The following is a 288358-nucleotide window of genomic DNA, read 5'->3' on the forward strand; positions in this document are numbered from 1 at the left end:
TACAATTTCTGAACTCCTTCATAAGCTGCAGGATGGGCTGGATCGTAGTAAATGCTGGCTAACACCTTCTCCATTTTTAAATGAGTCACCCACTCTTCGCTGATACTACTTTGGATGGGGCGAGATAGTGGTTTGGAAATGGATTTCCACGTCCGATTTGCCACGGGAGTAGAAATCGAAGGTAATGGTGGAAGTGGTAATGGAATGGCTTTGGTCTTCTTTTCTTTTTTCACTTCTTGTTTCCGTTCTTTCTTTTTCACTTCTGTCGAAGGAGGAGTGGACATCATCTTTTTAACCCAAGCTTTCAGTTCTTCTCGTTGAGGTGTGGGGGATAGGGTCAACAAGGACGCTGCAATCTTCCTAGGAATGGGAGCTGCTGACGGTGTTTGAAAGACTTCTCGTACCTCTCTTCCTCAGGCTTTCGTGGGGTTGCGTTTGTCTTGACCGCTAAGGGTGGTGGTGAACTTTTCATCAGGGTCTTAAAATCTTTCAGAGGGGGTAGAGCTGTTTTGTCTAAAGCTTTCTGGTGAAAGAGTTGTAGTCATTGCAAGAGTTGATCATACTTTTGCGATTCTTCTGTTTCAAACAAATCATTGCAATCCATCAACGACTGCAGTTCGTATTGTAACTGGGACATCTCGGTTAAATTCGGATTGGGAGGCAAATGCGAAGTCCGTTGTTCTTGCCAACGATGGTATTCCATCCATCGTTTGTAAAGCACTAAAGCCAGTTTTCGTTCTTCCATTCAATTTCAAGGGTCACGTCTGAGATCTTTAGACTCCAGGGGTCCCTTTTATCGTCTTGGTCCCTTTTTATCTTGCTCTCATGAGTCCTCCCAGCATTATTCCCAATACTCCTTTCAGCAAGGGTCCTAACACAGAGGCAAAATTCCTCCGGGTTGTACCAACATCTTCTTTTGACGAATGGGTATTTTCTTTTGAACCATTTGGCGAAGAACATGACGATGGTTGGCTAAACAATTTGTCTGGTGTTTAGGCAAAGGTATCGTGCATTTCAAGACGTTCAAACAACATTCGCACATGGCATCGATGACGTCTTTGGAGACGGTTTGAATGAGTTTTTTTCGCATGGGTGGAGAAGCTTTGGACAGGATGGACAACATGTCCCCATGTTTGAATTAATGAGGAGGCAGTTCTTTCCTTTTCTTTCCGTTGGGTTTAGAAGAGGGATGACTTCTGGGGACTTGAGATCTTTGGGTGTTCAGACATGTAATTTTCAAATGATTTAAATTGTGCCTACAACTTAAGACTGGAAAAGAAACTATGTGTCCCAGAACATACAGTGCACAAAATCTGCATTCAGAATTTATATATGTTCTGTTTGCTAAATAAAATCATTCTTACTTCATTGCCATTATTTTCACCCATCCATTCCTCCTTTCTGGGAAATACATTATTTCATCCTTTGCTGTCTGGCTAGCTGTCATACTTACCTATTCAGGCCATAGCTCCAAAATGCTTCTATGGTCTTCAGCAATTTGGTATTGATATTCATCTCAAAGCCAAAGTGTCAACTAACATTCTACTGCCTACTATTGATGATATAAATAAGGTCAAAGGTCAAAAGAAGCCACTTTTCTTATGGGTTTGCAATATTTGGTGGGATTATTTATATCAAATGGTAGTATCTCACATACAAGTCTGAGCTCTGGATGCCCATGTTCCATTATGTGCAAGGTCAAATTAAGCTTGCCATAGGTTTGTCCAAGTCATAACTTTTCAATGACATGTGAGTTTTCAAAAATATATGGTAGCATTATTCACATGAATAAGGCCATTTGTCGCATAGTCTCCCACCCTGAAACCTTGAAGGTCATTGTCTTAGCTGCAGTTCAGAGTGGCTTAATGCAGTCTTGTCCAGGCTGTAACTTTCAAATGACTTGTATATTTTGAAAACTATTTATTGGAATTACTCATATGAACATATTTAAGATCGCACATTTCAGTGATCTGAACTGACATCATGAGACCTTGTTGGTCCACAATGAACTAAGTTACAGCCTTACCCATGATCTCAGTATCTACCACAAGAGTGGCTGGGGGAGATATCATTTTTTTATGAAGACCAATTTCTAGTATTAAGGAATTAAATCTGGGAAATAGTTTAAATATATTTTGTCTAAGTCCTATCCAAATTAAAATGGGGGGGGGGGGGGCAATAAAACATCTTCCATGGAAGTGTCCACAAGGAAATAACACAAAGCATACATGTACATATACATCCAGTGATTTTTCTTTGTCAACTTCAACTATTCATGTCAAAAGACATAAAGAGTGATGACTAAAATCTGTATAGTGTGCTATGACCTTAATTACATTAAAACATTTTTTGTAGGGAAGTATAAACAGAATGTAAATTATTGCTTGTATTTCTTTCAGTCAGATTGGAATAGGTCACTTATTCAGCTGGAACTTAGAAATTTATTTGAAGAAAAACAGTTCCAAGGATAAAATTACTGTCGACTTGTTCAGTGATCTTTGCTTTTGTAAATAAATACACATATATCATTATTTTTTGTAAGTCAAAAAACATACATTAAAGTCACAGACTGGTAGCTTGGCATTAAGTTGCAATTACTGTCCTGGGTTGGCTTTTATGGTGTTAATGAAATTTCATATATTTAAAGATGAAAATGTTCTGTCATCAGAGAAAGTGAACACAAATTAACTTTACTCCTATTCGCACTTTGGTGGTTACAAATTCAAAATTTAGATGGAGCTGATTTCATGGCCAGGCTGCTATGTCAAGTTTCTGCTCCACAACAGATGATTAAAACAAATCAAGTTTTCCCGAACCATAATTCTTCAAACCCAGAAGGTCTGTGCAGGTATTAGTACTGGTCTGCTGACTGTTTTCAATGTTTCAAAAGTTTCTGTCAAAATCAGAACCTGAAATGTAACAATCAACATCAACAACTAAACATCAGCTATTTCAATAAACAAACTTCTCATTTAATTTCATCCTCACTTATACCTCTTTGACCTGATGCTGCTAAATGGGAGAAAAAGTAAAAGATAATTAGCTAATCAAAACAGTGTAATAATATCCTTCAAAATGTGATTCTAGGTTATTCCTGAACAAAGTCAGTTTTTCCTTATACATGTAGTTAATTTCTGACTTAAAATGTTTATATTTCAGATCCAGTCCTGAATGTGAGTCAGAGGAACAAGGTTATGCTCCACTGAAATCCATGTACCTGCTACAGATTGCAGATTTACACAGAGAATGTGACATATACTAAGTCTGTCAGAGCACAAGGAGAATTATGTCTTCAACAGCACTAATTTTCAAGAATCACCAATTATTATACTAAACATTTGTTATTTGTATTGCTAATTCATTATACAGTAATAGTAAAAGGGGTATGCATTTCTGACCACACTTTCTTTTGCTCCCATGATTTCACTCTTAACAAAGCAGTACTGGTTTACTAATGATATAATGTTGCTCTGTTGCAAGAGCAATTAATAGAGCTTGATTTTTCATTCTTGTTTTCCTTTCTTGTTTAGCAACGGCATCTGCTCCAACTGTATTTTACACGATTGTGTTATTGAGTAATGGTTAAGATGTTGCTTATTTTTTCAGCTTGGTAAAAAAAAGTAAGGGAAATGTAAAAATTTAAAATCATATTACAGATTGCTTCTGATTGCTGATTAAACTTAAATGATGGCAGCCAGACTAAGGGCTGTTCCATTAAAATATACACTGGACCTGAGGAAGGCACATTCAAAGTGGGATACTCACCCACTGATGCAGTTTAGAATTTCTTTATCATTGTAATATGAAATTTGTGAAATCAATGTACCCTGGCATGCATTTTTTAAAAACGGCCTTCCCTGAGTACCATGTATGTTTAAATGGAACAGCCCTAAAAGCAAAGCTTACAGATATGGAACATATAGTGAATAAGCTAAATTAGAAAGAATCTGGGGAAGAGATAGAGCTCCACCATTTAAATAATTAGATTATCATATGTGCATGCTTTATATCTTGTACTTGTGTTAGTAATTGGCTTGAAGCACTAAATCTGTATATATGTTCATAATACATGTATATGAAACATGAACAGGCATCAAATCCTGGGCAATTATTGTTGTCCAAAGAGTACTTATATAAAATATTTTGCTGGCTTGTTGGGTAGAAAGTAGTTGCCTATGGTCACAAAACAGTGGGTAGTGGATGCATTCCTCCTGCCAAGTAACAAAGTGAACAATATGTACAAGCATGATAGAATGTTGCCTTTGCAACAGTAAACCACTTTTGGATACCATAAATGTCATTTATTGATTTTCTAGAAAAATGCCATCTGAATGACTGACGTTTTGTGGTGAAAATTTATTCTGATGAATTTCCCTGAAAAATTGTTCTTTTGGTAACAAACATCCATTGGGTATAAAACATGTACACAGTTATTTCATAATTTACTTACCTAGTTTAACATGTTTTGAAATGTATATATTTTCTGTATTCATTCCAAACATTGCCACTGAGATTTTTTAATCATGAGTCTGCAAGTCATTTTGCAGTCACAAATTTGATAGTTCTTTAATGTAAGAGTACAGTATAAGTGTTAAGTGTTCCACCTGAACTTTTTAAATAATGGTACAATGTACCTCTGGAAAACAAACGTGGGTGCAGATTAAAATTATTGAGGTACATTCCTTGTTAGTGTAAATTTTCTTTTCAGGAAGTATACATTATTTGGCTTTAAACTGCTTTAGACTTAAAACATCTACACAGTAATGCAGTGAAAGTTACATTGAGTGTTTGCAAATGAATATTTGAAGAATTAAGATTTAAAAATATATACCCAATAAATGTAGAAACTCTGCTCCAATTTTACCATTAGAAATATTGAGATATGGCATTTGTCACAGCCACCATACTATGGCTTCCCTGGACACTCTATGAAAGGCTTTTTTCTTAGCCTACAAGTGGATACTATATCTGTCCTTCTTGTCTACAACAGTGATTTATATGAATGGCAAGTTGTACTGCATTCTTCATAATTTGCAACCATTTCATTCAGTATGTGCTTTAAAAATGTTTTCAAGTCGATAAGATGCTGTCCATAAAAGATGTCTTGCTTTTCAATAACTTTTTACCAGTCTCCCACCTTCATTGTTCCCCATTGTCTCTCAAAGGTTTTTCAAGAATTTTTATTTAAAAAATGCTACACACCTGGACAGCCTCTGATGAGTGTAGGAGTTATATCATGATTTGTAAACACCATTAATTTCATTGTAACCATTCATAAAATTTATATACTAAGAAGTTGCATTTTTTGGTGCTTGAGCATTCGCATTTAAATTAAGACTTTTCTTGCATGTTAAGAGGTCTTGTAATAAGATTTAAGGAAAGAAATGAAAACTAGCAAATAGCAATGTCTGTCTTAGTTATATTTGAAATCTTTTTCATTGCATGATTTCAAATTCTGTTTGTATTCAAATGTTATAGTCTTTACTGTTTCTGTGTAAAATAAAAAAAATAATAAAACATTTAACATCATACAATATTTCTTTTATTACTTGTATGTACAAAAGACCATACTTATAGGCCACATAATGTCATAATTCTAAGCATCCACAATATATGTTTCTTCAAACAGGGAAATAAGTGATTAAAAAAAAAATATTTTCTTTGAATTATGTTTCCATTCTTGATTTAATGGGAAATGATAATTAAGGCAAAATAATTTCCTCTCCTTCAATTATTTTCCATTTCAGGAGATGTGTGTGTGTGTGTGTGTGTGTGTGTGTGTGTGTGTGTGTTATTGTACCAGGATGAAGCAGATTGGATTTAGTGAAGACACTGAAAGCAAGACTACTATTTTCTCTGGTGGCCTGGTTGCCCCATGTCAGGATAACGTGTCCGAGAAGGATATCATGCCACATGTCTGATTCATGATGTCCCAGTGCTGGAGACCACTATAAACAGGCCCCAAGTGGCTGACTGCTTTTAAGACATCACCATACAAGCTCTGGGTTTATACACTCTCATTAATATTTGCCCATAAGTGTGTTGGAAAAATGGTGTTTACCATATAAAGTCTTGTTGGACTTAAATCAGTCATACCGCAGCAGAAGACACTCAGCAAAATAATATCAGATATATCAGTAGCATATTTCACCAATCACAGCAATGTTGTTGAATTGATTTCTTCTTTCCATTCACTGACCAGTAAGTTATAACTGGAGTCCTTGTAGTAATTAAAACACCTTAAAATAGCCTTGGATGCTAAATTTTAGTTTCTTGACAGCACATAAATATTACTTTGTACGAAACAGTTCGTCCTGCTGACCAGAACCATAACCCATCCATTATAAACACACTAAAAGCTTCTGCTATTTCCACTGTCAATGATATTCTACAGGACTTATATTGAATTTCAAAAGATGTACTTTGTGGTATACTGTATATACCACTAACCAGGTCACTTTGAATCATTTTGTTAGATCACAAGATGATGAGTGTCATGCAAGCCTTTTGTTACTATAGTTACAAAGAGTGAGTACACTTTGTCTCTTATTTTCATCCAATCCTGCTATTTAACACAGAATTTCCTGAAAGTTCTCCATCATATGATGGAAATTCCATCTTCGGAATTTCCACACCGGTTGATCTTTCAAATTGTGCAAATACATTAAGTTTTTTTGGGAGGGGGGAAGAGGTTAAAGTGGTTGGAAAAGCATTCAGTAGGAATAAAATCTATGCTTAGGGATACTACATTTTAAATGTATGATTTACTATTGAGCAAGCAAATGGAAGTTTTCATGCAGTATTCAATTAACTGAGACTTCTCAGATGTTCTGCTGAATCACAATGTTCATACTTCACTACATCATTCATTGTCCTCTGCAGAAACCCGAATAACTCACAGAAACCCAGATAACTCTGTAATTATATTCCATCCTATTCAATTTCTACATTTGTATCACAGGAATTTTAGCAAATAAAGGGTTCTGAATTATTGGAGTGAGATCCTTAGCTGATTTCTTTACCTTCTCGCATATCATTCTATCATTATTTTTTATCCACCCCCAATTCATAGAAAGAGTCTTTTAACAAAATAATGTCTTGCATTATGTTGGATTGGTAGTCAGCATGCAGGACAATACAAATTTTTTCCATGCTAAATTCATAGACAATAACTGCATTTGTTTTTTTCCTCTCCAATTCAGAACAGTTACAGATGTAGAAATGACTAAAAGAACACCACACTCCTTTCCTAACCCCACCCCCAAGTTGAAACTTCAAAACCTTAACTATCTATTTCTCCCAAGTGAGGGTCCAGTATTGAGGAAAATACAGTGTCTATTTCAGCAGCTTCATACAATGTATACATGCCGACTTACTTTCATGGTGACAACAGGAGAATGACTGAAACATGAAGGCAATCAATATGCTAACAGACTTAAGATTGAGAAAATATTATTTCTTGACTAAGTGAATGAAAATGACATTAATATAAGTCAAGTTGAACAATTATTAATATCAGTCAAGTAGAAAAAGCAATTGTGGTTATTTGTTAACTGAAAGAGGCTTGAGGATTTATTCAACAAACTAAATGTTTCATAGAACTATTGCCATGTTTGTGTGTAACACTCAATTTGAGGCATTTGTGAGAAAATTGTGTTCTTGTGACTTAGGTTAGGATTATGGTTTTCTGGTAGTAACGTACGAACAGATAGTGCCATTTTGGATACCATTTTTACTGAAATACGTGTCTCATGCAGCCCGATAGATAGGTATCTCGTTCATGAAAATCGGTCAAATGGTTTACGAAAAAAATTAATTCTTGTGATTTCTCATATGTTTATATAGGTTATGGTTAGGGTAACGGTTTTTTGGTATTAATGTACCAATGAACCCGGCGATTTTGATGTGCTTTTTGCTGCAGTATGTGTGTCATAAGAGCCTGATAGATAGGTAATTTGTTCATGAAAATCAGTCAAGCGGTTTGGGAGAAAAATTGGATTCTTGTGATTTCCCATGTTTATCGTATGTTAGGGTTAGGGCTGCAGTTTTATGGCAATAACATAAGAATGGACCTGGCGATTTTTATGCTCTTTTCACTGCAATACATGTCTCATGGAGCCCAATAGATAGGTACTTGGTTCATGAAAATCGATCGAGAGGTTTTGGAGCAAAAATGAATTTTTGTCATGTTGTGTTAGGATTTAGGGTTAACTATGAAGTAACTATTTTCTCAAGTTCTTGGGAATTCTTCAAAGTTTTCTTCAGATTAGATATTACAGCCCTTACAAGGTTAAGAAGAAAATGAATGAGTTAAATTATAATATTAGTGCTCCTGGGATCTAAATAAGTTATAGGAGTACCATTATACTGAAAGAGATAGCCAGGTTAAGCATGCAATCAATTTAGTTGTACCTCTCCCACTCAGTGAAGATTTAAGTGAAGGAATATTTACTGATGTTTGAGTGACAAATCTTTGGAATTCAGAAATTATGAAAGTTCTGGATCAGAAACTTTCACATTTGCAAGAACAAGAAAGAAATGAACTTAAACAGTTATTATTTGAATACAAGCACTTATTTCCAGATGTTCCTACAAGAACCAACACAATTTTCCATGACACTGAAATTGTAAATTCCAAACGTTTCAAACAACACCTCTGCAGGATGAACCCTCTCAAACAGGAATACTTGAAAAAAGAAATTCAATATTTGCTGGAGAATGATTTTTTAGAGCCCAGTAAAAGTGACATGCATACTTGTTCCAAAACCAGATAAATCTTTCCATATGTATACTGATTATAGGAAGGTGAATAGTGTGATAAAAACAGATTAATTCCCATTACCAAGAATTGATGACTGTATTGATAAGATCAGGAATGCCAAATATGTCACCAAATTTGACCTTCTGAAAGGAATTTGGCAAATTCCACTAATGGAAAGAGTAAAGGAAATTTTGGCATTCATAACTCCAGATGGACTTTACCAATATAAAGTAATGCCATTTGGAATGAAAGGGTCACCAAGTACATTTCAACATTTCATGAATATGATTACCTCTGGTCTAGACAATTGTGATCTACAATGACACATGGAAAGAGCATTTAGCAACAATTCAGAAATTCTTTGACAGACTCAGTGATGCATGTTTGACAATTAATTTATCTAAAAGTGAGTTCTGCCATGCTAGTGTAACTTTTCTAGGACACATCATGGGACATGGACAAGTTAAACCTACAGATGCCAAAGTCAAGGCTATCTTTGAATTTCCTGTACCTGTTAATAAAAGCAACTGATGCGATTTTTAGGTATGGCTGGATACTATCAAACATTTTGTTCCAATTTTTCTATAACTGCTGAACCCCTGACAAATTTATTGAGTAAGAAAACCAAATACTTTTGGACTGAAAAATGTCAGGAGGTTTTTGACAAGTTGATAGCCATACTTAAAAGTGTGCCAGTTCTTACAACTCCAAATTTTAGCCAATCATTTAAACTGTCTGTTGATGCAAGTGATGTTGGGTTGGAGCAGTACTGATTCAAGAAGATGAAAATGCTATTGCTCATTCAGTGTGCTATATTTTTCTCAGAAATTAAATAAGCACCAAAGAAATTACTCAACAATCGAGAAGGAATGTTCGGCTTTGATATTGGCATTACAACATTTTAAAGTTTACCTTAGTTCAGCTCCTTCTTTGATTATTGTATTTAGTGACCACAACCTCCTTACTTTCATCGGCAAGATGAAAAATAAAAATCAAAGACTATTAAGGTCAAGTTTGTTGTTACAGGAATATAATCTTGACATCAGGCACATCAAGGGAAAAGATAATTTAATAGCAGATGCACTTTCCCATGTATAACAATGTATTATTTCATATACACTGTGTGTAATTTATATGAGTTCTTTTTAACTTCATGTATATCAGTCTGTGGTAAAAAGAGTGCTTTATGTACAAATCTTTCTGTTTCTTTATGGGGGAAGTGTTATGTATATTTGATTTAATTATAGCTGATTTAATTTATATTAATTTCAATTTAATTGTTTGTTTTTCAGTTTTAAATTTTATTTATTTTTCATTACTTGCTGTTGTAATGTGAATTTATTCACTGGAGATGATACTTTTTCCAGAAAATATTTTGACCTTGACTGTTTGTTTTGTAAACACCAGGTGTTGATCTAGATCCTTACCTTGATTCAAAATTAGTAGCAACCACGTAAATAAGTTCTATTTTTATTTTAAAATGATTGGTTGTTGTCAAGGTCATGATGGGACAACGTGTTTAAGATGTAAACAATTTTTTAAAATTTTATTTTTTACGGTAAAATGATTGGTTTTCATCAGGGCCACACTGAGTGTAAGTGATTTTTAACAAGTACATAATTTTGACGAGGTTCTGGACATGATCACATGACCCCCTTTTTGCGTTTTAGAATATGATATAACCTTTATTTTGGAGAGATATTCTCGGTAGTAGTTGGGCTTTTTCTTTACACTGGAAGGTGTATGTTGTGCTGTTTGGAGTTATTTCAAATTATTTGGATTCAAAAGGATTACATTTTTTTCCTGGAAAATACGTGTGCTTATGTGAAATTGTTGAACAAGGACAGCTTTTATAAAAATTTATTCAGATTTCCAAAACTGGAGTGATATTTCTTGTTTCTACAAGGAACTGTAGACCTCAGCACTACAGATTACAGCATACATCATCATCTTCCATCTTGGATTCTTCGTCAGGATTCAAACTTGAAATCATTAGAACATTTTGTTATTAGGACTACTAAAATTGTATTTATTGATTATTCTTGGATTATTTTTGGATTCTTAAAACCTGTAAATTCATATTTTTTCATTTTTACATAATTTTTCCAGGGAAATAAATTATTATATTTTTCAAAGCTAGAAGTTTTCACTTTTTCTTGTGTTACTGTTTATTCAAACCTAAACACATAAGACTGGTATTAATTGTAACCACTCTCACTGTAAAATGGGATGGATACAAAATTATATATTCATCTACATCTAATTCGGGATGAATTCTTTCTTTTTGTATTTCACTATGTTGCAAACCGACCTCATGTGTTGCTTCTTTCTTCAAATGTTCACTATGTTGCAACCTGACTTAGTGTTGCATCCGTCTTCATATTTCATTATGTTGCAACCAGACTTGGTGGTGCTTCCTTCTTTGTATTTCTCTATGTTGCAATCAGACTTGATGTTGCTTCCATCTTCGTATTTCACTATGTTGCAATCAGACTTGGTGTTGCTTCCTTCTTCGTATTTCCTATGTTACAACCAGGCTTGGTGTTGGTTCCTTCTTTGTATTTCAGTATGTTGCAACCAGACTTGTTGCTTAACTCAGTGTTTTCATTACTGAATGCTATCTGCAAATATGCATCTTTTCTAAAATACTGCATCTTTTTCATGTTTGTAATGGATTTAATTAAACATGTCTATTCTATTTAATGTTATTCTGTAACAAATTGGCTTTGACCATACTTTTATAGCAACCAAACATGAAGAAATGCACATAATATTTTGATACAGAGAGTGTTCCTTTTGTATTAAAATCATAAAAAAATTTCACCTCCCTGTTTGAGTTTATCACCAGGTTGCTTTTTTATGTTATTTATGATTTTAAAAATTAGAATATTTGCATTGTGATCATGCTTTGCATGAACCGTGTTATCAGATTTTTGTCTGCAATCCTCACATGCTATTATTGCACATTAACATCAGTGCTGACCTTTAATCAGATATTACTCTTTTGATTGTGCTAGTTCACTAGCTGTGCTTATTGTAGATAAAACTGTTATCATTACATAAAGTGAAGGCAATACACACAAATGAATGTCAGGCTTAATCCGGTCTAATCTGCCTTAATCAGGTGGATCATCCCATTTCTTAGTAGTAAGGAAGCTTAGCAAAGTTCTCGTACAGGTTCAAGGAAGTTGCTCTGCAACAGTTTGTAAACCTTCAGTTCAATATGATGGTAATTTAATGTTTTCATGCAGGAGAAGGGAAATGGCCAAGAACTCGCAACAAAAATCGCTCACCAGCTCTTTTCTAAAAACCCACTCTCGATTTTAAAACTAGTTTTGTACTTTTTGTTTTGCAAATGGATAATCAATTGTGATTAATTTATCACATAATATACTAAAATTTAAAGTGGCAGATGTGGTCCCCTCTGCCCCTTACCAGATGTAGGAAAAATACGGCCAGCGACATGCTTTTATCCACCAATTTATATCATACAGTGGGCTTTAAAAATCACTAATATAGCCCATGGCTTGGAGGAAGTTGTCCATGCTTGTCCCTACCCCTGTCCCTAAAATTATGCCCTGAAAACTCTTAAAATGGTGGAGCTTCCGATGGCTTCAACTCCATCCCCACCCCGTTCCATCACGCAGACCTCCTTGCCAAGCTCTTTACTCTTCCCTCCAATGCATCCCCCCTTCAACAGCATTTCTGGGTCAGCCACTCAAATTAACTTTATATTCGTTCTTTAAAATTTGGCAACAAACAGTAAAACGCAAGTGCATTTAAGTGGTAACGGGATCTTATTCTATGTCGGGATATTAGTGTTGGTTGTTATTTGGAATACATCGGTTCTTTATCAAATAATTTTGCAGATGAAAACAAAGCTTGAAAGAAAAAAATGCATCTAGACATAGCGGATTTAAAAGCCAGATTCAATCTCAATGACGATATATTAAAGATAGTGCATGATGCACTTCAACAGCTGGTATCGGAAAGGCTTTCCACTTATGTACTCACTCAGGTAGGAGTAGAACTTTACTCCTTCATGATCTCCGTAGACTTTGCTCCTGATAAATTCCCACTTGAAATTTGTATCACTCTCACACCGCACAATGTCCGTCTGATACATTAAACACCAGTCGTATTATTCAACATGCTTTAAAATACGAGGAATTCAGTGGTTGTGCATATTCTGCCAATTTGCCTTTTAAAAAACTCCATGTTATAGGGATAACAGGCCAAATTTAAAATTCTATCTCAGGTTAATAAATATGGTATTTTTGAGAAGGTCTAAGCATCAGAAATAACAAATTATCAAATAAAGTATACTCCTTTTCGTGGTTTTTGCTCATAGCAAGTGCAGACAACTTATTTTTTTGCCTGCCCCAAAAAAAATTCTCCAAAAAATGAGCATTTTTTTATACAGTGTGTATATTGAAAACCAATCTGGTAATGTAAAGCTTTTTTGGGTTAATTAATGAAGAAGTCACTAAAGAATATAACCAGACTGTTCCTGAGGCATAATTTACAAATGTATGTGGTATATAAAAGGAAATTATGGGCAAATGTGCCTCAGCCAATCCAGAATTTGCAGTTTAATTGCTCAGAATTTACATTTATGAGTGTATGTCCAATCCAAAAATCATATTATGTGTAAAACTTGTTTTTATTCATGTTTTATTCGTATGAAAGTGAAAAACAAAAGGAATTGGTAACATCTGCCGCCTTACTTTTCAAAAGAAATCTATAAGGACAATGTAACAACACAATCCAGGTACTTATTCCTTTTTAAATGCCTACCAGTATTAGAATTCGTTTAGACTAATTCATTTAAAAATATTTTTTTTTTAGTGTCTGAAGTTTATATAAAATATTGATTTTTCTCTAATATTTCCTGTGAAAAGTTAAATACAGTACTGTATATGCTTTTTTTTACATTTATTTATATATTTATTTTGCAGTTGCTTTATTGCATAGTTGGATTGTACTGGCATTTTTTTGTCATAACAATATTAACTTATTTTTTAAACAGTGTAAAATAACAATAAAATCACAGACAAATGAAGAGGTTTATACGGGGGGGTGGGGGGGCTATGGATATGCTACAACAGCCTGAGCTGTGAGTAACCTTAAAAACTTTAAAAGTTTTGTTTAAATTATTACAGGTTGGGGGGGTCTTATTCTTAAATGGAAAACAATTACATCTCATCTGTGAAGATACAAGTATAAATTTGCATTAATCTTTTTTATTACTACATTAATTTCATATCCAAAGGTATCAAGCACGTTTTATACTATTTTGTAGCAGTAATAATAAAAACAAACTGCTGGTTACAGGTAGTGGTAGCAACAATATTTATATTCATTGAGTATATAGTTGCTACCAAGGAGTCTGACATTTTGTCAATAAAGTACCTTACAATAAATCACCTTAATGTACTATAAATATATGTATATTTATTATACTGATATGGTGATTTCATGTTGTCACAGATTTTATTGTACTTTATTGATAAAACGTCAGACTCAGTGATTGCTACCTCTACCAGGTGCTCAAGGGAGAGAACTGACACATTGTCAGTTAAAGATGAGACAGGTGGTCTGTAATAATACAACCTTATTCCCACATAATGAAGATAAGTACCACAATATTCTTGGCACATTCTATATTTAGATACATAAATAAAGCCTCTGCAGCATGAAACCCTCCATGATCCACATGTTTTGTGGATTTTTCCAGAAAATATTCTCTGAGCCATATCAAATTCTTACCAATAATGTATAGTTTAAAAGAAAGGCCAAATGGTTTCCTTTGCGCAGGTTATCACGTAAAATGTTCCCTCTATTCATGAAATTACCCAATCAAAGTTAAAAGAATGGGAGCCCTGTAAAGAGGGTTACCCTCTCTGTACAAAAATAGTAAGATTGTGGCACTCGGCCAACTGAAGCGCCCTCAAGTTATGTTGTTATCACTATATGTTTAGACCAACAAGTTGTAACTCCACCCCTTTTTCACTTGTTGATGTGATTGATGGCGGAGAACAACTGTCTGAGGAATGATTTGTGCTGGAGTGTCAGCTTTGTTGACTAGGCATATTATTGAGCCACTCACTACTGATTAATAAATTTAATTTGACTGATCTTTATATGCGGACAGTAAGTATAATCCCTCTTCTTTTGAGCTATGGCATTAAATCCTTCAGAGCACTCACATTTTTATTATTAATTCCTGTCAAAACAAACCACCTATGCATCCATTTGTTACTGAACTCAATTGCTGATGTACGGGGGAAAGCAGCATCTCCCCAATAGTCTGAAAATACCTCATCCTTTATTTCTACCCTCCTACCGATTTCCCTAACACTGGCATCCTCTGTGCCTTTCATCCTTAACAGACTTTCCATACTAATACGGCACCATATTGTGTACACTTTGGGCTAGTTTAGTTTACTCAGACAACAAAGTGATGTAGTTCATCCTGTTTGGTAATAGCTGGATAATTCAGTAAATTACCATAATGTTAAGAGTTTAAAGTTTTATACCTTTGCACAAATGAACAAAGAAATTATACCACTTCAGACTATAGTCTTACAATGTAAGATGTCTACTCTGATATATGTTTTTGGGTCCCTGTCTTATTGCCTAAAAAATGGCATTATGTAGTGTGTTCCCATGTCGACTGAGAGGGGAACAAAAGGACACATTTTCAGGAATTTTTAACACACAGCAGCCCATATTAATGCTTTTCCACAAATTGATGTCCTATTGCATTGGTTTGACTTTCCTTACTCTGATGTCTGTTTTGTAATAATTTCACATTTTGACAGATGCAAAAAGATGTGTTTTCAAGTTCTTTTAACCTATATTTCAGTTAGCTGGAATGTGATGGAAGCTGGGAATGCCAAAATCAGATTAAGTTGAAGTATGTTTCTTTAACGAAATAAATAAATATATACTAATGTTGAAGAAAGTGTTTAGATAACCTCATTTTGTTCAAGATTGGCTTTCCTGGATTCCATCATATTCCAGCCAACTGAAATGTCGGTCAACGTAACTGAAAAAAAACACTTTCATTTGCTTGTGTCAGAATTCGAATTTATTAGAAAAGAGACACCAGAGTAAGTCAAGTTAGACCAAAGCAATGTGACTTTAATTTGTGGAAAAGCATCAATAATGGTTGCCAAGTCTGTGAGATATTCCTGAAAATGTGGCCTATCAATTTTATCATTCCCCAGTCAGTAGACATTGTGTACATCGTCATGATTTATTGATGGGTGTAAAAACTATCATAAATTGTCCCTTAAATCAAACTAATAATGGTGCTCACTTACTCACCAGACCCAAGAAATGCCATCCGGCTGTGGCTCAATGCTACTGGTTGAAGAAATAAAAGGTCAGAGATTAGGCCTTGTGGAGCTAGATCTGTTGATGAATCAGATAAATCCTCCAAAGTACTCACATTTTATGTTGGAACAAATCACTTATGCACCCATTGGCTATTGAGCATTGTTTGTGAAATATATGTGTTGTTGTTTTGATTTGATGTTAATGAATAACAGCTGTGAATTAGCAACTTAACTGAGTTCTATTTGATTTTAGCAGGATCAGTTAAAGTTTATCCTGTGGGTTAATTTCAACCCCTGCATATAAATATGGTCAATAGCTGTATCCTAATATCTGCTTTTGACCATTATACAATTGACCATACCACAAAAATTATTATGTGCACAGTCACTGAAAGCAATTTCATATCTGTGTACATAGAAGAGAATTGCCTGTCATATAGTAATGATTTATTTAGGAAATAAGGCCTAGTTTTGTTATAAAACTGATGAGAAGGTGAGAGTTGTTTTGCTTGGTAATATTTATAAAACATTTTTACATTAAATTTTTAATTAAATGCTTAAGTTGTAAATTATGACTCTGAAATTTGGGTGTTTGGCTAACAAGGCATGTGCTGGTGTTGTGTATAAAATTGTAAATTGATAAAATACCCCTCACTTCCTCCTCATGTGTTTGAAAGACACGATTGATACTAATTATATCAGGAGGATGTTTGCTGAAATTAAGATTTGTGGATGTACAGTGTGCCCCTTAAGACAGTATATCAGTTACAATGATTTGTGGATGTAGTGTGCCCCTTAAGACAGTATATCAGTTACAATGATGATACAGTTAGTGTTTTGCTAACTATAAAATCTAAGATGAGCTATATTTTGACTGGCTGAAAAGATAGGAGGTTAAAATAATGTAGATTATAAATTTAGTAGTACTGAATCAATAATTTTAATATTCTAGTCAAAGATAAGATGTGATGTTTCATCAAAAATGTACATCAGTACACATGCTGCATAGGAGCTGTTCAGGAAAGAAGTAGAGCATCCTAAAACTTGGGCAGGATGTACTGGAGGGGCAGTGTGTACAGTGTAGCTGAAAACTTAGAAACAATTTGATCTTGAAATCAACAAAGAGATTATTTCAGATGTGAAACTCATAACATAATTTTATATTCTTTATGAAATTGGGAAAATGGTCACATCATTCTTAAAATTTAGTCTTGTAGTGTGATGAAACCTTGAAAAAGTGTGATATGAAGCAATGAAGATTTAGTGGCAACTTCAGTTAATGTGCAAAGAATAAGGGTTGGTTTTGTTTTGTGGGTTTTAACACCATTTAAACACATCACAAGCTGTACATTGTGGCCAGTTTATTTGACGAAGAAAGAATCTAGAAAAAAAAACCTGACCCATGGGAAGTTACTGGCAAGCTTTCTCACATACCCACAGGCTGAGACTGGAACTTGTGGGCAAAAGCAAATGATTGGTAAATGCATGCTTCTTAGACCACATGGCCACCTTGGCCCCCAGATAAGAAGGTGCAGTTGGAGTATGGTGGATATAGAAGGAAGCTGAAATGAGCTGCACCATTGAATATTCCATTCTTTTCAAATTAATAAATCATTAATTAAAGGACAGATTTTCTCTTTGCATAAATTTAGTTTCCTTTGTCATTAATTGTCTTCTGTGCTGTGTTACACTAGGGGCTCTCAGAGACTTTATTTTGCAACCTGGCTGACCACAAATCTTGAATTCTTCATTTCCAGATACATTGTTTTAAAATGGACGTTCATTGCCATCTTAGAGCTTTTATCACCTTTAACAACTTTGGCCATTACTAGCACCAATATAGACATGGACAGACATCCACTAAAAAAATATAGTAGGTGTATTTTTCAGTTTTTTTTATCCTGACAAAAAACCAAAAAACCATGCCTGGAGGGATGAACAGGGTCAATATTTGAGGGACATAGGACCACAAGATTGTGAGAAATGCATGATTCTGCACAGAAGGTGCAACACTGATATGGTTTGTTGACATGACTTTGGAGTAAACAAAATCAAGTGTGATGTTCATCCTTGATAAAATTGGATATGCCTTGTTAATGTTGTTTGATGCATGATAAGTAGATCAAATTGTTCATGATATTAGATATTTGATTCAAATGTAACTTTCATATTTTTGCATTTAAATGATTTTAGGATTTAAAAATAGAATTTATGTTGAAGTTAGAAATATAATAAAGTATAATATAAACATTTTCTTTTCACATGCATTCACACAGTCATACTTAATTAGAAAGAGAAACACTTGTAAAAAGATCAGTAGTGTCTGTCTCACTCAAACTCTCTGCTTGTCTGTTCCATACAAAATACTGTACAAGGGTGTCTCTTTATTCAGCACGATACAAGAAATCTTAAACATCAGTTTTCTCTACAAATAACGAACAATCCCAGCCATAGAAATTTCAGTTTTTACTCATGAGTTTCTTTTTGACTCTTGAGCTGATGGGACAAGGGGCAAATAACTCTTCAGTTTTAAAATCTGTTAAGAACCGTACTACAGCTTATTGGTATGGGGAGAACTGAATACAATCTTTTTTCAGTAGATTATTATATTGATGAGACTATTTTTCTTCTTCTTCTTCAGAGCATTTTGATTGCCATTGGAGTGGTATTTTTGACAGTTCTTTTTTTCCTCTTCTATAGAATATGGAAAATAAAGACAAAAGGTAAAGATTTATTTATTTTGATTATACTGGTGTATTATTTTGGTTTTAATAAGCACGTGTATGCATCTTTTGAGAGAGAATTATGCTTAATGGTTAACATTATTGTAATATTATGTCACCATAAACTGTGAATTTACTATTTTTCATGGACTTGCAATAATGGACAGATGGAGGGTATCAATATCAGCAACACTTTATTTTTAAAAGCTTGGAGATCTTTTAACAAAAATAGTCAATATTGACACTTTATTTTTAAAAGCTTGGAGATCAATTTAGCAAAATTAGTCAATATTGACACTTTAATTTTGAAAACTTGTAGATCCATGTAAAAAAAATAGTATTTACACTTTGTATTTGAAAGCTTGGAGATCCATGTAACACAAAAAGTCATTGTTAACAGTTTGATTTTAACAGCTCAGAGATCCATCTACCAAAAATAGTATTGACATTTTATGTTTAAAAGTTTGGAGATCTATGTAGCAAAAGTGGTCAATATTGACACCTTATTTTTAAAAACTTGGAGATCCATGTAACAAAAATAGTCAGTATTGACACTTTATTTTTAAAAGCTTGGAGATCCATGTAACAAAAATAGTAATTATAGTTTTCTAGCACTTTTCATGTAATCTTACTGAAAATATTGTTTGATCTATTATTAGTTTTGCCAAGCCAGAATGCAGCTCCAAAGAAGTACAGATTCCGAAAGAGGGACAAGGTCATCTTCTTTGGGAAGAAAATGTTGAGAAAGGTATTCTTTTATATTTATATCTCTCTGCATTCAGATGCTACACAGTCTATTATGTCATTTGCACATCTTATTGATTTACGAGGATTCAAAAAACCCAACCTAAAACTGAGGGTTTCTTGCTAGGCATAAATCATAAGAAGTAATAAACATGACTTTCGGATCAAAAGATTTATCCTGTATATTGAAGACCTTTTGCTTGTATATAGATTGTGATATGCACAGAAAAGAATTATTGCAGATTTGCTTGCTTGTTAGGCCAAAGAAAAGTTAAATATATTTTAGAAAATAATCTCAGGAACAGGTGAATGACTAGTCAGATATGTAACACGTCATAGTAATGTCTGATCTATCAAAACACACCTCTCCTTACTTGATGCTATTTTTATGTACATTATCTATTGATGAAGTAACACATACTGATTCATGGTTGAAATGTTCTGGAACATATAAAGCAACAAAGGAGGGATGAACTAACTCAGATACATTCTTCTTATTCATAGGTTCGGAGCTTCTCAAAAAATACATTCAGTGCTGCAGGATTAGGACCTATAAAGGGACGGGGAATCAAAAAGAAAGAACTAATGATTTTAGCAAAAAGGTAATTAGTATAAGTCACACGGGTCATGAAAGCATTCAACACAAACCTTTTCAGTAATAGGTGTCATTTTTTTAAATTTGATTCTCTATACCTTTAAGTGGCAAGTATTCACTTCATTTGGATTTGTATACATCCATCTTCCTTTTGGAAGGTCATTATTTAGATGGCCCAAGAGATGCATGCAGCAGAATCAATGGTAAAGTATGTAGACATTTTTGAATGAAATTAACCTAAAGGTGTGATCTATTACAATCCGGATTGAATGTCACATGCTGTGATGTCACATTGAAAGCTACACATATTGATAATCAGATTCGTACTACTCTCGATTGTGAAGATTCCACTCGATGAGCTCTTATTTTGATCCAAGTTTAGTACATGGCCACCATTGTAAAAGTCTGTAGCGATAGATAATTTTCATCTGGAAGATTCTTGGTGACAGTTAAGGTGAAGAGCATTGAATAATCAGGATTGAATAGACTTTGGTTTAAAAAAAATTAGCGTTAAATTTCAAATGAACAATTTATATTCAATTTAAAATGAGTAAATGTGCATACATGACCCCTGTGACTTGTACTATAGTATACCCTTACATATTTTAGAGTGGTAGTATTCTTTGTGTGTGTGTGAGTGTGTGGATACACTGTTTTCTATTTTTAGCATGCCAGGATAACTCGCAAACGAGCTTATAATGTGGGGTTAGGGGCCAATTCTTACACTGTAAATAACAGTATATTATGAAATATTGATTAATTAAAATTTTAATAATGTCTACTGGTGGAATTAATTTACAAAATAAATATCAATTAAATAAGTCTTGTGAAGTGAAATCATAAGCGTGATATGCCCCGTCTTGTATTCAGACAGAAGTATCAGTCGACTATCACAGCAGTACTTGTGAGCATTTCCATGAGAATCCTAATTAGGTCCTATGTTTTTATCTTGGACTTGGAGATGCATTGGTTGCATGCATGCAGTATTTAAAAGTTGACCTGAATTATATTATTATATTGATTTTAATTTTGCATCAAATCAAGTAGAGGGGGTAAAATAAATAAAAGTTAAAAGGTGTGCAGATCCTACCTGCATAAGAGCTAGTGGTCACATTTGTTTGCTAAGTCAACTTGTCAACTCATTTCAGTTAACTAATCAATCATTGCAATTACATATAACGTAATTAAAGTATCCTAACATTAATCAATGGTTTATCATACTCGTTCACAAATATGATCAACAGTAGCAAAAGAACCAAGCAAAAGGTGTACTTGGTGCATGAAAAGCTTAATTTCACAGGGTTCATGGATAAGTGAGTTCCAAAGATTATAGTGAAATTGAAATTCCCAAATTGGCATTCTTAGCTTTGCTCAAGCAAGAGCAGTAATTTGTCTTTAACTTGCAATTAAATCACATCATCATTATTTTGTTAATATAATAATTTTAAAAATATAGTTTCAGTATTATTCCTTGAAAACTTATCAATCTTTGTTTATGTAAAGAATCTTGTTTTATCCTGAATCTATAGTAACACTAGAATCTATCCGCATTCATGTGCAAAAGCAGTGACGTAATTCACAACTTTTTGCTGGTTTGTCTATGATGTGGGTTGAAACTGCTTGGAGTAATGCTTTCAATGATATGTCAGAGATTGGATATATTGAAAATTAATGTAATTTATACAGAAAAGCAAAGAACTTCATTAGAAAAAGGTATTTATTAACAATTATTTATAACCTGATTATTTAACTTGTATTCAGTCATTTAACTTGCCCTTGCCACCTTTCTCACTGTCAGTGTCCATTCCTTTCTTAATTGTTCAAATGTCCCTCAGTAACTCCTACTTGCTGAATACAAATGGTCAAGAACTGAACTTAGACACAAAGACACAGTGATCCCATTCAAGAGTGTTCTTAAAACTCACCTATTTTGACTGCAAGAACAAACTTAAAGACCTAATAATGTTTCCTACCTTAAATATTTTCAGCATGTTTTTATGTTTTCTAATTTCATGGTGTTTGTTTTTTGTAATCATGTCATTATATATAGGTTTTTTTGTAGGTGTTACCTAATGTTGTAAAGCACTTAGACCTTCTAAAGATTAGGTGCTATACAAAGTCCTCATTATTATTATTATTACATGTATATGTTACTTTTTTGCAATTAAGTCATGATCAGATAGGTGCTTTGCACTCTGTGTCCACACTGTTATATCTAGAATGATGAAACTTGGAAAAGGGAGTGCATCTTGAAGAGTACTTTACTGAATAAGTTGTTTTGGAGCTTGTCAGGTACTTTTAAAGTCACTTGTCCATGGGACAAGTAATTTCAAAACTAAAAATTAAACTGTGCCTTGACCAGATGTCCAGGTTATTGAGACCTATTGGTTAGTAATTTCCAGAATCAGTTTTGCCACAATAGTGCCTACACAGAAAGGACTGGCATGGGATGTGCTGCTTACAGTAGTCTTGTTATAGAATTTCCAATCCTCATAGTATGCAAACATGCAAATGTGATCATGGAAGGAAAAACAAACAACTAAGTTTTTCTTGAAGTTTAAACATGACAATCTGTGACTCAGAAGAGTACTATTCTCAGTAGGGGACTCTTGATATCTTGTATCGGGGTTTGGATTGTGAGACATATGAATAATTTTTATCATGTGATAGCATTTGTCATGTGAATGTCATCTAAAAGGATGGTACATTATTGTACATTTTGTACAGAATCCTTCTCTTTTTAGACTGTTGAACCTGAAGAGGGAATCTCAGCCTCAACTGCGACTTAAGGAGCCTCCCAGTTCTTTCTTTGAGGCTGATGCATCTGAGTTAGAGGAGGATCCCAGGATTCCTTCGGAGGTCTTTTACTTGCTGAAAAGTGTCAGGTCAGTGCACATCCTACTCATGAAGTTACATGTGGTACTGCATTAGTAAATACACTAGTCTTGTACCTCTGAGGTCCCTTGTTTGATCCTTTGAAGCCTTAAAGCTGGCGGTGTAATAGTTTGGTGGTTTGGATAGCACATCAATAATGCACTTGTCCTCAGCAGGCTTAAGTGTAGTGGTATGTGTTGGCACCTTTAACCCTTTACCTCATAGAGCATAGTGACAAAGTGCAGCTCGCTATACATAGAACACAGGTTACCTAGTCGACCACATACACATAGCTTGCCTGTGAACTATTAAGCAATGTAGTGTATGTTACGTTTAACAGCAATTTTAACCATTTTACATTTTTGGTACACATCTATTACATGTGGAACAATTTAAGAGTAAAGTCCGACTGTTATAGCTGTGTAATTATTTATCATGGAAGAATTTGTTATGTGCTTTAAAATCTGGAGAGAATTCGTTCACCGTCATGTCTGAGGCCGTGTGACCAACCGTAGAGCTGCCATTTCTCATACTCGAAATTTACAAGTTTTTCATCCGTGTCTACATCACTAAGTCATCTAAATTTGATAATTTATAAAAACTAATTGCAGCCTATATCAATATCAGAGCCTTTACCTAGGTTATTGAATCTTTCATAGTTGTGATTCTAATCATGAAAACTTCATAAGTACTGAATGAAATCCGCGACCGCCATTTTGGAGAGTGGAGATTACGACCCAGTTACTTTAAATGGCAGATATCGACCAGAACATAAACAGTGACCACGTGATCTGATGTAATTGTCATTCACAGAAGTGAATGTAGTATCTAATAAGGGGTTTTTCCCCAAAGGTGGCGCTACGAAAACCGGCTTAAAATGGCTGATGTTTACAGCAGACGTCAAAAGGCGCTTCTATGGGACTTTTGTAGAAGCGTCAAAAGTCGCTTCGAAGCGACTTTTGTAGAGGCGTCCAAAGACGGTTGTATGAGGTAAAGGGTTAAGGCCAGTGGTTTCCTCTGGCTTCTCCAGTTTCATCCACGTCATCATCTAGCCTGAGTTACCAACCTGCTATGGCTTTTATTGCTACGCAATGGATAGCCAGACTAGGTATGTGGAAAAAAATGAAATGAGGTCCAAATTTTAGGGTGATTTATGGTGCTGTAGATGTTAATTAAGGTAAATTAAATTAATTAAGAGTACAAAGCATGCCATTTTAAACTTTAAGGGTAAGAAAACTAAAAGAATCTATAGCAGTCAGGAAGTTGGTTTCAAATGATAGTGTGAATGGTATTTAGTGCATCTTTATATAGTTGGTCTTGATTGAAAATGGTGCAGATTTGATGTCCATTACGGCCACCAGAATGATAAATCTTGTCATTACTACTCCTTCTGAATGGAAAGTCAGATCAACATGGGTTTTCATCCTAAGACTTCTTGCAATGTCTAGTTGGTCATAATTGAATATAGTGCCAATCTGACCGCCAATAAAGGTGCCGTGGTAGCCATCTTGAAAATATTGATCTCAGTAGTCCTTCTAGATAGATGGTCATAGTGATATTGTTTTTCTTGTGCTGTTTTGTTGGGTCCAGATGGAAATACACTGTAGTACCATTCATTCAGACATACAGTATGGTCACTATAGCAGTCATTTTGAAGGTCTCATTATTGCTTCTCTGGGTAAAGGGAAATTCATATCAATATGGGGTTTTTACCAAAAGACTTATGGTGACTAGTTGGCTCTTAATGAAAATAATGCCAATCTGTCATCTTGAAAATCTTGTTATTGGTTTCTTCTGAATGGATTTCACTATGTCTTATGATATCCAGCTGGACCTAAATGAAAATGGTATCAGTCTTTCATCCAATATGGCTGCCACAAGGGCCATCATGAAAATATTGTTATTATTACTTCTCCAGAATGTATGGTTATGTATACCTGAGATTTTCAGCAAAAAATTCTAATGATGTCTAGTTTGGTCATAAGTGATAATGGTGCTGATCTAACTTTCAATATGGCCAATTTGAAAATCTTATCGTTCAAGAATACCAGAGATGGATTCAACACTTATTGGTCAAAAACAAAGAAACAAGTTTTATCTTGGATTTCTAGTCTAGTCTCTAGTCTTGGTCAGTAGATTATCAGTCCATTTTAGGAATTCTTGCTTATGAATTGTTTGGTCATAGATTAGCAGTCCCTTTTAGGGATTCTTGCCTATGAATTGTTTGGTCAGTAGATTGTCAGTCCCTTTTAAGGATTCTTGCTTATGGATTGCTGTGAAACTTAGTATATATTATTGTCAGCAGTTGAAGATGCTCATATTGATATGTATTGCAGATGAATGCAGTGTAACACAAAGTATTGTGAATGTAATCAGTCTTGCATGCTTGATCTTGTTTACCCATTAGCATGTCATGGCTTCCATAATCACTCAGTCCTGTGTCATAAATGGACTCTTCCATTACTCAAGTACCAACATGGCAGATTACATGTACACAGAAACCACACTTTTTTAGTATGAATCAGATTAATGGTTTGTCCTGTATGTTGACAGAGATGGTAATATTATCTGCATTTTGAGACGTTCATGTGAAAATTCACTGAGCTACAAAATTCATAATCCTGAGTTACAAAAACCAATTCATCTATTTGTTATGGTTTAGATAGCCACCATGACCTGTATGTTATAGCTTCGCTAACAACAGTTCAACTTGTCCTACCCATGTTATTTATATCAAACGGTCAGACTAAATACCTTTGTTGGTGCTAAAGTTTTCCAAGTATTTGACAAATTTTGCCCTCAAAATACTGACACATTCAATTATGAAGCTTACGGGGGAAGGACTTTATTCTGGAATTTAACATTCTGCATCTGATCCCCATACAACTTTAGTCATTATATTAGTATTTTCTTTCATAATTCCCATCTTTCATTTATATTTTGATTTATTTTCTACTTATGAATTTCTGCATGTTTCTTTGTTAAGAAATTTAGTCCCCTACATCATTTATACTTCCACAAAAGTACAATACACTATCTAGTGCTAGTGACTTCATATAAAAAATCTGCAGTGATTTTGAAGCAAAAAATATAAAGACAGTTACACTGACCCTCTGAAAAAATATCCTATCATCCTTTGAGAGCTGATATTAGATACTGAGTTGACAGATATTTATAGCAATTCATGTGTTCCATTTGCAAATCATAATGCTGTCATTATGATAGTCTCCATCATCACAAGAAAGCCATTGTTTTGTTGTTCACATGAGCTTGAGCTTTGTGCTTCATTATATGCCACCATGCTAACTTAATTTGCAGAAAAGTCTTTTTTCAGCCTTGGTGACCTGAAGATCACAAAATCAATAAGTGGCTTTACAAACCTTTGTCATTTTTTTTGGCATTGGTCTTGAGTTATTTTGTGGAGACCATATTTTTTCTTGGAGACCTTCTGAACGTGACCTTTAACCTGATCATCCCCCTCCAGTCAGTAGCTGTCTTTCTTGTTCATATGCAAGTCATCTGTTAAGTTTAGTCTAGACATGTTGTTCAGAATTTAAATATTTTTGTTGGAATAAGGTTTTCTTCTTCAATCCTTGTGACTGTGACCCTTGAATTTTTGTCCCCAAAGTGAATAGATGTCTTTCTTGTCTCAAATTCAGTCGGTCCACGAAGTCTGGTCAAAGTAGGACATGAAGAATTCAGAACCCTGTGTAAGTGAAAATAATAAGGAAAGCAAGTCTTTATGAACTGGCTTGTAAGTGCCATTTGACTGAGTTGCAGATGAGACACCTGATTCAGGAAATGTTATTGCAGATGTTGGAGACTTTATCATAACACTTTTCTCATCTCTCTACTGTGGAATAGGTACAGAAATAGAGTTTGCTCACACTTTTTTGCAGCTTGTTAGGTATAAGTCATCTACCATGCTTGAACAGGGCCAGAGTGCCAGTAAGTTCATTCGCATGGGACTTTTGTTCTGACCTCACCAGTTTATATCACCAGCCCACGTGCCATCTTTGCTGTCTAAAATATCTGAACATCAGACCAGTCATTTCATTTGGCAGATCAGCGTTCAACACTGTCAGCAACTAGAGGATAGTTACTTCAGTGAATTGGACTGCAAACTGGCTGCCTGTTCTGTTTTATAGGGATCCAACCAGTTTGTCCATGACTTTCCAGCTGCCTGCCCAGCTGGCCAATTTAAGCACAAGCCATATTGGTTGCCTCTCTGCCAGTTTAGGTAATAGGTATATCTTGTTGGCAGACGTTTTAATTTGTCTGTGGATGAAACCATTTCTTCCCTTCAGTTTGGTATGCTGAACATGGATGGAAGGTGTCCACAAGGAGGACAATGACTTTAGTGAGTGTAGGAAAGATTCCCAAGTTCAAGTTCTGTGTGGATGCAGATGATGAAAACAGCACCCATCCTTCCATTTGCTCCCACAATCAGCAATGGTTAAATAGATTTTTAACTTTTGGGCCAAATCTGAGACCCTGGAAACTTTATATCCTTCTTGGAGATCCAACTACCGGCATGGTTCCCTGCCAGCTGGTACCATACCTACTTGGACTTCTTCCACTTAAAAGTCCCTTAGCTTGGACAGATATTTGTAGCAGTAAACATGACCAATGTACATTTGTATAAAACTGATCATTGTATTTTTAAAGTGACTTACTAGCTGATGCATAATATAGTAACTTTTTTATCATTGCTTAATCTGGCATCTCAGGTATATTGACTTACTGCATTGCCCAGGTGCTAAACAGCGCAGCATACCACACCATGACTAATATTTTTATGGCTTGACCTAGTAGGATGAGATGCCTTCCTTCGTTTATCATACTTTTAGCCACATTTTTCTATGAGCCTTCATTACCTTTTCACTCTTCCTTGCAGTTTTTTGATCATTTCAAAGATGTTCTGAAACAGGCCACACAAGAACTGGTTCTTAAGCTTACATTCCTGTAACCTCCCATTTTTCACTCTAGTCAGTTTCACTCTCCAAGAAGAGATAATTATAGTCACAAGAAAAGCGGCCAACTCATGCAGCAGGGGCAATTTCACTCACAGTTGAACTTTAGGTGGCAACAGGCCCCTCATTTTCAGAACACCCCTGTAAAGAGGAGAGGATATCCAGTTTATTCTTCTCCAAATCCCCCCAATCATGATTATTATAGGGTTTGGGATTTCATTTGTTTTAACCCCTCCTTTCATCTTTACATTCTGTGATGGAAGTCCTGACCAATCTTGAGTACGCAGAGATTTCACCAAAGGAGATATGCTCTTTGCTCACCAAGTCATGAGTGGATATAGTTTACTGGCAGAACTCACTTATTTTCTATTCCAGACTTTTCTTATTGCCAGGTCAATTGAGGGCTAATGATTTAATCAGTGCCTACTTCCATATCCCCATACATGTAGATTCACTTAAGATCCTTCCATTTGTTCTCCCAATGTACTATTATCATGTAATGTATCGGAAGAAGAAACCAATTTTCTGGAGTAAAATATGTTTCTTTGATAATAATCACCTGATCATAGAATAGGCACTTCCTCCCAAGCCTTTTTTTTGTAGTTGCAATAGTAACTGATAAAAGATGGGATATGGCATCAGTCCCTTGAAGACAGTCAATAAGAGCTGTGATCCGTTTTGTCTATAATACATTTTTCATTTACATGTCTATTAATCTTTCTAATATTTATTTTAAAATATAACATTTCATTTAATTAAATTATTGATTTTTTCGTACTATATCTTCCAGTAAACAAGGTTAACAGAGAAAATGTTGATCTGAAAGTAGAAGCAGTTCATCATTTTTGGTAATGAAATTGAGACTGTGTTTGAAAAATGAACCTACCCATTGCCAGACTTGTGCAACAAGGCAGCTGTCTAACAGAGACATCAGCTAGTTCCAGGCGGCAGGCCATTCAGTTTTGTACATTACTATTTTGTGGATATTTTATAATTGGTCATATATGTTTGTGTGAAGCTCTTTCTATCATCTAGATATTCATAGAAATATGGTTTTAACCTGTCTGCATTATTTTTTAAGAAAAGGATGTTCTTGTGATATTTCATCAGAATAATTAGGCAAGACTGAACATTTCAGATCCAGGATGTGGCCAGAGGGTATGCACGCATGTGTCCCAGTGTGCCAGCATGTGAGTTTGTAAAATCACATTGTTAAAGGTAATATGTAATGTGTTAAAGCATAATATATGGTATGTTTAACCTGAACTCTGTCTACAATGATTGAGAGAGGGTGATAATATTTGGGATGATATTTCATCTCTTCTTTTAATCTTATTTTCCTTTTTCATGATTAGGGTATTTGGCCACTTTGAAAAGCCACTTTTTCTGGAGCTATGTAAACACATGGAGACCTTGTTCATACCAGCTGGAAACTTTCTGTTCAACGTGGGTGACCCAGATAACTGTATTTATGTGGTTCAGAATGGAAAAATCAATGTCTACATCTGTGAGCCGGTAGGTAGCATAATGACATGTGGAAATATGTGATGTTTCTCTACAATATATTTACTTCTTGACTTCTGTTGGAAGGCTGCAGAAATCATAGATATGTGTTTGTTTACATTCAAGTGAATCATGTATAAAAAAGGTGCATTTATAATGGTTTAAGTTCTGATCCAGGTATAAAAACTGAAATGAATTACAAAGGGAGCTGCAGTATCGCAGTTTGTAGAAAAATAGGACTCGTAATCCTGGGGACATGGGTTCAATATTTGCCAAGGTTGAAAGCATCTGTGTGTCTTTATGAAAGACACATCTCTTCAATTTCATTTGCATGATATAGCCAATAATATATTTAAAATAAATATCTGTATATTTAAAAAAACATGAATTACAAGACTTACTATAGATGGTAACTTGTTCACATAAATGTGTAACAGTGAGACGAGTTTATGAAATCTCATACCAATGCCGTTATGAGAAACACTTATTTTTTCTTTTGACAGGATGACAAAGAATTCCTGATTAAAGAGGTGGAGACGGGGGACAGCATTCACAGTCTTCTTAGTCTACTGGATTTCCTAACTGTATGTTAATTTATTACATAATTCCATTGAGAGATGAATTTTTTTTATTGGTTGGCAGTATGTAATGTGATTTGCAATACTTTACTAAACAGATAACCCTGCTATAGAGTACTTTCTTATATCACCTAATTCAGATATAACATGGTCATGATTTAGTTCCAAATTTGGGCAAGGCTCATCATCAGTTTCTCCTTATTTTTGACTTGCATGTGTATTTGAAAGTTTATTGCCATGAGAGTCGTTATTTTGCTGTATTCTTAAAGGAATAGAAAAATTGTCCTTGAAATGAATGAAGCTGTTAGAACTTGTGGATATTGAGTTCAGCTAGGTCAGAAGTCAGTCACTTCTTTTTTTATGTCAGTGTTTAAATATTCATGTAATTGTTAGTCTAATTTTGCCTGAACCTTCGGCAATAAAACTAACATTTCTTCAGTATCTTTCTCGTCAATGCACTGTACAATCGTTGTTCAGTCCAGGGCAGAGAGTAGTCTATCAGGGCTTGTACAATAACCAACACACATACCATTGTACCAAGCATTGTAGAAAAAAGTTTTTCACCCAGTTGCATAATTAATTTAGCTAACTAATTAAGTAATTGTCCAGAAGCTGAAACTTGATCAGTTATTTGAACAATAAATCTTATCCTGATTGCTCCAGTGGTCTACTGGTTAGATTGTCCGCCTTGGATGTGGGAGGTATTGGGTTTGAACCCTGGCCGAGTCATACCAAAGACATAAAAATGGTACTAACAGCTGTCTTGCTAGGTGCTCAGCATTAAGAGGTTAGTATTAGGACTGGTTGGCCTGGTGTCAGGATAATATGGCTGGGTGGGACATCGTGCTGCATGTCTGTGGCATGCTGCCCCAGTGCTAGACATCACAATAAACTGTCACACTGCAGACATCATAGCGACATGACTGAAATTTTAAAAGAAATCCAGATCACACACACAGAGATCTTATCCCTGATGTCTGCCTAAACAAGTGGCAATATATATTTTGTGTATGTATATAGTGTTTCATAGATTTTATATATATATATATATATATATATATATATATATATATATATATATATATATATATATATATATATATATATGTATGTATGTATATATATATATATATATATATATATATATATATATGTATGTATATATATATATATATATATATATATATATATATATATATATATATATATATATATATATATATATATATACATACATACATACATACATACATACTAATGGTAAAACATTAACCTCTTCCATGCATAATATGATTCATAATACACAGCCTACAGTATGGTACATTATTGATGTACATATCAACATGGTCTTTTCATCTTTAGAAGGTTTCTCAGTGATAGGGTGGTGCCATTTTATGTGTTGAATATTGAGTGTATTTCTGTTATGCAGATTACAGACAGACCTAGACTTGCCATCTGTTCATATGCTATTCTAATCCTTTGCATGATGACAATAAATATACTTCCATACTCCATACAGTCTACCGGCTATTAATCATCGTTTTAGGCCATTTCATTCTTTGCATGATGACAATAAATATACTTCCATACTCCATACAGACTACCGGCTATTAATCATCTTTTTAGGCCATTTCATTCTGTTATCCTGGTCACCATGCCCTTTGTTTTGCAGTGCATTAATACTTTTCAAATATTTTATTACCAATGTTATGTCTTCAGTTAAATTTGGAAGGCATTACAGTGTTTATATTCAAAACAAAAGAAATACTGCAATTTCCTCATGCAGGTAAAATAGTATCTAAAACAAGTCCTAGCTTGGAAACAGATGACTAACAACCAAATTCCTTGTGTTGTACTTCCTACAGTTGCAGAACAAATGATGTGGATACACATGTTCTTTATGTGAGTGAAAAAAGAAATTATTTACAACACCCATTCCCTTTCAGTAAATAATGAGGTGACTATAAATTGTGCTGGTTTGGAATCTGCCCCCTTGCTGATTATGCGCTGATTTATTTGTTTCCCTTCGCACATTCAGTCACAGCTTAAATATATCCACGTCAAAGGAGAAATCCCAAATTTTGTTCCTCATATACAATTTAAATAATTTACATATAATTTAAGCCACTTTTGCTAGAAGTTTCTCATTTGTTTTGCATCTATATAGATTGAGTTTGGATGCAAATATTTCTGGTGTGTCATGCTTTGTAATAACTACATTTCTAATTGGTAGTTATTGTTTTACTCTGGATTTGAACAAACAATAAGTGCTGATCAATTGATCAGAATTGAATGTAACATATTTATCTGTGTGACACACCTGAAATGTAACCCTCATATTCGATACAAGTAGACAAGATGTGAAGCGACGAGTGGAAAAGTTGTTATTAAATAGTCAGTAAAGTACTCAAATCATATATAGATAACAAATCTGGGACGTTTTCATTGTGTTGATGAATGTTACTAGACGTCTTCCTCGATAACTACAAACTCAGAAATGAACTCCATGCTATCGTTGATCACATTTGTGAATGAGTAATCTGATTTAAGGTAGTTTAATTATATTACATTCTACAGCAAAAATTATTAGTGTTTGATCATTCAGTTGAAATGAGTTGACCTGACACTCAACCAGGGCAACTAGCTCTTATGCAGGTAGGATTTGCATGCCTTTTAACTTTTCATTTATTCCACACCCATTATTTGATACAAAAGATGTAATTGACATGATAAAACAAAGCATGCCAGCTTTTAATTCAGTGCAACAATACAACTAATATTTCTGCAAATTAGGTATCAAAACACAGTTGGCACTTAATTGGATTCTCACAGAAATGCTCTTGGGCTGGTAGATTGACAAATTTCAAGTTTGAATACAACAGGGCATAATGCATTTATGTTGATAACACTTAAACCAAACTATAAATTAGAACTAAAATAATAATTTAAGTTGATAAAAAACTTCCTTAATTGGTATTTATTTATTAAAGCTATGCCTCAAATAGGTGTTAATGACATTTTTCTTTGATCAAATGTTTTTGAATATGTTATTTTCATTGTACTAAGAATGTTGTTTGGAAAGAAATTTTAACAAAATACGTGACTTCTTATTAAAAGTTGATAATGTTGATCCAAATTTCCAAATTTCATAAATGTTGATTTAACATTCCAGGTCCTATCTACCATTGTCATTGATATAAAGAGCAATATATCAAGGTTTAATTTACCAATTTTGATCATGATTTTCTTCACAGTCAACAATTTAGGGTCATTTAAAAAAAACTTTAGTACAAATTAAATGGGATTCATGACTGACCCAATATTATAAGCTGGTTTGCTAGTTATCAGAGTGTGAGTTATTGAGGGAGTGATGTAGTTGCACAGCATACTGACAGGTTAAACTAATCAGCATGGAAATCAGGGAGGGCAGATTTCAAACTGTTTGAGTTACTCAGCTTGTGTTTGCCAATTTTTTGGAAGACATGTGGGTGGTGTCAAAAGCTTTTCTTTGTTATTGACATCAATAAATGCTGCTATGGCTGTCTTGGAAGATTTCAGACTCTATTCATTTTTTTGGCTGTAATACACTGACCTTTGTTGATGTGAAATTGAAGTTTTATGAACCTTTAAGAACTGACTCTAAGCAGAGGTCAATATGATAGGTTTACTTGTTCATAAAACAACATAGTCATCAAAACAAATAGTTTATTTCATGATATATAGCAAATATTGGAATATAGTTTGCTTTAGAATTGTATAAATACCATTTGAACTGCATGACACTAAGACTTTATGTTATGGTGTCACATACAAGTCTTTGACATCGTGATCATTAGGACATGAAGAAAATACCATGTATCATGAGGAAATATCACACTTCACATGATATTGTGCCATCCAGTGAAAAACCTTCTCTCATGGGAATCATGTAATGGTTCCCAATTTAGATGACCTAAAAAATGCTTTGCTAACAGGCTTAGCACCTTTCATAAGTACACCACTCCCTCGATAACTCGCACCCTGATAACTCGTGAACCTGCTTATAATGTGGGGTCAGGCATGGATCCCATTTTTTAAACTAGAAAATACCCCAAAATTTATCCCTATTTGTTGAACTTGAAGAAAATTGCGATCAAAATTGGTAAAGGAAACTTTGATACATCACTCATTTTATAGTCGAAAATGGTATGTAGGACCTGGAAATGTTAATCATCACTATGAAATATCAAATTTAAAAATAAGTCATGCAGGTTTTTACATTTTCATTCCAAATGACATTCCTAGTACACCGCAATTAACGATATGTAAGGAAATTCTGATCAATGAAAATGTCACTTATGCCAAGTGGAGGCAGTATTTTAATAAATACAGATTAAATATTTTTTTTTATCTATTGATATTTGTGTTCTAGTTCTATCTTTTAGTTCATTTTAAGTGTAATCGTCATACATGCAATGTGTCCTCTTGTAATTAAACGTACAATGCATCAATCTACCATAACAGCTATGTCTGCAAGCATTTATCTGAGATCCTAATTAAGAGCTGACCCTGTTTTGATAACTGACTTCCAGAAGTATTTGTTGTATTGTTGCACTGAATTAAAAGCTGGCCTCCTTTGTATTATCACGTTAATTATGTAATTTGAATCAAATATTGGAGGTGGAATAAAAGAAAAGCTAAAAGTCATGAAAATCCTACAAACTTAAAATCTAGCAGCCCCGGTCGTATGTTGGGTGAACTCACCTCATTTGGTCAATTGTACACTTATAAATGTTATTGTGTCTGTAACATAAACTACCTTAACTTAAATGACTCTTTCATAACTGTGATCAAAGATAACAAGGCAACCAAGCGAAATGAATACTTTGTAAAATAGACAGCTTGATTTCAGAGATATGGAACATTGTGGGCAAGTGAGTTTCAGAGAATTCTTGAACTGGCACTTAGAGATATCCTCAAGGATGATAAGAAGTTTCATTATTGCTTCCAGTGAAATTACATCAATATTGTACTAACTGAAGAATAAACAAAATTGAGTTTCGATGTAGACGATTTTCTTAATTGTCACGTGTTTTTGAAAAAAAGGAATCTTGTTTTGTGGTGTATCAACAGTTAGTCTAGTTCCCTGCTCAGTGGACTCCCGATTTGGCAGGATAATATTAAACACCACTGCATGAACCAGACTCATAAAAAAACAAAAAGCAGTGACGTAATACACAGATTTTTTCGTGTACATGTGATGGTTGTTGAAACAAGTTGGAACAATCTTTCATATGTTGGACATTTTGAAAATAAATGTTATTTAAACAATAACGAAGAACTTCATTATTAAAAGCACGCTATTAAAAATTATTATCGACGTGATTGTAAAATGAGGATTTAGTCAATAAACAGCCCAGTTCCCTAACGCTGCTTCCCTCTCCCCTCCCCAGTTTTCTTGATGTGAAAGCGATTTTTTTCAGTTGTGGAGGTCCCTCTGTAACTCCCACCTCGCTCATAGTGCGTTCTGTGTTTGTCGACCCCGTTGTGCACAAGTTATCGAGGGAGAGGTGTATACACCTTATCTTGTTAATCACATGATTTTGGTTTGTCCTGCCTGCATGAGTCATAGAGATGCCTTTTTCCTAATGAAATCCAATTTGGGTGTCATAGAGTTGCCTTTTTCCTGATGAAATCCAATTTGGGTGATCTAAAAAGTGTTTTGCTAACAAGCTTAGTTTCTTTCATAAGTAAACATCTTATCTTGTTAATCACATGATCTTTTGTTTTCCTGCCCACATGAGTCATAGAGATGCCTTATTCCAGGTGAAATTCAATTTGGGTGACCTAAAAAGTGTTTTGCTAACAGGCTTAGTATCTTTCATCTTTCATAAGTATTTACCTTATCTTGTTAATTACATGATTTTGTTTGTAGTCCATCCTACATGAGTACATAGAGGTGCCTTTATCTGATGAAATCGATCATGGCATTGTTGACATTGAGTCTGTGTTAAGATTTTGTGATTAAGATTGTTTTGAAGATTTCATTCACAGAGTGGATGTTTTATTGTTTTTATCACCGATACAGACTAAAGCTAGTGTTTGTGGAGATCTAGTTACATTAACCAATATGGATATGTAAGAAAGCTTATTATTAGCTTCTTGTGAGTCAGTGGTTCCTCCCAGGGTCATCCCAGAATCTTCCTTTGCCATGTCATCATGAACTGAAAGTGGCATTAAGCCCCATGTAACTGAACTAAGTTATATTGACAATCAGGCTATAGCATAAAAGGTTATGTTATTGTTATGCTGACTAAACTCCGTTTTTATGCTGAATGGTTAAAGTTTTGTCAATTAAATTTAGATCAAATAACTGATATGATTTTGTCATTACAATAGTAAATTTGGGACCAGGTGGTCTAAAGTGCTTGCCTTCCCTGATCACTGTCATCACCTCTGTCCATGTTGGTTTGAGTCTTGAGCTTGGCCAATATAGGTAAGCGAGAAAGCTGCCAGTAGCTTCCTGTGGGTTGGTGGTTCTTACCAGGATCATCATCCACCAGTTTTACCAGGCTGCCATATATAGCCTGTCTTGTTGTTGTTGTTGTAAGGTTTAATGCCATTTTTCAGCACAAGATAGGCTATACGTGGAAGTCAGTATAACTAGTGGAGGAAGAACCCTGGAAAACCCCGGGAAGAATCACTAACCCATGAGAATCTACTGGCAAGCTTTCTCATTTACCCATGTTAGATGAGCCTGAGACTAGAACCCATGCAGACAGAGGTGAGATGGCGGTGATCAGGAATGATAGCCTATCTTGTCTTGAGAAATGGCATAAAACCCCAAAACAACAGCAACAACATCAACAGTGGTGAATTCTTCAATACTTCCTTAAATACTGTATTCTTTATCATGTAAATAATTGGCTGGTGGGATGCTAGGAGATTCATTTATTAGTTTTCAGGGATGTTTTGCAGAAATACCCCACTTTGAGAGCTGGAGTGTGGTGGCCAATGATTACATTTAGCTCTAGATTTAGTTTTGTCAGTTTGTTCAAAATTTTGCTATTGGCTATTTTTTATTTTCAATTACAATATCTTTGTAATTATAAATATTATACATTTTAGGGCAATGAGTGTATCTTTAAAACAGTTTGTGCACGAGCAGTTGTGGATACAACAGTACTAAAGTAGGTATTGCATCCATTATTTGATCATTTTCTCATCTTTTATGTCATATTCCACATGGAAAACTTTATCTACCAATATCTTTTAATAAGATTCTGTATAACTTTGAATGTAATTAGGAAAAAAGTAACAGAAATACTTATTTAAAAGAACAACATGCATTGAAAGAAAAGTACTGTTCATTTTCTGAACTTGTTACGTATTATACAAATGCTTCATTTGAATGAATGAGATTACAGGTGGGAATCATGAATTCAGGTTTTAAATGAAGACAGTTGTGGCTGTATTAAAGTGGTCAGCATGATTTTAAGTGTTAGATAGAGACAGGCATTGCTGTATTACAGTGGTCATGATGAATTTAAGTGATTTATGGAGACAGGCATTGCTGTATTACGGTGGTAAGCATGAGTTTAAGTGTTAGATGGAGACAGGCATGGCTGTATTAAGGTGGAAAGCATGAGCTTAAGTGTTAGATGGAGACAGTTGTGGCTGTTATAAGGTGGTAAGCATGAGTTTAAATATTAGATGGAGACAGGCATGGCTGTATTAAGGTGGAAAGCCTAGGTATAAGGATTAGCTGGTGACTGTATTAAGACTGGAAACATAGGTATAATTATTAGCTGGAGATAATTAGTTGTGACTGCATTCAGACTGGAAATGTAGGTATAATTGTTAGCCGGAGACATTTAGTTGTGATGTTATTAAGACTGGAAACATAGGTATAAATATTTGCTGGAGACACTTAATTATGATTGTATAAAGACTGGAAACATTGGCATAATTATGAGCTGGAGACATTCAGTTGCGACTGTATTAAGACCAGAAACAGATATAATTATGAGCTGGAGACATTTAGTTGTAACTGTATTAAGACCAGAAACAGAAATAATTATGAGCTGGAGACATTTAGTTGTGACTGTATTAAGACCAGAAACAGATATAATTATGAGATAGAGACTTTTAGTTTTGACTATATTAAGACCAGAAACAAATATAATTATGAGCTGGAGATGTTTAGTTTTGACTATATTAAGACTGGAAACAGATATAATTATGAGCTGAGACTTTTAGTTTTGACTGTATTAAGACCAGAAACATATAATTATGAGCTGGAGATGTTTAGTTTTGACTATATTAAGACTGGAAACATATAATTATGAGCTGAGACTTTTAGTTTTGACTGTATTAAGACCAGAAACAGATATAACTATGAGTTGGAGACTTTTAGTTTTGACTATATTAAGACCAGAAACAGATATAATTATGAGCTGAGACTTTTAGTTTTGACTGTATTAAGACCAGAAACAAATATAATTATGGGCTGGAGATGTTTAGTTTTTACTGTATTAAGACTGGAAACAGATATAATTATGGGCTGGAGACTTTTAGTTTTTACTGTAATAAGACTGGAAACTGGTATGATTAATCATTGGAGACATTTAGTTGTGACTGTATTACAACCGGAAACATATAATTATGAGCTGGAGACATTTAGATGTGACTGTATTAAGACCAGAAACAGATATAATTATGGGCTGGAGACTTTTAGTTTTTACTGTATTAAGACTGGAAACTGGTATGATTAATCATTGGAGACATTTAGTTGTGACTGTATTAAGACCAGATATAAGTATGAGCTGGAGACATTTAGTTGTGACTGTATTAAGACCAGATATAATTATGAGTTGGAGACTTTTAGTTTTGACTGTATTAAGACCAGAAACAGATATAATTATGAGCTGAGACTTTTAGTTTTGACTGTATTAAGACTGGAAACAGATATAATTATGAGCTGAAACTTTTTGTTTTGACTGTATTAAGACCAGAAACAGATATAATTATGAGCTGGAGACATTTAGTTGTGACTGTATTAAGACCAGAAACAGATATAATTATGAGTTGGAGACTTTTAGTTTTGACTATATTAAGACCAGAAACAAATATAATTATGAGCTGGAGATGTTTAGTTTTGACTATATTAAGACTGGAAACAGATATAATTATGAGCTGAGACTTTTAGTTTTGACTTTATTAAGACCAGAAACAGATATAACTATGAGTTGGAGACTTTTAGTTTTGACTATATTAAGACCAGAAACAGATATAATTATGAGCTGGAGATGTTTAGTTTTAACTATATTAAGACCAGAAACAGATATAATTATGAGCTGAGACTTTTAGTTTTGACTGTATTAAGACCAGAAACAGATATAATTATGGGCTGGAGATGTTTAGTTTTGACTGTATTAAGACTGGAAACATATAATTATGGGCTGGAGACTTTTAGTTTTTACTGTATCAAGACTGGAAACTGGTATGATTAATCATTGGAGACATTTAGTTGTGACTATATTACAACCGGAAACATATAATTATGAGCTGGAGACATTTAGATGTGACTGTATTAAGACCAGAAACAGATATAATTATGGGCTGGAGACTTTTAGTTTTTACTGTATTAAGACTGGAAACTGGTATGATTACTCATTGGAGACATTTAGTTGTGACTGCATTAAGACCAGATATAAGTATGAGCTGGAGACATTTAGTTGTGACTGTATTAAGACCAGATATAATTATGAGTTGGAGACTTTTAGTTTTGACTGTATTAAGACTGGAAACAGATATAATTATGAGCTGAGACTTTTAGTTTTGACTGTATTAAGACTGGAAACAGATATAATTATGAGCTGAGACTTTTTGTTTTGACTGTATTAAGACCAGAAACAGATATAATTATGAGCTGGAGACTTTTAGTTTTGACTGTATTAAGACTGGAAACAGATATAATTATGAGCTGAAACTTTTTGTTTTGACTGTATTAAGACCAGAAACAGATATAATTATGAGCTGGAGACTTTTAATTTTGACTGTATTAAGACTGGAAACATATAATTATGAGCTGAGACTTTTTGTTTTGACTATTAAGACCAGAAGCAGATATAATTATGAGCTGGAGACTTTTAGTTTTGACTGTATTAATACCAGAAACAAATATAATCATGAGCTGGAGACTTTGAGTTTTGACTATATTAAGACCAGAAACAGATATAATTATGAGTTGGAGACATTTAGTTGTGACTGTATTAAAACCAGAAATAGATACAATTATGAGTTGGAGACATTTAGTTTTAACTGTATTAAGACCAGAAACAGATAAAATTATGAGCTGGAGACATTTAGTTTTGACTGTATTAAGACCAGAAACAGATATAATTATGATCTGGAGACTTTTAGTTTTGACTGTATTAATACCAAAAACAAATATAATCATGAGCTGGAGACTTTGAGTTTTGACCGTATTAAGACTGGAAACTGGTATGATTAATCATTGGAGTCATTTTGTTGTGACTTTGTTAAGTCTGGAAGCAATAGTATAATTATTAGCTTGAGACACTTTGATGTTACTCTACTAAGGCTGGAAGCATGTGTACAAGGATTAGATGAAGACTGTTGTGACTGCATCGATGATTATCTCTCATTTGCTTGTTTAAAAGGTTTTGATTTAGCTGTGGCTTTGTCAAGCCTTTTCACACAGTTGTGTCTATATTAAAACTTTTCACATAGTTGTGCCTGTATTCAAGCTCTTCGCTTAACTCTGTTTCAGTAGTAAGGCTTTTTGCACATCTGTGGCTACATGTTGGCTTTGTACTCAGCTATGGCTGTAGCGTGGCTTTATGATGGCTTTTGACTTGGTTGTGGGTATATTAATGCTTTTCATTCAGCTTTGGCTTTGTGATGGCTTTTCACTCATCTGTGACTTTTTTATGATAGCTTATTACTCAGTGGCGGATTTTTGTTGGTTTATTAATTGCAGCTGCACTGATGCTTTTCACAGGCTATTTTAAATTGAAAGAAAGAAAATACTAGTTATAAAAGGAGAAAGAACATTCAGTGGTTTTTCTCAATTATGATTACACTGTAACCAAAGAATTTTAGAAACGAGAATAGTTTATTAAAAATTGAAATAATTTCAGTATCAAAACCATATAACCATCCTCTGGTTGTTTATCAGATCATGTATTTTTACAGAACCTTTTAGTTTCCAGATTAAATGTTATGAATACAAAGCAAGGAACTGACTGCTCTACTCATTCATATCGGGTCAAATAAAGTCTGAAACTTCAGCATGGTATCATTAAAAATTGTGAAGTAAAGTTTGAACATTTCTCTTCTTTCCCAGACTTCCAGCATCAGCTTTCCGATCTTTGTTTGAGAGGTTTCCTGAATCTCTTGTAAGAGTGGTACAGGTAAGTTAATATTTCTAGTATAGCACACTTGTTATGGAGATGCTGCCAGGGTTCACAATTGTGTGGATCACACAAAAATTATATGAATTTGCATTCTTGGAGACCAGTGATGTGCAAGAACATAAATTAGTTTAAAGTCACACATATGAAAATGTACTTTGTGCAGTATAAAATTTGTATTCAGCCATTCACCCTTACACTACTTGTTGAAACATAAGTCACACAGGTAAAGGTATTGTAGCATTTGATATTACATGATTTTTAGTAACTGTTTACACATCTGGGTTCTTTGGCTTGACAGGAATGGTTGTTAAACTAAATTTCATTGGCACATTGGGTCCCATAATAAGCATTGTGTCACAGTTAGAACTTGCATCAGGGAAGTTTTTACAATTGTATGTTTGAAATACAAGCTGCCTTAAAAACCCAAAATGGTTGATTCGCAGCATGGTTAATCTTTAGATGATGATTTCATTCTGCAAATACTGGCTGATGTTACTAATGATAACAATTTATTTTCAGGCATTAGAAGCAGTTTTTGTATTTTTGCTGTTATTATTCGTTCCACTGATCACAGGCAGAAGAGCTTGAGTGCCTAATAGAGGGCGATTACACATGGGGCTTAGACTATTTTTATATTCTTTTAATCAAGGAACAATGTCTCACTCTGTTTTGAGTGACAAACTAAATAGAAATTGGACAGCTTTGTGCCAGTGAACTCTATAGTTTTGATACATTTGAAGAATATATATTCAGATTAAGTTATCTCTCTTTACAGGTGATCATGGTGAGACTACAAAGAGTGACATTCACAGCTCTCCACAACTATCTGGGACTGAGCAGTGAGCTCATTAATAGGGTATATGAGCATAATGTATTGATCATGTTAAAGTTAAATATTCAATAAATTATTTTTTAACATCATTTAATTTGATTTTATAGGTTTATAGTTGTCCTGGTAATTCAGGTCAACACATTTTTAGATAAAGTCTCAATGGTCAAACTTTCTTAGACACATGGAAGAAGAGTTGTTTTTGAAGTGTTAAGATTAGTCCATCTAACCAAAATTCATGAAGTTGATGTCCTTCTAGATGTTCACAAGTTAAAGAAAATTCAGCAATAAAGGCACACATTGCAGTGAACTCTTTACATTTCATATCGTTTATTATATCTCAAGAGGAACACTATTAGAATGCATGTGTTGAATTTCAGTAAAGTGTCAAATCAAATAAAAAGATTGACATTTTGATTTTGGTAATGTATCAAGTCAGAGTGAAAAGATGAACATTTGATGGATATTGGTAAAGTGTCATGTCAAAATGAAAAGGATGACATTATGTTATATTTTGATAAAATATCGCGTAAAGATAGATATTTAGTTGTATTTTGGTAAACATCATGTAAAGATAGTCATTTTGTTCGATTTAGATAAAATGTCATGTAAACATATTCATTTTGGTGGATTTTGGTAAAGTATCATGTGAAATTAAAAAATTTATCATGAGAAAATGAAATGATAGAAATTTAGTTGGCTTTTGATAAAGTGTGATGTAAAATTGAAAAGATGGACATTTAGTTGGATTTTGGTAAAGCATATATAATTACATGGCAGGGGCACTTCATTCCTTTGTTAATTCCTAATTTTCTTTCATTTCAGCGGAGTTACATAGATTTGAAGACTTTATCTATTAATGTGTTATCATCCAAAGAGTCCATTCCCTACAAGCGGACTCAGAGTGCCATGGCACCAGCCTCAAAAGAAATAGAAATTGACCATACTCATGGAACAAAGTCCGTAGAAACAACAGGTTGGTTGCTGTCCTTACTGAATTAAGACTTATTAACTGATTTCTATGTACTCATTAGTGACAGCCAGAATAAATCATTTATATCTAATTTTTCTATATGGCTTATAAATTGTATGAAATAGTCTATTTTAACTACTGATTTTTCCTTCTTTGTCTCTTGTAAATCAGGAACAAGTGATTATCAACAAAATTATTGTTGTAAGTTTAGCTATGGCTGGTAATGTTTAAGGGGTCATCTAGGAAGTAAAATTAGTTTACTTTCATTCCAAAAGGGTTATATTTTCATTTCTGCACCTGTTTGCAAAATGTAGGAGGGGCCTCAAGTGGAGGAGTGGTCTAAAGTGCTCACTGTTACAGATCACTTATCCTGGATTCTTGGAAACTCATTTCAAATAATGGAGTGTTAGTCCCTTTAGGGGACTACTGTATAGGCTTTCAATGACAAAACAGTGTGCATTGTACTTGAGTATCTTTATAGCTTTGACTGATTTGAAGCATGTTGTCTCAGCTTATTCAGCATACTCATAGTTATTGCAATGTTGGCTTGTAATGTTCTTTGAGGTGGTGGAAATTAAAGAAAATGTTAGGGAACCATCCATGCTTTGGATGGGGCATTTACTTACTTAATGCACATGCAGAGATTATGCTGAGGACTGTATAGGTACAAAGCCTTATGCATTGCTATTGTACTTTCCACACCCCTATACTCGTCTCGTAAATTCATTATAAACCATTACCCATTTGAGATCCTCTATTTATAAAATTTAAAAGAAATGCTTAATTGCTTAAAAATTACTTTTATTTTTCAAAATCTTGTAACAATATTATATTACATGAATTAAATGAGGGGCCCTGAGTTGCCGAGTGGTCTAAAGCACTCACCATTATGGATCACTGCCATCTCACCTCTGTCAGTGTGGGTTTGAATCTTTGGCTTGGTCAGTGTGGGCATGTGAGAAAGCTTGCCAATAGCTTCTCAGGGGTCAGTGTTTTTTTCAGGGTTCTTCCTCCACCATTGATACTGGCCACCATGTATAGCCTATCTTGTGCTGAAAAATGGCATTAAACCATACAACAACAGCAGCAGCAAATGAATTAAATGCCTAAGATTATTGTTTTGCCTTTGAATAGCAAGACATAAGTATTACATTTCCTTGAGCAATGTTGTGTTCTAGTTTTGAAAGTCACATATTGTCTGTGTCAGTTGTGTGAAACTTGGGGACAATATTACTATGAACTAAAAAATTTATTCAGACATACTGGAGTTCTTGCCTCTTCTTCCTGAACAACTGTCATAATAATTCTGTTCATGGGCGAGACAGAAATCACGTTATTTAGAAACTCTGTAATTTCCATTGTTTGTTTTCTTATTTGTCATACTAACTTTTTTATTGTTTTCACAGTTGTAGAACTAACAAAATCAATATTTTCAAGTCAGCAGTTGAGTTGTTTGTACATGTAAGACCATCAGCTCATCTTTAGTGCATTTCTCTTCATACACTTGGAAATCTTGTAGATTTTAGTTTAAGGGGGAATATAAACATATCAGAATTATATTAGAGGATGGAAAATGTTATATTTTGTTCTTATTAATAGAATTAATACAGGTACAAATAAAAAAACTGACATTATCACCATGTTATATGATACAGATTAATTGTAATCCATTTGTAATGTTAATGGAAATCAGTACTGGACATTTGCAAACCTTGAAAGTTTAATTTTCTTTTTCACTTGAAGGAATTATGTAACATAACTGAAATCAGAAATTTTAGCAGGCATAATATTTGAACAAATTCTAGAAGGAAATTACATTTTATGGAATGTTATATTCAACAAAGATCAGAAAGTAAGACAGGTAATAACAGTACAAATATTGAATTTACTAATATGTAATTAACAAAAGTGTTCAATGTGAAAAATGTAGTTATCTACAGTATTCTGCACAACAGATGCTATTCACTATCGGCTATGATAATTTCAGTAACAATACCTCAGTCAGTATTGGCAGCATCAACAGATGAAACAGACAGTGGCCACAGCTTGTCAGACTTTGAGGCAGCATGCATTCGTGCTGGGGTTCCCATGAAGAGCCAGACTAGACCCAAACAGGTACTGTTTAAAACATATTTTTTTCAGGGTGATAATGAAATTTTATTGCATTTGATGGAATTGTATGGTTGGTTTTATTCATGAATACAGTCCTGTATTGAAGTTAGTTTGGTCAACTCAGACTGAGCAGTAGCTCTTGCCCATTACCTCCTGTCGAGACCACGTGGTGTCGCCAGTTTTTAGCTTGCTGTTGTGCCTCCAACAATCCAGCCTTTCTCTTCTTACCCAGAGGTCCACCCATCAAGCATTTTGGATTTATTCAGTGGATTTATTCATCTCCTGCATGTTGTATATATTACTTTACAATTTCAGCCAAAAATTGGACAGATTTTGTTACTTATTGGGACTTTGTCTGCAAGACCCTGTCCCACCTTGCTGTCACTGACCTCCACAAAGTCATTGTGTTAAGTGTGAATTGTACTTTTTCACTCATACCATTCATTGCAGGGCTGCTTTAACATCTATAATTTAGCGTTACCTGATATTTTAGATCAACATGCAAAATAATCAATGTTTGGTTGGAAAATGCATTGACTGTGGTACTGTGGCCCACCCCCACCCCCAGCTAAAGCTTGTGGCATGGAACCAACATTAACCACTGCATCAGGGGATGAAGAGGATAAAGGAGGGGACCACCTGTCACTGGATAAGATGTGTCATTTGGTACAGCAGATGAAGACACGATTCATCAGTCTGAGCAAATCATCCCTATCTTCTGATCTTTTGCTTCTTTGGTTACTTTAGGGGAATATTCCCCCAATTTTAGGCAACCCAGATGGGGTAAACCTTCTCATGTCAGAGCATGGCCTTTGGGCTGCTATGCGATTAATGATAGATCAGCTGGACCTAAATAATAATATACTGACACCAGCCATCCAGCCAACACAACACTGGCAGTCGCCCCGATGTTACCAGCAGTCTAGCCATCCCAGCATGAAGACCTCTTGGCTGGAATGGTCCAACATCACACAGTTTATGGGGATCTTAGTGGTAGATCCATCTGTCTAGCTGGGCAGCTGGCAACATATCATTATTTCATTGGCAATTTTGATGAGATATTTGCTCATTCAGCCATGGCTTTGGAGCAACTGGCACATGTGCTGACCGGACCGACATATATACAGCAGTTCCCAAATCGACCTCACACCAGCCAGCATTACTGGAAAGGACGGCAATACCAAAAGTGCCGGCGATGCTAGATATTAGATTACTCACTGCTTATTCTCAAGGGAGAGCCCATGTCTTACATGGATGCGACTGAGTGGAGTCATCAGTGCCACCTGGTGTGTCTTATGCTGAGCATAGAGCCAATCTGAGAACCTGGCACACAGTGAGTGTGATGATTCACTGACCCATCTTATGCTGACCTGACTATGGAGCGGATCGAATTTAGCTTTCAAGCTGCCATTCAGGAAATTTATCAGGTGCTGGTCACTTCAGAATGCCCCCACCCCTTTCCACCTCACAAGACTACAAGGTCAAGGCATTAGGGAGGAGGGGGAGATGCCGTCTTTCTGGCTTTCCCAATCAGCAGAGATTAAGAAGCCTAAGAACTGGCTTTTGGTTAGAATTGATGACACTAACACATCAAAAGGCATTCTTTTTGGAAAGCCATATTCCAGTGAACTTCACCTTGGGCTGGTATCAGACACACTCCAACACCTTCAGTATGGACCTTCCAGCATTTGAGATGAATATGGTAGCTGTTCACATGTCAGGACCATTGTGTTACAAAGTAGGTAAGAATGTGTTCCACGCCATATTGAAGCTGATTTGGAACATAGAGGCAATATCTTCCATGTTCGACTTGGCCTCATTGGAAAAATCTTTTGACTCATCAAACAATCTGACGATAGCAGCGTGAGGGAGGCAATGACTATGGAGTAGCTCACCATACTATAACCAATGTCTTGACAGCTTTGGCCAATCTTGATCTTATCTGTCATGATGCATGTCTGTGGTTTGCACCACTTAAACTACACCATACTCCATTGGGTCTCCATTGATATATAAAGAATGAATTGAAGATATTCAGGGGCAAGCAGCTCAGGAGCTACCCCTCCAGTTTGCTGCTCCTCTCCTCAGGCATTTAGGCATTTGGACCCCTCAAACCTCGCCTTGCAAAGGAATGCTCAGTGGCCCAATGAGAGCAGTCAGTCCCAGCATGATTTGCCTCAATACCAGTCCCAATCCAGTTCCAGTTCCAGGAGGCAACAATCTACTCAACATAGGAGGAGTTTGCACAAAGGCGGGAAGAAACAGACTTTCTCCACTTTCAAGACTCCTAACCCTAAATATTGACATACTTCCCCCACCCCCTTTAAGATCACTGGATCTCCCTCTTCCCTTGAGAATGGTGGGTGATGCAGGTCATTTAGGAGGGGACATCGGTTCCATTTTATCAACCCCCTCTCCTCTCTTCCTCCCCCATCTTTGTGGAAGTTCTAGTAGATCAGGAGAGGGATTCATTACTTCAACAGGAGATTCAGTCACTCCTTGCAAATTAAAATTTGGCAAAAAAACACACAATCCCCGGGCATTTACTCAAGGCTGTTCCTGATTCGAAAAACGAATGGCAAACTCAGGCCTGTAATCGATTTGAGTCTGCTCAGTCTATTTATTCTTTCTCCAAAGTTCAAGATGGAGACAGCGAGGTCAGTCTGCTTCTCCATCCGATGGGGCGAGTATGCTATCAATATCAACCTTTCACATCCCCATTCACCCTGTTTCATGCAAGTATCTTCACTTTGCTTACCAAGACACAGTCTACCAATTTACAGTTCTTCCCTTCGGCCTCAACATTAGCCCCTGGGCTTTCACTCAGTTAATGGATTGAGTTGTCTCTCCCAATTGATTTCCTCAACAATGCTTAATTAAGAATTTATGGGGTCAGATGTTTCTGATTGCCCCTCTCAGGTGAGGCAATAGATCTACCTAGGAAGATCCCCGCCAATCCAGATCTCCTCATGCAACCATGGTTGAAGTTGTTTCATCCCTGCCCAGACTGTCTTCTACACACTTTGCTCTTATCAGGTCAGCTTTGCAAGCCAAACAATTCAAACCTTCAGTTTTAGAGAGAATCTTCAGAGCAAGAAGACTCTCCACTCTGAAGGTTTATGAGAAGTGTCATGCGTTTAGGGACTTTGTTCAGAATGAGGGTTCATCGTCCTCCCATCAATCTAGTAAATTCAGTTATGCAGTTACACCAGGAATGTTATTACTGATATTAAAATGTTGTAGGTGGGGGTATAAAACTGATTTTAAGGATGTAATGCTTGTTGCTATTACCAGATTTCCTCCTTCTGCCCCACACTGGTGGTTACCTAAGTTAAGCTGTGCAGTATAAAATGAAAGAAAGGCAGTATGCATGGGCAAGTGCCTGCAGGGTGTCCCATGGGTTATCCGGTGTTCATGGAATCTTTTGGTTCACTGTAATGATAGGACTAATGATTGTCATGCAATCAGGGTATCTTCCATGTGGAAAAGTACCAGCTTTGCAGTAGCAACAGGTAAGTATTACATCATTAAAATTACTGTACTCCGCCCCCCCAAAAAAATTACATGTAAAAATGTAGCTAGCAAAAATATAGTTAGCAAAAATGATTTTTTCTGTATATGTGAGAGAGTGGATGAGAAAAATACTAATTCATTGTATATGACTGTATGCTAGTTGTGTGTGTGTGTGTTCATTGTTCTGTATCCACCAAATGTTTATGTTATATCACCATTCATGCATTATATTTTGATATCATGATTAATTGGACTGAATTGTTAAAGTGCTTGTTTTATTTTCTTAGGATATACCCATTCTATTAATAATCAATTATTTCTACCTTAAAATTATAAGACATTATTGGTTATGTTTTCCATATTTTATTTCTATTTCTATAAGTATTCTCAGAGATAGGAAAATAAAATTATCTCTGTCAGGTTGTTTTATATTTTGTACCACTCGCATTCATTTTTGTAGAGCCTACCTTGTGATAATTATTTTCAGGACCCAATTACTTTCATCATTATAAACTGACTCTTTCTTTTTCCTGGACTTTGATGCCTCAACAAAGACTTTCTATCCTTGTGTGATTTCTTATTGCAGAACTGGTGGAAATATTTTTTTTTATATTAAGAGAACTGTGTAATTTTTGGGACAGGGTGATTATAAGAGGGCATGAATCAGCTTGCTCAGTTTGAGTCAACCAAACTAACTTGTCATTTTTTTAAACCAAAATGTGGCAGCATGCTAACATTATTCCTTCATAGTCAATGAACTTTTACACAAGTTACTTTTCATTATCTGCCATTTCAATATTGCCAAATCATTTCTAAACATGAACAGGTAAATAAGAATTTACATTTTAACTATTTTTTAAAAACAACTGCATGTTTCATATATAGTCACATATAAGTTGAATCCAGTTGCAAACAACATAGACCCTAATCAACCATTTCATAATGTGCCAACAGATTGTAATCTGTGTTGTTTGCTCTACTGATTGTTCCTTGCAAACTGCATTGACTCAGATTGGTCTGCTTATTATGTTTCTTAAGATCTGTGTCTAATTTATGGTAAGATCTTGCTTTTTGTATGGTCAGGATGGTCTTGAAGTTTGACTTTGTACATGAAGTTTTCGTTATTAGAATTTCTAGTACAGTGGTTCCAGTCTTAAAGCTCCTCTGAATAAAAGTCACGACCAGTTGGAGGCCACTTTTTATGAGAGTCTTAACTGAAAATTTTTGATGTGGAAATCCCCCTTGAGTTATGAAAAAAGATTGGGTGGTGGTGGAGGGATTTTCTAGATATAGGAAGGATTTAAAAAGGAAATGAAGGTAGGGCTTATAAATATAATGGATAACTTTTGTACCTTTGTTTGACTTTTCAGCATTAGATTTTAGAAATTGGTGTGAATAATGTGATCATGCATCCTAGTATAGACTATTTTACTATAGCAAAGTATGTAAATTACTGTGATGTTATTCCATTACAAGAGGTTCACTTCTTCTTTGAGGCTATTTCTTCATTTGCCAGGAAGAATTAGCCAATACAGGAGTATAATATTTGTCAACTTGCAGATCTTTTTCTATTAACTAGTTGTCTGAGGAAGTGTCAAGTTCATCCCGATACAGGCCTAAGAAACCATTATTTACCGTGTCTCCAGAATCAGATTTGAACGAGAGAGATCAAGTAATCTTAGAGCTGGCTCGCAAGGATCTCATTTATACACTGAAACTCCAGGTACATGATAGAGAGCTGCGTAAGATTTTTATACCTTGTATAGATTATGTTGAAAAGATATTGAGCAAGGCAACTTAATGTGTATAATCAAAGAAATCAAGGCAGATAATACATCAAGGCAGATAATAATGATTATTATTTAACTACTATTTGTAATAATGATTATAATGCAGAAATAGTTAACATTTCCTATTATATCTACTTGTATTCATTACTAAAGCTTTCATCAGCTACTCTTGAATTGTAACATTTTATGTAGATACATTGATCCTGCACATATTGACAAAAAATAAAAGCTTTTGTCATTACTCGTTACATTTGTGTAACACTAATGTCACTTGAGTTGATATGAAAATGAAAAATGCTGTCGTCTGTCCTTTAGATTATAAACGTTGCCTTCTGAAGTTCGACGGAGGTGGGCTGTCATCTGTGTCCTTTATATTATAAACTATGCCTTCTGGAATTTTGGATGGGGGAGAACCCCCCTTCTTTGCTAATATTTCAAGTTATCTGAAGCCATTTACTTATCTAGACCTCTGATATATATTTTATGTTATGTATAGTATATTTTCCTCATGGGATTTAATTTTGTTGTTGTAATTGACATGATGTAACTTGAGATGTACTAAAACATTACTTGGGGCAGGTTATCCTCCTTGTTAATAAAAGAAAGGAAAAGCATCATGCAATAATAAGAACATGGGATTTAGATAAGAATAAAATAATCAGTTTTTAGCTCAGGTGGTCTTAGGTTGGAAGAGCTTACGTGAAAACCTGATGTCCCTTGTCTGTCATCCATTGTACATTGGCACAAGTTTGTTATTGCTGGTCTTCTTAAATTTCTGTGAGAATTGCCAGATGTTACACACATGTTCATCCCTAGATGGTCATTACTGACAATGGTGAACTTCAGACATATACTTTGTATGATGTCTAGTTGGTTCTGTATGAAAATGTTGCTGATATGACATACAAATTTGCCACCACAGCATCAATCTTGAAAATCTTCTTATCATTATTCATCTGAACAGATGATTATATTAACAAGAGTTGGGGTTTTTTTTGGTTTTTTTATCAGCAAGATTGCTTGTGATGCCTAGTTTGTCCTTAATGAAAATGGTGTTGATCAGAGATCCAATATGGCCACCAGAGCCTCCATCTGTAAAATCATATCTCTATTCACCAAGAACGTGTTGTATTGACATTGGGTTTTGTCCCTGAAACATTTCTTATGATGTTTTGTTGGTCTGAAATAAAAATGTATGTAAAAATAGTGGCAACCTTGAAAATCTTGTTATCATTACTTTGCTTCAACAGATAGTCATGATTGATTTGGTAATTTTACTAGTCTGATATTGGCACCATGGTGGCCATTTTGAACATCTTATTATAGCCCCATCTTTGAAATGGATGAGCACATCAACATGGAGTTTCAACTAATAAAACTTATGATATCTAGTTGGTCCTCAGTGAATCAGAAAAACTTTGTTTGGTTTGATGCTTTATGGCAAAACAACACATGTAGGTTATTTAGTGCTGAGACAATTGGAGTTAAGTGCCTTGCCCAAGGACACACCATGGTAGATAACTCAGGTTTGTCCAGCTGCACCATTTTGGTTTCGAGTCCAGCACACTAATGACTGAGCCACCACAACTCCCATAAATGAAAATGGTGTCAATATAATATCCATTTTGACTTCCACAGTGGATATCTTGCAAGTCTTGCTATTGCTACTTTACCTGAAATGGATGGTTGTATTGACATGGGTTTTTCCCCCCAAAAAAACTTGCATCTACTTGATACTAAATGAAAATGGTACCAATCTAAATGCCATCATCTTTGTATAAAACAGATGGTGATAGTGATATGAAGGTTTCACCAAAAGAATTCCTGTCAGGTCTGGTTGGGTCCACATGAAAATAGTGTTGAAAAGAGACCCAGTATGTCCAGCAATAAAAAATAATGGTAAATGAGAAGAAGTGAACTTATGGATTTCTGGAAATTATTTTCTGTGAAGGTCAAGGTCATGGGGGATGTTGTTTAACTTTATAAGGGTGATAAGTATTTCTGGTTTTCGGATGTGACAGTATTATCTGTTACACCATAAATAAATTGAATCAGACAAAGTTAAGATGTTTTTCATGTGGGATATAAATATTGCTACCATTGGATATCAAAGGTCAAGGTCATGGTGATAGGTGTCCTATATTTTGGTAGGAAAAACTTGTTATATTGTCTATGGATAGGCATTTAACTTTAACCAGATTCATAGATGTACATGACACACCATTGGGGATGATGGATTCCAGGCTTCAAAAGGTAAATTGACATGGTCATTTGTTTAGCTTTTCATGGTTAATTGTTAAGAGCAATTTGAAAGGGCTTTCTGATAAATATGTTACATATTATCATATATATGGGGTTGTGAAAAGGTCAGTGATAAAGGTCACAGCGGTTGTTTAGTCATCTGTACATGGGATGAAACAACATTGTGTATGCAAGATGATAAGTTTATGGATATTTTGATTGATTATTTAAGATAAATAAAAGTATATATTTTACAGAATGAGAATTTGCTTGATGGACGACTTTGTCTCCGTGATGTAAAAGCTGGTACAACACTGACACGTCAAGGGGATCATGTAAGTTCAGTCTCTATATTACCATTTACCCCAAACGTTGCAAAGAAAGTTGTAAGTCACTTTACTAAGTTTTATTTGCCTGCCATAAGGCAGGTATTGTGTTATGTTAATCTGTTTCAGCCTACTAGTTCAAGTTCAATACCATCTAGCATCAGCAATCTTTGTAGATATTTGGAAGAAGCCTGTCAGTTTTGAGGTCAAAGTTCAGGGTCACTGACTGAAAGATGAAAAATGGTTTTTGTACAATAACATTAGCTCTACATAACAGATCTTGACCAACCTTAATTGATGGCTCATACTTGGTGTACAGAAGAAGCATGTTGATTTGGGGTCAAAATGTCAAAGGTCATGGCTACTGTGACTAAAAGAAGAAAATGGTTTCAGCATAATAATTTTCACTCTGCATCACAGAACTGGACTAAACTCCAAGGAATGCTTACTGTTGGAATAAGGTAGAAGCCTACTGGTTTTGGGGTCAAAAAGCCAAAGGTGATTGTTTCTGTGACTGAAAATGAACACTGATGTTCACACTAAATTAAATTTCTTGATCATATTCCTTCAAAGTTTGAGGTTCACCTACATTTGCAGTAAGAAAGAAGCTGATGATTTTTCAGGTCAAAAGATTGAAGGTCAAGGCCTCTGTAACAGAAAAAGTTGTTTTGGCATTATAACTTTAGTTCTAGACCACATATATTTGTTGAGCACTTGTACTTAGGGTAGGGAAGAGACCTTTTGGTTTTGTCATCAATAGGCCAGATGTCAAGGTTGTTGTTATTCATAGAACAATGGATTCTGCACAACAAGTTTTGTTAGGAGCAACTTCCTTGACTAAAGTTTGAGGATGGCTTGAATTTTGGTTAAGAATGAAGCCTATGGAGTTGGGGTTCTAAAGGTAAAGGTTTTAGTGAATCTAATAAGAAAATAATGGTTATTCACAGTAGTATTAGTTAGTGAAGGACTGAATACCTTGACAAAGGTCAAAGTCACCAAGACCCATTGTTCAGTAATATCCTGAGTCAACCATGCCTATTACCATCCTAGTCTTTTGATGACTATGAAACATAGAGTGGATATAGAATTTACAGTTTATGGTTATCTTGCTAAGCCATGCTCAGCTTGTTTATCAAGATTAACTTACTTTAAGGTACACTTACTTTAAGGTACACTTACTTTAAGGTACACTTCTTTCAGTTACACTGAGTTGTAGACCCACTTACTTGCTAACTCACTTGTGTACTCACACATATTAATAAAATTTGTGTACAGAAGTTAATAGAATATGTGGCATAACATCTGTTGTAGTGATGAATGAATGTGTAAATCCTTCCATCTGTTGTAGTGATGAATGAATGTGTAAATCCTTCCATCTGTTGTAGTGATGAATGAATGTGTAAATCCTTCCATCTGTTGTAGTGATGAATGAATGTGTAAATCCTTCCATCTGTTGTGGTGATGAATGAATGTGTAAATCCTTCCATCTGTTGTAGTGATGAATGAATGTGTAAATCCTTCCATCTGTTGTAGTGATGAGTGAATGTGTAAATCCTTCCATCTGTTGTAGTGATGAATGAATGTGTAAATCCTTCCATCTGTTGTAGTGATGAATGAATGTGTAAATCCTTCCATCTGTTGTAGTGATGAATGAATGTGTAAATCCTTCCATCTCTTATTCCATTACTCAGCCTATCCCTTGTGCACAACAGCTCCCTAAATTATTATTATTGTGTTTCAATCAGATTTGGTATACAGCTTGATACAGATCTTAACTGAGTTTCATTGTCAGCCTTCTGTGTCATTATTTAACAGAGGTATAGCCTCTGATCATCAGACATAACCACTTAGATTTTAACATAATAACTTTTAATATCATTGGATTCAACCAGACTTTCTAGACCATTTGGTAATGATGAAGCCAGAATTGGCGGTGTCATACATCAGCATTTAGCAATGTTATCGCCCTTGACTGTTGCAGTTTGTTGGACCCATCATTTTTATTTCTGCAGAATAACTCCTTCATTTATAACTGGATTTCAACCAAATTTGGAAGTTTCCTTGATATGGATAAGACCTTGCCTCAGTCTAGTCATGAGCTTTCTAAATGATTATTAGCATAAGTACTAAATGATGATATAAAAAGCTAATAATTAAATTCTGTTGAAGTTGTTATAATATCCATTTAAAACATTTTTTTTACAAATCCAGTAATAATTAGGGACCCATTGTGTGGAAACAAAATTAGGTTGGTCTGCCTGTTTTATCTTTATATTTTATTTTATATAACTTTTTAAAGAATTTCAAGATGTTTACTTTGTATCTTTTTTCAGGGTAGCAGTGTTTAATTTTTATATGTTGTAAAACTTTATTTTTATTAGGCATATTGCAGAGTGGGTTATGCTAATGTATAAACCTACGCACACATGCACATGCACATACACACACACACACACACACACACACAGAGACATTAACTTTGCCAAATGATGATGCAGAATGCAGAAAATCAAAGGTGTTGTTAGTGTGGAATTTTTTGTACTAAATTTGGCTTAAGTTCAATAATAATGAAAGCAGTTATTATATAGAATTGAAAAGTGGATGAATTTGACAATCCATAATCCGTAACACAATTTAAAGATAAATATAGCATGCTGAAAATCTAAATTATCAACACTGATGTTTGCTGGCAAAGTTTAATTAAAGCTGCTTATCAAATGTTTTTAAAATCCAATAATAAGAAAGGCAGCTATTGCGCTGAAACAAAAGTGAGTGTGCCTGACTATCTATCTTTTTTTTAAAAAATGATTTGTATGCAGGCTTATATTAATGAAACCTCTTCTAGGGATCAGTTGTTGTCTGTGTTGTTCACTCAGTGTCTTCCATTGCTGAGTTGTCAGTCTTCTATGTCATCACTTAGATCACTTAACATCTTTCTTTACTCATTTGTCACTCTTCTATGTCATCACTTAGTGGCTTCCTTTACTCAGTTGTCACTCTTCTGTGTCATTACTTAGCATCTTCCTTTACTCAATTGTCAGTCTTCTATGTCATCACTTAGTGTATTCCTTTATTCAGTTGTCTGTCTTCTATGTCATCACTTAGTGTATTCATTTACTCAGTTGTCTGTCTTCTATATCACCACCTAAGAGTCATCCTTTACTCATTTGTCTGTCTTCTATGTCATCACTTAGTGTCTTCCTTTACTCAGTTGTCCATCTTGTTTGTCATCACATAGTGTATTCCTTTATTCAGTTGTCGATCTTCTATGCCATCACTTAGTGGCTTCCTTTGCTCAGTTGTCACTCTTCTGTGTCGTTACTTAGCATCTTTCTTTACTCAATTGTCAGTCTTCTGTGTCATCACTTTGTGTCTTCCTTTACTCAGTTGTCCATCTTATTTGTCATCACTTAGTGTATTCCTTTACTCAGTTGTCAGTCTTCTATGTCATCACTTAGTGGCTTCCTTTACTCAGTTGTCACTCTTCTGTGTCATTACTTAGCATCTTCCTTTACTCAGTTGTCCATCTTCTGTGTCATCACTTAGTGTCTTCCTTTACTCAGTTGTCTGTCTTCTATGTCATCACTTAGTATATTCCTTTTCTCAGTTGTCTGTCTTCTATGTCATCACTTAGTGGCTTCCTTTACTCAGTTGTCCATCTTTTTTGTCATCACTTAGTGGCTTCCTTTACTCAGTTGTCCATCTTCTATGTCATAACTTTGTTTCTTCCTTTGCTCAATTGTCTGTCTTCTATGTCATTACTTAGTGTATTCCTTTACTCAGTTGTCCATTTTCAATGTCATCACTTAGTGTCTTACTTTACTCATTTGTCAGTCTCTTTTGTGATCACTTAGTGTCTTCCTTTACTCATTTGGCAGTCTTCTATGTCATCAGTTAGTGGCTTCCTTTACTCATTTGTACATCTTCTTTGTCATCACTTAGTGTCTTCCTTTACTCAATTGTCTGTCTTCTATGTCATCACTTAGTATCTTCCTTTACTCAATTATCTGTCTTCTGTGTCGTTACTTAGTGTATTCCTTTACTCAGTTGTCCATTTTCAATATCATCACATAGTGTCTTACTTTACTCATTTGTCAGTCTTTTTTGTGATCACTTAGTGTCTTCCTTTACTCATTTGGCAGTCTTCTATGTCATCACTTAGTGCCTTTCTTTACTCATTTGTACATCTTCTATGTCATCACCTAGTGTCTTCTTTTACTCATTTATCAGTCTTTTATGTGATCACTTAGTGTTTTCCTTTACTCATTTGTCAGTCTTCTATGTCATCACTCAGTGGCATCCTTTACTCAGTTGTCAATCTTTTATGTCATCACTTAGTGTGTCTTCCTTTACTCATTTGTCAGTCATCTATGTCATCACTTAGTGGCTTCCTTTACAAACATTTTTAAAGAAGCTTGCTATATCACCACCATAACCAAGCTCCTACCTCTACAAAACTGCACTCATCTACTTCCAACAAAAAGCAGGGAATATTATCAGATCCAGGAATTCACTAATTATTGTTATGCTACTTTAAGTGAAATTGTAATGTTGCAGGATGCATGTCTGATATTCTTGGTCACTGGAACAATAACAGTCAACCAGCAACTGATAGGAGAAGAATCCAAAGAGGTATGATGTAATCGTGTTTTATGTTTAGTCCCTTATAGTTTGAATATTGTACATGAAAGAGCATATAGACTGTTTGAATATTGAACCTAAAGGAAACATGAATAAAAATAATTATCAATGAAAATCAGTTTGCAGAAATATTTTTATTGTGTTTATTTGTTTAGACTGGTACCAAATCATCTGTCTTTTAGTTTTTTTAAATATGTTTTTTGTTGTTTGAACACATTCCATCACCCAAGGACCTCCACTTGTAAAACCAGGCTGGACATAGAGGATTCTATTGTCATGCCATTGTCACACCTGTTTACATTATTTGATGGTGTATACCATGTGCCCAGCAGACATTGCAAAGACCAACAATGCAACAGCAAATCAGGATATGTAATGCTGTTTATTTTAGTATTTTTTTCAGCTGAACATTGTTGAACAGATCTGACATTTTTACCATGTTTGCATTTACAGCATGTTATACATGGAGGAAAGGGTTTTCAGCACAAAAGTCAGACTTAGAACTGCACAATGTCATTGAAACTTGGCTTGTATGTTGAAATACAAATAAAAAGTATAAAATCCTGACATTTTGGTGAATTTAGCGTCTCTCATAGTAAAGCCAGGGAAGAACAGTCTTTGTGAAGTTTCAGCATGAATTCAGATTTTGTCCTCAGACAGTTTCTGTCACTTGTCAGTTCTTGTGTCTCTTCCATGTTGATGCTGTACAGTACAGACTGGTATAGTGTTACAGTAGCTTTTCATGTTGATTGTGTATAATAACAGACTGATATAGTGTTACTATAGATTTTCATGTTGATGCTGTATAATAATAGACTGGTATAGTGTTACTATAGATTTTCATGTTGATGCTGTATAATAACAGACTGGTATAGTGTTACTATAGATTTTCATATTGATGCTGTATAATAATAGACTGATATAGTGTTACAATAGATTTCCATGTTGGTGATGTATAATAACAGACTGGTATAGTGTTACAATAGATTTTCATATTGATGCTGTATAATAACAGACTGGTATAGTGTTACTATAGATTTTCATGTTGGTGATGTATAATAACAGACTGGTATAGTGTTACAATAAATTTCCATGTGAATAAATTACAGTTACCCTCTAGGTTTTGTATGATGTAGCAAACATTTATTATTATATTCCACAAAACTGTTCTCTGACAACTCATAGGCCATGATTCTGTGAGTCATGTATAGTTGAAATTAATTTCATTAAAATATAATTTTTTGCAGAGGATTGCATTTTATTTTAAAAAATAGCATAATGTGTGTAAGTCTATAGGGACTATTCCATTTACGCTACATGGTACCCATCAAAAGCTGTTTAAAAAATAAATTAGATGCCATGATACTCTGATGACTCCTAGGGTTCATATGAAAATAATACCAATGTCTAAGTTGCATCTATGCATGCCTATATCACTTCCACTCAGTTTTACCTCTATGTAAATGTACACCATATTTGGTTTTTACCTTCCTTTGTATGTATTAGTTTGACAGGAATAGTAATTTGTTGCATTTGAAAGAATATGACAATAAAAATATAATTTATCCAACATATTTTGGGCAATCCCCTAAACAATTTTGCTTTTTTACAAAGAAAGACGGGTTACTAGAAATCATTTAATTTTTCATGAAATAATTGTCTCCAGGCATGCTTGTTTTGGGAGGATGACCACAATGATTCTAGGTAATGATTGCCAGAGAAGAAATTATGTAAACTTATGACACTTAGATGAGTCTTTCTTGGACAGAGACTTGCAATGTAAGTAATATTCTTGTTAGTCTTTTTTAAGAATAATTATATGTACATACCACATGTTTGTCTTATTAAAAAATTATATCAGTTCATGCCTTCTGTTTTGCAGTTTCACATGTTATGGTCATCATTTTGTCAGTAGATTGTTTTTTTAATATACAATTACAGCCTTATTGAGTTGCTTGAAATAGACTAATATCGATTTTTTTATTTTAAAATCTTTTTTGTTCAATTCAGGTGTGCCTGTTCTTTGCCCAGCCTGGGGAGATTGTTGGAGCACTTGCAGTGTTGACTGGGGAGCCATCATTCTTTACAATAAGGGCAAAAACAGAAAGCAGAGTTGTTACCATCTCAAAGAATGATTTTTACTTGTAAGAAATTGTTTTTCATTTGTTCTCTAAGACTTAGAAAATTTAGGGTTAGAAATGTTATTTTTAATGGCAGTTAATTTAACTGCACTTTTATTTCTTTGAGTCTTTTCATGATATTTGATGGATGATGGCTTGAATTTCATATTTGTATTTCAGGTATAAAAAGTTCCCACAAACATGATATTGACTTAACAACCATGAAAAACAAGCTTCCAAGATATCTAATTTATTCAGTTTGCTATTATTTGTTTATTTATTCATGATCTGGACAGTAAATACAACAAAACTGTGTTTTATCTGCATAATTTTGAATAAAAGCACTAAATAATACAATGAAAATGTTGGAATTTTGTTTTATATTTCATGAACACTGTATTTGAATTTGGGTTGAATATGTCTGTTTTAGAACTGTGATTTCTGAAAGGTTCATATGAGACTTAATGGGTCGGTTGTGCAGTGTCAGGTACTTGAAAATTGCAATATCCTGTTGAAATGCATTGGATGATGAATATATGATGGAAGGAAAGGCTTGATAGTGGCAATGGAACAATTGCAGATGTAATTGATCATTAAGATTTCTATCTTTTTGCTTATGAACAATGCATGCACAACTTAGAACATCATTAAATCCTGGTCTCCAATTGAATAATGCTTTGACATTTGAGAACACCGTTAAATCATGGTCTGCCATTGAATAATGCTTTGGCATTTGAGAACACCATTAAATCCTTATCTGCCATTGAATTATGCTTTGACAACAGAGAACACTAAATCCTGGTCTGTTTTTGTTTAATGTTTCGCAGCTGAGAACACCATTACATCCTGGTCTGCCATTGCATAATGCATTGGCAACTGAGAACATCATTAAATCTTGGTCTGCCATTGAAATATGCTTTGGTAACTGAGAACACCATTAAATTTTGATTTGGCATTGAATTATGCTTTGGCAACAGAGAACACCATTTAATCCTTGTCTGCCATTGCTTAATGCTTTATTAATTGAGAACACCATTAAATCCCCATCTGTCATTGCATAATGATTTGGCAACTGAAAACACCATTAAATCTTGGTCTGCCATTAAAAAATGCTTTGGTAACTGAGAACACCATTAAATCTTGATTTGGCATTGAATTATGCTTTGGCAAATGAGAACACCATTAAATCCTCATCTGCCATTGATATGAGTTTCCATTACATAATTGGAACTAAATGCATTGTATAAGGAAAGCTTCCATCCTATAATTGGAATTATAAATGCATTATATAAGGAAAGTTTCCATCCCATAATTAGAACTACAAATACATTATATAAGGAAAGTTTCTATCCCATAAATAGAACTACACATGCGTTATATAAGGAAAGTTTCCATCCCATAAATAGAACTACAAATACGCTATATAAGAAAAGTTTCATTCCTATAAATAGAACTACAAATGCATTCTATAAGAAAAGTTTCCATACTGTAAATAGAACTGCAAATACATTATATAAGGAAAGTTTCCATCCCATAATTAGAACTACAAATGCTTAATATAAAGAAAGTTTCCATCCCATAAATAGAACTACAGATGCATTATATAAACTTTATGTAGAGTAGTCATTCAGATGAATTAGAGCTGTGTGTAAACCTTAAATGACAGGGAATTGCAGATAATAAAGTGCTTTTTTTTTACCAACTATTTACATCAGCAGTTTTACTTGAAAAAATTATTTATAAGCATCCAGTCTTATCATCCTAGATCATTTGTGTGTGTGATTTAGATTTTTAATGTATGTTTAAAAATTTTTCAGTCATATTGCTACAGTGTCTGCAGTGTGACAGTTGATAGTGATGCTATGCAATGGGGCATCATGTCGCAGACATGTAGCATGATGTCCCACCCAGTCACAATATCCTGACACCAGGCTGCCCAGTCCAAACACTAACCTCTTAATGCTGAATGCCAAGCGAGGCAGCTATTAGCACCATTTTTGTAAGTCGTTGGTATGACTTGGCCAGGGATCGAACCTATGACCTCCCGCATCCGAGGCAGATGTTCTAACCACTAGGCCGCCAGAGTGGTCTTTCCTTCTTTGCATTTTGAATAGTGCTAGTATTTCAATACTTGTTTTGTTTTTTCTTTCATTCTTTACCGATCCCACATATTGATTTAACGCAGTGAGTGGAACTGGAAATTACTGATACTGCATCCACATTGTGCATTAAAACAAAATCAAATGCTTTATTTTTTTTCTTCAAAAAAGTACAAATTAAAAAACATAGGTAAAATACAGTATTTTATTATACTGCTGAAACTGAATTATGAAAGAGCTGAGCTTTATTGCTGCCATAATGGCCATATTGAAAATCTTGTTATTACTACTCCTTCCCAATGGATGGTCATATCAACATGGGCTTTACACTAAAGAACTTTTTATGATGTCTTCTTGGTCATGAATGAAAATTGTATTACTCTGAATCCAATATAGCCACCACAGGAGTCAGTTTGAAAATCTTGCTATCACTACTCCTGATAGAAAGTCATATTGACATGAGGTTTTGGCGAGAAGACTTCTAGATGGCCCCAAATGAAAAGTGCTGCTCAGACATCCAGTATGGCCACTACAGCATCCATCTTGAAAATGTTGTTATTGCTGCTCCTCCTGTATGGATGGTCATGTGTGTTTATGCAGGAGTATATAGGTTGCAAGAAAGATGTTTATGATTCTAAATGGCATTAAACAAGCACAAGCTGAGAGAAGCAATTCAGGTTGTGACTTCAGGCTGGAAGGATGACACTTTGGCCATTATGATATTCAAACCAGTTTGATCAACAGCAGTATTGAATTACATTTAAATTAGATTACAGGATCATAAGAGGATAATTCATGAAGAGAAATAGATACATTTACATGTGTAACCATATTTAAATAGGTATAAGTGGCACATGACTACAACTGAATATCCACCCAGATCTTCTGTCACATGCAATTCTCATAGGTCAGGGTCTATGCCTTCTCTTTATATGATATTGAAAAAGATTATGAGAAAAATGAACAGTGTTGATCCTGATAATCACAGGCTTGGTTTACTCTGTTTATGAGTTGGACCCATATAAAACAGAAAATACAGGATGTAGTGGTTGGTAATTACTGACTCATTTCAATTTCAGCATGGAATGAAGGCTTTCCAGATCAGTATTGATAGCAACTTCTATTGTTTTCAGGATGATGAGAGAGCAGCCATCAGTTGTACTGAATGTTGCCAACACAACCCTTTCCAGACTTACCCCCTTTGTTCGGCAGATTGATTTTGCCCTAGACTGGAACACAATTGAGGCAGGAAGAGCTCTGTTTAAGTATGTGACCAGATGATGGTGTTGATGATGGTGGTGATGATAGTGGTGATGAGGGTTGTGACAGCAGCTAATCCAATGTCATTGATAATAATTACAATGACAAGTGTAGTAGTGATCATTAAGTAGAAATAGGTGATGATGATAAGGTGATGGTGGTGGTGCTGCTGTTTCTGCTTAAGATATTTGCAGTGATGGGATGGTCATAATGTTTTTTGTTTAACATTGTAAAAGATGGTTGTGGTAGAACTGACTCTTATATTTGTCAATAGAAAATATTAGGAGCTCTTCAATTTGTATAAATATTTCATTTTCATAGCCACCAATTTATTATGCATTATGCAAAAGCTATGTCAGTAATTTGGTGAGAGGAACCTTTCTTATTATGCATCAGAGGGATCAAAAATGCAGATTAAAATTAATTATGTCTAGTGAAAGATACAACTCTCATTTTATATATCAAGTTTAACAAATCACAGAATATGTATTCAACCAGTTCATCACTTTTCTTTTGTTATGTCTGAAATAATTTGCTAAATACAGCTAATATAAAGTACAATAGTGACATTCATTTGTAATTAATCAGTAATTACAGCACATTAGTTACTTTCAACTTGAGTGACTCCTTAATTACAACCTATAAGTGACTTTCAGTTTTAGTGACTCTTTGATTACAGCACATTAGTGAGATTTGGTTTTAGTGACTCTTAAATTACAGCACATTAGTGAAAATTAGTTTTACTGAATCTTTAATTACTGCACATTAGTGAAATTCAGTTTTAGTGACTCTTTAATTACAGCACATTAGTGAAATTCATTTTTAGTGACTCTTTAATTACAGCACAACAGTAGAATTCAGTTTTAGTGACTCTTTAATTAAGCACAATGGTGAGATTCAGTTTTAGTGACTCTTTAATTACAGCACAACAGTGAGATTCAGTTTTAGTGACTCATTAATTACAGCACATTAGTGAGACTCAGTTTTAGTGACTCATTAACTACAGGAAATTTGACATTCAATTTTAGTGACTCATTGATTACATCACAACAGTGAGATTCAGTTTGAGTGACTAATTAATTACAGCATATTAGTGACATTCAGTTTTAGTGACTCATTAATTACAGCACATTAGTGACATTCATTTTTAGTGACTCATTAATTACATCACAACAGTGAGATTCAGTTTGAGTGACTAATTACAGCATATTAGTGATATTCAGTTTTAGTGACTCATTAATTACAGCACATTAGTGAGATTCAGTTTTAGGGACTCATTAATTACATCACAACAGTGAGATTCAGTTTTAGTGACTCATTAATTACAGCATATTAGTGACATTCAGTTTTGTGCATATTATTGATCATCTGTTTTAGTGAATCTTTATTGCACATTAGTGACACACTGTTTTAACATATTATCAATGGGCACAAATGTAAATTTTTGCTGGTTATGATTTTTCAAGCACAGATGAAAAAATAAGGGGATTATCAAACCATAAGTAAGAGGTATCACTGCCAACTTTGTGGGATGCACAGATGATACAAATATAAACAAAGCATTGATTATCAGTCTTTCATTTTTAGCAACATCCAAAGTTTTATCTTCTTCTTTAACATCATAAGTATTAAATTGGTTTTGATGAAACAGTAGCTACAAAATGTAACCCTAACTGAAAATATTCAGAACTATCTCTGGGGGTAGTCTTAGTGTTTATATTATTTATATTGTGAGGTTCTCATCACATAATTTTAATGTGAGTATAATCATAACAACAACTACTATCATTGCCTAATTTTCTAAAATTGTATACTTGCTAATATTTTTTATTTATTGAGTTTATCATAAAATAAAGTGTTTCAGAAAAAGAGATATTACAGTTAGAAAGGAGCTGTGTTCTTTTCATTTTCTTTTAGAGCTTGTGTGAGTTTCTTGGGAGAAAAAGATTAACCATTGACTTCATCGAGTGTTGTCCTCTTTAATCAGTAATCTATTGCTCTGAATTCTCAGCTTTCTGTGGACACATTTTTTCAAAACAAGTCTAGTAGCATCTAATTTATTAGGGTCCCACTTGATAAAGTAGGTGGAGTCCTATAATATTCATGTCCTTACATACGTCAAAAGTTTGGTTTCCACAAGATAACTGTTCTTGGAATCGTTTGATTTGGTCTGCAGCTTTAGATTGATGGAACCTCAAAATAATTTCAAATGACAGCTTAACTTTATAATTGATTGATTGATTTCAAGCACCAACTTTGATATATATCTCTTTAATGGTTAAATTTTTACATGAGTTTTATTTCATGCATTCCAAGACATCATTTGCAGGGGTTATGCCCCCTGATTACCAATCCCTCCACAGCATAACTTTTGCCAGATTTAAATCAGTATTGGCATGTGGCTTTAAATTGAAGAGACCTTCAATAAATTTGATTTCCAGTGTTCCATATTATCATTTACAGGAATTATGCTGTGAGATTGTTAGTCTTCCAGACTTGTTTCTGCAGCATTAATTTGCAAGGATTTTGGTTGTTTTCAATCAAATTTTTTAATACAGCTTTATATTGATGAAATCTTGACTGAGTTCAGTTTCAAATGTGCCAAAAGAAGAGATATGGCTCCTGATTTAAATTTTTTTTATAACATTGGTTTCTGCGGCATAACTTCACTGAGGATTCTTTCATTTCAGTCATATTGTCTGTCCTCTTTACTTTGGTTTCTGCAGCATTAATTTACCAAACATTATTAGATTTTAACCAAATTTGGGTTTCAGTTTATATTTAGAGACTTGATTTAAAGTTAATTTCAAGCATTCCATGTTATCATTAAGAAGGGTTGGCCCCTGATTGCCTTTCTCTTAACTTTTCCACAGCATAACTTTATTAAGGAAAGTTTGATTTCAAGTAGATTTATGATATAACTTTATTTTGATGGGACCTTGGAAGAATTGGATTTCCATGAGGAGTGATATAATGTGATTGCCCATTCTTAAAACTTTTGTTTCCCAACAAAAGCTCCTCTCTTTAATGCCCTGCTGAGGATATTGTTGTTAGTAGGGCACTTTGCGATGCATTCATTGTCTAATAGTTTTAATTTACATTTCAGACAAGGTGACTATGCAGATTGTATCTATATAGTCTTGACGGGGCGTTTGAGGACTGTCTCGACCCTAAGTTCTGGGAAGAAAGAGATGGTAGGTGAATATGGTCGTGGAGAACTAGTGGGTATTGTGGAGGTTCTAACACAACAAGAGCGGATTACCACAGCAATGGCTATCAGGTACAGATAATCCAAGGTTCCACAATCATTCCTCTAAGATATTATGACAACCTAGCTTGATATAATATTCACAGACAAACTAAATCATATTAGCATGATTGAAATTTTCCAAATTTAGTTCAAATTGAGCATGGTTTTGATTTGAACCTTTCGTGATTATTTCACTTTTAATATGCATATAATGTAACTTTTTATACTAATACAAATATAATTTTCTTGAAAATATTTGTTTTAATAGCAGTAATATATTACCTGCTATTACAGCATTGCTATATATTTACTATCATGCAAATCAGGATCAATACTGTTGTACTGAAGTTTTAAGTAGAACAAATAGTCGGTGAAGACTCCAATCATCAGGTGCATTACATCTTGTTAAATCTGGGTCTACACCATTGGCAGTTGTACAAGCTTAATAGACATGCAGATGAGGTAAAACTGGCATTATTCCAAGTCTTACAATCATTGTTGTTCTTGTTAATCTTAACTTGAGTAAGTATGAATACATATAATTGACATCATACTAAGTTCATTTTGTTTTATCACTTATTACAAAGGCCTATTGTTCAACAGTTCTTGTTTCTAATTTCAATGACTTGCAAGTATGTCTAATATGTTATATAATTTACTGTTGATAGAGACACAGAGGTTGCCAAGTTGCCATCAGAACTGTTAAATCTCATCAAGAGGAAACACCCCCAGGTGGTGACTCGACTCATTCGCTTACTAGGACAAAGGATTATTGGCTCCATTCAAAATCATGATGTCATCCCAACATCAGGCAAAACATCCTTTTATTACTGCTGAATGTTTCATATTAGATGTATTACTTAGAACAGTGCTTTTCAAACTTTTTATTATCACAACCCAGTTGAAGAAAATTAATTATACCCATTACCCAACAATTGCACCTTTTTCATAAAATCATAATATTGGAATACATTTGAATCAGCAAGGCGACCCAGTGCCCGACATTCTGAACCCAGTACTGGGTCACAACACATACTTTGAAAACCACTGACTTAGGATGCAGCCATTTAAAACCTAAATGGCTTACACCAAAATACAACTACATAACTGAAACAGTGTCTAGGGTAAAATATGTTACTTAGAAGTACAGTGTTTGTGTGATTTAGATTTATAATGTAGCTTTAACAATTTTAGTCACATTGCTACGATGTCTGCCGTGTAGCAGTTTATAGTTATGTCTAGTACTGGGTGATCATGCTGCAAATATGTGGCATCATTTCCACCCAGTTACATTATCCTGACACCAGGAAAACCAGCCCTAACACTGACTTTTAATGCTGAGCACTATGGCAGCTACTAGTACCATTTTTGTGTGTGTGTGTGTGATTTGGGTTTTTAACGTGGCTTTAACAATTCTCCAGTCATGTCACTACAATTTCTGCAGTGTGGCAGTTTATTGTGATGTCTAGCGCTGGGGCATCATGCTGCAAACATGTAGCATCATGTCCCACCCAGTCACATTATCCTGTCACCTGGCTGACCAGTCCTACTACTAACCTCTTAATGCTGAACGCTAAGCAAGGCAGCTGATAGTACCATTTTAGCAAGTCTTTGGTATGACTTGGATGGGGTTCGCACCCATGACCGTCTGCATCCAAGGCAGATGCTCAAACCACTTAGGTCACCAGAGCAGTACCATATTTATAAGTCTTTGGTATGACTTGACCAGGATTCGAACCCACAGTGTCCCACATCTGAGTCAGACACTCTAACCACTTCGGCCACCGGTCAACAGAAATACAGCTGTGAAACCTAAATATCTCATATCAGATATGTTTCTTAGAACACAACTAAGCATTAAAATTGAGATGTTTTATATCAGATATGCTACTTAGAACACAATTACAGCATTAAACTTAAATGTCTCAAAACAAATATACTGCTTAGAACACAGCTACAACATTAAAACTTACATGTTGGCCGAGTGGTCTAAAGCGCTCTTTGTTACGGATCACTGCCATCTCACCTCTGTCTGCGGCGGTTCGAGTCTAAGATTCAGCCAATGTGGGCATGTGAGAAAGCCTGCCAGTAGCTTCTCGTGGGTCGGTGGTTCTTTCCGGGGTTTTCCGGGTTCTTCCTCCACCATTAATACTGGCCGCCATGTATAGCCTATCATGCTGAAAAATGGCGTTAAACCCCACAACAACAACAACAACAACAAAACTTACATGTCTCCTATCAGTTATGTTACAACACAACTACAGCATTAAACTTAAATGTCTCAAAACAAGTATACTGCTTAGAACACAGCTACAACATTAAAACTTACATGTCTCATATCAGTTATGTTACAACACAACTACAGCATTAAAACTTACATGTCTCATGTCAGGTATGTTACAACACAACTACAGCATTAAAACTTACATGTCTCATATCAGTTATGTTACAACACAACTACAGCATTAAAACTTACATGTCTCATGTCAGGTATGTTACAACACAACTACAGCATTAAACTTAAATGTCTCATATCAGATATGCTATTTAGAACACAACTGTTGCAGTTAAACTTAAATGTCTGATGATCGATATACTGCAAAGTATTAAAACTGAAATGTTTCATATCAGATATGTTACTTAAAATGAATAACCATGACAATGGTATTCCATCACATTTTTGTTCTTGTAACTCATGATTAAACAAAATATGCCCTGATATGAGAGAGAAGTTTCGGGATGATCATAATCTGTATTCAGTTACCTGATGAATGTGATCTTACTCATACAAGGGCAGTACTATATTCCATTATCAGTTAATTCCTCTGAATAAACAGTTCCTTCTATTTTTAATCATGATATCCGTTGTCCCAAGAACCACATGGCTTGGCAGTGTTATTTACGTATTAATTAAATATGTTACAGTTTTGGTGAGGCCATTCTAGCTAACACCTGTTTAATTGCAAGATTTGGCAGATCTTATCAAATTAGTGAGGCTACCAATAGGGAAATGAAGCCACACAGTGTATGATGAAAACGTTATGGTTTAATGCTGGGAAATGCTAAGTGCTTACTCATGTAAGTTTCTCAACCAAAACCAGTGTCACCTTTTGTACTTGCTGACAGAAGTGTCAGAGCAATTCTAAGTAACAACTAGCATGAGCAAAGATTACAACCAGATGATGCCTAATTACAGGAAGTATACATGTTCTTTCTGATAAAGAGTAATCTCATTTGTTGGGAATGGAGAGGTATTTGTACTTGCAAAGAAAATTAACACAGCTTGCTAAATGGTCATTCTTGGTACTTAACCTAAATGGAGTCTATATGGATATTAATATTGTGAATATTTAAACTTTGAAATTGAAGGGGTATGGTTTGTCTTTTAATAGTTTCTATTTTTCTATTTAATTTATGACTCTTTTCTCTCATTTGATAAAAGCTTCAGATCAGTAAAGTACAAAAGAACACAAATAAAGGCTGCAATCTCTAACATATCAGAGAATTTTTGTATCACAAAGTGCAAGAATTTTTTAAAAATCTAATGCATATCTCTATCTTTTTAAAACAATATTGTGGAAAAAGCATTTAGCATCAGTTTCCCTATTGCCTGTAATCTGGAATAAAGTTATACCATTAATATTGTTGAAACCGGAAGTTACTAGTGAAAAAGACGAAGCCAAGGTATTGATATAGCTTTGTCTTATACTCCACATCAACTTACATATGGATGAAGGATGTAACATTTACAAAATTAGCAAAATTGACATATACTCTGCATCATCTTATAAGCAAGCAGATGCAGCTAAAATCTTTAATTGGTTTTGTCTTACTTCAACTATGAGAAATTCAAACTCTTAGAACCTCTTTTGAAGCTGCTGTCTTTATAGGACATGTTTTCTAATAGTGCTAGCTTCCAGTTCAGATGCTTCCATAGTTTTAATGATGCTACAAGTTTTCATGACTAAGAATTGGTTACCATATGTGGGCAGTCAAAAGGTGGTGATTCAAACTTTCTCTACATGTTGAGAGAGGCAGCTAAGCAAAACCCGGTCCATGTTCTCAAACTTTATTTGAAACACTGTGGGTCTCAAAAAAATGACTTATTCCCATTAAGGCAGGAAAAGAGGATATAACTTCTTCAGCTCAGGCCTTGCCTTATGTCTTATTGGTAATATAATCAACATTCTCACAGGGATGGTAACATGAAAGCAAAAATACACATATATAGTTAACAGTATTTACTCACTGCATGACATGACCTATGTCCTTTTTCCTAAAAATATGAGCAGATATCTGATTCTTTCACATTTCTTTTTAGCCATATTTCCATTGTTGTTTTATGAACTTTGATTGTTTCATGAGGCCAGGAAGAGCCTGTTTTTTATTTAGGATTAATATAAGTGATAATACAAAGTGGTATAATCCATATAAAGACATAAATGCTTAATTAATATTTGTAAATGAAGCACATAGTTCATACATAATTGTGATATATTCATTAAAGAATTAATACAGGCTCAGATTTTGTAATAAAGATCAAAATGTTTGTGAATTATTTTCATAAATTCTCTACTAAGAGATAAAGAAAAGAAAGAAGAAAATACAGTCATTTAAAATTCAGATTACATGTTTTTAGAGGTTTTTAGCCTGAACATAAAAATCTAATGATTATGTTCATTCGTTTGATCCACCTTTTTGATGCTGTTGCTTGGTTGACAACAGAGCTCTCAGTACTTTATCAGGCTGAGGAAATAGGAGCTAAGTGCCTTTTTCCAAAGACACACTGAAGCAGCCTTCCCTGGATGACCTGTGTAATTATTGATTTTGTTAAATGCAACATATTACCTAAATCTTCCAAGTCATTATTATTCTTGATTGTTTTTTGCTTTCAGAGGGTGTGACAGGCAAGGAGCCTCGTAATACTGTTGCCAACCTAGCCACAGTCGCCATTTTACCAGCTTCTAAAAATGTCTCTATTTCCAATTTTACCTTGGAGCTGCAGCATGCACTTAGTCGTATAGGTAAGTAAATATTCACATAGCAACCTTAAATTAGTCATATAGGTAAGTAAATATTCACATAGCAACCTTAAATTAGTTGTATAGGTAAGTTAATATTCACATAGCAACCTTAAATTAGTTGTATAGGTAAGTAAATATTCACATAGCAACCTTAAATTAGTCGTATAGGTAAGTTAATATTCCCATAGCAACCTTAAATTAGTCATATAGGTAAGTTAATATTCCCATAGCAACCTTAAATTAGTCGTATAGGTAAGTTAATATTCACATAACAACCTTAAATTAGTCGTATAGGTAAGTTAATATTCACATAGCAACCTTAAATTAGTCGTATAGGTAAGTTAATATTCACATAGCAACCTTAAAATCGTGATATCATGAATATGACATAGCATGCTCCAATATGCATAACATTAGAAATTGTGATTGAAATTGATAAATGAACACTTGGTATGTGGTTTGTTTTGTCATTGAAAATGTCATTTGATGCACAAACATTTGGATTCATCATTTGGAATTAGCAAATTTTGATAAGTTACATGTTGTGCCAAATTTTCTTTAATAAAAATATTTTCCTGATGTGATGACCAAAACAGGATATGATGAATTATTGATCAATGAAAATATTGATAAATGCCTACTGGTGGCAGCACTGTATGAAATAAATACTAGTTGAAGAACATTTGTTGAGTGAAATTTGTTTTAATTTGGTCTTTTAATTGAGCTTCATTGTAAAAATGATAAGCATGACATGTCCTCAGTTGGCGGTCAGAGTGCCTGTAAGAGTTTCTGTGAAAACCTAATTTAATGCTTACTCATTGTCTATCCTGGCTTTATTTTCACATACTTTGAGAACTTAATGAACCTTTCAACATATGGAACAAGCTTATTAACAGACTAGTTGTCTTCAGCCTATTACATTAAAACAAAGGTGCTGGTGTTACAGGAACACAGCAATTGATCAACCTTGTTGAAAAGGTTTTGCCTCTGGGTAATTGTTTGATTGTTCTTCAGAATTTGTATTGATAATGCCAAAAACAATGTGCAATTATTAATAAAATGTACATGTTTCTGAATTTTCTCATTTTCAGTCAATATTGTTGTTATTCAATCTAGATAGTGTTTTCAGGACAGTGTAACTGCATAGGCCAACTGTTTATTAGTGAAAATGACATGGATTTGTTATTGCATGTGCTGTCAGTAGAAATGTGATGACATTTAAATTTACTATGGTGAGGAAGTGAAATAATGATGCATTTAGTTCCTGTGGTTTATGAGTATTTTTTAACCATGTGTTTGCTTATGATGGATTCATTTGGTATCATGCAGAGATAGAAGGCAGTTAAAACGTTTTACTAATGCAAAATTGGTGAGTCCTGCATGTTAGCTTGATTTGTATTAAAAGTCTGTGGTCAGTTTATTAACTTTTTTGACTAAATATCTAGTAAGAAAAAAATTCATTATGTGAATACCTGTTAGAACAAAGGAGATTATCAAGAAGAGTTGCTACACTCTGCCCATCCCCTTTAATGTTAAAAGTTTTTGTTTCCTCACAGTCTCATGCCTATGCATATTATGTTTATGCTGTGGTCAATGTTTATTGACCCCATTGCTGACAAGTTATCAAGGGTAGGTGTATATATTTTGCCTGGATGATACCTTAAAGCAAGTGTAATATGGCATATCATATCCCCAGCTTGGAATTTTAAAAAAAAGCACTTAGCAAGAGACTTGATTGGAGCTAAGAAGACCAATTTTTCCATCAAATGCATTACCTGATCAAATTACATTAGGATGACTTTCTCTGCTAGCTCTGAATATAGACCTCTTGGATAGACCCAAAACAATTTTCTGTGCAACTCTTAATTATTAACTCCCCTTTCTTCCTGAGAGGTGGTTATGATTTTATCCAGATGTACCAGGTAATTGCTAATGATGATTAAGATCTCATTTTCAGTGTTGCTTATTTACCTCCTGAAAATTACGAATTTCAACACAAGATAATTTGAAATGTTTGATGCAGAAATCACGTACATGTGTATGTTATATGTCAATGTATTTTTATTGAAGATATGAATGGAAGGACTGTATAGAAGAGATTGAAAAATTTCTGCCTGGTGATCTTTATTGTAAAAATAACAGTTATGTATTATTAACACAGTTTGTTAATTATATTTAAAACATTTATCATGAAAGCATTCTATTCGAGATAAATGTTTGAATAAGCAGGGACAAATACTTCTTGACATTTACAAATGTTCCGATCTTTTAATATTGAATGGAAGGTAATGTAAAGATAGAGATAAATTCTGGTGAAGTCACTTTTTGTAAAGTATATCTGTTTGACAATGCTGTTTTGAGTGTGGAAGTCAGAACTATTCAAAGATTTTACAGTTTCTTTTCTTCTATATTCACTTTTTAGTGATAATCATTCTTTATTGACCCATGCTATTTCTATCAAGAGTGCAGTAAACCATAATCTAGGTCAGACACTTAATGGATTTATATAGCACTGGGATGAAGAGAAAAAGAACAGTTTTGCACTAATATAGATCACAGTGATTTGAGTCAGTTATTATATAGCAAAAACCACATTATTACTTTGTTTAATATATACCCATCATAGGTAAATAAAGAAAAAAATAACATGAAACAAAAAAGTAGAAAATCAAGTAAATTATGATTAGATATATCAATATTCACAGCAATATTACCTGGAATAAGCTTGGACAATTTCAGTTTAGTAACCAAGAGCTTCTTTGGAACATTATGAGAATTGAAACATGAATGTTGAAGAGTTAAATTATAATTTTTTTAAGAACTTAAGCACAACCCCAGTGGCAAGAGATGCTAGATTGTCTTGTAGGAGGCATTGGAACCCTGTACTAGGTCCATGCAAGTACAACAAGCTGGCCCAGGATGGTTCCATTAGCAGTCTTGGCTAAATCACCAGACAGTACTGACAATGGCAACACACTGGTCTCAGGCATCTAGTACCAGTCTGAGACCATAGGTGTTGCACACAGTGAATACCTGGACATGACTTATGCAACATCGCCAGGCTCCCAGTTATTATTCACTTGCTCAGTCAGACATTGCACCCGCACAGGTTCTTACTGAATGGTCCATTCATCCCACAGTCTTCACTATAATCTATGCCTCCTGTATTTGACCACTGGCAGACTTGTTTCAATAAGATAGAAATGCCAGGCTCCTAAGTTTATCTCTCCTTTATCAGACCCAAATGCTGACTAGCCCTGATTGCTTCCTGTGGGTGGGAAAAGTCATGGATAATCAACGTTCATAGAAAACAGCAGAGATTGCCAGGAAGATCCTGCCCTCTCCTCATCCAGTCAAAACAGTGCCAAAAGCATTTTTTTTTTGTATCATCCAAACCAGAGAGGCTGAACATGCATGTATAGCTCATATCAGGCAGGCACACAGAAAGAATCTCTCCCCAGAACAAGTGGTAGACAAGATCACACGCTGAAGAAGTCACACCAGTCTGAAGAATAAGGTGAAGAGTTTCTCCCATCAAGATAAACAGATCCATGTCACTCCATTAAAAAGCTGAGGACCACAAATAGCTAACTTCCAAAGGAATCAAGTCTGCATCACCATCAAGGGCTACCATTCCATAATATCAGGCATGCTATGAGATCATAGAAGGGAGGACATATGCCAAGTTATGGACCTTTTTCACCTTATAGCCCTTGTTTCCTCCAGACAAAAAGCTTTGTCATTCTTACCAAATAGAAGTGTCAGGGGCTTTTGATGTGGCTGAAGCAACATCTGAACCCTTATCCAGAACTTCAGTGACTTATCTTGCATACAAAACCTGTTTTCTAGGTGCCCTAACTATAGCAAATCAAATCAGTCAGCTACATTGCCACATCATTCGACCTGAACTGTCTACAGCTCCATCAAGATTGTTCAGTTTCTCTCATGATGGCCTTTGCTTTGTTGCCTTTGACAGATGACTGCTTAAGCAACCCAATCCTACATCATCAACTACTTAGGTACCTTTTATCCCAAGGGCATCTACAAGACCCCATCAGGGTTTTGAAGTGGTACCTGAAGTGCACTGAACTAATCAAGTAAGTGAGATCTTGACTATTCATACTTAAGATGGGTAGAGATGACATTTCCACTCAGACACTCATCCTAAATACATCATACTTAAGATAGGTAGAGATGACATTTCCACTCAAATGCTCATCCTAAATACATCATACTTAAGATAGGTAGAGATGACATTTCCACTCAGACACTCATCCTAAATACATCATACTTAAGATAGGTAGAGATGACATTTCCACTCAGATGCTCCTCCTAAATACACCCTACTTAAGAAAGGTAGAGATGACATTTCCACTCAGACACTCATCCTAAATACATGTTGTTATCCCTTCAGCATGTAGGTAATTAAGCCATGATCAGTTGAGTTTCTTACATATTTGTGGCTCATAAGGCAGTCAATACAACCATAGCCTTAAAATGAATCTGCTCCCATACTGTCATAATCCATATTGTTGGTTACATTTTAGAGGTGACCTTTCTGAGCTTATACTTAAGATATGTTGGGTCATGAGAATTCAGTGAGCTATAATTGTATTGTACAAGGCTACCCTCCCATGTCCCTCACCAGCTTCATATGTGGATCACTATTTTCTTTGGATTGCCAGGAACAAATAGTGTTTTCTCTCTCACCATACCCACATTGCTATATTCCATGTACAAACTTGGTTCATATTTTCTTCACAGTGAAGTTGCTTATATGTTAGGAGACTGGATTCTAGTCTGACTTGTAAGGGCATGTAACTCCTTTCTCTTTTCATCATTTTTGCTAATGTACTATGTGTGGGTACAGTATTTGAAGAAGATAATACTTACCCACTGATTGTATGATTACACCTGTCTCAACCCTTCTAGCCATTTCATCTCAGTCAGGTGTGCACCTCTGTTCCATTAGTAACTTACAACTATAGATTCATATGGTATCAGTTCCTACATCCAAGTAGAGACTATTTAAGCAAACAGACAACCTTTTAGCACCGTTGTAGCTAACCAAGCCAAGATAGTTGTAACATCTGTTTTGGCTTGGGATGGCAGAATTTACTCGTTATCATATAAATCTTCCAAACTTTTATGGTCAGGAAAGTATTGTACACGAAAACATTTTGCTTCCAAAATTTTGGAATTTGCATCTGATAAACCATCATTCAATGTCCTCAGATTTTTTAATATTAGTTTACTGTTTCCATGATATCACTGTACATTATCTCCATAATATCACAGTGTAGATTATCTCCATAATATCACAATGTAGATTATTTTCTCCATGATATCACATTGTAGATTATTTTCTCCATGATATCACTTTGTATATTATGTCTGTAATATCACATTGTAGATTATTATATCCATGATATCACTTTGTATGTTATTTCTGTCATATCACATTGTATATTATCTCCATGATGCTGCAGTAAATAGTGTAAGCTCTCATTCTTTATACACCACTCCCTCGATAACTCGCTCCCTGATAACTCGCGAACCCGCTTATTAACGTGGTGTCGGGCGTGAATCCCATTTTTTAAACCCGAAAATGCCCCAAAAATGTATCCCTATTTGTTGAACCTGAAGAAAATCGCAATGAAATTTTTTTTTAATGGAAACTTTGATGTATTGCTTGTTTTATCGTTGAAAACGGTAGATAGGACCTGGAAATTTTAATCAGCACTATGAAATATCAAATTTAAGAATAGCTCATACATTTTTTTTACTTTTTCTTTCCAAATGACATTCCTAGTACACCGCAATTAACGATATGTAAGGAAATTTTGATAAATGAAAATGTCACTTATGCCGAGTGGAGGCAGTACTTTAATAAATAAATACAAATTAAATAAAAAAATTGTCAATTGAAATTTGTGTTCTAGTTCCATCTTTTAGTTCCTTTTAAGTTTAATCGTCATAAATGCTATGTGTCCTCTTGTAATTAAACGTACAATGTGTATATCTACCGTAACAGCTATGTCCACTAGCATTTTTCTGAGAACCTAATTAAGTGCCGACCGTGTTTTGATAACTGACTTGCGGAAGTATTTGTTGTATTGTTGCACTGAATTAAAAGCTGGCCTCCTTTGTATTATCACGTTAATTATGTCTTTTGAATAATAAAAAAAGGAGGTGGAATAAAAGAAAAGTTAAAAGGCACAAAAATGAGACTAACTTAAAATCTAGCGGCCTCGGTCATATGTCGGGTGAACTCACTTCATCAATCGAACACTGTAATAAACGTTATTGTGCGTGTAACAGAGACTACCTTAAATTAACCGACTCTTTCATAACTGTGATCAAAGATAACAAGGCAGCCAAGCGAAATGAATATATCATAAAATATAGAGCTTGATTTCACAGATATGGACCATTGTGGGCAAGTGAGTTTCAGAGAATTCTTGAACTGACATTTAGAGATATCCTCAGCGATGATAAGAAATTTAATTATTACTTCCACAGAAATCACGACATTACATTGTACTAATTGAACAATAAAAAAATTGAGTTTCGACAAAGACGTGTCACGTGTTTTTGAAAAAAAGGAATCTTGTTTGGTGGTGTATCAGCAGTTAGTCTAGTTCCCAAATTATGGACTACCGATTTGGCAAGATACTATTAAACACCACTAGGGGAACCAGACTCATCAAGAAAGCAAAAAGCAGTGACATGATACAATGATTTTTCGCGTACACGTGATGGTTGTTCAAACCAGTTGGAACGATCTTTCATATGTTGGATATTTTGAGAAGAAAAATGTTATTTAAACAGAATAACAAACAACTTCATTAGGAAAAGCGCATTATTAAAAATTATTATCAACGTGATTGTAAAATGAGGATGCAGTCATTAAACAGCCCAGTTCCCTAACAACGCCCCCCCCTCCATGGTTTTATCGATGTCAAAGTGATTTTTTTTCAATTTTTGGTTGTCCCTTGGTAACTTGCACCTCACTTATAGTGCGGTCTATGTTTGTGGACCCCTATGTGCGCGAGTTATCGAGGGAGAGATGTAGCTCAAGAATATCACCTTGTACATTATTTCCCTAAGATCTCATTTTAGAATATCATATCCATGACAACACATAGTAGAAGTTGTTTAAGGTAAATCATGAAAGATCTCATTCATTATGGCTCTAAGTCACAAGGGGAACCATTTAATTACAATGGCATTTATTTTTTTCCAGCAATTTATCATGGACTCCACCACTGCCTTTTTTCACCATTTTATTAATGAATCTTGCATTGAGAAATGTCCTATATTGTCGTTGTCCATGCCTACATGCTTTTTCAGGTCCAACCACAAGATTGACTAGTGAAATAGTAAAACAATGGCTTGGAAATGGAGCATTAGACAGGTGAGTAGGAGATACCAGTCGACTTTTATTGACGATAAGTTATTTGTGGTAAAGGGCAGACACAACATTCACTATAATGGGCAAGACATAAACAGCTGCAATAAATACAGAAATATTTTTTCAAGTATTTGTTGGTTAAGCAAATTTTACATCTTATTTCATTAAAATAAGTATGATGTCAATGCATCAGTGACAGACCCTCGACAAACAAGTTTGGGAGGTATACTGATGTCAGCTAATCCATCTGTCTGTCCATCCATCATAATTTTTTTACTTAATATTTTTGTCTTCTTTTCATGAAACATGATATGCTTTTCTTCATCAAGACTATTGTGTCTTGTAAAAGAAATGGAGTTTTGTCTGGTAAGCATGTTAAGGGTTATTCCCATTTTTATTGAAAAATCTGTCCATCCGTCTAATTGAGACATCTTTATGAAATTTTTTTATTCTTTTGCATGATGACAAAGGTTTGTGTGCCACAATGATTTGGCTTTGTTAAATTAGTCCTTTTAGAGTTATCTCCCCATGTTTTAACATTGTGTTTACGCTTCATACATCATTAATCATTAAAGGTATTTTCATATTTTTTTGATGACTTGACAATATATTTTTTTTAAATAAATGGGCTCTGTCTGATAAGTATCTTATAGTTAGCCCCATTTTTACAAATATATTCCTGTCCATCTCTTTCACAATTTTGACAACTAATGTCTTCTGATAGATATGTTCAGAAAACTGTATGTGCATTTGTATCATGACAAGAGCTTGTCACTTATAAGAATGGGCTTTGTCAAGTTATTACTTTTAGAGCAGGTAGTATTCCATAAACACTCACTTGCTGATGGTTCTTGTTTAGGTTTGCCTCTACAAGAGTTGTATCATGGTTAGTGAGTGAGACACAAACAATTAATTGATTCATGAAATACATTTGTGTTTGATTCCATTTTCAAATATGATTGATTCATCTGCTTTCATCATTTTGTTTTTACACTGTCTGCTTTCTCAAAGTAATCATTTTATTTGTGCTTATTCATAATTTCATTCAAATTGAATTTCATTCTTTATTTTCAATTCATTTTCCATTCACTCTACATCCCATTTTTTCATCACTTTGCATTGCTTTTTCATGTCACTGGTGTTACAACTCAAGGAGTTTAACTATGTAACTAAGAAGAAGCAAAACTGAAAAGGTTTTTAAAATTTAAAGATTATTTATTCTCCCTAAAACGCAAAGTGAAATAATTAAAATAACTTACAGTAGGGAAAGAATTCCTATTTCGTAAAAGGCTCTTACAATTCCAACAGAATTGATGTGATCTGATTGGGCTTCAATAGGTATTCCATATGATAACTATAATGTACTGATGTGTCAACAATACAGACAAAATAACAGTTTTAAATCCAAACATCTTTAAGTCAATTCAGAGTAAATCCAAAATAATCAAAAAAGTCTTTGAATACTATTATATTGATATCCAAATATCCTTTGAATAAACTCAACAATAATCCAGAATAGGTATATATATTTATATAGGTATCAAACTGTCCTTTAAAATGAATGTTCTAAACACAGTAATTCCTACAAAGAAATGTATATGAATAAATATTATCTCCTTACAGGTCCAGACAAACTTTTTGACTGATGATTTCGACATCTGTTTTACTTTATATAGAAAGATAATGCATAGTTGTCAGAAGCTTATTCCAAAGTTTCATTGAATCATTCTGTATTTTGAATGTCACCAAGCCTTTTTCAGAAACATGCATGACCTCTGTTCACATTACTCATGGCCTGTTTTGACCATGTGATGTTTTTTTCGTAATTCTTTGGTACAACAAACTTCGAATTATGAATGAAATAGTATACATTATACATGACTCATTTTAAGAGTTCAAAACCCATTCCTAGATTCTTAGAATTAAAAATGTCATTAACTAAATGACTCGTATAAAAATTGTTATTATGAAAATAATATGCATGATGTAGATATACATAACACTGGTAAAATTAAAAGTGTCTATAGGAAACGGGTGCAGGATCAGTAGATCTGAGAGTTATTGTCAATGATTTGCCAAAATTTAATGATAAATAAAAACAAAAGAAATAAAATGCAAACAAGCCTGTTACTTTGCACTTTGGGGTAATAAAGCTATTGAGTTTGATTTTTTTATAGTAAATATCTATCATAAATTAGCAGAGAGTAATGTTAAGGACTGATATATTTCTTTTTGTTACATTTGAATGATGGGCCTTTACAGCTCCATGTGAAGCTGTATTTTGTATATGATAAGATTTATGTAGCATAGGTTCCTATAGGGTTCATAGATGAAAATTAAGTTCAACTGTGTAAATTAAAGTAGCCAGTAGTGTTAACTTTGGATGCAGACATTTGGTGTAAGGTAAATGATTGCTTTAGATGTAAGTATTTGAAAGAACTACCAAAATCACTTGACAATTTGTACATATTTTGATATCTATGTTATAATTTTAGATGAGTACAATAAAGGAAAATATGGATTTGATGTTTGGACTGTTTGGGGAGGGGCAGAGTTGTACACCCCATCAAAGTTAAGCATCAAAGTACACCACTCACTCGATAATTCGTGCCCTGATAACTCGCAAACCCGCTTATAATGCGGGGTCAGATGTGGATCTCATTTTTTAAACCAGAAAATACCCCTAAAATTGCTCCCTATTTGTTGAACTTGAAGAAAATCATGATCAAAATTGGTAACAGAAACTTTGATATATCGCTCGTTTTGACGTCGAAAACGGTAGATAGGACCTGGAAATTTTAATCAACACTCTGAAATATCAAATTTAAAAATAGGTCATACAATTTTTTAAATTTTCTTTCCAAACAGCATTCCTAGTACTCCACAATTAATGATATGTAAGGAAATTTCAATCAATGAAAATGTCACTTATGCAGAGTGGAGGCAGTACTTTAATAAATAAATACAAATTTAAATAACACACAATACATATGTTCAGTATAAACTTTATTGTAAATATAGATAATCTTTGGCATAATTGGGGCAAATCCTGTCACAGCACACTGCACCAACTGAGCTCTGAATTGTTTATTTGGAGTACCTCAGGAAGAGAGACTTTGGGGAGTTTGTAGGGTTGTGAAGAGTGTCCGACACTTGTATATGGAGCCGCAAGGGGCTGATATGAGGTAGATATGGACACTGATAACCGAAACACTTTAAGTCTGATCCTGAGGATTGCTATGATAACAAACATCAGCCAATACTCCATACATGCACCACAGGAAGGGGGTATGAAGTATATGGTCATAATAGTTGAGTACATTTAAGTACTGACACAAATTGGGGGTCAAAAGCAAAGTTGTGAATGCATGAAACTTGGCAGTGGCCCCTGAATTGTTTCTATAGGATTACCTCAGGAAAAGAGACTTGGTGGAGTTTGTAGGGTTGTGAAGAGTGTCTGACACCTGTACATGGAGCCGCAAGCAGCTGATATATAGGGACACTGATAACCGAAACTCGATAAGTCTGATCCTGAGGATTGCTAAAATAACAAACATCTGCCGATACTCTATACATGCACTGTAAGAAGGGGGTATGAAATATATGGACATAATAGTAGAGTACATTTAAGTACTGACACAAATTGGGGGTCAAAAGCAAAGCTGTAAATGCATGAAACTTGACAATGGCAATAGCATTAGCCGATTTGATAAAGGACCCCTAGAACAGAGCTAGAACGGTACGCTATGCAAGAAATGTCCCAAATAAACAATATGGTGGAAGGAGGAGAGGCGGGTGGTTCTATCTTTAAATAATGTTAAGAATTAAATGCAGCATCTCCACTGAAAGGAATGCATCACTACAGCTGTATCAGTTATATGAATGATGCCTAAATGACAGTGTTTGATCACATGTTTCAAATCAGTCATCTGATTGGTTCAACATGACAGTGTATCTAAATTTAGTTACTAGCTTATTAACATATACTGGCTGCAATGACATCATGTCTGGGCAGAGAACCATAGTAGACAAAGAGGGGCCCAGCAAGGAGCCAGAGAAGGATGCATCGTGTATTACTTAAACTACATTTAACCCATTAAATTATAATTAAATTTTTTTATCAATTGAAATTTGTGTTCTAGTTCTATCTTTTAGTTCCTTTTAAGTGTGATCATCATAAATGCAATGTGTCCTCTTGTAATTAAATGTAAAATGCGTCAATCTACCCAACAGATATGTCTGCGAGCATTTTTCTGAGAACCTAATTAAGTGCTGACCATGTTTTGATAACTGACTTCTGGAAGTATTTTCTTGTTTTGTTGCACTGAATTAAAAGCTGGCCTCCTTTGTATTAACATGTTAATTATGTCTTTTGAATCAAATAAAGGAGGTGGAATAAAAGGAAAGTTAAAAGGTTCGAAAATCCAACAAACTTAAAATCTAGCGGCCCTAGATGTATGTCGGGTGAACTCACTTCAATTGATCAATTAAACTCTTATAAATGTTGTGTATGTAACATAAACTATCTTAAATGAACCAACTGTTTCACTACTGCGATCAAAGATAACAAGTCAGCCAGGCGAAATGAATACTTCGTAAAATAAAGAGTTTTATTTCACAGATAAGGACCATTGTGGGCAAGTGAACAATACAAAAATTGAGTTTTGATGTAGATGATTGTCTCACGAAATAAATGTCCCTTGTTTTTGAAAGAAAGGAATCTTGTTTGGAAGTGTTTCAACAGTTAGTCAAGTTCCCTGCTCTGTGGACTCCCGATTTGGCAGGAGAGTGTTAAACACCACTATGGGAACCAGACTCATCAAGAAATCAAAAAGCAGTGATGTAATACAGATTTTTTCATGTATACATGATGGTTGAAACCAGTTGGAACGATGTTACATATGTTGGACATTTTGAAAATAAATATTATTTAAACAGAATAATGAACAACTTCAGTAGAAAAGCACGTTATTAAAAATTATTATCGACATGATTGTAAAATAAGGATGTAGTCAATAAACAGCCTATTTACCTAATGCCCCCCCCCCCGTTTTCTTGATGTCAAAGCGATTTTTTAAAAAAATTGGAGGTCCCTCAGTAACTCGCGCCTCGCTTATAGTGCGGTCAATGTTTGTGAACCTTATTGTGCACGAATTGTCGAAGGAGACTTATATTAACTATTAATCAGGACATGTGACTGTTTTAGATTGGCATGGTATGCAAAATATGGTGTAAAATAATAACTAAATAAAACTGTAGTGAATTAATGAAATAATGCTTTTGCATTTTTTTTTTCAGCATGAATGAATTCCGGTTGTTTAGCTGGCTGGGCCAGCAGGAAGATATCCACCGCATGATTCTTTATCAGTGTGATTACACAATGTCTCGCTGGTCAAAAATCAGTATTAGGCAGGCAGACTGCATACTTATTGTTGCTCTGGTCCAGAATGACCCTGCTGTGGGAGAGGTAATGTTTTTTGGGGTTCTGATTCATCATTTGGTTTGGAAGCATCTTATAAATAAAGCCAACATTGACACATTTTGGATACAGCTTTCTCTGAATTCAGGCAATTGATAATACCTGTATTTATAAACATTTTTAGGACACACACCTAAGGTCATTGTCTATTCTCAACCCAAATGTTAAATGTGAGCACCACCTAGCAGCCTTTTTTTACATTGTTCAGTAGTCTTAGGGTAATTTTGTTGCGTGTTGGATCTACTCACTATTGGTGTAAGCTGTATATACTGCCATTTAGGACTTGGTAGGGGAATGCCTCCATCCATCATATGTATGTGACATTGTATTGCTAGCACATAAATTTACATGATTGTTTGCAGGAAATAATTGTGAACAAAGCATTCACCTAATATGTCAGTATAACAACTCAACACTGCCTTTGAAATCTATGACCAAAATTATGTTGAAGTACTTGTCATTATCTGAAATCACTAAAAATAATGACTTGATTCCTAATAGTAATTCTGGGTTGTTTTTTCATAGAAAAATATTCATTATAGAAATTGATTCCTTGATCAGTGACTGCCATGTGGCTGCAAATTTTGATTCTGCCCACAAAGGAAGTTAAGACATTACCTTCCTGTTCATGGATTGGGAATTTAACATGATTTTTCTTTTAATGTAAAGTACTATGCACTTAGGATCTTTTAACAGTGAAGATATATAACATAGTTAAGTGGAATGGCTCTCACTTTACTATCTTTGCATGATACACAATAGATAGCCGTGCATGGTACACTAATTATTTGACTCTATTCTGTTAAGGCCATATATCTAAAAATAATTACATTCTCCCATCTGTCTATTTCATTATACTCATCATAGACCAGAAGTCATCATGGAATGACCTGTTGTCCATTGTCCATCCATCTGTTAGTACAAGTTTCTTATCACTACATGGCTTAAACTGGGTTGCCATGAAAGTTCACACATTCATTCCATGGTCTAGCTAGTGCCAAATGAAAGTGGTGCCTTTTGGACATCCAGTATGACCACCACAGTGGCTATTTGAAATCTTGCCATTGTTACTCCTCTTGAATGAATGTCATATCGACATTGGGTTGACTCCAAAAGACCTTATGATGTCTAGTTGGTCCTAAATGAATATTTAACTAATTTGACACCACTATGGCAGCCATTTTGGCCATCATTTGGCACTACTCCTGCTAAATAGACAGTCATATGAACATGTGGTTATTTGATTACTTTTCCTGAGTGAATGACTGTATCAACATGGTGTTTTCACCAGAAAAGACTTATTATGTTATCTATTTGGTTGTTATTGAAAATGGTTCCAGTATTGCAGCCATTATGGCTACCATTACAGCCATTTTGAAGATCTAGTTTCAGCTGATCCTCCTGAATCGATGGCCATATTGATATTGGGTTCTCACCAAAAGGTTTGTAATCATATCTTATTGGTCCTAATGAAAATGATGATTATCTTGTATCCAATATGCCTGACACAGTAGCCAATTTGAAAATCTTGTTATCACTCAAGAATATCGGTGATGGTTTCCAAACTCAGCAATTTAAAAAAAAAATCAAGCCTTGTTTTTGATTTTTGTAAATTCTTTTAGTTAGTAGAGTATCAGTCCCATCAAAGCACTCTAGTTAAATCTACAAAATCATCATCGTTTTCATCATCAGATAAAATAAGGTAGCTGGTTGATATTGGAAAATTTAGGCCTTGTTAACCTTTAAATATTGAGACAAAGACATATTAAGAAAGATACAGCGCTGAGTAAAACAATTAACAGTGACATAAAGCATAACAATAACTGTATCTCCAATTTATGTGACCCAGACAAATTCGTTTGTGCTGCAAACAAAAGTATTGTGTTGAGGAGAGTTGGTTGCCAAATACTAAATGCGTTTACTGAGAATGATTTTAAATACATGAAGATGTGGAGGGAACAAGTTGACAATAAATTACCTGCTTTTGATTGAAATGGAAATTTAAGAGCTAGATAAATCTCAGATCTAAAGAAATAGATTGAAGAGAACAGAAAATGATTTTAGAAACTAAAGGCTTATTCAGACAGAAATTGAATACTTTATCTATTGCTTTTAGATACCTATAGTTAGTGGGACAAATAACAGATTATTTACCTAATGTTAGACAGTGTAATACAACCAACTGCACAGAGGACAAACAGCCAGATTGATTCCTTGGAGAGTTACATGGAGAAAATAAATAAAAATCTCAGAAAAACTATACCAGCTTGTACAGTTAAAAAAATTTAATAATGAAATATAAAGAATGATCAATAGATTAAACTGTTTATGAATGATTTTACTGGTGTGAACAGCAAAGATTATGGCTGAATTCATTTCTGTTGGAGTTGTGGAGAAAGAATGATATAGCAGACGGATATAACTGGAAAGAAAGAGAATGGCAAAAACAAGTAAATATAAATGAAAGCATGACTAAATCAATAAAAACAATCTATGATCCAGCCATTACAAATTATCAAGACAGTAAAAGGTGTTTCATTCACCTACATTTACAACACATTACGTACTGAGGTAGAATAATCTAAAACATACAAAGGAGTATTTTCTTAAGGAAGTGGTGAGTAATATTGATGTGATGCAAGGTAGCATTGATGAAATAGATTAAAAATGAAAAGAATGACATTTTGATGATTTGGAAGAAAAGCTCTAAGACACTTGCATTTGCATTTAGTGGTATCATTGGTCGAGTTAACTCTAAGATAAATGAAAACATAGAGACCTCCAAAACTGGATTGAACATGGATAAGCGCATTAGGAGTATTAAATGGTGAGTTAGAATAGATGAATTAAAAAGAAAAATTAGATAAAACAGGAGGTTAAGGAACTATATATATATATATATATATATATATATATATATATATATATATATATATATATATATATATATATATATAAAATGTATGTCATTAAAATAAAAATTTTGTGTGTTTATATATTGAAAGTAAATCTGATATCATTTGTTTTTATATTGACCATTTTGCCAGATTTGGAGGGAAAAAATAAATGCTTTGTACACACAACCAATCCAGAAATGGAAAATCTGTTCTATAAAGTTTAAAACGATGTAACAGGCATAATTTTTTTTATCAGCAACAGAAAATTAATCTGTCCAGATTGAAGGTTAACAAACAACAATAGGAATCTAATTTGTATTAGTTATTGAACACAGACAAATAAGTAAACAATAACAGGAATCTAAGATGTACAAGTTAAAGAAATCGCAGATATAGAGGTATACAGCAGCATCATTCTAATCTGTAAAGGGTAAAGGTAAGACAGTGGTGAGCATTTAAAGGAATCTAATCTGTACTGGGTAAATGAATCACATACACAGAGGTAAACAACAATAGGATTCTAATCTGTACAGGGTAAAGGAGTTACAGATATAGAGGCAAATGACAGTAGGATTCTAATTTGTACAGGGCAAAGGAATTGTGATTTTGCATCATTTTATCTCAATACCTGGAACATTGAACAAGCATTTTGATAAAGACATCACTGTCATAACCCGACAAGTTGTGCATGAATATATTTTGGATATCTTAAATTTAAATTACAGTCTCTGTGAACAAAATTTCTGTTAATTCCAGTCAAATGATCATGATCATGCACTTTGTGTGTATATGCTTTGCATCACAATCTTTGTCTTAAAATATTTCTCCTCACAGTTTAGTTAAAATCTGTATCATCTTCATTTCTGAATAACATAGATCTCACAATTCATTTTGTTGTTTACTAGTCTCAGTATCCCATTCAAGCCATTATTAAACACATGAATGCAATCATCAGTACCTCCATAAGCTGTTGGCTTGTAACATTTATGAGCTGACTTGAGATTAGAACAAAACCCTGATGGAATGTGCTTAATTATTTTCACTGTCGTTGAACAAGTTTGCAGACCTTGTCTGTTTGTGACAACATCCAGAGTAGTGACAGTGCTATCACATACAGTATATCTGTTTTAACCAGTACACTTTTAGAATCACCACAAACTACATAGGGAACTTTTAATTCATGATGGTAGTTTCTAAATATATTGTTTTTTTATTTATCATTTATTTTATGTACCTTTGAAAAAAAAAATCTTTTTTTTATCTGTTATCTTCAATAAGTCTATAGCTACAAGATGATGATTGTTGGAAAGGGTTTATCTTCCAAAACTTTAGGGAATTTTGTGTCTTTAAAATGTTAAAACTTTTAACTGGCATTATATAGCCCAGATTAAAGTGATGTGTTAAACCCAGTACATATATACATATGTCCTCGAATGAGTTACCAAGGTAGAGGATGGATACTTTTGCATTGTATTTGATAGAGAAAGGAAATGTCTTCATACATTGAGTTTCACAAAGAATACTTACCCAGTTATATTTTTTGAAAAGCTCTTTCACACTTCCCTACAAATTTGAGCATCTTCATTGATGTATCACTCCAGCTTAAACTGATCATTCATCATGCGGGTGGCCACCCTGATGGAGACAGTTAATGTAATTACCATGGCCTTAATGGAGACAGTTAATGTAATTACCATGGATACTATCATTATTGCCTATACATTGTATTAATAGGAAGACCAGTTTTTTTTTTTCTCTCTCTTTGAGCGCTGAATTCAGGAGGTAGCAGAAGTTAAATTCCTACTTTAAATATGATCAGGTAAGATGTCCTTTAAAGAAACATAATTTATAATAAAAATTGGCATTTTGAAAAAGAAAAGAAAATTCCAAAAAGATTTTTTTGCAATAAAAACTTTAACAAATCTTGACCAGATTTTGTATTGAATGTCATGCAAACTGATCTATGTTCTTAACTTTCAGTCAGATTCTTTTTTGACTGTTACATTAAAAACATTTATTCCTGCCATATAAAATATTCTGTATTAACAAGGTGCAAGACTTTTGATTAAGGTAAAGTTCAGTTTTACCCTTCTGAAAGGACACTTATCTAAATAAAAGGCTTAAAAACATTCTGCGTTGATATTTTTAATGCTAAAGAAGAAAATATGTTGGTTGTGTACTGGACCATACATGTAATGCCATATAAAGATTGAGTTTATTTCCCCATATTTTAGCATTTTGTTTTGTAGAGAAGTTGAATAATTGGTTTGAGTCCTTGTTGATGATACTGAGTCACATGTCTTGCATGCAATTCAAACCATGATTATGACAACTGTTTTTGCAGTGTGTATTTGAGATGCAAATTCATCTTTCTTTTTCAGCTGGAAAAGCAGTTGGACACGATGGAGATACGAGCACAGAAGGAGCTGATCTTGCTGCATGCAGAGGATGCAGACTATCCAAAGAGGACAGTGGAATGGCTGAATGCTCGGAGCTGGTGCTCCTCACAACATCACATACGCTGTCCTAAGAGAGTCTTCAGCATGAAGTCCTCTCAAAAAATTGTAAATAACATTTTATACAATTGCTGTTTAATTAACAGATTTTTTTTTACATAGGCACTACTTTTCTATGGCATTGACAATTATTTGTTGAGAATTATTGACCAGTCGGCCTCCCTTTTATTCAAGAGTGTTGTTGTCCTTATTTCAACAGTACACCTTGTTGTTCAACAATTATCATTGTTTAAAGTCTCTGTTTTGACTAATTGTTTATTTGACATATTCAAACCCATCTTTTACTAAACAGCTAAAAAACTTCTCTGCAACTTAAAGTTCATTATAATCTTGCATATGACATTCTTGACTGCATGGATCACCAGAATTGGTTATAAGATGGCCTATGACATTCTTTACTGATTAAATCAACAGAGTTCTGGTTATAAGATGGCCTATGACATTCTTTATTGATTAAATCAACAGAGTTCTGGTTATGAGCTTGCCTGTGACATTCTTTACTGATTAAATCAACAGGGTTCTGGTTACGACCTTGCATGTGACATTCTTTACTGATTAGATAAACAGAGTTCTGGTTATAAGCTGGCCTATGACATTCTTTACTGATTAAATCAACAGAGTTCTCATCATGAGCTTGCCTGTGACATTCTTTACTAATTAAATCAACAGTGTTCTGGTTATGAACTTGCATATGACATTCTTTACTGATTAAATCAACAGGGTTCTGGTTACGACCTTGCATATGACATTCTTTACTGATTAGATAAACAGAGTTCTGGTTATAAGCTGGCCGATGACATTCTTTACTGATCAAATCAACAGAGTTCTCATCATGAGCTTGCCTGTGACATTCTTTACTAATTAAATCAACAGTGTTCTGGTTATGAACTTGCATATGACATTCTTTACTGATTAAATCAACAGGGTTCTGGTTACGACCTTGCATATGACATTCTTTACTGATTAGATAAACAGAGTTCTGGTTATAAGCTGGCCTATGACATTCTTTACTGATCAAATCAACAGAGTTCTCATCATGAGCTTGCCTGTGACATTCTTTACTGATTAAATCAACAGTGTTCTGGTTATGAACTTGTCTGTGACATTCTTTACTGATTAAATCAAGTGTTCTAGTTATGAACTTGTCTGTGACATTCTTTACTGAATAAATCAACAGAATTCTGGTTATAAGCTTGCATATGATATTCTTTACTGATTAGATCAACAGAGCTCTGGTTATGAACTTGCACATGATATTCTTTACTGATTGGATAAACAGAGTTCTGGTTATAAGATGGCCTGTGACATTCTTTACTGATTAAATCAACAGTGTTTTGGTTATGAACTTGCACATGATATTCTTTACTGATTGGATGAACAGAGTTCTGGTTATGAGCTTGCATATGACATTCTTTACCAATTAGATAAACAGAGTTCTGGTTATAAGCTGGCCTATGACATTCTTTACTGATTAAATCAACAGTGTTCTGGTTATGAACTTGTCTGTGACATTCTTTACTGATTAAATCAACAGTGTTTTAGTTATGAACTTGTCTGTGACATTCTTTGCTGATTAAATCAACAGGGTTCTGGTTACGACCTTGCATATGACATTCTTTACTGATTAGATAAACAGAGTTCTGGTTATAAGCTGGCCTATGTCATTCTTTACTGATTAAATGAACAGAGTTCTCATCATGAGCTTGCCTGTGACATTCTTTACTGATTAAATCAACATTGTTCTGGTTATGAACTTGTCTGTGACATTCTTTGCTGATTAAATCAACAGTGTTCTAGTTATGAACTTGTCTGTGACATTCTTTACTGATTAAATCAACAGAAATCTGGTTAAAAGCTTGCATATGATATTCTTTACTGATTAGATCAACAGAGCTCTGGTTATGAACTTGCACATGATATTCTTTACTGATTGGATAAACAGAGTTCTGGTTATGAGCTTGCATATGACATTCTTTACCAATTAGATAAACAGAGTTCTGGTTATAAGCTGGCCTATGACATTCTTTACTGATTAAATCAACAGTGTTCTGGTTATGAACTTGTCTGTGACATTCTTTACTGATTAAATCAACAGTGTTCTAGTTATAAACTTGTCTGTGACATTCTTTGCTGATTAAATCAACAGGGCTCTGGTTACGACCTTGCATATGACATTCTTTACTGATTAGATAAACAGAGTTCTGGTTATAAGCTGGCCTATGTCATTCTTTACTGATTAAATGAACAGAGTTCTCATCATGAGCTTGCCTGTGACATTCTTTACTGATTAAATCAACAGTGTTCTGGTTATGAACTTGTCTGTGACATTCTTTGCTGATTAAATCAACAGTGTTCTAGTTATGAACTTGTCTGTGACATTCTTTACTGATTAAATCAACAGAATTCTGGTTATAAGCTTGCATATGATATTCTTTACTGATTAGATCAACAGAGCTCTGGTTATGAACTTGCACATGATATTCTTTACTGATTAGATCAACAGAGCTCTGGTTGTGAGCTTGCATATGACATTCTTTACCAATTAGATAAACAGAGTTCTGGTTATAAGCTGGCCTATGACATTCTTTACTGATTAAATCAACAGTGTTCTGGTTATGAACTTGTCCGTGACATTCTTTACTGATTAAATCGACAGTATTCTAGTTATGAACTTGTCTGTGACATTCTTTACTGATTAAATCAACAGAATTCTGGTTATAAGCTTGCATATGATATTCTTTACTGATTAGATGAAGAGAGTTCTGGTTACAACCTTGCATATGATATTCTTTACTGATTGGATAAACAGAGTTCTGGTTATAAGCTGGCCTATGACATTCTTTACTGATTAAATCAACAGAGTTCTGGTTACAGCCTTGCATATGACATTCTTTACCAATTAGATAAACAGAGTTCTGGTTACAAGCTGGCAGCCAGTGGAATTTACAAATAATTTCTTTGTCTTTAAAATTGTATATGCTGTATATGCTTTTTGAAATATTGTTTTTATATTGCCATTTTTTGATAGGGAGAATCACATACAGAATGGAAATGTTCATAACTTATGCAATGACCTGTTAATCTGTCATCTCACAAGTCCACTGGAACAAGTTTATTATTGCAACATTTCCTAAATTACTTTGAGGATTGCAACAAAATATTTCAAACAGTATGGTTGGTCCTTGTCCAAGTTTCCTCTGACCTTGCCACCCCATTTTTGATATTTGGACATTTATGTTGGGGTGTATGGTCAGAGCGCATTCCCTATCAAAATGTTGGAATTCGCTGAGACCGATCATAGCATTCGTTATGTCTTTAATCCACTGATACATGAGACGAAAGTACACAACTCTCACAACTGACATCTCAATGACATCAGAGGTTATACAGTCACGTGATATCAACAACAGACCATTTCTAGTGTTGCTGTAGGAAAACAAATCGGACATATAAATAAAAGTCATATAATTTTTATAGAAAAATAAAAAAACAAACTTCTCAAAATATTTATTGTGAAAACAACAACGAAAATCTGTAATTGTTGCAGAAATTTGAAGAAAACTAGATTCACTACGAAGAGCACGTGTCAATGTGGTAGTCACTTGACACCAACAAAAAGACATCACTGACATGTGCTCAGTGCTTCTTGAAAATGGTTTTCTCCACCCTGCTGCGATACCGACAGGTTTCTGTTCGTTGTTCTCAGAATAAATATGTTGAGAATTAGGTGTGCATTATATTTATTTACAAACATTAAGTGACTTCTATATAATATGTCCAAATTCTATGTACAACAAATTGGGAAATTTGTTTATTGTTGATATCATGTGACTATATGACCTCTGATGTCATTGACATTTAGGTTCCGAGATTTGTAATGTCATGTGAATCGGAATGCAAATGGCCAGATCCAGGTCAAATTTCAGCAACGACGTACTTTTGTCTAGTTTGTCAGCAGATTAAAGACATGACGAATGCTATGCTCATGATTTTTGAAAAAATAAATCATATTCCTATCGATTTCATGCAGGTATATCTCGTTGAAAGGTCGTTCAAGTGTGCTGGGTTGGATAGAAAGCGGCTACCCCATGCGGACACCAAATGGTCTCGGTGAATTCCAACTTTTCGATAGGGAATGCTCTTTGACCCTACACCCCAACATAAATGTCTAAATATCAAAAAATGGGGTGGCAAGGGTCAGAGGAAACTCAGACTAGGTTGGTCCTAAATGACACTGGTGCTACTCAAACATTAAAATGGACAACCCTGTGGCCATCTAGAAAATCTTGCTATTATATTGTTTTCCTTATGATGCGAGAAGAAGGTCAATTTTGAAAAACAATTTGATTGGTTGATTAGACAAGTTGATGTAATGTGAATTGTGATGAAAATTGATGTCATCATGTTTAGTGTAAACATGAACAGTAACCTTGGCTGATTGAGACATACCTCTTTCATTTTCCTCTGTTTGCAAAGTGATGTTTAATGATATCCTTTAGAATAGAGTTGTGGCTTTAGTAATTGCAGAAAGCTTGGATGAATACATTTGGAGATAGTGATAAATATTGTTGTTGATATGTATCTACAAATTTTGACCAAACAAGTTTCTGTTGGTAACAGCAATCAATGAAGCATTTTGCCAGATCCTGTAAATGCAAAGATCTCTTGAAGCCTCCCAAGAACCTTGCTGAACAATACTACTTGATGGTCATATATACATGGGATTTTCACTTAAAAACTTCTTATGACTTGTAGATGGTTCTAAATGAAAGTGGTATTGATCTGACATTCAAACATGGCCACCATGGTTGCCATCAAGAAAATCTTGTCGCCACTCCAGCAGCACAGGTAGTTAGATTGGGATGGAGTTTTTCATTTAAGAGTTTTTTAACCTGTAGATGAGCTTAACTGAAAATGGTCCAACATGATTGCCAGGACAGCCATCCTGAAAATATTGTATTACTTCTTCTCCAGAATAGATGGTCATATCAACATGGGATTTTGGCTAAAAGACTTTTTCATGATCTATAGCTGGTCTTGAATGACAATGGTGTATATATAATCTCCCAGTATATCTGGCCAAATGGCAGTTGTGAAAATCATGTTACGGTTACTCATCATGAACATGTTGCATTGACATAGAGATGCTGTGGGATTGTGGGTTTCTCACAAAAATGATTGCATACAACTATTAAAAGCCAGTGGTGGAAAAATTGTGCAAGTTATCTGTGGTTTCTGCAATTTCTTGTACCCAATTCACATTTTTTTATTGTTTTTTTTTAATTAGGTTAATCAGATCATCCTCTTTTTAGCCCTTTCTCAATGAAATCAATTAATACTTTATCTTGGAGAATATTGTTTCAATACAAGCACCTTTATGATGGAGATCTGTTAGAGTATTTCCGAAACTATGGATGTATTCCAGTTGAATTATTTCCTGTTGTTGTATAGGTGGCGCTATACAGTTTTGCATTTTGCATAGGGTTAGGATTTTAAAGAAAAAGAATGTCCCCAGCTTTCCTCACTGGTTATACTGGCTATTTAAAAAAGACCTTGTATATCTTAGGTATAATGCAAAGAACCTTGAATTCCCTTTATTTTGGTGTATGATTGATGGGTGTACTATGGGTTATAGAGTATACAGCTTGGCCTTACTTCAAATGTGCACCTTTCAAAAAAGTGCTAGCTCTACTTGGTCATTTTCACTTCCTGAACTTCAGAGGTAAATTGTATAAAAAAGAGCTGATAACTTTTTTACATTTTACATATTTGGTAATTCATTCATTGCACTTTCAGAAGCTGGTATTGTCTAGTCTGGCAAAATTCATTTTCCCTATTTTAATAGCTGCTATGTATAGTGTACTTTAGACTAATTCAGACTGCTTTTTTAACACAAGGGAGCAGTCATTTTAGTTAGCAGTGTGCTTAAATCATGTAAAATTTCCAAAAGTACAATATCCAAAAGAAATATCATCCACATTACATTAATGTAGCATAGAGGTATGCAAACATTCTCTCCACTGTGCATGTTTTAAATGCGAACTACTTCACCTTACATACGTCACTCTCTCAAAAGTACATATTATCTGGTGAGCGCCTCCATAGTAAATTAATCCATCAGTAGCAATTTCTGAAATTTTAGTTATATAGTAAATTGATCCATCAGTCAGCAGTTGGAGAAATATCTAAAGCAAAACAGCAGTGTGGCATGTTGAAACAAAAAAATAACTGATTTCTTTAGGAAAGTCAGCAAGATGGAAAGATCATCTGTTAAAGACGAAACTAGGGAACATGAAATATCAGACAGTTTGCCACTAGCTATGCATGGCACAGAAAGTAGTGATATAGAAATAACGTGTGTGTTTTTGTTTGCTACAATTTTTATGCCTTGCAGAAAATCTGATACATGGCCAGAAATATAAAAGAGCTTGAATTGTGGATAATTGTGTTTTGTACATATACCACGAAAACAAGTTTCCAAATCTATTTATACTGGCCATAATTGCAGCATTTCTGCCTTTACAGAAACCTAATTGTGAAAGAAGGTTCAGTTCTCAAAGCAAAATTCTTCTTTCTATACTGTACTTATCATTTGAACATAGAAACAAAACATGGGAGAATATTTTTTTGCTTAATTAGGTATGTTGGACTTTCTATAATGATTTTAGTAATAAGACATTTTCATAAAAAGGATTGAAAAACAATGGTATTCTTGTGAATTCCTACAAATTCTTTTTAGTCTGTAGATGGTCGGACCCTCCTGAGGTAGAATTATTGTTATTTTGCACTTAAAAGAAGCTTTTTGTATTCTCTCAGTTTAGGAAATCCTTAAATTTTATGCAAAGTAATAAAGGTTCTTGTAGGAGGATTCATTATGTAAATTTTGTTAACCATGGGATACAATATTTTTTTGGTAAGCTTATTCAAAAGAACAGCTATTTTTAGATACTTTATTAACAGGAGTTAAATGGGTTTCCTTTTGTACAGCTCTCAAAGGAGAGCATATTGTGTTATGATATTGTCCATTTGCCTGTCTATCCATCTGCCTGTCTATCCATCTGCCCATTTAGTTTCATTTGTCCACCATAAACAGATACCAAGCTTTGTAGGAAGAACCCATTTGGTTTTGGGCTCAAAAGTACAAGGTCCAGGGTTACTATGACTGAAAAAGAGAAAATAGTTTCTGAACAATAACTCATTTTCCAATATCAAAACGTTTTGGATAGCATCCACTGTAAATAGTTGCTTTTATGGGTTTAATGCCATATTTGTGTTTTATTCCATTATTATGGCATAGGTTAATGAAATTTCATATTGATGACAGTATATGAAATATAGATTGCATTGTGCTACAGTATGCCATAATGCCATCTGCATTTCAGAAAGAGATGTATGACCAGCTGTTGAAGAGTGAGCCAGACCGGATGTCAGACATGAGTCGACTGGCTCGTTTTCTAACTGGAACATCCATAGGACTGGTTCTAGGAGGAGGTGGGGCCAGGTACAACTTCTCTCTTTTCAATGTACACTTCTTGATATTTCAGGTTGAAAAATGAAGAAAGAAAGTAAATAGAACTAAATTAATTTCGCTTAAGTATATGATGTCTTGTTCTTTTATCAACAACACATTATTGTTGATCACTGAATCGATAAAGTTTGATATCATGAATATCCAGGAACACCAAGTTTGGAAAAAATCAAAGGATGCTAAATAAATGATTGAATGATTTGCAACACATCCATAAATGTAAAAAATTACTATCTGTATGATTTTATTAGTGTACATATTGTTAATAGGAGTCAGAGAATAATATAGGATAAAGATTTGTATTGTATGAACTTGCTTATAAGTCCAGTCCAACTGCAAACTGCACAGACTCAGATCTTCCATTGCATAATGAACTGGCAAATCTGGATCTATGCAGATTGTCAGGCTAATCAGTAGTACAGACAGTATAGATCCTGATCTGCTGGCACGTTTAGACACATTTATGCACCAACAGGGCTGGGTCTGTTCTTACTGCTGGTACCGACTTAAAAGCATGTATAATACAGTACCAATCATGAAATAAAATGAATTGCTGATATTGAAAGTTAAATCAAAACCCAATATTTTGCCACCCATAAACTTTAAATAATGACTTGGAAAGTGTTATGATGTGGCTGATTACTGTTTGCACTCTTTGGAAGGAATTATGATATGGATGATTAGTGTTCACACTCTTTAGAAGAAATTATGATGTGGATAATTACTGTTTACACTCTTTAAATAATGATTATTAGGAGGAATTATGATGTGGATGATTAGAGGAATTACATTATGCATGATTACTGTTTACACTCTTTAGAAGGAATTATGATGTGGATGATTACTGTTTACACTTTAAATAATGATTATTAGGAGGAATTATGATGTATATGATTACTTTTTACACTCTTTAGAAGGAATTATAATGTGGATGATTAGAGGAATTATGCATGATTACTGTTTACACTCTTTAGAAGGAATTGTGATGTGGATGATTACTGTTTACACCCTTGAAATAATAATTATTAGAAGGAATTATGATGTGGATGATTACTATTTACACTCTTGAAATAATTATTATTAGAAGGAATTACATTGTGGATCATTACTGTTTACATTCTTGAAATAAAGATTAAAAGGAATTCTGATGTGGCTGATTACTGTTTACACTCTTTAGAAGGAATTATGATGTGGATGATTACTGTTTATACCCCATATAAGGAATTATGATGTGGGTGTTTACTGTTTACACGCTTTAGAAGGATTTGTGATGTGGATGATTACTGTTTACATGCTTTAGAAGGATTTGTGATGTGAATGATTACTGTTTACACTCTTTAGAAGGATTTGTGATGTGGATGATTACTGCTGACTCTTAAGTATCTTTAAGCTCCAGACCCATTCATGCACAGTATTTCAGGAAGGAAGAATTCAGTACAATTGATGTAATGAACATAGGATTGCAATGTTTTTTAAGGGTAAATAACTCTAAAGAAATTAGTGCCAGTTTACATCATTATTTTATTTCAGACTGTTACTATATATAAACTCACTTCGAAGGCAATTTGATTGTAAGTTGCCACCCCCCCTTTTTCAGGCTTGAAAAGAGCTAATTTGCTCTGTATAAGTTGGAGTGTACTTTGCTAATAAAATCTGTCTATAATGGGTTACTTGTCATCTGTGAGTCATGGTTGGACTTAATAGGAATAGACAGACAAATAGAGAGACATAAAAGACCAAACTGTTGTATAATAAAAAATAGTATCTTGTTGAGTTGAATAAGTTAAAAAAATTTACAACTTAAATTTTGTCCATCTCTCTGTAATAAAATCCAAAGAAATCAATAATGGTCAACATTTTAAATACATTTATACGAGAAATAATACTCATATTTTCTTCAAATGCCTGTCGCTATCCTCAATAGCTGACATTCTTGTGAGAGACAAATAGAAGTTTCTCTGAAACATCAAATCATGTTACACTACACAGAAATTTTTGTCTGCAAAGTTTAACTGTCACCTTTAAAGCTCCATGATAAGCATCACATTTTCTGTTCCATGATAAACATTACATTTTCTGTTTCATGATAAGCATTACATTTTCTATTCCATGATAAGCATTACATTTTCTATTCCATGATAAGCATTATATTTTCTGTTCCATAACAAGCATTACAGTTACTGTTCCATGATAAGCATTACATTTTCTGTTCCATCATAAGCATTACATTTTCTGTTCCATCATAAGCATTACATTTTTTGTTCCATCGTAAGCATTATATTTTCTGTTCCATGACAAGCATTACAGTTTCTTTTCCATGATAAACATTACATTTTCTATTCCATGATAAGCATTACATTTTCTATTCCATGATAAGCATTACATTTTCTGTTCCATGACAAGCATTACATTTTCTGTTCCATGATAAGCATTACATTTTTTGTTCCATGATAAGCATTACATTTTCTATTCCATGATAAGCATTACATTTTCTTTTCCATGATAAGCATTACATTTTCTATTCCATGATAAGCATTACATTTTCTATTCCATGATAAGCATTACATTTTCTGTTCCATGATAAGCATTATGTTTTCTGTTCTATGATAAGCATTACATCTTCTGTCCTGTGATAAGCATCACATTTTCTATTCCATAATAAGCATTACATTTTCTGTTCCATGACAAGCATTACATTTTCTGTTCCATGATAAGCATTACAGTTTCTGTTCCATGATAAACATTACATTTTTTATTCCATGATAAGCATTACATTTTCTGTTCCATGATAAGCATTATGTTTTCTGTTCTATAATAAGCATTACATTTTCTGTCCTGTGATAAGCATCACATTTTCTATTCCATAATAAGCATTACATTTTCTGTTCCATGACAAGCATTACATTTTTTGTTCCATGATAAGCATTACATTTTCTATTCCATAATAAGCATTACATTTTCTCTTCCATGATAAGCATTACATTTTCTGTTCCATGATAAACATTACATTTTCTATTCCATGATAAGCATTACATTTTCTATTCCATGATAAGCATTACATTTTCTGTTCCATGACAAGCATTACATTTTCTGTTCCATCATAAGCATCACATTTTCTATTCCATAATAAGCATTACATTTTCTATTCCATAATAAGCATTACATTTTCTGTTCCATGATAAGCATTATGATTTCTGTTCCATGATAAGCATTACATTTTCTGTCCTGTGATAAGCATCACATTTTCTATTCCATAACAAGCATTACATTTTCTGTTCCATGACAAGCATTACATTTTCTGTTCCATCATAAGCATCACATTTTCTATTCCATAATAAGCATTACATTTTCTATTCCATAATAAGCATTACATTTTCTGTTCCATGATAAGCATTACATTTTCAGTTCCATGATAAGCATTACATTTTCTGTTCCATGATAAGCATTACATTTTCTGTCCCGTGATAAGCATCACATTTTCTATTCCATAATAAGCATTACATTTTCTGTTCCATGACAAGCATTGCATTTTCTGTTCCATCATAAGCATTACATTTTCTGTTTCATGACAAGCATTACATTTTCTGTTCCATGATAAGCATTACATTTTCTGTTCCATGATAAGCATCACATTTTCTATTCCATGATAAGCATCACATTTTCTGTTACCAGTGGTTGTGAAAGTATCAAAGTGTATCAATTTATTAAGTACAGTTTTCAAGTGGCAAGGTTAGTGACATAACACAGATGATTCTGAAACTGTGGCAAGATTTATTGATATAGAGGGAGCATGGGCTTCCATAAGCAGCACTTCATTTGTACAGTCTATGGAATTTCATTAAAGGATGGTTACAGCTGTACTGGTGTTAAGTGTGCAGCATGATCACATGGAATTGTTAGTGTGCAAACAAGCATCCATTGTGTACTGGGGCTCTTTTGGGAAAATGAAGATGTGTCAAACCCACAGCTTAATCAAATGCATTTTCAACTGTGAAGAGAAAGTGAGTGCTGCTGTTACAAGTTATGGCTTTAGATTCAACATACACTGGCAAATAAAAAAGGATAAGGGGCCCTGAGTGGCCGAATGGTCTAAAGTGCTCACCATTACAGATCACTGCTATCTCACCTCTATCTGCATGGGTTCGAGTCTTGGACTCAGCCAATATGGGTACATGAGAAAGCTTACCAGTAGCTTCTCATGTGTCGATGGTTCTTTCCCGGGTCCTTCCACCATTTATACTGGCCGCCATGTGTAGCCTATCTTGTGCTGAAAAATGTACAACAACAACAATGACAATAAACAAGGATATAACAATTAGGTAACAGATCTGACTCATGAGCAAGGCAAATACAAATCAAATCAAAACTTTTATTGTGTCAGATGCATAAAGTGTTTACAGGAGATACAAAATATAATTCTTATATGGGATGGTCAGACTTATATGAAAATGGAAGCATCATAAATGCATCTACTGGTAAAAACTCAAAGTAAACAATGTTGATGGAAGTTTTCATTTGAGATGAGTTATATTTAATGTCTAATTTTCAAATGAATAAAATCCATCTAAATAATAGATACAGATATTGTGTAATGAATAAATGAACAGATAAAGAAATTGCATATTATATGTGCATTTCTGAAATGCAAAGTCATTTGACAACAATAAAAATCATAATTGACAGTACAGATCTTGTTATATTGCATTTCTGGATAAAATATAGTATCACTATGATCCTGGTGACCAAACTCGTATCAGTTTATAATAATTTGAGTTGAAAGAAAACAACATAGAGCTTAATGTTATATTCTTTCCAGATGCCATTATTTAACTCATTTTGATCATTCCCACATTACAGCAGTTCAGTACATACTACTGTTCTTAATATATCATGATTTTGTATATACAGTGGCAGTTATGGATCCCAAGAACCACATAATAAAGTAAAGATGTATGTACTGCAAACCCCAGATTTATCAGAATTTTTGTATTTGATGCCTAAAAGTTGATCTTTGTTCTGCTTGAATTGAATTTGTCAGCTTACATGCAATTAATAATGGTACATGTATTTTTTTTATTATTATGTTTTTTATAGGGGTCTTGCTCATATTGGCATAATTCGGGCATTGAAAGAAGCCAACATACCAATAGACATGGTGGGAGGAACAAGTATGGGAGCATTTATTGGTGCCCTTTGGTGTGAGGAGAGGGATTACACTCGATTTGTACAGAGAGCTCGAGAGTGGGCTGCAGTAAGATTTGTTACAACCCATTGCTGACAAGATTAGACATTTTTTTTAATGTTGTTTGTTTTTTATATTAATTTTGCTGGGTTTTTTTTCTTCAAATTTTCTGTCTTTATGCAGTCATAAACTACTTTAATATACAGTAATGGGTATACATCTTGAGATGAATTTGAGTGATTGAAATGTATTTTCATTGGAATTGATTTTTTAAATAATAATTTGTCTCACATGCATCAGTTCATCTTACTGGTAGGTAATTGTTCATAACAATCAGAGAATTAAAAAAAATTGATATGCCTGTTTTAAGTTGTGCGTATGTGTATGTTATGGCATTCTCCAGCCAGCCATATGTACATCTATCCATCTGTTAACATTTGCTTGCCCAGCCTATAATTTTGTACCATAGCCATGCATCCAGCCTCACTGTCAAGGTAACAGCAAGGGAACACAATTCTCAGGATTGTATAATTGTCCAGTATAACTTTTGAACTACAGAAAATGTTGTAATCAAAATTTAACTAATAATATATATATAAAATTACTGGTTTCTGACTAAAATGGTTGTAATACAAAAATATAAGATATTTGTTAAGACTTTTTTAGTTCTTTTTTTAATTTTTCCAATGAATAACAATATTTTTTTTATTATAGCTGCATTTTTAAAAGTTTTATATACAGTTTGATTGTTGTTGTTGTTGTTGTTGTTGTTTAACGCCATTTTTCAGCACACAATAGGCTATTCATGGCGGCCAGAATTAATGGTGGAGGAAGAACCTGGGAAATCCCCAGAAAGAACCACCGACCCTTGAGAAGCTACTGGCGAGCTTTCTCACATACCCACATTGGCCGAATCCGAGACTTGAACCCATGCAGACAGAGGCGAGATGGCAGTGATCCGTAACGGAGAGCGCTTTAGACCACTCGGCCACTCGGGGCCCCTTATTCAGTTTTAGAGGTCAGCTTATATGTGAATGGGCGTATAAGTGATTATACATGGTAATTTAATGCAGTGTATGACACATCTTTATTAATGCAACTAGTCCTGCAGTGTTTGATGGATTACCATGAAGCCCTTTCAGTTTTATTTTGTTGACTGCAGTAAATAGCACAATTTTGTTAGCTCAACTACTCTCACAATTGTCTTGCAGCATTTCCATTACTGTGAAACTAAAGATGCACATATTGACAAATCTTTGTGCACTCAAAAATTTTGTAAGAGTTTTTGCCCTTTATGACTTACAGCTAGATGCAGTGTTTAACGGAATTTCGGTTATTAGTAGGTAATAGGCCACTAGATGTGAATATCATTTGACATTTGTGGTATTCTTGTTAACTCGTCTGGCCATAAGAGCTATTCAGCTTCTTTTCCAGCCATATTTTGTATGACATGGTATCATTATTTATTAGGACATGTTTTATCAAAGTTTTGACTTATGCTGTTCTCCTTGCATCAGTGTGGAATCCTTTGCAATCATATGGAAAACCTATTTATTTTATTTCTTTTCATGAATGTCTGAGTCAGTTTGGATCAAACATGGTACATGTAGATATGTTTGTGCATGTTGTATCAGAATTGTACCTGCGATGGCTTCCAAAGCATAGCTTCAGTAGCAACTATGTGGAAACTGATTTTGAAAATCTTGCCTAAAATGGTTGAGCAAATTTTTGATCAAGCTACACAGGACTATTTCTTAGGACATGCATTATCAAAATTATGTCCTCGTTGGCTTGTAAAAAAGTATCTTGTCTTCCATAACCAAAGGAAACCATATTTTCCACTTGCTCTTTATCAAAAATGTTTTTTGGGTGGTTTTCCTAGCAAGTGCTTAGTTCATTGCAAATGGGTGGAAACCTGTTTTGACTTCTTTAAAATGTCTGAGCCAGTGTTTATAAAACTTGTTCTGTTAAAGTTGTGGTGATTTGGGTGGCTCCTGTAGCAACTTTTAGACTTCATTAGCAATTTGGAAACTCTATTTTTAACTTCTTCTCTTGGCTTCTATAGCTTTTGGTGGAAAACTTTAAACCTACAACTGATCCTTTCCTCCTGCTTACCAGAGCTGTTTTACCATATCTGACCAGATTTGATAGGCACAGTTCTAGCATGAACACCTTTCATATTCATGTAAAAGATAGTCCAGCTAAGTTATGCATAGTAGAAGCTTAGTTACACAATTTAGTAAATATGACCCATTTCTACCAAATACACCATTCCCTTGATAACTCGCTCCCTGATAACTCGCGAACCCGCTTATAACGTGGTGTCAGGCATGGATCCCATTTTTTAAACCCGAAAATACCCCCAAAAATTATCCCTATTTGTTGAACTTGAAGAAAATCGTGATCAAAATTGATAACGGAAACTTTGATGTGTCGCTCATTTTATCGTTGAAAACGGTAGATAGGACCTGGACATTTTAATCAACACTATGAAATATCAATTTTAAAAATAACTCATAGAATTTTTTACATTTTCTTTCCAAACGACATTCCTAGTACACCGCAATTAACTCTATGTAAGGAAATTTTCGATCAATGAAAATGTCACTTACGCCGAGTGGAGGCAGTACTTTAATAAATAAATACAAATTAAATAATTTTGTTATCGATTGAAATTTGTGTTTTAGTTCCATCTTTTAGTTTCTTTTAAGTGTAATCGTCATAAGTGCAATGTGTCCTCTTGTAATTAAATGTAAAATGCATCAGTCTACCGTAACAGCTATGTCCGCGAGCATTTCTCTGAGAACCTAATTAAGTGCCAACCATGTTTTGATAACTGACTTGCGGAAGTACTTGTTGTATTGTTGCACTGAATTAAAAGCTGGCCTCCTTTATATTATCACGTTAATTATGTCTTTGAATAAAAAAAAGGAGGTGGAATAAAAGAAAAGTTAAAAGGCACAAAAATCGGACTAACTTAAAATCTAGCGGCCTCAGTCATATGTCAGGTGAACTCACTTCATGTGATCAATCGAACACTGTAATAAACGTTAGTGTGTATGTAACAGAAACTACCTTAAATTGACCGAATCTTTTATAACTGTGATCAAAGATAACAAGGCAGCAAAGCGAAAAGAATACTTTGTAAAATAAAGAGCTTGATCTCACAGATACGGACCATTGTGGGCAAGCGAGTTTCAGAGAATTCTTGAACTGGCATGTAGAGATATCCTCAGGGATGATAAAAAATTTCATTATTACTTCCATTGAAATCACGACATTAACACTGTACTAATTGAACAGTAAAAAATTGAGTTTCGATGTAGACGTATCACGAAATAAATGTCGCATGTTTTTTAAAAAAAGGAATCTTGTTTGGTGGTGTATCAACAGTTAGTCTAGTTCCCAAATTGTGGAGTACCAATTTGGCAAGATACTATTAAATACCACTAAGGGAACCAGACTCATCAAGAAAACAAAAAGCAGAGACGTAATACACAGATTTTTCGCGTACACTTGATGGTTGTTCAAACCAGTTGGAACAATCTTTCATTTCATATGTTGGATATTTTGAGGAAAAAAAATGTTATTTAAACAGAATAACAAACAACTTCATTAGGAAAAGTGCATTATTAAAAATTATTATCGACGTGATTGTAAAATGAGGATTCAGTCATTAAACAGCCCAGTTCCCTAATGCCGCCCCCCCATATGGTTTTCTCGATGTGAAAGCGATTTTTTAAAAGTTTTGGAGGTTCCTCGGTAACTTGCGCCTCGCTTATAGTGTGGTCTATGTTTGTGGATCCCGTTGTGCGCGAGTTATCGAGGGAGAGTTGTAGCTATAAATTTTCTTGAAAGCACCTACCTTTATTACTGCATTTGCCTTTTTAATGTACAGTTTAAATGGGTCTCTTGTTTTTCTTTTTCTTTCTGTTCAATAGGACATGGGTTCCATATGGAAAAAAGTTTTAGATCTGACCTATCCTGTAGCATCAATGTTTACTGGTAAGAACTATATTACATGGCAGTTCTGAATACTTCGTGTCTGTCTGTGTGTGTGTGTGTGTGTGTGTGAGAGAGAGAGAGAGATAATACCTTAGGAGAACTATTGCTACCTCACAAATCCAGCATTCCCAGATAGAACTTTTACCTAAAAAGGGCTAAAATTTATCTGCCCATCTTGCTCGCGGTTAGGAAGAGTGATCTCTCCTTGATTTAGAGATTAGCAGCAAAACCCATGAATATCCTAGTTACTGCTTCCTGCTGAGAAGTATGCTCTGCCCACTTGACACCTGACAAAAGCCAAAATCAACGTTGCTACATATTGGAGGAGTTCTCACGTGTTAAGGAAAGTATACTCCCATCTATATTTCCAACTTGTCTTTCTATTTTGATAAAGTTCGGCCTTTACGGTTTTAGCCACACTTTGTTGTCTTTACACATTTAATTGTACTAAGGTACTTGCATGGGTAGCCTATGCAACTTCACAAATAAGTTCATGCTATACTTTAATTATCTTAATATGCATGTCCCTGAGACCTATAGAAAACTTTTAAAAGATGTATGATTCCACAACAACTGGCTACATACAGGTGAGTTTTCTCAGCTAATACATTTAGTATCCAGATGCCTCACTTCATTGCATTTACCTGTATGGGTCATCCTTGAACCCTTCAAAGGTAGTATGGTCAGTTAATTTGGTTTTTACCTGGAAACTTCTTAGTTTTATTAAATTAGTCTTTTTCTAGGTAATGCTGTAAGGCATAGTTCTGCACCATCTTTGTGTTTAATTACAAGAGAGATGCAGAACTACAACAGTTTATATGTTCTGCTCTATTTGTCTTACATAGGAAAAGCGCAGAAGTGCGCAACTAAGGGTGAAGACACTATAAGCCTAGATGCTGATATTTCCTCAATTTGTAATAATTGGCAGATAAGGAAGATAAATCAACAACTGCTCTCCAGTTACAAAATGCCAGAAATCTACACAATGAGAGACAGCCTTGGAACCTATGTCACCACCACGGGAGTTCTCATTGCTGGTGATACCTTTAGGCCTTGCATCCTTCCACTCTTCTGCTCCTGATGATAGCAAGCAAAGAAACTAAACAAAGTATCTTTGTGCTCCTCTGATACTCTGACTGGTCATGTGGATCAAGCATACCAATAACCTTTCTCAACATTATGACTTGGATGACATTCTCCCCATGAATATGGCCTATTTCAGTTTCAACTGGCCTAGGCTTGCTGCAAGGGATCTTCTGGCACAAAGACCTCAGCACAAAAAGTTCCTGGAAATCAATCTGTCATCCAGTATGTTGAACCCGGTGGATACAGGCAATTATGGAGACCAGTCTAAACTACATATTAGCCTCACAGCATTATCCATTTATGATGCCAAGCTTAGTACCCAACAGATGCCACCCCTCAATTCTCTCAACCCTTGGTCAACAGAAGGGACTCTTTATTCGGTGACCTATTGGAAATCACTGTTTCTATTTTCTGGCACTCCATGAGTTTTGTCATTGGCAGATCTCAGCACTCTTGCATGTTCTGTCTCAGGCAACTCAAGAGACATCAACCTCACCTCATGGAATACCAAGCTCCCAACCTTTGTCTCATGTCCCAGATCCGAAAGCCTGTGCTGTTGACACTCTGGCCATTGATTCGAATGGCCTGCATGCATGAACCTACCTTTCAAAGGTGGGACCTATAGCCATGGCGCAACAGGTTGCCTTTCCAGGTCATTTGACAGCTTCATAAGATGCAGGCTTCATGACTTCTGCTGGATTTGTGGGAGGGAAAATTTTCCCTTGTTGAAGCTGCTTCCTAACAGATAGATTCTTCTCCAGTCAGGTTGTCTAGAAGCTGTCTTACATACCTTAGGGGACCGAAGATGGCTTCTCAGTGATAAGAGGATGTACCTCCCTCCACCTTTCACCTATTCTGCTAAGGTATTTTGCATGGGTAACAAATATAAAGAAGAAACAAATTATTTCTAGTAAAATGTTTGTTCTTGAATACTTACTCAATCATAATAAAAATACACCCTCCCAGCCTCCCTGCATTTATATCCATGAAGAGAATGTGCCTTATTTTCCAATAAAATCATACATTCATAGGTTTTGCCACCAATCTGTATGTCAAGAGGAGATCACTCTTCCCGACCACCAACTAGGTGGGCAGTTAACTTGCAGATCTTTTTAGCTAAAGGTTCTGTTAGGGAGGGCTGGATTTGCAAGGTAGTAGTAGTTCTTCAAAGGTATTTTGATTGGGTAAGTATTCGTGAAGAAACATACTTTGAATGAAAACGAATTATGGCAACAAGATTTGATTAAACGTAAAATATGTAGAAAATTCCGTATTTATTGAAGTTTTGCCTTTAGCACTTTTTAATGGTTAATGTCTCAATTTTTTCTCTGTTGTCAGTGATGCACATGATGTTACCATATTTGTAGGCTCTTCACTTGTGAAAGCAATAATTACCTGTCTCTGTAACATCTAATCTTGTTATGTGACAAAATGACTGTAAGTTTTGATAGTTATCAGTAGTGTATCAGTATCTTGATAAAATTTGGAGTTGTCTTGGCCTAGCGAAAAGCAGTAGGTTCTTGGAGCATAAATCTGACCGCTGTATAAAAACACACTTCTCAATAATCAATTCATTCTATTACTATAATGTTTAATGTTGTGTATGATTTTTTTTAACAGTTCCAAAATGAGTCTCATGGCAGCAGTGAATCAGTTGACTAATGTATTAGTGATGGACAGGATGCAGCTTAGTGAAGTCACATTATATCTATAATTATGGCTTTCATAGTCCAGACTATTGACACAAATGTTTGAAATTAATTGGTCATATCAGTACAACTGCTAATTGGGAAAACAATAATGTGACCTGTATCTTTGTACAGAGCATAATTTTAAACCACTGATGATATTGATGTATATATGAAACTTTACTTTAGTATGTATGATGGTCAGATGGTGTGTAACATATAACAGACATATGCCTGTGTCTCAAGGCCAAGATCACAGCAAAGAAATATGTAATTTTTGGGTATCCTTGTCTGGAGTAATACTTTTGAACCACTAAAGATATTGTGATGAAATTTTGCCCAAGTATATATTTTGCATGTTGCATACTAGTCCCACATCCCTGCTGGAAGTCAAGAACATGGCAATGAATAATGTAATTCTTATTCTGGGTATGACTTTTGAACCAAAGATAATTTTATGAAACTTAAGACAATGATATATAATTTATAGACTGTTCCACGCTCTCTGCCTCAAGGTCAAGGTCACATAAAGGAAAAATGTAACTCTGACTTGCATGTTATTTTAGTGTTAATTATTTTAAAAACTTAAGATATTTAAATGAAACTTTAACCAGTTATATGTCATGACATTGTGCCACATACCATAGCCATGTCCCCTGCCACAAGATAAAGGTAACACCTAGTAAAAATAAAAATGAGTGACCTTAATCCCCTTTATACAGGTATTAAATGTTTCAAGGTTTTTATCACTTCTCTTGTTTTAATGGTGGAACCAACTCACCAGGGGCTAAAAGTGATCCAGGTGACAATACTGGTTGTATAAATATATAAATTACTTGTTTTATTGAGTGTGTGTGTGTGATTTGGCTTTTTAACATAGCTTTTACAATTTTTCAGTCATGTCGCTATGATGCCTACAGTGTGACAGTTTATAGTGATGTCTAGTACTGAGGCATCATGCCGCAGCCATGTAGCATCATGTCCCACCCAGTCACATTATCCTGACACCAGGCCAATCAGTCCTAACACTAACCTCTTAATGCTGACCTCTTTGGTATGACTTGGCTGGGGTTCAGACCTACATTCAAGGCATATGCTCTAATCATTAGGCCACCAGAGCAGTAATATAGGTTTTATTGATTATTGAGGCTACAAAAGTAATCATATATATATATATATATATATATATATATATATATATATATATATATATATATATATATATATATGGATGGTCTAGAAAAGAAGATAAATCATGTCAACATTAAGAGACAGTGTAGCAGTTATGCACTCCAAGCTTTTCTTCCCCAACTACAGTCTAAAATTGTCATGATTGTAGATTGTAATAGAATAATACTTGATGTTCAGCATGTTTTTCTTTCTTTCTTTCTGTTTGTCTGTCTTTCTTCAGTATCATAGCCAGTGTTTAAGGTTTTCAGTAAAAGGGAGTATATATTTATGTACATGCAGGAAGATCCTTCAACAGGTGTATAGAAGATGTGTTTAAAGAGAGACAGGTCGAGGATTTATGGCTCCCTTACTTTTGTATAACAACTGACATCACCAATTCATCCATGAGAGTGCACACACATGGTAAGATTACCAGCCCTGTCTTTATTCTTGTATCACAACAAACTTTACTAGTTCAGGCTGCACTTATTTTGCATGATGAGGCATTACCAGCTCATATCTTACTTAAAATTAGTATTCACAACCAACATTACCAGTTCAGCCTTCACTTATTATATGTGACAATATACAGTGAATTTGGATAATAAGCCTGTATCCTTATGGTTTGAAATAAGTAAAGGTCATAATACTTTTATAATGAGATATTGAAATGTATCAGTGGGAGAAAAATGAGATTACCAAAGTGGTAATACCACTTTTATTGCCATAGTTTTGAATGAGTTTTGGAACTAATTTATTTTTCCCATTTGGGAAAAATCTGCCCTTGTGTGTAATAACTGTTTACATGATCAGAATGGTATTTTCAATATCATCCACAAACAAATCTAATAAACTAAAGCCTAAACATCTACTACATGAGTGTACAGGGTTTGTTTAAAAAGTAATTCCAAATACACTTACTATTTTTAGGACACATGTCATGCACATGCATGCAATATCACATGCATGCAACATCATGGTGTTCAGTATCATAAAATGCTGCACAATTCTGACAATGTAGTTGTTGTTGTTGTAGGGTTTTATGCTATTTTTCAGCATAAGATAGGCTATACATGGCAGCCAGTATAAATGGTGGAGGAAGAACCCAGGGAAACCCTGGAAAGAACCACTGACCCACAAGAAGCTACTGGTAAACTTTCTCACATACCCACATTGGCTGAACCCAAGACTTGAATGCATGCAGACAGGTGAGATGGCAGTGATCCATAATGGTGAGTGCTTTAGACCACTCGGTCACTCAGGGCCCCTTGACAATGTAAAGTTAACAGAAAAAAAGGAGTATATAATAATCACTTTTCTTGCATCATAGAATATATTACCAACTCAGTCCTTACTTTTCTTGCATCAAACAAGATTTGCCAGTTCATCCTTAGTGTATACACATGGAAGGATGTCCACTGGAATAGCTTGACCTTTTTCATTTATGGCTGAAATAAAAACCTTGGATACACTAGGAAAGCTGACAGTCACAATACATGTACCTTTCTTGCCAAATGACTTTATGTGATGTCATGCATTGAGAGAGCATTTATTGCAGCTATTCACTGATTGAGATGAATTCATCCTTGCTAGAAGAAATTATTCCAGTATCCATCTTAGCTTCAAGCTATATTGAAGTTCCAACAATGGTTCCCATACGAGTTATTTCACATGAATAGATTTGGAAAACAAAAAGGAGTCATTTGTCATAAGACAAACTGCCTACATTGGAATAAAAATCATAGCTCCTTTGTCATCCTTTTTAGACAGATTTGGCTGCATAATGATTTTTATACCTGACTTTTCAGGGTGCCTTTGGCGGTATGTGAGAGCCAGTATGTCCTTATCAGGGTACCTGCCCCCACTATGTGACCCTGTGGATGGTCATCTTCTCTTGGATGGGGGCTACATCAACAACTTGCCAGGTAAAACAGTGTACACACAGACACACACTTTCATGCCATATGCCAAGGTAAATGTTTGAACTTTTAAAGAATTAAAACAAGTTTCTGGAATGCTTTGTAAGGAATTTGTTATTTAAATAATTTATTGGAAGTTATATAACAGTGGAGCAGTAGAAATTTGATGGATATGATTTATTTTTCTTGCTAGTTATTTAGTTCCAAATCTGCATACATCCCAGCTTGTGAAAAATGTTCAGTTGGCTATTTATCCTATAATGTAAGTGATTTGGATCTTTTACTTGTCCTGCATCAAATGTACTAATCCTACATTGTAGATAAAATATGAAATCTGCTTAAAATGTCACTTTTCGAGTCAGATGAGCATTTTGACTTGTCTTCTGCAGCCATCATTCATGCATACAAGTAGACAAGTGAAATTTTTGAGCCCATTATCCTTTGGCTTAGTGTTAGAAGTATTTGAGTGAGAGATGTTACTCAGCAAAGTCATCATCATTACCCCTAACAATAGTAAATGTTTTCATTACATGTTGCGGATATTACAAACATTCACAATGGACCAAATATGCAAATGTACAAGATCAAATGCCTTGCTACAATGAATGTCTTCCCCAAGCAAACTTTTGGTATAGGTCTAATGTGATCATTGTATCCTTCTCCTCATCATCATAATTATTATTTTTATTTCAGCTGATGTAATGAGAAATTTTGGGGCCCAGACTATCTTTGCTGTTGATGTGGGGAGTCAGGATGAGACAAACCTTACTAACTATGGAGATGAGTTGTCAGGATGGTGGCTACTGTGGAAGAGATGGAATCCCTGGGCCTCATCTATCAAGGTATCCTTTACAAACTAGCACTTTCATTATGACCTCACCTATCAAGTTATATTATAAAAGCCTGCACTCATGTCATGGCCTCACCTACCAAGGTATATTATAAAAGCCTGCATTTGGGTCATGGTCTCACTTATCAAGGTATATTATAAAAGCCAGCATTTGAATCATGACATCACATATAAAGGTATATTAAAAAAGCCTGCGCTTATGTCTTGGCCTCACCTATCAAGGTATATTATAAAAGCCTGCATTTGAGTCATGGCCTCACCTATCAAGGTATATTGTAAAAGCCTGCATTTGAGTCATGGCCTCACCTATCAAGTTATATTATAAAAGTCTGCATTTGAGTCATGGCCTCACCTATCAAGGTATATTATAAAAGCCTGCACTTATATCTTGGCCTCACCTATCAAGGTACATCATAAAAGCCTGCATTTGAGTCATGGCCTCACCTATCAAGGTATATTATAAAAGCCTGCATTTGAGTCATGGCCTCACCTATCAAGGTATATTATAAAAGCCTGCACTTATGTCCTGGCCTCACCTATCAAGGTATATTATAAAAGCCTTTATTTGAGTCATGGCCTCATCTATCAAGGTATATTGTAAAAGCTTGCATTTGAGTCATGGCCTCACCTATCAAGGTATATTAAAAAAGCCTGCATTTGAGTCATGGCCTCACCTACCAAGGTATATTGTAAAAGCCTGCATTTGAGTCATGACCGCACCTATCAAGGTATATTAAAAAAGCCTGCATTTGAGTCATGGCCTCACCTATCAAGGTATATTATAAAAGCCTGCATTTGAGTCATGGCCTCACCTATCAAGGTATATTAAAAAAGCCTGCATTTGAGTCATGGCCTCACCTGTCAAGGTATATTAAAAAAGCCTGCATTTGAGTCATGGCCTCACCTATCAAGGTATCATATTCAAGCAATCACTTAGATTATAGCCTCACCTATCAAGGTATCGTATAAAAAGCATACACTTCATGGTCCCACCTTTCAATAGATCCTATAATAGCCTATACTTACATCGTGGCCTTACCTCTCAAGGATCCTGTAAAAACCTGCACTTTTTATAATTGATTTAAGTCACCAGCATTACATAAGGCAAGACGTAAGTATCATTATTCTAATATTTATTTTACATATCTTGACAGAGGTTATCATTTACTGACACTTTCTTCTGCACAAGCATTAAATGTTAGCAGCAGGATTGCAATATTCTTATGGGGAGTAAGCCTGTAGAGGTGAAATGTGTAGTTTCACTAAGCTTGTACTTTTGGATATTTATGATGTAACATTCAGACTATATTTAAGATTCTATGTCCCTGCAGGTGTTATAGAGCTAGTACAAAACTCAAACTAGAAGTCTGCAGTAGAAATGCAGCATTATTCCCATTTATCAGTTATCACTGTCCCCATCCCCTCTGCATTATTCTGGCCCCCCTTGCATTGCACTTACATGCATAAGTGTCCCCATTCCCAAAGGCTCTGCCCCTAGAAGATGAATCAAAATTTCCAAACTTGTTATGCATGTCTACACATTACTCCTATTATATCCCAAAGTTTCAAGACTATCATTTACCGGTATCTTTTATTTTATATACCTTTTACAGAGTTATTACATCTTTACCTTTTATATTTTATCTTGTACTTCATGTTTACAATTAGTGTGCAATTCCTAAAAGTTTTTACATATAGCCATTGTTGCACTGTGTTGCTGTTATATGCTAATACACCTCTCCCTTGATGACTTGCACGTAATAGGGTCTAAAAACACAGACCCCAGAATAGTGAGAGGATAAATTACTGAAGAACCCATAAAAGTTGGGATTGGGGATGTCATCCTGACTGGACATAAACAATGAAAAGATGAGGGCTGTTAAATGGCTTAATACTTGTTTTATGTTGGTGTTGGGAATAATTGTCAATAAAATTCTTTTTGTAATGAAATTGTTCACTTTTCTGTACAAATTACCTTTATTTTGAAGATAACCAACCTTTGAAAGATCATTAAAAAGATTACCCAAAAATCTTTTTTGTCACATCAGATGTGTACCTCTGAAAAACAATATGTATTATGTCACCACCTCTTGCACGTGACTGTGGATATATTCAAATGTTATTCTTGATTCACAGCAAAACAAGATTTCTTTGATTCAGAAATCAGGGACATTTAATTCATGGAACAAATATCAATTTTGAAACTCAATTTTAAAAGAAAAAATATTGTTCCATTAAAAAAGTATTAATGCCATGATTTCATTGCAAGTAGTAGAAAAATTTATGCTCATCATGGAGCAAACTTCTGAATGCCAATTCAAGAATTTTAAGTTCATCACAAACTTTGAAACTTCCATCTCCATAATAAACTGTATCTGTGAAATAAGGCTTTTCATGCAGCAACTACTCCTTTTGATTGCAATTTTCTTTACATTTAATGAAAAGGGGCCATTTTGGGGTATATTTTAGAAAAAACATGGCATCCATGCCTGACTCCACATTAGGAGCTGGTTCACGACATATCTTGGTGCTTTTTTTTGAGGGAAAGGTGTACACACTATTTGAAATAGTGTGGGAGAAGTTGTGCAGTATTACACAACTCCAGAAATAACTACACATGGTATCTACCCCAATGGGTTGGATACAAATTCTGAAACAAATGTGCATACCTATGAACACTCCCAATCATACTCCAAAGTTGAAGTCCCTATTTTAAATGGCTAACAGTTACACAATATTTCACCCATACACAGGCTGCATCAAGTAATCCACACATTTTCATTGACAAGAATGGGCATAATAAATAGCAGTTTATTTACTTAAGAAGAAAAACAAATTTTCTTGGTATTTTTGCAGGTACCAGACATGACTGAAATCCAGTCACGCTTGGCCTATGTCAGTTGTATACGTCAGCTGGAGGTAGTGAAGAACAGTGGTTACTGTGAATATATCCGACCTCCTATAGACAAGTTTGCAACTCTTCAGTTTGGAGCCTTTGATGAAATTATCGTATGTTTGCATTTATTTTTATTCACATGCATATAATATGCTCATGGCTTAGAAAAATCCCTCTTTCTCTCATCCTGACAAGGTAAAAATTGCCTGTGCTGAGGAAAACTTGACTAAGTCATCCCTGGGATGAGCTAATGAAGATCATATTTAGAATAAATCTGTGTGCATTTTCCACCCTAAACAAGAGCTGAAGTTCAGCATTTCTTAGCATCTAGCATGCATCAATTATTGGTTTCTTTTGCCTATTTTACCTACTTTCATTTCAGTTCAGAGCATGTCACAAAGTAAGCCCACTTTGTTTTTACACAGGTATGTAATGCAGGCTTGATACTAAAATTGTTCCAGATCATGAAAATATTATGTTTAGAGTTAAAACAGGGATTAAAATCCTTCATTAAATCTTTAAAACCCTGAAACTGGCTTCTGATAAGAGGGAATTTTGACTGGTAACCATACCAGTACATTGATGTGAATTTTTGCCTTTTATTCCATAATATTTGCATGATTACTGTAGTTTTGTAAAACGGGGTGTAAGGTATACTTTTCAAAAGCCAAGTAGGGAGACTGAATAAAAAAATAGAGATTGGGACCTAAAATCGGGAGGTTTTTCGTGGCATTTTTAAAGCCTTCTTTTCCTCCAGCGTTTAAAATGACAGGTATGGTGTAAGGTCGCTTACATCAAAGCAAACTACAACTCAGCTTTTAAGGTATTAGCACTAAATCGTATTGTTTGTTCATTGTGTTGTCATACTGGGATTACATTTTAATGAGTTAGGTATTTACAATTTTAAAGCAAAGTAAAAATTTAATTACCAATGTACTGATATAAATTGTCCAGTGCAATAATGCATAAACAAACAATAATTCAAAAAGGAGAGGTAGTGTTACAGCAACTCGCCATTGCTAAATTCTTGTCATCATTTGATCAAATCATACACAAATCTAAATTAGGCAGAAACAATAAGAAAACAGAAAATTAAATAAATTTTCAAACAAGCTTGTACCATTTCTGTTTAATAATCATGCATGCCAACCTTGAGATAATTATACATGTACTTTTTTTAATATAAGTTTGCCTAAATAAATGCATTCAGAACTTACTTCGTGCATCTTGAAATGTCTGAGTTGTAGATTGGCTTATTTGTGGGTCATGCACGTTTTAGTGTTTATATCTGTTCAGTTTGGGGGTCGCCTTATACGCGAATGAGCTTATATGTGAGTATATACGGTAAATTATCATAGGAGACTAGATTTGTATACTGTGTCAAGAAATTGTCGTGTCACACCTAGCACTTGATTTCTAACAGGTATTTGCATGTACAGTGACACTTTTGTGTAATCTAGGCATCATTTTAATGCCTAGAAGTTTTTCTTTTCAATAAGCTATTACACATTTCTGTGAATTAGTTCTGTGATAGGTAGCAAGCCTGAGAATACAAAATATTTTTATTTTTCATCTGGCCATTGTAATGTTTGCCACAGGTTAAAATTAGTTTCAAGATTGTTGCATTTTGGATACATTTTCATGCCAAATCAGAGACACAAGAAAGAAAATTCGTCATTACTTTTCACAAGAAAAATATTTCACATTTGAAAGACATATTTAAAGTGTCTGCCAATTCCCACCAACTTTCAAACAATGCATGCTGTTGTAATCTATAAAGCACACAATGTCAATACAACATGTGATTGTTAATAATTTAATTAGGGTCATATCAATAATTTTTCAGTTCTTTTGCCAGTCAGAAAGTTTTTCTTTGAGAATCACCCTTGAGAAATGTAGTTTTAACTGAAACGGATTATTGTGTATGAAAGACAGTGGAAATTGTGTAGTCACTTGGAATTCTTCTTTCAAAAAAAAAAATAGTGACAATTTTCATGTGAAAACTAAGTACATTCTCATATATGCTGGCATCTTTGCTTTGACAGGAAAATATGTAAACAAAATGAAGTGTTGAAAATAATAGTGACCTGGGATAAGTACAACTGTTTGGTCAGACAGTTTTTCTTCTGTTAACTACCCAGATGTTTAATACATAAAGGTTCATGATAGCTCATTGAAAAGCTCTTTTTCATTAAAATGACATCCAGCTTGTTGAAACTTAAACTAAAAAATCATTAAGATATTGAAGACTAGATGTGAAAATGCAGTTTATTGAGTTACAAACCTTGACACATATTTATCTTAGAGACTGACCTTTTAATTTTGGGGGGAGGGGCTTATGATTGTTTAAACAAAACTTTAAAGCCTTTAAAAAACTTGAAAAAATTTCTTGCTTTGATTTCAAGAAAAAAGAATTTTTTATATGCATTATATTTAAAAGCTTGAAAAAATGTCTCACTTTGATTTGTAGAAATCAGCAGACAAAGTAAACATCTTTAGGTAAAAGAAAGATTAATGTACTGGTTAAAAAATCCCAGCCTCCACTCGCACCCGATTAATTGGTCGATCCCTTTAGGGCAAAGTATTTGAAGGTTTTCAAACGTGTTGTCTTTTCAAATTTGTATATACAGTAAAGATGGTTTATAATGTTTCAGAAGGGACTAGGATTTTAGAATATTATAAAAGAAATATTGTACAGTAGTCCCCCTCTTATAAGGCCACCCCTATTGCAGCAGGGAAGTGGCCTTATAATGAGGGTGGCCTTTTTAGAGGGGGATGACAAATGCGAATAGTAAATGCATATGAAGAAAGTCACAAGTACATTTAATTCTAAAACATTTAATATTTTCATTAAAAAATCACATGGAATGTTGTGAAATGTAAAACAAACTGTTTCATCATTTTCAAAAGAATGTTATGAATAACCATTGATATAGTTTTAAAACTGTCTTTATAATTATGTTACAAATAACATCATCTGTCACTTTGTTGGTGACACTAACAGTCTAAAAACCAAACCAGTCTTGTCACAATTAAAAATATCCTTGCTGTCATATCCCATGCATATATCATTTAGTCTTTTGTTCCAATCTTCATTATTAACACAGCTGAAACTCCACTAAGGACAGAACACTTAATATTGTCACACTTGCAATATGTGCAACCATCCGTTACTTGCGGTAAAGTCATCATATCCCAGTCCAACTGACAAAATTGTTGCTTTTTCTTGTCATTCAAATCAGGATACAAACATCTTCTGGCTCAAACAATCTTCCTTTCTTTGGCCATTTCACCTTCCCACTTCTGCAGAATTGTTTCCTTATCTTTCACGATATTGTTATCTGAGTCTTACCGACATTAGTTTTCTGCAAGGATCCTCGACCCCTCCACACACCTCTCGGTCAGTTGAATTAATTTCACTTTCTCTTCTAACTGAGAATTTTTCTTTCCCTCGATGACATGTTGATCTTTTTGCAGTAAGTTATTCATGTTGCCAACTACAATACTGATAAAACAATTTTTATGCATCTGAACAAATTGCCGTGTGTTTATAAAGGAAGTGATCTTGTCATGTGATTCATTAGTCACAGTCTGGTACCCTATTGTTTTTATACATTTTTTACACTAAGTGAGAGAGCCAAAATGGCTACGATATGTACTATTAACATCAAGCAGATTTGACCTCGCGGCCTTAGGATTTGTAATTTTGACAATTATTGTCAGTAGTAATAGCCATTAATTATCAAAGTCAACAAGCTCAACATCTTTCTAAGGGAAGCCATAAAGGCTATCAAACCATTTTCCTGCTTACTTGTGTATTGTACATTGATACTGCCACTTCTCAGCTGTTACTACTATTCAATAATTGTAATCTTAACAATTATCAGTGACTAAACCGAACTTTCAGTAACGAAAACCTGACATCGGGAAACATAAATCGGATTACTTAACACACATTATGAATAAAATACTGGTTCTGGATACATATTAAAATAAAATGCGGCCGCTTATTAGGGGTAAATTTTATATTATTGCACTAATATGCTGGCTGCTGGTCACCTTAGCCGGGTGGCCTTTCATGAAGGGTGCTTTTGAACACAAACTCATCGGTGCCAGTGGATTCTGGCCGCAAGGAGTGGGTGGCTGCTGGTCAGGGGGGCCGTTCAAGAGGGGGACTACTGTATCCAAATTTATTTATTTTTAAAACTCTTTATGTAATTGTCCATGTCTGTGGTCTTGGCCATGCTTGTAGTAAACAGTTCATACTGGTGTGATTACTGTCAGAATTCATATATAATTGTTGTACAATTTTCAAACAACATACATTTGTATAAACACATGCTATTATTTAGATAAAATAAAGATAACCGAGTAAGTTTTACCATCTGAGGAAATCATCAACATTAACATGTATCGGCCATAGAATCATAAAAATCACTTTTTTCAGTCACTATGGTCTTTTAGTAAGAGTGTAAGTAGTGTAAGCGTTCTGTGTTGATTTAAGTGATAACGGGGTAAGTAATCATTACAGCTCACTCTTGCCAGAGACATATGCTTAGAAAATTTTTCTGGAGCCATGATGCAGATATGGTATGGTTGTTGACATTGGCAATCAGACCTCCATCATTGCCACTGTGGTAGACCTGTTGAAAATCATTTTAATACACACGTCTTCGCTCTGAGGTGCCATCAAACACAGGTAGAATGAAGCTAAAGTTAAATGAGAACTTCAAAAAATGGATTTAATGATGTCACCCAACAGGAATAATTAATAAAGCCTCTAAATGTAATAGTGGCCCATACCTCTGGACTTTGATTCTAATTATGGAAGGATCTGTCTCAATGAGAGACAGGTATGCTGTTTGATAGTCAGACTAATCCACCTAGATATGGTGGCCATTGAGATATCTGAAGTTCCTTTTTCTTACTGTTCTATTAGAATATTTCTCTTGCCTGGAATGTGGCACACTCTGATGGTAATGTCAGCCAATGCTGTCCATGGAAGAAGGTTACAGACTTCAAAGCATAGAGAAGGCGCATGATTGCCCTCTTGTCATCTGAAGTATACCATGACCATTGTGTTGTCTCTGATGAGCAAAAATTCAACTGTCTTACCAGGCTGGCACACCCCTTTAGAGCTAGAAAGACTGCCCAAATTTCTGGGTTGTTGATATGAAGGAAAGAATCCTGTCTGGACCTCCATCCTTGAAGGACTATCTTTTTTACTCAAGTTGAGCACCCTGTCCTTAATCTGAGGTGTCAGTATACAGGAAGTATTGACGTCATACAATTTAGAGTAAGTTATCTGCTAATATAAACCTATAAAAAAAATTATTGAAAATTTAAAAACCTGACAAAAAGAAAAAAACACATGTACATTTGGAGTATTAAATACACTTTCAGACAAAATATTGTCAGTAGACTTAGCATTGTCATGTATCACCACACACATACTCACTATGACACAAATATTAAATAAAATTTAAAAAATACACCAAGTTTCTGCCTTTAAAATTTTTAGATGGTGGAATTTACTCTTGATGAAGACTTTATAGCTGTCATTAGCTCAGGGAAGGGTTTGAAGGTGATGCAAGTGTTCATCTTTGCATTCATTAGAAACTGGATGGTGCTTTCCTTCACACTTCCCCAAATATCTTGATGAATTTTTCTCAGCATTGAAAAGGATCTTTCTGAATCTGCATCGCTGTCAGGGTGTGTCAAACATGCAATGGCCACACTAGTTATGTCAGATCTTGGTAAAGGTAGATGATATTAGCCATGTTGACATAGTGTTTATTCTATATGCAATGGCCACACTAGTTATGTCAGATCTTGGTAAAGGTAGATGATATTAGCCATGTTGACATAGTGTTTATTCTATATGCAAAGAATAAAATGCTCATTCACTATGCTGCGCTTCACAATGTCAAAACTCCAGAAGTTCTGAAGTTTCACTTTGTTCTCTTCAAAGATAGCTCATTCTTCCCTGAATCATTTACTGTGTTTTGACAATTTGCCTTCAGAAATGAATTGCATTTTCACATTATGCAAGGTACAGAAATAACCATGTTCTATATTTATATATATAGTAAAGTGTGTATATTTAGAAAAATCCACCTTCAAGAAACATTTGCACTAGTCATGAATTAGCCAATAATCTTTAACAAAGATGGCTTAAGCAATTTTATTCAAGGAAAACGAAGTGTAAAAACGTTTGTTTCCTCATCTTGCATATCTTTCATTTACCTAACTTCAGATGAATTAGATTTGTCCACTTCTTATACTCTACCTATCTTAATGGGGTCTCCCATAGCAGTAATGACTGCTCCGGTTGCATAATGGTGCGAGCATCCACCTCAGATGCTGGAGGTTGCAGGTTCGAATCCCAGCCAAGTCATACCAAAGACTTATAAAAATGGTACCAACAGCTGCCTTGCTATGTGCTCAGCATTAAGAGGTTATGTTGGGACTGATCAGCCTCATGTCAGGATAATGTGACTGGGTGGGACATGATGCTACATGTCTGTGGCATGATGCCCCAGTGCTAGACCACTATAAATTAAAACATGCCAGCAATATAACTGATTTTTTTTTTAAAGGTACATTAAAAATCCAAATCACCCCCCCCCACAGCAGTACTGTAAGAACTAGCAACAGTAAATTAACATGGCTATTGTTAATCATTTGAGTAAGCTGTTGATTGATGGTTGTTTATATACGATTGCCTTTACCTTTTAGTTGCCTCTATGACAAATAACTGTATAAACTACCTCATGGTGATAATTTTCCATGTGGCAGTAAGCATGATTGTTTACTGTTTATGTAGGCTGCAGGTTAGGGGCATGTCAACAAAAAAAAGGATATCTTATCTCTCTCTCTCTTTCTCTCTCTCTCTCATGATTTACTGGAAGTTTTGTTTTAATAAACACAAGCATGTTTGGAGGGGTAGGGGAAAACAAAGTTGTGTTTATCATGTGATGCTTGGAAAATATACAGCTGCTGTATTTAAGGTCACCAGACGAGAGAAATGAAGGCAAGCAGACAGTGAAGTCCCTTGTTATGAGGGAGAATATCTGCATGATCTTATTGGAAGGAACACAAACCACCCTTGTACATAAGTTTTGAAAAGTTATCAGATCTCATTTCTTCAGATTGGGGGTTAACCCAGACATGTTACATCTTTCAAAAGAGTGACAGGTGTCTGAGTATAATATGTCTGTGAATACTGTGGGTCAACTAGTTGCCCAAAAAATGACTGATTGGCTTACTTTAAGTAAGCCACTCTAATTCCCACCAACTAGTATCAAAATACAGGTTGACTGGATAACCTTAAGTAAGCCACTATAACTCCCATCAACTAGTCATCAAAATACAGGCTGATTGGATGACCTTAAGTAAGCCACTATAACTCCTATCACAGTGGTAAAGATTCAGAGCAAGGAAGCAAAGACATAGGAGAGAATCCAAAACTGAAAACCTTCTTGTCCAGACAAAACTGCAGGAATTTTCAATGAGACAGAAAGGTGGAGGTTTGAAGGTATTTATTCCAGAGGTCTATGAAGATTGGTGGGGATGTGAAGGTATTTTTTTAGAAGGTCTGTTAAGACTGCCAAGTCATTAAACCTGATGGTGTTCCTGACTGAGGCTGCCATCTCCATCTTGAAATACAAATTTGAATTTTGTACTGATGATGCCAATACAATATCAGATATGGCTGCAGTTACTAACAGTATGAAACCTTTAAGTAACCTCTTTTAAAATGTTGTGCATCAGAATTTGACCAAGGGCATCCTCGCATGAAGGGTTTTCAGATTTAAACAAATGATGTTGATGCATCATTGTTTTGCACAAATGCTCATTATATAAGTTATAAATATTGTAGGACTTGAAGGCTTTGCTTTTGTCTGACATGTAGGTTCAGGAAGACTTTGACCACAAATATTTTCAATGTCTTTCAGGATGTTGGCTACAATCACGGTAAAACTTTGCTGGCAGGTTGGCAGAAGGGAGGATTAGTGAATGACTTATTCAAAGAAAAGAAGGAGGAGCAAAGCAAGTTTAAAATAGCCAAGAGAACAAGTGAACCAAGACACCCCCAGGTACAGCTACATTAATTTATCCATTGTTGGCTCACCTGGCTACAAATTACCTCCCTTTCAGTACTGGTACATTCTTGCAACAAGCGGTGTTAGCTCATGCTGCGTATTATGAAAACTCCAGATAAACTCCAAGATTCCAAAGGAATCATCAATTTAAATATGTGAGAAAGGAAAGCTGTTGTTGTTTCACTATTTGAGACTATATAGCTGGGTCAGTGACCTTGTGGAAATGTTATAGTCATTAGTGAAGACTTATTGGCCTTGAGTGTTGCTTTTTTTTTCTTTCATCGAATTATTGCATTTGAACAAGATTGATAAAGTACAGTTTAAATCTGAGGTCAAGCAGACCAGAAAAAAAACAACAAAAAAAAAACATTTTAACTATTGCAAATTGTGAGACACTGCTTGGTAGTAAATGATGGCTTGAGAGTTAACTGGGTTAGGAAGCTGTTTCAGTGATTTACACTGACATGGAAATAGCAGGACTGATAAAGCTCTTTTGCTCAGGGAGAACAGAGATTCATTAGAAATTTATGATGATGACAATAGCATACTGGGTGTGACATTTCAGCAAATCAAGGGTAACAAATGTAGAAGATAAATCCAAATGGACTAATTGTTCCAAAATAATGTTGTCATAAACATAAACAAAATGAAAGATAGGATCATATTTATTGTTACATGTAAATCCTCACTCTCAATAACTCAAGAACCCACTTATAACATGGGGACAAGCATGGATCCTATTTTTTAATTTTAGAAAATAAGAAAAGAATTGGCCCCATCTGTTGAAAGTAGAGAAAATCATGATCAAATTTAGTAAATGAAACTTTGATATTTTTTGAACAATTATCATTGAACTTAACCAATTCATTTTCTTGGGTATAAAATAAGTCCATACCTGCAAATCAGTTGAGATGAAAACCTGTATGCCAAACCAATAAAAACCTTACAAAGACCACAGAGACCTTACATGAAAAAAATGTATTCATACATTTTATAAGATCAACAGTTTTAAGACAACAAATGCCATAAACGAACTAATTTTACACACATTTACATAATTATTTACATCTCTAAAACTTTGTTTAATTGTATTCTTTTGATTTTAAGTGTGTTGTAACACACACACACACACACACACACACACACAAATTATATGCAACACATACATCCTTTGTAATCAGGGGTTTTAAAGTCTATGCAGCAGGGTGTCAATGTTTATTTTACACTGTAAAAATAATGTTAGTGTGTCTGCATTCAGGGACTTCATACAATATCTATTTTTTTCATCTTACAAAATGATCTTTCTTAGTCTGCATTGTTGTGTGGCAAGGTAAGTAGTCGTGAATAACTAATTTCAGATTTGGGAAGTGGATGCCACCAGTACTAATTGTCTGGCTGATAATATCCGTCAGTTGTTACAAAAGCTCCTTTTCTGGAGATCATATGTTAATACAGGACTACACTCATCAGGCAGCATGCAATAATCCTTAAACTCATCTTTAAGTGCTTCATGATCTAGGTGTTGAGCAACTCAAACACAAAAGTATTGCTACTAGTTAAAAAAAAGATACATGCAAGGTATTTTGAAAAACGAATTTTCAAGGTGCAATATTGACCTTTTGGGATTTATCATGGTCTCATTATTACATATTTATATTTTCCCCCCATAAACCCTTAGTCCTGCAATGTAAGACCTTGACCTGATTTTTTTTTGGGGTGTCGAGGTCTTATTGCCCAATGATGGCACTTTGTAGCGTGTTCTGACATCAATTAACTTTGGAACATTAAGTCAGATTTTCAGAATATCTCACACAAATTTTGCAGCCCACATGGTTGCTTTTCCACAAAATAAAGTTATTATGTTTTAGTCAGACTTTACTTACAATGGTGTCTTTTTCCTAATAAATTCAATTCCCACACAATCAAATGGACATGTTTTCAAGTTTCAGTGGCCTTCATTTCAGTTTGCTGGAATGCGATGGAAGTTGGGAATACTGAAATTGGTTAAAATCTAAACACTTTCTTCAATATTAAAATATTTTGATTTGTTTTATTAAAGAAAGATACTTTCACTTAACCTGATTTCAGCATTCCTGGCTTCTATCACTTTCCAAAGCATATTAGAGTTATCCCCCATGTTGATTGCACATAGCTCAAAAAGATTCTGGATTGTGCTTATTTTAATTTTAAAAAAAATTTACATCCAGACTCTCAGGATTAAGAAAAAAAAATGTAAAAAATTAGTTTTTAAAAAATCTTGAATTTTACTAAGAAAAAAACCATACAAAACAGTTGTATTGCTGTACACTGATGAAAATGAAAAAAATCATACAAATTACGGGTAAACCATACCAGTTGACATACCAGTAAGTCCAAACAAATAGTTCAACCATTTTCACAACAGCATGGGAAAAAGGGAAATTCTTGGAGGTGGAGGGGTAACAAGGGTGTGTGGGGTTGACTACAACTGCTCATGAGAAAACTAATGCCAGGCAACAGTTATCAAATATTTTTGGTGTTCTTGTTGATTGAAATATCAATGCTTTGTTGACTTTGATATGAACCCATTTCTACACCATGTTCTTCTTTGACATATTATATGGTGTATCTGTTCCAGAGTGCCTAATTGACAATGGATAGATATGGCAATACTGTGAACAATGTAACTATTCAGAATATTGGATTATTGTTACCTGCTGAGATGGAGCATGAATTGTAACTAAATATAATATGTTTAAAATTGTTTCCAAGTAATCTAATTCAGCATTGCATTGATTACAAGTCCATCGTCTTTGTTGTTTTTTAGTTTTACAGAATGCTGCCAAACATGCCAGGTAAACAGATGAATGAGATCATAACTATGGCAATATAAGATGTAATAAGTTCATAGTAAATTACAAAATAATATGCAGTTCACACTTTAAGCAAAAGTGGCTCAATGAATTCAGTTCAGGGGACTGATGGATCTTGTTTTGGAATCTTTAACTTGAATTTGTCTTTAAGATCAAAGTGTCTGCTCCTGAAATAACACTTTTAAAATTTACCTTTTAGCCCAGTAGAGCTTCTATGTCCTACTTCACAGACCTTGCAGAACTGGTGTCCAGAATCGAAGAGCCCAGTATGTCATCCTTATATCTACCCAGTGATACAGATACAAATGATGGTAAGGGCTGATGATTTCGCAAGTCAGAAGCTGCAATAATATTTTTCCTTTTATTTTAGCCATTGGCTCTTCATTGGTTTACAGATTTGTTTGTTTTAAATGTAGATTGTAAACCAGATTGTTACGTGTTAAGATATTGATGTAAGGTGATCTTTGAGGGAAGGGGAAAACCCAGAGAAAAACAATTTTTAATGGCTGACTAATTTGCTTTTGTATGTTTTAGGATGAGAGATTGATAATTTATAAAAATCTAGAAATTATTTTGAATGCCTGCAACAGTTGTGAAATGGGCAGATACTGGTATTTTTACTGTTCTTCGGTCAATCTGTTACACTCTGATAAAGCCTTGCATATGGGTCAGGTAAAGAAGGTGGGTGCAGTGTTTTCCTATTCTCTTTAAATGCTTCCAGTCATAGGTAAACATCTAGGATTCAGGGGGAGTTGAGATTTGACAGCACATAATGACCAGCAGACATTAGACATCACACTTGAAGTTCCATAATATATGTCTGATGACATCTACAGAATAGTCCAACAGTTGGATAGGTAGGGTCTGTTTGGATGACAACTTTCCTCAAAGTTGGTAACAATGCCAAGAATAGATGCCATATAAAATATTGCTTATGTTTATGATTTGCCCTTTGCATGTCAGTTTGTAATCTTTTAGTATTTAAAGGTAGCACTGATAGCAAAAAATTAAACAGGTATCATAACACATTTAGATATCAGTTTTTGCCACCATGGGTAAATGAAAGATGCTCAGTATTTTTAATAGTCATTGTCTATATCAGTGGGTCAAGGCCCATGTTTCCAGGTAAAATGTAATTTCCTTCTTTCATTTGATTAGGTGTATTTATGCTTGAACCAAGATTTCTCTTGAACAGTTAGTCAGCTTTGGATAAGGTTAGCACTGAATTCTGGAATCATGTTAAAAAATCAACCACTTTGAATTGTTATTTTTCAAAAATGGGTGTTTACAAATTATTCAGAAGTGGTGTGCATCAAATTGTACTTGAATCAAGTTACAAGTGACATAATTACAGACTCTGTCATTCTTTAACCCTGGATTTACTTGTTTCCACAAAATTGGAAAGTTTACTTCTTAGATGCTGTAAAGTATTAGATAGAAATGAAAACTTCACCCATTAAATCTTTAGATATAAATTTTCTAACATTGATCTATCTGCAGGAAGATGGCCATGACCATATTATGTACAGCATCATGCTTCCATGAACAATGTTTACAAACATACTTTCTCTAAAAACTTCTTAAATAGATATTTGACATGAAGATCCTATTGGAGGGTCTCTTTTCCAAAATGAATCATCTGATGACCTTTGTCTGTCATCCATCTTTTGGTCTCCATCTGACTTCCAAAACTGCTTCAATGGCCTAAGTGGTTAGAGCATTAGCCTCAGATGCAGGAGGTTCTGGGTATGGTTCCTTGCCTAGTCATACCCTAAACATATAAAAATGGTACTAGCAGCTGTCTCTCTTGGCACTCAACATTTAGAGATTAGTGTTAAGACTGGTCAGCCTGGTTTCAGGATAATGTGACTGGGTGGGACATCATGCTACATGTCTGCGGCATGATGCCCTAGTGCTAGACATCACTTTTAACTGGCAAGCTGCAGACATCTTAGCAATATGACTCAAATTGTTAAAGCTATGTTAAAAACACACACACACATGCATGAACACACACACACACACACTGTCTTCCAACATCTGTCCATCTGTTAACACAAGTTTGTTATCTCTATTCCAAAACTACTTGGATGATTACCATTAAACATGGCAAACACATTCATCACTCGGTCCTAAATCCAAATGAAAATAGTGCAAGTCATACATCTAATATGGCTACTACAGCAGTCATCTTGATAATCTTTTTATTGCTACACCACATGAATTGATAATTGCAACAAAACAGGATTTCACTAATGTCTTCTTTTAATGTCTAGTTATCTCTATAGAGAACTAAACCTCTTTAAAATTTTCTCAGGTTTTTTAACTTGAGCTTGTTGAGGTCAACACCATTTGAATGTTAAGCTCCCTACCTTTGTCTCTGCATTCACTAATATGAAAGGCTTGGCAGTCAATGTCCTTTCACTGAACTGATGCGGGGCCCCGAGTGGCTGAGTGGTCTACAGCGCTCACCGTTACGGATCACTGCCATCTCACCTCTGTCTACGTCAGTTCGAGTCTCAGATTTGGCTAATGTGGTTATGTGAGAAAGCTTGCCAGTAGCTTCTCGTGGGTCGGTGGTTCTTTCCGAGGTTTTTCCGGGTTCTTCCTCCACCATTAATACTGGCCGTCATGTATAGCCTATCTTGTGCTGAAAAATGGCGTTAAACCTTACAACAACTACAACTGAACTGATGCATTTGCATTCCCCCAAAACCTCTCTGATGGCAGGCTGATCCTGATTGCTCCACTCAAATGTGAAAAATGTTTTAATAAACAACTTACTAAATGTAGTGCCCTCAAATCCCAAGAAAATCCTGCCTTCTCCATGCCTGATGCAACAACCATACATATGAGTTTTCCAATCCAACCAAGAAATACAGAACTTGCATGCTTGTCTCATATCAAGTCTTAAGAAAATAAACATTTGTGTAATCACCTGGCAGACAGAATTGCTTAGGTGAGAAGGGAAAATGAAGATTCTTCTTTCATTTGTTTGAGCAGTAAAACATGACACCTTTAAAAGACTCAGTGCCACAAATTGCAGACTTCCTTAATTAGTTTTTTGAGAAGAATAAGTTATTTGTGATCACTATTAGAGGAGGCTGCCATTTCACAGATTTTATCATGCTTCATCATTATGGAAGGGTGGACAAGGGACAGAATATAGGCTTCTCCCAACTTCAAGCTAATTTTGACCTGTATATTTGTGTGATACTCTTTGAACCACTGTCCAAAGCCTCACAGACTCACCTTTGTACAAGAACTGCCTCCTAGTCATCCAAGCTGTAGCAGGCAGAATCAGTGCAATTCATGCCTTATTAGTCAACCTGACCTTTTTGCAGTTTCTCCATAAGATTTCAGTCTCTCTCATTTTGGCTCCAAGAATAGGCAGAGAAAGCCGAACACAAACTCTGGTTCTGAAATGGGCCATTTTTTAAGTAGAAAATCAGGTCTAACAAAAAAGAAATTCCACTGTAATTTTAACACCAATACAAAGTTTACATTATTTGTTGTCATTGCAGAACTACATCTACTTTTGTATAATACTACCTACTCAGGTGTATTGTAAATGATGTTGATGTTCAGAGCTCAGAAGTACAAGCTTATAGCATGTAAATGCGGTGCACATGGTTAATGAGTGAGTCAGCCCAAATGCCCAGTAGATTAGATTCATCTAGTAGACTTTTATTTTCAAAGTCAGCTCGATAACCCTATCTTTCCTTACATGGAAGGTATGAAAACCAGTCTAGCATCACAAGAGGCCAACATGGTGTTGGCAAAGCATAGCTGCTTACCGAATGGCCTAGCAAACTTTCAACATTGTTAGATCGAGTAATACATGCATGAAATTGATATTAAAATTACTCATTTTCTCAGAAATTGTGAATATTAAAATCATTATGTCTTTAATCTGCTGAAAGACAGGATAAAGCTATGTCATTGATGAAATATGACCTGGTATTCACGATTTGCTTTGCTAGTCGCATGAGTAAACAAATCTAACAAATTACATTTTCAAATGTTGTAGAGAAAGAAAATTAAAAAAATATCAAAATGAAAATCATTTGCTGGTTGTAATAAAAATACAAAAACAAAAGAACACAAAATTCTCCATATTTATATATTCCTATAACTTCTGGAATTTTGTTGTATCATGTGACTACCATGTCAACATGTGCTCTCTGCTTGATAAATCAGACTGGTCAGATTGCTGATTTTTACAAAAAGTATCTGACTTTAGTTAATATAATTGAATTTCTGTACATCAGTATTATAAAGGAGTTTGTTGTTGATATCACGTAACTATTGGACTTGTGGTGTCGTCATTTGAGATTTGTGAAGTCATGTGACTAGTAATGATAATGGCGAGTACTAGGTCAGGTTTCATCTATGCTGTAGTTTTGTCTTGTCTTGGATTAACGACATAATGATTATAATACTTGCCATTTCTGAGAAAATAATCATTTTCCTATAGATTTCATGCAGGTACTAGTCGATATAACATAAGTTTAAATTTTTTAGGCCCGCTGTAAGCGACTACCATATGTTGTTACCGCATGGTGTTGGCAGATTCCAAATTTTAGATATGCAGTTGCAGTGATCCCACACCCCAACATAAATGTCAAAATATGAAAAATGGGGTGGGATTATTTGGAGGAAACTCTGACTAGAAAATGGACTTCTATTCGTTTTAAGCCAAATTTGTAGTCTGAATAGCAGCAGAGGAGGTGAGCAGACCTTTTGCTAGAATGTCATATTTGAAAAAATAAAGCTTTCTACGAAAACACAAAAAAAGGTAAATGATGTCAAACCGAAGCCTCTAGCTTACCGAGAGTTTCTCTAATTGTGTTAGGTTTTTTTGTTACTGTATCTTTGTCATTTGTCTTTTTTCTAAATTTGTACATGCATTAGTTTACCCACCAGACATTTCATTGAGGTCGCACATCCTCTGCTGCTATAAATGTATGAGTAATTAAATCAATCTCTCAGCCAAATATTTTATTAAGACCCATATGATATCATGCTTGAGGATCGTGTAAATTTATTGTTACAAATACTTGTGAAGCAGATTAAGCTTTTGAAAAGAAGTTTTTGAACCTAATCATGTCCATATCCCCACTACACCAAGTCTGATGAATATTTCGTAGAGTATGAGTATCAACTCCATTAAACACAACTAAAATATTACAGTTATCTCTGATCACTTTAGTATTTGTGTATATCACTGAGTAACATCAATCATATCTAGCTGGATTTGTCTGTTTGTCTAGCGTTACATCGTCATGAGATTATTAATAAATCCATTGTGGTCATCTACAGATGGGGCTTCATCAATATCAGTGATAAAATTAATAATGTCATCACCATCTTTGTCCAACAAGTTTGTATTTTCATTAAAATCTTTACGTACATTGTAACATCTCTGATCATCAACAGACGGAGCTACTAAATACAACTTATCCCATTTGAGCCATCTCATTATCAAATTAAGCAGTAATTGTGTTTTACCTGATCCGGATGGACCTACTATTATCATTCTGATGGAATTTGGTAATGCTGAAATATGTTTTACTGGTTCTTGCTTTTGTGTCACTGAGAAATCAGTGACATCCATGTTATACAAATATAATAAATAATATGGATTTATGTTGTGTTCGATGTAGAGCATCCAATCCCACAAGTGGATTAACAGCAATAATAACAAAAAATATAAAGCATGCACTTACAGGTAAATGTGTAAAATGTGGTACAAATAAATATAAATTTATTTCTAATAATAAACTTGGTGGTGATATCTTTACTTCATTAGGAAAATTATCAGGAACTCCATGGGCTAAATACCCAGGAGAAAAACGTCTTTCAGGATATAATTATTGTGGTCCTGGAACTCGACTTGGTATCTGACTTGATGAGTGAGATCAGCCAAGACCTGAAGAGTATCCAATAAATGCTATTGATCAAGCATGTCATGTTCATGATGTAGCTTATAAAAGTAAAGATCTGCAACAACGACATATTGCAGATATGAAGTTGATTCACTCGTTAAATTCTATTAAAAATAAATCTGTCAGAGAATCATTAGCTATTTGGTTGGTAAGATCTTTGATGAAAGGTAAATTATTATTAGGAGCCAGTAATTAATCAACCAATTATTAAAATAATGGAATCGATTTATTATAGCCCAGGAGGATATTGGAAGGGTAGAGTAGTGATTAGTAAACTCGCTGATGTAGCAAATGTTACATGTTCTGTTGCTGCAAAATGGTTAGCATGACAGGCAATATGGCAAATTTATCTATCACCACCTAAATAAATTCCGCATGCACATTTTGATGTCAGCACTCCTAATGAAGTTCATCAAGGAGATATTTTATTTTTACCACATGATACTATAAAAATTGGTAGAAGTACATACAAATATGTGTTAACTGTCATTGACACTGCAAGTAGATATAAGGAAGCAGAGCCGTTATCAACTAAAACAGCAACTGAAGTTTCTTCTGCTTTTAAACGAATTTATCAGTGAGGACCCTTGCGATGGCCACAACTATTACAAGTTGATCCTGGCAAAGAATTTCTTGGTGCAGTATCATCTCTGATGAAAAAACATAACGTCAAAATTAGATGAGGACATACCACAATTCATCGTGATCAGGCAATTTTGAATGATTTAATCAAACACTTGCTGAGTGGTTATTTGGATATCAATATGCAATGGAATTCAGCGAATGGGTTGCAAAATTACCAAGTATGATAGCTGCATTAAATAATTAAATTACTCATGCAGCTTCTATGAAACCCATTAATGCAATTACATGAGACATATACCAATACAACAACATGAATTTTCAAAACAACCAGTATTAGGTAATGTGACTGTATGATATTTATATAAACCCAGTGAACTTGAAGATGGTAAAAAAAGAGTGACTGATCCTATTTGGAGTATTACAACACATAAAATTTCTAGCATGGTAAGATCCACAGGTAGACCTGCAATCGACAGACTTGATTCAACTGCTCCTCAACATGGATTTGTACGCGAACAATTGCAAGTAATTCCTGAAGACACATAATTAACACCACATTCACTTTTGTAAACTAGCACCTCGATGTTGATTACATTAAAGACAGATCAGCATTACATTTTCACGTGTGTGACCAAAATTACTATTAATTTTGTCTATGGTGAATTGTCTTGGATTATTTTGTGAATATTGCCACAACATTACTGTGTTACAGATCACACAATCATTATTCTGTTGCTGTTTTAATGTCATGATAAATTCAGCATCGAGGTCAAAGTTGCACTTTTTTTGTTACACCATTTATAACTAATTTCTTTCTTACTATATCATCACCATTGCCAGCAATGGTTTCCTGAATTTGTTCATTATTTTCTGTGAAGTCTATGACAATTCTCCACAACTAAGATATTCTTCTGACTCAAGACACTGCGAGATAGACTAAGTTTGACCATTCGATACGATCATCGATGATCCAAACATTTGTATCAGAGATGGTTAATCCTTGTGAAGAATTAATCGCCATTGCGTATCCTAGCATCCATGGAGTTTCATCCATAGTTAAACCGCTCTCCACAACACTGACAGGAGCTAAAACAATATCATTTAACACAAGAATTTGTTTTTCTGACAATCCTGGTATATCAACATCGATATTCTGTCATCGTGTATCTGCTGGTCGATAACACAATGGTACAGGTAGATTTGAAAATATTTCTTTATGTAACAAAAATAATTGTTTTTGAATTTTATGATGAACTATCTTTCTACTTGCAACTATCAAATTATTTGAAGGTTTTTATTATTGATATATTTCTTCATTACAGCATCATTGTCTGATTCTGGTTCTCCAAGACAAGTAATTTTATTGTTAGACATATTGAGAGAACCAGTCATTGTATCACCAGATTTTTGTACTCTACCATGAATATTATCTGATATCATTGACATAATAACACCAGGCTTAATTTTTCCATTACTATCAAACACATCTACACTATTTTCAGTTACTCCATTAATTCTAACGATAATATCTTTTAATGAAAGATTGCTTATTTTTAATTTTCCTTGCTTATCTTGAAATACAACTTCATTTGGCTCTACATTTGCAAGATTTAATAATTCAGATATTTCATCATTAATCTGTTTACTTATATTTTCATGAGTTATTCCGTTGGTTTTTTGTTTTTGTTTAGAAGAAGATCTTCCATAAATATCTACTATTATACTTTAAGATATATTTAAAACGATTAATGGCTACTTGTATACTCATGCACAACTTTATGAGCAGTAATGTTGATGAAGATATAGCATTGAGTACAGCAATTACTTCACGGCCACATATTGGCGGATCGGTTATTGTTTGTGTTGGTAATGTTGAATACCAGACTGGAGTTTTTATTGATTTTACATAATTTAACAATGCTTTTGGTGGAGCCAACTCGTACGAATCAAAATAAATAATTCCACATGGATCAATCGTGTATGCAACCCAATGAGTACCAGGACCATAACTGTTATCAAGATTAATGATACTGGTTTCAATATTATGTGGTTGATTTGGTAATTGATCACACATAAAAACACCTATGAAATTTTTTATATTTAATTTTTAGCAGCATCAAATAAATCAAAATTTGACATTGGAAGAATTAACTAACTGTTCCTGGAAGTCCCAGACCTTTTTTGTATCGATAAGGGGTTCCTGGTAATCTTAGACCCCTTCCCCATTTTTTTAATCCTTATCCTTTTGCTTTCTTTAATGCCATCCCAGCAGCAGTTCCAAGTACAGCTGCTTGTGCTACATCTGGAGCTGCAGCGGCTATTAATGCTGGTATAGCTGCAAGAAATGGAAACATACCACCTGTTTTAATTGAGTTTTTAACAGCACCAGCAGAAAGATTGATTTTAACACCTGTTTTTGATTGTTTGGCACTATTGAAATGTCTGAGTTGACGTTCTGACAATGAGAGTTTATTTTGACTACTTGTGATCTGATCATTTTTAGTGACATTTTTATTCCGCAGTTTTTTGCTGAACTTGATTGAATCTTTTTAATCTGACAAGGAGTCTGACTGACACTAACATGATGATATGACATTATAAATATCGTCAGTGATTTAATTACATGTTTTCTACTGGATCATCAATAATTCTCATTTGTCCACCAGTACCTTCAAGTAACATTGCTTTATTGCTGAATGTAACAGCACTTGCTCTATAATTAACACCAGCTTGGTTTACACGAGCTTGAAAGTGAATATCAACAAAAGATTGTTTAAATAAATCTAAATGTTCCAACAAAAAGTAATATCGGATACAGATTTCTAAAACCTAACTGTGATATTTGTAAACCAGTATCTATATTTTGATCACGCCCCATAAATGTCATTAAACGATGATATACACATACTACATGATCATTTTAAAAATGTAACAATATATCTTCAAATGGTTCTTGATGTCCATTTATCCAAAAACAAACTTCACTAACTTCAAGGTTGTCAATTATCATATGACTATGTGTTTGTGAATTTAATCGAACAGTATTTTGTAAAGCAATAAATATATGTCTTGGCACAGAAACTCCTTGTGATGCACTATGCCATGTAAATAACCCAACAACATTACCCTGAATACTATCTGTAGTTACTGTCAACCATGATAACAATGATTCACCACCTGAATTCATAAAACTAATTAACTTTTCTTCTTCAGTAATTGTTGGAGTCATTACTGGCATCCACAATGAAAGTTTTGTTAATATTAAATTAGCGTCATTAGCAACAGCACCAGATCACCAGATTGCATCATTATCATTATCTATTATCAAAAATACAACTGTATGTTTGGCTCCAAAGATAACTTTTCTGACATTTCTACAAAATCCAAAGATATGTGACAATGGAATTGCGCATGAAAATCTTCTATTTGCATCTTTTAACATTGATGTACGTGTAGCAAATCCTAAATTAAATTCTGGATTGGCTTCATGAACTGGACACATAACAATGTCATCATTATCGCCAAAGTTTCTTGGTCGTATTATATGGTATGGTCTATGATCAGGGCTGTCAAAATTATCTTTAACAAACATCATTGATGGACCAGCTGATGTAGTATCATCATCTGAATATCTTGCTAAATTTATTATCATTGTAGCAACATCGTCTTTTTGAACTGTTTCAATATTTTTTCCGTCAGTTATGTACATAGCGCTGTCAGACAAAGCCATAATACCATTTTTAACAAAACCAACTGTGTCATTAGCATTATATACAGTATTATCTGTTTTTACAATTTCTCCTTCTACTTCAGTAAATGTTTCAGCAGGTAAGAAATATCTGCTTGTATCTTGAACTTGTAATTCAATTCGACCACATTGATCTGGTACATGTGCATTATTAAAATAATATTGATATTCGCGTATAGATTCGTCTTTAAGAACTGGTGCATCTATATCAAATGCTGGATTGGATATATACTTGAACATCTTATTATAGCTATCTTTGTCTAACACGAAGACCACTTCCTGAAATAAAACTTGTATTTGTCAGCATAATTCCATTAGTCAACTTTGTAGAAACTACTTCATTACAGCCAACTCTGCTAGTTTTTCATTTGCAGCTTGATTTATTATTTTACTGATATTTGCAGGCATAATTTCAGTGCTAGGTAATTTTACTGGTTGTGGTTTTCTTTGAACTAATTGAGCTAATCTTTCTTTGATTTATGAAAATGCTTTACCGGCAACATTACCGACAAAACTTAATCTCGAATAGTGTCAATAGCTTTCATTCCTAATTGATTTGCAATCGGTATTGCTTTTGGAACTATTCTCTTTAATAAACCTTGATCGCTTTGTAAGTTGGCAGTCGTGAGTTTACTACCATAACTATTACAGGCCCACATCGAGCAGTGTGTATAATCATTTTGAAATTACATGCTGATTAATTAATTCTTTCAGTCGCTGTGATAATCATCAACACTTTCATTAATGAGAGAATGATAAACATTACGATCCATAACAGCACAAGTAAACAATCTTCAGCAAATATCAGATATTTCATTAATAATTCCTGGAGAAATATTTCCTGTGTGTTTTCCTCCGATCAGAATAACACTGTCAGGACAAGTTCCTAATCCACTTCCGGTTTTTGGTTCAGGTTTTCCAATCAGTTGAGTATAAAAATCTTCATCTTCTTCTTGTAATTGTTTTTTCTTTCATTTACTTTATCTATATATGCTCAGACAAAATCTAGATTTTCTGAAATTTTATAATCAAATTTTACAAAAAATACATCTCTAATTAATCTTTTGCTGACAAAGATCTATATTCAGGTTTTAAATAATTATCTTTTTCATTATATTTTGCAACAATATCTATTATCCCAGAATAATCTGCGTCTTTGATAATTTTTAAAGCCATAGGTGTAAATTTACTGATAGCTTCAGTTACAACTTTTTCTTCAGGTTCAGGTTGTTTTTGCGGTTGAGAATATTGTTGTCGTAGTTGAGGAAGTTTAGGAAGTTGTCATCGAGGAGATTGTGGTTGATCTTCAGTTACAGTTTGTGGTTGTTTAGGTTGTTCTCTTTTCCTTACATCATTTTTAAATTTTTGAAAATCAGGATCATCAGCTTTGAGAGAATCTTATTTAGTAAAGATGAGATATACATCTCTAACCCAATCATCTTTTGTCCAAGAATCAGCATATTTTGTTCCTACATATTTACCCCTATTTTTATTATTTGTAGCAGTATCAAAACAAATTTTGCTCTTGCATTCTTGATAGCATTAAAACCTTTAATAGTCAATTATCTCTAAGAGAAACTTCAGTTGTAGAATTTTTAGGTTGTTTTCCAAGTTGTTGCCCTATCACTAATATTCCATCCTTCATGTATGCAGCATAATCAAAATCACCTCCCCTGGATTGCTTACCCCCTTTGCTTATTCAAAATATCTAATTGTACCAAATGTTTCTTGAAACCAGCTTATCAACACATTCAGGTTTTAAAAATCTTTATTATTATAACTCGCAACAGCAGCTATAGCTAATTCTGCTGCTGTTTTCTGTTTTCTTATTGCCTTAATAGCATCTTCATTAAATTTATCAAGCACTTCAACTTTTCCTTGTTTTGTTCTTGGTTTTGGTTCTTCAAGTTGAGTAGGTGGAGGTTGAGTGGCAGTTAGAAGAAGCTTTTCAGTGGCTTCTGCAACTCTTTCAGTTACCTTTGTAAATAATTGTTCTGTACCTTCTGCATATTCAACTTGTGCTTCTTGTCATTCCTGTAATTTTTGTTTGAAAGCATCACAAACAGGAAGATATCTTCTGATTGCTTCTTATCTTTCTCAAGCTAGTCCACTAGTGTAAGATTCCATTATTGATATATTAATAATTTAATTACTCGTACATTTATAGCAGCAGAGGAGGTGTAACCTCAATTAAATGTCCAGCATGTAAACAAACGCACATACAAATTTAGAAAAAACACCACAAAGATAAAGTAACCAAAAAAAGCTAACCCAGTTAGAGAAACTCTCTGTAAGTTAGAGGCTTCGGTTTGGCATTTTTGACCTTTTTTGTTTTCATAGAAAGCTTTATTTTTTCAAAAATTACTTTCTAGCAAAAGTTATGTTCACCTCTGCTGTTCAAATTGTTAAATCTCAGAGCTAAAATGAGAAATTGTCATCCCCTGTATTATATATTAAAAAACAATATGAGCCCCTGTATCAATACAGGTTTGGGGACTGGTTAACTGAATTACAAGAAGACAACTTGATTTTACAGAAAATTCAATCCTTGCTTATACATCAGTATACAGATATAATTTTGAAGGTCTTTTGTCAAAATTTAAATCAACACTTTTGAAAATGTTTTTTAAATGATATATTTTTTAACCAGATTGTATTAAGGAGATTAGGTTGTTTAAAAAATCTTGTTTGTGATTTTATTGGCACAGATAAATTCAGGGTTAAACTCTTCATGACAAGACAAAATTCTAATTATTTGCATTTATTGTTTTTTTATACTGTAATAGGAAATGTTCCTTTCTATGAGATGCATATATATATATTGCTATAGAATTCTTTAGAGTAAAAGGTTTGAAAGGAAACACTTAGCAACATAATGCAGCAAAATAAAGTTAGAATTTTTATTCTGTACATTGAAATGACTTTGCATGTCAATTTTTTGGAATATAATCAAACTTGTTTTTTGTCATACATTTTGGGGTTTTGTAAATGATGACCTTTTCTGACTTCGATATTTTTGGAGAGCCTTGAAAGAGAAACATCTTTAGATTTAGAAAATGGATGTCTTTCCATTCAGTAATGGTCATATGTAAACCTTGAAAAAAGTAATTTCATCCTGGAAAAACCCTGGAAATTTATATTTAGAAAAGTATGGGGACCATGTTATGTAGATGGCTTACACTTAGAGTAAGGAAGAAGCCTACTGATTTCAGGGTCAAAAGGTCTGTGGAAATGGTTTCTCTGCAAAAGTTTGTTATCTACATAGAGAACTATTAAACATTGGGTAGGAATTTAATGTGCAAAAATAGGTTGATTGTATGCTACTATCAGGTAAACAGTTTTATTAGGGTCAAACAAACAGGATTCTTCTATGGTCATATTTTTGCAGAGAAGTATTTTATGCTTTTAATTTTTTGGCAGCCAAGATACTGTGAAGATTGCTGAAAATATGTCAGCAGCAACACTTTCCAGATATGTGATAGCTAGCTAGCTAGCTGAATATTTGCTCTGTGTTCATTAATTAATTTTTTTAATTGTACAGCATTCACATAGATATCAAGCATTATAAAAGTCTGGGATATTGATAACCACCAACAGAAGTTCTAGGGTGTTATAGTTCAACATCATCAATCCAAACATGCAGGCTGGGCATTTGCTTTTATTTCTAGATGATAACTTGTGATTTATTGAACCAAATTCCAAGTAATTGGGTGTATGCAGTTCCTTTGGCCCAGTGAAGAACCATATTATTTGGGATTCAGTTATCTCCAAGATCAAGATCACTGCTACTAATTAGTTTTTAAATTTTGCTTATTCATTTCATTTCTGGGTAATAGCCAACATTTAATATAACAGAATTCAACAAAATTCACTATATATGTTCCCTGTTGCCCCCATTAAACCCTTAGTGATTTGGGGATCACTGGCTCCAAGGTCAGCTTGTGGATTCATCTTCATGAGCACTATTCACTCATTGAAGTAGAAGGTCAATAACGCTGCTTTGGGTTAAACTTTGTGTTCATTTCTCAGGATTGTCCATGCTGTACTGATGAAATTGATGATGACATGCATCCCAGTTACCTCCATTTTATAACCTATGTTTCATCACCTAGGTATTACCTTCCTCCAAACTGACAAAGGCTTGTTATCTCAAAAAATAGACCTGGCCATTGAATTTCATTTCTGGGCAATAAATTCAGTATTGCTCAATGTATTTGTACAAAACTTTGTACCCATGTTTTCCTTGCCCAAGAATTATGTACCTTCAAGGTCAAGGTCACTTTTACCAAAATGTGATTTCACCATTGTATTTCATTCCAGGCCAGACCTCTTAAGTTTTCTTCAACCATATTAAGTGATTTTTGGTTAACAAGAACTTTAGGCAATGTTATGTCCACCACCTCTACTTGACTTTCATTATAGCACAAAAATATACAGTACATGTATGTTGCCAAAGTAGGGTTCCACATCGAAAAAATACTACAGATAAATGGGACATAGTTATCCACATTCATGAGGTTAGTTATTTGAATGTATTTTGTAAAGTATGCTTTGTGTGTGCTCAAAAGTTATTTGAATGTATTTTGTAAAGTATGCTTTGTGTGTGCTCAAAAGATGTACTAGCTGTACACCTAGGTATTACCAACCTCCAAACTGACAAAGATATGGCTCTTCCTTAAGTACAAGGATTGTAATACTTCACTGTACATCTACTTCAGAATCTGAAGAGGAGGATGAGGAGGTCGTTGCTGATGAGGACCTTGAGACAGATTCTGACATACCAAATGCAGAGGAAGAGGATGTTGATGAAGAAGATGAAGGGGAGGGGATAGAAGAGGAAGATGAACAGAATATCAGTATTGAGAGTAACCCTGTTTACCAGGATATAAAGACAGCTTAAGGAAGAACATATACAGGCAGGTAAAATTGCCCTTGTTAACTCATCTCCAGTTGGTGAGGGGATCCATCTTGATGAGTACTGCATCTTTATCACAAATATAGGTCACTATGACCTCTATCTCATGCATCACCAACTTTGTAGTTTCTGTTTATTTATCAAGCTTTGTCCATGATAGAATCATAAAGCTATATGATTGTATGTTTCTGTATTAGTACCATTTTCTTACTACAAAATAAAGTCACTGTGACCTGCATCTTACATTTTAGTGACTATGGGTAAGTTTTGATGTTATACCTAGATTCCTGAACATTGGTGAGTTGATGCATCGTGATGATTACTACATCATCATCGGAAAAGTTTGTCACTGTGATCTCTATTTCATGCTTCACTGACTTTGCTAAAATTATGCATTTGAATTTATTTCTCAAACTTTTCTGGTGCTAGAATCATCAGTTTGGATGATTGTATATATCTCTCTTAGAACCACAACCTTACCACAAAAAAGGAGTGTCACTGTGACCTACATTTCACATTTTACTGGCTTCAGTTAAGTTTATGGCGATTAGCTTTAGACCAAATAGTTTTTAGTACTGTATATGTATATTGATGAAATTTTGGTGAGGGGATGTATCTGAATGAGCGCTACACCCACATCAGTAAAGTAGGTCAATGTGACCCCCTATTTTATGCTTCATTACCTTGGTTTCAGTCTCAAGCACTGTTTGTACCAGAATCATCAAATTAGGTGTTTGTTTGCATTCATATTAGTGTTACAACAAATGAAGGCCCTTTCGACTGGCATTTAACATTTTAGTGGTTTATTTCTTTTCATTTAGCTCATGAGCATATTCTTCTTTTATCTAGAGTATATTACTGCTCTACCTGGAATTATGAAACATGGAGAGAGGACACATCTTGATAAGTACTACACTCTCATCTTTTGTATAAACATCTACATTTGTCTTTCTTCTTTCTGTCTCCCAACTGCCAAACAAGAAGTCATGAATTGGCATCCCAATTTTTTAAAAATGTTTATGTTCAAACTTTCTTTCAAACTCACTCATCCCAATTTGTTTAATTTTTTTAAAACCATTCCTAGGACAGGCATTTAACCTAGTCTTAAAAGTAATTACTGACCCAGGCTTCACATTTCACTGACTTTGATCAATTTGACATGTTTAATGTTATTGCTGTACGCCTTGAACTAGGTTATTTAGTACCACATTCATACAAAAAATGACCGCTCTGGTGGCCTAGTGGTTAGAGCATCCACTCGGAAGCAGGAGGTCGTGGGTTCAAACCCCAGCCGAGTCATACCAAAGACTTACAAAAATGGTACTAACAGCTGCCTCACTTGGTGCACAGCATTGAGAGGTTAGTGTTAGGACTGGTTGGCCTGGTGTCAGGATAATGTGACTTCGTGGGACATCATGCTACATGTCTGCAGCATGATGCCCCAGTGCTAGACATCACTATAAACTGCCACATTGCAGACGTCATAGTGATATGACTGAAAAATTGTTAAAGCTACGTTAAAATTCCTAATCACACACACACATACAAAAAATGATCACTGTGACCTATATTTAACATCTTAATGGCTTATTATAAGCTGTTACATTTAGCTAATGACCTCATAGATTTTTGAGATGCTCTGTGCATCCTTTCTTACCCTATATGATGACAACCTGTGGATTCATCTTCATGAGCACTTTTCACTCATTGAAGTAGAAGGTCAATAACGCTGCTTTGGGTTAAACTTTGTGTTCATTTATCAGGATTGTCCATGCTGTACTGATGAAATTGATGATGACATGCATCCCAGTTACCTCCATTTTATAACCTATGTTTCATCATTGACATGTTTTGGTTATATTTTTGAATTTTCCTCATAATCAGGTGAGTTTATGGCATGTTATATGCAAACTATTCTACCTAGAATTATGAAACTTGATGAGTGGATGCATCTTGATAAGTGTTTATTAATCCAAAACAAGTCTCTGTGACCTATATTTCATGCCAAGTGACTTTGTTCATATTTTCTGTTTAAATGGTAATTTTGTGGGTTTATGCTCCAATTATGAAATTTGATAATTGGATGCATCTCTGTTGCTACAATAGTCCGTTAAGTCAGCCAGTTATGTGTAGTTGTGCAGACAAGTTTGTCTGCACTACATCATTGTACATTTTAAATGCTTACTGGTATTTCACACGGCTTTTGAGTTATGATTGGTTGAAGATTCCTTTCTGCAATAATATATACAGAATAATTCTGGACTGACCCTTGATCCAGACTTCATTCAGGACCCATGAGAAATACTGATAAGTATCTGAAATGTACACCAATGTGTTGTGAACAAATTTGTCTGCACAGTAGTATGATTTAATGAATGTGTGAGATCAGACCCAAACTATCCATCAGTATCAGTATACATTGGGGGCGGATATATCAGACTATTACCACAGTGCCCTTGTAAAGATAAAAGATTGCAAAAAGGAGCCAGGATCACATTAGTCCTAATTTATTTTCCTCATGATAATGTTTATAATGGCCACTGGAGATTTGTGAAAGTAGCAATGAGCTATGCTGTTGTTGATTATACTGTGGTTTTTTAGTTGATTTGCTTGATGAAGCTCTTTTATACTATTGTTGATTGCCTTTCCCTTGAAAGCTCAGTACACACAGCTGTGGTTGGAATTCCAGTTTTTTGGGTGACAGCAACTGTGATCATAAGAGCCCACCAGAAGTATGACTGACAAATGTATAATAATATCAACATTTTTGGTTTATACATTGTTTTCATTTGCATAACCTGCAGCAAGCATTTCTTGCATCTGTTTTGGACACCATGAGGGACAGTAATTCAGCATGCCCAGTTTATATGACTCCCTACTATCCATAGTCAGATGCAGTATGCTGTTCTCCTGAGCCCTAGATAACACTAAATACAACTTCAGTGTTTCAGTTTAAAATTTCAGAAGTTATTCTTCTATTTTAAATGTGGTAACAATTTTCAGTAGTATTTCAAATGCATGCATAAATTGAACAGTTTAAACAGTATTGGCATCAGTACAGATCTGTCACACATATCTAAACAGCTCTCAAATGAATCTGTCACCTAATGATATAGCTCTCTTATGAATCTGTCACCTAACAAAATAGCTCTCAAATGAATCTGTCACCTAATGAAATAGCTCTCATGAATCTGTCACACTTAACAGCTTTCCTTTGAATCTATTGCACTTAACAACTGTCATATGAATCTGTCACACTTAAGAATTCTCATTTGAATCTGTCACACTTAACAGCTCATAAATCTGTAACTTAACTAAATAGCCTTTATATGACTCTGTCACACTTAACTAAACAGCTCTCATGAATCTATCACACTTAACAGCCCTCATATGAATCTGTCACACTCAACAGCTGTCATGAATCACATTTAACAGCTCTCATATGAATCTGTCACACTCAACAGCTCTCATATGAATCTGTCACACTTAACAGCTCTTATATGAATCTGTCACACTTAACAGCTCTCATACGAATCTATCATACATAACTAAGCAGTTCTTCATATAGAGGAAGCCAGATTACAGAGGGACCAGTTTAGGGACGTTTCATTGTACAAGTTTGTCTCCTTTTTTATTTAAAACCCTTGAGAAACCTACTTTGCAGTGGAAGCAACATAGGAGAACTGATATTGTTCAAAAATCTAATATTGTTGTTCAGTTGATTAAAATGACTTTGCTGTATTTTCTTTCTGTCTCTTAAAGAGGATGCTCCAAGTGAGGTGAAGAAAAGATCGTCCCAGATATGAACAGTTCATGATGCTTTAGAATTACAGTACACAGGTTCAGAAGATCACTGAATTTCACTAAATTTGTAAAGCAGTTGAGCAAAGACAGTGATATCAAACACTTTTATGGACAGCAATTACAAAATCTTTATAGACCAAACAGTATTTTTTTTATGAAAAATCCTTATTTTTGTGATTTATGTATGCTTCTTGAAAGGACAAGGTAGGATAAGGACCTTTTATGGCCCCTAATAATCCAGATAAACTCAGTGATAAAAAAGGTCTCACACTCTTTTCCTTAATTATGTATTTAATTTTTATCCAGGGTCACTTGTAACAATGGAAAGCAAACATTATACAGCTTTTGGTTTTCTTCTTTAAATACATTACCCAGTCATAATACCTTAGGAGTACTACTACTACATCACAAACCAGCTTTATCAGGTAATGCTTTAGCTAAAAGGAAGATAAAAGTTATCTGCCCACCTAGGTGGCAGTTGAACAGAGTGATATCTTTTTAGTATAGGGATCAGAGCTAAATCCGGTAAATATCACAGTTACTACTTTGGCTAGTGCCAAGCAGCACACTCCCATCTAGAGGGACCTCACAAAACTCTCTACCAAGTTTCTGAGAGTTTTACACTTACAAGTTGGAGTAGTCTTCACTTTGTCTATATTTCCATATTTCTTTCATCCTATGATGACAAAGTTCTACCATTACATTTATCATGTGGCATTCTCTTAGTAGTATTTACATACCTGCATTGGTAGCCTATGAGACTTTGAAATAGTTCTGGCTATAATTTGTATTTATGTGTGAATGTAAGTCTTTAGTTAGCTATAGAAAACTTAACATGTGTATAATTTCTTTTATGACCAGATACATGCAGGTAAGTTTTCTATTCCAGTTCACTGAATTTACCTGTACAGGCCATCATTGAGCCTTCTTACAGGTAGTATTGTGAATTGATATTATTAATGACACTGTATTGCCTTCATTAAGCCATCTGGTAGCACTAATTTATATTCGTATATGTGACACTTAATTGATTTTACCTGTATAGAATGTCATTGGACCCTTCCTTACAGGTAAAATTGTCTCATAATGAATATTGTAGCATTTCCTTTTTTATGTGCAGGTTCATCTGTGTAATATAGAAAACTTGATTATATTGCTGCATAGTTTCCACACAGGTAAGATAAGTTCAGGTAGGTTTTCTATACATGGTTTACTCAGTAGCATCTTGTTCATGCATTTACCTTAAGCAATGCTTTAGTGATTTTGATCTGTATAGGCAATTTAACAACTGGTCTTCCTGTGGGTAAGCTGTTACTAGAATTGATTTTTTACTGTCCATTCCATACATGTAAGTACTCTGAGCAACACAAGTGATTCTAACTGTACAGGCAATTCAGTACATATCACATACCAATCATGTCATTTATGACTAGAATTGATTATTTAGTGTCCAATTTCTAAATATTAATACTGAGGCTATAATTTTCTACCTGTACAGATCAATTGCACCCCCTACAGGTATTTTCTTTGTGGGTAACCCTGTATGTATTTTTACAAGTTCAAAAGGCAGGACACTCACTAAATGTAGATAGGGCAGCAAGATGGAGAGCAGCAACAGGCATCAGCTACAGTCTCGCATATCATAATTAACCCATATCCCCATCCTAACCTAAAGAACTGGACACTGTCATGCCAGTCAAGATGGCAATATTCCTTCACAAATGGACTTGGCCATATTTTTCTGATCACAATTGGCCAAGACCACAATCGATCATACAATATCAGCCTCCAGAAATAAACTTGTCCAGTTTCACAACTCGCATAGTGCTGCCATGCTCTTCATACATATGATGCCCAATTCAATACTGTAATACCCAAGAACCCACCTCAATACATATGATGGCCAATTCAATACTGTAATACCCAAGAACCCACCTCAATACATATGATGCCCAATTCAATACGGTAATACCCAAGAATCAGCTCAAGAATCCAGTTATACGTGGATCAGTCTAACTGCACAGTGTTGCAAGAAACTTCCTGTGGAAGGTATACAGTTATTATAGACACCCTCATGGATTACCTGGACAGTGCCTCAAAACACTTCCATCTTGGGCCCACTGGTTTCAAGAGATGTCTCTTCACTAACCCTTGCCACCCAAGAGACTCTACTTAGTGACGGACTAGAAGTAATGTGCTCAGACTCACAAGTACTGCAAGTGTAGCAGTCCACCATCATCAACATTCTTCTCCAACTACTTTGCAGGTAGTACTGGATATGTTGACTTCACTAGCTTAATCTTCAGATGACGAAATGGGCATTTACATTTCCTAGTCATTATTAGATCTTACTTGGATCAATGAAATACCACCTTACAATCTTGGACTAAGTTTCCTGACCAATCCCATCATATCAGTAGTAATTTTCGATACTCGGAGCATAAATATTTTAAGAGTTCAAATTTTTTGCAGTATCACCCTGCCATCATCAGTGCCTAATCTTGATTATGTGACTAATAGCCACTGATGTAGGCAGTGTGATATTGCCTAAAATTTCGAACTCTTAAGATATTTATGCTCTGAATAAGGGAAATTACTAATGTTCATGAATTATCCAGAACTAGGAAGCATCATTTTCAGTTGAATCCCATGATAGTTCTGTTCTTGTTTTTCTACATCACCTGCCAGGTCTACAGTTTTCACATCAGGTGAAAATTATCTATGGAAGATTCTACTTTCAAATTGCTTCCACAATCTGAACAGTTCCTGACACTTTGGGACACACATTATCATCAGTTATGAGTTCCAGGTATCTGTGGATGTATTATATTCCAAATGCCTTCTGTTTTCCATTTTGGAACCCATGAGTTTATATGCAACATTATGACCTTGGGATCAACCTTGCATCCAATGTTATGATGATCCTTAATGTGCAGACCACTGTTTACATCCTTCCACCCTGAATCTTACCGGAATAAGCAGGAGCAGGGTCTACTTCATCACATAGAAGCACAACATATTATAGTCATAATAGCAACTATGAACTTATAACAGGTGGACAAAGATACAGTGTTCTCTACCTCCACCTTATAGACCAATCACAGCCCAAGGTATACATGCGTTATTCATTTATTCTCCTCCTTAATGATCAGGTTGACAGAATTCGCAACAAGCCACCATCCTTCTTAATCTTATCTATAGTGGAAGGATATACAAGGCAGCCAACAAAGTCACAGGACGTACTAGAGTGCATGCCACTGGGAAACAAACAAATCCTGAACTAAATAGAAAGATCAAAGGAAGGTTGATTGCTTTTACCAGCATTCCACAAGACCATCCCTTTCTCCATGACATACATACAGGCCCCCCCCCCTGCCACCCAACAGTAGTTTCCTGGGGACTCAGTCTCATGTTCAGTAAACCTGCGAAGCCTTTAGCCAATTGTCTTTCAATTGGACTTCAGCCTAACTGCATTCAATCAACTCTGTTTTGCTCTTGTAGTGGAATACAACATGGGTCCTAACAGCATCCATTGTGGAGACAATAAAACAATGTGAACTTACAAGAGACATTATTTCACGCGATCAATTAACATTCTGGATACTTATTCTCAAGGTCATTGAAAGGATCTAGTGTCAGCTCTGAAGCAGTATTTCAGGAATATCAAGCCATCACATTGAGGGAGATCATGCCATTGCATTGAGGGAGATCATGCCTCAATTTACTCTCATAGAGGGGAAGGATGATATATCAACATAGATATCTTTAACCTGAATAAAGTGGGCTGTCTGTCAAACAGTAGCTAGATCCAGAATGATGTCATACCAGCCATATTTGTGGTATGCTGGCAGATTTCCATTGATTGCTGACTGATCCTAAAAGTTGATAATATTATACAGGTTTTATAAGAGAGAGTGCAATAGCTGTAAAGCATACGGCATGTGAGGCACTTATTCAACATGTATAGCATGCTTTTGTTACTGCACAGACTGTGTTTATCAATTCTTGTATGTTTATTTGGCAAAATGAGTCGACAGGCACCAGTTTCTTATTCTGTATCAAATGGGTCTCCAGAATAATGGAAAGGAGAAAAAAAATAATTGTAAGACAGATTAATCTAAATGTATTTATTCAAATGTACACACCCCATTTTATAATTTCATCAATTTAGCAATACACTGCGACTTACCGATATAATTTTTTTTAAAAATACAAGATTTTTATCATTTAAGCTCCTGTTTATTTACCATTCAGTGTGTTACAGTCATTTGGATTTGACCTTTTTGTAATCTACTGTGGACCAATATCTAGTATATAGTATGTGTGGCAGTCAATTGTATTTGATGATGTTTTAATCTGCTGTAGGTTAATATCTAGAACAATGTATTGAATTGCAGCAGTTGTGTATTAAAATAAACAAGCGAATAATGATGTGAACAAATATAACATACTAAGTGATTTGTGTGCTGATTTCAGAATTTCTTGGTCTGCATTGATATGATTCACTTTGTCATCTCATATTCAGATCATGATTGTCCTTTCTTCAAGACTGAATTCATATAAGGATCAGATAATGTCTACAAAACCAATAAAAATAATAAATGCATTTTAAAATATCAAAGTAAATGAAAAAAATACCTGGGAATTTTATCTCATCATTCCTTTCTTTTGGGATATCTTGATTAAAATTTAATGTAATGGGCTGGTTTTTATTATGTCGTTGGGAGTTACCTTCCTTAATGCACCTCTTCTGTATTTAACTAAACTTAACCTAACATTCTGATTCATCATGAATGCCCTAAAACACCATCATAAACAAAGAAATGAACATATAAAATATACTATATTCCATTCAAATGGCAATTGACATTTTTAATGTCAGTTTTATTTAGAGAAAAAAGAAAGTGTCATTTTTATGCTACTGTGAAATAAAGTATCTAGGTCCATATGACAATGGACATTATAAGAGGCAAGCTAAGAACACAGTTTTGTCTTCATTTTTCTGTTTGTAGGGATGAGTGCAAATAAAAATACACATGAAATTTGCATACATATTAGTTACAAAATGATGTCTTGTGACAAATATGAAACATCTTCTGAATTGCTTTCAAACTTGAAGTTTCTTGACGACTTTGAAGATAAGTAAATGTGACAACATTTTACAAATTTTTTGTTAATTTGACAGAATTTCATTATATGAAGGGGATGATACATTACAGTGGAAATATAGTGATTATGGTATAAACATAAGAAATACTTGAATTTATCACTAATTTGGGGGGCTAAAGTTGGTCCTTATCCAGCCTTGTCCTTTGGTCCCAAAATTTATTATGTACTTATGAATTTATTATGGAGTTTATGAGTTAAACCTAACCATAAGGTCACCCATGAAGCTTGCTGCTATCATTTATACAGAGATGAGTATTTACCTGCTGTATATACTTAGACCCTATCTGCTGTTGCATAATGTACTGGCATATCAGGGTCTATGTTTGTTCTACTGATTACTCCTAGAAAACTGCATGGACAAAGGTCATCTCATGCAATCTGTTGTGGCTAATATGGGTCTATGCAGTTTGCAGTTGGACCAATTTATAAACAGCGCATTTGCAAGTGGTTCTGAAACCTCTCAGATTTGAGGTTAAACTACTTTGATCTTATGAATTAAAAGTATGTGTACCTTATGAAAGCTTCTCTTTAAAGATCTGGTTAATGCATTTTATGACTCTTTTATGTATATGTAATGCTTGTTAGAAAGATTTCAGTACTCAATCCTGCTTTCATAGATAGTCTTAACTTTTAATATGTACTTACTTGGCCATCTTAAATTTTCTAACCTTATTGTTTGAGAAATAGTTTTAACATTATATTGAATTATGTTCTGGAACAAACTAGTTTATTAAATTGCCAAGAAACTGTACATATCTGAATTTGTAAAGCTTTTATGCAGGGACAGGCGATAAGTTGATGGAATGAATACGCAAGTAAAGTTTCATTAAAGTCGAGCTAAATGCACAGCATGATGAAATTTCTTAATGTGATATCTTATTTGTGAAATCAGTGAAAGAGACTTATTCATATGTAGTGGGAGATAACTGGAGAAAGTTGAAACTATTTAAATGAGATGGTTAAATTACTTTTTACACTGTGGTAGGATTTTTTAGAATAAATTTAGGGGTTTGTCCCAGTCCTGTATTCATAAAGCTTCCAAACTTGAGCATGCACTAAGGACGTTTGCTCCTTGTAATATATATTGAACATACTAATAAGCTTATGAAGAACACAATCTGCAATTTTTTTAGATGTAGATATCAAAGATGGACATCTTTTTCACAAACGTTATGAAATGTTTTTACACAATTTGAGTTTGAGTGTACAAATCATGTTGAGGAACTTTCTGAATACAGTGTTTAGGACAAGTACAATATTGAGTTTGAATATGAAATCATGTTGAGGAACTTTCTGAATACAGTGTTTAGGACAAGTACACTATTGTGTTTGAACATGCAATCGTATTGAGGAACTTTGTGAATAGTGTGAAGGACAAGTACACTGTTTGTTACAGTGTGAAATCTTGTTGAGGAATTGTGTGAACACATTGTGTAGGACAGGTACACTGTTTATGTTACAGTGTGAAATCTTGTTGAGAAATTGTGTGAACACATTGTGTAGGACAAGTACACTGTTTATGTTACAGTGTGAAATCTTGTTGAGAAATTGTGTGAACACATTGTGTTGGATAGGTTCAGTGTTTATGTTACAGTGTGAAATCTTGTTGAGGAATTGTGTGAACACATTGTGTAGGACAAGTACACTGTTTATGTTCCAGTGTGAAATCTTGTTGAGGAATTGTGTGAACACATTGTGTAGGATAGGTACACTGTTTATGTTCCAGTGTGAAATCTTGAGGAAGTTTGTGTTATATTGTGCAGGACAAGTACATTTTTTTAATGTGCATTCAAGATGAAGAGCTTGATGAAAACTGTCAGACAAGTATGGTGTTGTAGTTCAAGTTAGCACTTAAGTTGACGCTCTTCATTAATACAGGGCCTGATCGTGAAGCTTTTATATTATGATTTCTCAGCCTGTTTGTACTTGGTGTTCATTTTGCACAACAGATTTGTGTTGCTGAGAAGTGGAGTAAATCTTGATAACATTAGAATAAAACTGTGATATTATTTGCTATTACTGGCAAATATTGTGGGATTTGTGTATTATGCAGGAGACATTATCATCGGTGACTTAACTATCATGAATTATTTGTACATGCTTTAAATTTAGTCTAATTTAAAGCTCTCATCTGAATCCAGATATGAAATTCACTTGCCACTGTATATTTCTCAGATTTGTTTTGATTAGTAAATTCTTCTACACTTTAACTATGTCATTTATTATTTATGTAAGTTTGTATCCTGAAAGCAGAACTTGTATTTAAATACATTTGTATAAAATTGTGGATTTCAAAGACTTCAGAAACCATAATGGCTGTTATAATACTATTATGTTCTAGCTGAAAATTTAAAATGATTTTTGTAAGCTAACAAGCCAGTTTTAATCAATGTGTTGTTTCTTGAAACATAATGGATACTTTTTCTGATGATGAAATAAATTTTGCATTGCTTGTTTTATTCATCCTTAATATTCTTTCATATTTGTAAATGCCCCTCTTGACAGGGTGTGTAGGGTGTGTTAAGTTATGATGGCTGTCCATCCATTAAACTCCTCTTGTCAGGTCCATAAGTTTAAAAATATCATAACTTTACTCAAAAATATGACTATATCATGTGTTTCATAATACAGCCAGCTCAAAGGTCAAGATCACAAGGAAAAAAAATGAAGTTGGAACTATTTCCATGACAGTGCACATTTTTGATAGAACCTTACAAATACATATGTATAGATGATGAGTTGCATTCTATAGACTGGTCTCAAGGTCAGAGGTCAAGATCATTGCAAGAGAAATTGGAATGAATTTGTGGTAGCCTTGTGTTTGAATTGTTGATACATTTAAAAATATTCCTTTACAGTATGATTTTTAGCCTATTTGGCCATAAAGCCATATGTGCTTATGGTATAGTCCTGATTGCATCACCCATTGCCCTCAGTATTTTCATACACCCATAATGAGGTGGAGCATATTATATTATGATGTCTATTCATCTGTCCACCTGTCCATTTGGCACAATCTCATTAGTGCAACTAGTACTGCAGGTCACCTGGTTGAAGGTATGGCATTGTGTCTGCGGTGTGGCGTGTACTATGTGTGATATGTCCTTCAAAAGTTTGTTTTAAACTTCTCAAAGAGATCTGGACTATTTTTGACAAATCTGTCACAGCATCCTGGCATGAGGACTTTCAAATTTGTACTAGAGATGCCAATCTGCCATCAAATGTGGCCACCATTAATGAAAATGGTAAAGATCCTTTAAATGACTTCTCAAAAATCACTGAACAGAATTTGAAGGGAAAAAAAAAGTATCCTGGCAGAAAACACTTTCAAGTTTTTATCAGTGATGCAATTACCCTTCAGATATGGCCACTGTTACTATAAACTGTTTAACAATTTCTCCAAGACCACAACACAGAATATGAAGAATATGATGAAACTTGACTGAAAGCATTGACATTAAGACCTTTCAAGCCGTACAAATTCTGCTTATCTGCCATCAAATATGGCAGCCATTCCTAAAAATAAACAAATTGAAGCAAATTCACATCAAAAACTGCTCAATACAATTTCACCAAATTTTATAGAAAGCATCCTGGCACAGGGTTTTTGAAATCTGCACAACTTTTGCTGATCTGCCATTAAATATGCTCACTGTAGTTAAAAATAGAAAAAACAACAACTTTAACTGGCTTCTCAAAATCTGCTGAAAAGAATTTAATTATATGTTTTTTGAAAGCATCCTGACATGAATGCCTTTCAAATTTATACAAAAAATGAAGGTTTATTGACATGGGGTATTCACCAGAAGACTCCATTCTTCAATCATACATTCACCTATTCTGATACCCATAGTAATTTCATCACCTGCAGGTAAAGAATAGAAACCACTGCACCCTCCTGCATGTATTTAGAGGTGACTAATGGTGGCAGCCCATCTGCCTTGGGCCACATCCCATGATTCATTGCATCTGATGGGTCTCAGACATTTCATAAAGGAGCCCCAAGTGGCCTAGTGGTCTAAAGTGCTCACCGTTCAGATCACTGCCATCTCACCTCTGTCTACATGGGTTCAAGTCTCGGGTTCGGCCAATGTGGGTATGTGAGAAAGCTTGCCAGTAGCTTCTCTTGGGTCGGTGGTTCTTTCCGGGGTTTTCCCGGGTTTTTCCTCTACCATTAATACTGGCTGCCATGTATAGCCTATCTTGTGCTGAAAATGGCGTTAAACCCTACAAAAACAACAACAACTTTCATAAAAGTGCCAAAAAGTATTTGCATTTTAAGGACTTTTATTTGATTATGATTTGTACTGGAGTTGTAGCAACATATTTACCTTTGATCTGTTATATTAAAGTGTATATTTACTTTTCATTGGATTTAGCAAAGACCTTCCCTTACCAGTCTTGACAACTAGCTTTTTCTTTGTACTCTATAGACAGGATTGTGCTGATGTACAGGAAGCATACATAATCCACATTCTTCACCAACTATTGCATTTAGCTATTTAAGTACATTTCAGCTAGGTGAGCAATCTTAGTACCAGTTGGACCTCTTGTTTTACTGCAGACTCTTCCCTGTGGTATGGGTGTGATACAGGGGTGTATTATGTGAGCAAATTGTTAAAGTTTTTTTTCATCTTAAGTTACTCAGTATACAAAGGTTTTGATCATCTATGAGAGGCCAGGATTCAGAAGAGGCTAAGTTACATAGGGATCACTATGCTGACAAGGCTAAGTTAAGATAGGCAAGCCTGCAGAGGAGGCCAAGTAAAAGAGGAGCCAGGCTGCAGCAGAGGCCAAGTTACCATGAGGACAGTCTGAAGAGGAAAGCAAGTTAATGAGGGGCCAGCTTTCAGAAAAGGCTATATTATAGACTGGCCAGTCTGCAGGGGAGGCCAAGTTACCAAGGGGCCAGTCTGTAGACAAGTTGCAGATGGGTCAATTTGCAGGGAAGGCCAAGTTACAGCAGTACTGGCTTGAAAAGGGCCAAATTACATAAAGTATTGGATGGATAGATCTGCTTCTCCAGAGAAAATGAAAGAAGCATGGCATAAAAACTTGAGAGCAGAAATAACTTTGTATTTTTTTCTGGAAATATTTTTTTCTTCAAATATCTCATTATCTTTCCATATATGCTGCAAAATTTGTAATCAAAGTCAGTGTCTGTGCAAGACAAAATACTGGTAGAGAGGTGTGGTGCTCTGCAAAACCTACAAGATATACCTGGTAAATTGAGTCAAAAGTAAAACTCATAACATCAGAGAGGGTAAGAAATGGATTAGCAATGGTCGCTTACTTAAGCATAGTTTATACACAGCAATAGGTGACCCACAAAAGAATAGTCTGCATTAATATGCATGAGATGTATTAATACATCACTTGCCAGCCAATCCAAATAGTCCCAGCTGTCTTCCGTGCAACATCTTTTTTTTCAACTGTTCTAGTTTGGAGCTGATAGCAACAGCATTCATATTTCGCTCGAAAAATCCGCCACCATTCCCACCTCAATGCCTACAGTGTTCAATGGACACGGGAGTGTCTGCTGCTGCATGTTGCTTACCCTAAATAAGCAGTCACCCTAGGGCATTCACTTCATTCCATTCGGTTTATTCACCCAAGAATCTAATGTCAGCACTAAACAATTGAGTGAAGTCCACACAGTTGCCGCTGTCATCCCAACCTTCGTTTGGACAGCCCAGCCTTCACTGGGCTCCTTCAGTTTCCGCTGAAGAAACTTTACTCAAGGGTTATCCATAACATTCTGTCAGGGTGTTTCACAGACCAGCTGTGACCTCTGTACAACCATGTTGTGCCATTCAGTAGCTGCTGAATTACTCACTGATAAAATGAACCAAAACAGTTTCATAAGTAGCAGCAGACAGTCCCCCTAGGCAAACAGTATAATTATAAATAAAAACTTAACCAGATCTGTGTTTTGTTGTGTATAAATAATAATGCTGATTATACAAAGTCAAGCCCAACTGCATACTGCACCAACCAAGATCTGCCTTTGCATAATTTGGCATCTGATTTGGGTCTATGCTATTTGTTAGGAGTAATCAGTAGTACAAACATCATAGACCCTGATCTGCTAACACATTATGCGATGACATAAATGAGTCTGTATTGTTGGCAGTTGGATTTGACTTATAAGTGTGTATATATGGTATATTTCAACGTAAGTTCTATGATTCTATTCCACTCCAGCCATAAACCCAATACAGTATTAGAAGACAACATAAAAATAAATATACTTTAATGTCAACACATCCATAAATTAAACATTTCAGTATACCATCAAAAGAACAGGTTTAGGTACAAAGTGTAATTACAAATGGTTTAGCACAACAAAAAAACCTGGTACCTACCATTCTTGTGGATATTTTTGCAATTCACATAGATTTAATTGTGAAGAAATGGAATAATGATGAGAAAATTGCAATATCCAGAAAATTAAACAATGTTATCTGCATTTTTCAAAATCTGGAATATGCAAAGATTTAACAACATAAAAAAATGTTCCATACATGGAATATTGATAGATGATGGATGGATTTAATTATAATGATCAGGGACAGCACTCAGTTAATGAAATCATTGCCAAATCTTGTACATTATAAAATCTACTTTTGTATGTCAAAACTTTCCAGTGGATATTCCAGAATTAAGTGTGGGTGGGAGTATGAGCTGATGAGGTCATTTTTATCATAACCAAACATTGGTAGTGGAGGTATCAGGACCGTTTTAAGTGTTAGCCAGTTCAAAAAAGATTTATAGCCTGTGGAATCTTTAATAAAAAAAAAAGATAAATCTGTACACAGTAAAACCTGTGTACATGAGCACTTTGGGGACCACACAAAAGCAGTCAAATATAGGTATGCATCATATACATGTAGGTATATTTGAAACAATTGATGAAGCCTAGATAGGAAGATACAGTGCGAGAGACATGTTCAGAAAATGAAACCATTGTAAGTTGAATCGGGTACAGAATGCGCATTATAATAGCTGTCAGCTGTTTAGTAAGCCTAGTTGGTAGACAATGGCCACAGAGTTTCTAATCATTTTGATTAAATAGCATCATTTTAGTTGTTGTAAACCATGTACACATTTAGACACTTTGGTAAACACTGCAGCCTTACTGGACAATAAAGTTTATGACAGATTTTCAGCTTTTCTCAGCTGTTCATATGTTGACTTGTTGACATGTACACACACAAAAAAACCACCCACCATTAGCTAGAGCACAGACATTTGTGCCTGGAATAAATCCATCTGACAGTTCTTGAAAAGTTGAAAGTAGCCATTTCTGATTGACACCAGAGATGGATGATGGATGAAGGGCCATACCATAAGCTCACTTGGCCTTGGGGACCAGGTGAGCTTAAACTGGTTTCTGCAAAATAACTTGACATGGCAAGAATAAAAACTGCTGTTTATCTTACTCTTGCTGGAATTTTAGTTCAAGTTTTGTGTTATGAAAGTTCTGAGAATGTAAAGCCAAGTCTTCAAGATTTAATTTTCTATTTCAAATAAGAAAAGAAGAATCAGACGACACTACATGAACAATTATAAATGTACCTGTTATCTCAAAGACAGATGGGCTGCTTATATGCTGGCCATTCACTTTTAAAATTAAAATGTACAGAAAACAAAACAATAAAAAATCTATAACAACAGACAAACAAGACAAATCTGTATAAATATACTTTTTATCTCGATTTCATTAGCTCTAGGTGCATAAATAAGATGACAGTATTTATCAAAAAATTTTAAATACATAGTGGAACATTCTACTTTTGTACCTATAAAACATCTTTCATTATAATGAAAGGAGATAAATGAAATCTCCATAAAATTAATTATGGCATTGAAAGGAAAGTCCATTCTGCATTTTATTCAATACAAATAGTATGTGGAAATATTTTTTTTAGAATCTCCACAAAAGGGAACATTTTCTTGTTTTTATATCAAATAGATTGCTTTTAAGAACTGTATTATGATTGTCAGTGCCATTATTGACAATCTGTGACATCCCCGAGTTGGTGTATTAAAAACGACTATATATACAATAGTGGTAGTTTCATGCTGATTATAGCACACTGTTTACTTACTAGTCAGACATGCTTGAAAAAGAGCTCATTTTTTTTATTTCAGCCCAAAAAAAACATTTTTCTGTTTATAAGTTATATTTACTTCAACAGCAGCATTGTCTTTTACTTTCAATGGGTCAAAAATCCACACAAACTTAAAGCTTTTCTTTAGGCACATTACAAGCAAACTCAACCCAAGAGTTATTTGTGTGGCTACATATTATTTTTAATGAAAATATTTCTCTCAAACATTCACAGCTATAGTGTGTATCGCACTGTAGTGAATACAAACTGACCGCATGATGCAATGAATCATTTACAGATACTCTGATGCTTAGCACAGTCTACCTCAGTCCCCAACACGGGGTTGATATGCTAGATTTGCAAACGTTTGAACTAAAATATTTCCATATGCAAATGTAACCCAAAAAATTAAATACATTAAGATCTCTTTTCATGTTAATAAATACCCACCCTTTTGTAAATTGTGAATCGAGTTCCATTGGAATTGACAGGTCTATTTTGCTGCTTTATTTACTGACAGTACATGAAAAATAGGTTCTAGATTTTACATCTGCCTCATGTGTGAGAAAAGATTGCTTTACAAATTTTTGAGAGGTTGAAAATTTGCAATTCATCAAATAGTTGGACAAAATGATAGAAATATTATAGTTTTGACGGCCAATTGGTCATATATATATATATATATAAATGAACATGGTTAGGTCTTTATCACTGTAAATTCTACCTAATCACTCACAAAGGAATCCTTTATTTTGACTTTGGGAGCACTTCTGTAACAATTTTTTACAGATTGATAAATAACCAACCATCATTTAATCTTTTTCCAATTTCCTCCCTTTATGTCATCATATCAAATGATTTCATCAACAAAGCATTCAAAAGTTTTATTTCATTGTCCTCTTCATGCTGCACCAGAAGTCATAGCTGTTTTTGCTAACCAAGAGTTAACTCTTGTAAAGCAGATCTTAAAGGATGGATCATCAGAGTGGATCATGACAGTGATCTAATGACCTTGGTAGGGTCATTTTATTAAATTTTTGTTTGGCTGTTATTGTTTAATCCAGTTATTTTCTTTCAACATTATGCTTGTGTATGGCATGTGTTGTTTTAGTATTCATTGTTTTTGCTTTCTACTCATTTCAATCCTTCAAAAGCAAAATCATGTCCATTTTTAGCGAGACTCCCAGCTCATCAAATGATATTTTTCAGCAACAACAAGATTTTCTAATTAGCTGCTGTAGTGGACAAAGTGTATGTCAGATTGGCACCATTCTTATTTGGGACCAAAAAGACATCATAAGAAGTTTTCTCGTGATAACATCATCACATGGCTTTCCATTTTGGAAAAGTAATATGTTAATAACATTTTCAAGATGGCAGCCATGTGACCAAAATGGATATCACAGTAGGACCAGCCGATGTGTTAAAAATTCCAGATTAGTATCACATGATATCAGTATCAGACTGCAGAATCCAATCCGCCTGCAGAAGACTAGGTCATTTCATAACAGCTGAAATATATATATATATATATATATATATATATATATATATATATATATATATATATATATATATATATACCATAAGAAGTCATTGGGTGAAAGCATAATATCGATATGACCAGCCATCATCTAGAAGAAGTAGCAATAACAAGGTTTTTAAGATCAGCATCATTTTCATTTACATCTAACTAGAAAGTCTTTCAGTCAAAAAACCTTGTTGATATAACAATTCATTCTGGAAAGAAGTGGTTTCAAGATGGTTGCTGTTGTTGTTGTGGGGTTTAACGCCATTTTTCAGCACACGATAGGCTATGCATGGCGGCCAGTATTAATGGTGGAGGAAGAACCCAGGAAAACCCCGGGAAGAACCACTGACCCACGAGAAGCTACTGGCAAGCTTTCTCACATACCCACATTGGCCGAATCCTAGACTCGAACCCACGCAGACAGAGGTGAGATGACAGTGATCCGTAACGGAGAGCACTTTAGACCTTAGACCACTCGGCCACTCGGGGCCCCTTTCAAGATGATAGCAGTGGTGATCACACAGGATGTCTTTGCAGCACCAATTTCATTTTGGACCAACTAGGCATCACAAGAAATCTTCTAGCAAAAAACCTAATGTTGATAGGAACACCAATTCAGGAGTAACAATAACTAGATTTTAAAACGGTCACTGTTAGATGGAAGCAGCAATATTTTTAATTATGACCAAGTAGACATCATAATTCTTCGTGAAAAACCGATGGTGATGCTACCTTTCATTCAGCAATGGGGTGGCCATACAGGACAACAGATCATCACAATTTCATTCAGCAATGGGGTGGCCATACAGGACAACAGATCATCACAATTTCATTTTTGAGCAGCTAGACATCATGAGAAATCTTTTGCTGAAAACCTCATATTGATATGACCATCCATTCTGGAGGATTAGCAGCAAGGTTTTCAAAATGACCATTGTGGAGGGTCATATTGGATGTGCAAGCAGCACCATCTTCATTTAATACCAACTAGACCATGGGATGAATGTGTGTGTAATGTTTGATGCAATCCTCTAAGTAGTCTAGGAGGAGATGCAATAATAAACTTTTTACTAATGGATGGACACAGAATGGATAACAGACCATCCCATAAACTCTAAGATAACAAATACAACTGCCTTCCAAAAGATATTTCAAACTGTATCTTTGGGTTATTACATGAAGCTATGATGACATTATATCATATCAAAATATAATTTCCATAATTTTACAAAATGTCTACAAAGGTTTGAGTTTGTGCGGTTTTCTTTAGCCTTTAACAAAAGAACACTATATCTAAACAATACCTAAGTGAAACATGTTTGCAGACTGTTTACAATAAGATACCACAAATAAACTTTGCCTAAAACCTGGCTATGTATAACCATATACAACCATATATGTATTTTTTACTGGATATTATTGTATGCTCATTTTTTTATCTGTTAACTTTACAATGTCAGAATCGTTCAGTATTTTATGATACTGCACTCGTGCACACAATTCATACTGCACTCATAAAGGAACTACTTTCTATTGTAAACTAACAATGGATGCAGATGACAGCACTTTGGATTTATTTTATTTGTCCGTGGATGAAGTAAACCAACTGTTTGAGCCATCTGAAAGTAGAGATGCCAAAGCTGACAATGTGGATAAATTCAAAGACTCACAAAAGAAACTTTCAACAAAGTCAGCGACTGAACGTGATATCAGAAATGTGCAGCGTTGGCTGTATGATAACTACTTTGTAAACAAAATCATGTACACTCACATAGTAGGTGCATTACATTTCGGTTGATAAAATTTGTTTCTGAATGAACTAAAGCAGATGTTTCATGGACTGTCACATAACAGCTGCTTTGCTACATTCCATGTTAACTTTTTTGATACAATGTTTTGGATTCAGGCAGGCGACAGACACTAGATTTCATGAAATTGCTGGGTCCCTACAAATAACATGCAAGTGACAAGGCATAACCTGTCTTCTTTAGCTGGTAATAAGAATGGCAAAAAAATATACTTACATTTTTACATCCTGAATTTCCTCAAAATGTACTTTCTTTGTTCTGCAAATCCAAATTATATGAGCCATGTCATGAGTTCTCAAGCTTGATTATACATTTTGAAATTGTACGTAATTTCAACTATATTCCAAGTGCAATTACATCCTCCTTACTGCACTCCAAATGAAATAAACATTCCATAGCATCTTTTTGATAATTGCAATTGAAAGACACATTTTTCCCATATTATGATTTCAAACATTCATTGACAGAACAGAAACACGTGCAGATGTCAACACGCTGTTCGGTTGCTGCTGAAATCCGATGTACTTCATGTAGAATTGGCACAGAAAAATCCAGCCCATAATCATGAAATTTCGTGGAAAAGTTGTAATGCATATTCATTCACAATATGACTCCAAATTTCAATTTTAAGTATACCAAAACCTCATCTGCTACTGAATGTTATGTCTTAGCATGCAACTAAGTTTAAATTTACCTGGAGGGAGTTATGTGAGCATTAATAATGTTGTTGTGTAATGATGAATCTGCGCTTGTGTATTTAGTTTGGAATATGGCATAAATTCATTTACTTTGTTTCATGTAATGTATTTTTGATTACATAATTAAGCCTTAGGTAGAATAAGAAAATGAGCATATAATAAAAGGGTCACTGCATTTGTGTGGGAAAATATGAACTCATTTTGTCGGATGGATATACTGCACTCCCAAGGTCATGCAGTATTTCCATCCAAAAAACTCGTCCATATTTTCCAATACAAATGCAGTAACCTATAATTATAAACACATGACAACAAGATATAAGTATATCAAGACCATACCTCACAAAAGAATATATAATAAAATATTTTTTAACAGTTGGATACAATAAATACAAATTAGACATAAGGCACATTAAAACAACTGACTTATGTAACATATTTCACAGACTCTTTTCAACAAACAAAACAATATTCACTATACAATTACTAAATTTGAAATCCTTATATTATTGACCATATATCTAAAAATGAAAGGAAAGAAAAAAGCTTGAAAACTATAAATTCTATGGCATCAGTATAACAACAGCTATTATTCCTTTCTCTTAAAATCTGTGATGAATGATTCCTCAAATGACATTTAGACAACAATAACTGAAAATTACACTTTTTAAATGTTCATTTGCTAAAGAAATTTTGTATTTAAAAAAAAGCCATTTATCAACAAGTCAAAGAACTTGCCTCTGGCTGAAATCTGCATCAGTTACCATATTCCATAATTATTCTTCCCTCCAAAAATTAGTAACTACTTAATAGGAAGAGACAAATGCTATATGGTCAACATAGCTAGCTAAGTAGTAATCATGCTGGACTCAAAAGTTCCAGGTTCAATTCCAAGACCAGGCCAGTTATGCAAGAGATGTTATTCTTGGTGCCCAACAAAAACTAACCAAAGCTGCGGGTTAAAGCACTTTAAAGAAGGTTTAGCCCAACCAAACATGAAATGCTGTTGTTCATCTCTGATGCACACAAATCATTTTAAAAGGGTAACTCTTAACAAAATGATCTTTGTCAACTTTGTATCATATTCAACTAAATAATTCTTTTGACAAAATATAAAACCATTCTATTACAGTGCTGTTCATATGTCACATCTTAACTGTTAAACTGAGTACACAACAAGACCAACCAAATGAATACAATAACAGCACTCCTGACAGAGTTAACTTGTTACTATCTTGCCAACCTCTGTATGCATGATACTTGGCAACTGTTCAGCTCAAGATAATTTTACACAAGAAACCTGTGATTATATAATTTCATGTTTGAAGCAGGTAATTAAAGCAAAACATTACACTATTATGTGAAAATTTATAACAACTGTCCGTTTATAATAAATATGCATTAGATAAGGTCAACAATAAAAGTGGTTTGTGTTTGTGTGTGAATTGGATTTTTAATGTAGCTTTAACAATTTTTCAGTCATACTGCTACGATGTCTGCAGTGTGACAGTTTTATAGTGATGTCTAGCACTGGGACATCATGCCGCAGACATGTAGCATGATGTCCCACCCAGTCACATTATTCTGATACCAGGCTGACCAATCCTAATGCTAGCCTCTTAAATCTGAGCGCCAAGTGAGGCAGCTGTAAGCACCATTTTTGTAAGTCTTTGGTAAGACTCGCCTGGGGATCGAACCCACGACCTTTCACATCTAAGGTGGACACTCTATTAGGCCATCAGAGCGGTAACAATTAAATTGGGTTTAAAGACTAAATATGGAGAAAAATTGTAGATCTGTCATGATGTTTGAAGAATATTAAGTGTAGATTAAAAAGACTGTTTCTGAGGTAATATAAACTCGATAAATTCCTCCAATTTAAAACCAAAATAATAAAAAGTATGTATTAGGGTTAAATGGCACATCAGCACATTACTGAACATACAGTGCTGATTAGAAGTTCTAAAAATGTAAATGTACCTATAAAGAATTGCAAGAAACATTTACGGAAGATAAATCCTTTAAAAAATGTAAATCTGCAGCATCGACAATGCAGAAAACATGTCTATACTGTGTCAGTCCAGTAAATATTGTAACGAGTTTTCAGATAAGGTCCCACTGCTCATTAAGAAATTTTTCCCCCCCTAAGCAAATTACAAACAAATAATATTATCAAGCAATTTTAGGGCAAGTTAATAAAGGATTTAGGTAGATATTTTAGGCAGTCATCAAGGGACAATGAGGCAACAAGAAATAGAAAAGAAAAAAATTTAAATCTACTTATGCCCATTAAAGAAACTGAAACTGCAAATGCACATCTTTATTTTTTTTATTTATAGATTTATCATGGAGAAATAAGAGCGGCTAATATCAACATGTCAAAGTTTAATGTTAGGAGAGCAAGGCTTCTATTTACAAATGGCAGTGTCCCAATTTTACTATTTTGAAGAATTTATTTTTCTTAAGTTCCTTTAGACAATTTTGACTAAAAACAGGGATCTGACATTGATTTCTCAATACATGCCTTACATGATATAAATTTTAAAAAAATAACAGTGATTACACTTCTGCGCAATTTTTTTATAGATCTAATAACTTCCATCACTTTTCTGTATTTTCCTTTTCTCAATCTAATGACGATCATACTGGCTAGCTGGAGTACAGCATCAATCTCTAAACAAGGATTAAAGATCATAGCATGTCATGAATTCCCAACACAATAATTTAGGTATTACCACATAACATGTTCTAGTGATACATCAATTTCATATCAGGGGCAGGTAATACCTGCACCAACATCTGTAACAGTCCTATTGGCTATACAATTATTCTTAAATGATGGAATATTACAAAAACAATGAATATGGGATTTTCAAGTTCAGAAGATTCAAACAGAAGTTTAACAGAAATCTCCATATTTGACCTTAAAGTAATAATCCTGTGAATGCTAGTTTTAGCGACCACTTATCCTACTCTTTTGACAAGAAAGATAAAATGCAAGAGAAATAAGAAAACTACACATAAAACTATCACTTACAGATCGTTATTTTTTTTTAATAAAGAACAATATCTCAATGACCTATATAAAGTTCCATGGAATATGATCCAAAATTTGGATGACATAGATGAAGCTCTGAGGCAGTGGACTGGCTTATTTATGGATGTAGTCTCTAAGCGTGCACCACTGAAAGTACATCGAGTAAAGAATAAAAATCCAACCTAATTGGCTTACTACTGAAATCCTAGATGCTATGAAAATACGAGACCAATTCAAGGCTATGGGAAACCAAGCACAATATAAAGTATGGAGAAATAAAATAACAAGTATGATTAAAAAAGCTATACAAATTATTATCAATCATTGCTTGAAAACAAAAAGAGCAACACAAACTCCATTTGGAAAGTTTTCAATGAACTCACGGGAGGAACACACGAAGATCAGATAAATAAAATTCACTCACTTCTGGTGAATGACACCATAGTCACCGATGACACTGACATTGCAAATGTTTTCAATGATTTTTTCACTAACATTACCACAAAATTAAAAGAACCAGTGATAGAAAACAAGTTGAAGGAACTGAAAAAGTTCTGCATCAGCAAAATCTCTAAGGAGGTATTCTCTATTCCACCAATATCAAACACTTTGTAAAAAAATGTCTCAGTGAACATGATCCCAAGAAAGCTATAGGACTGGATCAGATTGGTCCACTCATTATCTCTTCTGCCTCTGCTATTTTAGATAGCATAACATTCATATTCAATTTAAGTATTGCAACCTCATCTGTCCCCAGTATATGGAAAACTGCAAAAGTAACTCCTATTCACAAATCTGGTTCTAAGGATGATGCTGATAACTACCTGCCAATCTCAATGCTACCAAGCTTGCTAAAATTTATTGAAAAATATGTCCATGACTAAATCATGTCATATTTAACCAAACACTTGCTGTTACACCCTAATCAATCAGGCTTTAGACACAAACATTCATGTGAAACTGACTTGATCTCCCTAACTGATAAAGGGCTTCAAGCACTTGACCTAGGTAGAATAATAGGATCTGTACATGTAGATTTCAGGAAAGTTTATGACATGGTGGATCATGAAATCCTTTTGAAGAAACTGAAAATCTACCAATGTAATGAAAGCACAGTTAGAATGTTTACTTAGTACTTAAGTGAGAGAACACAACATGTTTATATAAATAATGCTCTGTCTGAACCTGGAACAATTTGATATCTCTCAATTCTAGGTCCATTAATATTTATTTTTTAATGACCTACAACTTTCTACATGAACACAATTTGTCATAATGCATTAACACAATTTGTCATAATGCCTTACCTTCAACATAAAGATGCTGATATTATTCACAAAGAAGGATTATGAAAGCCGTGTAATTATTCTCATGCAAATGGTACCGGATTTTTTATGGGTTAACATTATTTTGCCTATGCTTTGATCAAATGATGACTGCTCCAGTGGCCTAATGGTTAGAGCATCCGCCTCAGATGTGGGAGGTCGTGGGTTCGATCCCTGGCCGAGTCATACCAAAAACTTACAAAAATGGTACTAACCGCTGCCTCACATTATGACAATCAATTAAGTTGGGACCATTTCCAAACTGCATAGATCCAGATCTGCCATCAAATAAGCTGGGAGATCATGGTCTATGCAGTTCATTAGAAATGATCAGAAGGAACAAACAACATAGACCCTGATCTGCAGTACATTATGTGATGGTAGATCAGGGTATATGTTTGCAGATGGACCAACTCTGTAAGTAAATATGTACAGTAGTTCAAAGTGTCTTAATCTCTTTCATATATTACAACTGAGCAATAGTTTTTGTGCTACATGAGGCACATTACAAACACTTAAAATGTCTAAAACACACTCCTGAGTTATCTAATTCAAAATATGGGATGTGTATGTACAATAACAGTATGAGAATGAAGAAAAACATTGTTATAAATCACAGAATCAAGAGGTTTTCATCATAAAAAAAATGATACTTAAAACCTGTCTCACACACATTATGTGTTAGAGTATATGCAATAATGACACATGCCCAAAAAATCAGTGTACAATTTAAGAGCTTAACCAGCATAAATTACTAAAAATATCATAATCATAATTAACTTTGCTTAACCAGCATAAATTACTAAAAATATCATAATCATAATTATCTTTGCCACAACCTTGACTCAAAAGCAAGGCTGAAAAATGTGGTATGCAGCAACTATACTAGTGATGATGTAAAATTTGTGACAAGTTTCAAAGCCACTCGTACATGAACAAGATGTGACCTTGAAACCAGCTACCTGAACATGGATTTCAACACAATGTCTTGTGATGATGTAAACCGGTATTTGGGTGAAGTTGCATAAAAATATCTTTCTAAAAATGTACACACAAAAACAGAGCTAAAAATGTTGTAAAAATCTGTCCTTTGTGTGATTTTGGTCTTTTAAGAAAGGAACCTGAATGTAGTGCATGCTACATCACAGTTTAAATGCAATAATATCACCCACTCACTTAAAAGTCAAATACTGCACCAGCATATCTGGGTCTTGGCAATCTCTTGGGAATAATCAATAGAACAAACAATATAATTCTGATCTGCTGACACAATCACAATGTCAGTTTATGACTTTTTTGCAGCTGAACTCAACTTATAAGCAAGTATATATGGTGCATTTGAAAACAATATTTGAGCCATCCCAAGCAGACAGGTCCATAATGATGAATTCTTAATTCATGAGGTTAATAATATACCCAATATTCTCCTAATCCTATTATTTTCATCATTTTGCATTCGCTTAAAATGTTTAATATTTAGAATTAAAATCATGTAATCTTTTCATGATAATGTTCTACATCATCATCCAGTTCAACCCAATATGACTGGGTTTGTTTTGACGTGCATTTTTGTGATGTCAGATGTATTCCAACATTTGAATTTCATAGACTGCTCAAGTTCAGGTTTTTTGTGTTTTTAAAATCTCCTTTTTGTGATTATTTGGTATAGAAATGATGCACATAAAAATCAGTTGTGGAAATCCTGAACAAATTAGTAAATTCTGTAAAATAATGGTGGGTACCCTTCTGGAAGATATTATGGGCACGACTGGTATTAGGCTCTCCTTTACAAACATTTTCATTGTTACAGGAGGTGAACAAGTGAAAAATAAAACACTTTCCACTTTTACCCACAATGCTTTGTAGAAAATAACCCACAAAGACTAACCAGAATGGCAGATCTGAACAGGAATTTTCACATCTACTATAATTTGCTATAAATTAAACTTCTAACTGTAACTTACATTCACTTACCTGCTCAAATAACTGGTCTTTCATGTTGTCAAGGCTCGTAGTCATTACTTTTTATTTGGTGATGTATTTTTTAATTAGAAGGGTATGTTGGCCAGTGAACTTCATTAAACGTGAAACCTCTATATCAAACCTTATTAAAATTATTAAAACTTCATTAAACCTATATCAAACATGTCCAGCAAACCATATAGTATCCATATATTCATCAACTTTAAACAAAACTTTAAGGTTGTTATGACTAATTTTTGGCAACTACGATGTACTGTTCCTTCTGATCTTCTTCAAACATATTAATGCTACTGTACGTAGATGATGAAACCTGTATCATCTCAAGTTAGTGATATATGCATGATCTCACCAGACAGGAAGCAATAAGCATAATTCACTGATGTCACATACTGATGAGATGATTTTACAATTAACATACTATAATGGTTATGTTTTTATAACACACCTTCAAGTAAGACAATTATTTTAATTAATCATTGGAACTACAACGAATAATGTAAGAAGATGATTAATTAGTGATCAACTAGTGCATAACATATGCAGATGTTCTGTCCTGTTATTGATTACACGACATGACATTTCCATGAATGTGTTTATATTGCATTTACTTTGTCAGTGTCAATATTTATTGTTGAATAAAAATGAGGTCACAAAGTTGTGTGCACCTAGGTATTTAACTATTAAAACTGGACTAAGATGGTATAAAACTTGAAGATGGTCGGCAACCATCACATGACAAACGATGGGTAGTTCAACATGCTTTTAAACAATGCCAGAATGACTGTTGGTCTCTTTTTGTTCCAACAAATTTTCAACTATGCCCATGAATAGTACACTTGGCTATTCTATGCCTAATGCTATTTCTTAACCCACGGGTGGGGTTGGCATCATTCATGCGATGTCAAAGTTGTTTCAATTTTTCAGACTGTGGTGATACAGAATTGGAAGATGCTAGTAGGTGATCAAGATTGTTGTATCTGATAGAAAATGATTGGTTGCAATATGTATTATTTTATCAGTATATAAAAAATATACATTATTATCCTAGTAATTTTAATCACATCATGTTGTCAGCGTCAGAAAATCCAGACAAGACACAAAATATCAAGTCATTATCCTGATGCTAATAAAATGAACTCTAATGAAATGAAGATCAAATCACTATATTTCTGTTGCACAGCTATCAATCTTAAGATAATTTAACAAAATCCCTAACTGAAAAGCAAAAAAACCCCACTTTAACCATTCAATATTTTTAATACAAACTTCATCTTGAAATACAAACTGAATTACAGTCTGTTCAGCTGATATTGCCATGAATAATTGCAGTTTTTTCTTTAAATATGTTATGCAATCATAATACTTTAGGAGAACTAACACTACCTTTCAACGCTAGCCCACCCAGATAACACTTTTAGCTAAATGAAGCAAATAGTTGGCAGTCAAACAGAATGACCTAGCCTTGGTATAGGGATTTGCAACCAATTCCATGAATATCTCAGTTACTGGTGTGTAAGGCATACTCTCTATGCGACGTAACTGCAGGGAGGCTGTATGTGTATTATGATTGGGTAAGTATTCTCGAAGAAACATAATTTGGTTTCTTCATTAACCTTTACCTCATGTAAGCGCCTTTGGATGCCTCTACTCCATTCTTATGGAAGCTCCTTCAGATGCCTCTTCCCGATTCACATACATGGAAGCGCATTTTGATGCCTGCTGTAAACATCAGCCATGTAGAGCTGGTTTTCATAAAGCCACCTTCGAGGAAAACCCCCTATTAGATACTACATTCATTGATGTGACTGACCATTATGTCAGATCATTTAGTTGCTGTTTAAACTCTAGTTATAATCAGCTATTTAAACTAACTGGGTCATATTCTCAAAATGGAGGCCATGGAGTTGGTTCAGTACTTTCTTGAGTTTGCATGATTAGAATCACAACAATGAAAGCTTGAAAAACTTAGGTAAAGACTCTGATATTGATGTCAGCAACAATTAGATTTAATAAATTATCAAAGGCTATTTTTATGAATTATGCACATTTAGTTCCAGCCTCATTTGAGAGTATGGTGATATGGAATCAGAAAACAATCAGTACATTTCTCCTATTGCCAGGAAATGTTAGTTAAGTTCTGGTTGCTTCTTGTTTAACAACAAATTGTAAGGTATATAAAAAATAAAATGAACATTTATTGCAACAATATTTGATTATAACAATTTATTATGTGTCTTGAGTATTTTAAAATCTGAAGTTTGAAATATGAGACAAGCTCATAGTTCTCTGACCTGTGCATTGCACTAGGGGAATAATTTAATAAAAAGCTTACCAAACAAAAAAGTAAGTTTTTAAAATACTAAATCAAGCACAATAACTGCCACAAAAAGGAACTTTTACACTCATCTTTCCTGAATTATTTTAAATGTAAGATTAATAAAAAATAAATACTCAAAAGAAACACTCAAAACACCTACAACTTATTACTGCTATCTGATTGTCAAAATCTGTGTCAGTAAAACTCTCCTTGTCCTGTCAGTAACACTCTTCTTGTCCTGTCAGAAATTTATACACAACATGACATCACATAACTCTGAGATGTTGTGGCATAGAGAATTACATTTCTGGTAATAACTAAATCAAATTTTAAACTACATCAGAATGGGGATGTCTTGTCTTTAAGGATTTGAAAACAACAATGCTGGTTGAAATATCACAAATGATTTTACCAGCTCAACTGAGGGATTGTGGCAACTGGCAATAATAAAACATAATTTACCAGCTCACTGATATGGTAATTTGCAATAATAAAACAACATTTACCAACTCACTGATAGATTCTGGTAATTTGCAAAAATAAACCATCATTTGTTCACCTGATGAATTGCAGTAATTTGCAACAATAAACTATTAAAATCCTAAAATATGAGTCTGTCAACCAAAAACAGTGGGATATATACAGTGCATTCTCTAACAAAACAAAAGCACATCACAAAAAGAAGAAATTGCCTTTAAAAGGTTATATCATGATTCAGATTTTCTGAATACTTGTTTTAAGTACAAAATAATGATGATAAAAACATATACAGAACATAAAAAGCCACCTATAGTTGTAAAGTATTGTCAGTTTCAAGCTCGGTAGTCATTAAAATTATCTACCCTTGTTCAATCCATAAAAAGAACCAATTTTTCCATAATCATTTTTTTAGTGGCAGTTCATTTTGCAATGGGTCTGCCCGGACAATGGTTGTCTACACTATTTTCATATATTCTTTATTGTCTCACAAACTGAGAACTTATCCAAGAATCTGACTTTAATCTCAAAATACTTGCTTTAGTTCTCTGAACATTTTTTCATTGGTCATTATCTATGTCATATTGATATAAGCTATATATTAATCAAAACTTAAGAACGTCTTGCTTATTAAAAGTCAACTCCAGTAGATTATGTAAAATTATGGAAAATTCTTCACTTATAAGTAAGGAACATCCTGGAATCTGCATCAGTAAAGCTTAATACAACCAGGATTCATAAAACACTGACCTGAAGATCTGACCACATGAGTACCAAGAATGACCAGTTTGTGGAGCTACCACAACATTTTTCTTGGGTAAAATCAAAACACATTCATGAATAAATTTAAAGACTCTTCCGTTCCCATAATTACTGGATGATTATCATGACCATACATTTCTCATAAATATCTCTTATAGTTTACATAGTTAAATACCTCGAATCAATTTACAAATGTTCTAGTAATGTCACAAGCTATCACTTGTACATTAAAATCATTACATATGGTGATATCTTCATTCTTCCTATATAAAGTTGTTCTAAAGTACAATCACAATTTGGATTATGACCATACATTGACTAACATGACTAATGTGCCAAAGCATTTGCCTATATGCCTTGCAGTGAGTTACCTCCCCTTGGTAGGATAATAAATATTGTCACAATACAATACATTTGGTGCTCAAATGCCACTCAATCAAAAACCCAACTACTGAATAACTTTATCACACAAAATTTAAATTACATAGTTTGTAATCATTCCCTCTTACAACGGTCAGAAAACGATTGGAGAAAAATGTCCAGGATTCTTTACTTGCTGAGATGGAACTTGTAGCTTATGACACTGTAGCGTTGTGAGTGAGCAGATATCAAAATACTAGTAGTGAAATATTACTACAGCCTGTGTTAGCCATTACATTTTAGTCTGGTTCCTTGCTCCTCTTTCTTGGGGGGATTTCAATACATCCTTTGTAAAAAAAGTAGAATCCAGTTAGTTTTGCATTCACTATAGACAAAGGTTTAGAAACAGTGATATGATAACAGTCTAATATAAAAGTGTATGAGAAATAAAGAGCATGGAGTTACCAATGCATGATTTTAAACTAAAGATAATTTCTTATCCTTCTTATATGACTTTAAGTCTATGATAAGCCACAATGTCCAGTTGAAGGTACACACATGACTTGAACATCCATTAAAAACTTTTTATGCAGTGATGTAGACTTATTCATGAAATACACATGTAAAATTCTGAACTCCAACAGTATTCCAAGTACGAGTATTAAAGACAATAAATATCACATTATGTATTAACAATTACACCACATACAGATGATCTCAGAATTAGGCACTTTACAAGAATTTTAATATACTCAAAGATATATTGGAAATGTCGTCTGACCTTATACAACATACCAAAATAATTTAAAAACTCACTATGAAAAAACAATGACAAAGTTATACTGTGTGCTTCAGTGATGAAGATGTCCATTTCAACTTAAAAATAGTACATCATATTTCATCATAAATAAAATCCACTTTATAAGTGTTATTCAAACAATACTATTCAAGCACAATCAATTCAATGGACTTTTCTGCAACTCTCCTATCCTTTTTGTATAGCATAGCTGAAGTGTGGTAGAGAAGTACTAGGTTGTTTGTACAGACTTTGCACATGTGTGTACATAACCATGCACCTCCCTCCCTCCCTCCCTCTCTCTCTGCAGGATTACAGTGGAGAGGAAAATACTGTGAACAAGCAATGTACCATGCAATCAAAGTATCAAAACAATTACATAAAGATCAATTTATTCAGTGCTGATTCATGGTACATTTCAATCAACATTTAAAAAAGACTCTAATTTTTGATTGACTGACTAAATTAAGATTTTAGTACTTTCATTTCCAGCATTCTACATTTATCGGAATGCGAGTACATTGTCCTTTGACGTATTAAGAGTCAGTCACAGACTGCAGTGTTTATAAACTGTGGGAATGACTATAAACTGCAGCCGGTGTTATCATATTATGATTACATTAGACATTGCTTGTTTAAATTACCATATACACTTGCTTTTAACTCAAGTTACAACAGCAAACAACACTGACTCTAATCCAAAGTCACATAAGGTAAAACACTAGCAGATCAGGGTCTATATCGACTGTTTTATGATTGCTCCTAACAAACTGCATAGACCTAGATATGCCAAGGCATGACCACAGATCTGGGTCTATGCAGTTCAGAGTTTGACTCAAACTATAAGAGAATATAAGTGGTAAAATGCATTCCACTGTAACATCAAGGTCGGGTCAATTAAGCATACTTTATTGTCAAACAGACTGAAGAATCATCTCCTTAAACAGCTGACTCATTTGCATTTGTGGAAATGCTGTGATCAAGTTTTTGATGGCTTGGTTATGTTGCAGCAAGCACACAGTCAGTTCTCCGATGCGGGTCAAAAGTACTCCAAATCTTGTTGCTCCATCTTCGTGGGTTTCTGAAATTTATAATCAAAAGTGAGTACTACTCTCTGTTTAATATTACTAAAAAAATTTAAATATTTCAGAAATGATATTAATCATTTGGTCAATGGAAGGCCCAACTTTCTGTGGGTAGTTTTGGTTTAAGAGAACGGATTTAAATTGACTTATCTGCACTGGAAAATATCTTCTTATCTACACTTTAAAGACTTGTTAGAAAGGTCTTTACAACACAACCAATACCCGCAAATTATGTACAAGCCCTTAGAATATAAAATAGTGACTTTTAACAGAACCGAGATCTCTTTTTAAGGAATCCCACTTTTGAAGCCAACCATATACATACATGTACATGTTCACACAAAGGAGATAAACAGTTTCATGAGCAATAATATCTCCAACGTTTAAGGATATGTCAGTTCATCATCCAGTATGGCCACCTTTGCTAAAATTGGAAAACTTTTAAATATCTTCTCTAAAACACCTCAAAAGATTTGACAAAACTCTGACAGCATTCTGGCATGGAGATCTTTCAAATTTGTGCAAATAAGGCCAATCCACCATCTAGGACTATTTTTCACCTACACTCATGAAATAGGTGAATGGACACATTTCAGGGAGAGTAACTCAGCCATACTAAATTGATGTTACCATGACCTAATTTCACACATGAGTGACTTTGTTTTTTCATTTAACTTTAGTTAAATCCTCACTATCATCGATCCTGTTACACCTACTATCATATAAATTGGTTCAGTGTGACCCTGCTACAGCATGCTCCATTATAACATTAATTCATATGTAACACAACTGTGGTGTGACTCCCAAATTTTCATATAATGTACTTTTCTCATACACAAATTTTTGTTTCTTTCTTAAAAGTATGAAAAGTATTGTGTAAAAAGTTTATCACTTTTGGGAAAGAGATTGTGTATGAATTCTAACATAGATGAACGTGGTGTGGTTCCTGCAATTTCATATACATGTATTTATCTCATACACAATAAAATAATTACTTCTTAAAAGTACAAAAAATAGCATGTAAAACATTTATTCAGGGATCACAATGTGATTCACTAATGTCAGTATTTGCAATTTATTTTCCTTGCTGGCGACAAAAGATACCATCTGGCGATTCCTCCCCCACCCCCACCCCGTTTACATTATTGGCTGTTTAAACTAGTATATACAACTTGGGTTTGGAGTGAAGAAATTCTGAGGCACCATATAAGGAAGCTGCAAACTTGATATAAAATGCACTGGAATTTATATCTTGTTAGATAAATAAATTCATTGTTGATATTGATTAACCACCTTAACAGTGCATTGTTAAATCATAATCTGCTTATTCTGACATTTGTCCTGAGTACTGTATGCTGTGAGTTATTCTGACATTTGTCCTGAGTACTGTATGCTGTGAGTTATTCTGACATTTGTCCTGAGTACTGTATGCTGTGAGTTATTCTGACATTTGTCCTGAGTACTGTATGCTGTGAGCTCTCAGCATTTTTTTATAAAATTATTTTTTACATTTCTGGTAGCAGAGATCAACCAGATGAGGCACTATCTCATAATGGTTCTTTCGGACAAGATAGTGTTGGATTATCAGCCACTTGCTAGTAATTAATATATTTATTTTGACTGACCTCTGTATGTGGATAGCAGGTAAAATTCCTCATCTTTTCACTAACAGAATTAAATCCTTCAGAACACTCATATTTTCTGTAGTACTCCCTGCCAGAACAGAACAGAACACCTGTGTATTCACTGTCTATTGGTCATTTTTTAAAAATGATTTCTGATGCATGCAAAAGCAGCATCACTCTGTTACCAGAAATGTCACAAGAAAAAAAACAAAACAAGAAACCAACAAACAAAAGAAACCCACATGATCTACTTGTTGGTCTATCTATTTTACCAGACTACCCACAATCAACCAATGTTTGAAGGCAGGAAAAGTAACTGCTACAATTGACCAAACAATGGTTAATTCCTTTTGTTTTTAAAATGTGCCTAGAAAAATAATTTTGCTGAAACTTCAAAAAAAATGATCACCTTTGAAGCAATGAACCTTTTGTAGAAATACTAAACAAATGAAGAAAAAAATTCCAGTCTCAATCAATGTTCTATAGTTATTTGATGCTGCTGCTGCAATAAGAAACAGACACCTGTTTAGTCCTCCAAAGCTGTTATTTACCGGTAACTTCAGTAACACGTGCACAATTCATCAAAGAAAGCAGGCTACATTCTTCAATAAAAATAAAAAACCCTTCAACAAAGGAAGTCAGCACCAAACTTAAATAAAAGCAATGGAATCTGATAGATTATTGCATTTTCCAAATGACTGGAACACTTTTATTGTGCAATGAAAGTTTCATTTTTGCTGGAAAAATTACAGACATATGGCCATCAAGTTAACTGAAGATATTGGTGATATTAAAAGAGATGATTCTAATTAGATATCTTTATTTTAATATTTTTTCTTATTTTCTTAAATAAAGCTCATATATTTAAATGTTGCCTGAAATGCACCATTGGTCTTTAGGAGAAGATGAACTTGAAATATAATGTAATATTCACAAATGTAATCTTTGACAAGCAGAACTATGCACATTGCTTACTTATGTATTGAACTACTTAGGGCTGTCAAGAAAATCAAGGGTGAATATAGAACACGTGGTACTAATGGTATGGAAAAATGGGAAACAACCTGGAAATGGGTGAACATAAAATAGAGTATATATGGGTTAGGCTGACCATGATTGGTTAATAATGTAAGTTATGGTGTAGGAAAAAGAATCTTTTGAGAGCTTATCCTAAGTGAAAAAAAATAGAGACATTGTTTTATTGATGGAATTTTGGTCCTTTAACAGTCTTGAGTTTGGAACACTCATTACTAAGATTAGCACCCGACTCTTTGGTGCAGAATTTAAAGTATATGTTTCAAACACATATAGGTCCAGAAAATGTCATGGCTCATATCCTTTCCTCAACACAGAAGCTGATATCCATGGTTTCATCTATACTGATAAATATAGGTTTGATCATGAGCATTCAAAAATTTTAAGTTATTGAATTTTTAATATCATGGTGTTTGCATAGGTTTACTATGGGAACTGAATTAGTACCGTGAATCCTTAAGCCTTGCAATCTGTTCAAATTTTCATTTCCCTATCAATAGCCTCATGCCCTGAGTTGCCTCGGCAAGATGATATCAACCCCAACCAAAATCTAGGCCAATTTAAGTAGATGTACATGTAGCATGTAAACAGCAACAGCCATGCGCTACTTGTGACAGTTGTAGTGAATTGTTAAGTGACAACTGTATATAGATCAAAATGAGGACTATAATTTTTACATATATGTGATATTTGCATTTTCTAACAGGAGGCGAGTCATATACACCTCTCCCTTGAACTCATGCATAACAGGGTCCACAAACATAGACGTACTATAAGCGAGGCACGAGCTACCAAGGGACCTCCAAAAATTGAACAAAATCACTTTGACATTGAGAAAACCATGCGGGGGGGGGGGGGGTGATAGGGAACTGGGCTGTTTATTGACTGAATCCTCATTTTACAATCACGTCGATAATAATTTTTAAAAACGAGCTTTTCCTAATGAAATTGTTCGTAATTCTGTTTAACTAACAAATAACATTTATTTTCAAAATTTCCAACATATAACAGATTGTTCCAACTGGTTTCAACAACCATTGTTGCGTAAAATAATGTTATTACGTCACTGCTTTTTGTTTTCTTGATGAGTCTGATTCCCATAGTGGTGTTTAATATTATCCTGCCAAACTGGGAGTCCACAGAGCAGGGAACTAGACTAACTGTTGATACACCACCAAACAAGATTCCTTTTTTCAAAAACAAGCTACATTTACTTCATGAGACAATTGTCTACGTTGAAACTCAATTTTTGTATTGCTCAATTAGTACAATATTTATGTCGTGAATTAATTAAATGGAAATAATAATGAAACTTGTTATCATCCTTGAGGATATCTCTAAGTGCCAGTTCGAGAATTCTCTGAAACTCACTTAAACACAAAGGTCCGTATCTGTGAAATCAAACTCTTTATTTTACGAAGTATTCGTTTTGCTTGGCTGCCTTGTTATCTTTGATCACAGTTATGAAAGAGTCAGTTAATTTAAAGTAGTTTATGTAACATATACACTAACATTTATAAGTGTTCAATTGATCAAATTAAGCAAGTTAACCTGACATACGACCGAGGCCACTAGATTTTAAGTTTGTAGGATTTTCGTGCCTTTTAACTTTTCTATTATTCCTCCTCCTTTATTTGATTCAAAAGACATAAATCACGTGATAATACAAATGAGGCCAGCTTTTAATTCAGTGCAACAATACAACCAATACTTCCAGAAGTCAGTTATCAAAACATGGTTGGCAATTAATTAGGTTCTCAGAGAAATGCTCGCAGACATAGCTGTTATGGTAGATTGACACACTTTATGTTTAATTACAAGACGACACATTGCATTTATGACAATTACACTTAAAAGAAACTAAAAGATAAAACTAGAACACAAATTTCAATTGATAAAATATTAATTAATTTGTATTTATTTATTAAAGTACTGCCTCCACTCAGCGTGAATGACATTTTCATTGATCTAAATCTCCTTAAATATTGTTCATTGTGGTGTAATAGGAATGTCATTTGAAAAGAAAATGTAAAAAATTTTATGACCTATTTTTAAATTTTATATTTCATAGTAATGATTAAAATTTCCAGGTCCTATCTACCGTCTTCAACAATAAAACGAGCGACAGATCGAAGTTTCCATTACCAATTTTGATAGTGATTTTCTTCAAGTTCAACAAATAGGGATAAATTTTTGTAGGTATTTTCTGGTTTAAAAAATGGGATGCACACCTGACCCCATATTATAAGCGGGTTTGTGAGTTACCAGGGCATGAGTTATTGAGGGAGTGGTGTATGAAGTTTACAACATGTGATCTAATAAATTCATGGATTTTTTATATTCACGTAAGGTACTTAATGGATTATGGATTGTACTACACAAATGTTATTTGTCATTCAATCAAAAGCACATATTTTTGTGCCTGCTTTTACCCTACACACACATACCATAAAGCCATATTTTAGGTAAATGCATAATTTTCTTCATATAACAGCCTTGGTTGGTTATAACATGGTTCAGTCTATAACACGGTCAGGTTCTATGGACCCCAACTACTGTGCTATAACAGGGTCACACTATATGTGGATTCCTTCAATTATAACATAAGAAAGTCACTGAGACTTAATTTTTATCTTTATCGACTTTTGCAGTTTCAGCTTTCTGTTGACTATGGCTCCATCATGTACAGATCAGCTTGCAAATATTCCATTCAGATTCTTGATTGAGTACTCAGTCAGGGACTCCGACTTTTTCAAGAAGCACTTAGAACTTCCCTGTCAGAAAGCCACCATGTTGAGACAAATGAACCAGAGCACTGCATCTCATTCCACCTTTTTTAAAGTTCATAGCTGCTATTATGACCATAGTTACAGTATGTTCTGCCTATATGCTATAATGTTCTATGCACATACTCCCATTTATTTCTTGTCAGGTTCAGGTCAGAAGAATGTAAGCCATGTTCTGCCTATTGAATATTGTCATAGACATTGGATGCAATTCTGAGCCCACGGTCACAACATTATCAATCAACTCATGGGTATCCAATAGGAAAACAGAATGCATTTGTGAGAAAAAACATCTGTAAACACTTGGAACTTGGAACTGATGATGTAAGCAGCTCCAAAGTTTTGGTAACTTGTTGGATTGTGGAAGCAACTGAAAGCAGATTCTTCCATAGATAAAGATCTTATGTTGTTAGAACTGTAGAACTGGCAGGTGATGTAGTGTAATGTGGAGGACAGAACTGTGATGGGATTGGTCCAGCAACTTATGTCCAAGCCTGCAAGGTGGAGTTTCACTCATCAAGTAAGATCTAATAACAATGCAGGAACCTGAGCATCTATTTTTGTCGTTTATGGATTAAGGTAAAGAAGTTAACACCTTTGTGCTACCTGATGAAAAAAAGCTGGAAAAGAATGTTGAGAATGGCAGCCCACTACACTTGCAGCACTTATTAATTAGATCACATTACTTCTAAGGTGTCGCTAAGTAGTCTCCTGAGTGGCAGAGGCTTGAATTTAACCAAAGAGACATCTCTTAAAAATAGAGGCCCCAAGATGGACATCATATGCTGAAGTGTCTTGAACTACTGTGTGGTTAAGACTGATCCATGAGGGTGCCTATATAAACTGTGGGTAATTCTTCTCACCAGGTGAGAAGCTAGTGCACTTGATGATTTCTAACCACTGATCTGTATGAAGTGATGGTATGCAAGGTAAAACTTGGGTAGTCACATGTATAATTACTATGGATAGGAACTAAAAACCTGGATATTAACTGTGGCCAGATTAAGGTATGAAAATTTAGTTCTTTAACATTTTGAATAATATCGGGAAAAATGTTGTAATTGCATACAGTTTGGAATTATAATTCTGGGAGGTAAAGTTTTTCTGTTTTTTTTCCTTTCTTTTTTTCATTTATACAGATTAAGATTTGTTCTCAAAGATTCTATTTTATTCATTAAAATTCATTTTAGTAGATTGTATTTTCACTACTTATGTATTTATTATACATAAGTTATTGTCTATACCCTACAGACAATTATGTTTATCAAATATACTGACTAATTTATAGTCAACAAAAAAAAGGCTAGTATATTGAATAATGCAAATATATTGTAATCTATTTGTATATATATCTGCAATATATTTCATATTTTCATTGTCTTGCATTCATAAAATGTGAGGTTTTCTTTAATTTAGTGTAGTAGGAGATAGGAACGTAATGTATATTTGTCATAAAGAGAGTACTTGTGTAAGACAGACCACAAACACATTCTATGTAACAGTCACTCAGTGTAATGTACACATATAGTGTAAATGTTACTAGGACTCAAAACAACTTTCAACCCTGCAGAGTTAAGGCCAGGTTGAGAGATTCCTAAAGAGAGTTTGTACTAGCCAGGGAATCCTATCACAAGGGCAGACAAACTTGGGGCGACCAAAGAACGTCAGGCATGCTAGCCCCTGTCACAAGAAATACAATGCAGTGAAGAAGCCACTGGAAGGCCTACAGTGAGAAAGCTATTAGAGGGCATACATATATAGAGGAAGAATGCCATTCAAAAGCATTCTAGAGTGAGGGAGCCATTAGAAGGAAAATAATTCTGTGCAAGAAGTACCAGTGAACCATTATGTGCTCTCAAGTACAGTGAAAAACATTTAAGAAAGGTTTAACTGCAGTTATTTTTTACTATAATGTAATAATGTTTGTTAATTCATCACAATCATTTAATCCTTGTAACTTACTTTCTTCATAGACCTGCAGGGCATGAACAAGTGTTAACTGTAATTCTTCTGCAATCTTTGGGTTATTCAGCTGGGACATATCTGAAATAATGAACAATCTGGTCAGAAACAATGTCTTGTACCTATTTTTTATATGCTTCATAATTTGACTAATTTTTACACTTCTAGTCCTTCCACAATATATTCACATTCAACGTTTTGCCCAAGTCTTTGACATGTAAAAGATAAACAAGAAAAAATGTTACATTGCTTTGTATATTAAATTTGATTGAAATCATGAGTTTGTAAATAATTTTGCATGATCCCATTTGCAACTTGTTTCCAGGAGAATCATAAATGACACACTTTACACATTAATCATAGGTTTCAAATATTTAAAAGTGGGTTGTACGTGTGTTGGGGTAGGGGTAAGCGTGGGGTTGTAGTCCCCATGGGTCAGTGGGAGGGGACATTGTGTCTTGTTAAGTAATTATTTATCTGTCAGAACCCTATCCCTCATAGCCTGATTATTTTGCAGGGATTATATATATATATATATATATATATATATATATATATATATATATATATATATATATATATATATATATAAATTAATGTCACCTATAATAAGTGAAAAGAAATTAAATTACTTATAAATTTTTTTATTGTCTTTCCTTGGAATGCCCCATGAAATATTACTGGATTTTTATTGACATAATTCTTTTTCCAGATTGATACAAGTTCCAAACTGTGTTGATGACTATAAATAAACATATCCCAAAAGTTAACTCCCTTTCAAATTCATGTATCACTTTTGACGTATGCTGTGACATGGCATGGCAAATATGGGAAATATATTGGCTGTCACTTCCCTCAGCTTCTGTCTCTCTTACAGGCCCCAAGTAATGAAGTGGTCTAAAGCGCTCACTGTTACGGATCAGTGCCATCTCACCTCTGTCTGCATGGCTTTGATTCTCAGGTTTGGCCATTGAGGGTATGTGAGAAAGCTTGCCAGTAGCTTCTCATGGGTCGGTGGTTCTTTCTGGGGTTTTCCGGGGTTCCTCCTCCACTATTTATACTGGCGGCCATGTACAGCCTATCTTGTGCTGAAAAATGGCGTCAAACCTAAAACAACAACAACAACTGTCTCTCTTATCCATTCAGAACAAGACAACTGTATAGGTGAGTTACAGCTTTAGAATAGGTGGTTTACCATGACGTCAGTACAACTGGCCAATACGAGTTCAATAACTATCACTTCTAAAATAGTTTCTTTCCGATCACTTGTTTTTAAATTTTTTGAAAAGTAAGTATTCCAAGATGCAATCCATAACATTAAGAAGAAAATGTACAGACTTACATGATGTTCAGGGTAAAGTTTCTAATGTTTTGATAATTCTATTTCATAAAAAATGCTTAGCTAAATAACAATACCAGTTTTGTGCATTCATAAATACAGGTTTAAGTTAATCTTTCTTTAATTTAATGATCCTGTTTCACTTAAACTGTTTTGTCTGCAGTGTTGCAACTGGAATACTATGGGCAGAGGACACTGTGTTCCCCCATACACCTAAAAAGTGAGATTATTTGTCCTGAAGGCTTTACCACCTTAACTTTGCTGCCTGCACTGTACTGTCACGTTTCCTTGGACACTTACATTATTGCAATAAATGCATCACTGATTACTTAGGTAATATTACAATGTTCAAATACCTGGTTTACCTGAAATGTAATTATGTAATTTTCACTATGTAATTTTCCATTACAGCTACTGCACTTAAGCTTACAGGTTCATTCATTATCTACCAGCAATCATTATACCAACTCCCTTCTTCTGGATTAATTTTCCCTTAAATATTAATAATTCATTGAATAAATGCAATCATCATTGCTAATGGTGTGCCTTCAGTCTCAAAATTGGGGGCCCCAAGTGGCCGAGAGGTCTAAAGCGCTCTCTGTTATGGATCACTGCCATCTCACCTCTGTCTGCGTGGGTTTGAGTCTAGGATTCAGCCAATGTGGGTATGTGAGAAAGCTTGCCAGTAGCTTCTCATGGGTCGGTGGTTCTTCCCGGGGTTTTCCCGGGTTCTTCCTCCACCATTAATACTGGCCGCCATGCATAGGCTATCGTGTGCTGAAAAATGGCATTAAACCACACAACAACAACAACATCAGTCTCAAAATTATGTTACAACAATGGCCACCAAAGATATTACACAACCTTTATTAGCAAACACAAACCCTGAATGTTTTGAATGTTAAATATGTTGATTGAAAATGAATACTAACAATGATAGTGCTGTATTGTTTTGGGATCACCTTGAAACCAGTGCTGTTTTGTTTCTAACTCCCCTCTCTGTGTATGCTGAATTGTTTCAGAACAATACAGACTTCTTGGGCCAAATCTATATAACAACTACAAAACTAATATTTATAATCAGATTGCTTTGAAATTGTATAAAGTGATGCATATATGCATGCAGATTGCAAACACTACAAATGTCGGTGAAATTGATGTGTGTTCATGGTTACCATAGCAACCAAATAGAGAAAATGGGTGGAAAAGTAACTTTAGACAACAAAAATCGAATATTGTGTATACTTTTCCATCAAATATAGTCATTCTGAATGTGTACATGGACAGTTCATTTCTTTCTACATATCACAGATCCTCAGTTCATTACTTTTAGGCCTATGCTAGATAATTACAACTTCATTTTCAAACATGTCTCTACATTTCAGTATGATACAATATTTAGATGGTGCAATATTTATGTAGTTATTATTCACAGATTTCTCCATATAAAACATATTTGTATTCACTTGTAAAGATTATTAATAAAGAACAAATACAAATCATGCTGAAAATGATAAATAATTATACAATTACTTTGGTTGCCATAGCAACCAAAAAGTAATGTTAGTGTTTGAAAGGTTTAAAAGACTGTTTAAAATACTATTGTTCTCAGAATTTTTTATCCAACTAAATACAGCATTCATTGTTCAAAGTACTCAATGTTATCAAGTTCCTTTAATTATAGAGGTAAAATAATTGTCATAATGTAGAACAATTATATGTCATGTTTTAGGGTGAAGAGGATACTGTTTATACAATGAACTAACGGAAAACTAGTTATCTCATTTGAAAAGTGTTGAAAGTCAGCTGTCTTACAGATTTTTATGTAAACATCTCTATAAGTAATTATTGTTGGTTGCAAGAATAAATTTGATGAAAACAAGTATCTCTATACATGTGACAAAATCCATATGCAGGTTTGTTATCAACTGCAGTGGACTATTATTTCATCTAATCATGTAAATGAAACAAATATCAATTTTTCTTTGAAAATAAAAAATGCTGTTAAATATGTTAGGATTTCACACGTGGAATTAATGACTTTTAGGGTTATTTCCAGACTCATACTACATAAACTTTTCTTTTTGTCAGCTTCATTACTAAATCTTATGTACATCATAACTTTCCTTTATGATCTATTAATATGCAGACTGAATTTGATTTCTTTAATAGCTTTTATAATTAATGCATTCATTAATATATGACAGCAAATATACTTTTTGAATAACTTTCTTTATAACTCAAGTTGTTTTAAATTCTCATTTTTAATACATCTTATAATGTTCAGCTAGGTTTTTTTTTGGAGGGGGGGTATGTCCCTCTTCTGATCTTTACAGACCATTAGAGTTTGGCCAACCTTCCTAACTGTAGTTGTACCCGTAGGCTTAGTGTATTTGTTCAAGGTGAATGCAATTCATTACAGTTTTTAACTTCTGTTTGTTTTCTTTAATGAAGTATTTTTTGGAGTAGCTTGTATTGGTTGTGCCTGTGCACTTTCTCACATTGTATATTTTTGTTTGTTTTCTTTAATTAAGTATTTTTGGGGGTTAACTTGTATCAGTTGAACCTGAGCAGTCTCATATTGTAATTTTTTTTCTATTGTATGTTTTGGGTCCTTCTGGATCCATTTTTTTATAAACATTATTCATTTTCCAATACTGTTGTTGTTGTTGTTATAGGGTTTAACGCCATTTTTCAGCACAAGATAGGCCATACATGGTGGCCAGTATTAATGGTTGAGGAAGAACCCGGGAAAACCCCGGAAAGAACCACTGACCCACGAGAAGCTACCAGCAAGCTTTCTCACATATCCACATTGGCCAAGCCCGAGACTCGAACCCATGCAGACAGAGGTAAGATGGCAGTGATCCATGACGGAGAGTACTTTAGACCACTCAGCCACTCGGGGCCCCTCCAAAACTGTCAGTGGCCTACCAAATAGATGTATTTAATTTTTTTACATTCTAGTGTCTACATCTGAATGGTTTGAATGCAATATCATCAGACAGAGCAATATTATCACAGCCATTAGTTTGGGTCTTCTCGCAACACAATAGAGTAGTGTACCAATTTTCAGTTATATATGGTAATGAAACAGCCAAAAAATGCCAGTGTGCTACCAAGTTAGCTCTTTGATCTTTACCACTAAGTGATTCAGAAATAAACAACAGTATGAACAATGAGATGGAGTTTGAAACACTGGGGAGCTCTTGTGTCAGATACACATGTATGATATTGATATTGGTTATCAGATATTCTTTAGAGTGGAGCTGTACATTTGAGAGGCCTGAAAGTCATTATTACCAAAAATTAACAAATTTTTCTCATTGATTATAAATTATAGACCAAGAGTTGTGAGGTTTTCAATGATAATTAACAATTACCACTTGCCAAAATTATTTGAAATAAAATTTCTCAGCAACAATCTTAACAGATCATAACTTCTGCAATGACAAACATCTGAGGAAAAAAATATAAGAGATTAGGTTTTTTATGTTCATTGGCCTACCTTGGAAACTAGCTCTCTTTTAATGAAACAAAACGAACTAATGAGGAAAAAAAAAGAAAGATTTCTACCAGATCGAAAGTTCAGATATTGGATGAAGGTCTTGATTACTTGAGTCCAAAGTCCCATACATTTCACATTGCTGTCGTAAGAGTGGGTTAAATTAAGAAGTGAATCTCTCTCTTTCTCTCTCTCTCTCTCGTCCATTTCTTTTTCAAGTGGATTGTTGAGAGAAAGAGAGATATAAAGAAGCAGAGCAAAATGAGCTTTATAATGCAATAGAAATATTGTGATTTTTATTTTTTTAAATGATAGGCAAGAAAGGAATATGTTGGGAGTCGACACTCGACACACACCTCTGTAAAATGAATGGCTGGTCCCTTTCAAGCTCATACAGTTCTCACTCTTGATGATACAATGTATCACCCAATATAAGAAAAGGCTCTGCACATGAAAGACTTGTTGATAAACTTTGCTACTATATAGCTTAAGCTTGATTTAGTAAAACTTGAAAGTTGGTACTGAATGGGATGGCCACGTCATAGCACTTGTCTATCAACATGCAATAGTGTCAGAGCACTTTCATATCGACACATGGTATATTCCTGCAGAAATTAATTCTCAAAATTTGGAAAACTCTGCATATTGCTATTTATTCCTCCACACAAAGCCCTAACAAGCTCTATTCTAATTTGGACTATCTCATATATATATACAGTAATCAGCGCCAACTGGGTATGGGACAGCTGCAAGACTGCAACTACCTGTCAGCCACCATATTGTTCACATCAATGTCCACTGTTGACAACAGACTTTCCTTGGCAAATAAGTCTGTTTAAATATTTGTTTCACTTATGTCCTGTTACAGTGATGCAGAGCCATGATCTTAGAGACAGTTACATATGCTATCTCCCTGTTATTATTAGTACACGATTAATGATTGGCCTAGATTGGACATCCGTAGATGTCACTGTCCTGTGCCATAAAAATATGGTATCCGCACACAGAACTAGGTGACGTTTGACCATAAATATATGGTTCCCGCATACACAGCCACGTGACGTTATCCATAAATATATGGCTTCCGCACTACCATGGTTAACTGCCATCTCGTATTTTTTATCATCAGAAGTGACTTTGGCCATTGTTAATGCCAATGTACAAGTGGATCGATGTGGACTACAGAAAGTAGCAGGTATATTTTAATTCACATACCCAAAACAATGAAATATCTGATTGATCCACCAAGGTGCAGATGGGTTTAATACAATGGAACCTTGACTAGCAAAGATGAATTGTTGGATGCATTGAAGATGGCTTTCATTTCCAGCAGGTTGATGGAAAGAAGCATCTCTCAACACATCCACTTGCCAATGACCATTGTAAAGTTCACTAGCAAGTGTGTTCCCCAGTTAGACAGACTGGCATCTGTGCAGACAGATCATGATTTCTGGTTGTGGGCTTTCAGGGCGTATTCCTGCTATTAGCCACTTCCTGTCTTGCCACTGGAGAAGTTTTTTATGTGGATCAATATCGTAATAATCTGATCTCAATGGCCTGTGTATAGTCACCATTGGGACAGAATGTGCACATGTTACAGGTGGCCAAGGTGTAACAAATCTGCAAACACAGTGAACAGGCCAAGTAGCTAAAGAAACCTCCTTGCAGAGATAAACATTTTTTTTTGAAATTCTCTCTGGTGCATAAGTGATGTTTGGAAGAAAGATGTACAAGATTGAGGTGTGTAGGGAATTCCATATAAAGATATATCACACGTTAAGAAGAAATCAGGTCAGACTTCTCCATGTTTTTTATCCATCCTAGATTATGCATGAAGGTAAGAAGCTTATTCATATCTTAGACCAAAACTGAACTTACCCAATGTCCTTGAAGAATGTTGTCATCCAGATATGCTGCCATCACTATGGAGGTGGTCATCATGAACAAAACACTGAAAGATGGATGGACTTTGCCATCTTCATCCTTAATTTTGGGGCCAAAATGAATTGGTTGAGCCTGCTGAAGTTGGACAGAGATCTCAATCTGCCATTGGCCTTTGTCACCAGAAACTGTCAGGAGTTGAACCCATGAGTGTGTAGCTTTTGTAAAGCTTACATCACCCACTTATGAGCAAAATGTTTATCTCCTTCTGTAGTATGTCTGCCTTCATGGGATTGCTTGGGGTTTCCATCATGAAGGGGGACATTGCAAGAGTAGGCCTCATAAATAATATTCATAGACCCTTTTAACATGATTTGCATCTCACAATCCTTTTGCACAAAGGGCTTCAATTCAGACTGATGTAAATGGCATCTGGTGCTCACATGTGGGTTACTGGCAGGTGGGGGAAAGTTTAAGTTACTGACAGGTGATGGTAGATTTGTTGGAGGAGAAACAATTTCTATCTCCTTTCCCTGCCTGATAGCAAGAAGTATGTGTGCATATGACCTCCTATAATTTGTCCAGACATGGTAATTACATCATCTTTAGGAATTGCCAATACTACATCTCTGCTAATGATTGTCCCTTCTTTTAGAATGATCCCTGGGTAGGATGTCAGGATAAGGAAGCTTGCAATGACAGAATAGTGCAACCCTCAGAATGCCTACTTTCTGACCACCTCAATCAACCCCTGAAAATAAGGGAAGAGCCAAACAGGAGGGTGCTCAAGGCCCATTCATGGATTCATGGTGGGACTTCAGAGAGAAAGAGTGCAAGAGTACATCAGAGTATTAGCCATGGTGTGGTGAGAGGCCCTATGCACAACCTCGGCAATACGGCTCACCAAATCCCATGGCCTTCTCAGCAACATGAAAAATTGCCAAGGATGCAAAGCCAAATAGGCAGGAAGTTGCTATAGTGTTCTTCACAAGCTTGGACATGGCAATGAAGCCTTGCCAATCCACTTTATAACAAAGTGGTGTACTCAAACCAAATACAGAAACATCCTTGTCAACATTAGGTATTTCTGAACATTATGCACCAGAGTGCAACTTAAGCCAGTGATGAGAAGCTAACTGGAATGTTGCATATTGGAATGCCACTTCGGCATGGCATTACAGTTTTATAAATATAGCCAGTTCACTATGAAGCAGTATACCGGTCCAGCTGATTGGTTTCACTGTGCGATATGTTCAGCATAATATATTGTAGCTGTCAAAATATGTGGCCAGCCAATTGGTCAGTCTGAGAAAATCAGATCATGACCACTGTAGCCATTTAGTGCAAATTTTGACGGTATAAAATATATATACAGAAAGACATTTGTTCATCTTTCTGGGAAGGCTGGATTCGGAGGTAGCAAAGAAAGTAATCCTAAAGTAATCTGATTAGGTAATGTATTTGCTGGAGAAATTAAATGTTACTGCAATATGGAAAGAATTTTTAAAAAAATCCCTATCCACACGTACTAACTGGGCCCACTATGTATCTACAGGCATTTAACTTTGGTGTCCATAGTATGTTTATGTGACTTAAGCTTAGTCCTGGTTCCCAAAGATTCAGCGCTCTCTCTTACATTAAAATCACTATCATTAAACTGTACATATTTTGTTAAACACCTAAATATTATCTGAATTCTTTGTTCTCAATTTTTTTTCTCTTTCACAATAATATATCTGAATGCGCTTTTTTGGGCAAGTCTGTGAAAATCAAATGACAACGTGTACAACTTGAAAAGAGCATTCTACACTATCTATTGCAGCTCTGTTAACATGCAAGTTTCATGCGATGTAGTGGACATCAACCATTACTGAATTATATTGCTGTCACTCTCAATAAAATTTAATCCATGACTATCAGGCAAAGTGCATGGATCCCATTTTTTAAAACCAGAAAATACCCCCAAAAAAATGTATCCCTATTTCCTGAACTTGAAAAAAATCCCAATCAAAATTGGCAACTGAAACGTTGATATATCACTCATTGTATGGTCGAAAACAGTAGATGTGGCATGGAAATTTTAATCAACATTTTAAATTATAAACTTTTAATAAGAAGTCATATAATTGGCAACATTTTCTTTCCAAACAACATTCTTAGTACACTGCAATTAAAGATATTCAAGGAAATTTTGATCAATGAAAATACACCAAGTGCAGGCAGTACATTATTATTTAAATGCCTATTAAATAATTTTTATTATGTTAAATTTGTATTTTAATTCCATCTTTTAGCTCCTCTTAAGTATAATCATCATAAATGCAATGTGTATTTAAATGTAAAATGTGTCAATCTACCGTAACAGCTATGTCCGCAAGCATTTCTCTGAGTACCTAATTAAGTGCCAAATGTGTTTTGATAACTGACTTGCAGAAGTATTTGTTTTATTGTTGCACTGAATTAAAATCTGGCCTCCTTTGTATTATCATGTTAATTATGTCTTTTGAATCAAATAAAAAAGGTGGAATAACAAAAAAAAGTTAAGAGGCACACAAATCCTACACACTTAAAATCTAGCAGCCCTGGTCATATGTCTGGTTAACTCACTTCAGTTGATTAATCGATCACTGTTATAAATGTTATTGTGTATGCAACATACACTACCTTAAATTAACTGACTCATTCATAACTATGATCAAAGATAGCAAGGCAACCAAGCAAAATGAATCCTTCGTAAAATAAAGAGCTTGGTTTCACAGATACGGACCATTGTGGGCAAGTGATTTTCAGAGAATTCTTGAACTAGCACTTAGAGATATCCTCAAGGACAATAAGAAGTTTCACTATTACATTCAATGAAATCATTACATCAATATTGTACTAATTAAACAATACAAAAATTAAGTTTCGACATAGGAGAGTATCTTACAAAATAAATGTCACTAGTTTTTTTAAAAGGTATCTTGCTTGTTGGTGTCTCAACAGTTAATCTATTTCCTGGCTACTTTGACTCCCAACTTGGTAGAATACTATTAAATACCACTCCAGGAACCAGACTAATCAACAAAACAAAAAGCAGTGACATAATACACATATGCTTTTGCATACACATGATGATTGTTGAAACCAGTTGGAATGATCATTTATATGTTGGACATTTTGAAAATAAATGTTATTTATACAGAATAATGAACAATTTCATTAGGAAAAGTGCTTTATTAACAATTATTATCAATGTGATTGTGAAACAAGGAATCGGTCATTAAACAGCCCAGTTCCCTGGTCCCCTGCAGTTTTATCAGTGTATAAGCAGATTTGTTTCAATTTTTGGAGGTCCCTTGGTAAATTGCACCCTCACTTATAGTGCGGTCTATGTTTGTGGACCCCGTTGTGCATGAGTTATCAAGGGAGAGTTGTATTTACAAAACAAAAACCAGAACCTGGACCATGTAAAATACACTAAGGAAATTCCAAAAGCTGGACCTAGACCCAAATAAACATATTTACTTCTATTAATATTAATACTGATTTTAACCCACATACATAGAGAATAATTTAGCTATGTATTAGTTGCTTAAAGAATAAAGTCAATTTAGGTCAAGCAGAAATGAACTCAATTTTGGACAAGGTCAAGTCCAATATACAATGTTACATAACAACAGCATGTGATAAAATTTAAAATAAATTTTTTAAAAAAATAACTAATAAACAATACAAATCAAATATACATAACACAATCCATTTAAGTGATCAAATCTTATTCTTACCGTATCCACATCCAATTTATCCAAATCCAATCCATTTTTATAAAATACTTTTCATTCATAACAGTGCCAAGTACATCACCAACAAACTGTCCGCCTAACAATTTAAACAATACAAGCATAACTGGAGACATGACTTAAGCTTGTCAATAAAAGATTTTTTACCTAACTTGTGGGGGACCCATTAAGGGTGAACTAACAAACTGAGTTTCAAATTAGTGTTGGTTCATAGATCAGTAGTACAAACACAAATTAATGAATTCTCTCATCCGTTCAAATTCATACAAGGTGATTTCAAGACACAGGGTATATAATTAAAGTTACAATGGCTGGGGTAAACTTCAAATATGCCATGTAATATAAGAATGTTATAAATCATAATTATTTAATGGACCTACTACAACTTGGGCATACAATATTTTTAATAAAATTTTTGGATTTTATAACTTTTGTGAATTAAATGTGTTGCCTTTACATAACATTTTCCCAACTGCTTTAATACCATATCATGATGGTCACTGTATTTCTCAATAGCCATACTAATAGAATGCTCTCATTAGACCATCTCTGGTCTGAGGTCCCTCAGAATATCAGCACTCTGGAAGAACCACTAATCAGAAATGAAAATCATTCAAGAACCACTAATCAGAAATGAAAATCATTCAATGCCTCACATAGTGATTACTAATGCAGTAGGATGAGATGAAAATGTAAGTACAGTTTTTTGAGGAGCCCAGAGTGTCCAAGTGGTCTAAAGCGCTCTCCATTACGGATCACTGCCATCTCACCTCTGTCTGCGTGGGTTCGAGTCTCAGATTCAGCCAATGTGGGTATGTGAGAAAGCTTGCCAGTAGCTTCTCGTGGGTCGGCAGTTCTTTCCGGGGTTTTCCCGGGTTCTTCCTCCACCATTAATACTGGCTGCCATGTATAGCCTATTGTGTGCTGAAAAATAGCGTTAAACCCTACAACAACAACAACACTTTTTTTGGTATGTTTCATAAGGAGTAACAGGGTAATAGGACATTCTGGCCTAATTTACATGCAGGATGTACAGAAGAATGTAAATGTTAGGCATGTCATAATATTTCACTAAAGATTTACTTGCATACAACAACTGATATCCTACAAATCTGGGTATTCAAAACTTTTATACTGTTGTGAATGTTATACTACTGTGAATGAAGAAAATGTTGGTAGGTTATGGGCAAGAGAAAAATGAGGATGAAAGTATACCTGAAGGGAACAAAATAATCGCTGATAGCAACGCATATTCCTCTTCAGTCAATTCAAAAAAACGAGCCATCTCTCCAACATGCAAAAAGTGCTTGGGAAGTGCCCTGAACATCGGGAACAGTTCCAGAATTCTTTCTGTTTCTTCAATGGTGAAGTCGAAATAATTGAAAAACTTTGTGACACTGTTGTAAACTCGGGCTAAATTCAGCAGAACAACTGGGTAAACATTTGCCTGAATCATCTTAACCTGGTCTTCTATACAAAGCTTCTTAAAACCTGAAATTTTAGAAATATTTCATTACACCAGTGACAAAACTGTGGAGTGAAAAAACGGAAGGAAAACAATTACTGGAGCAAGTCTGTAAGTCACCAGTCTTCAAAATATTTATTATTGTTTTCAAATTTTCAATATATGCACACCCATCAAAACTCATAAAAATGTTAATTACTAACTGCACATGTGATCCCAGCATTGGTCATGGAAGAAGGCAGTAACCATATGTACTCGCTTATAATTCCAGTCTGGCTGCAAACAAAACAGACCCTGAATTACCATCACATAATGCCCAAGCAGAGCAGAGTATATGTTGTTTGTTTGTTACTGTTTACTAACAACTGCAAAGAAAGAGATCAGCTTGTGAATTGTGTGATAGCAGATCAGAGTATGTATGGTACTAAATTCCACTTGCAGTGATTTTCTTTAAACTTACCACCATTCATGCCTGGCATGTTATTACCATTTAACTGTATGGTTTACTGTAATTACTTGCTTATAAGTTGTTACAACCATGCCATCTTCGCTAGTCAAGGTTCTGATAACCCTATCTACACCTTGGCGGATCGAACAGCTATATCAGTGCTTTGACCTAGTGACATCTATTGGATCTCATGTATTGGCTTCCTTATTATGTAATGCCAAACAAACCAATAGCATGGTGCATTGTGTATCGGCTGAAAACAGTGATGGCAATTGACCTAAATGGATACTTTGTAAGTCTGACATCAAAAGTATGACTATGTTCCAGAGGGAAGCCATTAAAGTCTCTTTGAGTGAAAGGTATTTGTACAAACACAGACTGGCACTGGAAAAGTGCTTATTTATCAGTCCATTCAAGTGTGTGTGCTCCCACTTTCTCGATCAAATAGGAACAGTGTTCAAATTTGAACAACTTAACTTTTATTTGATACGGAGGCTTGCTACCTCATCCAATGAAATTCACAGACCCAAGGCACAAAAATATCAGCTTGATATGCCAAGGTGTAGATAGGGTTATCAGAACCTTGGCTAGGGAAGATGCCACCATGCATGCCTGGCAAGTTATATATAACTTTATGGGTTACTGTATTTACTTGCTTATAAGTTGGTTCAAATGCAAACTGCACAGACCAGAGCTGCCAATACATAATGCATCTGATAGATCTGGGTTTATTCAGTTTGTTATCTACATGCACATTGTGCAATGACAGATCAAAGTCTATGTTGTTTGCAGTTTGACAGGACTTATAAGTGAATATGCATGTTAAATTAGTCTGAGAAAAAAAAGATCTTTTTCACTGACTTTATTCAATATCACCAATGCACCTCCAAAGTGGAGAGCTATTAACACAAAGGGTGATAATTGTTCCAGTACTAATGTTATGTACATTATGCTCCATATAATGAGGATATTATTTATTACACTGCAAATGTGTGCCTTTAATAGTGATCTTTAATATCATGAACATGACCTAAATTCACAGTACAGTAAAATCTCAAAAGCTTGAACATGTTTGGCTTGATCATCCAGGATAACCCAAACTGCCTTTTCAAGTCCCAGCAGAATCTCAAACATTTAAACACGAAAAACTCTGACTGGTGTGAAAAGCGCTACCTTGAGCCTTTGAACTTTTGATTTAAACATTTGCAGGATTGACATTTATAGCCTCAAACCATACAAAACATTTCCAAAATGTCAGTATAAGAAGAGACAACATCACAACCACACTGAACACTCACCATTGAAGTGAGAGGTATCAGTGCACAGCAAATAAAAAGGACAAATGTTATGGTTTCTCAGTATGAAAATATCACAGCTGTTGGAAGCTGAAAAGACAGCTTAAATTGATGTCTGAATAAGCCAAATTAATCAAATCTGTCGATAAATGGATTCAATAAATCAATATGTACAGGTAATCACTTATTACGGAATTCACATCAATAAAGTTTGTAATAGTCTCCACTAGCTAATGTCAACATTAATTATCAGGCAGAAAAAAAATTCAGAAAAAAGTGATCTTGAGAGCAAAATCTTAGCCACTTTCTGATAAAACTTTTAATTGCAACTTTTTCAGTTTCATTTTGAATTTTCTAAACTTTAGTCTTTTGATTATTAATCAGCACTAAACACGTTCATACAAGGCTGCAACATCAGTCCAAAACTTTTTAACTTGATTTTTTCAATATAAATTATCCCCCTGACATCTTCAATTCCTCATGCGATCCTGTTTGTTTACAAAACATTAATATAAATTGTCTAATGAATGCATTATTATTATCAACTAGTAGCAGTAGCATTCCCTTTAAATACTAGATTCAAATCTAGAAAGATGGAGATTGACTCTAAACACTGATAAAACTGAAAACAGTCTGACTCAATAATGGTGGTATGCTTATTAAAAAATGGCAATTTAAAAAAATTAATTGTATTGAGAGTCAACATCATCACATGATCATTCCTCTTCATTCCCAATGGAACATAGGGCCTTTACTGCAGCTCTCCATTTGTCTTGTGCTATCTGTTTTGCCTTCTTCAAGGACATGTGAATAGTCTTAAATTCAGTGTTTAGGGTTCATAGCTGGTCATTCTCATCTGCATTTACCCTGAGGGTTCCAATCCAGGTCAAGGAGAGTGATGTTGGGCTGATCTCAACACAGGGTATGTCCAATCCATTTCCATCTGAATTCATTTTGGTGTTGGATATGGGTTTCTGATGAGTTCTCTGCCATAACTCTTGGCTGGGGATTTGTTCTGATCTGTCAGAAATTATTCAGATCTTCAATGCCCAGTCCTGATGTAGATGAACTATGTTGCCTGTATATTGAGCTCCATACCAAGGTGAACAAGAAATTTCCTTGTTGCCAAGAAAGCCCTGATTGGTAAACAGTGTTGTTGTAGGGTTTAACACCATTTTTCAGCACAAGATAGGCTATACATGGTGGCCAGCATAAATGGTGGAGGAAGAACCCGGGAATCCACCGGAAAGAACCACCAACCCACAAGAAGCTACTGGCAAGCTTTCTCACATAACCACATTAGCCGAATCTGAGACTTGAACTCCCGCAGACAGAGGTGAGATGGCAGTGATCCATAACGGTGAGTGCTTTAGACCACTCGGCCAGGTAAGCAGTGTAACAAAGGCTATAATGTCATGTTTAGATATAACTCACCTGATGTTTCTGCAGGATGCTGTCCAGGTAACTTGACTGTGCTGCTGTAGAAATGGTCTGAACATGTGCCGTTACTCGATTCATCGGACGAGTGAAGACCCAAGGGCTGATGTTGAGTCCCAAGGGGAGTGCTCTGAATTGGTATAAGATGTTGTAGGCAAACCACAGGAACATCCTGGAAGCCTTGTCAATAAGGACATGAAGGTATGTGTCTTTTGGACATGGATTCAAAATGCACCATCGTGTTTCCATTGAGAACAAAGGGGCTGGAATGAATTGATGGAGGGTGCTTAGGTTGATGACCGGATGCAGAGTGCCATTGCCTTTGGAACCAAGAAATGTCTGGAATAAAACCCCTGAGAATTTGTGTTTTGATTATGTTCTACCGCCCTTTACTGGAGAAGATCATTTATCTCTTGCTACAACATGGTGGCTCTTAATGGGTCTGTTGGGGTGTTGGTACCTGTTGGGATGCTGAGCAGAAGAGGAGTAGTGTGGAAAGTGACGCCAAGTCCCTCAGAAACTGTTTGTTGAGTCCATGAATTGTCATGGCAAATCTTATCCCATTTGGCAGTGAAAATTAGCCTTCCACCAACCAGAATGTGTGGAAAGGACAGAGTGGTGATTACATCCGTTATTGATGAATGGGGGCTATCAGGAGAATAAACATTGGAATGAACAATAGAACCCTTTCTGTGCCATATCAGCTTTTGTTTGCAAGAACTGTGGCTTTCGCTGGGTGGAGCTTTGATATGACAGTTTTCAGAGGTTTGTGTCCTTAGGTCCGCGTGCACATGCGTGCGTGTGTGTGATTTGCAGTATGGCAGTTTATAGTGATTTCTAGCACTGGGGCATCATGCTGGAGACATGTAGCATTATGTCCCACCCAGTCACATTATCCTGACACCAGGCCAACCAGTCCAAACACTAACCTCTCAATGCTGAGCACCAAGCGAGGCAGCTGTTAGTACCATTTTTAGAAGTCTTTGATATGACTCGGCCACGGTTTAACGGAGGCTTGGAAGGCTGAATCTTCCCGTGATGTTAGATAGCTAGAATTTATGACATCATTTGAGAACAAGCAACATCTTCTTGGTTGCATGAGGTGAGGCTATGGTCTCCTGAAATGCTTGAGACTTAGCTAGTGAAGAGTGACAAGGTCTGCCACTCACTGAACTTGCAGAATGCACTGAATTAGAAACTGGAACTTCGACATGGTCATTGAGTAAAGAGTCTCTTCTCATAGCAAAATGTAGAGATTTGTGAAGGAACTAATCTTGGCATAACAATGAATGAGTGTCTCGAAGACGTGTAGGGGTTAAACTGGTCCCTGTACCTGTCTGCATAAGTTGGTTTGATGTACTGGAAGCTGGGCTGTTTAGTGATTGAGCCTATAATATTTGTTGTATTGGCTGCTAATGATCACTAATATATGGCCTAGGCACCTGTAGTCATAATACATATGGGGCATTGATAGTATACAAAGCAAAAACTTGCTTTAATTATACTTTTTGTAACCCATGCTAATGAAAAAATTGTCATTTGCATTCACAAAGAATGCATTTTCAAATAATGATTTTTATTTGCGACATAATATCACATAGTTAACCTGGATATAGTACAATCTTGGTTATTTTGCACCTAACACCATGTCATGCATGAATGCCTTCAATCAATCTGTTATTTCCCTCTCATGTTTGTGATTTTGTAAGGTTCCAGTTTTCAGTTGCATAATATATTCAAACCTTTGAGCACAACCAAACATGATTTTGTTTCTCTATGTTCACATCAATGAACAATGTGTCATGTGTTATCCATATGCGGCGCTCATGAATATAATTTTTTCACTTAATGCTCATGATGAAAAAAAGAGGAATAAATGATAATAATACATGGTCAGTTTCATTCATTTTACAACCAAATAAGCATTTTGTTTATCTATTTTATTGCAACATGCAGTGGGGAGGAGACACAAATTCAACACAAATTTATTTTGTTTCTTATGTCTTGGGACATATGACCTAGGTGAAAATAATTTCACTATAAGTTCTTGGACAGGAAAAAAAAATCAATTATTTTGTCATGTCCCAATATATATGGTAAATGCGGTAGACTGGGTGACAACTTTTAGCTCTTTTAGCTAAAAGTAGTATCTGAGAGGGCTGGATTTGCAAGATAGTAGTGGTTATCCTAAAGTAGCATGATTGGGTAGCATATTTAAAGGAGAGATAGATCATAATAAATTTACATAAATATAAGACTGACTGCTCATAAAACCCACTCCGGATTATTCCCTGAGTAGTTACTATATAACAGATTGACTGTACTCGCATTCATTTGTCAACAATTAACCAACCTGGAATTTTCTTGGCAAATTTAATTATACAGTGGGAATGTTGTTCAAAATTTTTCAAGATATATATCCATGCATCTGCTGGAGTGGTCATATTTTGGGACGTCATTCTGCTTCTGTTTTCCTGCAATGAAGAAGTGGGAATATTCAACTTCTAGTCCTTCAATTTAGGGATATTGCAACATTTTAAAATCACACAAAAGGCAACTAAAGGATTAAATTTCTATCAGATAATACTGAAATAAGAGATAAACAGTTTTAAAACAAACTTAACTGGGAAATATTTACTGAAAACATCATTTTAAATATGTCTTTTTTAAATTAGATAAATAATTACAAAACTGAAAATTGAAACTGAGGGATCCAATTCTGGGTTTGAGTTTTGGTTGTAATTTTTCCCCAAACCAAGAAAATTGATATACAAAAATAAAAGAAACCACATTAAGTGCAACTGTGTGTCTGTATTAGTCTCTACAGCAGTACAGTCACCCTCGGTTCAACAATCTCCACTCATTAATGAAGGAAAATTAATGTTTTCCAGCAAGATACCTATCCATCCACCCAGGGAGAAAGGCTGCCCTTCTGGGAGTTGGGTGAGCAGGATTATGCCCAACAATGTCCTTAAAGTGACAGGTATGAGTTGACATGACGGCTGTTGATGTTCAACTGACTCTAAACCAAAATGTATACTGTGTTTGCATACATTCCTGGATAAAAGTAAACATATCTCACAATAAATATTATTCAAAGTTCCATTTAAAAATTTTCTAAGCAGCTTTTAATATTGCTTTTGAAAAAGAGTCTAAGAGAAATATCCTCATAACCAACACAACTGTTTAAGTAAACAAACTGCCAGCATGCTCAATATGCAATGGTACCCTGCTTAAATCTGCCACAAGTGAAAAGGCAAACATATATATACAATTAAATATACAATGTAACTGACAACATAATAAAATCATAGCAACTGAACCCCTTGATGTTTTTCCTTTTCTTCCAGAGAGAGAACATAATTAGCTGTACACTGTAAACTATGCCATTGTATGTGCTAATGAAAGATCATCCTGATCACATGGAACACTAATTGGTTAAAATCTGATAAACCCCAACCTAAAAGAACCTATATCTTCTGTAGGTATCAACTGTAACCTTTCATTGTGTTGTTTATTGGACAGAATGGAAATATACCCATGATTTTATGAATGTCATAGTATAATAAAATATGGGATAATAAAATATGCTTTAAGAAAAGAACTTGGCACAAAGTATCAGAAATGTTCCAAATTTTTGTTTTGCAATGGGATTGACGTTAAAAGAGCAACAATAAGAAAAGCAATTCAATCTTCTAGATATGCTAGTGTGAAACCAAGAAGATCAAATAATACAAGAGCAAATTCCGGTGAAGCAAATTTAATTGTCCAAAGAACATTGAACAAATGTGACAGTCAAGGATATTTTTTTTCTAACAAATCCACAACACAGTTACAAACTCACACAACTGCAAACAACTGACCACATCATATGGTAGCAGCAATGTGACCAATTCCAAAACGCCCCATCAAAGTGCTAAGGTGGAATATACATGTCATAGCGTTTATGGCAATGTAGCACAACAGTGGCTATAAGGTTCCAAATATTAACAAGTAAAATCTTAATAATTTCAAATCAAACTGCACAAGAATTTCTAAAGAGAAACAATTTTAAATAAACACAAAGTACAACAAGATAGAACATAAAAAGGTAAAGATGTTAAAACGCTGTAAAATGTATATAAAATAAAAGTAACAAATAAAATCATTTACTGTTGTTGCTGTTGTGGGGTTTAACACCATTTTTCAGCACACGATAGGCTATGCATGGTGGCCAGTATTAATGGTGGAGGATGAACCCCAGGAAGAACCACCGACCCACGAGAAGCTACTGGCAAGCTTTCTCACATACCCACATTGACCGAATCCTAGACTCAAACCCACGCAGACTGAGGTGAGATGGCAGTGATCTGTAACGGAGAGCACTTTAGACCACTCGGCCACTCAGGGCCCCCATAAAATCCTTTAAACATCTGGTCAAAATCTATTACATAAACTGCATTACCTCAGAAAGTCCAAGATTTTCTTGGCTGCTATGTCAACAAATATAGTTTTTTCATGCGGTTCACAAAAAAGTACAGACTCGCAGGGTATAATTCGACACCATTGACAGGAGCATGTTCCACTGTCAGTGGACACTGCAAGGTATGCACATAGGTCAAAATTCACCCTTCAGGTGAGTAGGCATGAATCAGATATGTATGTCCAATATGCAATCAATACCCTATCACCTGATCTCTATCATTTGTTTTATACAAGGGATGACACTCTCAAATAGCTGCTTGATGTTCTTAATTTTGTGGAGTTTTCATTCCACACATTTTGCAAAGTATAATGAACATACTGATTTATAAAATAATTTAAATCAATATATGGACTCTTCCATTCAGAAACAGGTGACTGTGCAACAGCTTTGGCTGCTTTGTTTGCCATTTCGTGGACTCTTCCATTCAGAACAGGTGACTGTGCAGCAGCTTTGGCTACTTTATCTGCCATTTATATGGACTCTTCCATTCAGAAACAGGGGGCTGCTTTTTGACATTTCATGGACTCTTCCATTCAGAAGCAGGTGACTGTGCAGCAGCTTTGGCTGCTTTAGTTGCCATTTCATGGACTCTTCCATTCAGAAACAGGTGACTGTGTAAGCAGCTTTGGCTGCTTTATTTGTCATTTCATTTATACAATATTTGCCAATATGACAAAGCAGTTGATAGTACATAATACTTTTCCTATATTGTTTGCGAATGTCATGTTTTTGTAATATCTGGGATATTAACAAAGTGCCAGATTGAGGATTCTGCAAGGCTTCAATAACACAGTAAAAATATTAGGCTTTATTTGTTAAACAGCTAGAGACTGTGCCACAGGCTGTTGCAAGGGATGCTCCAACTTGCTCCATCTTTCAAACTATCTGCAGACATGAATATATGGCTACACTAGGAGGCTTTGATTTTATAAATTTATACTGAAAAAAGAGAATTTGTCAAGGACTTCTTGAATAGGCAAAGATCAAATATAATTTCATGGTCTGTCGATAATCAAGGTGGTAATTTTGGAACACAGAATTCTGCTGTATTTCCTACACTGATATTTGCTGTTTCTAAATGAGGATGAATTCATGTGCCAAATGTGGAATGGAGTTTGATTTCTGAGCATACATGACAACATTATATGCAGTATAATGAAAAGTCAATTTTATTTGTCTATGATTATGATTTTTTGGGGTGAGATGTGATGATAGTGACCAGCAATTATTTTCATATTTGAGGAAATGATATCACAATTCAAAGCCTTCCACATTTCCACTTTTTGTTTGGCCTATTAAAGACAGTAGCTTTGCAAGAAAAAGATGTCACACATTATCAGCAAGGTCAAGGGATATTTGACAACAAACAAGCCACCCATTAACTGACTTGGCACATGCAGATTATTACTCCACAGTAATTTATGCTTATATGAAACACTGGTCACATTCTTTGAACAAGAGACTAAACTGTATTCACTCCCCACCTCTCTCCATCTCTCTCTACCTTTCTTTCGTTGTTATTACTGTGATTACAAAATAGGACCACTAGTCTTTTAGTTGCCATGTCAGTTCATTTAATCCAAGAAGATGAACACAACTTTTCTTCCTCCTCAATGTTTGGGTTATAACACATAGAACCTCTCTATCTCAGAAATGCTGGAATTGTCAGGTGTGGTAGCAGTGTTAACTAAAATCAAGTTTGTGCAAACCATATTTTGAATATTACTGGAAGGAAATGTGATGAAATTTGCTAAATATAATGTTTTGGCAGTAGAGAATACTTTTCTTCCATCAAACCAGCTTTTCCCAATAATTACTATCTCTCTTTCAAAATGAACAAACAAACCTAAGTTTTGGTGAAATTTTAATTTATAAACATTCAGATATTTATATCTGAGTGAGACCAAATAGTCACTATTGTGCTGATGTGCTATGAAACACTACTACATACACACAACAAAATGAACACCACCATATAACAATGAACATTTTATAACAACCACAAACACTACAGATATTTTCATTCATTCATTCAACTGAGAGAGAGAGAGAGAGAGAGAGAGTGAGAGAGAGAGAGAGAGAATGAATGAGGGGTGTTTTAACACAATTATAATAATTATCAGCCATACATACCACACATTAAATTTTAAAACAACCTGAAATCTCAATCAGATGACTATGATAAAAATGATAATGCTTGAATCCAAGCTGGATTCCACAGGCTAAGTACAAATTATATATTTAGCTCATTGCAGACCTTAGTGTATTAGTGTGGATCACTAGCCCACTCATACTGCATGGACAAAGTGACATTTTCTTGAAAACCATATACATTCGCATATAAGCCGAATAATTTAGGGAAAAAAAAAGGCCTAGAAGAAGGGGGGGGGGTCGGCTTATCTGTGGGCCAATGTCTAAACTTGACAGTTTTAGGTGTTTTTGTTGACTACTGTAATGGCAGAAAATCATGGGACACGAAACAATAATTGTTTCTGTGTCCTAAGACATAGGCATGTAAAAAATTAACTTCCGGTGACCTGACAATTATTAAACTGTTATAAAGTACTATGATTGATTTTGTTATTATTAAGCATGTGCATATTTTCTGATTTCTCCAACATGAAACTAAATAAAAGGTACAGACTTCATAATTTGTGGGCCGGTTGAGTTTACCAGGGAGTCCACGCTGAACTATAATGAACAGTACTTAAACAGTGCAAAGCGTGCATAGTATCACTTAAATCTTTATTTATTCCCAAACATATTAGATGCAGATTTTGCTTTATTCATTGTTTCGACCAAAATGCATTCTTCCAGATAAGATTTCAGCTAGTCCTTAATAGCTGTTTCATTTATGTTGAATCACGTGCTCAAGAGTTACTCATTTTCAATGATACAAGCGATTCTACAAACTGAGGTAATATTTTAAAAAAGGTATGCACGTTTAATTGTACAAGGCACATAACCATCATAACTTGCATGTTCACAAAGAGTGGTAATAATAAAGACTAAAATTCTCATAGAGATCAACTAAGAACAACAGCAATCGATTTTAGTTTTGTGCTTTAGCTAAACAAACAACATAACTTTCCACACATTGGAAAGCTTGATGTTTTGGCATCTCCTATGTTGATAGTCGGCGAATTTGTCTTTTGTTTTGCATCAGCAGTACAGGCCAGTTAATCATTAAAACCCTGAAACTGGCTTGTGATAAAAGGGAATTTTGATTGGTAACTATACCAGTACATTGATGTGTAATTGCATTTTATTCCATAATATTAGAATGATTACCATAGTTTTGTAAAATGAGGTGTAAGGCATACATATGAACTTTTCAAAAGCCAGGTAGGAGACTGAAGTTAAAAAAATAGAGATTAGGACCTAAAACCGGGAGGTTTTTCGTGGCATCTTTAAAGCCTTGTTTTCACTAAATATTGATCAATCATCCTGGTCCAATATGAGTGAAAAAAGACTCACCATTTCTCCCTGTGACATGCCCTATTTTCCCCCAGGACATGCACTAACTTCATATTCTGGTCAGCTGTGGTCAAATTGCACAACAGCTAAAGATTAGTTTTAAATAAACAAGCAAGAAAGCCAGCGCGACTAGTTAAAAGTTAATCCTTATCCATGCAACTATTTTGTAAAAATGATTGGCCCTCCATCGTAATTCAAAGAAACCAATTTCTACACTATTGTGTGTTACACAAGCACCAGCAAAGGATTCCCAATTCTGTTGCACCAAAGGTACCAAAATAGCCAGCTGTAAGTTTCTTTTGTGGGAATGGTGCTACAGCACATGGAGTTACAGCATTCATAGCGATCATTCTTGGGATTGAAATTAATTGTAGATGATTTTACTGTTGTGGTTTATTTATTTTTTGTTCTGGTTTTTTTTACTATTTTTGTATTATTGTAGAGGTTTAAAAAACTCATTAATTTACGCGAATAATATTTAAACTTAACATTCTATTTAGTGAAGAAGCGAATTCTTTATAGTAATTATTTCATCACACCAATAATTCACAGGTGATACAACAGAACATGTAGGACTTTTCTTGTTTAGAAGAAATGAAAATCGAAGAAATAATGTAAAAATCGAGAGTTCTCTGCAAAAATCGGAAGATATGAAATCGGGAGGTAGGTGTGAAGTGACCCCAAAAATCAGGAGTTTTTTTCTTCCTCCCAGCGTGAAAGTTTACAGGTATGGTGTAAAGTTGCTTACATCAAAAAGCAAACTACAAATCAGCTTTTAGTATTAGCATAATTTTCAAAGCAATAATTCAGTGTATCCCCCAGGGGTGCAAGACTGAGAATCAAAAATCTCCTTGGTGTGAGAACTGGGGGTCAGACTGAGTAAAAAACAAACTTTGGTATCAAACTGGAAGGCAAATACAAAATTTGGGGTCTCTGAAGCGCAAATGAGGGTAAAGGAAAACACTGCAATATTTCTGAAACTTTATTATTGTATTTTGGAGTTATCATTAAAGTTTAGTGCAAAGTAAAAACTTAATTACCAGTGAACTGATATAAATTGTCCAATGCAATAATGCATAAACAAACAATAATTGAGTCAAAAGGGAGAGATAGTGTTACAGCAACTTGCAATTGCTAAATTCTTGTCATCATTTGATCAAATTATACAAATCTAAATTAGCCAGAAACAATAAGAAAACAGAAAATTAAATAAATTACGTTTCAAACAAGCTTTAAAAAACCACTTCTTTTTAATAATCATGCAGGCCAACCTCGAGATAAGTATACATGTAATTTTTTAAAATATAAGTTTGCCTAAATAAATGCATTTAGAACTTATTTCGTGCATCTTGAAATTTCTCAGAGTTGTAGGTAGGCTTATACATGTGTCATGCACTTTTTAGTGTTATACCTGTTCAGTTTGGGGGTCGGCTTATACATGAATGGGCTTATATGCAAGTATATACGATAAGTTGATATGGATATTCTGCTAACCCTCACCCCCACATGCATAGAAAATGTCAAACCATCAATGACTAAGTTTCAACCAATATGAAAATGTTAAAAGTCATCAAAAGTGAAACACAGTCCAATAAAAACTTGTACTCACCTCTGACCCCATATAAAGATGACTGTACATGTCAATTAATTCCTCTGGTTTGTAAGACTGAATACATTTCAAATCTTCATCTTTGAAGATCTAAAACAAAAATGTTTACAAAAAAAAATTACAAATGTTTGGCATCTCTAATAAAGCAATATAAATAAATAAACACAATCATGCTTGGCATTTTTAACAAATTGCTTATGTGGCCTGAAATCATTCACTTGTATTGGAGGAGGGGGAAATGCTGTAAAAAAAATATTTTGCACATGCTTACCATATATAAGCCAAATTGTTCAGCATACAAAACCACAATTTTGGTAGAACATGTTTAAAAGAATATTTCAACAAAGTTTAATAAAATTTCCCAGTGCTGTTAGAGGTATCAAAGATAAATTGTTCACTTGTCTGTTACAGAAGCCACACCGCTTTATGGAAGCTACTATAAAAACAACTTTAGCAAAAAATTGTCCTACATATATTTCAACAACAGGCTGCTCAAAATTCTACGACAGTTTTTGAGAAGATTGTAAATTAGATAAATGTTAACAGATGCAGAAGCATGGCTGGACATGATGAACCCAGAACCATACTATAAGTTCATGTACCATGTATACTCACTTAAAAGTCAGATCCAACTGAAAACTGCATCAACACAGGTCTGCCATCACAAAATGCTCTGGCAGATCAGGTTCTATGCAGTTTAGGGCAAACCCCAATCTGGAATCTGTCACATATATTATGAAACCTGTCACATATTTTATTCAATCGGTCACATATATTATTCAATCTGTCAGCTATATTATGAAATCTGTCACATATATTATGCAGTCAGTCACATATATTATGCAATCTGTCGCATATATATTATGCAATCTGTCACATATATTATTCAATCTGTCACATATATTATGCAATCTGTTACATGTCTTTCTACCATGGCTGCACATAAATTGCTTTGTAAACAAATATTTTTAAAAATGTGACTGAAGTTCGCTCTTTGTAAAGCTGAGCTTCTGGCATCTTTCCAACATCGTCCAAGGTGGAAATGAAAAACAACATCCTCTTGTTGATGGTTATCATTTAAACAAGTAAAAATACCAATACTGATAAAATCCACCCAAAGCTTTAGGCAATATGGTGACCAATTGGCAGATAAACATACAGAAAGACTCATGGATAAAGTAAGATATTGCTGTCAACTAAAACTATTTGTTGTATTACATACACATATGCCCCAAATGTAGACAAACAGTCTGGGAAAAGCTCAAATTAAACTTACACAAAAGTCTAATCAGGTCATGTACATATGTGCATAAACATATATACCAAACCTAATTTGTCTCACAAGGTCTAGTAGTTTCTGCAGCATTAAGCAAACATTTGTAATGACAAAAACAACACAAAAAACACAAATGCCTTGTAAAGTTTTTTTAAGGATGGTTTAGATTTGAGAACTTAAGTTATCTACAGATAGACAGTAATGTGCAATTTAAATTTCATTATCCTAAACTGTAATTTTTTAAGTGGAAATTATGCTAATAAAGCCAGACTGAATTTATTTTGTCTGCATCAAGTGGTATAATTGCGTTAGCAATGTTTTCACCCCAAACAATCTATATCAGACAGCCTACCAAATTTCATTTATGTGTCAAGTAGTTTTTGTCCAATTTGCTTGCTTCTTCAGATAGACAGGAACAAATCCATTGTCTTTGTTGCGTGCAGTAGTGGCATAGAAACAGTATGATCAAACTTTTACCAAATTATGAATTAGATAAGAAAGTACTACTAACAATAGGAAAAGGTTATTATACAGGTGATTTCATGACAAGCAGTACCACAACAGTGAAACAATTTGATTCTAAAAAAGTTTAAACATAATATGATATCCATGATGACAATTTTCATTTTTTGCTTGCATATATAAAATTGTCAGAAAATACTAATGAGAATGGCCATCTATATTTATAGTCTGATGTGTGATGAGGATCATGGTTTTTAAAATTAAATTTTTGTAAATGCAATGGTAGATATATATATATATATATATATATATATATATATATATATATATATATATATATATATATATATATATATAAGAATTTTAGTTTTGTACTAGGGGTGAGTATTGTCCAGAAAAAATGTGTTGAAATTTATTGCAATACGGCATGTTTGTTTTGCAATATCTATCAAAATGTATTGGTCATTGAAATTTATGATTCTAATGTTGATTTTGCTGCTTTTGTACTCTAATAATGAGCAATTTGCTTGCTAGTAAAAAGACCTGAACAAGAAAATAAAATCATGTTGCTTTTTATTTTACCAAAACACCTACAAAATATAATTTAATGATTCAGCTAACAATAAACAGATCATAATTAGTGATAACTTCTGTGAACAAGGAGTTTAAGTATTATTTTGCTGAAATGTTGTTGGAATAACAAACTATATAGCAATATAATATGCTCTGATAGTCTAAGAGCTGTCTTCATAATATGTGAAGTTATAGTTCAGCCTGTGATGATGATTCTAATATCACACAACCAAATAAACCTGTGATCTTGACCTAAACCTTGAAACCACCAATCTGCTAGGGACATTTCATCTCCTCTACTAAACTTGTGTGTTAATAATCCATTTATAGAAACATAAGATAACAGCCATTTCACAAAGCCCTCAACAATTCACCTTATGATCTTGACCTTTGATCTTTGACCATAATCCATCATCCCAAATGATTCTCCATGGATGCACCTGACTCTGGTTCACATGTCTGATAACAATTTGAATGTGGTAAATGTAGGTAATACTGTCAAATCCAAAGTTCGTTACCCAGCTAAAATTCAAAAGCCTGAAGTTGGTCACCCAGCCCTTTCACTCCTTGGCATTCAGTCTGCAGGAATAATCATTTGAATCCACTCTGATCCATTTATAGGCAAAGCCCAGTGATAATCCAATACTGACAACAGGCAATATTGCCATTAAAAAAATATCTTCTAAACTTCAAGTTAAGTGTAATGTGCAGAATCATGGATCGAAATCTAAACTCTGACAAGCAAACAATTGTCTTAGGATCAAGTTCTTGAATGGCCTTATCCAGAGCAAACAAATGTTTTATGTCCATCAGCTCACATACCAACCCTAGCTTTTATTTGAACAAAGAGATAAGTTGGAGATGCACCATCCAGTTAAAAATGTATGCTTACTATTATAGAGTGTTAGCAATAGAATGCAGAAACCTAACGTTTTGTATTCTCTTACATACATAAGATTTTTAAAATGTGGCAATGAGGATGAAAACAGCCTGACTTGAAGTAATTTTTTAATTCAGCTTTCCATAGTGCCAACTGGATTCTTATTACGGCTCAGGCTCCACCACATTTTCTACCTTTCACCAGATATTGATGTCATCTACTAACAGACCTGATTGTTGTGTTGGTTTGATTACTGCATGATTTTAAAGGTTACCTTCTCTGTTTGTGACCTACCCTGTAGTTGAGCAGGTGAAGATGTTTTCCTGCAGCTACAATACTGTCTAATAGATTCCAGGTCTTATTTTCTTCACAATCCATCTCACTAACTTTCTCTGGAATATGGCTTGTCACTGGCTCTGTAACACTAGTCACTACTGGTGCTGGATTGGAGGTAGACATGTTAGACATGCTACCCAATGAGTCATGTCTACACATAGGGACTGACACAGATTTCATGTCACACAGTGCATAAGTGGATCTCTCATTTAAAGTCTCTTCCCCAATGAATGCAGATGAATTTTTTTCAGAGAAAGCACAGGATCTATCCTCTTGTGGAGAAAGCCCTGGCTCTGGTTTTATCACAACTCTATCAAACAGGCTCTCCTTCATTATACATCCATTGTCCTTTCTATCAGTCTTTTCAATCTTTTTTGCCACAAGGGATATTGCATGTTTCACTGAGTTTGGTTGGCGGCCAATTCTGCTACCTGTGGAAGAAGAATAAAAAGGAAATATTTTGTTTAGGCTGCACAGACAACTACACTTCATGACTTTGACCTTTGACCATTTGGCTAACAAAATTTATTGAATTTATGATTTTAAAAAGTGAACCTAAAGGCAAAACCAAAGAATCAAATTCAGTAATTTGTCATCCTCCTACTATTGTGTGGTCACATAAGTTCACAATAATAAAATCTGATTATGAGCTTTAAGGCAGAACTGTAAAGTTACTGAGCAGACATGGAAAGGAAACAAGAGTCATTCCCCCATCTCATTCGAGGCAAAGTGCAAAATGGGGGTTTCAAAATTTATCAGTGACCTTCATGATGAAGATAAAGTCTTGAAGGTGATACACGAAATGCCATCAAACTGGACAATAAGTGTATCATAGTTTTACTGTGTTCCTCAAACAGCTTTTTAAATCAATCAGAAACACAAAAACCTTAAAATAACGATCTTAATCATGAAATTGTGAAGACCTCAAAAGCATGAAATACATCTTCAAGTAACAATGTATAAATATATCAAACTTCATCCAGTTAGAAAGCAGATGGGAAAATATCACTGAAATCTAAAAGTGACATGTGACCATAACCTTGAAAAAAGGACCACCACTGTGGTAAACAACACACCTTTTAGTCACAATATATAAGTTACATTAAATTTCATCGCTTCATGTCAAATGGCTCTAAATTTTATTGAGTGAAAAGGAAGGTGTAAAAAAACTTTTGACATCAAACACCAAAACAGTGACCTTGAAGATGTGGTACAAAACACATTGCTAATGATGGCATATATAAATATATCGATTCTAAACTGCATTCCTTAGCTCTGAACAGCTCGAAATTGAGAGTAGAAAAGAAAGCATGATGCAAAATGTAGAATACGGACCCATGACCTTGACCTTAAGGATAGCATTTGTTGTTGTGGGTCTTTAATGCACTTTTAACACATTGTTCCTTTTGTAAGGACACACTAAGGCAGCTGATCCTGGTAGGTATGAAACCCTTTGATTATGAGACTGATGCTCTGGTCCAGCTCCAATAATCCAATATACTTCATAACTTTAACAATTATTGTCATCAACACTATTATCATTATGAAAATGTAATGAATGTAGGGAATCAGACAGTTTGGGTTTTCTAAGTAGCCCATATTTTAAACATGCAATGGTAAAACGTCAGAGATGCTCCCAGGATTTTATCATAAAGGGGTATTTCCCCCCTTGTCACAAAAATAAGGGGGAAGTAGAGCAAGAATGAGAAGGAGGAGAAAGAAATTGCCGTAGTTCAAAATTTACATAACACTTAAATATCCATCCCTCTTTCTTCCTTATCCACTCTATAGGACCCCTACTGAAATCAAAATCTTTAAAAGATGTTGCCTCTAGTTTTATATGCATTAAAAGTGCACTCTGCTTTTAAACTGTCTGTATATTGATTTGGCTTGTTTGTCTGCCTTTTCTATATTTAATTTTGAAACACCACTGAAAATGAGGGTTTGATTGGCATGCCGTCTGTTCTGGTCCATCCAACATGTAGATCAGATTCGAAATTTACATATTTTTGGGGGTTCCAAATCACTCACTGGTGTCTCCATTAACACTTTCTGAGCTCCTATAATTTGATATACTTCCCGACTTTAAAATTAAATTGCCTTCATTACTACGATCAGTCGGTAATTGCCAAACTAAATCGCCATCGCCAAAGAAACCAGATGTGTAAAGATTTACTGAAAAATACACCTCGTGACAAGCACTATATTTTCACCACTTCTACAAGTACTTTAATTCATACAAATTTTGCGTGAATCACACAATCATGCACCCTGGAAGCATCTCTGAAAACTTTCTTGATGGAAGGTTCAAGCTATGCCATAATGCTTATTCGAGGGCACAATGTGCCAATCAAATTTACTTTAACAACCATTCATGTCATGCTTCAAGAACCCAGATGTGTAAACAGTTCCATACCCAAAACATTAATGTCGCAGCAAGAACAGTTACATAAAAATTGTATATTTTGCTGAGCACATTTTCTTATGCAGGACTTTCAACTAATTTGAGAGTGTTCTCACACATCACTGTTTTCCAAGTTTGCAAATTCATACAAATTTTATGTGATTCATGCAATCACACACCCTCACAGCATCTCTGTTTAAGTAATTTACATATCAATTAATGACTTTTGCATGAAGTTTCTATGTTCCTTTGCCAATACATCCTATTTGTCATGCAGGAAATTAGCTACATTACATTAATTTCTGATTGGTGGTTATTGTTTAAGTGTGGCCTAGTGGTTAGAGCGTCTGCCTCGGATGCGGGAGGTCGTGGGTTCGATCCCCGGCCGAGTCATACCAAAGACTTACAAAAAATGGTACTAACAGCTACCTCGCTTGGTGCTCAGCATTAAGAGTTAGTGTTAGGACTGGTTGGCCCGGTGTCAGAATAATGTGACTGGGTGGGACATCATGCTATATGTCTGTGGCATGATGCCCCAGTGCTAGACATCACTATAAACTGCCATATTGTAGACATCGTAGCGATATGACTGAAAAATTCTTAAAGCTACGTTAAAAATCCAAATCACATCACATATTGTTTAAGTTGGACCGCAATGAGCAATAACCCTAAATAAGAGTTCAATTTAACATATTTCACCATGTGACGCACCCGTAGTGTAGCTTTTAAATCTATCAAAGTTGACTAGATACAATTCACTGTAGAAACTTGAAGTAAAAGTGGTTATTAAATGTTCTTCACTATATATGTGGAACACACTGGAATGTATCCTATATGCTGAACATGCTGCTGGTTTAAGATAATTTGCGTGGAATTGGGGGGGGGGGGCAGATTATGAACCACATCACTTTGTGATAATTTATAGATGGTATGCGAGTATTCTCAACAGTTTTTTCTTTTCATTTTTACTAATAAAAATGAGTGCCCAGACTGCAAATGCTGTTTCAGATGAATTCTAAATTCAAAGAAAAACAAGGCAAACTAATAATAATTATTCATGACTGTTGAAGACTAAAATAACATGCACACAGTCAGTATCATTTTGTATCGATTCTCCATCTCTTGTATTGATATGTGTATCGTTACAGCAAAAGTATTGATGCATTGATATATCAATGAATCGTTTAACCCCTAGTAAGAATATTACTTTCATCCACTTAATCTGTTATTCACTCATTAGAAGCAAATATTTTCTATGTAATTATGGTAAGAGATAAATTTAAATTATGACCAAATTTCTCAGCCAAATAGGGACTACATCTCTAATATCAATGGACAGAAGGCATAAAAACAACAGAGACCATAGCTCAAATCTTCAATGAAAAAAGAAGTATAAATGTAACAGACATAAGTCATATCAAAAAAGCCCTTCAACATTTACTAAGTGGAAATTAAATCAATCATGAATGGGAGGGTTGTACAGACATTCCTAGTTTTGACTATATGCCTTCTTAGGTTCTGTATCATGTCCATTACACCCAGTGACTAAAGACTTACGCCTCAGCTCAAAATTGTCATCAGAATGTGTGACCATTTGATGTACTGAATACTACATTATCCTTATGGTCAAAACAAATGTGCTGCTAACAATTATGGCCTTTACACTGACATTGTTAATAGCTTTATTGAGCAAAATGTTGAAGAAAACAACGTTTAATCTACAAAATCCACTAAATTTTGTCCAGGCTTAAATTCAAAACCAAAATTTTATTTTGCAAATCTTTTTCTCTAAGTCACATTTACTTTTACCTTTGACTTCAAAATCAATAGGCCTCTCTCATATCTTGCATGCAACTCCTCCACAAACTTTGGTCTAAATTTCAACTTATATGCAAAAGACACTTTCCTTTCCTTCAGTTGCTGACCTTGCTATTTGACCCTTTGATGCCAAAATCAATAGACCTCTTTACCTTTGACCCCAAAATAAACGCCTCTTTCTTTTACCCAAAGTATAAGACATACACAAACATAAGAGTACACACACAGGTCATAAATGAAAATTTTGTGCAGCAGCAACAGTGACCTTGGCTTTGAACCCACTGACTCCAAAATCAACAGCGTCTAACTTACTTCAAATGCAAGCCATCCATAATGTTCAGTGCAGGTCTGAGATGCAGAACTAAAGTTACTGATCAAAAATAATTTCTTCTTCTTTAAGCCACAATAACCTTAACCTTTGATCTTTAAAACCCAAAATCACATGGCTTCCTACCTCATGTGTAAGCCATTCCCAAAGTTTGGTAATGGTAGATGGTGGAGAACACAGATATGAAATAAGCAACATCTGGCAAGCTAGCCAGACAAACAGATATTATAACATAATATGCTCCAAGCCTTATGGTGAACATACAAAAAGAAGTTCCAAATGATGTCCTTTACAAGCAAGTATCCCTAAATTAACAAGTTTGCTAAGAAAGGTTTCACTGTATTGCTGGTAAATAATTAATGTAAGGGGACTTAATACCAACTGGTCTTGTTTTTTAGACTTTTATTTAAATGACTACTACACTAACACTACACCACAGACTGGACAACTGATTTCTGTCAAAATCTGATTTAAAAGTTGGGGTTAATTCTATGTTTGTTATAAGCATGGTATGCACTGAATAAATGCTGCTTAACTGCATACAGAATGGACTTGATCAGCAGTAATTAACAGTTACCTTCTATAGACATGCCAACTTCCAGACATTTCCTATATCTGCAAGATTTACATATATTTCTGGTCACTGTGTTGATTTCACAGCTTCCTTTCTTTACACATTGGTAACGTTCTGGTTCCCGCTCTTTGGCCATCCTCCGGAAGAAACCCTGCAAAATTATACAAGCTACAACAATATTCTTGAAACCTTTACTGACAACAATATTGCTAATGACATAAAATTGATAATTACATTGGCATCAAAAATTTACTCCAAGTGAAAGGATCTATTATATAATGTGGTTTGTCTGCCTCATGTTAAATATACTTTATATTTTGGGCTGTATCAAAAAGAAGTAATTAGGTATTACGCTTTTGAATCTTTTTGGAGAGAATAATACAATGAGGAACTGATACAAAATTGTTCTTTAAAAACCCAAGCAGGATAGAGTCAGGCACAACAGATAATATATCTATTTTTACAAGTTTGTAATTAGAAATTTGTTTCAAAAAAGGGGGGCATTACTAATTGTATTGTTGTCAAATTTTCAAAAGCATTCAATTGCATACAACATCATTGTTTTATTGTTTAAACAAAAATATGCTTCATGTTACACTTTTTAAAATTACTCAGTCTTTTATATATGAACCTAAAATCTTGTGTGCAAGCCAAGAATTGTTTGACAAAGGATGAATGATAATTACAACTCTTTTTAATCTCAATGCAAATAAATACTTTATTTTTGTTGAAACTGAAGGGTTGTAAGGTATACAGACAGGTCCTAAAATAGGCAACAAATGTGCTTCACCTAAAACTGATGATGTTGCTAATTTTGCTGGCACTGTTATATCACATGCAAACAAAATCAAAGTCCAAGAAACCTTCTGCTATATGTATGGAATGAAAATAAATATGTGTACAACAAAAGCAAAGCTTTTCAAAAGAAGGGAGCATATAAACATAAAAAATTATTATAAGAACATTACTGACTTTGCTTCATTTTATAAGAAGGTAAAGACTTTATTTACCATATCTCTGAAATAATCCAAAACTAATCTTGTGTTAGCTAGTATTAGAAACAGGACTGAAAGACTATTAAAGTATGCTAGTGTATAGATGTCAATATATCGCTTTTCTTGTTTGACAATACTTTTTTTTACAATATTGATATATGCATGTGATATAGAGATATAGAAACATGTTCATTGTATTAAAAATGATCAAATAAGTTGTATACATATATTCTTTACATGAACAAAAATACTTCAAACACTGCTTAACTTATTAGGAGAGCTGGGTCATTAATCCATAGTAAAGTATAGGATGAGATTACCAAGTTTTTGTTAAAGTTATAAAAATGCCACTGTGTGCAAGTGGCATCACTTTTATGCTGTCAACCATACATTATAATAAGCCTTCTGGTGAGAACACCATGGCAATATTACTATCATTCAGGAGAAATAGTTCCAATAAGATCTTCATGATGGCTGCCATGGTGGCCATACTGGACACCAGACTGGCACCATTTTCATTTAGGATCAACAAGAAGGTCTTTTAGTGAAAACTCCATGTTGATATGATCATTCATTCAGCAGAAGTAGCGATAACATGGCAGCCATATTAGACATCAGACTGGCAACATTTTCATTTAAAACTAAACAGATTTCATAAGAAGTCTTTCAGTGAAAACCACAAATTGATATGACCATTCATTCAGGTGGAGTACACTGGCATCAAGTGAAATGATCCAAAATATCGTGTTAAATATACTTTATATTTACAGCTGTATCAAAATGAAGTAATCAAGTATTACTCATTTGAATTTTTTTTGATAGAATAATACAAGGAACTGATTTTTAAAAAAAATTCATTGAAAACCAAGTGGGATACAGAAAGACACAACTGACATTATATCTATTTTATAAGTTTGTATTAGGAAATGTTTTTAAAAAACAGGGGCACTATTTATTGCATATTTGTAGAATTTTAAAAAATATTCAATTTTAAACATCATCAATTGTTTTATATTCTGAACAAAAATATGTTTCATGTTACACTTTTAAAAATAACCCTGTATTTGTATATGAACCTAAAAGCCAAGAATTGTTTGACAGAATACTTTTGATGTTCCCTTGGTATTCCCCAAGGATGAATGATAAGTACAACTCTTTTTAATTTCAATGTTCCTTTCCCTTTACCTTACAACCTTCACATGTTAATGCACCGAAGTGGAACCCTGAAGATGCAGATCCGCATACAGAACATGGAATGTCTGAAACTTTACTCTCCTTGGCACTCTGATCCCCTTCACTCCCTATTGATTACATGAAGAAATAAGAAAGTCAGCAAAATACAAAAATAAAAGCAAAGAACAATACGAAATAAGACCAGATTTATTTGTAGGCAATGAAATATCCAAGTCAGCTAACTAAAATTTAGGCTTACATGTATAGCTAACCATAATCTCTTACAAAGTTTCCCATTAATTCGGAGGGATTTGTACAATCTTTATGTACAATAACCATTCATGCAAACGGATAATTTACCTACATGTATTTCCAAACAAAAGCTATCCAAAAATAATGACACAATGACAGATATACAGAATAATTGACAGACGTATTGTATCACATTTTGTTTCATGGTTTGAATGTTTATCAGTAGTTAGAAAAGAAAGAAATTTACTGCATAATAGCATATCAAGATGCTTCCATCATTCTCCACCCCACCCCTAGCCTTTCACTCAAGGGAAGGAAAAAAATAATCTGGAGTTGATAAGAACATCTGAAAGCCATATCCAATCATATCCAAAAGTTAAAAGTCTCAATCTATAATGATATAGGAAAGTCTCCATCTATAATGATGTTGGAAATGTCTCAATCTGTAATGATATAGGAATAGTCTCTATCTATAATAACATAGGATATGCCTCAATCTATAATGATATATGAAAGTCTCCATATATAGTGATGTTGGAAATGTCTCAGTCTATAATGATATAGGAATAGTCTCAATCTATCATAACAAAGGATATGCCTCAGTCTATAATGATGTAGGAAAGTCTCCATCTATAACGATACAGGAAATGCCTCAATCTATAATAATGTAGGAAATGCCTCCATCTGTAATGATGAAGGAAATGTCTCCATATATAATGATGTAGGAAATGTCTCAATCAATAATGATGTAGGAAATGTTCTATTTTGTGTGTAAATTCCATGTACATATACTTTTCACTTTTCTTTGGAAAAATGTAGCTAATTTGAAAAAGTTAATTAAATTTACAATGGGGGTGGAGCTTCACACATACGTGTACCCATTCTTTTGGCTCTTATTCTAACCAGACATTTCACATTTCTTGACATAAAAACTCATCAAATCTCTGACATGAACTTTCAACAACAATACTGCCACACTACCTTCCTTAAAATAAATGTGAAACAAAGGTCTGAGTAAATAAATATACACATGCTATTCTCTGCATCAAAATCCCATATTATTTTCAAATTCAGAGTACAAAAGTTCCTTAATGTCATCATTTAGATTTTAATCATGTTAAAAGATATATTCATATAATATGCCAGTGGTGATATGTCATTAAATGCAAGGCCATATGAACGTGTTTAGGCACCCAAATTTCATGCTAAGAACCTGACTAATAACTGAAGAACGAAAATAACACACCTTTCAAGAAACTCCAGTTGAAAATCTGAATAAATGACTGGCACAAAGCCTAGCAGTTCTTCAGAACTCAAACCCTTAGACAGAATTAGCCATAACCAATGGCCTGTATCTGTGTGTGTATGAGTGCTTGTGTATATAAATACATATACATAACAGATTCAGGCCTAAAACAGAATTATCCATAACCAAAGACCCATATATACAACAGATTCAGGCCTCAAAATGTTATTATTGCTACTCATCCAATAGCTCATGAGGAAATTCTATAATTATAGTTTTGTGACAGTTGTTGATTAGAAAATTTCAAATTGTCATTACCCACCTATCACTTGGGTAAAACATTGAGGATTTTTTTTTCATTCCCAGTGATTAACGTACTTTTCAGCATTACTACTCTAGTGTGAGAGTGGAAAATAAACCACCAACCACCGCACCCTTAAATACGGCACCAGCTAGAATCTGATTAAGGCATGGCACCAGTTAGCCTCAAATGGACATAGCACATAAAATTCCTCATCTCTGATACTACATGTATAATATTAATAAAAGTCAAAACTATCTCACACACAAGCCAGATATGCTGTTAACACTGAGGCTTAGGAAAAATAAATTTTAAGAAAAGAGAACAGATTAATCATTTGTGAGCAACAAAGATGCTCTGTCAATTTTCTAACACTGAATAAATAAAACAGATATGCAGAATTAACAATACATGGATCAGAAGATTTTTCAAAAAGTGTGGTGAAAGTTAAGACAAGATGCAAGATAGAAAAATCCAAGATGTACATTAAACAAGTGTTCCACAAGTTAAGCCAGTTATACACACATACAAATGTTTGAATCCAAGCATCTCACCTGGACAGAACATATGTAATGCAAGGCATCGCTGGTAGCGACAGTACTGACACTGTACTCTGCTCTCTTTTGTAATCTCACATTTTTTATCTCTGAGACACACATATTTCACCTTGTCCTGCTTGGATGCTCTCATATAAAATTTCTGAAAACAAACATAAGCAAATATGATTCACTATATCAAAGGTACAGCTGCACTATGGCTGCATGTGGGATGCCTACAGGCTGCATATAGAATTCCATTAGAAATATGAATGTATTTGCATATGCCAATGGACTGATCTTCAAATTCTGGAAAGTCTGAAAAAGATTTTTAAATATGTTCATTGAGGTTAACATATTTGAGGCCAGATCAGCACCATTTTCATTCAGGACCAACTATATACCATAATTAGTCTACTGGTGAAACCCCCATGTCAATATGAATTACCATTAGGAAGAGTAGCATCAACAAGATTTTCAAGATGGCTGCCATGGTGGCCACACTGAATGTCAGATCGGCGCCATTTTCATTTAGTACAAAGCAGACATCATAAGAAGTTTTCGGGTGACAAACCAATACTTAATACTGATATGATTTCCCATCCATAAGTAAAAGTAATTTTCAAGATGGCCACTGCTGCAGCCATATTGGATATCAGAGCTGTATAATTTTTACACAAGATCATCAAGATGCTATAAGAAGTCTTTCAGTCAAAACCCCATGACCTTCTGGTATGACCTTCTGCTCAAAAGGCCATATTGAATACCATTTTCATTAAGGTCCAACGAGAGATCATGAGAAGTCTTTAAGTGAAAACCCCAGGATATGACCATCCATTCAGATAGAGTAACAAGATTTTGATTACAGCCAATGTGATGGCTATACTAAATGTCTCAGCAGCACGATTTATATATAGGACCAACTACCCATCATAAGAACACTTCTGCTAAAACCCCATGTCAAAATGACTATCCATTCTGGAGAAGTAGTGATACAAAATTGTGAAGATGGCTGCCCTTGTGGTCATATCCGACAACATGTTGGCACCATTTTCGTTAAGACCAACTAGACACTATTATAAGTCTCTTAGTAAAACCCCATGTTGGTATGATCATCAATTCAGGAGGAGTATCAATAACAGTATTTTCAAGATTGCTGCTGGGGCTGCCATACTGATGTATGAGCCGCACCACTTTCATATAGGTCCAACGTGACCTTGGGATGAATGTGTGCATACAAAATACAAAATTGTGAAGATGGTTGCCCTTGTGGTCATATCTGACAAAATGTTGGCACCATTTTCGTTAAGACCAACTAGATACTATTATAAATCTCTTAGTAAAACTCCATGTTGGTATGATCATCAATTCAGGAGGAGTATCAATAACAGTATTTTCAAGATTGCTGCTGGGGCTACCATACTGATGAGCCACACCACTTTCATATAGGTCCAACTTGACCTTGGGATGAATGTGTGCAAAGTTTCATGGCAATCCTAGTTTAGGAAGAGTAGAAATAACAAAAATGTGCTAATGAATGGACATATATGTATGAAAGAGGACATCAGACAACAAACCATCCCATAAGCTTGTCTTGTCTATGACCAGTAGAACAACTGTAAATATGATTGGTCAACATGCATATTTTCTAATGATGAGCATAATATGTACTACTTTCTACAGCAATCTAGTAAAGTGGATGATTAGCTACATTCACACAAAAAAATTCTTACCCTGCGTTACTGTTCGCCAAAATGGCAGTAACTCTTACAAATATCTGGGAAGCACACTGATTTGTTGATACAGAGTCTGTACATCTTTGTTATTGTTGTTGTTTTGGGTTTAATGCCATTTTTCAGTACATGATATGCTATACATGGCAGCCAGTATATGTTGTGGAGGAAAAACATGGAAAAATCCCCAGGAAGAATCAGCAACCCACAGGAAGTTTTCTCACAAACCTACAATGGCTGAGCTGGAAACTTGAACTCGTGTGGGCAAAGGTAAGGTGTCAGTGAATTGTGAAGGCAACTTCCTTAGACCACTTGACCATCTTTAGACAATGACCAAATTTCACAGCAATCCATAAAGTGCTCCAAGACAAGCTGCATTCACTTAATTCTGCTGCAGGACATAAAGGGGAATAATTCTCACAAAAATGTTCAGAGTGCTATGATCTGTTGATACACACATACAAAGTTTCATGGCATTCCAATAAGAAATGTAGGACTAGTTTTATTCACACTACATTAAGCTCAAAGTCAAAATGACAGTAACTTGAACAAAAATGGCAGGAGCATATTTATTAGACAATTTGTGTCTCTTCAAAACATGACCATAACATTTTCCCAAGACTAGTTTTTTATGATTTTGTTGAATAGTGCACATAAAATAACCTTGCTAATAATAATAATAATAATAAGAAGAAGAAGAAGAAGGAGATTTGGTTTTGGATTTTTTTAAAGTAGCTTTAACAATTTTTCAGTCATATCGCTACAATGTCTGCAGTGTGGCAGTTCATAGTGATGTCTAGCACTGAGGCATCATGCCGCAGACATGTTGTCCCATGGCAACCCAGTCACATTATCCTGACACCAGGCTGACCAGTCCTAACACTAACCTCTTAATGCTGAGCACCAAACGAGGCAGCTGTTAGTACCATTTTTTTAATAAGTCTTTGGTATGACTTGGCCGGGGATCGAACCCACAACCTCCCACATCCGAGGTGGACACTCTAACCACTAGGCTACTGGAGCAGTCAAGAAGAAGAAGATGATGATGATGATGAACAATAATGATATTCGGTGCATGGTATTTTCTAACAAACCAATTCTGGAAGGTGAACCTGTATACCTAGGTCATCTATTTACAAAAACCAGATTTGTCATTCCCCATGGGTGGCTGTTATTGACAGGTTTGAGTATATTTACAAAGTTCCATGAAAATTCACTGAAAACTGCAGCACTAGTTGTGCTAATTAGATTGCATTATATGAAGCATTAAGCTACAAGACAAAGAGGGAAATAACAATAACAATAACCTGATGGAGTGATATTTGCCAATACATACATCTTCAGGCGACAAGCATAATATAGTATTCATCAAATTTCATGGCAATCCATCAAAAACTGATGGTCTAGTTACCACCAAATTTTCTATGTCTGCAGGAAATGACAAACATCTGTCTACATGCAGGCCTCAATCATTTTACAATGTAACAGTGTATCCTTTAGGGGTGTAAGACTGGGAGTCAAAAATCCCCTTGATTGTCAGAATCATGGGTCAGACTGAGTAAAAAAAACAAACTCTGATATCAAAACTGGGGTCAAATGAAAACTTTGGGGGTCTCTGAAGCACTAAAGAGGGTAAAGGGAAACACTGAATGTAAGTGACAGCACTTTCCAGTGTTAGACTCAAGTAACCTAAAGTTATTCTACCACTATTTCTGTACCCCACTAATAGACAGATTTTTAGGAGGGGATGCCAAAAGCAATTGCTTCTGGTCTCCTTTACCAGGATCACCTCATTCAATGCAATGAATGACTGAATATTTACTAGTATACACATCACACAATTTAAGCCACTATGCTTAATTAATCCTGATGAATGTGCTGAAATCTTTTCAGAAAATACCTTCAATTATATCCTTGAATCAAGGTCAGGAACTAGGTCAGCATTAGATACAATGTTTCTATAAATATTTTACATCAAAAATATTTAAAAAATCAGTCAGATCTGAACTCTATTCCAGTAAATAAAGTAACATTTCAATAGCTAATAATGGAATATAAAAAAATTAAAACTGACAAACAAACAATTAAATTAAATCAAATATAAATTAAATCAAATATACATAACACTTTTGATTTCTGAATATTGTTCTTTCAAATCGTGATCATAATAATTCTTCTCAGTTTGACAAGCTGATGTTTTAAATGCTGTTACAATCCATTCAGAAGAAAGATGACAAGAGACAGGACAAGACTTTATTACACTCAGGTTATAAAGTTTACAACACATGAGGTATATAAGTGAAAGTACATGAATACAGCATATGATATCATAACATAATGATTAATGGTGATTAGAAAATTCAGAAAAAACAATCTAAGAACCTGCAAAGATTATTTTTTGGTCCTGCAGTGTAGATATGGTATATATGTATGTATGTGTGTGTGTGTGTGTGTGTGTGTGTGTGTGTGTGTGTGTATGTATGTATGTATGTATGTATATCTGTGTATGTATATGTGTATGTATGTATGTATGTATATATATATATATATATATATATATATATATATATATATATATATATATATATATATATATATGTGTGTGTGTGTGTGTGTGTGGATGTATGTATGTATGTATGTATTTCATTACAGAAGACAGTGATTTTCATGCAGTACAATATCTTTTGTTTCAGGTCTAGGAAAGATTAGCCCATCTATCAGTTTCAACAGGAAAACTAGGATTTGCAGTACTAAACTTAACTAAGCTTTTAGATATATTTTTTGGTACTGAAAAATAAATCTTTTCTAAATCCAAACTTATTTTCAATGATCTGTAATTACTATCTTTAAGATGACATAAGTAACAGGAAAGTTAGACTTCAATTTCGCATGCAGCATTCATTTACATGTACAATGATATACACCTGGATATTTTTTTTTATGTCAATCAGAGATGGTCACCCAGGAAGATTTTTGGAGTGTTTTTTTTGTGTGGCTTTTCTGACTTGCAGCTGAATGCAGTGTATGACAGAATCTTTACAGTTAATCTTGGGATATTGTGACATGTCGGGTTGTTATGCCATCACTGTGGTAGGTGTGGGGTGGGGTGCTTCCAATATTTATTTAAATTATTGTAGAAGTCCCACCCAGGCTCGATTTTGGTTGGAAGTTAAATTGTGAAATATAGATCTAAAGCTCTGAGCTCCCAGTCAGCAATGCCAATGGTTAAATGACTGAATATACAAAAATATGAAATTCAACGAATAACAATTTAATGACAATTCAATAATCAAATGATTAAAATTTCCCAAGTACTCTCATTCCACTTGACCCTGTGATAGCCTATCATATAATTTGATTTGTTGTGTGAAACAGCTTTCAACCTGTCCTTGTATTCTACTCATCTGTATATTCTTCTCTCCTATTCCTCCAATTCCTTCTCCTCTTCCTCCTGACTTTCTCCAAATTCCTTTTCATCCTCGACTTAATTATACTTCTCCTCCTTTTCCACTTTCTTCTTCTTGACTCCTTTTCCTCATCCTCCTCAACTCTATATCAACTAGACTTGTCGACTCCGACTGCTCTGCTAGTCTTACTTCTGTCTCTCCTCTTAGAGACAAGGGACTTAACTAAACAGGAAGTTCTGTCCCCCCCCCAAAAAGCTTTCTCTGAAAAGACAAGGACAGTACAATATTTTCCTAAGCCCTCTCAACTCACACTACACAAAGCCTATCATCAGAAAACGGCTATTAAATTTCTTCAGTCACATTCACATTGAAATAGTCATTCTTGTATGGTAAAACAGAGTCGTAATAAAAGCACAGTATCAATTACTTTTCATACATACATCAACAAATTGCGTCACATCAGTACATATTCCTAATCCCATTATAGTAAACAATATCACAGCAATCAGACGCATTTCTTTACCTTAAAACTCATACAAAGTACACAAATATTCAAATATCAATGCTCTGATACATCCATACATCCATATTAATTAATCGTACACACCTCAACCATTTCCCAAATTCACAATTCAAGCATGTGTAACATATCACATGAATAAATGCACTAGTTTACTACAAAGTAACCTAATAACGAATGACAAAATTAATTATGACCACATGCTTACAATCTATATAATTCTCTAAGCTAAACACTACAAAGGTAATTCTACATATAAACAATCCTAGTAATTAAGTATACATACTACACATAATTACAATTACAATGCCATAGTATTCTGCCAAAATCGAGCAAATAACTTACTGACCTTTATCTTTAGCTTTGTCTTTCCTCAAAATCTCCTAAGTTTTCCTGCCAAATTACGAGTGGCTTTCTTGGAGTAATCCTATTTGCCCAGCAATCTTCCCAGAAGAACTAAATTTCCGCCTGCTAGTTAGAAGTTATAATTCGGATCAAAATCATTACCACACCCTCCATCTTAATTACGACTGGATGTTGCTTTGATTAAATCCAATCAAAGCCAGCAGACAATGTCCTTCTTGCTGTCTGTCCACATGGGGATGGATTTAGAACACACCCCGTTCCCTTGTGGTTCCTCTGATCTACGACAAAGCTGTAACACATAGGTGGGAAGTTGCTCGCTCTAATGCCTATGCCGATTCAAGATGATGGGTTGTCTCTCTGGTCACGGTAACCTTGCGTAAGAGATTAACTCTAGCCTGCGGCATGTACAGACATCAACATGGCTTGTAATAATAATTATAGCTTAGTTTATACACAACTTACAAACTGGGGTTGAGCAAACGTGAATATATATATATATATATATATATATATATATATATATATATATATATATATATATTGACAAATCTCCATACTCCTGCAGTATTTTTTGAGTTATTGTCCCTTGTGAGTTTGAAATTGATGTGTGAACACAACTACTGGTTGTCTCAGTTTTCAATGGATTGCCATGATATTTTGTATCAAATGTGGTCATATGTGCATACCAACAGATCACTCTGACCTCTCAATTTATTTAAGAGTTATTCCCCATTACATCCAACGTCTGAATGCAATGCAGGTCTATAAATTAATGCTAATCTAGACGTCAAATTAATGCTAATCTAGACTTCAAATTAATGCTAATCAAGACTTCAAATTAATGTTAATCTGCTAACCCGAGGTCAGTGATTTTGACAATGGATCACTAAAATCCATGCTGGCACTAATCTGTTGAAGCAATGAAAATTTCCACTAGTTACTATCAAAGCAGATAACAAGTGTTCTTGCGTCATATGTATCAAATAAAATGTGATATGCCATTCCATTCAAAGTTTCTTTTTCTGTACATCAACAATAATAAAAATTAGACTTTCTGAAATGATTTATTTATACTCGAAACTGAATAATCTGAAAATTATATCACCCATATGCTATATGATTCTGAATTACAATGCCTTGGTTTTAAAATTATGACCATTCATACACATCTTTCAAGCATTTCATCTAATTTCTGAATTTTTGTGATGGCTGGTCACACTGCAAAAACTACTACATATATACAGACATACCGGTACTTTTCAATGCACTTAATATTTCTCAACAATGATATAAATACTAAAACATTATTCAGTATGACACTGGACTGTTGTCCAATGTGACCTTTTCCGATTGGCCAGTACCTAACAAAGCTCCGCAAAAATTCTAATGAACCTGTCTCAAATACAAATAGCCAGTAAGATGCTATGAAATGGCAAGAAAGTTCTAAGCATCATGCATTAATGAGTATCCATGGCAATAGCATGACTGTAACCATTGCAGAAAATATTCCAAACCACTCAACACAAGCAATTGACAGCACATCCATTTTCCATAGGGACTGACAATTATAGTAAAGATATCATGAAAATGGGAAAGGAGAATAGTCCAGTCAAAGACTTGACACCTGGGTAAATCATCAGCCAACCCTTTCGTGAGTGAGCCCATGTGATGCTATCTCATTTTGCGGCAAGCTCAAATCAACCAATAAGCAAGTTCAATATGTAAAGCACTGCATATGACAAATGACCCTCAACAGGAGCACACCTGACCCTTGGTTAAGAATACCCTTTTGTATGCAACAGTTACATACAGATGATCTCTAGTGATTAGAGACTAATGTGCCTCAATGATCATGACCTTTGGTTATGGTATACTACCTTAAATGAAACCTAAGGTAAAGAAACCATTATTTTCTCAACAGACTTGCTAGGGGCATGACCTCTGACCTGTAGACCCCAACATATATAGGTTTCTTATTACCATAAATGCAAGTCATTCAAAAAGTTTGGTCAGTGAACTTACTTTAGAATAAAAGTTACTGTGCAAAACCCAATTCTCTTTGAGCAAGAAATCTCTTGAACTTTGATGCCAAAATCAATAGACATCTTTATTGCCTTAATTGCAGACCACTTCAGTGGCCTAGTGGTTAGAGCATCTGTCGCAGATGTGGGAGGTTGTGGGTTCGATCCCAGACCAAGTCATACCAAAGACCTTCAAAAATGGTACTAACAGCTGTCTCGCTTAGCACTCAGCATTAAGAGGTTAGTGTTATGATTGGTCAGCCTGGTGCCAGGATGATGTGACTGGGTGGGACATCATGCTACATGTCTGAGGCATGATGCCCCAGGACTAGACATCACTTTAAACTGCCACACTGCAGACATCATAGCCTTATGACTGAAAAATTGTTAGAGCTATGTTAAAAATCCAAATCACACACACACACAAACTCACCATAACAGCAAGTCATCTACAAACTTTAATTAATATATATAAAACTATATTTCTTCTTTCGATTGCATTTTGACATTTCACCTTAGATCTCAAAATTAAAATAGGTTTCTTTTTTGAGGAGCTGCAGTAACTCAGTAGTACATCGCACTTGTAATCCAAAGGTCACTGGTTCAATACCCATCCAGGCCAGCCCGGGGTCATCTACCTCATTGTGTTCTTGAGAAAGACACTTAGCTCCCATTTTCTCAGCATGATTTGGCCAGTAACATGGTAAACAGAGTCATTAAAACCAAGAAAATATACTTACCTGAAGTGTAAGACATTAAGGATGAAGGCAAATGGTTGGGAACAGAATTTTTTTGCCCAGAAACCATTTGTATTTTCCAGAAACAATGACCTTGATCTTTTCAATCCCAAAATCAAGCTCACTCCAAGTGCAAAACATAAACTGTTACTGTGTGGAAACAGTTAGTCTCCTTTGTGACCTTGATTTCTGACCTTTATACCAGAGACTTCTTCCTTCCAAGTGAAATTCACCTGCGAAGTGTGGTCCAGGTCTGTGATGTAAAACTAATGTTAATGTGAGGAAAGCATTGTACTTCTTTCAGTGACCTTGACTCTGAACTTTGAAATAATTGGTTTCTTTCATACCACAAAAGCAAGTTATTGCTAGAAATTATCGGGGGCCAAAAGTAGCAGAGTGGTCTAAGGTGCTCACCATTACGGATCACTGCCATCTCAAATATGTCTGCATCGGTTTGAGTCTCGGATTCGGCCAATGTGGGTATGTGAGAAAGCTTGCCAGTACCTTCTTGTGGGTCGGTGGTTCTTATATGGCATTTTCCCTGGTTCTTCCTCCACCATTAATACTAGCCACCATATATAGCCTATCTTGTGCTAAAAAATGGCATTAAACCCTACAACAACAACAAATTATCGTAATGATAGATGAAGAACTCGACTGACTGTGCAAAAAATTAAACAGGAACAGACTTTAGGATGGATAATGTCTTAACTTTATATTATCCATCTAGTGGCAAACATGAAAAGAAAACAATCTGATTAAGTTCAGAGAAGTGTGGATTACAAACATTCTAAGATTTTCTGTTACACTCATGGGCAAGAAATATAATACCTTCCTTTCCAACAACATGCAACGTGAACTGTCATAACTTGTTTAATGTAAACAAATTAAATATTTCTTTAGAATTTACCTTGCATGCCTCACAGACAAAAGCCCCACAGTAGTAGCCCGCTGCAGCATCTCCACACACCTGGCAGTCAACATTTAATAATTTTTTTGGCTTGCCCACCAATCTGGATTTTTTCTGCACCGGCTCCTGTGAACTATCAACTACTGGGTGCTCTTCCAACATATGCAGATGCCAAAGATCAGGTTTTTTGTCTCCAGAGCTGTCAACTAGCTGTTCCTTTTTAATGGTGTCCATCATAATCTCATCTGGCAGTGGTTGCCTTCTGTCATTAATCAAACTAGATGAAGGTACATCACCATATGCTGGTTCGTCATCAATCTTTGATTCTTCTCTATCAATGATTTGGCCATGAGACTTTGAAAAAAATTCAGAATCTGCAAAAGTGAATTGTTGGTCTGCTTCATTGGACAGACTCTGTTGTGGTGGAGTATTTGCTGATTTTGCAAGATCCATGATGGTTCCCTGACACTGAGGATCCAAGCTATTGCCATCCCCCTCAACTGTCCAAGCATCTTTGTTTTTCAGTAAACTTTTGCTGATATACATAGCAGAACTGTCAAACTCAAGGGTTGCAGAGGTATCTAAATCAAGCGGAATAAAATCAATTTCTGATAAACTAACATCTGAATCTATTCCCATACATTTTGTAAGTGAATCAACAGCCTTTCTTGATAGTGAGTCTGGTTTTTTCCTTTTCCACATAACACCAGTAGTTGAAGGATGACTGGAATCTACATCTGGAGTATCTGGAAAGTTTTGGGCATGTTCTGTATCATAGGACAGTACTTCCCCTACTTTCCAATTGGCATTTTTCTTCTCCAAACGGATTTGAGACAGATATAATTTTTTGGGAACTCTTATTTCATGAGGACTGTTATTTCTTTTAGTAGCCATGATTGTCTTCTAGGTGACCAAAATATTATGCTCAAAGGATCTCAGCAGTCATCTAAATCCTTAACCAGGCTGAAAAGATAATTTAAAAGTTAACAATTCCATCAGTTTCATTGTCATTTCTACTGATTACTCCTAATGAACCACAAAGACCTAGATATGCTGGCATATTATGCAGTGGTAGCTCTGGGTCAATGCAGTCAGCAGTTAATATATGCTTCTTAAGACAAATTTACATTTGATATCTAACCTTGAAAAGCAAATGGGATTATTTGTCTGCTTGGCAGTATGCATGCTGAACTCACAACCAGAAGCAGGGTTCTCCATACACTTTTTAAAGTTGGAGCCCATGACTCCTTCATTCCCAGCCCTAAGAAAAGGTATCCTCAATAACAAGACCTCTATTCCTTACAATAATTGAGGACATTTTCACCATTAGAAATATCAGATTGCCAATGCTTACTCAATGTGAAATATGAGTATTATTATTAACGAAAGAAAATATAAGGCAACTGAGAACAGTGATATATAGGTGATGTTAAAACTATGACCAGATACTGATTCTCAAAGGTTTTATTTACCCTACCATAATCACATTTCTTGTGTGGCTAGAAAGAGATTAAAGTTTCTTTTCTACATTTATTTATTTAATTAGTTTAAGTAATAACATTTTAAATAAATAAATTTGCCAAGACACTTGAAGAAGAAACAGATGACAATATTCCATTAAATAATTTTTGTTGTGTACAACACATACTACATTCACTTTTTCTTACACAAACTTTAACTCCACTGCAGGTTTAGAATCAAAATGGCAAATAAATCATTCTCTGAAACCTCATACCAAGTGAAATTTAAGCTTTGCAAGTAAGATGTTTCATGGATTGCAAATGAATGTGTCCTTCCACAGTCGTGACACCAAGTACGTACAGCTAATAATGTCCAATTGTTGTCTTATTTTATGGCTAACGGGAAATGTCTGAATCCATGATTCATTTGACATATTTATTAGTCTCTAAGGCATTCTGTTTTCTTTATCAGAATTAAATACAGTAGCTACTTTCTGTCTGTCAACCTCACAAGAATCAGGCTCATCTTCAGTCTTGCATATGCTTGGCTCCAAAGTTACATAAAGTTACCAGGGAAAGCATACATTTATAACGACTCCAAAATCAAATATATATCTGCCTCACACCAAATGTTGATATTATGACAATTTATTATGATTAGCATGAAGTTATTATCTCTCTGACAAAGCACTATTTTTCTCAATATAAGAAAATGCAAGTGTTTTACGTCATGGAAAGATTTCAAATATGATAGCTCAATTTGTCCTGAGTGCTGCTTATCAAAATGTTATGTATCACAATATGCAAGTGCAATTATTTTTTTTATCAAAACGATGATAAGGCACCAATAACCAAATAACAGGTATTTTATTCTCCCTACTAAGATCTGGTCTACATGACTTCACCTTATTCTTTTATAATCACTTGGAATCTGTCTGATAACCTGCACATTGCATGACTGATACTCACTATATACAACTGAAAAAAAATGAAAGAATATTTTGCCAATAAAAACCATAATGCACTCTGGACTAGATTATTGGAATTTTCATGAGCACAAAATTAAAAACATGCATATGATTTAACAGATTTCAGCATCCCATAGAACCCTGCACAGGGACGAACCTCTAACTAGAACATGATGGATCAACCATCAAAATGTATTACTAGACAAGACACTTTATTCCATACAACCTTTCACATGTTAGTGTAATTCTTAGCCTCCAAAAAAGCAATCTATTTGTCCATCTATCTGCTACTAAACAAATTCTTCTCTCTGTGAAATGTAGAGACTTATGTATGGAAATATGTATGCCAAAAATTTGATTTCTAGATCTGATTATTAAGCACCAGATGTCAGTTAATCATTACTTATTGGATATTTCAAAGAATTTTCCATCTATGTACAAATCTTTATATTATCAAATCTGGAGTATTAAGGTTGTGTGGTTTACAACTTATATGATTCCTACCTGATTTTCTTTCATGAAGGTATTTCAACACCTTTTCTTTCTGAATAAAACATTAGCAAACTAATGAAATGAACCCTGTTTCATCAAGTCACCTTGACTCATAAAAACTCCTTCAAGACACTGAATGATTATGTAATGGGCTAAGACAGTCAATGCCTAAAGTAACACATCTTCAAATGGCTGATAACAGTGTCTCTGTGTGCCACATACATGTAGATCCAAGCTATAAGTGTACTACATACAGGACCCATGGGAATATTCTCTCATGCTTTGATAGATAAAATCCTCTAGGAGCTGGAGATCTTTAATCAATGAGAAACTGCAGCAGGAAGGAAGAGTTTACAACTCAAAACCATGTTTCACTGGAAGTCATCTCCCAAACTGGGCAAAGTGGAAATCACTCAATTGTTTTAAAAACATTACTTCTCAACAGAAAAGCCTGTCTAGTCATTTTATTTTTTTCACCTACTAGTTTGAGCCCAGCATTTCAAGTAAAATGTATTTCTTGGAAAAGTTAAATTTAACAAACAGCCAGTTTTTAATACTGAAAAAGCACAATTTAAATTTAAAGACAAGTAGACAAATTTCCACCTAGCATTCTTTTTGAGCTAGTAAGTCCAAATTTGGGTATCAAAGTCAGTCACTTCTCAAAACTCCAATACTTATCTAACCAATATCTTATCTTTCATTTAAGTAGGTCTCTGCATTGGTTTAGGTAATAGATGCCAATGAAAGATTTTAGCCACAACCATAAGACATTACTGAAAGCAAAGAAAATTTATTGCTCTGCCTCACTTCTCACTAATATTGGTTCAACATTTTAGCAACCAACCATAAATTATGCAGAAACATAATCATATAAATAGAACACTAGCTAACCTAGTGTCCTTAATAAAATGGATACTTGGTTTTTTTCTGGATTTCTGGTTATCAATATTGGATTCATAGTTTTGAAGTCACTGGACTCCTAAATTTTTAACAACACTGGCCCTAAACTTCATTTTCAAAATCATACAGCATCCTCTTCTTGGCACCACAGAAAATGATTTTCCAAAACATTCAAGACTTACACAGGACTAGAGATAATAACTTGGCTTAATAAAATCAGGGTTCTCAATAAATGCATACCCTCAGGTTTTGATGCATGGAATTTAACTGTGACATATTTCTGATGCACGGAAATTCCAAAGTGTGCATTTTTAAGATGCACGTTGATTTCAGCTGGAACATCAGTCTTAATTAATTGGCCTTAATTCACCTCTGGCATAAGTTTTTAGGGAGTGTAGGTTCCCATAACAAATGTACTGTATGCCAGTGACTGACATTTGCTAGTCTACTGTTTACAGCTTATTGCACCTAGGTAACATCAGAATTGGGCAGGTCACTGATTATGTCATACTTAGGTGTACAAAATGAACCAAGGTTATATTGTTTGGAGACTTTTGTTGAAATTTATGACAGAGGAAGAGGGAATCAATTAGGATTTGATGACTGGATTCACTTATGCTCAAACATCAGCCCATCAAATTATAATTAATTAGACAAAGCTGTGAAGCATTAGTCTGATCCCTGATCAGATTGAATTGGTTATGATATAGAAATCATACTTAATTCATATACAACTCTCATAATTTTAACAGTATATTTTGCACTCAAAATGATTTGAAAATTTTAAGGAGTTAAAAATATAATAAGGTATAAAATAATCCTTTTCCTGTTTAATATACTAAATATACACATGTAATTAGAAAGAAATACACTTATATAATAAAATTAGTAATGGCAATGTCTGTCGCACTATCTGCTTGACTGTTTCATACAAAATACTGTAGTTTCTCTTTACTCAACATGAGACAAGAAATCTTTAACATCAGTTTGCTCCACAAGTAATGATCCAAATCCCAGCTACAAACTCAGGACTGTCAAAAACTACTGAGATTTCAGTTTTGACTCTTGAGTTTATGGGATCAAGGGTTAAATGGCTTTCAGTTTTTAGATCTATGGAGAACACTGAAAATGTTCTTTTTTCTTAACCAATTTTATATTTAACTAATCTCCTTTAATAAAAAGCAGTAAGTAAACATATTTTATAGTACTACTAATAGAACAAAAACTATGATCTATTAGTTAGAATATTTTCAATGTTTAAGGAAACTAAATCTTCCTCTACAAAGATGCCATCAGGATATAACATAATGCTTCATTTTTCAATATACATCTTTAAAAGTTGAAAGAGCACATATTACTGATGTGAAAACTGAATACACTTCTGTGAAATTTAAAAGAACACAAATTAGTTTTAATGAAGTTAAACTGCCCAAAAAAATGGTACTCTCAATCCATTACAACAAATGACCACAATTTATATTTTACATATACACGTAAACATGGAGACTGTTCATGATACCCTCTTCATTCATTACTGTATATCCGTATTAAAACATTTATTAGAAACTGAATCACAAATGACCTCAAAATCACTAATATTGGCACAAGATGTAATAAACCACTGGCCTGCAATTACTCACACTACACATAATTATCATTCTATATGAGTAACTTTCTATGGCTCATAATGGCAACTGCACAAAGTATATTTTAAACAACTGTACACAACCTTTCAAAACATAAATCAAAGGAATGGTGGTACTAATTTAATAATGATATTTATGGACAGGTATGGATAAAACAACCTCTTCCATAACCAATTAATTTTTTTCTCCAAGTATACAACCTGCAGCAAGAATGATCAATCTGCACAACAGATCCAAAAGGAACATTGGATCATTCTATTAAAACACAAACATGCCTTGGATTATCAGATGATAAACTGTTTGTGATCAGTACAGTAGCAAAGCTAGAAACTAGCAACACCTGTTGGTGCCAAGGAGAGGTAAAGGCCAAGAGTTATTGCCCTTTGTCTATTGGACAATTTTCATCTTTTAGTAAGGCTGGATTTGTAAGGTAGCAGGCTAATAGCTTACATAATATGGGAAAGGTATTCGAAGGAGAAACAGCCATTTTCCTCACTGTCCACAGCAATTATTCAGTGCACTTGATTCATATCCAATATACACTGACTTCTCATTCTCCTTTGAAGTACTCAACATGGCCATGATCGTGTCCACTTAATATGCAAGTGAAATCCTGCTGAGTGGAATACCATCCTCTCACTGGTTAAAAGAAAATGAAGTCCTGTATTTATTTATAACTTATTTTCAGCTGGCCAATGAGAAGGCAGTATTCAATGTTCTAATTGCATATTAAGTGGGCGTGATCATGGCCATGTCAAGCAGTAGTGGGGAAAATGGTCTGATATGATAGCCAAACTTTGGATACGCACAAGAAGTTGAATGCCTGAGCTAAATTTATTAAGCTACGCATAATGTAGCTCGACATTTCAGCACTGATTCTTAAATAGGTCATAAAAGAAAGGAGAAAAGAGAGGTGTCCTCCCTTGTATTATTTTATACTATATGTATGACTGATAGTTAAACTGTAAGCAACAATACGAGTCCCTGTGATTCATATGCCAGACTTGGGACTAAAGAGGTACACTTTAGAATCCTACTACTGTATCATCCATGTTGGCCACTGTTGTGTGTATTTGGGCAAGGCACTTTACTCCAATCGCCTCACCACTAAATAACATACTTGTGTTGCTTTGCCATGAAACACAAACCAAATCTAGTGTACAAAAATGCATTACTGTTACTAAATATCTTCGCAGTCCTACAATGTAAGATATATCACGTTATGTTTTAGTGCTACGTCTTAATACCCAAATAACAGCCTTATATAGCATGTTCTGATGTCAGCTGACACTGTAACGAGTAGTCAACATTTCAGGAATATCTCACACACTTGGCAGCCAATATCGACATTCTTCCACAAAATGATATGTAATTGATATACATATTGAGCTGTTTTTATCCTGGTGGGAAAAAATCTGACATTAGCAAATAGACGCATTTTCATGTTCTGTTAGCATACATCTGAATCTGTTGAAATGCAACGGTAGTCAAGGTCAAGGTATGCCTAAGTATGTTCAAGTAGGTTCATGTGGGGGATATGTTTCTTGAATGAAACGAAATGTTGCTTACAGTTCCAATAGGCATATATTTGTATTTGTTTTGTTAAAGAACAATATTTCAACTTAACCTGATTTTGGCGTTCACGTCTTTCATTACTTTCCAGCCAACTGAAATGTAGGCCAATGAAACTCGAAAATAGGTCAATTTCTTTTGTGAGAATTTGATCAGAGAAAAGACCTCAGAATAAAATCTGACTTAAACATTATGCCTTTACTTTCTAGAAAAGTGTTGTTATTGGTTGCCAGTTGTGTGAGATATTCCTGAAAATTTTACTTTCGTTACAATGTTAGTCGACATCAAAATATGCCACACAGGGCCGTAAGACCCATACGTCCAAAATATAAATATCAGCGTCAAGGTCTTACATGTAGGACTAAATATCTTTTGAGTTGTGAAATGTGAAAACACAATTGGAACTATGCGCTGCTTCACAATTTCTCCATGCGTGTTTACCCAATCGACACGAAAACAGAGTTAATGTCTGGACTATCCTAAGGAATATTGCCTGGAAAATGCTATTCAAATGCCATTCAATACAGCGGTTTTCCGTAAGGAATTTAACTCGTTCAATTGTTTCCCAACCAACAATGGGGATAGAGTTAAAATGACAACTGTATTATACAGAACTAAACTGTTCATCGCTGCGACTGATTCATGACATAAGGTAAATAAACAAGAAAAACAATTTTTTTGGGTAATGACATATATCGACCCAGAAGGTCAGTAATATGTCCAATCCATCCCATGACAATTCTAAATAAAGTTCAGTACTCCGCAAACACGACATCGATTCTTAATTCTGGCTGGAAGTTCACACCTGTTTTAAATGAAATTTATAATTTCACTCCAGTCTTATTTTTCTCATCCTTCGATACATAAGGCCTGTGCAAGTTAATATTAGACACAAACCATTTGGTGTACCTTTGCTTTTATTACATTAGTGCGTAGTCCGAATCATATAGACGGATTATAAGCAGCATTAAATAGGAACCACTCAGAGCAACCTTGAACTTGTATATTTCAATTGTAAGCCAAATATGTCACGTCCACCCTAAGTGTGACGTTATAGTCATCTGAATGGTCTTCCTAAACACAGTAATGTACCGTAATGTACCGTAATGAAGAGTAATGGACTGTAATGGGGACAAACACAATAATGTGAAAGAAATTATAATAAGGTACATTAAATATTATAATTTTTATTGTACGTACTTAAATACATAATCATAAATGACAAATATAGTTGTTATAGTGTTTATTCATGATACGCTTTAATTAAAATAATGCCAAAAATGAAACAACTCTCTGTCTCTCTCTCTCTCTCTCTCTCTCTCTCTCTCTCTCTCTCTATATATATATATATATATATATATATATATATATATATATATATATATATATATATATATATATCTATAATAATAATGATAATAATGAGGACTTTGTATAGCGCCTAATCTTAAGAAGCTCTAAGCGCTTTACAGCATTAGACAACACCTATAAGATAAAAAACATATAATACTATTGTTACAAAAACAAACACCATGAAATTAGAAAAACATATAATAAAAAAAAAAACATGCTGAGAATATTTCAGGTAGGAAACATGATTAGGTCTTTAAGTTTGCTCTTGCAGTCGAAATAAGTGAGTTCGAGAGCCCTCTTGAATGTGATCACTGTGTCTTTGTGTCTAAGTTCAGTGGGCAATTCATTCCACGTTGCTGGGCCCTGGTATGCAAAAGAACGCTGTCCATATGACTTTGTTTTTTTAGTGGGAATAATGAGTATACGATTGTCAGAAGAGGAGCATAAGTATCTTGCTTGTGTGTACACATGGGTGAGGTCGGATAGGTATGTTGGACTAGAGTCCGACAGTAAAACGCAGCACAGAGAACAAATTTTGTGTTTGATTCTGGATCGAATGGATAGCCAGTGTAGGTACAGAGTAGCGGGGAGGTGTGCTCTGATCGTGGTACTCTAAGTATGATCCGAGCAGCTGTGTTTTGAACTTTTTGAAGTTTCTGGAGTAGATATTGAGATGAACCAGACAATTGTATTATACATATACGCTTTAATTAACACAAAGCCAAAAATGGAACAACTCTCTCTCTCTCTCTCTCTCTCTCTCTCTCTCTCTCTCTCTCTATATATATATATATATATATATATATATATATATATATATATATATATATATATATATATATATATATAAGTAGTGAAGTGGGGCACTTTATCCTCAATGGGAATTAGCATTAAAAACACCCCTGGGTCACTTTAGCCTCAATGGGAAATTTAACATTACGAAAACACCTGGGTCACTTTAGCCTCAAGGTGAATTTAACATGGGAAAACATTTTGGGTCTGTTGAGCCTCAAGGGGAATTTAACATGGGGAAAAAATTTGGGCTTGTTGAGCCTCAAGGGAAATTGAACATGGAAAATAATCTTGGGTCTGTTGAGCCTCAAGGGGAATTGAACATAGGGAATAAATCGTGGGACTGTCTAGGGACAAGGGGAATTGAACAGGGGATTTTTTTTAAAAAATAAAAAATAAAAATGGGTAGGCAATGAAAGTCAAGATATTTTCGAAACCTATGAATGGCTCTGAAAAGGGCGTTTGGTTTTATGTTAATATATCCTTAATATTATATCGTGGATAAACACCCATGTATCTATTTATAGCTATAATCAGCTGAAATTCCTATGAAATCTCACTATCTATTTATACTACAACTTGTGGGTTATTCCTTTGGAAAATCCCACTATCTTTTTATAGCCTCAGCTTGAGTGACGTTCCTGTTTATGAACTCTAGTACATATGTATAGCTACAACCTGTGGAAATCCCCAAGTCCATATTTATAGTCTCAAAATTTCCAGCGTCAGTGACGTCACTGTACTGAACACTAGGGGATAAATGGCAACAGTGTTGCAAGTGGCTGACCTGAATACGCGCTACTGTAGGTAGGTAGGTAGAGTGTATTTGATAGGGATAAAGTGAGTTTTATAGGAACAAACAGAGACCAATACACACAAACACACACGCACACACACAACGTACGCGCGCAGACACACACACACACACAGAGGAAAGAGGAAAAAAACAAAACCAAACATACTATCCATACAAACGTACGCGAACGCACGCAAACCCCAAATATACAATTCCACACAACGTCGCTAACGCATAAAAACCCAAATATACTATCCACACAACGTCGCTAACGCGTACAAACCCGAAATATACTATCCACACAACGTCGCTAACGCGTACAAACCCCAAATATACTATCCACACAACGTCGCTAACGCATAAAAACCCCAAATATACTATCCACACAACGTCGCTAACGCATACAAACACCAAATATACTACCCACACTCGGGAGGATGTAGAAAAAATAAAACCAAATATGCGATCTACACAACGTACGCGAACACACACACACACACACACACACACACACACACACACACACAGGGAAGAGGAAAAAAACAAACCCCAAATATACTATCAACACAGAAGGGAGCTAATACAAACCCCAAATATACTATCCATACAAACGTACGCGAACGCATACAAACCCCAAAATATACTATCCATACAAACGTACGCGAACGCATACAAACCCCAAATATACTATCCACACAAACGTACGCGAACGCATACAAACCCCAAATATACTATCCATACAAACGTACCCGAACGCATACAATTCCCAAATATACTATCCACACAACGTCGCTAACGCGGACAAACCCCAAATATACGATCTACACAACGTACGCGAATACACACACACACACACACACACACACACAGGGAAGAGGAAAAAAAAACAAATATACTATCCACACAAAAGGGAGATAATACAAACCCCAAATATACTATCTACACATGGAAGAGGAAGAATACAAATCCCATACCTACTATCCACACGGAGGTGAGATGTAAATAAAATAAACCCCATATCTACAATCTACGCAGAGGGAAGAAATAAATAACCCAATATACACTATCCTCAAAGAGGGAAGAGGAAAAAGCCATAATCTACTAACCACACAGACGGAAGAAGAAAACCATTATACACTATCCACACGGAGTGAAGAAATAACCCTTTATATATACTATCAACATAGAATGAAGAAAATAACCCATTATATTCCATCAACACAGTGAAGAAGAAAAAGTTTTTTGAAAGCACCTAAGCCCTCACCTGCAATGACCAACTCTGCCAAGCACCTACACCCCACCCCACCCCCAACACTACAAAACCCATTTAACCCGTTATTTTATGGCATCAGTGTGTGATTTAGGAAACATCAAGACACAAAATGATGGATGAATAGACTGACTATTGTTTGCCGACTTGCATGCCTAAAGAGCGTGCGTGAAGGAAAACATCCTTTCATTTCAATTCTAACTAAAACATGTTCCAGAGGGATAGAGATAGGTGAAAGAGCACGATTTCATAAAGTGTGAGTAAAAAACAAATCACGCCATCCTTATTATAGAATGTCAAGACTAAGAGACACTTACGTTTTCTTTCTGGTCTATTCTCTTTTAGAAGGTAGTATGAAATTTCACATCAGGGCCAACGCATCGGCTCACATTGTCAATTTTTCCATTTCCATCTTTTACTGGCACAAGTTCTTCATCATCTTCAATTTCTTCTTCTTTTGAATCCCTCTTCTCTGTTTCGTTTTGTTTCTGTTTCTTCTCTTTTCTCGTAGGGCACTCTGAATCCCAGTGTCCTTTCTCCTGACAACGATATTAGGTATCTTGACTTTTGTCTCTCTTTCTTAGACGAAGCAGGTATTTTGGAGACAAATACCCATTTACCTTTGCAGATATAGCAAACTTCATTAGCACTTACACACTTTCGTATGACTCTCATCAAATCAACGACCAAAAGAGTAAGTTTTGTTGCCACTTTCGCATGTGAATTATGCTTTCGTATGACTTTTAGCAAATATTTGACCAGCAGGTCGATCTGTGCTGACTCTTCCATCTTCTTGATCGTTTGAGAGTGGAATGAATACTCTGACGCTAAGACACTCTCCCTATATACAGGAACCTGCTGCGTATGAAACCTAGTCAAATGTAATTTTGCAATAAGATGAAACAATTTCATTGAGAAAGTAAAAGGCAATGATGTACCGTATCGCCTCACACAAAACCTGAAGTGTTAGTTCAAATCCGTGTCAGTGATTTCGAAGACGACATAACTGAGCTTTAATCAATGCTCTCCAATTATGCCACAAAACCACGAGTCCTGATTCACGTCAAAAGAAATTTCGTTCGGTCCATAAAAAATAGTATCACATCTGAGAAACGCAAAAACGAACTTCCAGAAAACTGAGAAAGACGGCTTACACCTACAACGTAAATTTATGAGTTCAAGTAGTGCGTAAAACTTAGTCAAATTAAATTTTTATAGTCAAGACGAAACGATCTCTTTTCGAAGAAGAAAGCAGACACCAAGCGACAATGGCGATCAGTGTCACACAACACTTTTCAAAATGTATATTATCAGAGGTTTTTTCTAGCGATCTGCACGGTTAAATTAAATGTTGATGTATTTTGCAATAAGACGGACACAATTTCCACGGGATCGCCCATGGTACGATTGTTCGTCCATTAGTTTAATTTTTTAAAATATTTTTTTAATATAAATCGCCTATAGGATAGACCCAGTAAAGCATGGCCATTCTCGTCACTGTCTGAATAGCTACTCAAGTCAATTCGAAGTGAACGCGGTAAGAAAATAAGTATAGCCAATGAAATGGCTTACAACGGGTGATGCATTGTTTTGTTCTAGGATTGTGTGGCATAATAATCCCTATGTTCTTGCGCTGTTACCATTACAGTGCAGACAGACTGAAATGTGAACTTACAAGCCCTCTTTGTGTGTGTGTGTTGTACCATTTCTTCTTACCACATCAAAATACTGAGCGTCACAGTATTGGTTCGCGTTTTCAAGCTGACCATTTTTTTATATCTCACTTAAACATTTTAACATAAACACTCACACTCACATCGGTAGAGTTAGAACAGACGTGTTACAGTATTGAGGGGCATGTTATCTTTTTTTTTCTTCTTCAAACTAATAAATTTGGGGTTTGTATGAAGTAAAGAACCGAAAGTACAGTGAACCTCTAGGATGATGACCCAATCTGTCTGTCTATTGATGCGTGTATTTACTTAAGAAGAAATATGACCTCTAAAACACAAAGAGATACGGCAAGCATGATCAGAATGAACACAACGATGTTTTCCTTCACGCCCGTGTAATTTAGAGTTTCAATCGTCTTTGAAGACAAACTTGGTCTCCTTTTGTAGGGCAAAATAATGGAGATAATAATAGCAAATAGGTTAAAACACCACCTAGAAATCAATAACCTACTCTCCATAAATCAATGTGGCTTTCGGAACAAACGGTCCACCACTGACCAACTTCTCAGATTGGAAACAGACATCAAACTCGATTTTAACGCACATAGGAAAACCGATCGCAACCTCATAGCGGTTTTTTTTAGACCTAGAAAAAGCGTTCGACCTAGTATGGACCAATGGACTAATGGCCAAATTAAACCAGTTTGGAATAACTGGACGCTTGTTCAACTGGATTGGCGATTTCCTCACAGGCCGGAAAATTACCACAAGAATAGGCAACACCCATTCGGAAGAATTTTCACTTGAAAATAGAACACCGCAAGGCAGTGTAATAAGTCCCTTACTATTTAACCTAATGGTAAACGACCTTGACCTCAATGCAGCCTCCGCAAAAATAAACTTGTCACAATTTGCAGATGATAGTGGCATATGGAGGAATGGAAATCCTGCCAATAACACAGTAGTTAAAGAAATCCAGCAGAGCCTAGACAACATAGGGAGATGGGTGGACAAATGGGGTTTCAAAATATCTCATGAAAAAACTGTGGCAATCATATTCACCCCCAAACGAAATAACAACCTAGTCTATCCAAACTTCTATATACAAAATCAATTAATCAAATACGTAACAGTAGTAAAATTCCTAGGAATGTTCTTTGACAACCACCTCACATGGAAACAGCACATTGAACAACTCACCCAGAATTGTAACAAAGATCTCAATTTACTCAGGAACATCACAGGGACTGACTGGGGATCCAACCAGGAAACCCTCCTCACGATATATAAAAGCCTAATTAGATCAAAACTGGATTACGGTTGCCAAGCATATAACTCGGCTAAGCAACCTGTACTACAAAAGCTTGACACTATCCAGAGAAAAGCCTTACTATTATGCACAGGAACACTCCCCTCAACATCATTAGAAGAACTACAAACACTAACAGGAGAACTACCCTTAAAATTACGTAGGCAAGAACTGCTCCTCCGATACTCCATTCGATTAGATACCCACCCAGACAACCATCCCACCAAAATAGCTATAAATAAGTGTAAAGTTGTCTTCAAACCCAAAATCATATCCATCACACCAAGTGGCAAAGTAATCCTTGAACTAAGAGAAAAGATACCTCTACTAAAAACACAGGTAACAAACAATACAGACCAGAACAAATCACCATGGTTACAAAAACCACCAAGGATTAACATTGAAGCTACCAAATTAGGCAATAAAGAAGGACAAGAAAACTTACTAAAACCTGTACTGGTAAACGAAATCAACCAAAAATACCCGGACTGTGTTAAAATATATACCGATGGATAAAAAACAAACAACCCATCAAGAAGAGCAGCAGCAATAGTCATCCCTGAATTCCATATACAAACTGGATCCAGATTACCTGACTACTGCTCCATTTACACCACTGAATTCTGGACTATACTTGAATCCCTACAATGGATCAAAGACAACCAAATACCTAAAGCAGTCATTATAAGCGATTCCCTAAGCGTTATCAAATCGATCCAAAATCGCAATACACTCTAGGGAACAATTCCTCGACAGAGCATGCCAATTAATCGACGATATCACCACAGCACATCAATTAGTCGAGCTCATGTGGATACCGTCGCACATTGGAATCTCTGGCAACGAAACAGCAGACCAAGTTGCAGAAACCAAACTAGGAGATCAAAACTCTATCAAGCTTAACTATAGCTCTACAGAAGCAATAAGCTTCGCACAAACATATATAGACCAAACATGGCAAGATTTTTGGAACTCATCCACAAAAGGTAAAAAGCACCATGAAACCCCCAAAAACGTAGATAGGAACATACAGCTACCTAAGGGTACCTGTTTAGAACAGAAAACCATAAACAGGATAATAACTGGAAAAACTAAACTAGCAAGCAGTTTTGGAAGGTTTATAGGACCCAAACCAGCAACCATTAACTGCTTTAACTGCCACACCACCGAAGATCTACACCACGTATTCAATATATGCCCAAAATATCAACCCGCTCGGAAAATATTTATCAAAAACCAAAAAGAGATTGGATCACCACACACATACCCAGAGTTACTTATGGACTCTAATAAAAATAAACAATCAGCATATAAAAATATAAATAAATTCATAGACTCAGCAGGACATAGGAACAAAATATAATTACTATCCCCACAAAACCAAAAGACCCAGTAACTAGCTAACTAAATTTAGAAGCCACCACGTAAAAATCCATAACATATCATTCAGTTTTATAAAAGTATTAATAAATAATTCACTTACGAAGCACCTATAAAAAACTAAGGAAACCGCAAAATCGGATGTCCTAGATGTCCTTAACGAATCGAGTAATCAGCTAGGATTCCGGTCCTAGATGTCCTTAACGAACCGTGTAATCGGCTAGGACTCCGCTCTCTTGCTAAATAAAGTATAAATAACATTCAATCTCTAAAAACATTAATTAATAAATAACTTAAAGAGGTAATATCTAAAAACTTATAAATAACATAATGTAGGAAACACACCTTAAACTAGTAATACCATAATAACCTTGAAAATCTCTCTTCATACATGATTTCTACTAAGAACCTCTTTAAACAGCATAGAACATCCCCCCCACCTCCTTTTAGAACATTTTGAAGAAGAAAATAAAAAAATTAAAAAAATCGAAAAAAATTTTTGCAAGAAACACTAGGCAAATGCAACAAGAAACCAGCGATGTAAAGCAAGCAGGACCGTTCCCGAGCTCTCCTTCCCACTAATGACAGCCAACCATTCAACTGTAAGGGACCTTTATGGACCCACAGATTGAGGCCAAACTATTAGGGTTCCTTGAATCCATAAAAGCCTAAGGGAGGTGGCACCATCCCCTTCCCCAGGAACAACTAGCAGGCTGCGGTGCAGTCAGAAAAAAGTGGCACATGCACAATTGTGCACACGCCACTATAATTAAACTCAACAACAACAACAACAGTGTCATCTGATTGACATTTAGGTCTGGACGTTTCCATGCTAACGTCACGTTCAGGTGTGTATTTACTGGGATAGTCGTTGATGACTAGGATACTAGTTGACGCTGTGAATTTGCTTTGAGGGCCAGTGACGGTCATTTTAATGATTGTTGGTTCTCTGGTGGTTAGTGGTTCTCTGACGGTTTCAGTATTGATGGTCAGGTTCTTGATTGGTGGTTCACTGACGGTTGCAGATTCACTGACGGTCCTCGAACTGATGGTTGGGTTACTGATTGTTGGTTCACTGATGGTCTGTGTCATTGACATTATTTTCAAGCAATGCCACGAAAAAGTTATGGGTCCATGTTTTTCTTTTTTTTTAACCAAAAGAACGCTAGCTGGTTTGGTTACAATACTCCACATCACTGAAATCATCGATCCTTCAACTGCATGGTTGAAGGTTGTATTTAGGGCCTGTGAGGGGGCAAAATTTTGTCGATGTATGAAGAACACATCAGTTTGAGACCAGAAAACAATTAATTAGATTTATGGAGACAGGCGCTTGTTAAATCGCTATACTGCAAGAATTTCTAAATGTCTGGTCGGGACGGTAGTGAGGCTAATTACACTTTTGTTTATATAGCAGCCAGACGGACTATTAGGGACACAGTTAAACTTCGATTTCATAGTGGAACTGTCAAAAATTGAAAATTTCCATAAGCCGTTAGTTGCAACGTAGAAGGTCAAACTGACCCCAGATTTGGCGCCTAGTTATAAAAGGCGGTACATACACTTAATCCTGATTGGTTACGCTAAATAAGGAGCGTGTTTCCCACACTAAAATTCCTAGTTTTAAATATCGCCACATCGGAATTCTAATTAGTCTAAGCTTTGCTGCAAGAGCAAACGTACGTAGACTCCGAGAGGAATTTGAAAGATATTCTGTCTCGTAAAACACTTATCCAAGGGACCGGATGTCTGAAGGTTCAACGGTCACAATTTTGGCGGAAAGAGCGAGAAAACGTTGAAAGCACAGGGGAAAATAGCTCTTCCGACGTATCATCAGTCGTACCTACGCACTGACACAATCAATTAGCTGTGTATATACATGCTTACTTAACCACCTACCCACACAAAGAAAGAGGACCGAAGGGAGGCGAAGCAGTAGAAAGGTTGGAGAGGAGAAAGAAAAGGGAAGGAAAGAAGGGGCGAAAGGACAAAGCTACAGTGAAATTGGAGGGAACCAGAACTAAGCATGTCATGCAATTGTACAAGGCAACGACTTCGATTGTTCACTCGATCGCATGATGACTAATTCTATCAGTAAAACAGATCGGCTATATTTATAAATATATTTGTGTTTTGAAATTCGGTGAAAGATCTATTCCAAAGAAGTGTATCTTCCTAATGTATTGTATTATCTCCAGTGTTTATGTAATATATTAAATTTGGATTCTTTTCGTACGGGATCTCGTGTCATTCTGTTCTATATATCTGCTCAGATCTCTATTTATTCCACCTATAAGTTTACTAGATCCGGGCAATAACACCGAGGGCGATCATCTCCTAGATAACGAGAACCGAATACAGCGGACACCTTGAAAGAAGGTATAATCCGCCAATCAACCCACTTCCCTTGCAAGTGAGGTGCGTACCTTTACAGTGCCCTAAATGTCAAGTTCTTTGTCCCGTTTACAGCTGGATAAACACTACGTAACGGACGCTTCGTAACCATGACATGGGCAATCATAGTTCACGCCGAGGAAAAGCTCCCAATCTGAGCGCAATTTAATGCGGCATCGGAATAATCTGGTGACACCAACTGAATACCTGATCTATTTGGATGCCCTAAAATCGCCGACTCTTCAAGTACCATGACTAAAGATGTCTTGTAGCGCAGTTCAACGGACTTGGATTCATTACCACACAAAAGGATTGAGATGGCGCTGAAAAGACAGTCTCCATCCCCTGTTGTTCTTCTGTTATCAGCATGGTACTGGAACAATATGTCATCAGCAGTTGCATCTACTGGTAGACTGGGGTGTTCAGCATACACGCAAAAACAATACCTTTCATCAGTTAACAAAGCCTCACGCTTAACTGAAGCTTTAAGTTTTTCAAGTCCATTCTTAGCAGCCTGTTGTAATGAGAAAAGAACAATATAGCATTATAAACATTTATAATTTTGTAAAATATCTATTTCATCTACCACGAATTTCTTGGAATATTTATTTAAAAATGAAAATGAAATTTAATAAATGTACCATTAAAAATTAAATAGCTCATGTCAACCAGATATCTAATATACTCGTAATTTTATCATTTTTTAAACAGTAGATATATTGATTAAAACGAAACAATCCAACATGTACTCCGCAACGATAAATACAAGATATGTACACATATAACTATATTTAAGTAAGTAAACACAAAAGACTAAAATCAAATTTCAGTAAGTCTCAGTAATTTTACAGTTTCCTAAAATTGCAGATCATTACAATCAATAATATATTTGGTCTCCTGAAAAGTTGCAGGAAGTTGAAATTGAGGTTATATAATTACAACTCTAATAATAGGGCCATTATAAATTTTTGGGAGAAATTTATCCGATAGCCTAGAAAAGAAACAATTAAGTCCTTATAAAACAATGGATTACTTTACGAAGTCGTGTGATACCAAGTAATCACATTTGCCTCCTAGCGAACGACACTGACGACAGATGTATCCCTCATCAATGAAAGACCAGGTCTTAAAGTCTTTGCTTGTTATCACTTCGCATGTAGAGTGGAGCCAAGAATCGCATACCTGAATCAAAATGTATAGATGCAAACTGCTGGCATTCACAAATTGAAAGGGGTAACCTATTAACATTTATATGCATTTAAAATAATAATAATAATAATAATAATAATAATGATAATAATTAGTTCTAGGAAGGTGGTTGGTGTATCTAATTTAGGTATATCAGATTTTTTTTTATAGATTTGACATAAACAGAAAAAAGTAATTTGTGATCTAGGCTCTTAAAAGAATCGAATATGTTGACAATAATATACATAATTTAGATATACAGAAAGAATAAATGAGAAGATAGATAATCTTTTCTGGTAATATTTCCAGCGGATAATTTTGGGAGTTTAAATATGATACTCTATGAGAAAGATAAAATATGATTTATTTAACGGCCTGATTAAAAACAACAATTCAACATTGGTTCTAGGGAGCTTATTACCGACATCATTTTTTTTAAAACTTGAGCCAATACAACATGGATGATTTGCAAAAAATACAGACACAGCATAATACATTAATACAGTAAACACAGACACAGCATAATACATTAATACAATAACATACAGACACAGCATAATACATTAATACAATAAAATACAGACACAGCATAATACATTAACGTAGTAAAGTACACACACAGCATAATACATTAATACAGTAAAATACAGACACAGCATAATACATTAATACAGTAAAACACAAAGACAGCATACTACTAAATTAATACAGTAAAATACAGACACGGCATAATACATTAATACAGTAAAATACCTAATATGCTTATCATGTATCATCTGACAATAAAGTGGCTGAGATGTATGAATATCATTACGAGAGAGAGAGAGAGAGAGAGAGAGAGAAAAGATGCATTATCGAGGTAATGGAATTCATAACCTTTATTGTTATTATGACATTCAGTACATTTTCTTCCTTTAAATTGATTTTACTACATTACATTGACCATTTTCAAGATACATACCGGTATACAATCGGCAACAAATAACATCGAATTGGTCAAATTTTCTTATCAAAGACTCAATTATCCGACGGATAGATAGAATGCTAATTTAAAGACTAAAAATCATCGTTTTTTAATCAGTGACATACAATAATCAATCCGATAATAAAGCTAATGATAAAATGCAATTAATATTGAAAAACATCTAATTTACCAAGTTTAATTGAATTTAAGAAATGTACTGTTATTTTTTATTTTTTTACATGTGATGTTGTTAACATTACACAAACAGAACATATAGATGCTTGGGAACATCTTATTTTATTTATTATTCTGATCGCTTCTTTCATCTTTCCTTTTCACATCTGATAGCATTTTATTGAAGCACTGTGCTTATTATAAATGGCAACAACGATGCATTTTATTGGCAATTATGTATTTTATGCAGATACTGTTTGAACACAGATAACAGGAGGTTTGCATATTCCAATGAATGACAGCTCAAAGAATTTGCAGGGAGAATATAATAATAATGATAAAAATTAAAGATCGTTAAATAGTAACTTAACAATATATAAGCAATCCAAAAGAAGACAGACCTCATGTAAAAGACAGCCCGACTCACAAGCTCTCTTACAGTCACCGCACGAAAACTGTGTATTGCTCTTTCCTTTTACCATTCTGATGTTACAAACGTCCACAAAACTGTGATTTTTAATACAGTGAATATAATTTTTTGGGGGGTTTGAATACAGCCTTCTTATATATATATATATATATATATATATATATATATATATATATATATATATATATATATATATATATATAAACACTTAGCGAAAGTTGGTAACAAGCACTGTTGTTCATATGTCAATTCAAGTCTGTAACAAATAATATTGTTGATACCTCTACTCAGTTCTATTAATGTTCACTGACCATTATATCGCACAGTATGTCGTTAAACCATAATTATGTTAGGCCATACATGACACTGCCAGCTCAACTTATTGGATTCTATGTGCAGCTAAAGTGGACGCCAAGTACATCAAAGACACATGCGACAGGTGCGAAAGCAGCATTTAATGAAATCACTAGTTTTAGGTGGTTATGCAGTTAAAATGTTTCAGCCATTAGTCCTAGAATAGAAACCAGTTAACTATTTTTTAAATAAAATTGAGAAAAAACGAACACTTAAATGGAGTCTCTTAAATGAAGACAGAAATAAAATGATAAATATATTAAGTTCTATAGCTATGCAACTTTATGTTATTATTTGATAACATAGATTAGTATATGCCGTTCACAAGTGCCAACATATATATTTTGTTTTGTTTTACATATTTATTCCCCAAAAGATCACATGTGTGTATACAGAGCAAAAATATGGGACATAAGTTTTTCAACTTACAAGTTTTACTCCATTATAAACATAATTAATGAACACAGTCTTGATGTCTCGAAAAAAGTCAAGACAGTTGACATACATACATAGAATTAAATGAGAGGGATGAAAGAATGACATGGTCAGATGGATAGTGATTCATGTGGTATGGAATGTAAAATTTTAGATAACAATCATGATGGAACAAAAACTAAATATGTTTCTGAATCGTTTTCTGTTATGAATAAATTTCCGCATATAAATCTTATAAAACTAGTTCCATTAATTTACTCCATTCCTTTATTTCTCTTATATTACAGTATTTTCGTCTACATTACTGTATATTACAGCCCATTACTCTCCATTCCTGTCCATTACTGTACATTACTGTGTTTAGGGAGATCGGTCAGCGGATTCTGTAAAAGTAGGTCAATCACGACATGTTCATCAATCTACCTGTAATTTGTGGCTGGAACGCAATTCCTCAACAAAGTATTACGCAGTAGGTTCATTTTACCAGAAGAGAAATGATTGGAATGCCGTTGTTTTTTTTTTGTTTTTTTTTAAATTTGTTATGTCTAGTTTTAACATTTCTAAAACAAATGGTATATTATTAGCTTTAGCTAATCTTTTTGATGTTACTGAAATAGCCACCTCAGTCGTAGTTCTATAAATAAAAACATATTAATATATGCAAATAATTCTAATTCAAGCATAATGTTTAATGGTCATATTTTTTAATTTTTCTAAATTAGCAAGTAAACGTCAACTTTTAAACATAGATCATGATATTCTGCCAAGTTCTTCAATTTAAATATCTCCCATACTTTTGGGGATGGGCATAACCCTCATCCGTTATTTCAAATTGGTTTAATAATAAATAAGTTGCATTTTTTTACTGACAGATTAGTGTCATTTTTTTACTGACAGATTAGTGTCATTTTTTTGGAACCATCAATATAATCATTGGCTTAAGCACATTTTTTTTTTGGGGGGGGGGTAAAAGATAAATTTTATCTTGATCAGTAAACTGAATAGTTTTAAAGTCATCTTTAGATGGATTAGATTGCATTTTACCAAAACTGCTTTTATGAAATTAGAAAGAATCAATACCTTTAAATGGTCAGTTTTTATAGTATTGATACCAAGGAACATGTATTCTTTTCCACAGTACTTGATGTGGAGATATTTTGAATTTATAATATACAGCCATCGTATGAATTACCAGTGAATTTGCCAATAATATGGCAATGATCTGTAAACTTATCAACTAACTCTCTTTCTCGGCAGGCCGTTGCATTTTTAAAGATAGTTTCATTGTCATCTGTGGTGTTAATTTAAGTTGCATCTTTGAAAACACCTTGAATGCTTTTCACATCATAGTCTAATTTATCCGGGAAGTGTAAAACAGGATCTTCCTCTCCATATAATTCCCTATTCATAACTTTTTAACACATTGCATAGTAATATATGAGTAACCACATGGCGTCTGATATGTAATTTGTTCAGTGCTCCCACCACCTTTTTTTTAAAAAAAAAAAACTTTTTGATTTAATTTTTCTTAATCAGCATGAATTATAACAGATCTTAATCGACCGTTAATAATTTTCACATTTAAGGATATTTTTTTCTTTATCCGGCAATATTGTTTTTTGAAATTTTGATTATATGCCCATAAAATCAATAACACATTTTTAAAAACAATTTTCATTACTGAAAATACACTAACATCTACTATATATATGCCTTTTAGGTCTACGCTTGCTAACACATATATTAATCTATAAATATTATTATTTATCACGTAATGACTCTTTAATTGTCTGAAATTAAAATTAAATAAATTTTATAATTGTTATTTTCTTCAGATATTCTAAATGGATACGAGAATTCGATCCATTAATAAATATTGATTGATATTTAATTATTAATGTTCTCAAAATTGTCAATATAATGTAGTGAAACTGAGAATTTAATATCTCCAAAGTTTGTTTTATCAACATGGTTTGTTTTATTTTGTGATCCTCAATGCATTACATTATGCCGCACATATTCCAGAAAATATTGACCATTTAAAACGTATTATGACCATTCTAAATATCCATCCATCTTTGTTCTCTTGCTGATATTTCTGGAAAATGAGTGAGTTCGGAGTTAGTGGTCAGCATATATATATATATATATATATATATATATATATATATATATATATATATATATATATATATATATATATATATATATATATATATAATGGATTTTAAATCACTAAACAGTACAGATGGTATTTTGAACATCTTAAGTTTGATTGTGTTCACAGTTTGCATTTTAGGCATTTTGAAGTTGAATTTGCACATAATTTATGAATTCAACGACCTTTGCGCGGTACGTGTGAATAATGGTGGCGCATGGATGTCTATACACGACTAACACGTGAAGCTTCTTAAACAAAATCATACATGTATGGTTCTTTTTATAATTCAGAAACGATAATTCAGAACAGCGGCGGTTTTAGAGTTAAACAAAAAAATATCTTATTATGTCCCCACAAAATAATAGGTAATAGACAAGATATATAATATAAATGGCATGTGGCATAACCATGAAATTAATAATACTGTTCATCTGAACCACTATAAAAGTCAAACTTAACATGTTAAATATGCTGCAGATTTGTTATTCATTTTCTCCAACCTAACTGAAAATTAATAAACTTTGATTATATTTTGGGAAACATGGTTAATCTTCCAAATATTAATATAAATGTTCTTCAGAAAAAGAACAAAGAACGAACTAATATAATGTACAACTCTTTATGTAATACAATTAAGACAACGTTTTGCTCTCTTATAATTGTTACTGGTTAGGTTTTGGATGTTCTGATAGTTTAGCATCAATGCAGCATGCAACATGTCTGTACAGTGTATCACTATCATACGCAATTTCAGTTTCTGCAGTTGATTCTAACTGACCCATCTTTTGTCTGGTCAATACTATATTATCCATTTCATTTATTGAACAGTCAATTTAATTGAAAGATCCTTATCAGGACTTTTGTACAAATTATTTTATTGTGTTTATTATGTCTTTGGAACATTCTCAGATTATGGATCAACAGGAGAGTAATACTATCAGGATTCTACTTAATTTGCAACATGAAGTGAAGTTAATGATACTAAAAATTATAGGAATGTGTCCATAAGGGACATGGTAAGCAGCCAGGATCCTCTGTTATCCAACACAATTTCCATATGAAGAGTAATAAGTTTGTAAATTTAGATACGGTTGATCAGGTTCACAATGCTATGAACAAAACGTACACATATGATAAATGTAGAACAAAGCTGATGTTACGAGCAATGACAATATTGACGATATAATAGCAAAGATTGAAGCTAATGTTGACACAAATACTAGACTGATTGACGCTAATGTTGACACAAATACTAGACTGATTGACGCTAATGTTGACACAAATACTAGATTGATTGAAGCTAATGTTGACACAAATACTAGATTAATTTATGATATTCTTTAAACGAAAATTGAAAATAAGAATAACATGTTTGTTCAACAGATTCCAAAATGTATAATTCAAATGGGTGATGGTGAAGAATTTATGAAATATAACAACAAAGAAAATCCAGTATATATAATTTATAGCAATGATTTATTGAATAAAGGCAATATAAATATGGAGCAATTTGTAACATCCGTGGCATAAATATGAATGATAATGCCTTAAGAGATTTTAACAATCCAATTGACAATAACGACCGTGCTAATAATCTCTACGTGAACGTGAGATTGGGCTAATTTATTATGACATGGTCATAAATTAAGTTACAGAAAGAAGCAAAACCAACAAGTTTTGTAGAATTTAAGCAATTAAATTATCAAAATTATAAAATTAAATATTAAGAGGAACTTACAGTATCATGAACTGAATCCCAAAGAATCTTGAAAATGTTTTCTTAAAGTCCAAAAGATGAAATGTTTCATATACATTTCAGATCCAAGAATATTCTGGCACGCCAACATGGTGTTGTCCAGAACTCCTTTGAATAATTCACAATAGTTAATATAAAATAATTATAGTCCAATGAGCACTTTGTGTTTCCACTGAATAATGCAGACAATTTTTTTCCCTCTTAAATTATCTAAACACAACATCAAACACAAAACACAACATCAAACAAATGCAGACTGATGTCAACATATGAAATAAGCATTCGAAAAGGAATGAATCCAAAATAGGAATGAATCAGATTGGTCATTTCTCTCCTTATATACATATTCCAAAATCTATAAAGACTGTCTGTCATAATACACCCCTCATGACAGATCTTCTTACTAAATATACTATTTCAAAATAACAATTCATTTGACCTAACCTATCGAATGGAAAATTTACTTTATTGTTCTAAGAACCCACTGGACCTAAACCTGTCCGATGGGAAACAGCCCAAAACTTGTCATCATGTTTACCACTAATATTATCATTAGCAACTGTCAACACGTATGTAAGCATCTATTTATAGATCTTATGCAATATTACGTTCTTAATATCTTAATACGAAACCTATGCACGTGTAAAATATCCACCTAACATAAGCACTTCAATTTACAGCCATGAATAAAATTTACAGAGAGAAGTATATATATATATATATATATATATATATATATATATATATATATATATATATATATATATATATATATATATATATATATATAATGTTGCTATATTTCAGATTAAGACCCTATATAAGCGTTTATACCAGCCATACAGTTTACCCAAATGATTATCAATGTCGTGACAATATTTTCAGCTGGAATCAATTCATCCTTGAACTGGAAGATAGAAGAAAAAAAAAGAATAAATTATAATATTTTTCTAAACAATTACAATTTAAAGTAAAAGTAACTTTAAATTTGTTTACCCAGAAGACTTTGCCAAAGAGTCTCTTGCTAAAATAGAAGAATTTTAGTCAACAGAAAATGAGGTAGAACTGTTAGAGGTAGAGGAACAACTTTACACCAAAAACCATATACTAAACTAATGTTGAAATATGTATTGTAATAAGCAACACTTAATGAAAACAATAAAATAATCATTATAACATGTACTACTTGAAAAAAAAAACCCACCTCAAAGTGATATTACCTTGTAAGTCTTTAAATGGTAATCAAATGAATATATAAAATTAACCTAAAAATGAAACAAGTCTAAAATTCCTGAAAGCAGTCTAATTAACAACAAATAAAAATCATACTGCCATTTCTAATATGTCTGTGTTTTAACTCATTAACCCTTGGCGCCGCGTTTATGTGGCAGGATTTAGTAGCTTACTGCCTAGCCCTGTAGCGTCAAGGTCATGTATGATACACTAAAGTGGGTGGTATTATAGAAAGGTAGACATATGTAGCTCTACAATGATACCAAATAATCTGTACGTTTTAGTTGCACTACAAAATACAGAGAGAGAAACCTAATTTTTGGAACCGTCCCCCCCCCAAAAAAAAAAAAATAAAAAAATATTCGCCCCTGGACAGAATCCGATTTTGTTTCCGGAGTTTAGATTTGTTGGTCTCAGATATAAGGCAGACCGGTCTGAACTGCACACAGACAGGCGAACCATTGCAAAAAGTAGCATTTAGAACAAAGAGTGATCTCGATACGAAAATGATGGGTCCGTTAAAAAAAAAAAAAAAAAAAAAGAACTCCAACTTTTACCTTCCTGATCATGCGCGAGCAAAATAACCAATGGAAAACGATATTTCTAACACAACTAGGCATTAGGCTAATGGAAACTCGCTTCGAATTCGATGTATTAGGATGTATTCAGAAATAGCCCCCAAATGTGTTTCCTACTCTCATTTCAGGCGAAAAAGGCAAAAAAAATCAATTCCAGGGGTTGATGAGTTAAACTTCACAGGAGCATTGTTTTAAAAGTCTCAACATATTTGAACCGTCTTTTTAATTTGTTTAGCAAGACGCTAAATAAGTCACTGTATGTTTTCCTTGAGGAAAATTAAAATGTCAACAATATCTGAACTCAAAGTAGCCCTCTTCACAGTAACAATGTCTCTTGCTGTGCTGAAGTTTTTTTGAGAACACAGAAGTTGCAGGAATGCACACCGTTTTCCTGACTACTTGGAAATTTGTAATGCTGAGTTTTCCACCATTGCAAAGGATCCTCGTTCGGCAATATTAGGGATTCATTCCTGAACAAGTCAACCTCATACATCACTCTGTCAAGTCTGGATTGGTTCAACTTGTCCTCCCTGACTAATAAAATATTACCCAAAATCAACGCAAGTCCAGTCAGAGGAGGGCTATCTGATTTAGTTTCATCTGCTGAAAAAATATTAAATGAATTTCAGAAGGCCAACCCCTTTCAAGACTTTCATTCGTATTTTCTTGCGTAAACGTACGAATCTAATAAAAGTTTTAATTATGAAAATGTCACATGATATAGGGCTTTATTCGTCATTGAAAAGTTTCACTCTGGGAGAAATTAAACATGAATATTAATCCCATGAAGTATTATTAAAAGTTTGATGAGGGGAATCCTTTTGGAAGCTCAGAGCAGAGCAAAGAAAAAAGACAGATTCAGTTGTAAGAACTAGTTCTGAGAAGTTCTAGCATGCAACGCCTACCACGCCACCCCTACCCCCACCCCCAAGCAGTGCCCATTGGGACTTCATTTTCAGATGAAGTGACTGGGCTCAATAACCCCAAAAGGAATAGCAAATATAGCAACAAAGTAGCAAAACTACAATAACGTACAAGTAATAACAATTTCTGGCATAGATGGATCTACAGGAAGATGTAGCTGAGATGACACAGCTTCATGTTTGATATTGAAGCCCGGTTAACTAGAGATACAGTAATATAAAAAATCGCAATATAGAAAATTGTATTGTGCTATGTATTGCTAGAACAGCAAACCACAATACAATGGAATACTGGTATACCGTTGCAAAGCTAATTAGAAGGATATCCTACACGGTATAAACTGAATAGTTATCATGAAGAACAATATCTTATCAAATGGAAGCACAGGCCAATGAAAAACCTGCCTATTGCTAAATCTATATAATTCTACCGCTTAAACCATATTGTAATTATGATCAAATTATAATAATGTACCGTTAATGATACCCACTGAAAAATTTTACATAATGGAAAACCTATTCGATCAGGTCAAAGAAACAACAGGGGACGAACTCCTTTCGGCACTTCATCCTAATGCTATTATTTCAATCGAGAGCAACGAGATGAAGATACACAAATATAACTGTGATAGATGATATTGAAGTCGACAATAAAAACATTAAAAAAATGAAAGGGTACTTCATCTTGAGCTGTAATAAAAATTGTAAGTGTCTATATTAAAGTTAGTATTATTGGTTGGTTGGTTGGCATCCGTTAGTTTCGAGTGACGATGTAAGTGCGCCCATGAGAGATGTCCTGGTTGGTGGTTGTGCTGCGTTTGCTGTGGCTATGGAGCTCAACACGGGAGTGGCAGTCCTTGCTGCACTTGATGGTTGAGTCTGGTGTGGGTTGAGCTGCTTATTCTTCCTCTAATGTAGCTTTTCATCAGCTAGCAAGCGTAGCTTGTCCTCGCCGGTTTTCAGCCCAGTGATCAGAGTGTTTCGCCAACTGGACCTGTCTAGAGTAAGCGCTTCCCAGGTGTTAACATCGATGTTAAGGACTTTCATGTCACGATTGCAGACATCCTTGAAGCGGAGATGTGGCCGTCCGATCGACCTTTTGCCAGAGACAAATTTCGAATAAAGAAGGTCTTTGGGGATCCGTCCGTCATCCATCCGACGTACATGGCCCAGCCATTTAAGGGCGATGTTGGCGGAGGAGTGTGACCATGCTGGGAATCTTGGCACGTTCAAGCACCTCATTGTTTTTTACTCGATCGCTCCAGGTGATCCCGAGTATGCTTTAGAGGCATAGCATGTGAAAGGCGCTCAGTCTTTTCTCTTGTGAGGCGTACAGAGTACAGTTTCACTGGCTCTTATGTTACGTGTTTAGGCTCGAATAAACATTAACACAAGAAACAGTGAAAACAACAAGCTTTAAAAAAATATAACACATAATTTATTTCCCTGGAAGAATACTCTAAAAATGAAAAAATAGAACTTACGGTTTCCAGAATCAAGTCCACGATTAATACAAGAATAATCCACGAATAAAGTTTTTGCAGTCCTAATATTGAAATGTTCTAATGATTTCAAGTTTGAATCCCGACGAAGAATCCAAGTTGGAAGACGATGACGTATGCTGTAGCTTGTACTGTTTTGACGTCTACAGCTCCTTGTAGAATTTATAATAACTTATCCCTCGGTCTTGGAGATCCAAACAGAATTTTCAATAAATGTCCTTCTTCAAGAATTCTGTATCAATACAATAATATTTCCAGAAAAACTAATTAGTCTTTTAGAGTTCAAATGTTTTGGAGAAAAATTCATTAATAACCCAAGAACTCAAAAGTTCATTTCTGGTCACAACAGAAGAAAACAACTTGACATCAAGTGTTTAATAGCCCTGGACTCTCAGATCTCTCTCTCTCTCTCTAAACTAAACAGGACTATTAATACTAAGTATTGCGAAATAGAGGATGACGTGATCATGTTTACATGCAAAAGTCACATAGCTCCAGTATGTCCTTGATAAGAACCTATCATTTTACTCCTAAAAAAAGTTATTTACTTGACCTTCAATCAAGGCCAGGAACTAAGCCAAAAATAGAAACAATTGTTTCTATTATTAGGTATCTAAGTTACAAGTCAGGTCAAACTGAAATTTCTGGAAAATATCAAATTCCTAGTAAACACAATTACATTATATTGACATGTAAAACAAATAAAAAGACTCCAAAACCCACAAACAATAAAATCAAATCAAACACAAATATTAAGACAAACATAAATTAAATCCAATATATGTAACACTGGCGTACAGGAAACTGCTTAGCACGCTGTCACTACACGGAGATCTTAGTGTTCAGGGTCAACATGCGTTTGTTCCACCCTCTCTGCGAGAACCTGGAGAGAGTTGCTGATGCCTTTCCAATCCGCTTTTTAAGCTCAGCATCAAGAGTGAGGTTGTTGGTGATGGTGGTGAACTGACTACCTCAAGTTCGTAGTTGTTGATGATGATGCTTGGACGTCTGCGTCTTTAGACTGATGGTCAAACCAAACTCATCGCATGCTTTAGTAAAATAGTCCTTCAGGCGCTATAGCACAGCTTCTGTTTGAGTGGCTAGAGCAGCATCGTCTGCGAATAGCAATGTTTCTGATGGTTGCATCTCGCACTTTGCTCTTTGACTTTACTCGTGCCAGGTTGATCAGTCTGCCAACTGATCGTGTATGCAGGTAGATCCCTTCTGTGGACGTACCAAAGGCATGCTTGAGCAGGGCAGCGAAGAAGATGCCGAAGAGGATGGGGGCAAGGACACAGCACTATTTTACACCGCTGCGGATGTCAAAGCGGACGGACGTTGAGCCATCGTAATAGTCTGTGCCTCTCGTGTCATCGTAGAAGGACTGGATCATGCTTAGCAGCTTTGGAGGGAATCCAGTCTTCGTCAGGATTGTGAAGAGTCCGTCTCTGATGACCAGATCTAACGCCTTGGTGAGGTCTATACATTCCATGAAGAGGGGTCTGTATTGTTCTCTGCATTTCTCCTGCAGTTACCTGATGGAGAAGATATGTCGATTGTGGGCCTCTCTGCGCGGAACCCGCACTGCGACTCTGGTAACACTCTGTCAGCAAGTGTCTGCCCCTCTTGTTGTTGCAGTCGCTTCTGTCGAACTTGTTCTTGTACAGGGTTATGATGTTGGCGTCTCTCATGTCCTGAGCCACTACACCTTCATCCCAGCACTGGTAGAGGAGGTGGTGTAGATATGTGAGCAGCACGCTGCAGTCGCCTTTGATGACTTCTTTTAGGATGTCATCCTTCTCTGGGGTTAAGTTAGTGTTAGTATGACATACCCAAATACATTTGCGGTACATGTAATACATGTTCTGTTTTATTTAATGAGTTCGAGAATAAAGACAAATGCTAGTTCATGTAACCATTATTCTATTGATGTTAACGGACCGCGTTTTATTAAATTATATCTAGATTTAACTAAATTTCCTTTCAGTTTCTTTGTGTATGATAAATCAGCCCATATCCAGAAAAAATAATGGAGTATTTTTGTTTCTTCCGTTATTATACCCGAAATCTTTTAACTAATGTATATTATTTTACAATGTCTTGCATTATCTTATTTTATTTTGCATTATATAATATTGTATAACTTAATATTATATATGAGTATTGAAAAATTGCAAACTGGGAACAAATAAAAAATATAAATGATTGGAAAACGGAGAGATTTTTTAAAACAGCAAAACAATTTAAGAAATCGTAGCTAAACCTCTTGCACGGCCAGTCACTCAAATATGAGGGCAACTGCAGGAAGAAATATCTATTAAAATAATCAAATGATACAAACATTAGAAGAAGTATGGACCAGGTAATAGCATCATTATCACAATTTGTACTACAACAACTAGCAGTATGGTACAAAGGGAGAAATACAATCAGGTAGTAGAAAGAAACAATAAATAAATTTGATCGTTTTCAAACTCGAAATCAAAGGGATATCAAAGTGAATGAGAGCAAAGGTTATATCCAATTCAAACACTTTTATGAAGACTTATTAGTGAAAAGGAAATGATAGGAGAAAAAGTTATAAGAGTTAATGCATAAAATAGGTTATAAAATGAAGATTCACAAAACTTAAATGAAACTCAGAAAAAGTGAGATTGAGAACAACTGTACTTCGTTAACGAAATATAATAATTATGTTGTTTTTAAATAATATTTAACAGACGGTGCTAACTATGTAAGTGTTGAGGATCCAAAGAAGACTGAAAAGCGAGTGTTTCTAAGCCACCTCAAATTGACCTTCGAAGAATCCTCGGAAAAGATGCCAAAAGTTTGGAAATTGAGTGTGATTAAATTACCCAGATTAAAATTTCAGTCATATTTTGATAATCTGCACATTTATTCTATAAAATTAAACCATTGCAGTTAGATGCTTATCATTTGCCACATACTGAATTCGGATTGAACCTAAGTCAGCATTAAAAGTACAATTAAATAAACAAATTGGGATTATCCTTCTAATTCCACTTTTGGCGGGAGCAGCAAGGAGGCTTCTCCCAGGTTTGTTTTGAAAACAAATGTTTGGTGGGCGAGGGTAAAAGCTTTCGGAAACTGGTTTTCGTGATTCTAAAGGCAGGAATCTTTTTTGACCAGGGAAAAAAAGTAATATATCCTATTAGTAATATTCAACTTGAAAAGATCATGAAGATAAGTAAAACAATTTATAAAATAAAAACATGATAGAAGCTTTATTGTTAAACATGAAGACCTTATCTTGATGGTTCGCTGTTTAGAATTACCATAAGAACCACGAAATCGAATATGTTGTTTCAACATCGGTTTTCACCAGTAAACTTTCTTTGATACCTAGCTTTGATACCTAGCTGGTGCTATATGAAAATGGGGCCAATCGTACATCTAATACGACTGTCATGACGACCGTCTCGAAATTTCTTGCTGTCCCTCCTCCTAAATGACGGTGAAATTGAAATGAGGGTTGCACTAACAGAATTCTACTTCCACCTAAATGAAAAGGGTGCCAATCTGAGATCCATTATGTCAACCACAGCAACTAATTTGAAAATCTTAATGTAGCTAAAGAATGGGAACACTCAGCAATAAACTGAGATGAATATATTGACCAGGACAAAGAGTACACGAGAAAATGCGTTAAACCGAAGGCGCCACAACAATGAAAATCGAAGAATATCACATGCGGCAAGAATTAGAATTATATCATCATTGTGGCAAAACATCAAATCAGACGCAACACTTTAGATACTATTATTGTAGATGGTTAAGCTTTACCAGCCAGAAGTTGTGAGTAATGATCACATTATTCACTATGTGTCTTTTGATTTGTATGAGCCCAATCAGCAAAGAACATATTTCTACTCGACAAAATAGATTGTCATGATAGCGAAAACAGATTTTAAGAAATGCTAAAATCATTTCAAGTAAATATAACTAACATTTCATTGAGGACATATTGAGCTGTATTACCCAATAAAGTTTTTCTATATGAGTAACCAGCTACCCCTGTAATGGCAAATGTTGTAACAATAACATGTTGACAATTTAATCCAGAGATGAAACCGGGATCATCTCATGGTATGTTCCATTTGCAATTACAATGTTAAATTATCATTTGTTATTTAAATTCAGGACAAATGGGTCTATTTTAGTTACTCTGCTTGTTTTATTTGTAACTTATCCATTTCTTTGCTTTTTAAATATGAGAAGAAATGGTCGAAGGTGGTGAACATTTAAAGTTCAATTAAGTTGAAAATGATGACAAGCTCAGCATCAAATTGAATACACCAAAACATTCTTAAATGTTGAAATACGTTTATATGAAACCAGACTATCTACAGAAGGTTTTACATCTCCTCAATAATCTATGATACAAAATGAAATTATAGTTTACTAATGTATAGTAAATTATGTTTATAACGTATGCGTGAGCTCTGTAAAAAAGTATATGAGGTATGTATAGAGATAATATGGACAAAGTATGGATCAAATCCAAAGACAAATTAGGTGGTGCAGTTAATTTTAAGGACGACCCACGATGAATGTACCAAACGTTCACCAGATTATACCACAGAGAAATGACCTGGAGGATCTATTTTTATTGCCGTCTTAAAAGATGAGCATTTAACAAACCAACATTTATAGTCTTATGTTAATCCTGTATATGATTATGACATGTTTCCCACGTAAAAAAGCAGGCAAAAACATAAATATCCGTTTGAACCTACTGTTTTACAAAGGCAACCAACAGAACTCCCTAAGAATATCGAAATTCCAACAATATACACAAGATGAGTCGTTTGATAATCAATTATTAGGCAGAATGTTTTCGAAATTTGTCATATGAAAAATCAAAGGGGGATCTTAAAGTTTGCTGAGAAAGACTATTCAGAAGACAAGAGACAGATAAATAAGAGATTACATAAATGCAGCATTCAAATCGAAATCAGAGTTCATGAAACAAATTAAAGAGCTAAAAATGACACAATCACGGAAAAATACGAAAACAAAGAGGCTGCGTCACAAGAACAGTTGGAAAGGTTTGAAATCGTTCAATCGCAGACAGGTGGGCATCTAATATAGTTGAAGAACAGTTGTTGATAAAGTATTGGAAAATCAAATTGAAAAGTTACGTAGGAGTTGCCAGTAGGTAAAAGGCTGAAGCAACTGATTAAGTAGAACGGTGTAACAGCAGATACTATGCAACGTAGTAGCAATGACAATATCAACAATAGTTCTTTGAAAGAAAATTGTGTAAGTGCTATGTTTCCTGCTGTTGTACATACCCGATCCACTCATACCCCTCATACACTGTGTGAATCATTTTTTTGACGAAACGCAAAATAGACTGAACACATATTTTAGCTGATTACATTATGGTTTATCTCGAACAGCAGAATTAGCATAGTTCACAATACCTGTTATTTCTCTCAATCATGCTATGCCTACCTGTCTTTATTTTCAGTGTATGCGCTGAGCATCTAAATTTAGCAAGTAATTTCCTAAGAAAATACGATAATCTACATGAGAGGTATTTTCCCCGTCCTAATTCAGTTTTATACATGCTATAATAAACACATTTATGTGAGTTGTTAATATCACTTTGCCAGTTTTGTAGTGTTTGTTTTCTCGTCTCCAGCATCTTGATTTAGCCAAACATACTCAAAGCCGAAACGAAATAACGTCTTTACCTTTGGTAGCCCAGGTAACACGGTTAGTTTCATCTAATCTTGTCAACATTAACTAACATTGGTGGGGGTATCCAGTTGAAGCCATTCTTACCTCCTTCAACCAGTATTCAATGCAACGCAAGATTTAGGAACACCTGAATACCGTTTGCAAAAATTATATTGCACAATTTCAATATCTCTACTAAATTCATATTCCCAAATTTCTGACCCGTAGCAAGCAGTTGGTTTTATTACTGAATCAAAATTTTTAAATGCATCATCTACGCTAAAGGAGCCGAATCGCTTTTGATAATTCAAAATCTGAAGTTGATTTCTTTACCTGAGCTGGTAGTATATGCTTTCCTTTCGTCCAAACCAACTTTGAGGTTAAAACTAAACCTATGCACTTGTAATAAGGCACACATTCAATACGACTTTCTTGGAAAAACATTATCTCCTTTTGCTTGCGATATCTCCCAATTCTGAAAACAATGATTTTACTTTTATTGAGATTGACCATCATGCCAGTTTCATCACAGAAACGTTCGATAACATTTATTTGGTTCTGAAGTAGCTTTGCTGTATCGGCGCAATCAGCAACATCATCAACGTAAAGTATTGCAAAAATATCATCAATATCTTCGGAGATAAATACACCTCTGTTGCATTTTAACTTCAGCTGTGTAATCAAATCATTAATAAAAGGGAAAACATGATAAGGCTTAAATCACAACATTGACTTGTACCTAATGTACATTCGAAATAATTAGTTACACCTTGGGTGTTCGGACACAGCTTTCAGATTTCTATACATATGTATTAACATGTTTACTATTTTACCATTCATACCCTCACGTACTATTAACGACCATAACATATTATGCTGTACTTTATCAAAGGCCTACAGTACTATCATGCCTCAGAGTAGTCTGCAAGTTAAACAACATGTAACCATTCGTTATTAATTAGTTGGGTAGGGTGGGCCGAAGTATGTAATAAAATGTTTTAAAATGGCATTTACCAATGTTTTTTTAATGCATCCATTCTAAGTAAGATCCAAATGCAAGATTTTTTATACCTAATCCAAGATTAATTAGTCTTAAACTCCTCCATGTCAGTTTTTAGTGCATTTCTGTTTTTGTCCATTTCAGTTTTAACCACATGTTGTCCTTGTAAAGGTTTGTTTTAAATCAATGAGATATTTTTTTATATCTTTCATCCTTTTATATAATTTGTCAATACTACTGTGTATTGCACCACAATTTGTAACCATTTCATTTGTATTTATTTCTGACTATTCAACGTCAACATGTAACTTGCGAAATTCATCAAATGTAACATATTGTATCGTTTTCACCTTTTCACTCATATCTGTAATAAATATATCGGAAGTTATTTTTATAGATCTTGCAAGGTTGTAATTAACATTAACTTTGTTCTTGTTGGCCTATCTTTTTGGCTGACCCTGTTAAACGATTTTTCTTTTGCAACTCTAACAGGGTAACAGTGTTAACAATTATCTTGTTGAATAGTCAGCAATTTTTATTCATATCTTTAGATTTATTCTGTAGTGTTTTTTTATATTAATTTTATGTGACATTGTGTATATTTTAGCCTTCGTATATTTTTCATGCTTAATAGTGTTTCTTGCTGATGATGTCTTGGAAGTATATTCTTTCTCCACTTTGGTTTTGTAATTAGCACATATTTGCATATTAACAAAGTCTTGTATGCTTTATTGCACCATTCGTTGTACATCTGACTGATTAAAGAAACTTGTGATCTTTAAAAACGAAATCAGTGTGTTCATCTTCCTTGTTAATGGTGTAGCATGCTTCTTCGACTGATTCTGATGACACTATTTTCACCTGGCTCAGAACAGTTAACGATTCATCACATCCTTTTCATTTCATGAGTACATACTGTTTCTACGTTATGCTTATCAAGTCTCTCCAACTGTTTGTGGATGGCATCTTTGTCTTATAGAAATAAATATTGACGGTTTTGTAAACCGTTTACTTCCTCCGATTATAAGTATTAACTTTTTGCGGTGAAAATTAATCCCTAAACCAATTCTGTGTGTCATCTGTTTTCGGTTTTTCAACCAGGTCGTATTTTAAAAATATCTCCATCAAGTTCAAAATGTGTATGCATAGCATTATTGACTTTCTCATATGTTTGCATGTTAACTATGTCTGACTGGTCATCGGGGTGATCTTCACAAACTCCTTTGAAAGAATTTTTATTGATTACGTGTGCAATGGTCAATTAATAATTCTTGCAGTTCTCTGTATTTTTTCATTGTATGTCTTGTTTAATTTATTGCCACAATTAACTGATATGTGCGAAACAAATGGAGTTTTAGGATCATTCCCAAAATTGTCAATTGTCAGGTACTCATAGCCAAATATAACTGTCTCGAGAATGCATTTTTTAAATAAATAACGACCGTAAACAGCAGGTACGTTTATTTGGATCAATTAGCAATGTTTTTTTCATCTGTTCAAACCTATGCATTATTTCAGATTTATGTCAAATTTTGCAGTTCCTTCGTTCAATCTAAAGCAAATACAGAGTCACTTGCGCTCTTCTCCATAGAACTTTGAATAAATTGTCTTTCTTTTCTTTGACTCTTTGTAGATTGACACTTTAAAGTTTACGAGATATTCAAATTATACAGTAAATTATACCAATATACAAATTTTTATGTACTTACACTTAAGTTAATTTGAGGGTTGATGCCATCTAACTCGATGGTATCATCATTCAAAGTAATCTGTCAATGTTCGTCATTTCTGAAACACTGAAGAATATTTTTGTTGTTGTTTAAAATAAAGAAATTACAACTTGTATTCTCTTGTATGTCACTTACTAAATGACCTTTAATATTCAGCAGTTACCTACGTGTGCATGTAAATCCCTACCCGAAAATTCAAGTTGTATGAGGCTTGCATTGCAGATGATAGCGTGCCTTAAAGCTTTGGCTCCGGCAATTCCCAAGCAGTTATGTGCTAGATTATGCAGAAGAGAAAATGGCAAGAGTAGTTTTTGTTTTGTTTTGTATATGATTTTATCTTATGTGCCTTTTGTTCCGTTTGGCCACCCTTTATCATATATTTGGCTTTAAAAATTTCAAGCCTATGTATATGCGTCTGTACACAAATAAATGTCAAGATTTAACTTTGTGATTCTGTTATTTCAGGTCATTATTCAAATCACGTTTTCTAATAAAATGTACAAAGCTTTCCATTAAATATTCAAACGTTTTGCGCCATTAGGCTTAAAAAATATTCTTTCTCGTGAATCTCTGAGTAAAGTTGGGATTTTTTGTACTATTTTAGTATGACTGATGCAGGTTTAAAGGCATTGATCGGTTTGATGATGAGAAAACAAGCATTGTACACAATTTTTTTAATATTACAAACTAATTTTGAGGTGCCATTTATTCTTGAAGTGTGGGACTCAAAATAGGAAGGGATGGAGTCAATACATTATTAGAAATCAACCAGAGAATAAAATCACGAGCCTTTTTTTTTACATTAACACTATTTTTCCGTAGAGAAACATTATTGCATAATTAATTCGATTATTTATTAAATACACTTTTGTCATGATGAGAGTGGGTTCAGTTATATAAAAAAAAACAGGGGTATTAAAACTGGAAAAATAATAAAAATATGAAAAGTCTTTAAACTTTTCGTAATTAGAATGATTCATACTATGACCAGTGCTCTCTAGTGTCCATACAAATAGCAATGAAACACATATTGAGGCCAAGGGCTATCGTATATCTACCATAGACGTACCATTGCACACGTCAGTGAAAACACCCAATTCGAGAAAACAAATGCAACTGAAGGTTTTGGTAGAAAACTAAGAGTCTCAGAGCCAATAAGCCCAGACGAAGAAAAAGTCTTATTTCCAGTGCCTAAATGGACTGTCTCACAACATCTGGTTTGCAATTATCCATCTTAAACATTTTTGATACAATGTTAAGCTAGCGATAGAGGCCTTACAGGTCAAATACATAGCTAGGGTTCTTCCAACAAAAAGAGCATGTAATCGACAGGGCATTAACATATGTTTTCTTGAGCTGGTAATAAATATCGGAATAAATATACTTACATATTTGCAACTTGAATTTCCGCAAAATGTACATTTTTTTTTCGTCAGTTCTGCAAATCCGAATGACATGACTTGTGTCAAGGATTCCAAAACTTTATAGACACCGCGAAACTGTAATGCAATTTCGACTACATTTCCAACAGAAATCAAGTTCTTCTTGCTGCACTCAAAACGAAATGAATGTGATTCGTCTTTTGATGATCTCAATTTAAAGGATTCATATTTTCCCACATTATGATTCCAAACAATGAATGACAGAAAAGAAGTACGGTTACAGTTGTCCAGTTCCTTCACAGTTTACAACATATGTAGGCCTACATCATACGGAATGGACCCGGCTAATAAATGTAGTCCATCAAAAGCAGAATTGAGTTGGATCAACCAAAAAATTAATTCATTCCAGACTAAATAGAAAAGTTGTTTCAATGCGCCTTCATTCACAATATGATTCAAAATTTCTAATTTAAGTACACCAAAATGCTTAATTAGATGTTGAAGAGTTACAATGAGCAAACAACATGAAAAAAAACAAATAAAATGCCCGAATGGCTGAGAGGTCTAAAGCGCTCTCCGTTACGGATCATTGCCATCTCATCTCTGTCTGCGTGGGTTCGAGTCTCGGATTCAGCCAATGTGGGTATGTGAGAAAGCTTGCCAGTAGCTTCTGGTGGGTCGGTGGTTCTTTCCGGGGTTTTCCCGGGTTCTTCCTCCACCTTTAATACTGGCCGCCATGTATAGCCTATCGTGTGCTGAAAAATGGCGTTAAACCCTACAACAACAACAACAACAAATAAAATGAATAGATTTATCACCACTGCATATACATTTAAATTACATTTGGAAAAGAGAAGACAAGAAAAGTGCAAAATTCGACAGTCACTTGCAGACCAGATGTTTAAGAAAGTACAGTGGTCGTAACTTCTTGCCAAAAACTATAGCCGTTAATCGTCTTGCGTTTCCACACAAATATTGTAATTTATATTTATCAATCAAATTAGAATACAATAAATTGCTCTGATGAAACAGCAGTTACTTAAAGCTAATGTTTTGCCCGTCCAGTACTTGGTAGTGCCTTAGGCGAAGAGTTCCAAACATAGGAATGGCAAGTCTCTGTATTGGGTGTGATTCATGTAAAACACTAGCGTCCATACAAGAACTTACAAGCTCTGTGAGAACGTTACTGTCTTGAAGAATATTCTGGAAACTCAACACTCCTATTGGACCTATTGCTTTGTCCTGAACATCCAAATTCGACATTGCTACATGGTTCTCAAGTACAAGCAAGTATATTAACTAAAATGAGGAAATATTTAAGGAAAATGCGTGAGAACACAGTGATATTTGCTCCTTGTTGAATGAAAGGCCTTTGCAAAGTTTAATATAAATATCAGACTTATTTTCAACTGGAACTCTTTTGTCATCAAGAAGAAGTAATTATTAAATGGATTATGTGTTCTCCATTTACACTCAAGAAATATCGAAAGTATATCCATAAACATTTTTGTATACATCCATGAGGTCTAATTTTTATAGCAACCCAAATTCTCGTGCAGATACGGATAAAACAAGAACACAGACCTTTCTAAAGCCTTGATTATTCAATTATTCTACTATTTTGGTTATGTGTCTGTAATTAGTTTTCTTCGCTGAATAACAACGCCATATGAAATATACTTGAAATACAGTTTCATAAGTTTATATCCAACTATGCATACATGACCATTTGAAAAATGGATCATTCAGAAAACAAAATTTGATATAATCTCATGTTCCTTGATTTGCGTGGTCATAGCTTTGCAACCACCAGGGCTAAGATACCGATGTCTCATCTGTAACGACTCGCCCAGAGAATGACGGAGAAAGAAACCAATCGGGATACTAACAGCTTTCGACACTGATGTTTGTCCTCGGAAAAATAACCCTCCTCTGGAATCGAATTGGATCTCTCCTCCTCCAGCAACTCTAGTATTAAAATAAATCTTCGTGCAACTGGATGCAACTGGGTCAACAAAACAGCGTGGTCTAATGATAAAATCAGAGATTACCTCCAGCCTATAGTGGGGTCGGGTTTACGGGACATGACCCAGTAGTATGATCAAGATGGTTGGAAATTAGCCAGTAATACATTCGGAGTGAAAGGACATGAATAATGTAACTATAGATGTAGCATCGCTGAAAAATGTATAACATGTACCATGTACTTCTTAAAAAAACTCAGTTTACATGCATATCAAAGCTAAAATATTTGAATGTTACACTGATGCTATCTGATGTTTAGATTTACTTAATTAATTAAAACGTTAAGTTATATCGTCCCCAAGAACTTGTTAATGTTAATTATTTAAGTGTTCAATGTTATGTTAATTAGTCTTCAAGAACCTATTTATGTTAATTATTTAAACGTTCCAGGTTTATGTTAATTCGTCCAAAAGAACCTGGATATCGGATATGAAGTACCATTACTATATAAAAACAAATATAAATCGTGTTATTCGTTAGTATTATTAGTCTTGTTCATACTTTGACCACGTGATAAGTATCAACCCATACCTGAATTTGAATCAAGGCCTGTATTGTAATCATCGTCGTCACTACTGCTCCCTTCACGGAACTTCGGCCTGCACAGTCTCAAGTCCAAAATAGTTCGTCATTTCCATTTTAAATTCCCTGTGCAGAAGCTTCTCTTTCGCCTACTCGTATACCTTCAAGGAACTGAATGTTTGTTCCAGTGACATTTGACGACATTCGAACGGTGCTGCGGAAGTGTCAAGTGACTTCTTGACTGGACAAGGACTGATTTTAATTGACCTCATAGTCAAAGAATTGCTGTCTCGTGTCAAAAGTCTTGACGGACATTTGGCTTCAACCTGACTGCGAACCCACACTTTTATGAAAGTGTATGTAACCTTTCCTGAACGTCCGTTTGGAGAAAGTCCTTAATCTTGGTTATTTGTTTGCATAACGACTGCTCAACAAAGACTTCGTACCCATGCGTAAATATGACCAATAATTCCTCGAGTTTACGAATACACCTCTATAACACAATGCATACGATTATAGTAAATCTAAGTCAAATCGATTAGGAATTTGTGGCCATACGTTTAGGGGTACCAAAATGTAGGTGGTATATAGATCGATTACCCCATCTGCATCCAACGCCCGCACACCCATAAACACCACTAATTATCGCATATTGTTTTCAAGTGGAATCTTCTACTGTTCAAATTGTAAACACATGTCAAGCGCGGAAGGAATCTGATTTATACAAACTGTAATGCGAGGAGGTAATCTGACTTATTCAATCCGGCATGCAGAAAGAACTTACACGTTTGAATACATTTGGTGGTAATTAAAACCGTGCCACGACTATTATTCTTACAGTAGTGATAAAAAGTTCTAGATGGATCTTAGACTGGACTAACTAAAAGTTTATTCTGTAGAAAGAGTCGTACAGATGCCATATAATACAATTCTGGTTTCATGCCTCATATAAAAAAGATATAAATGCATTTAAGTTATTATGATATATCACGCGGCCCGTTTCTATCTTTAGAAACAAGATATGGTTTTCGAGTCATAAGTTTCCACTTTTTGCAAAGGAATGTGTAAATGTAGTGTAGGCAAGAGCCACAATGACTCGGTGATTGATGTGCTGGTCCAGCGATGAAAGAGTGGAGTTCGAATCCTACCATTAGATCATAACCAATCAGCTACCGTGGCTTGTGCATGGGCAAGATACATTACTCACATGGCTTCGGCTCTGAATAACCAACTTGTGCTCATGTGCCGTAAAACAACAAACCAATCCAAACATTGTGTTACTAGCTGTAGGTTCTATAGATTACTGCATTCAAGTTATAACAAAGATAACGTGACATGTACCTTGTCCGGGCGTTATCTGACACTTCATTTTGTGTTATATTCCTTGCATCTTGTTATACAACTAAATAATCAAGCAAATGCGTTGATATCCAGCTTGCAAAAATAACAATATGTGCACATAAGAAAAAAATATATTTAAATCCACAAGCGACCCTCTCAGCCACCCCCACCCCCATTCTTACGATGAAATAGCTATGTTACAATAAATAAATAAATAAATAAATAAATAAATAAATAAATAAAATGTATACACGCTTAATTTTTCTCATTTTTCTTTGAGACTATTGTCTAATTTCTTTTTTATTTACCCTCTGCATATTTATTGACAGTCGCTATGTTAGAAAACATATTCATAAAATACCCATTCGGATTTACCAGTAAATCTTCCCTATGAAGAAAATGCCCTAATGGATTTACCAGTAAAACATCTAAAATGCCCCATTTGGATTTACCAGTAAATGTTTCCTATGAATAAAATGCCCCAATGGATTTACCAGTAAAACATCTAAAATGCCCCATTTTGGATTTACTAGTAAATCTTCCCTATGAATAAAATGTCTCAATGGATTTACCAGTAAATCTTCCCTTTGAATAAAATGATCCAAATGGATTTACTAGTAAATATTCCCTATCAATACAATGTCCCATTGGATTTACCAGTAAATCTCCCCCAATGAATAAAATCCCACAATGCATTTACCGGTAAATCTTCCCTATGAACAGAACGCCCCATTGGATTTACCAGTAAAATATTCCCTATGAATAAAATGCCCCAATGGATTTATCAGTAAATCTTTCCTATGAATAAAATGCCCCAATGGATTTACCAGTAAATCTTCCCTATGAATAAATTCCCCAATGGATTTACCAGTAAATATCCCCTATGAATAAAATGTCACAATGTATTTACCAGTAATTATCCCCTATGAATATAATACCCTAATGGATTTACCAGTAAATCTTCCCTATGAATTAAATGCCCCATCGGAATTAACAATAAAACTTCTCTATGAATCATATGCCCCATTGGATTAAACATTACAACTTCTCGATAAATAAAACGCCCCATTTCAAGTGCTTGTAGTATTCCCGGTTGGTAAGATGTTATACTTAAACAGGCTTGTTGTAATAAATTAACACAAAGAGTTGTATTCTCAGTTGGTAAAATGTTATTCTTATGCATTCTCGTTGTGGCAAAGTAACACATACGGTTTTATTCCCGGCTGGTAAAATGTTATTTTTATACAGTCTTGTTGTGGCCAAGGAACACATAGACTTGTATTCCAGACTGGTAAAATGTTATTCTTATACATTCTCGTTGTTGTAAAATAGCACATATTGTTGTATTCCCGGTTGGTAATATGTTATTCTTATATATTCTCGTTGTGGTAAAGTAACACATTGTATGCTGCAGAGTTGTAAGGAGAGTTATGGTAACATTTGACGTTTTTTTTTTGCAGCTAGTACAAAGTATGCAAATGAGTTTATAGACTGTAATAGTTGTTCGATAGATCGGATGGATGTGATAAACGTTATAATCACTTCATCTAGAGTCGAAGTAATGAGTCTATTCTTTATGGACAAACTCGAAATGCCACAAACAGCAGATTCCTGACGCAAAAGGCTTCTGATCGAATTGCAGATATGTGATAGACATTTATTTATTTATTTATAAGGTGTTCAAAAAATTAGAGCCTTCGCAAACAGATCTTGTCCCAAAAATCCATATACGTTAATGCACACGCTTGGCTCTCTTTTCTGTAGATTAATGAGAGTAATACGAGTAAATCCTTTACCTAATTTCTTAGTAATAGAAGGATCTTTTGACTCTGACAATGTTCAAGGTATTAAACATAACTATTTTTGTCAACAGTCGGAAGATATTTGCATCGTTTCTTTTTCTAAATATGTCTTGTCAAATCAGTTTGTATCTTGAACAGCCGATGTTTCGTATCTGACTTTGAACAACAAGTATAAGTTTTCCAAAAAGGCTTTTCTACCCAGTAGTACATAACTCTGAAATCAATTCAGTCACATAAATATTCTACGATTTTGGATGAGGTGTCATGTTAAGTACAAGAAGTCTACTGTAAAAAAAATCACTACTTATTTGCCATTTGCGTAAATGAGTATCTGATATCAGAATATATCTATTGCAATTATGCTTAGGAGAAAATATGTTGTGCAAAGATACTGGTCAAATTGTGTACCTTTTGCTTCACTGTTGTACAGTACAAAGCTGACGAATTGGCTGGATCCGTGTGCCAGTAGTTTAGCTTTTTGTCTGGAGTCTCATTTTCGATTCGCGTATGTATTTTAGAACTGACCTTGAAATACGTTCATCTTAATCGTTGAAATGGTTCTTTTAAAACTTTAATACAGCTATTCAGCGTTTATAAAGTGTTGTTTATTAACTCTTACTTCAGACGACAGGAAGACAATCGATCAAAAGTAAACAGAAAGTAATTAAATGTATATCCTCCATGGGTGTGGTGGGGTGGGGTTGACAATAATGTTTTTATACGAAAATGAACATTTTGTATTATATGTAGTTTAAAGGTTCTTCTATTTGAAGTTACTCCTTTTTCATATCTGATGGCTGATTATTTATTATAACAAAATTAAAATGTTATAATGCCAACAGTTTGCTCTGTTATACTTGCAGCTGAATGCAACGTGTGAAAGAATCCTGTGAACAGATCTAGTGTCAGTTATCTCAGAATAGCCATTAATCTTGGGAAAGATTATTTTCATCAGCTGAAGATTTGCATATAGACACATTCACAGTATCATATGTTAAAGAACTATGTCCCTTTTTATACTTGCGGCTTATGTAGTACATGATAGAATCTTGTGAACACAACTAGTCTAACAGTTTTCGGTAGATCTCCATGAACTTGGTACATACTATTGTACTCATCTGAAGATTTCAACCAATTACCATCCTTCCGTAATTTATCGCACTTTCATGTTTGTTTCGCAGCCAAATGTAGCGTATTACTGAATCTTGGGAATGCAGCTAGTACCATAGTTTGTCTCATTGTGAAACTACACGTATTATCATGATCTGTAGATGGACGTATCGACAGATCACAGAGACTCATGTGATTTTTGTCAGAATTCTTGCTTTTTACATGGAGCAGGGTGTAATGTGTTGCAGAATATTGTCAATGCATTCTGTCCCACAGATTTTAAAGAATTGCCTTGGAACTTGAGAAATTGTATGATCATTACCTGAAGATGCCTATATTTCTACAATTGTTGATCCAGTTATTGCTCTTTTTTGCTTGCATTCTGATGTAGTTTGTCATGCTATCTTTTAAATGGAACTAGTTTCCAAATTTATCAGTGGATATCCATGAAATTTTGCGCATTACAATATCTGAGGATGTGTACAGTGACAAATTACTTTCCTCCATCAATTTTATATGATTTAATTACCCATTTGGTCGTGCAGATGAATGCAATGTATGGCAATATTTTATAAAACAAATAGTCCCTCAATTTTAATGAATTACTGCGAAATCTGCCACATATCATGGACGTCATCTGCAAATGACACATGGACATATAACAATGTTCATGCGATTTCTATTAGTCATTATTCTGTGTATCGTGGACTTGAGCTGTACTCTATTATATAATCTTCTGAAGGCATCTTTCGCACATTTTATAGTGAATCGTCATAAGAATTTATACGCGGTATGGTCATGATCTAAAGAATCGCATGTCAACAAATAAATGTGTTCTCAAGATTTGTTTTAGAGTTGTCCTTTCTGGCATGCAAGTCTTGCGTGTGTTTTGAAAATTTATTAAAATTACTGGACCACTGAAATTTATGAGTATCGTCATCTCGTACAAGGGACCCGAGAACACAAAAATCAGAATCATCTAAATATATTTGCTTTTATTGCCCTTTTTGGTCTAAAGCTGAGTATTATATAAGAAATAGTTTGAACGCAACTTGCATTTTGTTATGAACTATTGGTAAACCTGATACCTATGATAGTCATCTTCTATATTTGTATATTTTTGTGCTCCTGTGATTTTATCAGTTACTGTCAGTTTTGCATACAGCTGAATGCAATGTGTGACAGCATTTTGTGAATTAAACTTCTCATGCAGATTTTAATGGATAGCATGTTGATCAATCATTGTGCTCACACTATTTTGAGAATCGTTATTTCTTTTTTCTAGAAATAAATCTCATTTAGATCATGAGATAAGGATGGATTGTGGGAGTATATATTGCTCAACCTTCCTTTGTTCAGCGAGACTTTTTTGTGTTATCGAATCACTTATACGAGATGATGATACACAAAAGTACCAGCGGTCAAGTAAGTTTATAGATTTTCAAAAACACACAAGTCTTGCTAGCTTAGCAATTTTGAAACTTTCATTTTTAATGTTCTCGTATCATCTATAAAATGTTAAAATACAAAACTATGGATGGTCCATCAGCCAACATGTACACTACTTGCACAATGAAGAAAAGCCTTGATGCCTGAGCGCACTGTTGTTATTGATTACTTCCTGTTTAGCAGTTTTATAGAGGAAGTAGTTTCTATAACGTTGTCACAGCGGCCATATTTGATTGTTGATTGCCATTATTTGTACAGAAATGAAATACCCTGATGATGTTCTGTTCTAAAGTTAGTTGTTGTTGTTGTAGGGTTTAACGCCATTTTTCAGGACACGATAGGCTATACATGGCGGCCAGTATTAATGGTGGAGGAAGAACCCTGAAAAACCCCGGAAAGAACCACCGACCCACGAGAAGCTACTGGCAAGCTTTCTCACATACCCACATTAGCCGAATCAGAGACTCGAACCCACACAGACAGAAGTGAGATGGCAGTGATCCGTAACGGAGAGCGCTTTAGACCACTCGGCCACTCGGGGCCCTGCTAAAGTTAGTCAAAAAATAATGAAGGTGATTAAAGAAATACTTGTTTACAGTTTTTTTTTATTTGTTTGTTTGTTCGTTTTTGTTTGTGTTGCAATGCATAGTAACAACTGCCATATTTAAAGGCATAATTTTTAGGGACTCGATAGGCCTGATATAAAAATATTACTTTAAAATGGTGTCAATATTGGTCACGCGACATTTGAGAAAAAGTTGAAAATATATAGTAAATGTTACCTGACGCACGATAAACAATCACATAACCATATTTTAAGTTTACTTGGCCTTCAGCCGGGTAAGCCAAAGATAATTCATTTCTTTTCTAATTTCATCATGGCTGTCATACCGAATGCAGGATATTGTCAGATATACAGACTTCAAAGTGCTTAGACTCCGGATGGTTTATGCTGAACATCTCATAATTTGGTCTAAGGTTTTTTGCGTGGTAGGTCTGGGTAGGGGTGGGGAAGACAATTAAAACCTTTTTTTACCTCTTCGTGGTCATGAGGGATTCTAGGTCAGCATAATTTAACCAAATTTGGAAGTATTTGATGTTCAAGAGCTTTCATGTAAAATTTAATCGAATTTGATCAAGCTGTTTTTAGAGAAGAAGATAGTTCAAATCAATTTTTGTCTGCACTACAGCAGCCATTACATAGAGAGATGACAAAATGTATGCAAGCTTGATAGACGTTGACATCGGAATGCTTCTAGTGAAATCTGGCAAATGTTTTCTAAAACAAAAAATCAAAGAAGTCGAAAACGGCAACTGTGAATGGATGTCCAACAGAAGCCATTATGTTGAGCGAATAGGGAACACAGGACTTTACCATAACTTTACATGACCTTGGCATACAGCCAAGTGAGTTGATACTGGGAATTGTTTTATGTTATAGCATGGAATATGACAAGAAATGCAATTAAAATCTAGTTGCAGCATCATGCTTATATGAGTTGCCTCCCCTATACCTTTGCTTCTAATTACTGTATATAGACCTGGAAGGAGATGGTGTTGCAGTCGGATAGTTGTTTCTGTTCTATGTTGTATTTTTCTGAGTTAAGTTACGTATCCGAGGGACCTTTTCAATATAATTTCATTATGTAAATGAGGTGACTGAATTGAAAACGCGCAAAGAACGCCGTGCCCAATTTTCTTCTAAGTCTTTCATGTTTTCTCACAGGTCTGAGCGAAATAACATTAAATGTTAAAATAGTTTGTTGAATCATCAGTGTGTTTACGAAAAATTTTTTAGACAAAAACGGGCAAATAATTTATATTATATCTGAATGACTAAAACTGAAAGTTTCAAACGACCCTGTCTTTTAATTCTGGATCTGTACCAAATACAGTGCAATATTCTTTCATATTTCAAGTGTTATTTAGTGGGCACCATGCTTATTATCCTCGGTTATGACAGAAAAGAGGAATATGTTGCTTAGATTGGTTTCTGTTTATTGGTTCATGTGTTTTGTTTTTGCCGCATTTAGGAAATGGTAATTTTGTTAACGGCATAACCTCTCTTTCGATTTGATGCACATTCCGATTTCCTATATACTTACTGCAATGCAAATCGTGCTTTTCTGTTGAACACTTTTTACCCTATTTACAATTGCAGAGTTTAAAAAGAAAGAAGTGGTTATAATTTGGTTTAAACTGGACTGTTGATGGACATGTACTAGTGTCCGTATTGAATTTCGAGAGCACTGCTTGCTGTTTTCAGACTAAGTTCAGATTCATGAGCTGAGTGATACAAATAACAGCAAGGAGGGAAAACACAATCACACACATGCACAGTATAACTGCTAAAATAGTGAATTAGTTGATATCCTGACTAAAAATAGCCCACGCTAAAAGGTAGAAGTTGTGATTGTTTTTCATTTCCTTTTTAGCATGCAGCTAAAGAAGGCGAATATTTGCAATTCAATTTTCGACAATTCCTCCATGTATTTAGGACATCTGCCGAACATTAAACATCATGCAAAGAAGATATCCTAAACTCTGTACTCTATAAAATAAAAAATGCTATCTGGAAGATAGCCGAGAAAGAGAATTATGACCATTTTATGCAATGCCACACAATAATGTCATTTGCATTATGTTTTTAGAATAATGATGTATCCTTTAGAAGAAAAAGAAAAAAAGAATGCACTAAATATTGGGCCGAGAACATTTCACTTTGATCACATTTTATTATTTATTATTTTTCTTTTATACGCTATTGGTGGTTTGTTTAAACACTGTCTGAATGAGGAGTTATATTTTCAGTTTATTTCTCAAATGAATGTTGATACAATGATAGCATCTATATCGTGTACATTGTGTCTTGCTTTTACTGCCGCCACAACGATGGCGAGGACGTCGTCAACGCAACGATTTTGTGTTTAAATGTTTCACTCGAGTTAGATCAATTGGGCCATATCGTCCCTCAGTGTGTAGTCGAGACATCGCGTTCGGCAAAGCCTTCTTTCTCTTTTTTCCTTTGTTTAACAATACATTCAGTAATAACCTTACAGGGTGTTTGTCATCCAATTTGTAACTATTGCGCCGGTCTCATAATACTGATACAAATACAAGAATCAGATAAGGTCCATATCAGATAAAATTGTACAAACAAAAAATATAGATTAGGTCTTTAACTATAATCTAATCGAAATATGGGACTAGTCCGTGCCTTGTTACACAAATACAAAAGTCAGACTCGGCCGATACTTGCCGATCCTGTCCAGATATCGGACATATACAGAATAGTTATAGCAGGCCGACGGGCCTCATTTATTGAAAATATAGGAAAAGTCCGAGATTGAGGTTGGTGAGGTTTGTATTAATATTGAGACTGGTGTTAAAACGAGGATGTGCCATCAGCGACGGCAATAATTATATGCATTGATTTGTACATTTTTTTAAAAATTAGATGCACCATAAAAGTACTGATATTTAAAAGGTATTTCCAATCCTGCCATACGTGTATGGATGGTCACATTCGTTGTGAGTGAAGTGTAATGCAAGTTTAATTCATTGACTCACGTTCCTTCAAGTTTTTAATACAGAAACGATTAATGGATATCGAATACACACAATGATTTATATAAAGTCAGTTTTCAACCCACTACAGTTTATAGCAACATTGATATTTCGCCCATACGCGAGGACTTACGTTGTATCGAATAAATACACTACATTAAAATCAAATGTATGAAACGACTCTTTATCCGAGCATTGTCGTCAGAAATTTCATTTCGCGGAACAAGAAAGAGAGAGAGAGAGAATTCGTTCATAGCCGATCTCGAAACCGTACCGTTCTATTATCGCCTATCTCTTATGTACCAGGGCGATAACCTGACTCGGTCAGGCTCTTGCCACTCAAAATTAACTAGATCTCGTGCTCCCGAGTTATAACCAGCTCGGCCACCTATATAAATTGACACCTACATAAATTGATACCTACATAAATTGACTTTTATGTAGCAATTTTATATAGCAAACAGAAAATAGCCTAATCTCTGGTTCTCACATTGTATATATGGATGAATGATAGAGCTGGGTACCACGACAAAAATTGCACCGGGTTATTTCTAAACATACAGCGATACGTACCACGGTATATCACAATTACATTAAGGACTAACGATTTAATGTTTTGGAACAGGTGCTTGTGATTTTTTAAAACACATTTTCCGGCACTCAGTTAGCTGAAAAATTCCAGCTCTGATTCATAAGAAAATAACACCATATTAAATCCAGTAAAGTATTTGAAACGAAATCTTGATTTTAAGGAAATGAAAGATATGACTGGAAAGAAAATCACAACCACAGCCACATCCACCCCTGAAAAGAAAATGGCAATTACCTTGCAGTTGATCAATTGTCTAAATGTATTTTAATTGTTCTTTTAAGTGGTTATCTAAAATCTGTAACTGAAGTGGGATGATTAAGCGTACAATATAGCCAACACACTGAGAAAAACAGTATACTAACAACATAGACTTTGTTGATAAAGTCTGCATGCACTTTTCTCTAACAACCCAGGTGTATATAATGCAGCGAGCCATACCTTTGCTTTCGGGCCAAGATGCTTCAGAAACTCTGGCAGCTGCTTTGACTAATTTGATGTTGCATAGCACCTTTTCAAGCTCTGTTGTTCTAAATACCTCTGGAGTATTGTGATCTAGTTGATCTGACTTCCGACAGCAGTATTGTCGCCACTCATCCCATGCATGACGTCGTGCTGTTTCTTCAGGGGTGATGTTGCCACTGGTAGTAAGTGGCGAGCAACAGCATTTGGTTTGACAACATGTTTCTATTAGAGCTAGGCGATAGGCAAGTTTGCTCGAGGCTTGGTTTCAGTTCCGACTTACGATTATTTATAACATGAGATAAGTGGCATCTTGGCCCGAAGGCAAAGGTATGGCTTGCTGCTTTATACACCTGGGTTGTTAGAGAAAAGTGCATGCTGACTTTGTGGCCCCAGTCAAAGATTATTGCTAACCCGAAGCCAGCAAAGATCCCCATAATGCGGCGAACTATCGGTCAGTCTTCTTACTTTCTGTCTGTTTCAATGTACTGGAGCACCTGATTCTTCAAAGAATCGGTCCGGACTTGGAGAACATCATAACATTTGAGCAAACAGGCTTCAGGCATGGCCGCAGCACGAGCAATCAAGTCCTTGCTCTTGCTACGTTTGTTGTAAACGGTTTTCAGAGGGACATAAAACTAGATTTGTTTTTCTTTATCCAACAGAATAAATTTATATGTTCTGACATGCGGACTGTTGTTGAAAATTTCCCCGAGTATTGCTGCGTTGGATAGTTGAGACTATCGAACTGTTTCTTTGCGATAGGCGCTTCAGAGTGTATGTCCGTGAGAGCTGCAGCTGGTGGAGGCGTCAGACTAATGGACTCCCACAGGGGACTGTTCTTTCGCCAAGTTTATTCAATGTTTATATCAATGACTTACCCGAAACACAGTCGCGCAGGTTCATGTATGCAGACGAAATTGCTCTTCTTATGGCACGTGTTTAGGCTCGAATAAACAGTAACACAAGAAAGAGTAAAAATATCAAGCTTTTACAAATATAATAAATAATTTATTTCCCTGGGAAAATACTGTAAAAATGAAAAAATATGAGCACTTACGGTTTCCAGAATCAAATCCAAAAATAATACAAGAATAATCCACGAATAAAATTTTTTAAGTCCTAATATTGAAAATGTTCGAATGATTCTAAGTACGAAGAATCCAAGATGGAAAGCGATGACGAATGATGTAGCCTGTACTGTGCTGAAGTCTACAATTCCTTGTACAAACACAATAATTTTTCCTCCAGTTTTGGAAATCCAAATAAAATTTTCAAGAAATGTCCTTGTTCAAGAATTCTGTTTGAATACAAGAAAATATTTCCAGAGAAACGATTTAATCTTTTAGAATCCAAATAATCTGAGAAACAAAACTTAACAAATAACTCAAAAAGTCAAAAATGCAATACTGGTCACAACAGAAGAAAACAACTTGACATCAAGTGTTTAAAAGCCCGGACTCTGAGATCTCTCCCTAAACATCTCTATTAATACTAAGTATTTCGCAATTTCGGAAATGCCTAATTGTGAAATAGAGGATGACGTGATCATGTTTACATGTAAAAGTCACATAGCTCCAGTATGTCCTTGATAGGAACCCATCATTTTACTCCGAGAAAAGTTAATTACTTTACCCTCAATCAAGGCCAGGAACTAAGTCAAACCTAGAAATAAGTGTTTCTAATATTATGTATCTAAGGAAAACTCAGGTCAAACAGAATTTTCGGGAAAATATCAAATACCCGTGTAACAAAATTACATTACATTGACATATATTGAAAATAAAAAGACTCCAAAACCTACAAACAATCAAACCAAATCAAACAACTTAAATCAAATATAAATCAAATAAAATGTACGTAACACTTCCCCCTAAAGAAAAAGAAAGATTTAATTGATAAAACTTTCTTTTTACCACAGACTAATTATGCATGAGGTTAAAAAGAACTCATAAATTACACACAGTGTACATGAAATAATACATTGTTATACACGGGAAAGTGCATCTGCAATTAAATTATCTTTTCCTTTGATGTGCCTGATGTCAAGATTATATTCCTGTAACAACAAACTCCAACTTACCAGTCTTTGATTTGTATTTTCATCTTGTCGATGAAAGCAAGGTGGTTTTGGTCAATAAACGCAATAACCGAAGAAGAAGTTGAACTAAGGTAAACTTCAAAATGTTGTAATGTTAATATCAAAGCCAAACATTCCTTCTCGATTGTCGAATAATTCGTTTGGTGCTTATTTAATTGCTTAAAAAATAGCACATTGGATAATCAATACCATTTTCATCTTCTTGAATCAAAACAGCTCCAACACGAACATCACTTACATCAACAGACAATTTAAATGATTGGCTAAAATTTGGAGCTATAAGAACTGGCGCGCTTTTAAGTATGGTTTTCAATTTGTCAAAAGCCTCCTGACAATTTTCAGTCCAAAGGAAATGGTTTTTTTATTACTCAATAAATTTGTCAGAGGTTCATCAATTATAGAAAAATTGGAACAAAATTTTCGATAGTATCCGGCCATACCCAAAAATCGCATCAGTTGCTTTTTATTTGCAGGCACAGGGAAATCAGGGATATCCTTGACCTTATCATCTATAGGTTTAACTTGTCCATGCCCCACGATATGTCCTATAAATGTTACACTAGCACGGCAGAACTCACTTTTAGATAAATTAATTGTCAAACATGCATCTGTGAGTCTGTCAAAGAATTTCCGAATCGTTGCTAGATGTTCTTTCCAGGTGTCGTTGTAGATAATGACATCATCGATGTAAGCATCACAATTGTCTAGACCAGAGGTGATCATATTCGTGAGGCGTTGAAATGTACTCGGCGACCCTTTCATCCCAATCGGCATTACTTTATATTGGTAAAGTCCATCTGGAGTCACAAATGCCGAAATTTCCTTTGCTCTTTCACTTAGTGGAATCTGCCAAAATCCTTTCAGAAGGTCAAATTTGGTGGCATACTTCGCATTCCCAAACTTATCAATACAGTCATCGATTCTTGGTAATGGGAATGCATCTCTTTTTGTGACACTATTCACCTTCCTATAATCAGTACACATACGGAAAGTTTTATCTGGTTTTGAACAAGTATGCATGGTGAACTCCAGTCACTTTTACTGGACTCTATAAAGTCATTCTCCAGCAAATATTGAATTTCCTTTGTCAAGTATTCCTGTTTGAGAGGGTTCATCCTGTATGGGTGTTGTTTGACAGGTTTGGAATTTACAATTTCAATGTCGTGGAAAATTTTATTTGTCCTTGTAGGAACATCTGGAAATAAGTGCTCATATTCAAATAATAACTGTTTAAGTTCATGTCTTTTTTGCTGTTGCAAATGTGAAAGTTTCTGGTCCACATCTTTCATAATTTCTGAATTCCGAAGATTTGTCACTCCAATGTCAGGAGAACCTGATGATACTCCTTCACTTTAATCTTCACTGAGTGGGACAGGTACAACTAAATTAATTGCGTGTTTAACGTGGCTATCTCTTTCAATAAATTGGTACTCCTATAATTTATTTAGATCCCAGGAGCAATAATATTATAATTTAACTCATTCATTTTCTTCACTTTGTAAGGGCCATAATATCTAAACTGAAGAAAAATCTGACGAATGAGCAAGAAAGACAGAACTCCATTATTATAAAACTCAAAAGTTCTTTCCACTATAGTTCTGTCAAACCATATCTTCACTTCTGCCTTGAATTGCTGAATGCCAAATTCAAGCACAATAGGCTGGAAAGTTCCAGACCTAAAATTTGACCCTTGATCCGATCGGATAGAGTTAGAAAGGCCAAACTGAGTCAAAGACTTTATCACAGCTTTAACTATTATTTTAGATTTTATATTCCTCAAGGGAATTGCTTCTGGAAACCTAGTTGACGCATACATAATGGTCAACAGGTATTGGTTACCTGACTTGGTCTTAGGTAAAGGACCAACACAATCTACCATACTTTTTTTGAATGGCTCGTCAAAGGCAGGAATAGGTTGTAGATGAGCCTTGGAAATTTTTTATTTGGTTTTCCTACCATTTGACAAGTATGACAAGATCTACAGTATTTGGCAACATCACTTTTGATTTTTGGCCAATAGAAATGAGTTAAGTTCTTGTGATAACTAGTATCGATCCCTAAATGATCAACCATTGAAGTTTCATGTGCCATACTAAGTATTTCCTGTCTATAAAGATTCGGAACTATAATTTGATAGTTCACTGACCATTCGTCATCAGCAGGTACCTCGAGAGGTCTCCATTTTCTCATAAGAAATACATTTTTAATGAAATAACAGACAGGAACTTCAGTGGCTTCAGTTTCACTTATGGCCTTTTGAAACAAACATGAGATCTCATGATCTTTTTATTTGTTCGACGACAAGTGATTGACGTTTATCACCCTGATTAGAATAAAGAGAATGAGTCGTTAAAAGAGGATCGCTGTGATCAATACCTTCTGATTAATCCAAGCAAGGAGTAAAAGTGACTTCATCAAAAGCCTGACCAATACATGTGTCAGATAAAGGAATACTTTCCTTATCTACATCATTCTCAAGAGCTTTCTTTGCCATAGCTCTGGTAACTGCACAAGCTGTAAATACATCAGGGAATTCTTTTTCAATTGGATCGACTTTCTGATCCAAGCAAGGCTTGTCAGTTACAAGTGGATTAACTACAACCTTGTCTCCAGCTAGGTCGTTGCCTAGAAATAAATGAATTCCCTCAACATGTAAAACAAAGACCATTCCGACTGTGACGGTTCCTGAAACTAAGTTGATGACAAATTTACACAATGGAGAGGAACATCAACAAAGCCGCACTCTACTCCGTGAATAAGAACACTCTCATTAGAAGAAGACTTCTCAGAAAAAGGCAGAGTACCCGACAATAAAAGACTCTGAGAAGCTCCTGTGTCCCTTAAAATTTTAATAGGGACAGGATTGGCCGAAAAACCCATGAGTGATATAGAACCTTCGATATGAATGCTTCATAATTCTCCATAATAAAATCAGACTGGGGTTTGTTAGACCCAACAAATGTATTGCTTTCAATACATGACGGTGACCTTGACCTCTTAGAAATAAGAGCATTTGGAATAGGTCTGTCTTGATTTTGATGCTTATTTTTCGATTTGTAGCAATCAGAAATAACGTGTCCACGTAGGAAGAGACAGGAATCTTGAATCAAGCTTCTCCGAAGTTTGATTTTTAGAAGTTGTGCCAGTTTGAGTTTTAGAAGGGCTTGTG

The 288358-nt window shown here is 34.7% G+C and overlaps 2 protein-coding genes across 2 annotated transcripts; one reads left to right on the top strand and one right to left on the bottom strand.

The window, feature by feature from the left end:
* Window positions 1-12622: 12622 nt before the first annotated feature.
* Window positions 12623-153907, top strand: LOC149804687 (patatin-like phospholipase domain-containing protein 7). The gene is made up of 34 exons (XM_089943067.1): window positions 12623-12779; window positions 18746-18827; window positions 19487-19575; window positions 20076-20173; window positions 22911-23051; window positions 29369-29528; window positions 30020-30100; window positions 37202-37263; window positions 41445-41511; window positions 42290-42370; window positions 43169-43319; window positions 45304-45431; window positions 50521-50664; window positions 53230-53307; window positions 57856-57930; window positions 59950-60083; window positions 63292-63423; window positions 66525-66698; window positions 67337-67479; window positions 71564-71692; window positions 79046-79109; window positions 84405-84573; window positions 89864-90046; window positions 97381-97499; window positions 102621-102777; window positions 106650-106713; window positions 110958-111080; window positions 112466-112582; window positions 113270-113418; window positions 116283-116435; window positions 124281-124421; window positions 127479-127590; window positions 142279-142480; window positions 146238-153907. Exons 1-33 carry the CDS (start codon window positions 12657-12659, stop codon window positions 142458-142460), a joined length of 4005 nt encoding a protein of 1334 aa, XP_089799193.1. The 5' UTR covers window positions 12623-12656; the 3' UTR covers window positions 142461-142480; window positions 146238-153907.
* Window positions 153908-157684: 3777 nt separating this feature from the next.
* LOC149804688 (nuclear receptor ROR-alpha B-like) lies at window positions 157685-238640 on the bottom strand. The gene is made up of 12 exons (XM_089943079.1): window positions 238544-238640; window positions 230701-231663; window positions 221025-221169; window positions 218684-218799; window positions 216507-216654; window positions 211338-211810; window positions 207853-207942; window positions 200655-200775; window positions 194872-195147; window positions 183150-183230; window positions 175564-175737; window positions 157685-174206 (listed from the first exon to the last, which is right to left on the bottom strand). The coding sequence occupies exons 2-11, from the start codon at window positions 231592-231594 to the stop codon at window positions 175571-175573; spliced, it is 2511 nt and encodes an 836-aa protein (XP_089799205.1). The 5' UTR covers window positions 231595-231663; window positions 238544-238640; the 3' UTR covers window positions 157685-174206; window positions 175564-175570.
* Window positions 238641-288358: the final 49718 nt, after the last annotated feature.

Source organism: Sinohyriopsis cumingii, chromosome 2, assembly GCF_028554795.1.
Source record: "Sinohyriopsis cumingii isolate HCF-2022 chromosome 2, ASM2855479v2, whole genome shotgun sequence".
Lineage (NCBI taxonomy): Eukaryota > Metazoa > Mollusca > Bivalvia > Unionida > Unionidae > Sinohyriopsis > Sinohyriopsis cumingii.

Coding starts and splice junctions, on each gene's coding strand:
- LOC149804687 (XM_089943067.1), top strand. CDS start 12,657: ATGCATCTAGACATAGCGGATTTAAAAGCCAGATTCAATCTCAATGAC. Junction 18,828..19,486: donor ATGGAAAATAAAGACAAAAG/GTAAAGATTTAT, acceptor ATCTATTATTAG/TTTTGCCAAGCCAGAATGCA. Junction 124,422..127,478: donor GTGAACCAAGACACCCCCAG/GTACAGCTACAT, acceptor TTTACCTTTTAG/CCCAGTAGAGCTTCTATGTC.
- LOC149804688 (XM_089943079.1), bottom strand. CDS start 231,594: ATGGCTACTAAAAGAAATAACAGTCCTCATGAAATAAGAGTTCCCAAA. Junction 200,776..207,852: donor ATCTTTATATGGGGTCAGAG/GTGAGTACAAGT, acceptor TCTTCATTGCAG/GAAAACAGAAGCAGAATGAC. Junction 183,231..194,871: donor GATTATTTTGTTCCCTTCAG/GTATACTTTCAT, acceptor TCATTATTTCAG/ATATGTCCCAGCTGAATAAC.